Below are 288,358 nucleotides of genomic sequence, written 5' to 3'. Positions count from 1 at the left end.
GTTAGCTTAGCTCATAGCCACTGTATGTCGGTCATGGCTTGTCCATAGCTCCCACGTTGTTCTGTTAGTTATGTAAAGCTCCTGTATTTATGTTAAAGTAACTGTGAATTCATGAAGAATGTTCGTTTTCATATCAGTACTCATTTTCATGTGAAAAAGTGTAGCGTTAACTCTGCTAGTTTTGCTGTTTCTCTATGGGATTTCCCATGTGGTTTGTTAGCATAATGCTAAGCGAGGATTTAATCTCTTGTATGAACCTGTATGCAACGGTATTGCATTTATAAGAAGCTCCTAAGTAACAGGACGGAATTATTTTATATTTCTGTTATTTTGAAGTTTTGAGATATTTTATACGTATTATAAAATGAAGTATAATTTGATGTATTTTTCTGTGCATCCTGAGTTGAAATGTGGATAAAAGGTTGTTTTTGAAGAGATAAATGAAAACCAAAATACAGTTAAGTGAAACTGAAATACATCATTATATGTATGACAATAAAGACTGGCAGAGGCGAGTAAAGGAAACACTACCTGTTTGCTTGTCTCATTATTTCCCTGTTATTTACAGGATACATCTAATCTTGCAACAGTACTCCACACGGGGGCCTGTGACAGATTCTTGGTGGCCCATACGGGGATTGGCTCTTCATGCCAATCAGGAGCTGATCCCAAAAACTGACGATACCTGCAAAGAGAGAGCTGTTGGTGTGATGACTGCTGCTGGACAGTGAGCAGCCGCCATGATCCATTAGAGCTGAGAACAGACGAGTAGCTGAGAGGGAGCAACGAAGAAGGACTGGAGAAGACATGGCAGACAGCGAAAGGAAGAGCCTGGTGTGGAACATCAAGAAGAGCCTGTTTTTGTTTTCATCGGAGAACCTTTTCCAGATTGCTGTTCACATTGGCCCAGTTACAGACAAAGACCCGTCAGAGCTTTCGAATGGAGACGCGGAGGGATGTTTTGAGTACATCCACGACTTTATGTAATAATAATAATACATTTTATTTGTAATGCACTTTACATTTGATGTGTCGTGTCTCCCCAGGTGATGATGTGGATGGTAAAAAAGAGGTGTAGTGTGGAAAGAAGGTCTTCATTGAGGCTAGCTTGCAAAATAATACAAAGTTTATCAAACAAGCAGGATCAAAAACAGGAGAGAGACAGAGCTCCTGTAAGAGCAAGGGAGGTCAAATCATGCTCTGAAGCAAAAACAGGAGAACTGGAGACAGCAGTCCAGTGAGAGCAACCGGGGTCAGATCATGCTCTGAAGAAATCCAGCCCGGCATTCACATATATAAACTGATGAGAAATTTGAAACCCAACAGGTGGACCCCAAAGCCTTAGCTTTTAAGACAAAGAAGGCAAGCAACAAATATTCATTACGGTGGTAAAACCTACATCCAACAACAGAGTAGCATGAGAACAGGCAACTTCCCCGATTCACAGGCAATAACCATCCAAACAGCAGAGCTACAAAAATAACTGGCTTGGATTGTAAACCGATGTATTCAGGCCACCTGTTGAAGGCCTATACTCAGCTTTTAAGTGAAAAGGTGTATAGCATAAAATTAATATCATATTAAGCAGTTAATACACCTCAGATGCCAAACCTCAAAGTGCTACAGGATTAAAAAAATACAACACAACATATATTAAAAGACAGGACTAAAATAAGCATTAACTGTTAAAATAAGTTTCTGTAAAAAGGTGATATTTAAGTTTTTCTTAAAAATGTCCACCGTTTGCGGGACCCTTAGGTGGTCTGGGAGGGCGTTCCACAAGCGGGGGGCAGCGGCTTCAAAGGCCCTGTCGCCCATTGTTTTAAGCCGTGTCCTGGGCGTAACCAGACGGTGCTGTTGGCCTGACCGGGTCCGAGTTGACATGTGTGGTGTGAGCAGTTCTGTGAGGTAAGTGGGGGCTGCACAGTGCAGACAGTGATGGGTGTGCAGGAGGATCTTATATTCTATGCGGGACTGAATAGAGAGCCAGTGCAGTGTACGGAGGATGGGGGTGATGTGCTAGAGTTTCCGCACCCTCATCAGGACCCTGGCTGCACTGTTCTGCACATACTGGAGTTTTTGGAGGCTCCTGCCAGGGATCTCAATGAGTCATTCCAACAGGTAGTGTTGCCTGGGTAAAGTGCAGGGTACCACCTCAGCTAAACCCATCTGAGTCTTTGGTGTTGAGGAAGGTAGAGTACAGCTACAGCAGCTTGATGTTGGGGAGGGCTTACTGGAAATTCAGACAGGCAGGGCCCCCTACATAGTTGTTTCCCTAGGTAACCACACAAAACATGACATTGTCTTGCCTAGAAAATCCCTCATAGGTAGCATTCAGCCAATCAAGAAGATTGTGGAGAATGACTTACTTACTGATAAAGACATTAAAGTTCAGAGTGCCACTGCTTCTCCAGTTGCCCCAAACTGTTATTCACTGTGGCACCCACCAGCCGAAATAAGTTATCTTGAAGAGGAGCAACAAGATATTGTGAAAAAGATGTTGTATGAGGAGTTGTCTGCTTTTGCAAGAGATGCGAACGACATCGGCTGTATGCAAACTCTGCAGATGTCATTAAACCTTAAAGACGACATTCCCGTACAGAGTACGTCCAAGATCTTTTGGCAAAAAGATGGATCATCAAGTCAAAATCTCCTTATGCAGCTTCTGTTGTATGTGTCCGCAAAAAGGATGGCTCGCTATGCCTTTGCATCAACTATAGGTTACGCAACCATCCCTGACAGCACTCACTACCTTGGATTCAAGACCTAACCGATACATTGGGTGGTCACTCCTGGTTCAGTGTCCTTGACCAAGGGAAGGCTTACCACCAAGGGTTCATGGCAGAAGGCTCAAGACATCTTACCACCTTTATGACTCCCTGGGTGCTGTACGAGTGGGTTAGAAAAACCTTTGGCCTGTCAAATGCACCCGCAGCCTTCCAAAGGAGTATGGAGGAGATGTTGAACTCACAGAGATGAGTGCTGTATTCCTTACTTAGACGACATTTTTTGCTATGCAAAGACCTTTGAAGAGCATGTTGAAGGTGTCCGCAAAGTCTTAAAAGCACTTCAACAGCATAGGGTTAAGTTGAGACCTAATATTAACTATTTCGTAAACAAGTGAGGTATGTTGGTCGTCTGGTATCTGAAGAAGGTGTGCACATTGACCCAAAATACTTGCAGGCTGTGAGGTCTCTTGAGGAGAAAACGCCACAGACAATTGGTAATGTGAGGTGGTTGTTAGGCTTCCTCAGCTACTACCGCAGCTACATGCAAAACTTGGCGCGAATTGCAAAACCAATGTATGAGCTTCTCCAAATTAAACCTGGCCTTGCACCAATCCAGACTAAGCAGACAAAGACAAAAGGGCCTCAGCTGTCCTCAAAGACCCCTGTGGAGTGGACCAACAAACACAAAGGAGCACTGAACCATCTCATCGACATGCTCACCAACCCTCCAGTCTTAGCTTACCCCAATTTTAACATACCTTTTGTGCTGCACACTGATGCCTCTGAGTGTGGCCTTGGTGCTGTACTCTACCAGCAACAAGATGGTAAGCTAAGAGTTATCGGGTATGGCTCCAGAACGTTGTCTCCAGCTGAGAAAAACTTCACCGTGGGAAATTGGAATTTTTGGCACTGAAATGGGCAGTGTGCGATAAGTTCAGAGATTATCTATACTACGCCCGGCACTTCACCATTTACACAGATAACAACCCCCTGGCGTACATCATGAGCACCGCCAAGTTAAATGTTGTTGGCCACCGCTGGGTGGGGGAGTTGTCTGACTTTCGCTTTGAGGTGAAGTACAGACCTGGAAAGGTGAAAATAGATGTCGGCACATTGTCTTGCTTGCCGTGATATAATAATATTAAGTATGTGACAGAGTGTACTGAAGAGCTGACACAGGACGTTGTACAAGCCACATGGAATGGGACCAAGGTGGCTCAGGAAAAGAACGTAGCTTGGGTTGCTGTTCTATCCCTCACTGCAGTTGCTGATCAAGAATCTCCCCCACCCTTTCCATCCATCAGCAGGGAGGGATTGATCAAACCTCAGAAAGAAGATCAAGCAGTGGGTGAGATTCTTAAGTTAAAAGAGACCAATGGTGTAATGACCAATGATTTACTACGAACAGTTGGAAGAGCAGCAAGGAAACTTGTTCATGAATGGAGAAAATTACATATCGAAAATGGACTTCTGTACCGACGGACTGATGAGAGACAACTTGTCCTCCCGGCTAAATACAAACCCACAGTGTTAAAACACCTTCACAACGATATGGGGCACATCGGCACCGATCGCGTACTGTCTTTGGCCAGGGAGAGGTTTTACTGGCCACACATGTAAAGGGAAGTTGAGGAATATGTAACAAGGAAATGTCCCTGTATTAAACAAAAGAAACCCACAGTGCATGTCCGTGCCCCAATGGGTTTGCAATCACCTCAAACTCACCATTGGATCTGGTGTGCATAGACTATCTTCATCTTGAGACCAGCCGAGGAGGATATGAATGTATCCTGGTAGTCGTGGATCATTTCACAAGATTTGCTCATTCGTGTGCTACTAAAAACAAGTCTGGTAAAACAGCAGCAGTCCAGGGTTTCGGATACCCCAACATGTTGTATCATGACCAGGGTCGAGAGTTTGAAAATCAACTCTTCAGGGTGCTATGAGAAAAATCTGGCACTGGACATTCAAGAACTTCACCTTATCACCCCCAAGGCAATCCTGCCGAGAGTTCAGTAGAAGTCTCTTGCAGATGCTCAGGACACTCGGTGACAAAGAGAAAGAGCGTTGGAAAGATCATCTGCAAAAGACTGTGCATGCTTACAATTGCACGCGCCATGAATCGACTGGGTATTCCCCCTACTTCTTGCTGTATGGACTTCACCCTCATCTCCCTGTAGACTTGCTATTTGGTCTAATAGGTGGGAAAAGAACTGTGTCACACCAGAACTATGCAGAGAAGTGGGCAGAAAGGATGACCGATGCATACAAAATCTCAAGTGCAAACAGTAAACTGTCAAGTGCCAGAGGTAAATCCTACTATGACAAGAAGCTCAGGGGTGTAATCTTACAGCCTGGGGACAGGGTCCTCGTTAGGAATCTCAGCGAGTGGGGTGGTCCAGGGTGGTCATATTGGGAACCGAACATCTATGTAGTCAAAGAACAAGTACCAGACAACCCTGTGTATGTGGTTTACCGTGAGACAAGAGACAGACAAAAGACAAGAGTTCTCCACCGCAACTTACCACTACTTGTTAATGACTTACCAGTTGAAGCTCCACCATTGAGACCAAAGCCTGCACCAAAGGCACAAACTAGACAAACAAGCAACCGTGACACCAAAGTGAAACAAGTGACTCTGACTCAGAAGGGAGTACTGGAGGATATTGGTTCAGAGATCCTGCAAAGGAAAGAGCATCTGCAATGGAGAACACTTACCATAACCTGCCTACCTCAGTCCAAACTAATCCAGTCCCTGAAAGAACAAATAGTCATGTACAAGTACCTTTAAGGGAAAAAAGACTGATCAGAGCACCTGTAAGGGAAGACAAACATGAGAACGTGACTGTTACTCAAACCTACCTGTAACAGACAGTGAGGATGATGAACTTTCAATTGCTAGAGAAGGAGAATGGGTTTTGCACACTCTTGAAGCCGACTCATCTAGTGAGTTTAGAAGGTCAGCGAATGGGAATTTATTTGTGTGTATTTCAATATGTAAATCTGTAATTGGGAGCAGTTGTTTTGTTACTTTATGTAAAATCTCAGTTAGTGTGGTTTAATTTGTGCCACAAGGAGGAGCGTCCTCCAGATGAGACAGCTTAGTGTGCGCGATAGACCTCATCTTCAGACTGGCAGAGGCGAGGAAAGGAAACATACTATCTGTTTTCTTGTCTCATTTTTTCCCTGTTATTTACAGGTGAGTTAAATCTAAAATCACATACTTGTGGTCACTAATATAATTCTATAACATATAGAAACTGGAGCCATCCGTGGGTGTGTGTCAGGATGTGTTTTAAATGTGTTTTGAGAGTCTGAAGGTACTTTAGCTTTGACGCTCATGAGTGTTAGCTTAGCTCATAGCCACTGTATGTCGGTCATGGCTTGTCCCTAGCTCTCGTGTTGTTCTGTTTGATTTGTTAAGCTCCTGTATCTCTGTTAAAGTAACTGTGAATTCATGAAGAATGTTAGTTTTCATGTCAGTACTCATTTTCATGTGAAAAAGTATAGCACTAACTGCTAGCTTCGCCGTTTCTCTATGGGATTTCCCATGTGGTTTGGTAGCATAATGCTAAGTGAGGATTTAATCTCTTTTATGAACCTGTATGCAACAATATTGCATTTATAAGAAGCTCCTAAGTAATAGGACTCAATTATTTTATATTTGTGGAAAGAATAATAACACAAACATTCATTTTGAAGTTTTGAGATATTTTATAAAATGAAGTATAATTTGATGTGTATTTCTGTGCATCCTGAGTTGAAATGTGGATAAAAGGTTGTTTTTGAAGAGAGAAATGAAAACCGAAATACAGTTAAGTGAAACTAAAATGCATCATTATATGTATGAAAATAAAGACTGGCAGAGGCGAGGAAAGGAAACACACTATCTGTTTGCTTGTCTCATTATTTCTGTTATTTACAGGATAAATCTAATCTTGCAACAGTACTCCACACGGGACCCGTTACACTAGATATATGTGAGTAGAATGAGAATGAGCATGACGTGTGAATATGTGGCATGGACATCAGTGTAAATGGTGTATTAAGCAGTGTAGTAGGTATGTTACAGGGGTCAGAAGTGGGGGATGAACTACATCCCGGTCACTACTTTGTGTGAGAACAGCAATTGTTTGCGGACTGTGTGTAGATGTAATGAGGGTGTGGTCATTTGAATGTCAGGGGTCACACACTTTTTCCAAATAAATAGGTTTTGAATTTAGCCTTAAAGGTGGAGAGAGTAGTAGTCTCATGTACTAAGACTGGGAGCTGGTTCCAAAAGCGAAAAGAAAGAAAGAAACATGAAATACAATAACATATCACATGGGGGACAGGTACAGGACTACTGGGGAGGAGCCACAGCAGGCAGTGCTTTGTTTCTTAGATGAGAAATATGAAACAATGGGCAGGAAGAAGAGGTAAAAAAAAAAGGCAAAAACCAAACTAGGCCCTTGTAGAGAGGGGCGGAATTTGGGATCATGAAAAAAACTCTTCAGCAAACATTGCGACAAAAGCCAACAAACACAACATTCAATTCAATACAACAGCACGTTGGAACAGGGAATGAGTCTTAGGATAGATAGTTTGCAGGTCAGCCACAGGATGGCGCTGCCCTTATGGCTCGCCTCCTGCTGCCTTTGCAGGGAGAGAGGAAGGGAGGGGGCCAGAGGAGACGGTGAAGAAACAGGTTGTTTATGTAAATATGGGAATGAAGTGTTCAGTGTTCGTTTGAGATAAGCCTGTTTACTGAGACTCTGCTATAGTCTCTCATAGTTCTCCAGCCGATGACGTGAGACGGCGTTGCCGTAGAGATGACCTCGAGAGTTTGATAGCCGAGCCAAATCACAGGTGTTCATGGAAAGTAAGGGAAAGGTCAGAGCGTCGAATCAACGTCCATCCATGGAGATTGTGGAGAAAAAACATACCTTGACAGGCTGTTCTCAGGAGGGGTTAATGAGATAAGAAAATATGTTTTCAGATGGGCTAGTCACAACATGACTGCCAACCCTATTGTTCCTGGTCATTCGATCAATAATCCCAAAACATCGCCATTTCCTTGAGACATACTCTCCACTCCTTTTAAAGTTCACCATGGTAGAATCCATCAGAGAGTAATGAGTTCCATCGTTGACAAGCGGCTGCTAATATTGCTGCCAACGTAATCCAAATTTTCAAAATGTCAAAATCAGGAAAAGGCCAGATCCAATCAGCAAAAGACTCGTGATCATAATTCTAATCTGGTGGTAGACATCTTTCACGTCCTCGGGATTTACGGACTCTCCCAATGCCTATCCTCATAGTTGAGAAATTTGACCAAAAGCGAAGAAAGACCAGCTGATCAATTCCATGATTTATATTGTCTCTGGTCTTTGGAGAGAGCAGACGTATTTTTCATTCGCTCCGATAACACGACCTTGGCTGGCTACAGCTGAACAGCCTGAAAAACTGGGCCCAAGACTGAAGGAAAATGGTGAAAAAACCGCAGGGAGGCCCTTCAGAACCAAATTCGGGTTTGGAAGAGGTCAAGGAGATGATATGCGAGGGTCTACGAAACCTATCTGCTGAGATAAAGTCGTTGGAAAAGACGCTGGAAAACTCACTGGAAAACCTACAAAGCGAAGCAAAGGTACTGAAAGAAAAGAATGAAAGAAATGCTGAAGAGATAAAACTGTTGAACGCCAGGATTGAACAGCTGGAACAAAAGGAAAGAGAGAAAGATGTCATCATCACAGGCCTAAAGATAAAACCCAGGAGTTACGCGAGTGACAAAGAAACAAAATCGATTGAACAACAGGTCATTGACTACCTGGAGTCGAAGGACATTGTCCTGAACCCTGACAACATCAACTCCTGCCATCTCCTGCCAAAGAAAAATGATAACAGAGCTGTAAAAATAACCTTCACAAATATGAAATTCAAAGGACAACTACTGAAGCAAGGAAATAAACTCAAGGGAACGAAGGTGTACATCAATGAAAACCTGACGAAACAAAATGCAAGCATTGCATGGAAGGCATGCCAAATAAAAAAAGGAGGAAAAATTGTGAGGACGTGGTCAAAAAACTGCAGGATTTATATCCTGGAAGAAGAGGATGGAAAACCAATTCTCATTAAAACGATGGAAGACTTGGGAAAATACGAAGGATCCACCTAAACAACAACACTACTGATGGTAATCATGGATATGGACCCAGATCTATATAAACACTGGAAACAAAACTCAGACTGATTATTTTACGGAGACTGAATTAAATGTGGAAACCAAGAGTAAAAAAGGTCTGTCATTTATTCATTTCAATTGCTAGGTGGTGGGGTGATTAAGGATTACATTAAATTTAAATTCAAAGTGTTTATTGTCATATGTGCAGTTAGAAACACGTTTTCTTGTACAATGAAATTACTACCTTGCTTATGAACTAAGATATAATAATGTGTTTATACAAGTTAAATCTAACAGTGGAGAATACAACACTGCCAATAGAGCTGACAACAGCTGGATTAGCCTTGATGTAGAGATAAAACAAGCTGCAAACTTGTGTGTCCAAAAGAGACATTCCCGAGTGGTGACATTATGGATGAAAAGGGAAAAACCTTCCAAACACCTTCGAAAGAGGAACTGTTCTTGAACTGGAGGAATGCTAACAATGTCTGGCATGGAACAAGGCCAACACGAACAGCGATAGAGAGGAGGAGGACAACACTGACTCCAGATGAGAATACACAAAAAAGGACGGTTCAGAACAACTCAAGAATGTCTGACCAGAGAGACATGTAAACCCAAATTTGCGATGGTAAAACGGGACGGGACCCGGATAAGCAAACTGCTTCTGTCGTCTCCTTTTTCGGCATGTACAAAAAGAAAAAAAAAAAAATGTGAAAAAAAAAAAAAGTGAATGTAACCATGTCGGAAATAAACTGAATAAATAAATAAATAAAAATATTTAGGATTGGGATGCACATAGCGGCTCCCGTTAGATTAAAACAAGACAAAAACAAAACAAAGACAGCAAGCAGGGGAAAAAAAGGAAGGAGCGAGGGAAAAAGCATCCTTCTCCTCTGACTGCAAGCAGGAACTTAAGTGTTAACTGGGCCTGTGGATTTGACGTTAAAGGTACATTGTTTTAATCAGGTTTTAGCATTTTAACTGTGACCAAGGAGGTACTGAACCTAAAAATAGCTAATACTAAAATAACTAAGGCAATAATAATACCCAAGGACACACAGATAAGTTTGTAAAAATAGGCAGAGACAGTGCTTTCAAAAGATGGAATTCAAGTTTATTAAGACCAGGAGTAAGCATGGATTAAAAAAAGAATATTCATTTCTATGACTAAAATTTAGGTTTTAATCAATGGCCAATATTAAAAGTACACATTCAATTAAAACCTTACAGCCCCTGAGCCAGGGCCAAACAGAATCTGAAAAAATAAAATAAGATTAGAACATAACCAAGCAAGGATGGCTGGAGAGGAAGTAGCCCCACCCCAAACAAACCAGAAAGTTCTACCCACAAACACATGTTAAATAACAAAAGCCCTAAGTACAAAACAGAAATGAGGACAAACTTCCCCTCCCAAGCACACCCAAGGGAAAGAACTCTAAATCCTAAAAGACCCAGGGACCCTAATCCTTTACTGGTGCAGAGCGAAAATAGGGTTTCCACATTTTACAAAAAGATGCCAAATGAACTCAGACTCAACCAGAATGAAACCCTAAAAACAAACTCTAAACAAAACAGTAGCAGGCTAAAATCGGAAATTAAGAAGGAAACAGACATTAAAACCCAAATACACAAAGGATAAACTGAATATTAAAACATTTATACAGGACACTTCCTCCACTCGGCAGGAAGTGGCCATACCTAGTTCATTGAAAAGCGAGCTCCCTACTGTCCGCTACAGAACATTAAACTAATGTTGTAGTGTGTGCTCATTTTGTATTTTTTCTTTGCAGTTAAAATTGTTGCCTGCTGTCCTTTTTTGATTGTTTCTTATGCATTGTCTAGTCCGCCCAGTTGGGCTGTGTTCATTGCACGGGCAGACTAAGTTAGGATCACTTCCCGATTACAATCTATGCCCATATTGACCATCAGTCGGGCCAGCCTGATTATCCTCCATCAGTGTGTTTGTGTGTAGTACTTTTTTTTGGGTATTCCCCACTTTAAATGAAGGTGAACTCTCAAGCCCCACATGCTCCCATTGCCCCCCAAATAATACTGTCAAAATGATGAACAGAAAATTTCTCAATGGTCATCATTCTTGTTATTGTTATTATTGCTGCAAACTGTGTGCTTCCCTGTATGTGAGCCTCCTACATGTGATTGTGAAGCTTCACCTGATAGCATGACAAAGTGTAAGCATTTTGTCATGCCCTGGCTTAAAACCACTGACAAAACCAGCAAGAGGCAGTGCAAATTTACATACTAGCATGCATTTATTTTCATAAAGAAATGCCACTGTGCACAAAAAAAACATAACAAGGTATGTGGTGGCAGGGAGTGAGATGATGCCTAGAGTATCAAGTCAGAGGAGTGAAAGAGAGAGAGTGCTCAGCATCAGCATCACAGGGCCCAGGTGCCCACAAACAGCCAAATGCTGGAACAGCTGATCACCTTGAAAACACAACAGAGTCAATTATTATGTGCCCTGCCTCATGTGTTTTTAATGGTTTTCTAACAGTAATATGTATCTCCATACCCTCATTATGAGGCTCCAGAAGTGAAAATGTATGATTCCTCCCTCCCTTGTTTTCTCCAAAAATGTGAAATGTATGCATAGATAAGAGAGTTTGAGTTTGCTCCGTTTATGACATCATAAGAGGAATAACTCCTCCTACTGACCCTCCCTCTGCCCCTGCAGGGAGGTGAGCTCCACCCTCACTAATTGCTATGCGGGTAAACAAACATGGTGAAGGCAGAAAGATCCAAACACAAGTTTAGTTTTCCTCCCCTCAGCTGAGCCTAGTCAGGACTCAGTGGCTGGATTTAATCTTTGCTGGTTGTGTATCAATACTTCTTGACTCAAGCACAAACTTGGAAGATGTAACTTCATATCATTTTGTGCTTCTTTTACTTCATAAGCCTAACTAGCATGATAAGCTGCTGGCTGTTAAAATGTCAGTGTAACGTTAGCATGGAAGCTAACACTGCTCATTCACTGCTGCTAAAGTTAAGGCCATTAACACACAAAAGCAAAAAATATCAGGAGACATTCAACAGATGTGTGAACGCTAACTTGTGAACGCTCCTCTTCCAGAGCGGGATGTGGAGTAGGCATTGTCAGATACAGCTCATTTGCATACTCGGAAGTACACCTAGAAACAGCCTGTTCTGAGGGGAGCTCATGAGAGACCGCTGAAATTTGGGGAAGACGGATGTGTCTGGGGAAATACACTTCAAATATTATTTTGCTAGTCTTCTGAGACCTATGTGAAATGCTATGAAAATCAATTTAATATGAGACCTTTAATGGTGAAATGGAAAACTGCTAAAATGCTGACTCAGCGGTGGCCAACTGTGTTCAATTTGGCTGAGCTTAAACCTGCAGCAAATACATTTTTTCTGCCATTATTTGGACAAAAATCCATAATAATCTTTCAGCAAATTGTAATTCAAAGTGTCCTGAGAGGACACTGCACCTGTGCTACTTCTCCTGGGTCTGTATTCAAGCTCTAAAAATCAAGAAGTGGAACGCTCTTTTTCAGCCAGAGATCTTTTTACAAAACAAATGGTCCATGAGCTTTTTTGGGCATTACACAGAATAAACTATCTGTTTTTATTATCCAGAGGTCAAAGTATCAAGGCCAGGTTTATTTACCTAGGATTAGTAATCAGATAATACATTGAACCAATTTCAGTATTAATTTTGAACGCTTCTTTTTCAGGGATTTTCAGCTTTGTCATATCAAGCCAGTTTGTTGCTAGGAAACATCTCAGATTTTCAACCTTGTGCTTTACTTTGTTGCTGTGAGCACAGCTGGCTGTGAGTGGCTTATCTTCTATCTGAAACGCCTGCTTACACAATGATTCCTGCAGACTCAGTGAACTTTACCTTATATATATATATATATATAAAAAATACTCTTCCTCAGCCACCGCAGGTGGTCTCTTTTTCCTTCAAGTTTGGGTCCTCTACCAGAGGCCTGGGAGCTTGAGGGTTCTGCGCAGTATCTTTGCTGTTCCTAGCACTGCACTTTTCTGGACCAAGATGTCTGATGTATTTCCTGGGATCTGCTGTAGCCACTCTTCCAGTTTGGGGGTCACTGCGCCGACGACCACAGGCACCACTGATACCTTCACCCTCCAGGCCTTCTCCAGCTCTTCTCTGAGCCCCTGGTATTTTTCTAGTTTCTCATGTTCCTTTTTCCTGATGTTGCAGTCACTCGGTATTGCTATGTCAACCACAATGGCTTCCCTCTGCTCTTTGTCCACCACCACAATGTCCAGTTGGTTTTCCATTACCATTCTGTCCGTCTGTATCTGGAAGTCCCACAGGATCTTAGCTCGGTCATTTTCTACAACCTTTGGAGGTGTTTCCCACTTTGACCTTGGAGTTTCCAGCCCATACTCTGCACAGATGTTTCTGTACACTATACCAGCCACTTGGTTAAGGCGCTCCATGTAAGCTTTCCCTGCCAGCATCTTACACCCTGCCGTTATGTGCTGGACTGTCTCAGGGACTGGCTAGCCATTGGTACGATTTCCTGATATCTGCCACTTCAGTTATGTTTCGAAGATACATCCCATGGGCTTGTCCTCCCATGACGGAACCTCCGGCACCTCATCTTCTGTTCCCCATTGTCTGAAACATTCACTGATCACGTCATCTGTTGGAGCCTTGTCCTTGATGTACTTATGGATCTTGGATGTTTAATCCTGGATTGTTCATATATACATATATATATATATATATATTTACATGCTATATAAACTTAAGCAAAACATCATGTTTGACAGCTTTTAGAAAGTTTTTCTATTTGATCCCAACAACAGCTGGAAGACAACACATGGCTTTCAACTTTTTGTGATATGAGTGACTATATAACTGAGAATAACCATAACAAAGGAAGTAGAAAAGATGCGCTAGCACAAAGTGCTAGTTTTAGAATATTACACCAAAGACAACAGGTATGCATAGGTATTTTAAAAATAAAAAATAAAATCAAATGTTCCACATGATTGAGCATAGGCGACTATGGAGGGAGGAAAAACTTCTAAACAAACCAGTCTGAGCATTGAAAACCATCTGCCTCGACTCTTTGTGGATAATGTGAAGTAATTACAATTTTCAAAAATGTGTTCTTTATTCAGTCTTCTGACATACATGATAATCAGGTTTTATTCTGGATGTAGCCATCATAAATTATAGTTTCAGTCTACATTCTTTTCAGAGTAGTTTCAGCTAACTAGGTTTAAATTTGTTTTGCACAATTATTCTCCTGTCACAAAGGAGAAACTACCAAGCCTCAAACCTCTGTAACATCCCACAAAGAGCTTTTTTTTGATTGTCCCATTTATCATCACGTTCCATCCTTTTACACCCACCTGCCAAAATCTATTATCAGACACACTGTCATCGGTAGGCCGTTTCATTTAAGCGGTTGGAGGAACAGAGTAGAGCTAAGGCCACGTTTCCAGGTGCAGACCAAAGTGTATTTATTAATGACTTCCAAGTAGAAAAGTATTTACAAAGAATTAGGCAAAAACAAGGTTAAAACATGTGCAGCGCTCCAAACATAGCTCACATCATGCAGCACTCTTCCCCAACAATGCAGCTGAGCAGCTTTTATAGGCCGACAGATGATTAAGTCCCAGCCTATTCTGCAGCACAGGAAAGTTCTTAAAAACAACAATTTTATTCTTCCACTCTATACATTACAAATCTAACAATGTAAAAACATTTCATTACCTCTACTAAATATATATGTTTTATTAAGTTAATTGTATCTATATTAAAAACAAACATCTAATTTAGCACAACATTTAAATCAAACACCCCTCCTGCTCCTCACACAATGGTCCCTCCTTCTTAAGGTGCTCCGGCTCTCTGGGGAATCTTTTAGCCGGAACACCTGGGACCAGACCAGAGATACAAAGTAAGTTCATTTCTCAGACAATTATACATTTTACATTTAGTTTCACTCATACTTTACTCTCTGTTGCAGGTCCACAACCATGGGAAAATACAATCAATAAACATCTGTTTTAAAAAGATAATATGCACGCGTCTTTTGTAAACAAGTAATGGACTTGCTTCATTACACACACACTGAATACAATTGAGTTATGACTTGAATTAGTATTAAAGCTGCAGTATGTATGTTTTTTCTGGCTTAATTTGGTCAAAAATCCAAAATAACCTTTGAGCATATTGTAAGTCAAAGTGTTCTGAGTGTACATGGTAATTTTGCAGCTTCTCTTGGACCTGTATGAGACCTTTATAAATGAAGCCTGATGTGACTTTTCAGACAATCAGAGATCTGTTTACAAACAGAGTGCTTCATGAGCACCTTTAAGGCGTTACTATTGGCTACCCGACTAAAGTCAAGGTGCTTTCACGTCCTCTGTAGTAAAGTACAATGGCAGACATTCCAGCAGGAGAAGTCTCCATTGCAGCGTTAGACACAGCGGTTACACGGCAAAGCAAGTACAAAAAGGAAGACCGACATGGTGAAGGCACAAACATACAAGAGACGGGATAAATCACATTTAAACCTAAGAGAAGCATATCCAAGGTGGAATTCATTTTGCCGTCTGGATGCACAAGTGGTGGTTATCACTCTGCTCTGAGCGGCAGCTCGGATCATTGCAGCCGCCTGTGTGAGCTTGCGGCGGGGGAGGAGCACACAGTAACAGCCGCCACTCAGAGCAGTAACTACAGAGTGACTCGTGCTTTCATGTCAGAGTCTCAGTCTGAAACACCAGAAAACTCTCCAATAACACAAGATAAAGTCCCTACATTTGTCACTAGTCTATTGAGAAAAAAGTCGCTCAGAGCGCCACAGTTGTGCATGTTCACGAGGATGCTGGTAATATGGATATGTTGCAAAACAGGGAGGGAAGGGGGGAGCGTGATTGTTTCTATACAAGTCTCACGATTCTATATACTGCAGCTTTAAAGAGCATTTTCTTATTTTGCATTCAGCAAGTTGATTGTAATTCAGATTAGAGCTGAAGAGCTTTGCCTGAACCCGACAGAATTCGACAAAACCAATCTGGGCAATAGATCAATAATGCACCTCAGCAGCGGAAAATGATTATACAGTATACCTTCGACTTGACGGCACATGTTTGGGGATGCCATTGTCAAGATACTATTTTTGAACAATGATTAGTTAGAATTAAATGTTTTTTGATTTTGAGGATTATTGGTCCGTAGTGTGATCTAGTCTATAAATACAACTTTATGCTTTGAAAATCAGTTGAAAGAATATATCAATGAATAAATGTACATGCGCTGCATGGTAAATGTAATTTATTTGACCAGTTAAAGTTTAAATGAACTCATATTTTGTTTCTGAAATCTACCCTGAATCCAACACAGAGCTGGGATCAGTATAATCCTGTTTTTTTGGTTCAGAGTTATCCAAATCCTACTAAAAAGTTTTGAACAACACAAAATGACAGTTTGATCTGACTCCAAACCAAGATTGGATTACTTGATCTAATATGATCTCAGAATCCGATTTTAGTTTTGAACAACCCATTTTCAATATTTGATCCAAACCATTATCAGGTTACATTTTGAACAACTGGCCCTGCTAGCTTGTTTGGGTTTAGCAGATCCACATCAAAATCACCACAGAATGCAAGACATGTTCATTTCTTAACCTTTCTTTTTCACCTTTTTGACTTTACAGTTTTTTCCACATTGATTCATTTACAGTAGTGTTGTAATTTAGTCAACATTTGCGCTGCCACCCCATAAACAGTATTATTCTCTCCAATGATTCAAACAGCAGACCAGCGTATGGAAAATGAATTTTTAAAATAAATAAATAGATAAATAAATTTGATAACCAAAGAAAAAAGGGGGAAACAATCCCACCACCCTTAACAGCAAGGTTGTCAAACTCATTTCAGTTAGGGGGCCATGATGAAGGAATGAATGAATATAGAGTCTGTCCTACTGTATTCTTTATACTGCTTGATGCGAATGCCATGCGTCATGTGCAAAACAATTCCTTCACCTTCAACGACACAAAGACAAGCATGGTAAAATTAAAAACACAAGCCATGTAGATTGATTGTGCAAGGAGCCGTCACATTGGTCTAACCCTTCACCCTTACAGACGTCACGGCGCTCTGGACAGAATGTAAAAAACATTGGCGCTTTAACAGATTCAGCCATTGGAACACAGTGTCTCGTTAACGTAGCGAAGTAAAATGTTGTGAATGATATTGATCTATTGGACCTAATCCTCGCGTAATTAAGTGGAGACATTCAGAAAGACCTTCGGATGACCTCCACAGCTGGATGCACAACCTAATGGAGCCAGATTGGGCAATAAAAGCAAAACGGGTGTTATGGTGATGTTGGTGGTGATGTGTAGTGAGTGTATGTTTATTGCTTCTTGCATTATACAGCTAACACACTTAGAAAAGCAACACTGAAATTCAAGATGCAAAGATATAAAATGTTATTGTCGTGTGAATTGTCACGAGTGGTTATGGTTGAATGTAAAGGTCTTATTCATTAATAGACGACTGAGGGTGCAAATGAAGTCCCTGATATTGCAGAATGTATATATGTACAGGGATGTTCCAGGGCAGAAAGACATGTCAGAGGGGAAAGCAGAGCCTGCTGGTTAGTTGCTGGACAGCATATCACTTAACAGCACTAAATATAAATATTTGTGATAAAAATGAATAAGGAATAGAGGGATTTTGTGGTGAGTAAGTTGCTCAGCTGGAGAGAGTCAGAAGAGAGCAGGGTGGGGGACCGTTAGGTCAGGTAATCAGACAGAGCAGTAGTGATGTGTCAGCAGTGTTGTGCTAGTTACTGAAAAAACATAACGAGTTACCGTTAATAGTTACTTCATTCACAAAGTAGCTCAGTTACTATTTCGATTACTTACACCAAAAACGAATGCGTTACTGAAAAAAGTCACTTTTAGGTTACTTAAAATTAAAGAATGTATATTTTTTTTGGTTATTTTTGTCCATACAGCTTCATATCAGTGCTGTATCAGAAAATAATCCACTGTTGATCAACTCTGTGGTGGAGGAATAGTGGTAATCAGAGGTTTGAATCCAGCCTACCCCCAACTGTTTCTGTATTAATTTGCTTTGGATAAAAGCAAATGAAATTGTATTGTATCCAACCCTACAGTTGAGCGTAGGGGCCCCCGACATTGTAACTTGGCCCCGAATTTCTGTTGTTTTTTTCCTTTCTTAATTGGTACCATCGTAATAGCTGTTGCACACTTGGACATAAAAGGGGCTTCCAGGCTTGCACAGGTTGTTCAAACTCTCTTTTTAATCTGCATAACCGAGAAACACATACATCAGCCGCACTGTGTTTTTAATACAGGCAATCTGCTCAGATTCCCCTATCTTTACCCGAGGACCCACGAGTGTGGCGTTATGAGATTTGGAAGGTTGGTGACGCATGGAATGCTGGGTAGTTCTGCATATGATCACATGTGTGATGTGCATTCAAAAGTTATGAACTTATTATAAGGCTACAAGCACCCACACAGACAACACAACACCGAGGACCCCTGCCGACACTTAGCTGCCCCCGATGCTGCCAATGTGCTTCCTCCGCTTGGTAACCGTCGTTAACGTCCAATATAAACAGTGTAGCTTCAACCAGACTGAGTGTGTAGCGCACATGAAGCTGCTCGTCATGTTTATAACTCACAACAGATCATCGACACCGTCTTTTTTAATAGATCAGCACATTTCCAAAAGAGGTCAAAGTTATCAATAAACGTGAAATTAAGGAGTTTGAAGCAGGATTGTAAGAAGATGTGCTGCTGTAATAGGTGGTTAAATTGTTCTATACCCCTATTTAACTCATTCAGTGCCAGCCATTTTCAAATTTTCTACCCCCTCAGTTCCAGCCGTTTTTGAGCATTTTGACTGATTTTAAAGACCCACAGAATATTTTCTACTATGATTATCTGAAATCTGACACCAGATTATGAAAGATTGAAGCCTCTACTGTCATGAAAAAAATAAACCATTTGTTTTTGGCTCGTTTCGTTCTTTTGTAATCAGCTGTTGAATAGAGCAAGTTTTACACAAATCTTCAGTTTCAGAGCAAAAAGCTGAGAAAACAGCCTTTTTGTAAAAAAAACCCTGTCAGTGACTTTAAAGCTATTTTTTTTTGCTTCAGTGACAACTCTAACATCTGAACATTGTTTCCTTATATAAAACATAAAAAAAAAAAAACACTGAGACCGGGCTTTTGATGGCAAAATTATTATTATTTTGCTATCTGGGTCAGAGTTGAATGGATTTCTTACTGTATTTTGGCGTTCCTCCAACTTTCCCTCCCGTCAGTCTGTACACACACAACTTCCTCCTCCTCCCGACACGCAGCAATGACCCGTTTAACCCGGTTAGTTGATGGTTTTATCTCACGATCACAACATTATCAATAATCCACTCAGGTCCACACATGTTCTGTGTTAGTATGTGGTGCTGTGAGCTGCTGGATTCGTCACAATATCACTTTATAGCGCCATATTCTCACTCGTTCCTCCTTCTCCCACCAAGCTAATGGTAGCATCAGTGGCTAATCTCTCATCTCGAGGTGCACCGCTGCCATAGTCAGGGCACAGTTGGTTACTACAACACCCCACAGCTTAGATATTGATGAGGGACCTCTGCAAGGGTGTTTTCTAGTAATCCCCGTGAAAAAACGCAAATGACGAGTTTCTCGTCAATGGTGCTGAGCGTTTGGATTTTAAATGACGAGATATCTCGTCGGGGGCGCTGAGTGAGTTAATGAAGGAAGAGGACCAGAAATGAATATCAATTTCCCACATGCCTTTAGAACGTTAAAGAGAAGGTTAAACTTGTTCATGGTCCGTATCAATTCACGTAGGGTGATATCGTTTGTCCCTACATTTAACACTATCTTAGTAACAGTTGCTGGCTGCGTGGGTAGCATTTGATTAAGTTTGTTTAAGTTAGTGTGAACTGTAGCACATGGAATACAATGTTTGATGGCATTAAATAATCTAATATTCCTTAGTATTGAATCGCCAATAGTGAGTGTAATTTGCAGGAAGAGAGTGTTAGGAGTGAGAATGTGCCTGTTAAACTGACCGGGAACGTTCGGCGAGTGGATCACAGCTGGCTGTGGTGGAGTTTCCATCCTCAAAGTTACCAGGCGTTGGGGCCTCTGTGTGAAAACGTCTGGTGGTGCTCGGGTTGCAGAAAGCTGCAGGAAAGTCTCTGTTATCGGCTCCGGTTGGCGTTGAAGCGGCTTTGCTTCTAACAGCGCGGGGGTTGCTGATGTCTGCAAGGGATATGCAAGGGGTATTAATAAATGTATTTATATCTTATCGGTGTCAGCGGAGACTCCTTCAACATCAACAACATCACATCTGCATTTAGATAAAGGGAAAACCACAGAATCCTGAATGGTGACTGCATTTATTTATTTAAAAAGTATTGCGTCACAGTACGAGTTACTGTCAAAAGTAACGGTGGCCTGGTAACGTGTTATTTGTAAGGCGTTACCGCCCAACCCTGTGTGTCAGAGTATGTCTGCATTGTGTATTTTGCAGTGAGCTCTTGGGACGGGAGGAGAACCCCCTACACTGTCCATGTGACACATAAAGTCAGCTGAGAGAAAGCAGTGCAGTGTTTGTTTTTTGTGTACAGTAGCAAACGTGGCTGGAAACAATAAACAAATTTAAACCTGTACACTTTGTTCTTTGGTTATTCCGTTTTTAAACCAAATCAAAATAACAAATAAACAGTGTGGTTATTTTGTTTTACTGACTTAAAACCAAAACAGAAATACAGAAAAATCAGGAACCAGACAAGCAGCGTTTTTCTGTTTTAAAATGAAATCTTTTGTTTGTGAGCTATTTGTATATTTATGGGAAACCGACAAAAAAGGAGCAACGCATAAGTCACACTATTGATGAACTGATGAATTGAAACATTATTAATACATAAATAAATGAAAACAAAAAATAGATGATATGTAAAATATGCACATGTTATGTGATTAAAGGAACCAGAAGTGGTGTATGAATCTACTGGTGTCTCTCGTTTCTTGTGATCAACTTCCATGTGGCTGCTCTCAAAAAAGCTGTGTGATTGTTTTTGCAAAAGTGTAAAATCTTAGAAGTTCTAACATCTATTCCTCACACCAGCCTCACAGTCAATGGTCAGTCACTAAATTATTTGGTTACTATTTGGACCGTAACACTGTTCGGTAAAGTTGGCACGATATTCATAGATTCAGACTTTCAGCATCAATAATTCTAATGAAATGTCATCGACACAAATTCCGCCTCTTTGCCATTGGTGTGAAGTGGACAACATGCTACAAGATCATTTTATCAAATGCAGCAGAGTAAAAGTCTTCCCTCGTCTGTGAGTCACTCTATGTGGTGAGCTTAAAACGTGAAGTTCTCGTCCATAGTTTCCCCGTAAAACAGAACAGAAAAATGCTGCTTGTCTGGTTTTTGATTTTGCAGTATTTTTGTTTTGGTTTTCAGTCTGTAAAAAATGGTTTGATTTGAAATTGATGTGGTTTTTAAAACGGAATAACCAAAGAACGAAGGGTACACGGATTGCACTGTTCCGGTGTGCATATGTTACCTGGTCGGCAGACTTGTGACATACTTTATATACCTTCTTGTTTTCTCTGTGGAGATATATTAGTCTTTTTTCTCAGCCTCATTTAGTAGTCTTTTTTGGGTAATTCAGGGGACAACAAGCAGTGAACAACTCAGGCATCCAAGTCTCCCCACTTTATGAGGGTTTGTCTGCAGTATAGTGTTGCTTTGGTGTAATGCTCTACTGTGGACAAAACACAAGTATATTGCTTTTTTATTACCCCAGAGATGAGGCACTAATGGCAAGTTATTTAGTAACAAACACCTTGGCAGCCTGACATTCCTGCTATGTGCATTTTTACAATATGATTGTGACATATTGTGAAACACTGCTTTAGACAATGTCAGAAACATATACAACAGGAGTGCACCTGGTGGATTGTTGAGGTGTTTACAATCATTGCGTCTTTGTCACTCACTTGGCCCAGGCACAGGACAAACAATGAAAAAAGAAGGAAATGAGGAATGGTTTTACACAATGCTCCAACAATAAGATCCAATCAGGATGCACAATATATTTAGTGCATTTGCCACTGCCAAATATGCACTGTGAGCAGATCAGGAATGGGGCGCATAAAATTGGAGGCGAAAATGTAAATACATTAGTGCAGCACGCGCAATTTAATTGATCAAACCTGGAACTGATTGTGGTGCCTTTTTTGTGGATAAACTCAGCACGTCCCACTGTTGCATTTGGTAGTGTAAGCAGAATACGCGATATATACATATACAAAAAAAAAAAATTGATGTTTATTACTTGATTTAAAAATTTTTGGTATCAAAAATTTTTAAAATAATTTAAATAAAACTATGTATTAAAACTAAACTATATCTACATGTGCACAGATTTGTGCTGCAATTTTACTAGGTAAGGCAATAGCGCCTCCAAAGTATTTAATCACGTAAGAGATTTCGCACTCTTTATTTCAGATCTTTGACAATCCAATGCACCCAGGAACTCCTAGGGGCAGATTTACAATCTTCTGGAATCTCATGTACAAAGACTTGCGTGAAAAATGGCATGAAACAGGTTTACGCCTAAATCCAGAGAAAGAGAAACAGCCGTACGCTGGAAGAATTTCAGATGTACGAATCTGTGTACGACTGGAATCACGCACCTATCCTTTGAAAATTCAAATCAGCGTATATGTGCCCCCTCCCTGTCCACGCCCCCTTTAAAATATGCAAATCATATTAAAATGAGAGCGGATTGCAATCAGCGCGATCAGAGAACCTCCAGCAACACAGGAAAAAAAAAATTAGAAATTTTTAGGGAGACAGCAACATCTATGACGGAGGTGATTCAACAGTGAAGATGCTTGAATTAAAATAGACACAGAGTTTGCTTAATGGTTGACTGTATTTCTGTGTGTGGGTGTCAGGTGGGAAGCGGATTAAAAAAGAGAGGGAAAATGATACTACTATTACTGCTACTACTACTACTACTACTACTACTACTACTACTACTAACAATATAATAATATTCATAGCAAAACATGTCCCAGAGTAACAATATCAGGCAGCGTCAGAGCAATCTAAGAGCATAAATTATTATTCCATTTATTTGATATGGACATCACAATTACATTAGTTACCTAGATGTAAGATGTATTGTTTTGAGTGTGTTAGCACATGTGATAATTTACAGCTGCCCACAGGACGCTTAAGGTTAAAAAAACATAAATAATAAAAAAATAAGGAGGACAATTTTCAATTTTAGATGTGTGGGTAGAGAGTTCCACAGTTTTGCAGCTTCTGTCAGGGTTTGTTGGTTTTGTTATTTAGCCCTTGGGGTCCTCTTTAAGTTATTTGGTGTCTTTGTTCATTCTGTTTGAGTCTGGCCTGTGTTTAACTCTTGTCTGTGTTCCAGATGTTCCTGTTTGTGCCTCCACCCCCCAGTGATGTCTGTGTGCTTGGTGACAGATTAGCTCGCTCATGTTTTTACCCAGGTGTGGCCCATTCCCACTATTTAGCTGAGCGCTTGGTCACAGTGTGTTTACTGGTTGATCGTTACTGTCATTGTCTTCCCTCATCGTGTCCTGCTGCGTCTGGTCCTTGCTCCGTGTACCTCCTGTCATTTTGGATATAAGTTACTTTTGTTTGGTAAATAAATATGGACTGGTTCCAAGAATGCTATGCATCCATCCTGCCTCCATCTCTCCTTGCATTTGGGTCCACACCTCCACTCAACCGTGACACCTTCTACAGAGAGAGCAGACTGACCAAAATAAGTCCTGCATCTTGGTAAAATAAAACATGATAAAAGGCTGTCGGAATATGTAACAGGTAAATGTGACTAACAGTGTAAATTGATTTGAGACTGACTCGCAAACCCTGCTGCCTCCCTCCTATCATTGATATAGGAAGGGACAATAAGGCACAAGCTGGTTGAGATCAAATTTAAAAAAGTAAGGACCTGAGAGAACAAACTGAAGTCAAAATCAGGAAGAAGTAGATGGATGCTTGTGAAAAACAAATTATCACAATCAAAAAGTGACAACTATAGTCTAGATGGAATGCAGAAGTGAAGACGGCAATGAATATAACCTGACGTTATCTTCATGGAATCTTTACAGAGCAACCTGCTGAGCCTGAGCATCACAGAAGAGGAGCTGCTGACATCATCAGACACCTCCACCATTAGCCTTCTGGGAGGCTCCTGTGCTCCCTCCAAGCAGATAGACACTTTTCATCCCTGGAGACATGGCTGACTGAGCCTTCAATGCACACACTCCTACTTTCCCACCAGACTCTGCCAGCCATTTACATTTTGATAGCTCTCTGCCTCTGATGAATACTGATTTTAGTCAAGGTCAAAGCAACAAGACCTGAGGCTGAAGAGGAATGTGAAGGAAGAGGAGGAAAAGGTGATGAGGATGAGGCCATTGGAGATATGGGCTGTTAGAAGAAGGGAAAGGCTGTGATGAGTCAATTTGGATGGAAAAAAATGGCGATGGAATGGAGGTATGAGACAATGAATGAAAGAAATAAACATTACAGATGCCCCAATACAACTTTTTCACTTCCGATACGGTACCAATATTGCATCCTTGCGTATTGGCCGATTCCAATATTGATCCCATACAATATCAGCACGAATCATCCATCCATCCATTTTCAGACCCACTTATTCCTGTTTGTCAGGGTCTCCGGCTCTCATTGGGCTGTGGGCGAGGGTACACCCTGGACAGGGCGCCAGTCCATCGCAGGGTGGCACGAATCATACATACATATTACTTCTACTATATACTTATTACTTATTTTATAGTGTGTAATGTTAGAAAGAGCTTGATCATTTGACATGTGTTGTTTAGATCATGGAACGATAGGCCTCGGTGTACTTTCAGTTCCTTTTAGTTGTTTTGTCTGTTTTAACGGCCTGCTGAGTCTTATTACTTACTTATTACTCAATGTAATGTTTGTGAAAGAATATATTTTATACAGAAAGGACAAGTGCTTTCATCTCAATTTATCTTATATAATCCATTTCATACCCACTGCTGCTTTGTGTGTGCGTCCTGTTGCCATGGTATTCAATGATGGGTGCTGACTGAAGGTCAAATTACACACACACGCACACACCTCTCCTTTATGATCCAGGAGTCTCTTGACCGTCATATTCACCAACGTTCTCAAATTTATAAGTAAAAAAAAAAAAGAGGCATTGAAATCTACAGTATTTCCTCCATCTTGATGATATCCACAGAGAGAGTATGGCATATATATGTACTAAATATATCATTAGAATATACAGGAAAAATAACCACATGAATATAATATTCTTAACATAATACTTGACAAAGCAATTGAAAACATTGACGAGATGACTTTTACAACATATCAGTAATTTTCACTTGTAACTTTGACCATCAGTTGATGTTGGATGTTTTTGCACTGTGCAAATGATAAAGTAAAGTTAACGAGGGAACACGATACGGCACTAAAAGGTGCACATACATGCACGCACGCTTAAACACACACACACACACACTACCTGATGGATCTGGATCTCCACCTTCAGAGCCTCCTGCAGTGTCTGTAGTTCCACCATGGATCCAGTCAGTCTGCCAGCTGATCAGTCAGCCTACACACACACACACACACAAACACACACACACACTACTTCTTCGAGATCCCAAAATAGGAACACCTACTTGGGTGATGGCATGGCTTTTGGGAGCACGTTTCCACCAAAGACAAATTGCATCTCTCTGCCAAGTAAAAAGAGGCCAACGAGTACAAGCCTTGCTCCCCTTTTCCTCCTCTCAATAGTTCAAAGTTCACCTTCACCAGGAAGAAAAACTTGCAACAAAAATACAATGCAACAGGTGAGAGTGACTGAAAAAAGATTAATTCAGATAACATTAAATACCCCTAACCTTTATTAAAAAAGTTGTTGCATAATTCAACCTAAAATAAATGATACACCTTCTGGCAACTTTTTCCTCAAGCTTCTTTGCAATGCTCAATGTTACCTTTATTTGTTATCCTTAGTATGGATGCACAAATGGTGCTTGCTTGATGACAAATGGTGTAAGTACCAAATGTGTCCGGGCGGTCAGATTAGTCCGGGGTCCGGCGCGCATGCCTGCATATACAGAGATGTAAAAAGGTTGTCCTTTTTTAAAGTAAAAGAAAATAATTGCCTGTAAACATTATGCCAGATGGTGTTCTTCTGTAGTGTCGCTTAGCCATATGTGAGTCAGTAGTAATGGGTCCTATCAGCTTGGCAGCGGGAAGAAAGGTTACTGACATGAGCACTCAAATGTTACAAACTTGCAGCCTGGGAGACACTGATGAGACCATTTAAACTAATTACAATCATTTCAAATGGAGTGATTGTTTTCTATTCGTGCCTCAAACACTAACAGATTTTAGAGTTATTACAAAGCATCAGTCTCACGATAGTCATGTAAGTAATGAATGATGTTTTCCTTGTTGAAATCACTTTTTTTTTCTTTGATTGAACAGGTTAGGTCAAATATTTGAGTGTTTCATTTGTCTTTTAGGATGCAGACGTTTCATTTGTCCAATCAATGAATCTATCAGAATCTGACTTCTCGAAGGAAAAAAGACTGGTTTACTCAGTGAGTTGTGTCTCCATGGGAAGAAGAAGTACTTCAATACGTCATTTCACTGAAAGCTCTAAGGGTAAAACATGTGCGGAAACAGAAAACCTCGGCCTTGACTATTTGTTCAAAAATGTTCTGCTTTCTATTCCACTTAGAAAAACTTAACTTTAAAACTGAAAGCTCTGTAGGAGCTTTACTCAGAGACATTTTATGCTTTTTCATTCTAGCACACTGCAGAAAGATTTGTATTTATATTAGTCAAAAAAAAGTATTAAAAGTTAAACTGTAGTGTACTTGCTGTTTATTGTTTTCTTTTATTACAAACGAGAGGGGCCTCGCTGTGGATCGCGGAATGGGGCGGGGTTGGACAAAGGTCAGGGTTGGACATCTGACCCAGTCCCCAATGTTTTGACTGGATTATCTTTCACTTCCTTAAAACCGAAATCAGAGAAATATCAGAGAGAGATATCAAGTTATGGAAGGAAACAACCGAAGGTAAGAATACAATTATGGACTGTCTCGTCTAGTTCCAGACAGGGAATAACACAAATGACTGAAGTGAGGGAAAAAACAAGTGGAGAAAAAAATGCAAACATCTAAATAGCTTGAGGTGCATTTGTGTTAGAATGTGATTTTTTTTTCCTCATTCCTCAATGTGATAGCCCAGGTTGCCCTGAAGAAAAAAGATGTCTATTACTTGACTTTGCTTGAAAGGGTTAACAATGTACATGCATTACTATACAGAGAGACCAGGTAGACAGAAAATATGATTTTACATGGGTTTGGGGCCGTCTTGTTTACATATGGATTGTTAATACTATACATGAATTCATTTGTGTGTGTGTGATTCTTTGCACATATGTTGGGATTACTTCGTTACACTTCAACATTCATTTGTCATTTTTATAGTAAAGTGACTGGTTGGGCTTAGAATATGTGGCATGGAAACGGAATTTGATATATGTACAACAGATTATTTATTTATTGGCTTTTTATGTTCTTCCTCAGACACTGTATCATCCTCATGGATGGAGAAGAACCTGTGGCCGTAAAGTCCCTAGTCTTCTTTTTATCATTGTCCATTCTGCCTATACAGGACTACTGAAAAGCATTCTGTGATTTATTACATGCAAAATCATGCCACAGTGAAGCATAAAGGTAAAAGACAATATTAATCCATGACCACAACTACAACAACTACACTTTATCAGACCTCAGTGCATTAAGTAATCCCACAAGACAATGTAAAAAAAAGGAAAATCAAATTAAAACAGAAGCAAAATAGATAAACAGACAGCTTAAGTATGAATTATTATTGATACATTTAATAACAGAAAAGCCTTATATATGCAGTGCAAATATGCTGCAGTCATGTATCTGTATTATTATTTGTATGTAGTGTTACATCTGATTGTAAACTGACAGCCATTGCCAGTTGGATGGTTTATCTTAAATGGCAGATCAGAATTTGATCCACACACACACAAAAAGTACATGTGTATATTGTTATGAATTACATTTTTGTCAGTCATAGCTAAAGCACACATCTTTCTGTTACTCTCTTTTTTTGAACTGTCGTTTTTTCTTCCAGAATTCACCATTGCTGGTCTGGAGTGCCGCACAGCTACCCACTTCCACTGCCATTATTGTCCAGCAACATTTGTGAAGAAAGTTCACATTTTTAAACAGACGTCCTCAGATAAAAATGGTGGACACACTGATTACTTTCAAAGAATTTCTGCATATTGATATAATAATAAGAAATAATAATCATTGATTGTATTTGCTTGACTGTAATTCTGTGGCTGTGTGGAAAAACTGAGAAATGTTTAAGACTATTATGATGATTGACCAGATAGATAGATTAACTTTATTGATCCCAAACTGGGAAACTCATAAGTAGCAGATATCTGTAACTTTAAAGGAGAGTATATTGGAAGAAAAAAAATCTGGTCATTTTTAGACCAGGATCACAGAAGAAAGTAGGCTCTCTAGTGTTCATGCTCACCACATGTTTCTTGTCTTTGCATTTCAACCTTTCTTTTTTTATTTTTTACACATTTAATATTGTGTATTTAAGACCATAATAGCGATCTTAACAGGTAAAGTGTCCAAAAGGAAAGCTATATCTTTTTTTTGTTTTTTTATATCTAAAGGATGTTTTAAACCGTTATAAAATATATCATTTCTTGCGTTGTCATAGCAACATGTAAATATTGCTCTGAACAGCGCCTGCTACATATTTGGAAATAATGACATTTTAGCCAATCAAACGGCAGAATATTTTATGATTTTTTCACGGGTATACTGATTAATATATGACAATAAAATACATTTTTACGTCCAACCTCGCCTTTTGTCCGACCCCGCCCTACTCCACAGTCCTTCTCTCTCTCTCTCTCTCTCTCTAAGTGGTTGTGCTGAGAGCTGGTGTGTGAGTGCAGAGCTCTTGACTGAGTGTTACTCTTTCAAACTTTTTTCTAATTTAATTTATGAGTTAGTTGTTGTGTGTTGGGTGAGTGTTTTTTGTTACTGTGTGTAGAGATCGGTTAATTCGGAGTGCGTGTGTTTTTGCCGACCAGTGCTGGTCGGCGTGTTGCGGTGTGTTTGCAAGTGTGGAGGAAATGGGAGTTGAGTTTACAGCTTTAACGAGAAAGCACGGTGTAAAGATCGCCAGTGCCTCTCGTTATTCCATGAATGAATGTGCTTTGGCTGTGGCTGAGGTAGTGGGGCCGCAGCGGGTTAAATCTGCGGCCCGGATTAATGGAGTGGTGTTGCTGTTTTTAGACAGCGTTGAAAAGGCGAACGCGGTGGCAGAAAACGGAGTGGTCATAAATTACACGTTTGTTCCCGTGTCGTCTTTGTCTCTGCTTTCTAGGAAATTTATTGTGTCAAATTGTCCACCATTTGTCACTGACGACTTTCTGCAAAGGGAGTTATCAAGACACGGGAAAATTGTCTCTCCCATTACGAAGCTGCTGTCAGGCTGTGAAACCTTGCAGCTAAATCATGTAGTCTCACGCAGACGTCAGGTCTATATGGTCTTAAAGCTGATATTCAGAGTTTCTGATAAATCTATGTTTATCTATAATTCTTTTGAAATTCATAAAAATACCTAACTAGTATTTTACTATGGTCTACTGCCGGTGGTCATTTATATACATTAATGTATGTAAGTCCCTCCTTCGTCCTATAGACCCCTATACAAATGGAAACGATGGCCGACTGCACCCAGCCAATAGGCTTTGACTTTGTGTTTTTGAGACTATCAATCAAAGTGAATGCGGAACTGTGCACGGAAACAAGGCCGCGCGCCACAACAGCAAACAGGTAATAATGATTTTGGCTCTTACCTGACCCATAGACCTATATCAATGCGACCTGATGCGACCTTGTTATGTTCCGCGATGCGCATGCAGAAAAGAAGAGGTGTGGCTTCTGGTAGATTGCAGTGGCGGGGGGTGAAGTGGAGCGGTTGAGGGCGGGACATCAAGACGTCTTCTCAGAAATATCAGCTTTAAATAAAAGAAACACGGAACTTAATCGTGTTTTCAGCCTGAGAGTGAATGACTTTGATTATGTGATTTATATTACATCTGAAAATATGAAATGTCTGCACTGTAACAGGGATGGGCATCTGATCAGAGCATGTTCATATAAAGATGAAGCTGAGGGATCTAGTGCAGGTGGGACACAGACAGGTGATCAGACGCAAGGTGGTCGAGATAAAGAGAAGACAGGTGAATAGACAGAGTGAAGAAGGAAAGGAGAAGACAGGTGAGGCGACACTGGCAGCATCCGAATAGTCCCTCCTATCTCCTTTCCTATCCACTTTTCCATAACCTCATGGATGATGTCACAGGTTTAAGGAAAGGTGTTAGGAGAGGAGTAAGGAAAAAGTGATCACTTTTGTTTTGACAATCAGACGCACTTCAACTAGGTGACATAATAATCACACAGCCGAGAAGGTTAGTGACGTCTTCCATGGTGAAAAAACTAGAAATTTCCGAAAATCAGATCAAGGTTCCAGTGTGTGGCCCAGATGGGTGCCCCATCCAAGTTCTTTTTTGGCATGGAAAAAAATAATGGACAAAGCAAATGTTTGCATGGTCTTTGATCAGCATCAGAACAGGAGCTGAAAGAGGTCAGAGACGTCAGGGGACATGTAGCACAGTTCTATTCCGCGCTCTACACCAGTGAGTACACAGACAATCAAGATCGGTTTGGTTCTTTCTGTGACTGTTTACCTTGTGTCTCTGACGACTCCAACCAGCTGAATGGAGAGTCTATACAGCTACAGGAGCTGGCTGCAGCTCTGCAGAGACTGTTGCGTCTCAGACTGATGGGAGAGGAGAAGGAAATGCTGCCGGACGACTGTAACAAGAAGGAAGTGCCTGCTGACAGTGACTCATTTAATGAAATGGGACTGACAATTAAATCTGGTCTACCAAATGAACATTTTAAAGTGCTTGATGACAAATGTTTAGACTTACACAATGTTAGAGGTAATGAGTTGGTTTTAGTGTGTCAAAGTATTAAATGAGAATGTGTTGAAGAGCAGAGTTGACACTAAGTGGGGAAAATGGTTAAAAGTGACTGACCACATCAAGCCAGTGTGGAGATTTTTTTTTTATAAAAGACCTCTGAACAAGAGATCTGGTGATCTTTAATGGAGGATTTCAGGATTTTGTCTTGTTTAAATCCTTCTGTGTAAAGATTGACAATGACTCGAGGTATATTTGCTAAATGTTTTCAGGTTTTAACATTTAAAAAAACAAAAAAAAAAACAGCCAAGCATAACAATAGGTTACATGTATCCTGTTTTTTTATGTTGCAGAAAGACTGTACTTGAATTAACTTAACAGTAGCATAACTTAGCATCGGCATTGCTTCACCCCATGGAATTCCATTCAGAGGATCCAGCTCTTATAGTTGGGTCTCCTAACCCTCTTCCCCTGGTCAGGGGTCTGCAACCTTTACTCTACAAGGAGCAATTTTGCCTCATCTCACCTGGATTAATGTCCTCCAGGAGCCGAAAAATACCTTCTCAATGAAGGCAATACAGTGAATTAAATTATATACAGTTAAAATTATATAGAATAAAGTTTGATTTGATTTATATTGATCATGTAAATGGAAACTTAGACAGTTTAAGATAAAATAAGATAAATTGACATCAAGAAATAAAACAGTATCTTGCATCTTCAAATTACACATCTCAGTTTACATGAACACAATGTTATATAAAGAAGATGTTTTTTTAGTTAATGTATTTGAAAGGCTACAAAAAGTATTTGATATGATCATGTGGTCAACACATGCTAATTTCTAATTTCTTGCCACACATAAAACATGCATATTTAACCTGTACATTGATGGTTAAATGAATCTGTCCCCACACAATTAAAATCTCTATTTTCTTCCAGAATAGCATTTTTGTTGGTTTAGTTATCTTATCAGGGATTTAAAACTTAAGGTTAGCCACAGGTGCAGGAAAGTTGATGGTCTGTAGATGTTGCAGAAGGTGAAGTAGGAAGTCATTGGACAACGTGATTTATTTTAGGTTAAAAAATTGTTATATCTTAATTTTAATGGTCATTAATCATTAATAGCCTCTGTAAAAATAACTATTTATTTCAATTGTTTTTTTTTTTTAAAGCTATAGGGAGCCATTGCATAAGAGTCAAAGATCCACATAAGTTTTTTTTACTCTTTTTCCCCATTCGTATATTTTTGTTTTAAAGCAACACAAAATGACACCTTAAAAATGATGACATGCTTTCATATGAGTGCATCTGTAGCAGGTAAACCAATTCTGCTGCTTAAATCTGGTTGGGAGCAGGTTTCCAGCACAGACTTTCTTTCTGCGGCAACTAAGTTGTTTTCTCATTGATTAAACAACCTTTACAGTTAGATCCCAATTTGAACCAGACTCTCAGGTTAAGGTCAAGGTCATATGAGTGTGGTCATCAAGTTGTCAAGCGCCATCTTCAGAAGTGCAAAATCACTTTCCTAGCCACTTTCAAAAGTGGGAGGTGTCGGTTTAGGAATGCCACAGGATGTAGCAATCAGGGTCTCTATACTTGGATTGGTCCAAGGTGGTGCTGCCTGGACTTGTGTTGCAGCTGGTGAAGCATGTTTAGCATAGTGTATCATAGGAGATGGAGGGGCTGCAGCAACTGCTTGGGATGGTGATCCCGGTTGTGAAACCAGATGTGGGGAGGACAGGCACATATTGACTCACCGATGAAACAGGTGCAGGTGGGCTTGCGGAGACCAGTGCTGCAGCCGGTGCTACGGTGACGGGAACATTGGTCTGGGTATTCATGACTGCATTAGCGGGGGTACTAATGTCTGGGGTGTAGAGACAAAAAAGGGAGGTGGTAGCTGATATAGAACTGGATTATGCAGTTGCACTGCTGGATGCTGAGTGAGGACCAATGGCAGTAGAGGTGGCAGTTAAAAAGAAGGTGATGGCAGTGGTTGTTCGGAGAAGGTGGCAGGAGCTGACGCCGTTAATGAAGCGTCATCCTCCGCCTCTGATACGAAGGACTTTACAAGACTGGCAATGTGTACCTCCCGCTGCAGCTTCTGTGAGCGCCTGCGTTGTCCCATTTCTCTAGCCAGTCTCTCTTTAGCCAGATGAGTTTCCTCTTGAAATTGCTGTTCCTCTCTCGCTTGTGCATCCAATGCTGCAGCTTCCAAGTCAGCTTTTCTTTCCTCTTCTATTTCCTGTTGTAGGTCAGCAAGCTCCAATCCCTTTATTTGTTCTTCTAGCACAGCTGCTTGGATATCATACGTACTTTTGAATAAATTGAGTCCCTATGATAATCGAGAGGACTGACATGAGTGTGCAGATGACCGGTAACTTACAAAACTCCTTGCTCTGGTTCTCTGAGCCCGGCCTGGTTGTCCCACAGAAGTTGAGGAAATGCTGGGGTAGAAGACGGTCTCTCTTAAGTCATACAGACTCCTGCTGCCGATCATTAGGTACTGACTTCATAGTGTCGGAGGGACCCAGTTCTGGTTTGAAGGACCATGTAAATAATGATTAATCAGAATCAGAATCAGCATTATTGGCCAGGTACAGTTTAGAACAATACGAGGAATTTGACGTAGTTGCAGCGAAAGAATACACATCAACACACCGGAGCAGCCTTTTGCGGTGCTCACATATTTAGGTGAAAAAGGGATCAACAACAGGAGGAGAGGAGGGGTGAGGGGAAAAAAACGGGCATTTTGAGACTGATTTCCCTAAACAGAGAAAGCAATGTAAAACCAGGAAAAAAAAAAACGTCTCCGCAAACATGAATTTAAGCAGGACACAGTCAAAGAACTCAAGACAAGGCACGTGGGAAGGGTTGGGTGGGAAGTGGGCTGGGGGAGGGAGTCCGGTGCGAAGAACAACAGGATTCCAGCCGTTTGGGGACATGGGTGTGCTGCCAATGGGCGCTGCTACCACGCCTCCATGCAGCACGGATGGGAGGGGGGGCGGGAAGATGGCCGACGAGGGCATTTGAAATTGAAGACCTGTAGCTGTGCTACTGACAACAGCCAGATGAAGTGTGGCAACAGTTCAGCATCAACAGTTCCAGGTGGGAATGTAGGGAAGCAGGGGGAGGGAGTGGGGTAAGAGCTGCCGTCTGCAGGAACTTCCTGGTAATAAGAGATGAGACAACCTTGGCTTTAGCCTTGACTGGCTGGGGAGCCGAAAGGGAGATAAGCAATGTTTTTTGATACAGGCTATGTCAATTTTCAATAGCCTTCTGTCCTGGGTCTCTCTGCTGTAATCCAATGAGTGGCCTAACTACTTCCAAGCTGGTCCTCCAACTTCTCCCAGTTGTTATCCATAACGAGTAGATGATCCATAAGCAGCTCTAGCTTGCTTTTGATATCGATCAACACATGAGTCTGAGTGTTCAGAGCCCTGCATCCTTCAGAAATCACTGGCAGCTTTTCCAAAACAGTCGCCAGCGTAGTACGGACTTTTCGATAGATTAGGAAGCCACCAGCTCCTATCAGCAGCATGCCTACTATCATTATTCCAATCATGTAGATGTCCTCCACGTCTTCCACGGAAAGGATGGACAGACACACAACTCGCCACTTATTCCAAGAGTCAAGTGCGTATCCAGCCGCAAACGTCCCGCAGCAGCAGGGAGAGATAAGGGCGGAAGAGAGAGAAAAACAGAGAGTGCGACTGCCTTTGTCGAGAAGCAGAAGAGCCCTTTAGGGTCGAGAGCACCACAGAAAGATCCCAGTCAGAGAATCTTGCAATAAGCTTTTAATTTTTTGCAGCAGATTATACACATTGAACATTCAGTATGTAGAAAGTTGTATTTCAATGTCCATAGAACGCACACAAAAGGAGTCTTCCGCAACTGTCAGCAACTCTTGAACACACAAGACTGAGCAGCAGCTGTTCCTCTAACATTAAGTGTTGAGGTGTTCAATGCTCCTCAGAAAGTACAATGCTGAACAAATAGGCTTTCAGACACATTGTGTAGAATTGAATCGCTATCAAATCGTATCGAATCAGTAACAATGGTGAATCGTAACACACCGTTATGGGATTCAATGTATTGCTAATGTGTCGTATTGCTGGTAGTGTATCAAGGTGCATATCAAATCGTTGTCAGTGATGGAGATTATACTACTTCATGTATTACTGCATTTAGGAGGTTTATAGCTAGAAAAGGGCAAGTATTTGTCATGAAATCAGACAATGATACACATTTGGTGGGAGCATAGAAGGAAATCCATGAAGCAATCAAAGGATGGAACCAGTCAAAGATCTCAGAAACACTCAAAATACAAAAAGACATTTTCTGGATATTCAAGCCACCAGTTGGTTCACATTTTAATGGAGTGTGGGTGAGGCAGATTAATAAATGACTCATAACATTGTTTTGTGAAGTTAAGGCAATTGTTAATGGAAGACCAATAACAAGTTTCTCATGACTCCAATAATTTAGAAGCATTAACCCCTAACAATTGGCTCCTTCTCAAGAGAAAGCCAGTTTCACCACATGGGGTCTTTCATAAGGAGGACTTGTATTCATAGAGAAGATGGAGAAAGGTGCAATACCTGACAGACATTTTTTGGAAGCTGCTTCTTCAAGAGAAACGAAAATGTTTTTTATCCAGAAAAAACCTTTAACTTATTGTTGATTACACGGCCCTAAGAGGTTCCTGGTTGATGGGAAAGGTTGAAAAAACTGTTTGTGATCCAAAGGGTTTTGTTTGACATATATTTGTTCAATTGTTTTGGAAAGACAAATAAATAAGTTTGTTACTTGAAATGGATGAGTAAAATGTGGAAGGTCACGTGAGGTGAAATGTGTAAGCTTTAAATACTGAAATGTATATGTTGAAAAACATGCAATGTTTTGAGTTTGCTGACATGTATTTGATATATTTGAAGGTAAAATATGTCAATAAGTAAAGGTTAAATGAGTAAAACGTTGATTAAAAGTGAATGTCGCTTAAAAGTGTTTAAGTTTAATTGTTATGTTGTATATTAACGATTATGGGTTGGAATGTAAGCAGCATTTGTTCATTTAAATAATAGTTTGTTGAAGTGAGAATCTTATTTGGTTATGTACAAGGAAATAGTATTGAATATTTTATTGAATTTACTCATGTCTTTTATATTGATGTCCTTCACTTCAATGTTTGCAACAGGAATGAGTTGTTTATTGTGAAAGACTGTTAATAAAGGCTCAACTTGTCTGGGACAATCGGATGGACTGATCAAGAGTTCTCGGCTCCACTAATCTGGGACACTCGGATGGACTATTCTTCTATCCTATTCTGTTTGCTCTTGTGTTCGCTAACCCCAACCAGTTGAAGCAGATGGCTGCCACCTCTGAACCTGGTTCCGCTGGAGATTTCTTCCTATAAAAAAGATTGGAGTTTTTTCTTCCCACTGTCGCTAAATGCTTGTTCTTGTGGCTCTTGTTGGGTTCTTTCCTTCTTACTGTGGACTATATATTTTGTTCTGCGCTTTGAGATGACTTTGTTGTTTTATGCGCTATAAATAAAGTTGAATTGTTGGCAATGGAACAACACAGTTTTGCCGTTGTTCCAACGTGAGCAGTGAAGCCCACTCACGCATAAAACCAGTCTCGTGTCATCACTCATGAAGTGGTTATACAATGCAAGTAAGTGATAAGTATAAGACATAGAAAATATATCAGACAGCCACTAAACAATCCATTGTCCTACCCCGACTCCCTCTCTCCTGTTATCTTCTTCCCCCTCACAAAGGTGTAACACTGCCCTCTCTTTTTATGTTCTCCCTTTAATGTTTTTCTTACCCTTCCTTAGGGAGGGCTGTTGATGATCACAACTATGCAATAAAATAATTGTGTTTATTTAATTCACTACATGTAGTGTTGAACAAAAACAAAACAAAAAACACTGGAGCTTGTAAGCTACTAGAAAGAGGGTCAAATTTAAACATGCCCCTTCATGTTCTTCAAACTTTCTTGTTTTTATTTTGTGTACTTTTGAATTTTATATTGTTTTTTTTTTATATTGCAAAGTGACCTTACCACCAGTGACGTGCCGTGACCACTAGGGTTGGGTAGGCACGTTGTAAATTGAGACCACCAATGACAATTTCATATGTTTCTGCTGGCAAGTGTTAATTCAATTCAAATCAATTTTATTTGTGTAAAGCAATTTCCAACAAAGTCATCTCAATGTGCTTATCAAAATATAAAATTCATAATAAGAAAGAAAAAAAAAACGCAACAAGATCCACATGAACAAGCATATAGCCATCTAACAAAATCAACATCATAAACACCATAAAATAAACAGAAACAATTATTAATATAGCCTCCATACTCTCCCAACAAGATATATCTCATGACACGGCAGCGCATCCGTTCTTTGTGTTACGGAGAAACACACGGAGAAAAAGACAACAACAACTCAGAACATCCTCAGTGAGGAGCATCCACAAAGTCAATCCTTCCTTTTGTACCATTCACTGTAGAAAAATATGAAACATTTTCTGACCTTACCTTCACTGAAGGTCTGGTAACTCAGGTGTTGGTCTCCCATCTTTTAAAAGCTGTCGTTTTTCCTCAAAAAAAAGTTTCTCTATCATCTCTGGCACTGTCATCCTGCCTGCGTTGTTATGCCGCCCACTCGCTAGAGCGAGAGATAATGGAGCAGCAGCGGTCACATGGGATCAATTCACTAATGCACTGTGAACTTACGTATAGCATTTAGCATAGTGCAGAGAGCTGCCTTTGGACGTAAATGGTTGTCATCTTGGGGAACTGACTCCGCATGCACAAATACATAAAAATACGTTATGGGAATGGAGGCAGAGCAGCCGTGTGCTTTTGGGAGGGGGCGTAGCCTCCTCCTGCCTTACAGCGGAGTGAGACAGCAGCCGTCCCAGGAAATAGCGCTGTTTAATAATTTGGGCTATGAAACACATAAAATGTGGACACTTTCAAACTTATAGGTACTGTAGACTATTGGAAAAATAAATAATTTTTAATTATATTATAATTAAAACAAATAATCAAATTATGAATTCACCCTTGGGTAGGCACTGCTTACCTTGCCTACCCTGACGGCACGTCACTGCTTACCACCAATGTGTTAGGTCACTATTTAATAAATAGTGCAAAATCATTCAGAGGAAGCCTTTTCTCCAAATCTTTGTACGGTAGTTAGATTTTCACGAGCTTGAAAATGTCTTCTCTTTTATTGGCCCTCAAAGCCAGAACTGTTTCTGCAACATTCAGAGAGTTTAGGATGTCAGAAACTGACTGCTACACACACTGGCTAACAAGGACACATGCATACAAACTCATTCCTGTGTACAAAATACTTTTTTTTTCTCTCTGTTTTTACGATGCCACCACTTTAGTACTGTGATTCACCTCTGCGCCTGTTGCCAAGCAACTTCTGACACTTTTGGGATGCAGTGCAACTGCTGGGGCTGCTGTGGTGTCTCCATGTGGTATTTCAATCCACGCAGCCGCTTTTAGGGTTTAATGTTGATGACTTGCATAAGACTCTTCTTAGCCTTTACAGATTCGGCATTGCATTTTTTTGAATAGTGATGAGATAAATTAGCTGGACTTGGAAGTTTGTGGGTAGAATTATTACTAGTGATTTAGAAAGGTACGATATGTTTAGTTTCAACATACAACACTTCTAATTCATGCCATTGTTTTATTTTCATTACTGTCATTGACAAAGCACCCAAGGAACAGGAAACAGGTTTGCAGTTTAATAAAATGTGGATTTTATTTTACCCAAAAAAGAAACTTTAACAGAGCATGCAACACAACCAACATACCTTCCAACTAACACACAAGGTGAGACGTATATTGGATGATCAGTCCATTACACACTCACACAGGGCAGAACATAATAAACACTAACTAAAATCTAACATAAAGAACTTCCAATCTCCCCATGAGTTCAATGAGCTTGGTCTGGCCCGGTGGGCGTAGGTCTCAGCATAAAGCTCCGCCCTCTCCACCACCTTTGCCAGAGCAGGAAGACATTCCACAGGAAACTTAAAGACAAAGAAAACATATATTAATTGAAAGACAAATCAACAACATAAGTGTGCAGCTTTTCTTTAACACTAGCATGCCCAAGGTTTTCTTACTCCTGTTGCCCTGCCCAGAGGCCGCCAAATGACACTCATTTGCAACTCAGTGGGGCCACCTCTCTTATGTAAATAAAGCCTTTCGATCGGAATGTGCAGCTGGGCAGTGACAAACTTTGGGGGTTGGTGTAAATGATGGCCAGTGTTGAGAAACCAGTTTCTCCCAGGTAGATGATGTTTGTTATTCCAAATAACATTATATGGAATTATTGGATAAGAATGGCGAAATTAATATGAGCCATGTGTGTTGTGATCAATTAATAAACCACAATAAATAAAATTAGAAAAAGAAAAACAGTATTAACAGTATTCACTATTTACCTTTATTGTTTTTGAAAAGTGCTTATAAATAAAATGTATTGTTGCTATTTATGGTAAAGCGAGATTTCCGAGTGTGAAAAGGACTGTTTGAGTTCTCACTTTAAAAAGGAAAATTCACGAGGTCCACCATTCACTAACCAGGTCCATGATTATTTTATTAAGCTATTATTTTACAAATTTGAAGAAAGTGCACAAGATGCACAAAGAATCAATGCTTCAACAGGGAAAAACAATCTAAATCTCTGTTTACACCATCAGTTATGCTGACATTATCCCTCTTAACCTTTGACCCAATGCGGAAGTACAAAGCCGGACAAGTTTGGTATCAAGTTCTGGGTGGCATGTGACCTTGAATCCAAGTATGTGTGCAAAATCATCCCATATCTTGGCAAAGACCCCAGTCGTCCACCTGGGGAGAGATTGTCTGAAAATGTGGTGATGAAGCTTATGGAACCGTTTATGGACAAAGGAAGAACTGTTACAACCGACAATTTTTTCACTTCATTGTCACTAGCACGTCGACTGCACAGCCGGAAGACCACCCTCCTTGGCACAGTCAATAAGATTCGCCGGGAGCTTCCAGATTCGGCTAAAAAGAATTTGGCCCGTGAGGAATTCAGCACAGAAGTGTTTTCAACCTCTGGTGCCACACTGACTGTTTTTTGAAAGAAGACTGTCTGCCTCCTCAGTAGCGTGCACAGCGTGGTGGAGACTGAGGCTACTCGGAAAAAAAAGCCGAACACAGTCACCAACTACAACAGCATGAAATGCGGTGTGGACGTCATGGACCAGATGGTTCGAAAGTACACTGTGCGTTCAGGAACACGGCGTTGGCCAGTCGCTGTGTTTTACAACATGATTGACATTGCAGCGCTGAACACACATGTGCTTTATCAGGCATGCACTGGGGTCAAGGAGAGAAGGGTGGACTTCTTGCTGGAGCTTGCAAATGAGCTTGCCCAGTCTCATATGGCAGCCAAGGAGGTGAATGAGCAAAACCTTCAGCAACAACCACCCACACCTGATGTGGGGAAAAGGGCATTGTGCCAGGTGAAGTGTTGCTGCAGGAAAAACCGTGCCACCAAGCGTTGTATGTATTGTGACAAGTTTGCATGTGGCAAATGCATAAAGGAGGTGTGGCAGTGCCAGAAATGTTCACAAAATCTCTAATAAATAAATTTCACCAAGAATGCAAACAAACTGTGTTGACGTCTCACTATTACTACTTACTACTTTCTGTCGCAAAAGTTGAAATATAAGTTGCAACTTCTATGTAGCTGCTGTATGGGAAACACAAAGGAGAATACAAAAGGTCTTTGTGTCCTGAAACCAACCCAGCCACCCCCCCCCCACCCTAGCTGAGGGGGGAGTAGTGGCCTCAGTAACATAACAATGGTTACAAGCTGAGTTGTTCACACCCGCCATCTGACACCAGCTTGGACTTTATAGGTATAGGTGTCAAATGACACCACTCTGGTCATGCTAGTGTTAATGTGTGGCTGTGGCCATCACACACTCACCCCCTTCGAAGCTCTCACTGGGACAACGAGAGTCTGCTCTGCAATTGTCCTGTCCTGGAATGTGATGGACGATTAAGCGGAATGTGATCCGTCTCCAGTGTAAACTCCCATCCCAAGAGATAGTACTTAAGAGTCCATTGTCCACTTGACTGCAAGATCCTCCTTCTCCACAGTTGAATACCGGACCTCCTTTGGAAACAGTTTACAACTGATGAATGCCACTGGGTGTCGCTCTTCTGCTGATCCCTTGATGAGAACAGCCTCCAGACCGCTCTCCAAAGCATCAGTTGGCAAAATGAAATGCTTTTCAAATTTTGGACTGTACAGGACTGGGCTCTTACTCACTAAATGTCGAAAAGGCTACCTCTACATCCTCTGTCCACAGCACCTTGTTTGGACATTTGGATCCAGTCCGATCGGTGAGGGGAGCGGCCCTGGCAGAGAAATGAGGGATAAAACAATGATTAAAGCTAAAGGTCCTTTTTTTAAGATAAGTATTCCCTAAAAAGAAAAAGCTGGTTTTATTTTCTTTGAAGATTTCTATAAAAGCTGACATATGGTGGCAGTGGTGGGATCCAATCTGGTCAAGGACACACCTGGTTTTGATTTTTTAAATTTTTTCACCTGGAATCACCTGCAATTCTCAAACAAAATGAGAAGAAAGAAGATAAGAAGTAAAGCCTCTGGAAAAGAAGGGGATTCATGGGAGCAAGAAGAAAAAAGTCAAGAAAGTCAAGAAGAAGAGGAAGAAGAAGAAACTGAAGAGGAAAAGAAAGAAAAAGCAAAAGGAGAGGCTGGGAGCAAGTAGCCAACACTTTCTGACCTAACAGGTATTCTACAAGCCTTTATGGAACAGCAGCAACAACAAGAGGTACAGCGGGAAAGGGAGCGTGCACAACAAGAAAACAGATTTAAAGTTTTACAACAGCAATTTCAGCTCCTCCAGCAAGAAGTGAAGGCCCGCTCCACACCTGACCCTGATCCTGCAATCACTGGGGCTAGACCTACAGAAGAGGAAGCCACTCTCTCTGGGGCCTACACAGACCCACAGCCTGAGGACTGTACTGCACTCCATGTGCTCCCAGGTCAGTCACGATTGTTACATGAACCAAGGCTTGAAAAATTAACAAGTGAAGATGATATCGAACATTATCTCATAACTTTTGAAAAAATTGCATCAGTTTCCTTTATTAACTGGGAAAGCTAGAGCTGCTTATGTGCACATGGATATGAATGAGGCACTTGACTATGAAAATGTTAAACTGGCTATGTAAGATATGCTTCAGCTTGTGTCACTTGTTTTAACTAACTGTCACGTTATTATCTGACACACACCTGTTTTAACTAACTGTCACGTTATTATCAGTTTAGATGCACACTAGCACAGCCTTATAAGAATGTGTGTTTGCAAAACATGTCTGTTTCACCCCACCCAGTCTGGTGTAAGATGATCTGGGTACGGTTCACATCTGTCCTTGACTCTTATCTTTGTAACTAATAAAAACACCCAGCACTGAAGCATCTCTTCAGAGCTTACAAACTGAGTCCAGTGTATGCGTCTCTTGTTTTGAGTCTCTCCTAGCTGCAGCTAGTCTTACTCCACTCCTCCTTGGGGACTCTCATAGAAACCTTAGGGTGCCTAACCTGAGTGTTTTGTTAAACTATATTCAGTCGAGCAATCTCAGTGGTCTTAACGTATTTAGACCTGACATTTCTCTGGTGCCGAAACCCGGGACCTCACATCTCTTCTTTTGGATCGACGCCGGGTGCAACACGACCAAGAATCTGCCGGCAGTCCCTCCCTTGTAAGGGACGGTCACAGGGTGCCCCAGCGCCGACCCGGGGGACGAGTGGCAGGTCCTACGAACCAGGGAAGGCACCAAAACAGGTGAGAAGCAATTCTCAATATCTCCCAAGCCTAAAAGTACGTAGGGTGGGATCTATGTGGAGTAAATAAAGTACATTTTACGTCCAGTCTTAGTGGTTAAAGGAATTACCATTGGTGAGTCCCGAGGAAGACTGGAATGTGTTGGGTTTGTTGTATTGTGAGTGTTGTGAAGGTTGCTGCACTTGTTGCAGTGTGTTGTTTGTTGTTGCTGTTGTTGTAACTTTTCGTGCGCCATGGGTAACGAACAAAGGAAGGCCGTTTTAGATAGTAATGATGTCAAATTTATGCAGAAAAAATGTACTGGGAGTTGTTGTTACCTTGCGGATTGGGTCACAAAATGCAAGTTTTCTGGTAAATTGACGGACAAGGAAGGTATAGAGAAAGTGAAGACATACTATGAGGGAAAGAGAGTGGAGGCTTTGAGAAAGTTAAAAACAGAAAAGGCATCACTGTACACAGATCACATCAGGGTGATATGGATGTGGATCCATGCAGCAGAGACAAGACAAAGGCAAGTCGAGAGGGCAAGGGAGCGGAAGAGAGAAAAAGAAAAGGGCGTAGTGGCTACAGTGAGGATAAAATCAGACGATGAGACTGTTGTACGAGCTCATGCAGAGGAGCAGGAAGAGTCAGAGGAAGATAAGGAATATGCTGAGGCAGAGGGAGAGCATGTTAGTGCTGGTGCACAGGGACAGGCTGACTGTGAGGTGAAAAGTGGGGCTAGGAAAAAGGAAGGGAAACAGAAAGGTCTTCCTAGCGTCCGTAGCTCACTTAGAATAGCTAAACAAAAGTCAGCCACATCCCACAGGCCCAGGATTAAACAATATCCGTTAAAACCAGATGCCAAAATGGTCATTAAACCTGTAATTCAGGATTTATTAACTGCTGGAGTTTTGAGAGAACATGATGATGCTGAGTGTAACACTCCTATATTCCCAGTAAAGAAACCACAGGGTGGTTGGAGGATGGTCCATGATTTAAGAGCGGTGAATCAGGCCATTAAATCACGCGCTCCCAATGTCCCAGACCCTCACACTCTGTTGAATGAATTAAAACCCAATCAACATTTTTTTACAGTAATTGATTTGAGTAATGCATTCTTTTCAATACCCCTCGACCCCACAGCACAAGGATGGTTTGGTTTCACGTATGACAACAAAAAATACTCATACACGAGGCTACCACAAGGATTTTGTGATAGCCCTACTATATTTTCAGCTGAAATTAATCGCTGTTTAAGCACACACACACACCCAGAAACCACACAAATCTTGGTGTATGTTGATGACATTTTATTGGCAAGTCCTACTTTGGAAGAAAATAAACGTGAGTCAATCAGATTATTTCAACATTTGGCAAAAACAGGTAACAGAGCTTCGCTGGAGAAATTACAGTATGCATCACCTGTGGTCACATTCTTAGGACATAACATCTCATCCAGAGGGAAAGAAATAACCACTGTAAGAAAAGATGCAATTCAGCAGGCCCCAAAACCACACACTGTTAGACAAATGATGGCTTTTCTGGGTCTAGCTAATTATTGCAGAGCATGGATCCTAGATTATGCATTAATAACGGCTCCATTACAGCAGGTATTGCAGCACTCTGATTACCAAGTCTTAAGTAATGAGCTGCAGTGGACAAAGGAAGCTGAGGATGCTTTTGTGACCATAAAGCAAGCCATTATGAGTGCTGGTGTTATGGCCCTACCTGATTATGACAAACCTTTTCTCCAAACTGTAGATTGCAGAGATGGACACATGACCTCCGTTCTTTTACAACAATATGGAGATAAACAAAAACCCATTGCATTCTATTCTAAAATGTTAGATGATGTTGCGAGAGCTTTACCACATTGTGTTCAGGCGGTGTGTGCTGCAGCAATGGCTGTGCACGCTTCAGCAGAGGTCGTATTGTATCATCCATTGACACTCCTCGTCAGTCATGCTGTAGACATCCTATTAACACAAACAAAGATGTCGTTTCTCTCACCAGCTAGGTTCTTACATTTAACAGAAACCCTATTGTCTCAACCATATTTGACAATAAGAAGGTGTAACACTCTTAACCCTGCTTCCTTGTTGCCACATGCACAGGAGGGTACCCCCCATGTCTGTGAGGAGCTGGTGACCAAAAATTGTAAACCCAGAGTTGATTTAACTGACCTTCCACTGGATAGTGGTACTACTGTATTTGTTGATGGTTCTTCGTCTAAAGCACCAGACGGTACCAATCATACAGGATACGCTGTGGTTACAGTTGACAAAGTTTTGAAAACAGGGAAGTTGGCAGGAAATCAGTCAGCACAAGCAGCAGAAATAGTTGCATTAACAGAGGCATGTAAATTATTTGAAAAACAGGATGTAACTATTTACACAGACAACCAGTATGCTTTTGCAACATGTAACCCAGGTTAAGTGTTTATCAAAGTGAAAGTATGTTATAAATAGTAATAAAAAAGAAATAAATAAATTTGAAAAAAGAATTATTAAATGGGTAAAATATGATAAAATGTTTTAAAACGTTTTTCATATTTTATTTATTTATAAGAATTTGTTAAAAGTTTAAAACTGTTAATTCGTGGGTTATTTGTTCAATCTACTTTAATAATAATAATAATTTTAAAAAAAAGTGTATTTTCTTATTAAGCACGCAGCTGCGTGACCCATGTGACTAGCATCAGCCAACCGGATTGTTTCCCGGAAATGTACCTGCTAGGCGAGGGAGACATGCACGGAGCTGCTGCTGCTGCATAAAAAAGAGAAAAGGAGACCAGGCAGAAACATACACGGAGCTTCTGCAGAATAGAGAGCAGTGAGAACGCATACAGGCGGTGCTGCTGCGGGGAAGGAAGAAAGGAGAGCAGAAAACAAGTCTAAAAGTTGTTGGATAAGTATTTTTTGCTTTCCAACCTGTTCCAGTGCGGAGATTGGTACCGTGATAAACGGGACTTGGTGAGTGAGAGGAATGTATTTATTTTTTTTATTTCATGTAAATGTAAAGCTATGGTAGCGTATTTATGTTGTTTTGGTAAAATGTGAAGGTGTAAAGTGCATTTAAAAGCTAAATGAAGGCACAAACTCTGTTCGCTGTTCCGTCTTTCTGCTCGTGTCCGCCATTACGTGATGGCGGTGCTGCTTCAAAAAGCAACATTTATGGACAGAAATGCACATTATCGTTGTTTTAGAGCTACCCAGTGTTTTTATTTTATGTATTCATACCCATTTTATGTTGTGTATGATAGGCCATTTAGTGTGGGTTGAAAAATATCCAGCTAAAGTGAACTTTGAAGAAGACGTGTTTGAAACAAGATGGCGAGCCGCTCTCGAACCAGCCTTCGAACCACGTGGACCTTCTGAACTGTGCATCTGCTCGAGTGCTACGCCCTCTGCTGATTGGTGCATGGTTTTCATCTGAACTGGTAGGATTTACCCATACTTCTGCAACACTGCAGAGGATAAAGACTGAACTGAACTGCTAAGTCAGAGTGAAGGGAGAAGAGACTTTTTCTGTGAAATACAGATTGGATTCAGCCTTTTGCTGAATTATTTTCATTTCTATTTTTTTTGTATTTTTATTTTCCAATAATTGTAAAAGGGTATTTTACAATGGTGTTTGTTGTAAACAAACTGTCCAACTTAAAAGGTACCTAAATGTGTTTCAAACTAATTAGTTAGCTTATGATACTTTGAACCACTTGAATAAAAATAACTTGAATAGAAAATTAATTAAAAGGTTGCAACCAGTAAAACTAAAAATAGATCTGAAACTGAATTAAACACAAAAAGGGTTTAACAAAAAGGGATTCACACAAAGTTGTGATTTTTCTATTGTATATTTTATGTTTTATGTTGTCAATGTTGTATGTCCTTATTCTTATTTTATTTTTCTAATACAAGCCGGCTATTTAAACTTATCCTCTGGTCTGTGGTCTTTTACTTACATTTCTGTAGTGTTAAGCTGTGAATTTCTCCAGCAGTCGTACCTTACCAAATTCTTCTGGTCCATTCTTGTGTGATACACTATTAGATGATATTACCCTGTAATTACCCCACTAGGGCGTTACAGAATTGGCGAGCCAGCCAGGAGTTATTCTACGGCTTTTCACGTGTTGTAAGTTGCAACTGAAAACGACTTTTTGACCCAGACCCCAAAATAGAAAAATAAAACCGGCAAAAACATGGACATAGTCAACACTGAGAACATAAAAATCCCAAACTCAGTCATCATTAGTGAGTTTACTGATGATGCTCTTGATGCTGAGTTAACTGACTTTTTGACAAAGTACGGGCGTATACTGAGAACCTTAAAAATTGATAATCTGCAGTCTCCATACCACAAACATGCTATTGTGGAGTACGAGAGTGGAGCTGCCCTGGAAGCACTTGAGCCTTTGCTTCCTCATACGCTTCGAAGTCAAACTGAAACATGCCAGATCAGAGCCCTGTCCTCTGAGTACATGGAAACGGTCACTAGTAGCGCCACCAACAGTTTCTTCAACAAACTGCAAGAAATAGCCAGACTGACAGGACAGTCATTTGAAGCAGTTTTAAATGAGCACATTGCAAAATGCAGTCAGTCAATAACAAATGAAACTGAAACCGAACCAGCTGAGACACCAAACATCAATGTTCCACTTGTCACAAAGGGAACCCAAAGTGAAACTGAACAAACGAGTCCACTCAACTTGAATGCTAATCCAACCGAACCAGCCAAGCCAACACCACTTGCTCAATCGACAAACTTTTCTCAGAGTTTCTTAACTCCCTCAGAAGTGCAAAAAGTAGTTGTTGAGCACATAGTCAGAAGTGAAGCCCATCTGTCCAAAGAGTCATACTCTTTCCGCTTGAGGCCATTCTCTGGTAAAATTCCTTGCCCCAGTCATGAGGTAGACTTTGACACATGGCGCAATAGTGTTGAGCTTGTCCTCCAAGATCCAGAACTGTCAGATTTAAAGCGCTCTAGGAAGATTTTGGACAGTCTTGTGCCACCTGCAGCGAATGTAGTCAAACCTTTAGGCCCCAAAGCGCTGCCTTCCGCTTACATTGAGCTGCTTAATTCAGCTTTTGGCACAGTAGAGGATGGCGATGAGCTTTTTGCCAAATTTCTAAACACGCTCCAAGATGTGGGTGAAAAGCCATCCCATTATCTTCACAGATTGCAAACAAATCTCATTAAAGCCCAGAAAAGAGGTGGCGTTTCAGCCAGTGAGACAGACCGACACTTATTGCGTCAGTTCTGTCGTGGGTGTTGGGATAATTCCCTTTTAGCAGACCTTCAGCTAGAAAGAAAGAAAGATTCCCCACCCCCATTTGCAGATCTTCTTCTGCAGTTAAGAGTAGAAGAAGACAAACACATAGCCAAAGAAAGCAGAATGAAAAAGCACTTTGCTGCTACCAAACCCAAAGTTGCTTCACATGCCCTAGCTGCAAACACTGATCTGGACTCTGCAATGCAAATGGATCTAACTATAATGCGTGCGCAAATGACTGAGCTTAAGGATCAGTTCACAAAAATGAAAACTCAAAAAACAGAACCACCAGTCACTTCCCAAAACAAGCTTGTCAAAGAGTTAAAAGCCCAAATCGCTGAACTCCAGAGCCATCTTGCAAGACTAAACCCCCCAAGTGTAAATAAAAAGAAAACTGACACACAAGCCAACAAGACAAATCCCAAACCAAACCAATCGACACCCCCAGTTACTAAAAACAGACCCAAGCCATGGTACTGTTTCCAGTGCGGCGAGGACGGACATATTGTCTCCGCCTGCTCCGACGATCCCAATCCAGCTTTAGTTGCTGAAAAGAGAAAGCAATTAAAGGAAAAACAGTCACTGTGGGATAAACAAAATCGAAACCAGCCTTTAAACTGAAACCAGCTCTCATTACGGGACAAATGAGTGCTTCCAATGAATCGAGTCCCAACCAAAACTCTAACAGATCTAAAAAGCGCTTCTTTCACAACAAATCAGCCACTGCAAAACTACCAAAAGGTTTAGTTGGAGCAAAGTACACTGCTCAAGTACAAATCAATGGTAAAAATTGCAGCTCTCTCCTTGATACTGGGTCTCAAGTGACCACGGTGTCTCAATCCTTCTATGAAAACAATCTCTCAAACCTTGAGATCCACCCGATAAATGAGTTACTTGAGATAGAAGCGGCAAACGGTCAATCTGTTCCTTATTCGGGCTATATTAGTGTTGATATTACCTTTCCAAAAGACTGTTTTGGCTCTGAGATTAGTGTGTCCACATCTGCCTTAGTTGTTCCAGACACACGCTCCAACATTCAGTCATCGTTATTAATCGGTACCAACACTCTAGACATCCTTTATGAGAGTTTCGCCCAGACAAATGCTGATCTCCAAGCTCTACCTTATGGTTACAGAGTAGTACTTAGTGTATTACAGCAGAGACAAAAACAGAAAGAAAACAGTAGTCTTGGTCTAGTCAGGTTGTTTGGGAAAGAGCCAGAAATCCTACCAGCAGGTCAGAGTAAAGTCTTGGAAGGGTTACTCCATGTGAACATCAAAACATCAGACAAGTGGGTTGTAGTTGAGTCACCCTCCACATCTTCTCTACCAGGTGGTGTCCTAGTCACACACTGTTTACTTAACCTTCCCGACAAATGTTCGCAAAAGTTTCCAGTTGTGCTGCGTAATGAAAGTCAACATGACATAGTCATTCCTCCAAGGAGTGTCATTGCTGAAATTCACGCAATCCAGGAAGTTGTGTCAGCCAATCGGATCCAAACGTCACAGAAATCAGGTGAATCTGCCCAAGTAAACTTAAACTTTGGAGACTCTCCTGTCCCAAACGGATGGAAAGACCGAATCACACAAAAGCTCAGTGCAATGCCTGAAGTTTTTGCACTACATGACACAGACTTTGGTTGCACAAGTAAAGTAAAGCACCAAATAAAGTTGAGCGATGAGACACCCTTTAAACATAGACCACGCCCAATCAGACCACAAGATCTCGACGCAGTTAGGAGGCACTTGAAAGAACTGAGTGAAGCAGGAATAATCCGCGAGTCAGAAAGCCCCTTTTCGTCACCTATAGTAGTAGTGAGAAAGAAAAACGGCGATGTAAGACTCTGCGTAGATTTTCGCAAACTCAACCTCAACACGATCAAAGATGCCTACGCTCTCCCTAACTTAGAGGAGGCATTCTCTGCCCTCACTGGATCGAAGTGGTTCTCGGTCCTTGACCTTAAGAGTGGCTACTATCAGATTGAGGTTGACGAGGAAGACAAGCACAAAACCGCCTTTGTATGTCCCATGGGTTTCTGGGAATTCAATAGAATGCCCCAGGGTATAACAAACGCTCCCAGCACGTTTCAAAGGCTGATGGAGAAGTGTATGGGGGACATCAATCTTAAGGAAGTCTTGGTCTTTTTAGACGACCTTATAGTGTTTTCCGAAACTCTTGAACAACATGAGACACGCCTTCTCCATGTGCTTGGTCGCCTCCGCGAGTATGGTCTGAAGTTATCGGTCGAAAAATGTCGCTTCTTTCAGACGTCAGTTAGGTACTTGGGGCATATCGTCTCACAGGATGGAGTCAAAACAGACCCCGAAAAAATATCTGCGCTCAAAACATGGCCAAGTCCCAGAAATCTAAAAGAGTTACGTCAGTTTTTAGGTTTCGCAGGGTATTATAGGCGGTTTGTCAAAGATTTCTCTAAAATAGTGAAACCCCTAACAAGCCTTACCGCGGGGTACCCGCCTTTGAGAAAGAGCCACTGTCCTAAGACCGACACTGCCCCTTACTTTGAACCAAAGGCCCCTTTTGGTGATAGGTGGTCTGGAAGTTGCCAGAATGCGTTTGAGACTGTAATAGCGAAACTTACCACAGCTCTGGTGTTAGGCTTTGCTAATCCTAAACTCCCTTACGTATTACACACAGACGCAAGTACAACAGGACTAGGGGCAGCCCTGTATCAAGATCAGGAGGGGGAGATGCGCGTAATAGCTTACGCTAGCAGAGGTCTGTCGAGAAGCGAAACGCGATACCCCGCTCACAAACTTGAGTTTTTAGCCCTTAAATGGGCCGTAACGGAAAAGTTTTGTGACTATCTTTATGGCAGTCCTTTCACAGTCCTAACTGACAGTAATCCTCTAACTTACATTTTAACAACAGCTAAGTTAGACTCGACAAGTTATCGCTGGTTGTCCGCCCTGTCCTCCTTCGAGTTCCAACTTCAGTATAGGGCAGGCAAACAAAACGTAGACGCAGACGGCTTGTCTCGTCGCCTCCATCCAGAACCAGTAAATGACTTGGTCTCTCTGAAAGAACAGGAAAGAATCAGTCAGTTTGTCAACCATCACTTACCTGGCACCAATCCGTTCATTCAGGTCACTTCAGATACTGTCAATGCAATCTGTGAGAGACACCTAATACTCCATCCTTTTGACTCTGATAACCATGCTCTTCCTTGTCCTCTCGTAACATCCTGTTCGATGTCTGCCCAAGCTGTTCCAGACAGTTTTGATCATTGTTATGGTTTCCCAGTCATCCAAAGTATTTCTGAGGAAGAACTCAAACAAAGTCAAAGAAATGACCCAGCCATAAATGTAATCATACACCAACTTGAAACAGGTGAAACTTCTCCTCCTACAGTCCGCAAAGAAATTCCAGAACTGTCCATCCTTCTGCGTGAACTAAACAAACTTGAGTTTCAGAATGGGATTCTTTATAGAAAAAGAAAAGTTGGTGAAGACACTCAATGGCAACTTGTTCTTCCTGAAAGTCTCAGAGAAATGGTGTTAAAAACGCTTCACGATGACATGGGTCATCTTGGAACAGAACGGACTCTCGACCTTGCAAGAACCAGGTTTTTCTGGCCAAAAATGGCATTTGATATCGAACAGAAAATCAAGACCTGTCAAAGGTGTGTTTGCAGAAAAACACTGCCAGAGAAGGCAGCGCCCCTTGTAAACATTCAAGTCACCAGACCCCTAGAATTGCTATGCATTGACTTTCTGAGCATTGAACCTGACCGTAGCAATACTAAAGATGTCTTGGTAATGACAGACTTCTTTACGAAGTATGCAATTGCCACTCCCACTCCAAACCAAAAGGCTAAAACGGTAGCAAAAGTTTTGTGGGAAAACTTCATTATTCACTACGGATTTCCTGAAAAGATTCATAGTGATCAAGGCGCAGACTTTGAATCAAAAACTATAAAAGAGCTTTGCGACCTTGCAGGGATTCAGAAGGTCCGAACGTCCCCTTATCATCCCAGGGGAAACCCTGTTGAAAGATTTAATAGGACACTTTTAAACATGCTTGGTACTCTTAGGGATGAGGATAAGATGCATTGGCGCGACTACGTCAAACCGCTTGTACACGCGTATAACTGTACCAAACATGATAGCACAGGGTATACGCCGTACGAGTTAATGTTTGGTAGGCAGCCTAGACTACCCATTGACCTTGCTTTCAATGTCCCTTTAAATCAGCGTGAGCAACAATCCCACTCGCAGTATGTTAAAGCACTGAAAACTCACCTCCAAGAAAGTTATCAGTTGGCTACCAAAAGTGCTGCAAAAGCTGCTGAAAGAAACAAAGTGAGATATGACAAACATGTTACTGAATCTGCTCTCGATGTTGGCGATCGTGTGCTTGTGAAAAATGTCAGGCTCAGAGGTAAAAACAAATTGGCTGACAAGTGGGAGTCCACTGTTCATGTTGTCATAAGTCAAAAGGACAACTTACCTGTGTATACAGTTAAGCCTGAACAAAAAATTGGTCCCACTCGTACTCTTCATAGAGACCTCTTGTTGCCCTGTGGTTTCTTGCCAACTTTGCCTGAGCCTTCACCTGTAGTAAAAGAAAAACCCCGCAGGCCTAGCACACGCCAACATCCTGCACATGATTCTGAACATGAGTTTGAATACGACTCCGAGGAAAGTGATAGCTACCCACTGTATTTCCCCTCAAGTCCTCTCAAGGAAATCTCAAGGACAGTTGAGGAATACATAGTAGTCCATCCTCCCAAGTATGGCCAAAGTCCTACTGTTGAGCAAATCGCATCTGATAATTCAGTTCCAAATATTGAGGAAATTCCTGAAAATGCTCCAGAGGATGTGAATGAACCTGAACATGACAACCTACCTGATTATGACAAAACACCTGAAAATGACAAAAACACCGATAGTGGAAACTTAACAGATTATGGAGACAAAACTGAAAGTGAAATGGAAAACTTGCCTGAACCTGAAATGAAAGGAGTAAATGCAAAGGAAGCAACAAAAGATGAAGTAATCATAAATATTGACAATAGAAATGATGCAAATGCTCCTGACACAGAGCAAAATTTCAGAAGATCTCTGAGAGAAAGAAAGACACCCAAACAGTTAACCTACCCACAGTTGGGTAATCCTCTTGTTACTATAATTCAGTCTCTTTTTCAAAGCCTGAGTGAAGCTGTCACAGATTCTATTGAACTGCATGAAGTGAAAGTAGTCTGAACTATGCATTATGCAAAGGGACTTGCATAGAGTTAAGAGGGGAGGGTGTAACCCAGGTTAAGTGTTTATCAAAGTGAAAGTATGTTATAAATAGTAATAAAAAAGAAATAAATAAATTTGAAAAAAGAATTATTAAATGGGTAAAATATGATAAAATGTTTTAAAACGTTTTTCATATTTTATTTATTTATAAGAATTTGTTAAAAGTTTAAAACTGTTAATTCGTGGGTTATTTGTTCAATCTACTTTAATAATAATAATAATTTTAAAAAAAAGTGTATTTTCTTATTAAGCACGCAGCTGCGTGACCCATGTGACTAGCATCAGCCAACCGGATTGTTTCCCGGAAATGTACCTGCTAGGCGAGGGAGACATGCACGGAGCTGCTGCTGCTGCATAAAAAAGAGAAAAGGAGACCAGGCAGAAACATACACGGAGCTTCTGCAGAATAGAGAGCAGTGAGAACGCATACAGGCGGTGCTGCTGCGGGGAAGGAAGAAAGGAGAGCAGAAAACAAGTCTAAAAGTTGTTGGATAAGTATTTTTTGCTTTCCAACCTGTTCCAGTGCGGAGATTGGTACCGTGATAAACGGGACTTGGTGAGTGAGAGGAATGTATTTATTTTTTTTATTTCATGTAAATGTAAAGCTATGGTAGCGTATTTATGTTGTTTTGGTAAAATGTGAAGGTGTAAAGTGCATTTAAAAGCTAAATGAAGGCACAAACTCTGTTCGCTGTTCCGTCTTTCTGCTCGTGTCCGCCATTACGTGATGGCGGTGCTGCTTCAAAAAGCAACATTTATGGACAGAAATGCACATTATCGTTGTTTTAGAGCTACCCAGTGTTTTTATTTTATGTATTCATACCCATTTTATGTTGTGTATGATAGGCCATTTAGTGTGGGTTGAAAAATATCCAGCTAAAGTGAACTTTGAAGAAGACGTGTTTGAAACAAGATGGCGAGCCGCTCTCGAACCAGCCTTCGAACCACGTGGACCTTCTGAACTGTGCATCTGCTCGAGTGCTACGCCCTCTGCTGATTGGTGCATGGTTTTCATCTGAACTGGTAGGATTTACCCATACTTCTGCAACACTGCAGAGGATAAAGACTGAACTGAACTGCTAAGTCAGAGTGAAGGGAGAAGAGACTTTTTCTGTGAAATACAGATTGGATTCAGCCTTTTGCTGAATTATTTTCATTTCTATTTTTTTTGTATTTTTATTTTCCAATAATTGTAAAAGGGTATTTTACAATGGTGTTTGTTGTAAACAAACTGTCCAACTTAAAAGGTACCTAAATGTGTTTCAAACTAATTAGTTAGCTTATGATACTTTGAACCACTTGAATAAAAATAACTTGAATAGAAAATTAATTAAAAGGTTGCAACCAGTAAAACTAAAAATAGATCTGAAACTGAATTAAACACAAAAAGGGTTTAACAAAAAGGGATTCACACAAAGTTGTGATTTTTCTATTGTATATTTTATGTTTTATGTTGTCAATGTTGTATGTCCTTATTCTTATTTTATTTTTCTAATACAAGCCGGCTATTTAAACTTATCCTCTGGTCTGTGGTCTTTTACTTACATTTCTGTAGTGTTAAGCTGTGAATTTCTCCAGCAGTCGTACCTTACCAAATTCTTCTGGTCCATTCTTGTGTGATACACTATTAGATGATATTACCCTGTAATTACCCCACTAGGGCGTTACAAACAGTCCACACTTTTGCAGCACAGTGGGCACGCAGAGGAATGAAAACTTCGGGAGGCAAACCAGTACAACATGCCTCCCTATTGTCTAATCTTTTAGCAGCTGTCTTACTCCCACGTAGAATCTCCATCTGTAAATGCAAGGCACACACAGGTCATTCAGACACTATCTCACTTGGAAATGCCAAAGCAGATACCGAGGCAAAAAAAGCTGCACACTCGTCCTCTTTGTGTATACTTAATATCACAGAGAATGACCTTCCCCTCAGTCTGCCCATGGGAATTCTCAAAGAAATGCATGAGTCTGCACCACAATCAGAAAAAGACACCTGGCTAAAAGACGGTGCAACTTTGTCACCAGAGGGGGTTTATCGCATTAATGAAAAACTGTGCCTGCCAAAAGCCTTATTTGAAATTACTGCTAGAATGAGTCATGGGATTGCCCATGTCTCAACAGGGGGGATGATGGACATTGTGGGACAGACGTTTCATCTGCCCCTGGGCCTACAAACCTACTTTAAAACTTTTTGTAGGAATTGTATTGTCTGTTGTAAACATAATCCTCAAGGTAACATGAGGCCCCCTAGAGGCAAGACGCTAGTAGGCACCTACCCGTTTGAGGTCATGATGATGGATTTCATCACATTACATAAACATAAACAATACCAATATTGTTTAGTAATGATTGATTCTTTCTCCAAGTGGGTTATTATAGTGCCAGCAAAACATAATGACACTATGACAGTAGCAAAGGCAATCCTTACCAGAGTGGTCCCAGAGCACGGCATCCCAAGACAGATTTGGAGTGACAATGGTCCACACTTCAGGAACGCTGTAATCACACATTTGACACAAGCATTAAACATTGACCTGAGACATCATTGTGCCTATCACCCTGCCAGTGCTGGGTTGGTAGAACGGTACAATGGGACCATTAAGTCAAGGTTAAAGAAAACCATGGAACAAACAAATAGACCATGGCCAGATTGTATTTGTATAGTCGAGACATACATGCGCATCACGCCCACTCCACAAGGTCTGACCCCTTTTGAAACAGTTACGGGGAGACCTTTTCACCTCCCCATCACGCAGTCGGTATGGGTGCAGGAGAATGAGGGGGAACTAGATCTCATCACAAAATGGATGCTAAAACTGTTTGAAGATAGAACTGTTGTTAATGCAAATAATCTGCCCAGTTCTCCCTTGCCTGTTTCAGATCTCCTGCGTCCTGGTGACTGGGTATTGGTGAAGGTGATAAAGAGAAAACACTGGTGTACGCCTCGTTGGGATGGTCCTTACACGGTATTGCTGACCACACCCACTGCGTTTAAGATAGCTGAAAGGGACACCTGGATACACCAGTCACACGGGAAAAAGGTACAAAAACCCTCTCCCCCAGATACAACTCCTGAACCATAATTATGGGACCACTCCATCTCCTCTTGGGATCCCTGGCTCTGACTATAGCAGGCCCTGTACCACCATGGTCAGCCTATTTAGGGTACTGTCCTAAGGCCTCCATGGCATTCGAATTAGTGTATTGTGTACCAAAGACCGAGGCCCCCTCACGTAGTATAATGACCATTCCTTTTGGAGCCCTTGTAACTCAGGGCCACGCCCATCATGGAAGTTACAACCACATTACCTCTAATCCCACGAGACTCTGTCTGGTTAAAATGTGGCACTAAAGTATATATGACACCTCCATTTAACGTATCTGCCATTTGCGTCCCTGTTGCAGTGACTGATGGCTCCTTCGTAGTCATGACACGCCCAACCACTTCTCCCCACCTCCGTTCACGCCGTGCTCTAACATTCACACCTAATGATCCCATTTGGGGCGCAGACGTCCCGCACGCGCATAGACACTGGTCTACTGGAGACAAAGTATTACATGCCTTATTCCCTAATATAGGAGTAGGTAAACAGGCCCTTATGATAGAAACCCTGCAGTATCGTCTACACATGCTGCTGAATTTGACCGTTTCTGTAGACACGAAATTGAATGACCGCACCTATGCAACCGCACAGTTTGCTATTCAAAATCGTATGGCCATTGATATGTCATTAGCCTCAACAGGAGGTGTGTGCGCTATGGTAGGCCCCACCTGTTGTACGTACATTCCCAACAATACCTCAGAATCCATCGAGGACTCCCTCCAGTCGCTGAGGAACCTGGAAGGTGCCATGACTGCAGACGAAACCCCCGCAGCCTCGTGGTGGGATTGGTTTCTCCAAGGAACCTGGCAACAACTACTCTTTCGTCTGGTGACTCCCTTCCTTCTCATCCTGACTCTGTTGGGGGTGGTCTGCTGCTGTGTGGCCCCCTGCATCAAAAAAGGCATCAATCACATGATCATAGGTGCCTTACGTGTTCAGTCGTCACCAGATTACCAACTATATGTCATGTCTACAACCCCTTCTGCCCCACCACCAGAAGACCCCCTGTCACCTTCCTTACATCCCCCGCACAGACAGTAAAAGTCCTGTGCCACCGGTGGGTCATGTTCTGGAACCTCTGACCCCAAAACCACTACCTTTCTTCACACACTGGACACTCACACAACTCACGAACCGTCACTTTTAACAATGAACATTAATCCTGAGATCATGGACCAGAATGGTGTTCGCCACCAGCGGTGGGGACGAGGGTGGAATTTTTCCCACGTCACTCCTGTGGGTTTTCGCCCCCTCTCATGGTCTCAGCCCTGTTTTGTTTGACTGTTTGATGTCTCTAGGTAAAGCCGTCTGGAAGCCTATGTGACTGATGTTTTTCAAACCCACAACAGGGTGGATATGTAAGATATGCTTCAGCTTGTGTCACTTGTTTTAACTAACTGTCACGTTATTATCTGACACACACCTGTTTTAACTAACTGTCACGTTATTATCAGTTTAGATGCACACTAGCACAGCCTTATAAGAATGTGTGTTTGCAAAACATGTCTGTTTCACCCCACCCAGTCTGGTGTAAGATGATCTGGGTACGGTTCACATCTGTCCTTGACTCTTATCTTTGTAACTAATAAAAACACCCAGCACTGAAGCATCTCTTCAGAGCTTACAAACTGAGTCCAGTGTATGCGTCTCTTGTTTTGAGTCTCTCCTAGCTGCAGCTAGTCTTACTCCACTCCTCCTTGGGGACTCTCATAGAAACCTTAGGGTGCCTAACCTGAGTGTTTTGTTAAACTATATTCAATCGAGCAATTTCAGTGGTCTTAACGTATTTAGACCTGACAGGCTATACTACAAAAGTATGAAATTAATGCAGAAACCTACAGACAAAAGTTCCGGTCTATTGATGTGGATCCAGGAGAAAGCCCTAAAGAACTTTATGTGAGACTTAAAGAATTATATGGAAAGTGGATTCAACCTAAAAATAAAACTGTGAGTGATGTTAATGAAATAATTATAATGGAACAATATTTGAGGATGTTGTCTCCAGGTTTGGGTTAAGGAACATGACCCTAAGACTGCTTCTGAGGCTGCTACCTTGGCAGAGGTGTTTGTTTTCGGCCCGGAAGAAAAATCAGCAGTGGACAAATGCAGCATGGAAAACTTGGAGAGAGGCTCAAAGGCTTCCTCCACCGCACCACCAGAGGGTAACACCCAGCATGTGTAAAATGCCTGGAAAAGGTCAGTCAACTGGTCCAACTACACCCTTTATGCCAAAATGTAACAAAATACCAATCTGTTATTTGTGCGGGCAAGAGGGCCACACTAAGCCGGTGTGTCTGAAGAACCCCACAAGATTAACACAAATGTGTTTTGTTCCACGACAAACTTTGACATGTAAGGAAAAGACTATAACAAATACAAAAGTAATTTCAGTGAAGGTGAATGGGAAGAAGGCAAAAGCTCTGGTGGACACTGGTAGTACTCAGACACTAGTGCATCTGAACTATGTTCCTCGTAATCTCATCTGCACTAAGGACACTATCCCCATTTGCTGTGTTCATGGTGACGAGAAACCTTATCCTACTGCTGATGTGTATATTGAAATCCAAGGGCAGTATTACCTGATAAGTGTTGGAGTAGCCGATAACCTACCATTTCCAGTGGTTCTCGGTGAAGATCTGCCAATCTTGTATGATTTAATAAAACCAACAAAAACCTGCAATGTCGTAACAAGGGTGCAGTCTAAAAGGTGTGACGAGTCTCCTGTTCTCAGTGCTTTACCTTTTTTTGATGCAGAGCTGGAGACTTAACCCGGAAAATCCAGAAAGCCCCGCAGTCAGAAAAGACAAGAAAAATTCCAGCGCACTGTTGTCAAGGCACCAGGTGAGCCCGATTCACACTTGCCCTTGGGCTATAGACTTCCAACCAATATTATTGAAATGCAGCAGAATGATCCAAACCTGTCCAAGTTGCTTCTAAAGGCTAAACAAAAACTGGAGCTGAAAGCTGATTCAATGGAGACAGAGAACAAGTTTTTCCTACAAAATGGCATTTTATATCGTCAGCAAGGTCAATTCAAACAGCTAGTTGTGCCAAGAACTGTCCGAGAAGTTATACTCACCTTGGGCCATTCTATTCCTTGGGCTGGCCACCTGGGGAAACATAAGACCATGGCACGTATCAAGCGGCATTTTTATTGGCCTGGCCTATGTTCTGCTGTTGCTCAATTTTGTAGAAGCTGTCCTGAGTGTCAAAAGACCACAATTAGAGCTCCAGCTAAAGCTCCGCTCCAGCCTCTTGCTCAATTTTGTAGAAGCTGTCCTGAGTGTCAAAAGACCACAATTAGAGCTCCAGCTAAAGCTCCGCTCCAGCCTCTCTCAACAATTTCAACTCCGTTCGAGCGCCTTGGCATGGATGTCGTTGGTCCAGTAGAAAGAGAATCGGTTCATGTTGGTAATCACTGATTATGCCACAAAATATCCAGAAGTATTCCCTCTTCGTAATGTTAAAGCAAAAACTGTGGCCTTTTCCCTAATTCAGTTATTCTCCAGAGTGGGTTTTCCGAGTTAAATTTTAACTGATCAAGGAACTAACTTCATGTCTGAACTTTTGAAGCAGGTCTACAAATTGCTGGGCATCCGCAGTATACGGACAACCCCTTACCACCCACAAACGGACGGATTGACAGAGCGTTTCAACCAAACACTCAAACAAATGCTCCGTAAGTTTGTGAATGACACTGGTTCCGACTGGGATCAGTGGCTCCCTTACCTCCTTTTTGCTTATAGGGAGGTACCTCAAGCCTCATCTGGGTTTTCTCCCTTTGAACTTTTATATGGACATGAAGTGAGAGGTCCATTGTCTTTGTTAAAGGAGACATGGGAGGGGAGAGGGGAGCCCCTTAATGTTGTTTCTTATGTCATGCAGATGCGTGAGAAGCTGCAGAAGATGAGCGAGCTGGCCCAGGAGAACATGAAGGCGGCACAACATGACCAAAAAGTGTGGTACGATCACACGGCGCGCCACAGAAACTTTGAGCCTGGAAACAAAGTATTGGTCATGTTGCCTATCAGTGACAGCAAACTCCTGGCAAAGTGGCAAGGGCCCTATGAAATCACAAGAAAAATGGGTCCTACTACATATGAGGTCTATATGCCTGGCCGTAATCGTTCTAAAAAAATCCTTCATGTTAACCTTCTCAAAGAGTGGTTTTCCAGAGAGGAGAAAATGGCAGAGGTGATGCTGATCCAGAGGGTGGAGGAAGATGAGGAAGTGGATGATCAATACCTGCCTTCAATTGCAAGTTCCCACTTGGATATAGCTCACCTCACTGAAGAACAACAGGCCCAGGTAAAGCCTCTTATTGATGACATATTTTCTGAATAGCCTGATCAAACAACTATGGTGGAGCATACCATTGTGTTGAAACCTGATGCACCAATTAAGCGTAAAAGTTACAGGATACCTGAGCGCCTCCTGGTGGCATTGAAGAAAGAAGTGGATCTCATGCTATCCTTGGGAATCATTCAGCCATCCAAAAGTGAAGTTCAGGTACTTGAACTCAATATCAAAATTTGACTGTTATCCAACCCCCCGAGTCGATGACCTGATTGGACGATTGAGGAAGGCCAAATTCCTGACCACTATTGATCTCTGCAAAGGTTATTGGCAGGTTCCCCTCTCTCAGCAGTCACAGGAGTTGACCGCCTTCTGCACACCATGGGGATTGTTGGAGTTCACGGTACTCCCATTTGGTCTCCATGGCGCCCCCGCTAACTTCCAACGATTGATGGACCAGGTACTGTGTGGTCACTCGGATTATGCCTGTGCTTATCTCGATGACATTGTGATTTTCAGTACAACCTGGGAGGAACATGTGGAGCATCTGGCTAATATTCTGGGGGCTCTATGGGCAGCTGGACTCACAATAAACCCGGCAAAGCGCTCTCTGGTTCAGACTGAGACGCAGTACCTTGGCTTTGTGATTGGAGGTGGGGTAATCAAACCACAAGTTCACAAAATTGAAACAATTTCAGCATGTCCTTTGCCACAAACCAGGAAGCAGTTGAGGTCCTTCCTTGGAATGGCTGGATTTTACCATCGGTTTATACCGCACTTCTCTGCCAGAGCTGCGCTGCTGACCGACATGACGGGCTCTCGGCAACCTAACCAGCTGAAGTGGATGGAGGAGAGAATTGCAGCTTTCAAGGACCTTCAACAAGCATTAAGTAAAGATCCTGTATTGCACTGCCCAGATTTTGACAAAGACTTTGTTTTGCAAACAGATGCATCAGCTCGGGGCATTGGAGCTGTGCTGCTGCAAGGATCGCCTGAAGACCGACACCCAGTTGCGTATACCAGCCGCAAGCTGTTCCCCCGGGAGGTGAGATATACAACCATTGAAAAGGAAGCTCTGGCCATCAAATGGGCGCTGGACTCTTTCAAATATTACCTCCTGGGAAGGCAGTTCATCTTGCAGACAGACCACAAGGCCCTGCAGTGGCTAGAAAAGATGCAGGACACCAATGGAAGGATCACAAGATGGTACATAGCCATGCAGCCCTTCCGATTTGTTGTCCAGCACATCCCCGGAAAAGAGAACCACACAGCCGACTACCTCTCCCGCAGCCACAGTGAAGATTTTGAAGAGGGGGAGTATGTGAGGGCTGACCCCACCCACACACTGGACAGCTGTCACTCATTCAGCTCCAGGGTGTAACTTCCAGGCTCCACCCCTATGGCCTGAACCATGGCAGGACATGAGGGGAGATCTGGAATATCAATTTAAGTTTATTATTTACAGTTTATACATAATTTGCTATATTATTTGTCAATGTATTTTACTTGCCAAATCTTATTTGCTTATTTAGATTTAGCTAATTTACTTACCAATTTATATATCTAATTATGTCTGTAATGTGTCTGTCTAGTCACCCCCTTCATGTTTGGTCTGATCAGCCAGCTTAAATGTTCCCCCCTGTGTGTCATTTGGTAGGTCTGTTGGGTTGTGTCATGTTCAGTTGGAGTTCAGTTTGTTCCTTCTGTTAACATTATTTTTTGGCTAAATAAAAGCCGTAAACTTGAATTGCTTTGGTGTGTTCCTACTTTGACCCTCGGTCCCTGACACCCTGCCATGCTCAAAAATGACTTGAGCTGCTTTCTGGTCTCTGGCAGCCGGCATGATTCAATGGCACATATTTTATTCACTTGTGGCTTTATGATCCCATTTCCAATTACAAAACCCAGGTACTCTGTCTCCACCTTAGCAAAGACACATTTAGCAGAATTAATGGTCAGTCCAGAAGACTGAAGGTGACCTAGCACCTTCTCCAGATGTTCAACATGATCTTCCCAGGTGGTGCTGTAAATGACAATGTCATTGAAATATGCTGAAGCAAAGTCTGAGAAGTCACACAGAACCTGATCCATTTCTCTGGAATGTTGCAGGGGCACCATGTAGTCCAAAGGGCAGGACTGTGAACTGATACAAGCCCTCTGGTGTCCAGAAGGCCATCAATTCCCTGGAGTGCTGAGTCAGTGGCAATTGCCAATAGCCTTTACAAAGATCTATGGTGGTTTGGTATTTTCCCAGGCGTTCAATCAAATCATCAATCCATGGCGTAGGATATGAATCGAACTGGAGGATTGTATTTATATCCCCGAAATTGATGCAGAAATGGATGCTGCCATCCTTCTTTGGGGCCATGACCACTGAGTTGCACCACTCAGTTTTGGATGGCTTGATGATCCCCAGTGACAACATGAAATCGACTTCCTCCTTCAGCACCGACAGCATCCGTTCAGGTATTCTGTATTTCAAGCATCCCACAGAAGCTCCCTCTTTTAACATAATATTATTTTCAACAATATTTGTTATTCCTGGGTTTTTCCTGAAATATTTCAGGGTTACATCTAAGCCTGACCTGTTGTTGCTTTTATTCAGGTGGTTGACTGCGGTGCATTTCCAGGGAGGCAGCTGCGGGCAAGTATTGCTCCTTCTTTTCCTCGTCCTCTGGGACCTTCCTGATCAACAGCACTTCTCATTTTCCAGGTCTGTCCACCCACTCTTTAGGGAGGTTCACATGCAGGTAGGTAGGTAGCTTGCCCAATTTTTTGTTGGACCTCAAAGAGTCCATGCCACTTTGCCAGCAGCTTATTGCCATCACTAGGAAGGAGTATGAACACCTTTTGACCAGAGTAGAAGAACCTCTGCCAGAAAAAAAGAACATTTCACTGCAAAGGGGAGAGATGTATGGTACAGCAGGTTAGTTTTACCCTACTGATCAATCATACCAGGCCTTCTGACACTGCTGAGACTCAGCCATGTAGGACAGGGCAAGCTCCCTCATCTTTTCCAGCCCAAAATTATGTTATTAGCTCCCTTCCCTACCCGATTTCCCTCCCAAACGTCCTTCAATAAAGAGAGGGGAGCCCTTACTTCATGACCATACATATAACAGTTTGAATGGGGAGAAGCCACTGGAGGCCTGGGGTACTTCCCTATATGCAAAAAAGGGGTATGGCAGCCATTGATTCCAGTCTACACTAGCCTCATTCACAAACCTCCTGAACATCTTCTTCATGGTTTGGTTAAAGTGTTCGGTGAGGCCGTCTGTTTGAGGGTGATATGAAGTTGTCCTTAAGCTCCTAATACCCCAGCAGCTGATAGACTTGTTTCAATAGGGTAGACATTAAATTAGTTTGCTAGTCAGTAAGGATCTCACAAGGAAAACAACCCTTGAAAACAACTGGACCAGGCAAAAAGCCATTGATTGAGCTTTTATGGACTTCAGTGGAAAAACTTCTGGATATCTCTTAGCATAATCAGTTATAACAAGCATATAACGATTGCCTGCTTTGCTCTTTTCCACAGGTCACACATGTCCATTCCTAACAACTCAAATGGCGTACTGTTGATTGGCAGTGGCTGGAGTGGAGCTCCTCCGGCATTGAGGGCAATTTTTGCAGAACAGTCCTACATCTGCATGTCAGCCAGGTCAGTAGAAGTGGAGTCTAATGCAAGCAATGGTTTTGTGCTCACCATGATGGCCTGCCCATGAAACTGAGTGTCCTAAGGTCAGCACAGTTTCCCTGGCTGCTCCCAGAATCACCAACGGTATGACTGACCCCTGCTGGCAATAAAGAATACCACCTTTTAGAAAAAAATTCTCACAGTTCATTGTCCACTCTCCTTAGCTCTCTGAAAAAGAGGTACCAATGTTGCATTTCAATGACATTGCTAGGAATTCTAAAACCCAAAGCCGATTCAGGCTCAAGACCAGAAAGTGGTGCTACAGTGGTCTTATGGAATTTCTCTTGCCTTTTCTGACAACGTGACTTACAACACTTCATGGGTGCTGTCTCCAGGTCTGCATCATAGAAGGGCAGGACACTCAGTGTCTGAGAGGACTCCTCCAACCTCTGGCTTTGAGCTCTGGTCACTGCTACATTACATCCACAGCTAGAATCCAACAAATCAAAGAGTACAGGTAGGTCTCGACCAAGCACAGCAGAAAATGGCAAATTATCAGCAACACCAACATTTAAGAGATATGTTTGCCCTTGCACCGTGATTTACACATCTTCTTTTGGAGAATGCTTTTTGTCTCCATGCACACAGAAAACAGAGACAATATATTCGGTGATAAAAAAATATCTGTCTACTAGGGTTTGGTCGCTGCCCGAGTCAATGAGAACATGTTAAGTTTCACCATTGATTTCAATCAAGGACATTTTGGCCGCCGAGTTCAATTTAATTTTGGGCTCAACTGCACAAGGCACAAAACACATTTGTGTTTTCTTGGAGGATTCTTTGGGGCACATTGGTTTGGTATGGCCCTCCATTCCACAAAGATAACAAACTAGCTTTTTATCAGGGTATTTTTGGGACGCATAAACTGACTGGTTCTCCCTCATGAGAGCCTTACCTACATCAGTGGTTGGACCTTCATGAAACTGAGGGACTAGCTTGCGGCTGTCGTTTTTTTCTCATGATGTGTAACTCCATGGCCGCCCGTTCCTTTGTGCAGCCACAAACACATCAGCCATCTTGGCAGCTTCAGCTGCAGGCCTTGGATTGCGCTCCTTAATCCAAACCTGCAACTCAGAAGACAGTATTCTGAAGTATTCCTCAAACTTGATTTCCTGGGTCATTTTGGGTTAATCCACTTCCCATATAGCTCCTTCAGCCTTACATAAAGCTATTTTGGGTTTTCATCAGGATGTATTTCAAAAGACTGAAACCTTATTCTACATGTGTCTGGATTTATATCATTTTTATCCGAAATTGCCATTTTTACTTTATCATAGTCAAGAGAATCATCAACATCCATGTTTACATATGCTCCCCTGGCTTTGCCAGAGAACAAAGGAATAAGATGAAAATCCCAATCCTGTTTCTGCCACCCACAAACATGTGCAATGCATTCAAAGGTTTGAAGTGTTCAACATGATCTTCTTCTGTGAGCCTCTCTAATCTGGGGTCATGAAATCGAGACTGACTGGTTGAGGTTTGAAAGTTATTAACTGCCATGGCCCGAGGCTCAGGCTCTGACCGTTCAGGCTTACCTGACTGCTGCTCCGAATCTGGTGGTTCAAACTCGGCTAACAGAGGCTCTGAGAGTGGGTAGGTACAAGCCTGCACTTCCAGTTGTAGTAGTTGGAAGTGGTGTTGGAATGTTCTGGAGCGCTGCTCCTGTCGGGCATTTTCCTCCAGCTGTCTAGCCACTCGGGCCTCTGTCATTATCCTCAGGTCGGATAATGACACTTCCTTACCTTCGCCCACAGTGCTGTGCACCCCTACAGTAGCTTAACTTTCTTCCTCACCCTTATATCAGGCCTCTGTTCCTTTCATCTGATGCTGGTTGTCTCTGTGTGTTGTTTTTCCACTTCTCTCACATCTCTACATAACTCTGCAAGTGGGAAAAAAATCAGAAAAAAACTGCCCTTTACTGGATAATCCCACCACTGCCATCAAATGTCGTGGACCAAGCAACCAAGGAACATGAAACAGGTTTAAAGTAAAAAAAAATGTGAGATTTATTTATCGTCTCTAGCGCTGTCATCCTGACTGTAGTGTTATCCCGCCCACTCGCTAGAGTGAGAGAGAACGTAGCAGCAGCGGTCACATGGGATCAATTCACTAATGCACTGTGAACTTTTGTATAGCATTTAGCATAGCGCAGAGAGCTGCCTTTGGACGTAAATTGTTGTCATCTTGGGGAACTGACTGCGCATGCACAAATACATAAAAATACATTATGGGAACGGAGGCAGAGTAGCCGTGTGCTTTTGGGAGGGGGCGTAGCCTCCTCCCGCCTTACAGCGGAGTGAGACAGCAGCCATTCCAGGAAATAGCGCTGTTTAATAATTTGGGCTATGAAACACACAAAATGTGGACACTTTCAAACTTTTAGGTACTGTAGGCTATTGGAAAAATAAATGGAAAAATAAACAATTTATAATTATATTATAATTAAAACAAATAATCAAAATATCAATTCACCCTTGGGTCGGCACTGCCTACCTTGCCTACCCTGACTGCACGTCACTGTCAACCATCGCCTTTGTTTCTGGGACGTCGATGTGGTTTGGCCGAGTCCATGATGTGAGAGTGTTTGGGAGCTCATCTTTGTATGTGAGGGTTGAAAGTGTTGCACTGTTCCCTCGTATCACAGAGAGGTTTGGCAATATGGACGTACCACAGATGATGCAGCATCGATAGACTGTTGCTGGGACGTTCGTCATTACACTAATTACTACTGAGGGTACATGAACGCACCTGACGCAGCCAATAGTAATGCCAAAGACAGCTCATGGGCACACGTGTTTGTAGAAAGATCTCTGATTGGCTGACATCCAAATTCCAGGAGCGTCACGCTCCTGGATTTATAAATGTCATTTTACAGAGCCAGGAGAAGGAGAATAGATTCACTGTCCACTCAGAACACCTTGGAATACAATATGATGATTATGATTATGGATTTTTGACCAAAAAAAAGTTACTAATTGCATATAGCTTTAAGACACACATCGCATTTGATTAAAATCTACAACTAATAGATATAAATATAGAATAATTATACATATGCCAGTCATTAGGAAAAAAATAATTATTACGAGATAAATGACAACCTTGACGACTGGGGTATACAGTTATTAGCAATTATTATATTACCATTATTACTATCAATATTTCAGTTGACATCCTCTTGAAGCATACAGGTCTCCCAATCTATATTAACAGGCTTTGTTACCACTTAGCGTTAATATCTGCTATCTTATTAGCCTTGGGTCACCTATAGGTTCACCTAGCTACCTACTGTAACAGTTTGTTTTATTAAGATTCCCATTATCTGTGGCAACACTCTTATAATTTAAGGAGGATACAAACAATATAATATAAATAAAGTTACCCAGCAGTGACTTCGGTAAAGTTAAAAAGATATTCACAGAAGTCCAGCACTTCAGGAGCATGACTGGTCCGGTATGTTTTTGTTTCAATAGCTGTGTTGTCCCCTTCATTGTTTATTTTAACATGTTGAATATATCCCTCCACAGAATATTGTAACTCCTTTTTGCCTGGATCTAGAGGATATCGTGCCGGTATCGCTCCAAACTAATAACAATCACTAATAACACGTACCGGTGGACTTCTCCCAGCCATTACAGACAAGACCAACTGAGGGAAATGACGGACATCCTAAAAATAAATAAGGGGGGTGGGGCTTTTGCTTAATTTACAATAATCCCTGTATTTCTCAACCATTGTAAATATTTAATTCTTTCATTGCCCCGATTCACCTTCATTGTTTTGCAACTTGGCAGTAAATCAACAAAGTTTAAATCAACAAAGTTTGATTTACAACTTCAATATGTGTCTAGGTTTAGAAAATTGACGACCTAGACCACTTACCTAAAGAAGTCCTCGGATCTGTAAATTAACAAGTCTAAAATGCTGATCCTCATGCATTAATGGTCTGACTTTGTTTTGCACTTAAAACTAAACTCAGATAAAGACCTAGGGTGTATGATAACAGTGTTCTCAGCTCAAACATGAACAACACAAAAAACAAATCACTTGATCTTGAACCTCACTCGCGAATTGCGACAAACACTAAATTGGAAGAACACCATCAAACTGATAATGGTGCCTGCGATAACCTGTACAATGAAAACCGATCTGAACCTGGTTTCCTGTTGGAAAGAATCATTTAAGGCAAAAATGGCTCCAACTTCTTCCAAAACTTTCTACATTTTTCCGATTAAGATTTGAGTATGTCAAAAGGAGCTTTAGTATGAGGTGGATTGACTTGGAGTCAAGTGTTTACCTGTAGCCTTGGGTGACTGTATAGAAGAGAAGGGCAAGTTCTTAAGTTCAGTTAATCATATAAGAAGCATTCGGGGGGTGGAGGTTGGGGGACTTAGCGCTAAAGTATGTGAGCAGTTCACTCTAGCATTAGTCATCTGGTCAGTTTTTCGGCAACATAGCAAAAGCTTTAAAATACTGAAAACTCCTTACAGAAAACCAAGTAGACAAATCTGGTTTTGAATGCCATAAACATCCAGCAGCAGAAACCTTAACCAGATTATCACCATCTGAAAACCGTGACATGTAAGATGGCAGATGTAAGACTCGGGTGCAGTCAGACACACTCGTGAAAAGAGCTGCTAAGGAAAGATGTCGAGTCGAGCATTTCGGTTTCCATCACATAGGCTTTATGATGCCTTAAAGGTCCTACAGGTATATCATGCAAATCAACTTTTTTGAGCTTTTAACCTTGTTACAATGTTAATTCCTTATCAAAAACAAGTGCCTGCTGCTGGTTCCGCACCTCCACGATGAACACTGCAGTGTAGGCACCCAGGGAGTAGATGCTGTATTACCTTTGACTTGATCTGATGTGTTTGTGACCCATTGCGACTAAACGGTTGAGGTGATAAACAAATGATTATCATGAACACACAGCGCGCAGACGAACTCACACAATCGCCGCTTAAATATCCATGCGTTTTACTGTAATGTGCAATTTTTTGGCTGAAAAAAATAACAACAGTGTGTGGATAGCAAGAGAAAATAACTTTGGTGATCACTGATCTGCCTCAGAGCAGGTCATGCAGGCAAGCCTCGCAGGCAACTCAGTGTATAGACACGCCCACTCATGAATATGCATAAGCAGGCAGCACACAGAAAGTCACTTTTTAGAGGGCTAAAACGCTGGAAAACAGGCTTGTTTGGGAAAATAAACCTGAAGTACTATGTTTTTGGGGTTTTTAGAACAAATGCAAATGGGTGAAAAATGCATGATGTGGGACCTTTAAGAACATTTAAATGATGGGAGAAGAACACACTTTAATTCCCCAGGTAGGTGAGAAAAGGCGACCCTGAAAAAAGGAACAGGTGGGTCAGAAAATAAATGGATGGATGGTAGGTGAGAAAGGGATTGACTGTTCAACCCTGGATTTGACCCAAAACATATAACTAATTAAAACCAAAGCTTGAAAACATTTTGTATTAGAAAGGATTAGGGAGAAATATATTCAGACCAAGCATTTAATCAAGACTTGTCATAAGAAGGTCAATTATCATTGATCATGTAGACAGAACGTTTATCATAGTTGAAGGCTAATTTAGGTGTTTGAGGATCTGCCTGTATCTGTATGTGACCAAGAATACACTGTAATGCCCTAATAAATGTCCCTGGATTACAGCAGGACGGGTGAAATTACTTTTGTTCTGCAAGACCTCAAAGGTTACCATTGTATAATTACATGTGAATTAAGCGTAATAAGCCTAATGAATCCTGACGATTGAAGAAGGTGAAAGGGAGCTAATGTAGTAATTATCTGAAAATATCCTGATGCATATCATGACACATTGGATGATGCTTCGTGTGTGTGGTGAAGAAAAGTGTCTTTAAAAATGATTAAATGATTCTGATATGCAACAAACTGTATCTAATTGTGGACACGAGTACAGGAAAAAAAAAACAAAAAAACTGGCGTCTATCCACCTTTTAAAAAGTTTTAAAGGGGACATATTATGCTACTTTTCACCCATCTTCATGTGTTCTAAGACTTTCTGAGCAGTTCTGAAATTGGGCCATTTTGGGGCTGGCTTATGTATATTAATGAGTGGGCATGTCTATAGATGCTCACTCACTTTATGCCTTGCTCTTTCACAGGGTGATTAGTGATCACCAAAGCAATTTTGTTTTTGCTATCCACACACTGTTGTTATTGTTTTCAGCCAAAAAACTGCACATTATAGTAAAACACTGTAAGAGGGTCTCACAGCAGCAGCAGCAGTCATTCAAACTCTCACCGGAGTGTTCAGCTGCTAAATCACTTTCTCCTCCTCCTCTGCTCTTCTAACTACAGAAATAGTGCATTTAATGTGATAATAATTTGTTTTCTCCAACCTCTGCGTCGCCGAACCACAAGAGCGGATTACACTTCCGCATGAACAAATAGTGTCTACACTATAGTGTATGTTCACTGTGGAGGTGCGGCACCGGCAGCAGCAACTTCTGTATTTAGTTTTACTGGTAGCCATCATTTCTTTGCTTGCAAGAAAACCAATGGCAGACATTTGCAGGGAATGCTATTTTATTTCCCGATTTCATTTGTGACATCACAAATGTGTAAAATTTGAAACAGAGCAATTTTCTCAGTGTTTTTAGACTTAAACAGACCACAAACAAATGACTGGATGGATTTATTTCACATTTTGTGTTAGAAGGTTAGACTCTCTGGATTTGTCATAGTCACATTTTTTAGCAACAGCCAACAGAGAAGAGATAAAACTGCACCAGTAAAACATGAACTAAATCAAAGTTTCTGCAGTTTCCAGTACAGTTACAGTATGAGAGGAATCAATATAGTGGATGTGAATTTGTTTTGACACATTATGACATTTTGGTGATGTATTTACTTGAAATATAATCTGAAGTGTTTTATTTTGAAAAGTAACCCGATATTTTATTGTGGAGTACGTGCTTAATTTCCTGTTTAACTTAATTTGCTCTGTGCTGATTGATGCGTCGTGCTCCAGTGTCTGCCAGAAATAGAAGCCCTGCGTATATCTGGCGGAGGGCACCGGACTACCGCATCTGGGAAGGAGCAGACACGCATCGCAGCGGAGCCGGTGGAAATTAACACATAGAATAAAGTGGGAACCTATCAGCTCCGGTGACGCGGCGGTGATGTAACGCAGCGGAGCCGAATCCAGTGGAAACTGGGGGTAACACAATTACAAACATTCTTACACCATGTTCTCGACATAAAACGGAAATGAACGGTATACCAATCTTGCCTATACTTTTAATCTTTAACCTCCAGAGACATGGAGACGAAGTACTATCCAACCTTTCCCTGCTTCATCCTTTAAAAATCCTGAAACAACTCCAATATGTAGACAATTATCAAACATTTGTGCTCTATTCTTCATATGTTACTGTCCTAAAACGAATGTTACTAATAAGGTGAATATAAACGAAAGATCTTATTTCAGGAAAGAAACATGTAAAAGAGCCTACAAAAATAATTAGAATGTAAATGAGAATCAGAAGTACTCGTTGCTGTAATCTGAGTGGTTGTCTGAGCTAAAATAATAATCTTATAATATAGTTATCCAAAAGTAATACATCTGCTACATCTCAAACAAACCCATATTTTACTGTTAAGCCAAATGGTTTAGTAACAAGATTGACTGGATTCCAAAAAGGCAAGTGTTTATCAACAAAAACCCCCAAAACACATAGCTGAGTCCAAAAAAAGGAGCAAAAAAAAGAAGGCTGAGGCGAGTGGCTGAGCCTGTTTGAAGTAGATAATAGATTGGCAGGCGGGGCACACTGGCCCTCATTTATCAACTTTGCGTGAAAACGGTTGCAAATTTGAGTTCACATTTGGTTGTACAGCACGACCAGCGTGTGATTTATGAAACATTCATATTTGACCAATCTCAGCGTACAAATGATCACGTGATAAATGCAGTGGCTGAATTCATTCGTCATTAACTTGTTATGCCCTCCTGTTTTGGAGTCCCCACCAAATTAGGTTAAATAAGAAAATGAACTGCTGAGGTGGAAGAAAATAAATATGTGCTTTTTGAACATGTGAAAACTGGACTTAAAGGAGCCTATTGAGCAGGGGACGTCTGACCCCCTAAAGTAATCTAGGATTGGCAACAGAAAACACAAGACTCTTTGCAGGATAAAGCGCCAAATGAAGTACATGAATGAATAACAGAATAAAAAAGAAGTTTTAGAGTCTTTTGTGTAAAGGAACAATAACACTTTGATCTTTCAGTAAACGGGTAGACTCACATTTAGGGCTCTTTACGCTAACATGCTGGTTGTTTGCTTAGTTGACGTTTGATAAATCTACTCTCTCAGCCCCTTCATTTGCACTGATATGATCTGTTTAAATTAAAAAGGAATTTTCCTTGTTTTTTTGGCTTGCCGATAAGCCTTTTCACACAAGCTCTGGTTCAGTTCTCGCGCAGAACGTCAAAGGTCAAGAGGTATAAACTCGTCTGACAGACATTTAGATAATTTTTTCCCCGTTGGAGCATTGATTCTATGAAAAAAACATTTGCGGAAACGTAGTATCGGTCTTCAAGATAGAAATGCCGAATTAGCTGGTAAAGCTGCCGTTAAGTAGGCCGCCGGACTAATTTGGATGCTTGGTACCCGCATGCGCACCAGACCCCGGAATAATTTGGATGCCCGGACACAATGGGTACCTACATCGGCACTGTGAAGGCTGGTGTGCTCTGATATGCAACGGAGCAGCTATTTGAAGAATTAAAATAGATCCGCTTCTGACTGTACCGGAACCCTGAAAGTAAGTTCTTGATGCTTGGAGAAGTGCCAGGACACTCAATTAACATTTTTAAAAGTCTGGAACTCCGTACCGGTACGTTCTGGCCCACTTAAACAACTGATTACTAATGCTAATGTCATGACTTCCCCAAGTGATGATATGGACGGTGAAAAAGATGTAGTGTGGAAAAAAGGTCATCGATGAAACTGGCTCGCATAATAATACAAAGTTTATTAACACAAGCAGAATCAAAAAACAGGGCAGGGATAGGAACCCTGTGAGACCAACCGGGGTCAAATCATGCTCTCAGGCCAAAACAGGAGAAAGGCAGAACTCCTGTGAGAGCACTGATGGCCAAATTGTACTCTGAAGCAAAAACAGGAGAGAGGCGCTTATATCTCATAAGTTTTCAGACATCACATGATAACTAAACTACCCTTCACTGGGACACAAAGAAAGGAAGCAACCCATTATGGTGGTAAGGCTCCCACATGTCAACGAACAAAGGCCGGAGTTAGATTATCTATGGCATGAAGCTACAATTAGAGGAAGAGCAGGCAATGTGAACAGGATGCTTTCAAAGGTCACAAGACAATATCACATGCAAACAGCAGAATAGTACAAGGCATCCTGTTAAAGCTAATACTCAGCTTTTAAGTGAAAGGGAATATTGCATAAAATGATTATCATATTAAGCAGACAATACACCTCACTAATCAGGCTGCATTAGCAGTTTCTACATACCAACAGGCTGTGTGCTCCTGATCTAGTAACCTCTTAGCAACTGGCTGTGCCTAGATATCAGAGCCTGACCTATAGGGCTTTTTTAGAACATGGCGTCATCACTGTGGTGCAGTGAAGTGCCGTGAGCACTAGGGTAGGGTAGGCAGGACATTGAAAATCAAGACCACCAATGTCAACACCAATAACAATTTCATATGTTTTTGCTGGCAAGTGTTAATTAAATTCATTTCAACTTTATTTGTATAGCGCACTTAACAACAGAGTAATCTCAATGCGCTTATCAAAATATAAAATTCATAATAAGAAAGAAAAAAACCAACAAGATCCACATGAACAAGCATTTAGCCATCTAACAAAATCAACATCGTAAAACAACATTAAAGAAAGCCTCCATACTCTCTCAACAAAATTTCTCTCAGGACACGACAGCACATCCGTTGTTTGTGTTGGAAACAGGGAGAAAATAACAACAACAACACGGAACAGCCTCAGTGACACTTATCTATAAAGCCAATCCTTCCTTTCACTGTAGAAGGAGGGGGTGTGGCCTCCTCCGGCCTTACAGCGGAGTGAGACTGTGCAGCGTCTTTGCCGTATCAGGAAATAGCGATGTTTAGTCATTTGGGCTATGAAAAGCACAAAATGCTGACACTTTCAAACTTATAGGTACTGTAGGATATCGGAAATAAATCATTTATATTTATATTATAATTAAAACAAATAATCAAAATATCAATTCACCCTTGGGTAGGCACTGCTTGCCTTGCCTACCCTGACTGCACGTCACTGCTGTGGTGTCATCACTGCTTTTGCGTTTCCATGACTACCTGTCAACAGGGCTGCTATAACTTATCCTTGGTTACCATGACTACCTGTCAACGTCAGTTCTTTCCATTTTAACTCAGATAAAAAAATTAATAGTATTAATTATTATTGTATAGACTTGTTGATTCCAATGTGTGACCTCGAACCGAACAGTTGTTAAAACAACTACGAAAGTTAAAAGAAAAAAAAAACCTACCTACAAAAAAGGTAAATAGAGAAAATACAGGAGTAGGAAGCAGAGGAGGTCGGTTGCTTTAATACTGCTTCTCCCATCGGTTTTACAAAAGCACTCGAATATGTGCATAATTCCCAGATAGACCCAGATATTCTGTGTTTTCATCAACCAGGGGTAACCTGTGTGGAAGCGAAGCGACTACCCCTGCTTGAACACTGCTGCTGAGCTGCTTCCATCGGTTTTTAAAAGTGCTCGGATCGGCCATTGAGTGACATCAGTGGAAACCCCTTGTCACCTCCTCAAGTCTGAATAAATATTAATTAATAATATGAAGACTATTAAAACACTAATGATCTCTGTAATAACATTACAAATTAGAGTTAGGAAATATCAACAGAGTGAACGAGCTTGTTTATGTTTTATACCTCTCAACCTATGACCCCCCAAGTTGCGCATCCTCAGTTCCAGCCTGATGCTGAAACCAGCCTGATTCTGAGATTACTTTTTCCCTGGCATCTGATTAGTCAAACGTGTCATAGATTTAACATTTATCCGAAGGCCTTGATCAACTTTTTTTCTTGTCACACTTCTTCTTTGTCTGAGATGTGTAACTCTGTTTTTTTTTTACAACTTGGAGCTTCTCCAGAACATGACTTTATGTTTAGTTTGAAATGAGTGTGCACCCTTTTTGAAATAGGCTAATATAATGATGATATAATAATCTAATAACAACTAGAGATGATTTTTTTCCCCAAGATAACTCAGAAAAAAGAAAATCCAGGTTAACTACACAGTTGCACTTTTACTACATTCAATGTGTGCTTTTGGTTTCGAAAGCTAAACATTAATTGGATGGAGCTGCTAAGTTGTTGTTGCATAGCAACTGCAGTGATGGTCTAAGTGCAAAGCAAAACTGGAAGAGCTTCAGGAAACACAAAGAACAAAAGCCACTGTTTAGAATTAACTGGTAAATATTTCTAGTGTCTTTAAAATGACGTTCATACACAGGAAGCAGAAAGTCTAACATGTTCTCCTTTAGGAACTAATAGCAGTGAGAGAAGTAGAACAGTTTCAGTGTGTATCACATCAGAAAAGAACCAGCTCCTAAAATGCTGTGTGATTGCTTTCTGGTCCCTCTGTCCTTTTCCTTAGATGAGCTGTAAGAGTTCAGTGAAACTCAGCTCTACCTGTCACAGTGGTCAGTCCTCAAGCACAGAATTTCTGTACCTCTGCTGCCTGTCATCCTATTTGCTCAGACAAAATCTGTCAGGGGAAATAAATATTATGTAGGCTAATTTGTCCCAAAACCTTTTTAAAAACCATCAGTGTTTGTTTGGTCAGTGTCAGGTCAATGTGATAGATAGCGGCTGTGACAGTTACCTGCTGTGATAGTTAGCAGTTGTTCTAGTTAGCTGCTGTGATAGTTAGCAGTTGTTCTGGTTAGCTGCTGTGATAGTTAGCAGTTGTTCTAGTTAGCTGCTGTGATAGTTACTGTAGCAGTTGTTCTAGTTAGCTGCTGTGATAGTTAGCAGTTGTTCTGGTTAGCTGCTGTGATAGTTAGCAGTTGTTCTAGTTAGCTGCTGTGATAGTTAGCAGTTGTTCTGGTTAGCTGCTGTGATAGTTAGCAGTTGTTCTGGTTAGCTGCTGTGATAGTTAGCAGTTGTTCTAGTTAGCTGCTGTGATAGTTAGCAGTTGTTCTAGTTAGCTGCTGTGATAGTTAGCAGTTGTTCTAGTTAGCTGCTGTGATAGTTAGCAGTTGTTCTAGTTAGCTGCTGTGATAGTTAGCAGTTGTTCTAGTTAGCTGCTGTGATAGTTAGCAGCTGTTCTAGTTAGCTGCTGTGATAGTTAGCAGTTGTTCTAGTTAGCTGCTGTGATAGTTAGCAGTTGTTCTAGTTAGCTGCTGTGATAGTTAGCAGTTGTTCTAGTTAGCTGCTGTGATAGTTAGCAGTTGTTCTAGTTAGCTGCTGTGATAGTTAGCAGTTGTTCTAGTTAGCTGCTGTGATAGTTAGCAGTTGTTCTAGTTAGCTGCTGTGATAGTTAGCAGTTGTTCTAGTTAGCTGCTGTGATCGCTAGCTGCTGTTATAGTAAGCTGCTGGGGACGATGGAGCCGCTTTCATTCCATGAGTACCGCAACATGGCCGCATCTACAAACGCATCTACAAACAGTGCGACGCTGCTCCTCACCTGCAGTCAGAGAAAGACATTTTGCTACTAAACACCAACAAAGAAATTACCAAACTATGGGAAGAGATTTGTCACCTTTCTAATGAGCTAAAAAAGTTGCGCTGTCATTCTTCGTTCATAATATTCCATGTGACAATGACACAGTTCTATCGGGAGAATCCGGGTCCAGGACTGTCCTGTTCCACACCACGGCTGCTATTGTGGGTTGAGGTTGTTGTCAGCGGACATAGAAGAGAGAATAACACAGAAAATGGCGTCCCTCCTCCTCTGCTTACTCTCCACAATCGTTTTGAAGCTCTCCGATATTAAAACAGGGACAAACTCAGTCCAATTAAGCCGACCCAAACAACCGCCAAAAAAACACCTCCACCACCGCTTGCTACAGTTCACACCATGTTAAACAAACTTAATCAAATGCTACCCATGCTGCCAGCAACTGTCACTAAAATAGTGTCACATGTAGGGACAAATGATACCACCCGATGTGAATTGATGCGGACCATGAACAAGTTTAACCTTCTCTTTAAGGTTCTAAAGGCATGTGGGAAATCAATATTCAATTCTGGTCCTCTTCCTACATTAAATAGGGGTATAGAACGATTTAGCCGCCTCTTACAGCAGTACAACTTCTTACAATCCTGCTCCAAACTCCATATTTTCACGTTTATTGATAACTTTGACCTCTTTTGGAAACGTGCTGATCTATTCAAAAAAGACAGCGTCGACCCAAATTTACATGGAGCACAAATGCTAGAACTTAATCTACAGTCTGTGATTAACATTAAATGTGGACTATTAAATATCAGATCGCTTTTGTCTAAATCCCTTTTAGTGAGTGATCTTATAACTGACCATCAACTAGGTTTATTATGCCTCACTGAGACCTGGCACAAAAATGAATATTTTGTTGCTCTTGATGAAGCCAGCCTTCCCAATTATAATAATCACCATATTCCATTTTTCTTTGAATTCTCTGACTTTCTCACTGATCTGGTGCTGAGCACCGATAAAGCTATCATAGTAGGCAACTTTAACATTCATGTTGATGATGAAAACAACAGCTTAAATACATTTTTTACCTCACTATTAGATTCAATCGGCTTTACACAAAATGTAAACAAACCAACTCATCATCTTAATCATGCAAACTCCAGACTTGTCTTAAGACATCACATCCTGGATGAGCAGTAACTTTCTCCTTCTTAACCAGGATAAAACCGAAGTGATTTTATTTGGTTTAAAACACCTTAGAGAGAAGCTATCTGAGCAAATAGTGTCTCTGGATGGCATTACTCTGTCAACCAGCACCACAGTTAAAAAACTTAGGCATTATTTTTGAAACTGACTTTTTTTTTTAAGTCTCATATTAAACAAATCACAAGGACAGCCTTCTTCCACCTCCGTACTATCTCTAAAATCAGGAATATCTTGGTTCAAAGTGCTGCTGAAAAACTAATCCATGCATTTGTTATATCTAGATTAGATTATTGTAACTCCATTGTGGTAAGGATGCCCGGCAGCGGAGGGGACAGACAGACTCGAGAGTAGAAATACGTTTCAAGCTTTTTCTATTTATTTTTCTTCCTTGTCAGGTGCAATATATTTACAGTGAAACCCCCAAAACAGAAAACCAAAAACTTGAGCAAAACAAAAAGAAAAGGGCATTGAGATGCCAGGCTATATTTTTGCAAATCCTGAACATGGACTTTACCCTCTGGTTGTTTGCCATCAGTTTTAACAGGTCTGCTCACTCAGGGTTCTCTCTAGCAACTGAGGCTGTGCTTCCTTTATAGGCAGCCTCTAACTGTAACTCCTCCCACAGACAAACCAAACCCCATCTAAAATCCATTAACTCAATAACAAACCAAATAATCATACAAGCAACACACAAAACAACAAACCTTAATTACTCAATCATACATAATAACTTCATGTAAATGAATTCACCTTAAATGTTTTTAAAATCCATAACAAACAAAAATTACACAAACACCCCTGTACAAATGGTTTGACCCACACCAGCCCACCAAACACCCCTATTTACATGAGTTGGGTTAGTCCCTCTGGTTTCCTGAAAATGGAAGTGCTCCTGTGACCATGGTGGTGAGTTAGCTGCTAACCACAACCACATTTGCTGGTAGGCCTTTCCCTGCATAGATGCTGAGGTCAGTAACTAACTGTGGTTATAGTGTGAGCGTCACGGCTCACTCCGTGACATCCATACTGTCAGGATGTCCTAGTAACTCACTAAAAAGTATCCAGCTAATTCAGAATGCTGTAGCTAGAATACTAACAGGTACTAACAGTAGAGAGCATATTTCTCCAGTATTGGCTTCCCTTCATTGGGTTCCTAATCTAGAATAGAGTTTAAAATCCTCCTGTTAGCCTACAAAGCTCTACATGATCAAGATCCAGCATATCTTAAAAACCTGTTAGTGCCCTATCGTCCAGGCAGAACACTCAGCTCTTAGTTTGCTGGTCTTTTTGAAGTTCCTAAAGTGTGCAAAAGTTGAATAGGAAGCAGAGCATTTAGTTGCTAGACTCCTCGCCTTTGAAACCAGCTCCCAGTCTTAGTACAAGAGGCTGCTACTCTCTCTACCTTTAAAAGTAAACTCAAAACCTACTTATTTGCTAAAGTGTATACCGTATAATAGCAATAACCTTATGTAATTGGTCACAATCACAGACCATTACATAATAATAATAATAATAATAATGCATCAGTTTTATATAGCGCTTTATCATAGACACTCAAAGTCGCTTTACAGAATTAAGGCATTATTCTTTCACTCCACACTTAGTGGTGGTAAACTACTATTGTAGCCACAGCTGCACTGGGGCAGACTGACGGAAGCGAGGCTGCCATAGTGCGCCATCGGCCCCTCTGACCACCACCAACACTCACTCACACACTACATTCATACTAGGCAATGTAGGTGAAGTGCCTTGCCCAAGGACACAATGACAGATACCACTGGGGTGACTGCCACCCCACTGCGGCACCTGGAATTCTCAGTGGTCTCCCATCCAACTACTAACCAGGCCCAGACGTGCTTAGCTTCCTAGATCTAACAGGATCGGGCAATGACAGGCTGGTGTGGCCAACAATGGTCAACACCTTAGACCATTGCAAGAGACGATTACATTCAAAACCTACTCATTTACTAAAGCGTACACCGTATAATTGCGATAATTTAAAGCGGACAAGGTCCCCTTTGTAGTAATCGCTGAGGTCACTGTGCGCCCAGAACAAGATGAAAACCTTGTCTGCAGTGGTAGCATTTCAGAGAATGATGGAGGCCGCAAACGTTCAATATTAATATTAACCTAACCACTGGGAACGAGTGTATCATAATGTATTTTCCTGCAGTCTGTGCCTTCTCCTCGCATTCTGAGGGGTCTCTTTTCTGTTTCAGGTGTCTTGATGTTGGAGCTGGCGGTTACTGATTGATTTTTCGCAACTCAACTAGTCTGGAACACTTGAATGGACTGATCATTGATCCACGGCTCAACTTGTCTGGGACACTCGGATGAACTATCCTTCTGTTCACTATCCCCAACCAGTCGAAGCAGATGGCTGCCACCTCTGAACCTGGTTCCGCTGGAGATTTCTTCTTATAAAATAGAGGGAGTTTTTTCTTCCTACTGTCGCTAAATGCTTGTTCATGTGGATCTTGTTGGGTTGTTTTTCCTACTATGGACTTTATATTTGTTAAGCGCATTAAGATGACGTTGTAATTTGCACTATATAAAAAAAGTTGAGTTGAGTTGAGTTGAGTGAGGCATTAGTTGGAAAACTTAGTGTAGGGTGGACATTTTCAGGACTGGACAAAGCTTGGATAAAAACTGAAAAATTATAGCAAACTCATACCATATTATGAGTTAAAAGAGAAGATAACAGAAGGTTCAGCACATTGAGCACACCAAATTATGTCTTCAATTCCTTTATTTTAGTGTAGGATTTCATATAGCTCAGTTACAGTTATTTTCTCAGTCATCAGTCAAATCACTGATCACAATAATTCAGTCAGGATCACTTCAGTCAAGTTTTTATTAACATGCAATTTGGATTTGGAGGTAAGGCTCTGTTCGGAGACCTCTCTGCCCTTCCACACAGCTGCGTGGAAAGCCCAAAGCGAAAAGAGCTCCCCCTCGCTCTTCCATGAGCTACATGGAGAGGCATAGGCAGAGAGAGCGGTCAACAGGACATACTGGAACAGAAACGTAGACACTACATTAGACAGGAGACAAGAAGCATGATCAGATGATTGATTAACTGAATTAGGGGATGGTTGCTGGCAGTTGTTAATCGCTACTGTCAGTTAATGGAGCTGGGCTAGCTTGACTTCCATGCCTACCTAAACTAACGCAATGCTCTATTTCAGTCAGGATCACTTTAGTAACATTTTTATTAGCATGCAGTTTATATTTGGCAATAAGTCTCTGTTCTGGGACCTCTCTGCCCTTCCACTCAGCTGCGTGGAAAGCCCGAAGAGAAGGGAATTCTCCCTCGCTCTTCCATGAGCTACATGGAGAGACATAAGCAGAGAGAGCGGTCAGCAAGACCTCCAATTTCACCGCCATGCATTTTACATGCTTGAGTGGAAGTACACAGTTTTAATAGAATATAGTATTAACTTTAGTGATATAGCTTTAACCTGGGGTCATTCCTTGTTCTGCCATGAACTATATGGAAAGGCATAGTGGGGAGAGTGGTCAGCATGAACCCAAAAATGCCATAATAACAGACTGTGTCTTTTATGGAAGAGCCAGTAGAAATAAAACTGAGAAAATAAATCTAAATGAATAGATAAATGAATGATTCATAATAAATACGTAAATGATAAATAGTAGCTGTCTATAATCTAATAACAGATGTGGGATGCTAGTTTGTGGAGCATAGATGTTATAAGTATAGATATATGCTGCAGCTACAGGGTGCTCAAAGCTTTTTGAGCTCTGAAGATGGCTTTGGCCTCAGGCCATAGATAATATTCTTAGGCAGAAGAATTCAGCTGCCCTTTGCCTTGAGTGTAGCAACAGGGGCTATGGAAGCCGCAGTTGGTGCAGTTCCGATGCGGAAACAGAATATCATGATACATGTTTAAATGTGATTTTAAATTGATACAAGTGATGATAGAATTATTGTTTTATTACGTGTTTAATGTGTACCATATTTTAATGAGATTATCACAGTCTCCTTGTGTTTAAACCATCAGTAATGATATGCCTGTATAAGGATATGTGCATATCCATCGCCTCCGTTTACCACACGGCCAGTCAGAGATTAATAATGAGAAAGCTCTGAATACACAGAGAGGGAGAGGCTCTTCAGGGTCAGATCACAGGGCAGAGCAAAGGTACAGGTGCTCAGTGCTCACACCTCCCGTGCACAGCTCACCTGCACTAGTAGCTTCTGCATTGTTGGACGTGACATCCAACAGCATCACACAGCACCGATGAGCTGCTCCCTCCATTCAACAAACTATTAATCAAACACTCACAAGTCTCATAAATTACATATTATTTCATTGTGAGTTACAGCATCGTCTTTTATTTATTTATTTATTTATTTATTATTTATTAGGTGATAAAAAACTCATCAAACTCACATATTCAGTGTGTGATCACATGTTTCAGTTACTTTCTAGATTAAATTGACTAAATAACACCAACTTTAACTCTTTACTACATTTAAAATGTTCAAACTCCAGAAACTTCTTAAATGTGTTCGTCCCTTTTTCCTTTGTCCTCTTCTCACTGCTTAGTAACAGATGATGTCACATCCTGTTGGTGTCAGCATTGGTTTCTTTTGAATGTGTAATCAGAGTAAAAGCTGCATTGCATGCACCCTCACATCTCTAATAATTAAATCTGTGATTGATCTCTTGGTTCTTTTGAAGACGTGCACTAAAGCTGTGTCTGTCAGCTGGCTTGGCTCAGCTGGGGAGCTCCAAGCTGAGAAGAGATTGATGAAATGGGAAGAGCCAGCATGGTCGCTGAGGGCTTGGGGAAACCAGGTTTAAACCGTAGGTCTGGCTCTCTTAAGAACACCTTGATGAAATACCCCCCAGGATAGTCAATCAGCCTAAGTTACCATGGTGATTTAGTCCGGTAAGAAGTTAACCAGCATCTTAGTACAGCACACACAAAATAAATCCCGGACGTTAGCGCAGTAAGAGGAAATTTAGCTTTGTAGTACAGGCCCACAATGACAAGCATTCTGTGTTATTGATGTGAATGAATGTTATTTATCGCAATCCCCCTCACATACGCACACCAAATCAATTCCACATACATTTATGAGGTAAGGTTACAACTCTAAGTCTTACTTTCTCTTGAGCATGCACACACGCAGTACATACCAAAGTTGTGACAGCCTGAACCTCTATAAGAGTAGACTGATGAATGTTGTCTTTCCTCTCTTTTGTTTGCATTGATCATGATCTGTGTGTGATGTGATGAACTGTGTGCTGCAGGGTAAATGTGTTCCTTTTGAGGATGTCAGCAGAGTTGTGTTCTTTGGTCAAAGACCACCATGACTCAGGCTTTGCTTAGTCACTTTTGCAATCACAGACTGGTTGTAGAGTGAAACCTGAGTCTGCTATCAACACCCACTCCTCATGTGGGAAACACATAACTACTGACCCAGATGTGTAGATTATCAATGAATAAGTGACTGCTTAACTGAGGTGTGAGTAGAAACAAACAGCATGAGCTATACGTTAAAGGGCTTCACGCTAGTGTCTGTGTATGTAGGCTGATTTTGAGATCCCAGTCCCAGTAATTGACTTCAGGTGGAGAAGTGATATGAGTCTTTCCTGCTGTAATTAGTGCTGTCCTTTAACCCAACATAAAGTTCCAACCAGTAGGGCTGGGGTGATCCATCAAAATTATCAATGATATGCAAACTAACGTTGGTATAGATATTGATTGTCAGAAAGGCTCCAGATGTTTTAAGTTAGTCATTATTTCAGAATATTTCAGAGGTTGGAGAACATTTCGGTCGGTCGTAGTAGTTAATTTGATTTTTTTTTTGTTTGTTTTTTTGTTTTGTTCAAGGTCACAGTATAATAATAACTTTTAGGTTGTAGAAAAAACAAATGTTCAATTCAATTCAATTCAACTTTAATTGTATAGCGTAAATTACAACAGTCATTTCAATGCGCTTATCAAAATTTTAAATTCATTGTTCGGCTCGAAGTAACCTAACAAAAAAAACAGGTCCAGAAAGATAATAATGAATAATGTTAATTATTAATCCGAGTTAAAATGGAAAGAACTGATGTTAACGGGTGGTCATGGTAACTCAAGAGCAGTGACATTACCTCGGTAATGTCACGATGTTAAAAGACGGCCGAAATAAAAGAGCAAGGTCAAAGCACTTGGCACTCAGTTGAGAAGCAGAAGGAGGTCCCATCAACAAGACCTGAACCACAAGGTCAAGGGACCAAACTGAGCCAGGAACACACGATCCATTGATAATGTAGGAACTGTTAAATCAACTTGTTAGCACTGGTAACAAGTGTGATGAGTGTAATGTAATGAAGCATTTATCCTGTTTCAGGTTTAGAACCTGTGGTCTGGCACTGTGATTTGCTGTAGTCTACTGTGGTCAATAAAGTTCGAAAGAACCAACAAAGACAAACACGAGTTGTAAAAATCTATGATGCCTGGCCTAGCCTTTTCAGAGGGATGAAACCAAAGATCCGAACATTCATAATAAGAAAGAAAAAACCCAACAAGAGCCACATGAACAAGCATTTAGTGACAGTGGGAAGAAACAACTCCCTTTTAACAGGAAGAAATCTCCAGCAGAACCAGGTTCAGAGGTGGCAGTACTCTGCGACTAGTTGAGGTTAGTGGACAGAAGGACGAACAGGACAGGATAGAGAGAAAGAACATCAGTGACTAGTTGAGCCGTGAACCACAGATCTAGAGCTGTCAACTCCAGCTTTAAGACACCTGAAATAGAAAATAGAGAGAAAGGTGAGGAACAGACTGCAGAAAAAACATGACACAGGATTACAGTGGAATGAGAATGAATATATGGGGTGGACATCAGTGTAAATGGTGTGTAAGCATTGTGAGCAGTGTAATGGGTATACGACACAGGGCAGAAGTGGGGGATTGGCTACAACCCGGCACAACATCGCAAATTGCAACCCATTAGAGCTATGTGTAGATGGTGGATTGTGTTTGGTGGTCTACTATATAATCTTAGTTTTTAGTTCCTATTTTTAGGTTTAGGGCTTTGTTCCTAGTGGTTAGGTTAATGCTAGTATACAGTATGCGCTTTAGCAAATAAGTAGGTTTTGAGTTTAGCCTTAAAGGTGGAGAGAGTAGCAACCTCCAGTACTAAGACTGGGAGTTGGTTCCAAAGGCGAAGAGCCTGGTAGCTGAATGCTCTGCCTCCTGTTCAACTTCTAGACACTTTAGGAACTTCCAGGAGACCAGCAGACTGAGAACTAAGTGTTCTGCCCGGACAATAGGGCACTAACAGGTCTTTAAGATATACAGGAGCTTGAATATGTAGAGCTTTGTAGGCTAACAGGAGGATTTTAAACTCTATTCTAGATTTTACAGAAAGCCAATGGAGGGAAGCCAGTAATGGAGAAATATGCTCTCGGCTGTTGCTACCTGTTAGTATTCTGGCTACAGCATTCTGGATTAACTGGAGACTTTTTAGTGGGTTACTGGGACATCCTGAAAGTAGGGAGTTACAATAATCTAATCTAGATGTAACAAATGCATGGATTACTTTTTCAGCATCACTCTGGGCCAAGATATTCCTGATTTTAGAGATATTACACAGGTGGAAGAAGGCTGTCCTTGAGATTTGTTTAATATGAGAGTTAAAGGATAAGTCAGTATCAATGACAACGCCCAAGATTTTTACTGTGGTGCTCGGTGACAGAGTAATGCCATCCAGAGACACTATTTGCTCTGACAATTTCTTGCTGAGCTTCACTTCAGTTTTAATTTGTTTAAGAAGGAGAAAGTTACGGCTCATCCAGGATGTGATGTCTTTAAGAGCCTGGAGTTTTAATAACTGAGTTTCATCTGATTTCATTAAAGATAGAGCTGTGTCATCCGCAGAACAATGGAAATTTATATAATGTTCTGTGCAATGACGTGCAGTCAGGGTAGGCAAGGTAGGCAGTTTCTACCCAAGGGTGAATTGATATTTTGATTATTTGTTTTAATTATAATATAATTATAAATTATTTATTTTTCCATTTCGGATAGCCTACAGTACCTATAAGTTTGAAAGCATTTTGTGCTTTTCATAGCCCAAATGACTAAACATCGTTATTTCCTGGTATGGCAGAGACGCTGCACAGTCTCACTCTTTTACCCCTTTAACCCCACCTCTAGAGTACTGATTATCTAAGGGATTGTACTATCTAGTCCTATAAGCTAAACTGATAAGCTGGATAATTGTAGTGACTGTTGTGAAAGTGCAGCTGACAACAAGGGAAAGACCCCAACGGGGCTGTCATGGACTAGCTATCCATGATGGCAGGCTCCATCGCTTGATAAGTGCACAAAGGCCACCCCTTATTGCTACAAAAAATCCAAAGAGGAAAACACCCCTAGAGTCTGCGAGAGCAGTGGCGGAAGATGACTCATTGGCTGACAACCTGGTACCTGACCCTTTAAAGAACACAACAACGAATCAGATGATCGGCACCAAGCAAGTAACATCAGCTGAAGGACTGGAGATCCAAGTATGTTGTTGTGGCTGGTCCAAGATAACATCCATCAGAGGCCTAAGAATACATTAAGGGGTGGATGAAGTGCTTGAAAAAGATGAGGCCGGGACCTCTCATTGACCGTTGTCTTCTAAGACAAAGGTCAAGTCAAGCGAGTAAAGCTCAGCGGCAGGATTTAACCCACAGTCCACTGTCAACTGTGAAACAAAGCATGTGCATTCGTGAAAAACCGTGCAAGAGTTCATTCCTTATGATACTGTTCTGATTCCATAAATACATACTGTACACAATACATATTAACACATTTTTAATCTAAAAATTGTTGGCCTTAACTCATTAATACAAGTTTACGTTAGGGAAAAAAACTCTTTATGGAACTACATAAACATATTGTATATACACATACATATGACAGTACACTGTATAAATATTGTCATTCAATGCAATTATTGACGATAAATTATCAAAATTTCCAGTTATGTCAATGGATTCAAATTACCGGCCGTTTTGGACTTGTTGCAACTGTCTCTTTATACGGCTGTGGCCTGATAAATGTGGCTCAGCACGCAGCAGTCAGAGCGCAGCAGCAGCAAGCCGAGCAGAGAAGCTAAAAGCTAAGCTAAACTGCGGTGAACACACCAAAAGGTTGGGAAAACGAGCTTTGCTCAATTCCAAATGGAGGACTGGTATCTGGAAAGGATTACCAACTTATTGAGAAGAGTTTTGGTAAGTTTTTTTTTAAATACTGGAGACAATTTTCACCATGTGCTTGATTTCATCTCGCGCTGCAGGAAGCAGCAGAAAGCTATATAGATATAAAAATATGTTTCCTGTACTATTTGACACTGTTTATGCACTTTATTTTGTAATTAATAGGTATTTTGTATTAATAGGTATTTTTTTGGTACATTTATTTGTCAATATTTCATTTCAACCAACTCTCCATCATTTAGCTGGGGACATGTCTCATGTTGCAGGTGTTTGTCACATATTTTAATGGCTTGATGACAGAGGCAGGGGGCTCCCACTTAAAACACTATGGCCCAAGGCAGTGCTACCTTTACCTCAGCTCTCCTTGTCTGCAACAGAAAGGAGGTCATTAAAAAACAAATCATGTAAAAAACATTAAAACATCAAGTTATTTTTGATTGAATGAATGTCTTAGCAGCAGACTCAACGTCCATAGAAAGACACTATTACATACAAAAATAATCAAATAAGAACAGTTCAAATGAACATTAGATTAGACAAAGCATTTGTTTCATTTACTATGTATTTATGCTGATATACTGTAACCTACAAGTGCAATTCAGCTTCTACCAGTGTTCATAACACTGGTAGAAGCTGAATCATTAATTTAAGTTCATGTCTAGCACAGACACACACACACGTAGGAGTGGGCGATATGGAGAAAAAAAAATCACATCACAATTTTTTTCATTCAAATCATTTAGACCATTTTAAAGTTATTTACCAATAAAACAAACCAATTCACTTACATAAAATCATCACCCTAAATGGAAAAAAGGATCTAAAGATAATTTAAGACAAGGTAATTTTCAAACATTTTTTTAAAAGTGTATGTGAGCAATTTATCAAACTGGTTCCAAGTACAATTAACATCAAACAAAGGGGCTGACAAGTCCTTTTAGTCACACAGTCTTTATACTTTGTTTAACTAACGTGGTGTATCATTAGCATTAGCATCACTTGCTACACAACAAGGCAGCATATCAGTCTAGTGATTTCTATTTGTTATTGAGGTAACACACTCATATTAATAAAATCATACTTTAAGCAGTGTTTGAACGCTTCATTTCACACAGTTTAGACAATCATATCCTTTACAAGATAAAACGTTACTGTTTGGGTTACATTAGGCCTGGGTGATATGGACCAATACTCATATCTCTATATTTTTCCTCAAAATAGCAATAGGCAATATAAACCATTTCTTTTTTTATCAATAGTTTTACAAGAAAAACAATAATGGGTCAAAGTCAGTGGAGGCACAAAGACTCTTTTATTAATAACTAGCAGCACAATAACAAAATGTCACTTTTGACTTTTTCCTTCATTAAGGCTGAAATGTAATTAAATTATGTAGTGTTGCTTTTTTTCGCTTTTTTTTTTTTTTTTTTTTTAAAGTAAATCACATTCAGCACACTGTCTCTTTAAGAAGCAGTAAGTTGAGCAGCACTGCCTGTGTTGGAAACACGTGGTCTATTTCTACCATCAAAGTTGGTTTTCTTCAAGTGCGGTAGGATCTGGAATACTTTATTCCCTTTATTTAGTAACTGGAAGACGTAGTGTGTAGAACCTACCCACCTGCTAAAATCATTGGTTCCCCTCGTAAAACAAAGAACGTTGGAAAGGATTCTTGAATTTTCTGATTTTTTTTTGTGTGGATTCAAATGTTATTTTTGTTGAAATGTTAATGTAACTTTTGAAATGAATTTGTTAAACTGAATTAACTAAAATTTGAGGTTTAGAAAATAAACTAAGCAATTAAAGGTACATTTAGGCGCTAAAAGATAATTAGTGACCGTCTTAAAAGTAACAAAAATGGAAAAAATAGGACTTAAACATCACTTATTTAAACTTTATATATATAAAGTAAATAGTTTAAATTACAAAAAAATGTTTTATAATGTGTGCTAAACTCAAGTGCCTATATAGGAACCTCTGTATGTCAGTCTGTGTGTGTCTGTCTGTCTGTGGCTCAAATATCTCTGCTATTCAGGGATGGACAGAGCTCATATTTGCTACATGCAAAGATTGCAGCTTAGTCCAAAGCTGTGCGACGTCACATTTAATTGTACTGTAATGCTACAGTTAATGAATAATTTCATAAAATTGTCTACCGCAAGTGAAGCACTAGAGTCAAGTATGCGGCCAGAGCCAATCGCTGAAGAGCTTGAGTAGCTACATCAGCATGCACCGGACATGCGCGCACACCGTCAAGCAGACACACGAGTGAAAGAGAAGATAGTTTAAGGCTCTTTCACATGTTTTGAGCTTCTGTGGACTTTTAGGGAAACATACTTTTTGACTGTTCCTTGTTTGATGATTACGTTTCAAAAAGTTTTTATTTTATTTTTGAAATCACCATGTAATCAACGAGGGTTACACCGGACGGAGGGTTAGACCGAAGAGGGGGAAGGGCTGTCTGAGCAGCCGCACTCACACTAATATCCTAGCAAAGCTCTCAAGTCTTTCAATTTATTATGCGCAGAGCGGACACAAACGGAGGCACATTGCAGACAGTGCACAGCTCACCTCCTGCAACATCTACAGACCATCAGCTGTCCTGCACCTGTGGCTAACCTGAAGTTTTAAATCCCTGGTAAGATAATTAAACCAACAATAACACTATTCTGGAAGAAAATAGAGATTTTATATGTGTGAGCACAGATTCATTTAACCACCAACGTGCAGGTTAAATATGCATGATTTATGTGTGGCAAGAAATGAGCATTTAGCATGTGTTGACCACATGATCATGTGCTATCAAATTTATGTTATTTTTTGTAGCCTTTCAAATACATTAACTAAAAGATCTTATATACATATATAACATTGTGTTCATATAAACTGAGATGTGTCAGAATTTGAAGATGCAAGATACTGTTTTATTTCTCTATGTCAATTTATGTTATTTTATTTAAAACTGTTTTTAAGTTGCCATTTACATGATCAAATTAAATTAAATCAAACATTTTTCTATATAATTTTAACTGTAAAGAATTTAATACACTGTACTGAGATAGATTAATCTCCAGATTTATCTTCAGATAAAGCAGAGTCCATAGCAGCACCAAGTCTATGCACAGTTACAGAATCAGAAGTGCTGTCTGATGACCAAAATGAGGGAGAACAAGAAATGCATGATGTAGCAGCTGTATGTGAAAGAGAGTGCTATAGTGTGAAACTGTACCAGTTCAAAGGTCAAGTAATTTTATTAAGGTATTGACATAAATAAATATGCAATTCATTCAACATTTGCCTGTAATGTTTGTTTATTTTTTAAATCTCACACCGCTATAATAAGGCAGCCATCAGTTCTACATGCCGCATGAAGTGCCCTTATTTTTCACTGAGCACCTGCCCCCCAAAATGTCTGTGCACGCTACTGTCTCACAGCATAGGTGCTACACACACCTGAGCCCACATTGCTGGAAACCTTGTTTAAACTCCTCATGTTGGGAGGTGTGGATCCACATTGAAGGTTGGTTAAGTGCAGAGCTTGTCCCTTCTGTCTGTTTCCCACACTGCTGTGTGTAAGGATAAATAAATAATGTGTTGATGCCACACATGAAACATCAGACAGAAGCCTAGCACTAACTTAACACAGTAGGCCAGGGGTCTGCAACCTGTGGCTCTGGAGCCTCATGTGGCTCTTTGACTCTTTTGCAATGGCTCCCTATAGCTTTATAAAAATAAATAAATGATGAATTGTTATTTCTTACAGAGTGTATGATGAATAATGACATTAACTTCAAATACATTATGATAAACCGATTTGTTTACCTAAAATAAATCACGTTGTGCAATAAGTCGGCCACCACCCTACTTCACCTTTTGCAACCTCTCTACAGACCATCAACTTTCCTTACACCTGTGGTTAACCTTAAGTTTTAAATCCGTGGTCAGATAACTAATTCAACAAAAAGACTATTCTGGAAGAAAATAGAGATTTTATTTGTGTGGTTACAGATTTATTTAACTGCCAACATGCCGGCTAAATATGCTGCTTGATATGTAGCAAGAAATGAGCAATTAGTATGTGTTGAACAACTTGATCATGTGTTATCAAATTCAAGTTATTTTTTGTAGCCCTTCAAATACATAAACATTCTTTTTTTTTAACTGTATAGAATAGTACAATTTAATACACTGTATTGTCTTCTTTGAGAAGATAATTTTTGGCTCCAGGAGGACTTTAATCCAGGTGAGAGGAAGCAAAATGGCTCCTTTGAGAGTAAAGGTTGCAGACCCCTGCAGTAGGCTATCTGTAACTAACAGCACATTAATAAGTAGATAAAATCCCATTTCAGAATTGATGTGCAAAGACACTGAAACGATACACATTGTGAAACCATTTCCTTTTTTAACTACACAAGAAACACATTCTTACCCTATTTCTGATGTTTGGGCTCCAGCTCGGCCTCCCGTTCGACGTCTCCCGATGATGCAAATAGTTTTTTCTTCCTGCATACATTAGTGTTCGGCTTGAGGTCACTTAATAAAAATTAACAGGTCTAGAAAATTAATAATCAATAATGTTAATTATTAATCCAAGGTAAAATGGAAAGAACTGATGTTAGAACATCTCTCTTGGCAGGTAGTTGTAGTAGCTCAAGAGCAGTGATGACACCTTGGTGATGACACTATGTTCTGAAACGACAGGATAAAATCGGCTCTGAAGTCTTGGCATAATTAATTGCGAGGGAGTGACTGATCCAAGATGGTCGAAACCAGATCATCGCCAGGAGACACCTCCCATTGGTATGTAACGATCAGCCTGATAGCACTGGTAATAGGTGTGATGAGTGTGATGTGATAAAGCATTTATTCTGTTTCAGGTTTATAACCTGCGGTCTACCACTGTGGTCTACCACTGTGGTCTGTGAACTGTGGTCAATAAAGTTTGAATAATAACCAACAAAGACAAACACAAGTTGTGACATTGTGTGCAGCCTGGCAAGCCTTTTCGGAGGGCTGAAATCAAAGCTCCGAAACAATCGGGGCTTCTGAGAAATGCATATTGTTTTCATATATACAATGAATAACCCCGTGAAACAGTACTGTTGTGTAATCAACAATGTATCTGTAATCCAAACACTAACTATTCAATTGAAACTAACAGATTACAGTTACTCCCCAACATTTCTCCAAATGAACGAATCAGTAGTCGGCAAGACCTTATGAAACAGGTATTTCCTGACCCTGCAAGCATTTGCTTCTGGGGGAGGAAATTCCACGGCAAAGCTGATTAATATGCTCACTTGCCACCAAGTTGTCAGTGGTGTCAATTTTAATATGAATATATTTTCATACATCATGGATCCAGCAGTTGAACTGTAAAAGACTGTCAGTGAGATGGTGAATTTTTTTGTTTGAGTCATATTTTGTGCTTAAAGCTGATATCCGGAATTTCTGAGAAATCTGTGTGATTCTTTTGAAATGCAAAAAAATACCTAACTAGTCTTTTACTATGGTCTACTGCCAGTGGTCATTCATATACAATAATGTATATAAGTACCTCCTACGTCCTATAGACCCTTATACAAATGGAAAGGATCACCGAGTGAGCCCATCCGACAGGCTTTGACTTCATGTTTTTGAGACTGTCAAGTGAATGTGGAATTGTGCACAGAAACAAGGCACCACTTCACAACACCGAACAGGTAAATATGATTTTGGCTCTTTCCTGACCCATAGACCTATATCAATGGAACCTGATGCGACCTTGTTATGTTCCGCTGCAGAAAAGTAGAGGCGTGGCTTCTGGTAGATTGGGAGAGGAAGTGAGGCTGTTTAGGGCGGGACATCAAGACATTTATCAGAAACTCTGGATAGCAGGTTTAAGACATGGTGGTAAACCAACTGTGTACCCCACGGCATAAACTCCATAAACTGAGCCGCAAAGAAAAAAAATTAAGGTATATATAAAAAGCATTATTTTTTTCTGTACATAACTTCAAAGCTTCACGTGGCTCGCTGTAATGCTCGAGCTTAACGGGAATCAACTTTCTAAAACCCTGGTAGGACTCATATTCCCCATGCTAAATGCTACTTCCTGATATGAGCCTGATGCAACAGTGTGAACTACTTACCTGAGCCCAGTGGCTCATTAATGTGCTGCTAGACGTAGGTCGTCTATGATCTCTCTCTCTGTGTGATGACATGGAAGAATGTGAGCTGGATGAGAGGCTTGGGCTGATCAATCAAAATGTCTGATGTAAAATATGTAATGCTGTACCTCCCGCAACGTCAACGTGTCATCAAGACCTTCTGGCTCAGCATGTGCTTGAATACAATGAATAGCTGAGGATGTTGGGAAATGTGTGACTTTGTTATGTAAATCTTCAGCAATTAGTCGGTCATACCTTTTGTTCAGCAGTACTGCTTTGGTATGACTCTTGGCAAAAGTAGAAATAATAAAGTAACAAGAGTTATCACAGCTAATAGTCCAGAAAAATACAGTTTATCTCACAGTTCCTAAGCAAGTTGTGATCTTGTAAACATTAATATATTAGCCTCTGGCATTAAACTAAAAACCTTTAAGAGCAGAGGTTCTTCACCATGGGTTGGGACACAACAGAAGGTCCCAATCTGTTGTCAGTGGAAAGCAGTCATCTTGTGGTTTACAAGTTGTGAGGTTATGTGTTATTATGTGTACAGCAGTCTTAACTACACCCTAACAATAAGTAACTCTGATTTGGTTCTCATCTCATTCAGAGCACCATGTTTGCAATAATTATGAAATTATCAATTTTCTTATTGGTAATGTCCCATAATTACAAGAAAACATGAAAACATCTTCTCTGAAACTGTTCTTTTTCTTTGAATAATGTTGTGGATTACAATTGCTGCCTATACTTTTTCATAATACACTTTTTAGTTGTTTTCATTTGAAACACAGCTATTATTTGTTGTTAGTGGTTTTATCTTTTCATTAACACATTCTGAAACTTAATTTTGGGGAATGTTTGTGTGCGTCCTACTGCCAGAACAGTTGTGAGCCACTGTGCTATTGACAGTGTTGGGCAAGTTAGTCTAAAATTGTAATACAATATATTTTACTGTTACATACATAAAAACATACCATACCATGTATTATATAATCATCTACAAAATGTAACTGAGTTATACAACTTTAAGTTACTTTCTGCTAATCACACATTTATGTTATGTGAAGCCATTTGAAAAATGCTAATCTTATTACATTGATAACATTGCAGATTAATGTTTACAAATGTGGCACTAAAAAACACTTCTTTTCCTTCAAATATTTTATTGACATTTGAATCAACAATGTAAACATATGATGACGAATCAGTACTTTAAAAGATGCAACATTTACTCCCATTGTCTGTCACACAAGCAGTTACTTTATAATGTGTCAGTCTATACTGTAAAAAAAAAAAATGTCCTCTAGCTCTTCTGCTATTGCATCAAATGTATGATGACCCCGGAATCACCGACAAGTTATTTTTAAGTTTTAAAATGTCTGCATTGATACAGTGCACAGTTACCTTCATAAAACATTTGTTATTGGCTGTCCAAATATCAGTTGACACATACTGCTGGGCTTCAATCGTTCTCTTAAGCTCCTTTTCAAGCAGCATATGCTTTATCAGCTCTTGGGCAAATGTTTTTCTGTCTGGCAGTTAGGGCTGCCAACTTTGTTTGTTTAGTCGACTAATTGGTCAATGCCATCGTGGTTGACCAAGATTATCATTGGTCGACCAGCAACAGTATCAGTTTCAATACTGTTTTAAAAAAAAATGCTTTTTTCAATCCTTTTTTGAACAAGAACATGGATTATCCTTATATTTGATATATGGATTATGATAAGGACCACTGCTGTCTCTGGCGTCATGGCGTCCACCTCGCACCTGTGTTTGACGTGCATTTGTTTCCCCGTGCGCTGACCTGGTGTTGACATTAACAGTTGTTTATTAATAAAAGCAGGCTTACCACTAAAACAAACATCAATTTGTCATTTGTATGGGGAAAAAAAAGTTTTAATTGGCGGTTTCAGGTCGGGGTCTGATGTAAGTACCTAATATCTGTCAGACCTGTAGGTTTGACTTTTGCTTTGTCAGGTTCTGGTCAAAGCCTGAATAAGGTTCATATCATGTCTGTCTTTAAAAGTAAATTGGCACCACAAAAAGCCAAAACAAAATATTTGTCCCTCTTTTTCTTTCTCATTTGTCCTCCTCTGCACCCTGCTTATTCATTCTCCGTTTTTCTTTTAATTTCTTTTGATCTTTAACTAATCGCTACGTGTGCCATAGTCCTGGTCGACCAACCATTACCTTGGTTGACTACAGCCCTACTGGCAGCGGGTGCTGAAAAGAAAGACAAGAGTCAGAATTTCAACCTGGTTTGAAAACATAATAGAGAAAATGTATTTTAGACAATTTCAACGGACAGTACATTTATTGCAAATAAAAACATATCTAGAGATCTGAGGCTGCATGTATTCCACAACGTACTCCGCCACTAATCTTTTTACTTCTCTTACTTCATTCGGCTTGGTGGACTTAGTGAATTGTAACTGTTGTTGCTTCGCCTTTTGCCGGAGACTCGTCATCATCCGTGTTTTTCCTCTTCTCCGATCCAGGGGCTCTTTCTACTAGTTTTGTGCTTGTGTGGCATCGGTTTAAGTGCGTTTTTAGGTTACTTTTACTGTTTTGTTTTTTTTATTGCACATAAGCTGCATTTAACTATATGTTACTGTCTTTTTCTCGAATGTATTCAAAATAGTGGGAGTAATTCCACCTTACAAATGAGCAGTACATTTCCATGGCCATGCGTCATGGTTTAGCTGTGCAGTCAGGAGCAACAGTCCTCTCTGCAGGAAGGAAGTCATTGGGGAGATTCTTCTTTTACGCCGCAGGAAAGGAGAATTTACGGTGGTGTCGTCAAAACAGTTCATTTAAATGTGTATGTAACTTGTGCTACTGAGATTGTAACTTGTAATATATTGCCAATTTTTGTTCGAGTAATGCGTTATATTACTGCATTGCTAGTGTTGGTGGCCTGGTGCGCGGAGCCGGAACTGGCGGCGACGTTGGCGGCCTGGAAACCACGGGACTCAGGAAATCTAGCCCGACAGCTAGGGGACTCAGACAAACTAGCCCAAAAGCTAGGGGACTCAGGGAATCTAGTCTTGAAGCTTAGGGACTCAGGGACGTTAGCCTAGAAGCTAGGGGACTCAGGAAATCTAGCCCGACAGCTCAGGGACTCAGACAAACCAGCCCGACAGCTACGGACCTCAGACAAACCAGCCCAAAAGCTAGGGGACTCAGACAAACCAGCCCGACAGCTAGGGGACTCAGACAAACCAGCCCGACAGCTAGGGGACTCAGACAAACCAGCCCGACAGCTAGGGGACTCAGACAAACCAGCCCGACAGCTAGGGGACTCAGACAAACCGGCCCGAAAGCTAGGGGACTCAGACAAACCGGCCCGAAAGCTAGGGGACTCAGACAAACCGGCCCGAAAGCTAGGGGACTCAGACAAACCGGCCCGAAAGCTAGGGGACTCAGACAAACTAGCCCGAAAGCTAGGGGACTCAGACAAACTAGCCCGAAAGCTAGGGGACTCAGACAAACTAGCCCGAAAGCTAGGGGACTCAGACTAACTCGCCCGAAAGCTAGGGGACTCAGACTAACTCGCCCGAAAGCTAGGGGACTCAGACTAACTCGCCCGAAAGCTAGGGGACTCAGACTAACTCGCCCGAAAGCTAGGGGACACAGGAACGCTATCCTGAAAGGGATCTGAAGGCTGAGGTCATTTCCAGAGGTGGAGTACAGGGAGAACCTAGTAACCTCCTGATCTGCTTCTTTGCATTCTCCAATGTCTATGCCACAGAGGGGACTCTCCAGAGCAGGCCGGTGACGAATGGCCACACAAACTCCCATCAGACTTTCCATTCTCTCCTGGGGATAGATAGTCTCCTTCAGCCTGGAGAATAGGGGTTTCAACTTGGCAAGAAGCTCCTCCAACTCGCTGCGAAATAAAAAATTCTGCATTGTGGGTCCCTCTGGGTCTGCTGGTGGCTGGGACATTCTGTCACATGCAGGTGTTGGTGCAGACCCAAATGCAGGGATGGAGGCGGAGCTCAGGTTCATTATACCAATATTTATTGGTTTTTGACGCATGGTCAGACAAGCAGGGATTTGGCACACAGGTGATCAGTCCAGGCAGGTAGAGGTTATCAAAAACACCAAAAGGCAAACCAAGAACACAGAGCACGTCCAAATGTAAAGGAAAAACACTTGCTGTAGGTCGAGGAATTACTGGCATGAAACCGAGCCCAGATCACTAGTGAATAATGTAATAATGTACCAGCACTGAACTGAGGCAAAGCCTCTCTATTTAAACACAGTGCAGTTAATTGCAGCTGGTGACCAATCACCAGCAGCTGGTGCCCAGCAGGAGAATGCTGCTGGGAGGGAGGCCAAGAGTTCCTGCCTACTCTCCAACTTAAAACCCCATCCTGACACAGTAACACGTTACTTTTGTAATGTGTTACTCCCAACACTGGCTATTGATGTATATGATTCTGAAATGAAACACTGCATCAGACAAACAATTTAAACACCATTAGTGTATTTTCTATTCATATTTCACCTGTCCAGGAATTATCAGTCTACCACGTAGAGCTGTAAATGGGCCTCAAAAGTTTGGCCCGATATGTCCCAAGCCCGGCGGCTGAATTTGATTGTCATTAACATGTTACTTGCTGCTATCCGGAATTTCTAATAAACGTCTCAATGTCCTGCCCTAAACACCTCATGCTGCCTCTCTCAATCTACCAGAAGCCACGCCTCTACTTTTCTGCATGCGCATCACAGAACATAACAAGGTCGCATCGGGTCTCATTGATATACTGTAGGTCTATGAGTAAGAGCCAAAATCATATTTACCTGTGAGGTGTATTGACTGCTTAATATGATATTCATTTATGCTATATACCTTTTCATTTAAAGGGAACATATCATGCTAAATCCACTTTTTTAGCCCTCAAATGCATTTTGTTGTATATTTAGAGTGTTTAGAAATACAGAAAAGTTCAAATTAATCTCTTCAGGTGCTTCGTTGCTATCTTTATATTCTGTTTTGGTCATATTTTTCAATCTGTTTCAATTTTTCGATTCTCTATTATTTTTTTTGAACAATGACATCACAGTATTTGCAGCGGAACTGCCAAATTAGGACATCGACTCCAGGCCCAACACTTCGAGCAATCTGCCATTTTTATTTCTCGCTTTTATTTTGTAGTTCAAGCTCAAGGATGCCGAAGTTACGAGAGGATAAGTCAAAATGTTCGGTTGTTGGATGCAGTAGCCACACGCTTCATTACACCGTCTCCCAGCATCAGAACCTTTTCGAAGTGCCTGGTTGAGTTTCATTTTTCACGGAAATGTACCCACATCTGTGGGTAATGTCATTTTTGTGTGCGCGAAGCACTTCAAGGATGACTGCTTCAGCAACCTCCGTCAGTATAAAGAAGGATTTGCCAAAAGACTTTGTCTGATTGAGGGTTCAATTCCTTCTATCTTTGGAGACAACAAACAGAGCACTTCGGTAAGCTGTAAATAACGCTAAAAAGTGTGATAAGACGTCCCTGTCATTGTTTTGTTAGCATTAGCAGTTGCACCGTCTTCATATGTTAACGCTGTGTGCTCGTTTTGGATCCTTAATGATGTGGCCTACGTGATTTAATTTAAGTCTAAAGTTTTCATTAGTCATTTTATTTTGCCGTTTTTGTCTCCGAAAAGACTGTATTAAAATGCATTTTGTGACGTTAGCTTGGCGCTAGCGTTAGCTCGGCGCTTGTGTTAGCTCACTTGTTAACATCCATATGAAGACATTATTCTGCAGGTTCATCATCTTCATTTTCATCTCGCTCTGCCGGGTCCGACTCTGGCTCGAACATGTAAGGCTGGATGGACAAGTCTTACGTTGTTGACATTTTGTAAATAATGTGTGAATAAAAAGCTTCTGCGCCGCTACATAATCATATCTCTTCTATCAAACTACAAAAATGGCCGAACAGGGTGGAGTTGAACCAAGTGTCACCTCTGCAACCTGGAGAAGGGGCGGGGTATGAAGTGTCTCATTTGCATTTAAAAAGACCACACCAAAACGAGTTGCTCTCGGAAGCACATCAGAAAAGGGGTAGAAAAGGGGCCTGTGGAGCTATAATAATCAATCTTTTATTTGTATAGCGCCAAATCATAACCAATGGTATCTCAAGACACTTTACAGTAGAGCAGTCTTAAGGACGGACTCTTCATTTTATGGATACACACATATGCATATATACGTATATACACATACCCAACATGAATTCATCATGGCGGCAAGGAAAACCTTCTGTTAAGCAGCAGGAACCTTGTGTGGATCCCATTCCTATGATGAACAGCCATCCATGTTATGCTGTGTTGGGTGTGTGCAGAGGAAAGGGTGGAGCATGAATATGTCTCCTTTAAAAGCTCAGTATAGGCCTTCAACAGGTGGTCTTAACACTTGGGGTTTACAATCCAAGCCAGTTATTTCTGTAGCTCTGCTGTTGGGATGTTTATTGCCTGTCAATCATGGAAGTTGCCTATTCTCGTTCTACTCTGCTGATGCGGGGGGTTTTACCACCGTAATGAACATTTGTATTATTTTGCAAGTCAGCTTCAATGAAGACCTTTTTTCCACACTACACCTCTTTTTTACCATCCACATCAACACCTGGGGAGACACGACACCTGTTTGCTGTTGTGATGCGTGGCCTCGTTTTTGTGCACAGTTCCGCAATCACTTTCATCGACAGTCTCAAAAACACAAAGTCAAAGCCTATTGGCTGGGTGCACTGAGCTATTGTTTCCATTTGTATAGGGGTCTATAGGACAAAGGAGGGACTTATATACATTAATGTATATGAATGACCACCTGCAGCAGACCATAGTAAAAGACTAGATATTTTTATGCATTTCAAAAGAATGATAAATAAACAGATTTCTTAGAAACTCCAGATGTCAGCTTTAAATAGTCCTGATTCCACTGAGGTCAAACATGGAAAGAGGAAACATTGGCAAGAAAAGACACTTCTGTGATGAAAATCGACATCTTTGCTTGAAGTGGAGCAAAACAGTGAAAACTGGAATTAAATGAACTCATAAAATTGCTGTGTGGAAGAGGATAACAGAGGCAGTGAACAGTGTAGTTGCTCAAGAATGGGCACTGGCTGAGGTTTGAATAAAATTCTTAACCAATGCTTAATGATTATTTAAATGAATCTTTTATTCCTAGCCTAAAACCTTAAACCAGCTACTTGATCAAGACATTTCTTCTTCACACGTAAGTCAAGAAAAAGTGGTTGGATGTAAAGCTGGCCACCAAAAAGCATGTCACTGCACTTAGATGCAGCATTAGACAGACTGGAAGAGACCAACAAGACTCCAGAGGAAAAAGTTGTCTTGTTAATTGGGCCCAAGTTGATCACGGCATAACTGGTGGAGGAAACACAAACACAATATGCTGTTTATTGTACTCAGTTTAAAGCACACTTAAGGCAATAAATACAACAGTAAAATAAATGAATGAAACCCTAAAAAGAGCATTAAAATAAATGTTTAAATGACTAAATGAGGTCCATTGTCAGTTTATTATGCCTTTAGATGACTCAGAAAGATCAGTAAGGGGGTATGCTATGAATCTAGATTACCTCTTATTGTGCTAACTTCCGTGGATTTAATCAGTGTGTGCTGGACTACAAAGCTTGCTAGAGCTTAATCACTATGGCAATTAATGCTGAATGGCTAACCTGGTCGTGACCAGGTTTTGGTTTGGCTTGGATGTTAGCAAGTCCTAAAGCCCCGCTTCCTGACCAATCAGATCTCTTAGAAAACAACCTGCCCATTGTTAGATTATCCTGGTGGGTGCCAATCTGACAGCTGAGTTTAGGAAAGAAGATTATTAATTATAAAGGCAATCCTTTCATTTACCGATGACATTCTTCAGGAAATATATAGATTTCTATCTAATGGATTGATCTACAGTCAGCTGATGAAGCCTGTGTGTCGATCCGTGTGCGCAGATGGCTGAAGTCATTAATGCATTCATACGCTGGGGCTGACAATATCAGCAGGAACATGCACAATGTGCTCTCATCACTGTGTGTGTGATAGAGGTCTACTTGAATAGAAACACTTGTGTGCTGTAATAAAGTTTAACTGCAGGGTGCTGTTAATTTATCATCCAATGGATTCATATAATAAATAATTTTGTGCTTTTACGCATTCACATTGTCAGCAACTTCCTGCCTGAGTTCTCTCATTCCTGCCTTTTCTGTAACAACAGTGTTGTCTTTGGTCTGAATTATGGATTGTAATTATTCATCATTTTAAACTCAAGCAACCTGGTCGGTACCAAGTTATGAAGTGGATCATATCTGAGCAAGTATAAAAGCTCCGCCTCCTGCTGTGCGCTGCACTAAATCACTGTTGCTCTTCACTGTCATCATGGATTTATATTCATTTTATTTGTTTAAGATCATAAGCTGTTCCTCCATTCATTGGTCAGACGCTGCAATCTCTACCCCTTTCATGTGCATGCGCACGTAGCGAGGCTGTAATCACTTGGCTTTAATTAGCGTGTTGTGATCATAGGTTCGTAAGACAGCTCCTGTCTGACGTGGAATGTTTGGTTAGTTGAAGCCAGCTAACGGAGATTAATCCAGTTTAGATTCATAACATGACAGTGTGGGCTAAGGCTTGTCCTGTAGCAGAAACACTTTTCTTTTCACCTAACATTCACACAGTAACATTTTACACCGCAGTGGTGACTGCTGTAAATATCTTTGCTTTAACAACTAAATCCTCTTTTTTCTGGCCTTCATCACTCACATGCATCTCTTCCTTGATCTGAGATTTCTTTTCCTTGTCACTTCTGCCACGGACGATCGTAGAATCCCATTGGTCAGCAGCTCGTTTTGATGCAAAAAATATTCATGAGCTCCTTTTCATTGACAATTTATGGTAGAATGTAGCTGTACCGAGGCAGGCAGAGGAAGGGAAATCACCTGTGCCAACTTCTAGCTGGGCTGTGATTTATAAAGAGAAATGTGAGTGCAGGTGAGCTACACATTATTTTCGGCGTAACACATTTTCTGTTTTTTGACGTACGTTTAATTTTAGTTAGATACTACTTAATGTTTTATAAATCAAGCCCCTGATACGTTGTTAGTTTATTTTACACAAATTACCTTAGGGTACTTACTCACCGAGGAGATGACCACATTTAAAAGTAATTGCTTAGGATCACAAATCAACTGTACATTTATCAAGTGGTAGTTTTTGTTTGATGATTGCGTAATTATTAATGAACGGTGCCTTCAGATGCACATGAGTGCAATCAATCGCTCCAAACACATTTGGGAACCCAAAACTTAAAGGGGACATATCATGGTTTTAAATCCTTCCTTTTTAGATATAAATCATACAGTTGTGGTCTATATAAAGAGGAACTCCACTGCTTGGGTCTGATTTCCTCATTATTATAGCTCCACAGGCCCCTTTTCTACCCCTTTTCTGATGTGCTTCTAAGAGCAACTCGTTTTGGTGTGGTCTCTTTAAATGCAAATGAGACACTTCATACCCCGCCCCCTCTCCAGGTTCAACTCCACCCTGCTCGGCCATTTTTGTAGCTTGATAGAAGAGATATGATTATGTAGCGGCGCAGAAAAAGTTTATTCACACGTTATTTACACAATGTCAACAACAGAAGACTTGTCCATCCAGCCTTACATGTTTGAGCCAGAGTCGGACCCGGCGGAGCGAGATGAAAATGAAGATGATGAACCTGCAGAACCCTAACAAGTGAGCTAACACAAGCACCGAGCTAACGCTAGCGCCAAGCTAACATCACGAAATGCATTTTAATACAGTCTTTTCGGAGACAAAAACGGCAAAATGAAATGACTAATGAAAACTTTAGACTTAAATTAAACCACGTAAGCCATATCATCAAGGATCTAAAACGAGCAGACAGCGCTAACATATGAAGACGTTGCAACTGCTAATGCTAACAAAACAATGACAGGGACGTCTTATCACACTATTTAGCGTTATTTACAGCTTACCGAAGTGCTCTGTTCATCGTCTCCAAAGATAGAAGGAATTGAACCCTCAATCAGACAAAGTCTTTCGGCAAATCCTTCTTTATACTGGTGGAGGTTGCAGAAGCAGTCATCCTTGTAGTGCTGCTGACCTTACCCACAGATGTGGGTACATTTCCGTGAAAAATGAAACTCAACCAGGCACTTTCAAAAGGTTCTGATGCTGGGAGACGTAATGAAGCGTGTGGGTTACTACATCCAACAACCAAACATTTTGATTTCTCCTCTCGTAACTTCAGCATCCTGGAGCTTGGACTACAAAATAAAAGCGAGAAATAAAAATGGCGGATTGCTCGAAGTGTTGGGCCTGGAGTCGATGTCCTAATTTGGCAGTTCCGCTGACGTTATTGTTCAAAAAACGTAATAGAGAATCGAAAAATCGAAACAGATTGGAAAAATATGACCAAAACAGAATATAAAGATATCAACGGAGCACCTGAAGACATTAATTTGAACTTTTCTGTGCTTCTAAACAATCTAAATATACAACAAAATGCATTTAAGGGCTAAAAAAGTGGATTTAGCATGATATGTCCCCTTTAAATTGCTTTTTAATCAGATTGCTGGCCATCATTGTAAGGGAACTGAATGTACTTTTGTGAGAGGGACTTTATTGCTGCTGGCATCGTCCTGCTGATTGTTGACCCCAGCCCTATCCATGATCTGCCAATGAAAGGTCTTGGTGGCCAAAAACCGGCACTGGTACAGGAAAACATTTGACTGCCTGATTTCCCTCTTGAAACTAGCCCCTAAATCGTTGCATAATACAAGAGGAGAATGCAGCTGAAAGCGACTAATCAGCCAAGCATCGCTCTCCATGAGAAGATCCCTACAGTCTCTGAAATGACATAGACTTAGACATAGACATAGAGAACGAATAAGGAACATGTTATGGGTCTGAGGCTATTCCCCTGGCTTGCTTGGGAAAAGACTGTTAGTCTACGGTGAAGGGTAGTCTTTATTTTTCATAGCTGACTTAATTGTCTGACTGATCTGAGCCTTAGACTGTACAGTCCAGTCAGATTACCTCACTAGGCAGTAATCCCAAACCTAATGATACTCTCTAAAATGTAATGATAAAACAACAGCATCAGCTTCTGATCATACCTGTCAAGTATCCCATTTTGGCCGGGAAACTCTCGTATTTTACCTCTCTTTCCCGCTATCTTCCTGTATTAGTATTTTCCCGTAAATATCCCGTATTTTACTGTAGTAATAATTAAAAGATGCCTTACTAAATTGAACGCCATCACTAGCCTCGCGAGAACTGCAACCTGAAATGGCCTGGCTTGGTGGCAGTTCTCGCGAGATTAGTGCTGACAGCGGCACCAAACCCGGAAATAACTCAGAAGAGAGATGAATGAATGAAGACGTTCCGGGGAAAAAAACAAAGAACTCGTTTAAATACGTTGTGAAATGTGACAGTGTTTACCTTCCTAAAGAGCAGCAGGATGGGACAGAGTTACACGTTCTGTTAGATTAATAACTGAGATTTTAACGTCTACCACAGCGGAAGGAACGAATAATCAGCCAATCACAAGCGCCACAAATATACACCGCTTTAAGTCTGTAATAAATGTGTCTAATAAGTCATTAGTGAATACCAAAAAACTACATGAGTGAGCATGAGAAATTGAAATAAAATACATAATGAAAATAAAATGTTAATGTCTAACAAAGACAAGCAACGTGAAATTAACAGTAAATATGCAATGTGTTGATTTGTATGTAAACTGTAAGTATATTAAATAAACACATGTGCTTCATATACACATTCATGTTTTTATTTCGGCTGTTTTATATTCAAGATGTATTGAGTTTTCTATTTTGGCGATATAGAAAACTATAATATTTCATATATATATATATATATATATATATATATATATATATATATTATAGCTTATTATGTATTAAAATACTCAGAACAACATCAGCTCAGTTAGATGATTAATGAGTGTCACATATTGATCAGCTGTTTGTTAATAAATGTCCCTGTGTAGCATTTTGCATCAGCAAATTTAACCCAGAATTGTCTTTCTGGTCAGACTTTATTTGATAAAATAGTCTAGAATTATATCATATATCATCATTTTGAGAAAATATATTGAGATATGAGTTTTGGTCTAAATTGCCCAGCCCTAGTAGGAATGTTCACAGCATTTCAAAGGTCGGTCTACTAGATTCTAATCACATAACTGTATTTAGTAAGTGGTCGAAAAGTAGCTATTTTAGATTTCTTGTACACCTATCTTAAAATATGAGGGATACTGGAGCTTGGTTGGGCAACACCATAAAAAGTCTTCTCAGAAAATACAGCATTTGCTGTAATATGGTGCACAGATGATCAACGGGAGTTTTCTAGCTAAGGGCAGAATCATGCACTCTTACCTAGATATTTATATGTGGAAACCCGAGCAAATGGGTGATCATGGATAAAAAAATAGGTTAGGTGTCCCTCACTGAGCTGCTGGAATCAAATACAAACTCCTCAGTTTTTTTTCACATTTAGGACCAGTTGATTGTTGTCACACCCCTGAACAAAGTTAGTAATCTCTGAGACATAACCAAAACGTTTGTGTATTTTTGTATTTTCTGTTACAGATGTATGTTCATGTGGTGTTGTGTACATTGAGTGTGTGCTTCCAACTTAAACATATTTCCACACCATGAAAATCTTGCCAAGTTTAAAGTTGTTTTCACATCCCTCTTTTTCTGATCGTTCACCATGTGTCACTGATAGTAGGTCAGTTCCTCCAACTGATAGAGAGAGGATCAATTTGGGATTGGCTTTTCCTGATCACCTGAGCTGTGACGTTTGGCGAAAATCATCCCTGTTTCAATCAGAACATCCTTGGTTGAATTTTCCTACTTGATTAGTTTTGTTTGTTGAATGACGAGGCTTGGTCATGGCAGCTCTGCTTAGTGTTAGAACGACAAACTGCAGTAACAACACGTTTTATGTTTGGGGACATTATGTAATATTTTTCACTTTGGCGTTCCCATAGACCCATTACTGTTTGCTTGTATGTCAGTGACTTGTTTGGCTTTCAGATTTCATATTGTCTATTGATTAAGTTCTTGCCTGACACATGACGAGTGATAGCTTGTGAGTGAATCTCGATGGCTGTTAAACACTAAAAGAAACAGGTTTTTGCATCAATTAAAAATTTGCATTTCTACTACAGAGCTATTGATGGAGTTGCTGCTTATAGTGTTCTGATATCCAGAGCAACCAAAACAATTTTCATATTGGATAGTGTGAGCTGCACTCGGGCTGCAGGTTGTCAGAGATAGTTAGAATCCAGTAGAACCACTCCAGACAAATACAATCAAAATAACTTGAGGGATCATTTGCCTGGTTCCAGCCTTCTTCCTGCAGCTAAATCAGCTAAATAAAGGATGAAAAGTACGAATTAAAAAGGACTCATGACGATCCCACACACTTACAGTATGAAGAGGCGGAGAGGAATGCTGAAGGGCCAATTTCCTCTGTGAACTTAGTTCCTGTTTGAGCTGGAGTGTCCTCATTTAAGCTCTGCTCCAGTTTTTTTTTCTTCTTCTTTTCTCTTTTTGAATGGTAATGTACATCCCCCTGTGTCTGTGGTTATCAATAAGGGGCTCTATATCAGCGTGAGTAATTTGGAGAGTTCCTGTGGCTTTTTGAGTATGCACCTGCAACAAAGCTTGTAAATGGAGCCTCCACTTTACTGCCTGACTCACTCTGCCTGAGTCAAATACATCAGCCTCATTACACAGTACTTATCAGGATTTAAATGCCATGCAGTAAAATTACATCATTGGAGGCTGGCATGTAGTTGTTTAATGCCAGCACAGTATTTCTGTTCCTGCTTAGTCACCCTTAACATTGTAAACTTTTTTTCTCAGCATCATTAAAAATCAAATCAAGCTATTTGTACAGCACCATTCCTACAAACAGTGCAAGGTGCTTTACATTATCAGACAGTCTGTCAACTTAGGTCATGTGACTTAATCAAATGAAGTCAGGCTAGTTGCTTCTGCTTATCCCATTCAGTCATTTGGTAACAAAGATTAGCTGCAGATTGGCTTAGTGAGTCTTCTCAATAAATTTCAAACCAATTATAAAAATTTTGATTCCAGCAGGAAAGAAAATAGAAACATTGAAGCCAATGAAAAAGATCAGAACGTAATAAATAGTTCTATAATACATTTAAAAGAAAAGTGTCATAATCCATCAGTTTATGATTAGGGCAGCACAGATAAAAGAAGCAAAAGGGAGACATGACTGACATTAATTTGCCAAATGTTGATTTTCCTTCGTGTCCTCAATTTCAACATAAAAATGTGTCCTCAAGGTTAAGGTTACATCACAGACCTAATAATTCTTATTACAATATATGCCATTTAGGAGGTTTAGAAGATGCATGACTCAGATGCAGGGCTGGACGTATCAGGGTAATACAACGTTTCATGTCATTTCAATAAATATAAAATCCAACAAAACAAACTAAAAAGTGCAAACTCAAAATGTCCAAAATAGTACAAAAAAAGAGTCCAACAAACAAAGCTATTCATGCAAAACTAACTGCGGATATAAACAGGAACAGAGAGGGAAAAACAAAACACACTGTCACCAAGCACTGCTTCAGTAGTCATTAGGGATTAGAAACTCCTGAGTTGAAAACTCAGTATTACTTAATCTCTGCATTTACACACTGACAAGGGCTTCCATACACAAGAAGGGACTTCACACCACAGACATAGTGACTGGAAGAAAAAAGCAAAACAGATATTAAACTGAAGACGTGATCAAAACATGAGCAGAAGTGAAGCAGAACTGCATGGACAGACTGAAAGTAGCCGAAGTGTTAAATCTGGCATATTTACGTATTATCATGTCTATTAATAAACATTGTTCCTCCCAATAAACATAATTTAAATTGAGAAAGCAGAATAAATCCAAACTAAAAAAGACTTGGACTCCCCAACTAACAAAACTATAAACAGAACTTAACTTGGAGCACCACAAAAACACAAAACCCATGCCCTGGCTTTGATATTATATACTTTGATCATCATTGAAATTGCTGCCAAACATAGGCCTATCTATATAATCCAAATCCAAATTGTATTTATTTGTAAAGCACATTTAAACACAGACAAGGTTTGACCATTAAATATATACAAGAAATATAACATTAAACATTAAGACAATATCTGTTAAAAATGACATTGACTCACACGGTGTTAAAAGCCACAATAAACAAATATGTTTTTAAAAGAGATTTGAAAATGGGAACAGAAGAGGCCTTTCTTATATTTAAAGGTAGCTCGTTCCATAGCCTTGAAGCTGCCACAGAGAAGGCCCGATCTTCCTTTTTGTCCTCGGCACGGCCAAGAGCAGCTGGTCGGCTGAGCGTAGAGCCTGAGATGAAGTGTACAGCTGAAGAACTTCAGACAGGTTGGATGGACTGAGGCCATTTAGACATTTTTAAGTCAATAAAATAAATTTAAAATCAACCCTTTGGCAAACAGAGAGCCAGTGAAGGGAAGAGAGAACAGGTGTCATGCTCCTGCCTTTTTTTACCAGTCAAAAACCAGGCAGCTGTGTTTTGTACCCACTGGAGGCAAGTGAGGGCGGCCTAGCTGAGCCCAACATAGGGAGAGTTACAATAGTCTATTTGTGTTGTGATAAAAGCATGGATAACAGTCTCCAATTATTTCTTACTTAAAAGTGGTTTAAGCTTAGCAATACGCCGCAGCAGAAAGAAGCTGTTTTTTAAAACAGAGTTGACCTGCCTAATAAAGGTCCCATATCATGCATTTTTCTCCCATCTCCATTTGTTCTAAGAACCCCAAAAACATAGTATTTGAGTTTTTTTCTCTTCCCAAACTCACCTGTTTTCCAGAGTTTTAGCTCTCTGAAAAGGAACTTTCTGAGCAAAGGGATGTTTGGTGCCTGCTTATGCATATTCATGAGTGGGCATGTCTATAGACACTGACTTCCTCGCTAAGGGAGATCAGTGATCGCCAAAGCCATTTTCTTTTGTTATCCACACTCTGTTTTTATTTTTCAGCCAAAAAACTGCACATTACATTGAAACACATGGCTATTTAAGCAGCTATTGTGATTGTGAGTCCATCTCAGCGCTTCAGGGTCTCACAGCAGCAGCAGTCATCCAGCTGCTTCAAACAGATACCGGAGTGTTAAGTTGCTATGTCACTTTCTTCTCCTCTTCTCTTCTTCTAACTACAGGAATAGTGCTTTAAGGTGATAACCATTTGTTTTGTCCAACCGCTGCATCGTATTGTGTCACAAACACGTCAGATCAAGTCAAAGGCGATACGAGGTGTACACCTTCACATGAACAAATAGTGCATATGCTACAGTGTATGTTCACTGTGGAGGCACTGCTTCAGCAAAATTAAAAGACATCCATGCCTTAACCTCATTTAAACAGTTCAAAAGGCGCACGACAAAGCAGAAATCATTGGGTATCAGAGGAATGTAAATCTGACAATCATTGGCATAACAATGAAACAAGATGCCATATTTCTTCATTACAGACCCCAGAGGTAGTAGGTACAGTGCTAAAAGAAGGGGACCAAGAATACACCCTTGAGGAACACCACAAGACATATCATAAATATAAGATGATATATATATTATATACATATTACTTATTTATAATGCTATATTAATATCAATTATGAACTCATAGTAAGGGCAGTAAGGTAGTATTGTGTAAAAAAACAAACCAAAAAAAAAACACACCACACACTTGTTTACATCTCTTTGGCAGCTCTGTAACTGTTTCCATGGCAACTGGAGTAAAGATAGTAGGCATCTATTGTAGATGCAATGCTTTATACATCACTGATTACAGGACTTGAGCTGAAGAGTGAACATATTAGCCATTCTCTGTTAGGGAAACTTTAATTTTTTATGCACTGATGGCTGTTTTTGGGCAGAAAACACACACACCATTCTTTTGTTTCAATGCATAAGTTGCAGTCTCTGCTTTCCTAAGTAGGTCTGGAAAAACAAGGTCAACCACCCCTCAAATGTGTAAAAAAGCAAGACATTCAGGAAAATAAATTTGAATACTGCAAGTAACCTGGTAGATGCAAAGCAAACTATTTTGTCATTAAAGTAACATTACAAGGTTTGTGGGGTTTTACGGTCATTCACAGATGTTCAAGTCCCTAATGGACTTACTTGTGCCCCTTGCCCAAAGTGATTTTGTCTATTTTCAATATTTGGACTTAACTTTTAAATAAATGTTATTACAAGTAGAACAAGAATTAAATAGCATTGTTGCATGCATAGAGATCTGAAAGGGCTACAAAATAAACTCAAACAGCTGGCTTGCATCATTTGGTGCATCAAGTAAGAACCAATTTACACTGATCAAATATAACCCTATGAGCACATGTCTAACCTTTTGTTGAACCCGAAGGTGTGTAGTGGTAGCAGCAGATCATTGAAGTCCTCAAAGTTGTGAAGTTTTTTTCCTGGGTTGGACTTGTAGACGATGCTGCAGTATCAGACTGAGATCAGTGTATTTTAGTGCTCAATGCATCAAAGTGTTGATTCTGATAGAAAAATCTCTAAATTGAGAGTTGTTATAGCGTGACAGATTGTTGGTTCTCCAAACTTGCTTAAAATGTCTTGATTATGATATTGTTTAGGCTTAGTGTTTTGTTTTATCAATAATTATTGTCATTTGTCATACTTTGTCATGTTGTATTCTCTCTATATTTAATACCTTTTACATTCTAGGTTGCCCTTTATAATCTGGCCAGGGACACCAGATGAAAACTAGCCTCTTTTGGCAAACTGTTGCTCATTTACAGCATGTCTGTTTATTAATATACATTGTCCCTTTTATATCAATAAATTAAAATTAAAAATCATCACTGTGGTCATGTTCTGATGGCTGATCAGTGTAATCAAGTTATTATGCTGTGTTCACACCAAACGTGTTTCGGGCATTAAAATTCTGCCTCACGCCCGTCGTTGCACACGTTTAGGGGAGGGGCTTCTCTGTTGCCCATGGTATCCATACAGTGGATGATATTGTGGCCATCAGTTATGTTCATAATTCACCCAGTGATTATGAAGTCGACATTATTGACATTATCATGTTGAGAAGGCAGTGTTTCCGGTCGGATGTATTTTGGTGTGACTCAGTGTGTGCACTGTGATGTTAGAGGGCCCTAGAGGAGGGTGGTTTAATGGAAAATAAAGTTTGGAGTTCCTTGCTCAACACAACGCCTCCGACTCCATTTCATCGCTTCTACATTATCAAAAGAGTGGCTTGGTTTTATTTAATAAATAAAGCCAGACAACGTTGTTGAATGGCGTCTCGGCGTCATTTCTGGATTCACCAGAGCTGCGCTCGGACGAAAGTCACTTTCAGTACTATTTGAGTCTCTTCCGGGCCCAGTTTGACGACCTGCTGACCCGCATCGGCGCTCGCATCTCCTACCAGGACACCAACTACAGGCGCTCTATTCCAGCAGAAGGGCCCCGGTCCATCTGTCTCCAGTTAGTGTTTTTTTTTCATTATTCGGAATTCGTCACGGTTGGGGAAAGCTCCTGATTGGTCGACGTGCCACGTGGTTGATGTTCAACAATCCCAACAGTAGCGTCAGCCGCATTGAATGCGCCAGTTGCACGTCAAAATCTTGAAATTTCAAAAAACGCGCCATGTCCGCCGCGTGTAAAGTTTCAAAACACACCGCACAGGAGGCGTGGGATGCGCAGCGGAACCTCTCAATGCTCCTAGGAGCACGTCCACCATATATTGTGTATGTACACCTGACGCTTTGGACGTGTTTGGTGTCAATGAGCCATTAGTGTTGTTTCATCGTACAGGAACCTCAAAACATTTGGCGAGTAAGAAAACACGTCCCACACAATGAAAGAGACCATTTGTGAAAAGATAAATAGTTTATGTGAATCTCTCACATAGCATTTACCTTTACTCTTTACACATCGTTTTTATATGTCACCATCTTTTTACAAGTTGACATTGTATTTTTTTTTCAGCATGCACTTTAGAAGGCCAACAAAAGTCTCCACAAACACAGACTTCAAACTAGAATCTTTTTTACAGTAAAACGTACGAAACGTGAACTGGAATATGAAGCCTGACAGTTTGAGGACACGATGGAGAAGCACAGCGTTCGACCACAATGACTGTCACAGGTAAGATCCATGTACTCAACAGTAAGACACAAAAATACATGATATGGATTCAAAAAATAAACACTTTTTAAAGTCACCACATCATTCTAGAAATACGCAAAGAACAGTAACCTTTTTGTAGAGTTACAGAGTGAAGCAGCGTGTGTACTACACAGAGAGGATTGTTGGACACGGTGACACTTGCACAGCTATCCTACTGGCTGCATTCTCAGTGTAGTTTAATACACTTCATGTTTGGACAAGCTGCTGAAATCACAGTGTGGGTCGGTGCAATACGATTTGGGATGCTTTATTCCAAAAGCGATCTGATTGTTGGGGATTGCTACTGTGCAGATATAGCCATTCTAGAAGTCCCACCTTAGAACTTGGTTAACTTCAGCTACACTTTTGCTCCACCTCCACCAAAGGGAATGGAGTTCGGAAGTATCAGGCTATGCAGTGTTTTTGTATTAAGAATAACCTGGGAAGTTTTTGCAGTACTCACGCAAAGTTGCATGATTAATGGACAGCAGTGAGGGGGCTTCTACAACGGCAGCTGCACCACAAGGTCTGGGGGCTCTGACTGCTCTGTTTGTGCTAATTCTTTTCACTGGAAGAGTAACAACCTCGTAGGCCTTAACTTTTCAGATACACAAACATTTACGTACAGCAGAGCATTAAATCTACGGAAATTACCAGGGAAACAAAGCAGAGGTGGGCCTATTGCCACACTTATTTGACTGAACACATCTGTCTCTATACAGTATTTACTGTATGAGGAACTTCATTTATGAATACAGTCCATTTTTAGAACACAAAGTGCCTCAAATGATACATCTGAATACGCTTATTGCGTGTGATTGAGCATCATGGTGCATTTCAGTAACCTGTTGTTACTCAGTTAGCTGACTGGCCATTGAAAGACTGGTGGAAGCCTTGAGGCCCAGATGTGCTGTGTGCTGCTATTATTTACAGGAACTGTCATTATTCAGTACAGAGTCTCTTTTTAAGGACGTGTCCTCGCATGGCTCTCCTGTATTCCCTCCATGGGTTTGAAATAGAGGACAAAAACCCAAAAAAATCTTCCCAACATTTATCTGAACAACAAGTCCTTGTCCTGCTTGCTGAACCTTGAGGTGAATGGCACTCCAGCAGTAGCTTTAGTGTGCATCTTCGTCCTTTTCTGCCCCACAGGAGTGAAGTCCTGGCTCCTAAACGTGTCCGCCCGTGACAATAGGTCCTCATACTGATGAGTCTTATGCCATCGTCAGTCAAATAGGAAATGAATAGTCTAAATAAAATATAAAAACAGTTCTAAATATCAGAAATGCACTAAAATGCAAAAGACTAATTTAATGCACAACATGACAACAAGTGATTTAATGCATTAGTGCGTGAAGATAATCATTCTTAAAAGGGCTTTTCCTTTGTTGTATTTGCTGGAGTATTTTGCCACAGGGAAGATGCCTCAAGCTGGGAGTCAGTTGCCAAGCAACCCTCTGCTGCTTTACAGATATACTGTAGGGACAGGCAAGGCTAGATGATGCATTTATACCTTTCATATATGTTAGTGAATGAAATACTTAGTTTAATTAATGAGAACAAAAACAAAAAATGTATCCTTCCAACAAAGCAAACAAACAGTCTTTGGTTTATTACATGAGTGATGCTTTAATGTACGGACCTTGTCTACGTTATTTGGCAGATCTAGGTGCAAGCTAATTATTTTCTTTAACCTTTGAAGAAAGGTGAGTCAAATTAAAATTCCACATTCTGTTTTCAAATATAAGATTAAAGGTGCAGTCTGTAACTCTTATAAAAGTGACTTTTTGTCATATTTGCTAAAGCTGTCACTATGTAAAGTCAGCCTTACATGAAACTAGTAGTTTGTGTGAAAAAAACAGACTCATTGAGCCCCCCTCTTGCTCCTGCAGCCTTTGGCAGATTGCCAGAATGCACCGCGACTGAGCAAAAAGAACCAATCAGAGCCAGGATTGTGTTTGATGGGCTATCTGACAGCTGTTGCTCACAGGCCCCACCCCTTTCCGCCGTGGCCAAAACACAGCAAAGATCATAGCAAGGTAGTGCCTGGAGCGCCGTCTTTTTACAGTGTATGGTCTGGAGGAGTAGAAGATGGAATTGGTGACTTTTCTGCTTGAAAGGTAATTACTGCTGCTTGATTTACATTATCTTTGATTTGTAATTGTTACACTAGAACTCAGTAGTGCATGTGTTGTTTGTTCGTGTGTGTGTTCCGTGTGGGCTGCTGTGAGTGACAGTGTTTTTACACTGCTGCTGCTAGATTGATGTGTGCACATTGAGAGGGAGAAGCGCTGCAGTAATAGGCTTTTAACAGTGCATGCTATATTACTGTGATGTTGCTGTCGGGCTAACGTTAGCTTGTTAGCTACTCTGAGGGTGAGGAGAGAGGGATCTGAAAGTTACGGACTACATCCAATAATAAAGATGAAATGTCTGGTAATCTGGAGTCTGTGCATTGAATTTCTCCTGATGAGATACGTTTTTCCTCTAACAATTCTCACAAAAACCATACAACTAGTAGTTTTAAAGTTGATTTTTTTTTGTTCTAGAAGTTTCCTTCCCAATTTCCATGATTGTACTTTTTCAGTTCTTAAAAACAACCGTGAGGCTAATTACATGATCAACAACTTATCTACAATTAAATCATGTAAAATCACCCAGCAAGCTGTTTAACAGTTTGACTAAATCACAAATACCTCTAGTAGAACAAGCTGTAACGTGGCTTATCTTTTTAACCTACAACACTATTTCTCCCTGTCTGCGGCATGTGTACTATGCGTCTGCCGGTGTCTATGTGTGTACAACAGTGGGAAACTCCAAATACAGCCGGGGGAATTGTAACATCATGCCAATGAAAAATGAGTGTTTAGGTTTTTTTTTTTTAAATTAGATTGAATTACATATATATTGACTTTTAAGGGAACAGAGGGTCGCCTTCTTAAAATAATGGAAGGAGAAACAGTGTAAAAATCAATTCATCCAGTGTTGTATTTACAGCTAAAGTTGTGTTCTGTATTAAATGAAAAACAAAGACTGTCTTTGTCATATCCAGTGAAATGAAAACTAGAGGTGAGTGAGCTACAGTGAGTGTTTGGCTGTGCACCCTTACCCCCCAATATCAGATGTTTACCTTATCACCATGGCGGTGCCTTTTTCCTCATGCCATTAAGATAAGATGCGGCTCTCTGCTTGTGTGAAACCAGTAAAGACAACCTCTTTGCAGTTATCTGTGAGTAAACAGCCAGAGAAACAACAACTTTGGTGATTCTCTGTTATGGGGGAAAAAATAATAGAAGATAACAAATGTGTGTGTGTGTGTGTGTGTGTGTGTGTGTGTGTGTGTGTGTGTGTGTGTGTGTGTGTGCGTGTGTGTGTGTGTGTGTGTGTGTGTGTGTGTGTGTGTGTGTGTGTGTGTGTGTGTCTGTGTTAATTAGGATGGGAAGGTGAGCAGAAACCAAAACACATCTGGCAAATAAAATGAAATGTGATAGGTGTGTCCACCTAGTCCTGCCATGTCAATATCAAAGATCAAACATCTTACATGTGAATTTACCCAGAAACCCTCCAGCTCACCTTCCTGACATCACTCAATGCAAGGCTGGCAGACAATGGCTACAGGATGATCCATGCAGAAACACAAGCAGTGCAGAGTTAAACACGTACAGTTCAGTGATGTAAATATGAAGCAACAACCCCTTTTTTCGGAAGCACATCTTTCTGGTAACTAAATTTAGTACAGTCTAATATCCCTGATAATTGTCATGTACTTGATTATATGGTATGGCTGCTACTTTTGAAGCCACCACTCAGAGTTCTTTTATTGCAGAATAGGAGGAAAGTTCAAGTGAAACAGGAGGACCGACTCACATGGGGAGAGCTGATGACTAATAGATTAGGTTGCCCATGTAGGCCTACTGCACATTAGTCTTTGCTACATCAATATGATCTTGTATTTTCTAAAACAATCAGCAGAGTTAATTTCTGATGCCAAATGGAAGTTTGAGTCCTGGACGTCTCACAGGATGGAGGGAATAGGGGAGCGAGAGCGCCGCAGTGGACAGGGTGATCCATAGGGCGATGTCACAGGAGACAACCGCAGGGTGTTACCGGCGATGCCTGATATGTTGTTCAAGCTCCGGGATTTCTCAAAGCCTTCAGTTGAGGGGGCGACAAAGGGTGGTGGTGAAGGTGTTGGTTGAAGTAGTGCAGGAACAGGACATGAGCACACACAGGCAGGCAGGCAGGCAGGCAACGATCCGAGTCCGAACCAGCCAGGTGAGCCGAGACACACAGGAGACAGGAGTGAGACAGAGCAGTAGGAACAGTGTACTGTATGGTGAGTGAATGCACCGCTAAAAATCCCCTACAGTGACAACAAGGCTAGTGAACTCAGGCCATTTTTGGAGGTGGAACTACTTCAAAATAAGAAAATGTTATTTTATGAACCGTAACAAAGAATTTGATAACACCAGTAAGCAACTAACATATTGATATGACTAATCATGCCTGTCTGTATAATGCAGTAAATAAGACATTGTACAGATAGCTCAAGGCCTTCGTTTTAAACAATATACTCATAATGTTAAAATAATTTAAAAAAACACTCCGAAACCATCCATCACTATACTAACCCATTTGCAAGATCCTCTATAACAGCTCCGCCTCCAAAAATGTTGCCTGCTATCAACAGACTGTTGGTGATATAAATATTAATCAAAAACAACATATTTAACTCTTGAATTACAAATTTTATCTTGGTAAACATTAACAGATGTTTTTCCTAAACATAACAAACAACTCAAGCAATAAGTTCACAAGCCTACATTCAGCAGCAGGAGGTGAAGACAGTCAGTATACATTCAGGTTGCACATCCTGATGATGATGAGAATGATTAAAAATCACCTTCATTCAATGTTTTCACATTTCCTCACAGCTCTTATATACACAGAGCATGGAATGCACACTGGTGAATTTGCATTCAGTGCAAAGAACACAAGCATGCCAGCCAAATCATTCATGAGTCATAACAGTAAAAACTGATGAAGAACTGCTAGTGGAGCCGTGCCTCATTACCATACAGCATGCCATCATCTGTTTCATTGGAAGTGAAATGAGTCTCCTTCATCCATCTTTGACGCATTTGTGTCTGTGTGGCAGCAAGAACAGCAGTGGTCTCCCGACTGAAGCACCAATGTTGAACCCCATGTAGTTGAGCTTTTAGGGCTAATTTAATATCCATTGAAGCACTGTCAGTCTGCTTTGGATGGAAAACAGTAGCAGTGCCTTTCTATGGAGCTATAACATTAAAGTCAGTTAAAATAGCCTCTCTGAGAGGCAGTTCACTTCAGATAGAGGGCAATCAGCCCATGCTTAAAGCTCAATCGCTATAGTGCAGATTAGCACAACCTTATCGCCTTAGATGCTTCAGATAAAGAGCAGGAATTGATTTACTGTAGCAAAGATGCTTCAGGCCTCACATGTATTTCTGACCAAAATCTAATGTTTACACTAGACTTTAAATGTGCTGAAAACATAATTTGTCTGTGGAATGACCTGTGTTCTGCTGAGTGAGCTCTCTGCTGTTGAGATAACATAGAACTACTAAGAGGATTTCTGGATAATGACCTTTATTCATTCATTTGTTATGCACCCACTTTAAGCTAAATGGTAACATTGTCTCTGTATAGACAACATGCCCATTTCTCCCAAAGCCAACAAACATTAACTCAACCATTTACACCTACTGGCCATTTAAAAACTCCAATCAACCTAACATATTTTATTTTACATTGTAGAAGAAAACCAAAGCACCTGGAAAAAACCCCACAGACATCATGCAAGCTCCTCACTAAAATGTTCATTGTCTCCACTGTGAAGCAGTGGTTTTAATCGATACTTAGTGTCTGACAAACTGTGGGGAAATATACGAATAAAGGCTACAACCGAAAGCTAAATCCTGTAAAATCATATGATTTTCAGTAAGGCATCTGTTTAGGAACAATCTTCTCCAACTCTAATCTGTAAAGCTGCTGTTTCAGGGCTGTTTGCTATTATCGTTCAACTATTTATTTTATATGCCAAATAACCAGGCTGTGGGCTCCCTGCTTTGTTGGGTCACCACATCTTAAATCTCATCCTGTGACAGCACCCTCACTTACCTGACATAGGTAAGTTAGACATTAGATCATTTTGTAAGTCTAATTCAGATTCAGTTATTTATTTGTACAAGCTGATATTGATCAGAAAAAGTGCTAACATTTGCAATCTAGACTTTGTTTTTGAGCAGTGTTTAAACTGACAACAGCCAAAGCTACAAAAATATATTTGGACGATTATTCTTTTATCAAGCATTTAAGTATTAGTTTCAATTTCAGTAACTTTCTAAAAGTTATATATATATATATATATATATATATATATATATATATATAGAGAGAGAGAGAGAGAGAGAGAGAGAGAGAGAGAGAGACTCCTAGCATAGTTTGGAGTTCTCAGACCTGACCTGTGAGTCAAAATATTAGGCCTGAATTATTTTTTGATACAATGTGGGAATTCACTTCCAAAGGTGTGGCTTAGTAGACGATTAACGCAGTGTTTCATAAATACTGTAGATAATCTGCATTTAACTATATGTGTTTTAGACTTTGAAATAACATGTCATTCCTAGACATATATCAATTAGTCAAGCAAATGAAGTTACTGAAGCCTATTCAGGCCAAAAAATGTAAAAAAGCTGTCAGGTTCTGTTGTTATTTAGCCCTTGTGGTCCTCTTTCAGTTATTCTGTGTCTTAGTTTATTCTGTTTGAGTCTGGCTTCCTGTGTTTAACTCTTGTCTTTGTGTTTCAGGTATTCCTGCTTGTGGCTCCACCCTCTAGTGATGTCTGTGTGCTTGGTTTGTGACTGATTAGCTCCCTCGTGTTTCCACCCAGGTGTGGCCCATTCCCAATCAGGCCTCTTCTACTATTTAGATGAGTGCTTGAAGGCTGAATGTTTGCTGGATCATTGTATTGTCTTACATCAACCTCCTTGTGTCCTGTGGTGTTTTGGTCCCTGCTCCCAGTTTTCTCTGTGCTTCCTTGTGTCTTTTTTTGGGTTTTATTATTAAATGGACTACCTTTTTTTTCTTTTTTTTTTTGTCTGCACATGCTGTCAAAGGTCAACGCTACAAGAAGTGCAAACTTTTTTAGACAGCAATGCAATTTTTTTTTTTGTTATTGCAATTAAATAAATTGCATAATTGTGACCATCACTAGCCCTCTCTAAGGAAGGGTAAGAAACACTTTATGAAAGGGAGAATATAAAAAGAGAGGGCAGTGTTACACCTAGGTGAGGAGGTGGAGGGGGAAGAGAGCAGGGAGGAGCGATTCAAGGTAGAGAAATGGAAGGGTGGGGAGGAGCTGATTACTGTAAAGTGAGAGTGAGATGTGAAGTTGTAGGCGTGAGGCTTAACTATAATGGTGGTGGCTGTGGGCAGAGGGAAGGAGTGAGTGGTAATACCTGAAACAGGTATTTGGGATCAACGTGTCTAATGTTAAGCCCACTACAAGTTTTATCCCACAGTCCAAGGCATGCTAGTGCATCGTAGACCAATGTATGTGCAAGATACTGCCACTGTAAACCCAAGCGCTGCCCTGGACTCGAGGACACAGCCAGAATAGCAGAAAGAGCAGGGGCCAGGGACCCCAGGCAACCCCCCCCCCCGGCCGAGCAGCCCCCCAGACACCAAGCCGAGAGGCAGCCACCGCCACCCCACATACACACCCAAGAAAGCACCTAGAGCCGGCGCACTCTGCCACCGCCCCCAACCCCCCAACCCCAAGGCCCCCCACCACCCCCACCCCTGCACCCAATCCCCCGAGGGGAGGGCCCAGAGAGCCCCCCGCCCGAGACCCCAGCAGAGGGGCCAAGGCCCACGCCCAGCAGACTGCCAGAGCCGCGATGAATGGGCAGCAGGTGGGCACCCGTCAGTGGGCCCAGAGCCAGCAGGGAGCAGCATGCCCGAGGACAACAACCACACCCCCAGCCGCCCTGGGCCACGAGGGGACGCCGCACACCAGCCCCCAGGTGCACCGACCCAGCCCCCCAAAGTGCCCCAGGTCACCCTTTTTTGACACCGCCAGCGCGATGCACCTCAGTTATTGCTAAAGTCCCCCCGCCACCCCCCAGGGCCCAGCCAAACCACCACACCGGCATGTGGCGCGCGCAAACCAGAGGCGGTACTTTGGGTACCGCTTAAGCAGGGGCCACCCCACGCAGCACCCACTGTTATGCAGGAGCGCGGCCCGCACCACCCACCCCGGAAGACCCCCGACAGGACCGGCCAAGCCCGCCGGTCCCCAAAAGCACCCCCCCGGGGCCGGGAACCCCCAAGGGCGAGACCCCAGGCGAAGCCCCCTGGGGAGCACCCCCCCCCAACCCAGCCCACGAACCAGCCACAGTCAAGCAGGACAGCACAGCCCCAGACGCAAGGACAGTAGCCCAGGCCCCGCCGCCCACCGGACAGCGCAAGCCACAAGGCAATGCCTCCTACCGGTGCGCGAGTGACCGACCGACCGACCGACCGGCGGCTGCCACCGCAGGAGGGAGGCACTCCAATGGCACCCACCCAGTGCGGAACAGCAGTCCCCAACTAAGGGCGCCCCGGACTCACCCACCGATCCGCAGATAGCAGGACAGACCTACCAGGCAGCCGACGGCAACCGCAACCACCGGAACAGCTAGCGCCACCCCCCAGCAAACAGCATCATCTCGAAGCACCAAGCAACCCCGCTACAAACGCCAGCACCCACCAGTGCGCCTACCCCCCACACCGGCGAGGCGGGCCGCCCCGGGCCCGTACACACCGAGGACAGCCCCCAAGGCGACCAGGAGACGAGACAAGGACCAAGCAAAGAGAGGCCTCAGCAGCACCCCCGGACACCCCCCGAGACCCACCGCTCCACCATGCCCGACCGCACCATCCTGATGTATTTGCATTCTACACGGTGTCCCAGCCATCAACAGAGGGATCAGGCCCCCACCCGACAGGCCCAAATATGTGATCCTACCCACCTTCCTGTTATGGTGCCTCTCCATTCCCCAATGGAGAGGCACTTCCCTATCCCCTGTGTGAATGTGTGTGTTTAGTGAATGTATGAGGTGCAATATATGTGTATGTGGTGCAAATAGATCCGGAGGGTGGAAGTGGTAGTCGCACCCTCCGGGTGGTGGTGTGTTGAGATGCAATTAAAATTGGAGGGATTGGTAGGGCATTTTGAGGTGGGAATGCCGCCCCCGCACCACTACTCAGTAGCACAGGCGGCGGCACCCTCCACCCTCAGGCCCACCATCCAGCACCCCAAGGGTTGGGTACGGGTGTGTGGTGCACCAAGTGAGTGAGCCAGACCAGCTGGCCGGCTTCCTTGTGTCTTTTTTGGGGTTTTATTATTAAATGGACTACCATCAATGCTACACCTGCCAGCTTCCTCCATCTCTCTCTGCATTTGGGTCACTCCATCACCTAACTCTGACCAAAACATGCAATGTGAAGTAGAGACTGGTCAGTCCTTCACAGAGCATCCACTTACATCTGGATATCAATAACTCTACTGAAGTCACTCAATAGGATTCTCTTCAGCTGGAAAAATTACACATATACAAGTGAATCTTAAAAAACAAGGTACTTTGGTCGGTGAAATTCTGCTGCTGTTTTCCACTTTTAAGATAGATGGTACATGAGGTAATCTATCCAGATACTTTAAATGGGCAATGAACTTGGATTCAGCTAAAATGTTTGACATAAGTTCATAAATGTATTCACGTGTTTTCAGGCAACTAGAAAACATGAATAAATTAATCGGAAAACAACAGTTCTGAGTCAGCTCTATGGACATGGGTGACGCTCAGAATTGTTTGTTCAGTGTGCGGTTGCGGGGCGTCGTGGCTGCAGATCCAAAGGTTACATTACCTGAACTGACTAGGGCTGAACAAACAGCCTTCCCCCCTCCAGAGATGTTGGTGTTCCTGTTACTGAGGACACGAATCAGCTGATGAGTATTGGAACTGACATTTGTGTGCATCAGAAAATTTCTGTCGTCTCTAACATAATCTGTGCTGACCCTGGTTGTAGGAAATATGACAGAAAACCTAACCCGGGACTATGAAAGAGGAGTCAATCAGTACAGTGCACTATGCAAACAACACTCCTGCTTTAAAATATCTCAATATGAGTAAAAGTCGATTGTTAACTTATCTTAATAGGAAGCTGCTGACACCCCACAGGTTTTTACCTGTTTTTCGTAGCCCTCCGTCTGCAGGGCAGGTGTAGTCACTAGCAGCGAGCAGGAAACAGGTTCCCCCACTGCGGCAGTCCTGTTCCCGGCTACTGGAACTTCGCATTGGGACCCTCTCTTCTGAAGACATGGTGAAGTCACTGCTCCCGCTGCAGTCGGCTGACAGAACTGTGAGAAAAGCCACACAAGTGTGACAAGTACACTCTCACCAGCCTTTCAGTGCAAACATTGGTTGCGTTCAGCTTTATTGTCTGAACTGAATAACTCCAATTGTGTCATAAAGATTTTCTAAACCATGAATTTATTAAATGATTGGATGAGGATTATAGTAATAATTTATTCTCTTTATTTCAGATCAAGGTGCCAACTACAACTTATGTTGTACAAGCATGGTTTGTGAATTCAATGTAATGTTCAGCCTACAACTTGTCCCTACTTGGCATTGGATTAATGTCATTCCACTAAGTGTGGAGTGAAAGAATAATGCCTTAATTCTGTAAAGCGACTTTGAGTGTCTATGATAAAGCGCTATATAAAACTGATGCATTATTATTATTATTATTCCATGTAAATAGCTTCTATACCTGCTTATTTTGACAAGACTCATGTGGCTTTGAAACCCACAGGGAGGAAAGACGGTGACAGATTTCCAATGGGACATGTATTAAATAACCCCTCTTAAGAAAATATACACATTATCACTGAGAGGTTATTTAAAGCAACAACTCCGAAAACAAGTATTGTAAAACAAAATAAGCTATAAAAATGTATATATATTGATATAGGCAATATTGTAATTTTCTATATCGCCAAAATAGAAAACTCAATATATCTTGAATCTTGATATATTGCCCAGCTTGCCCAAGACGCACCCTTTGTGTCTTTCTTACAAAATTCTTGTTCCACCCGTCAGTTGGGGGAGTGGGGGTAATTGGGTCACGAAGGTTAAAAAAAACACGGGGCATAGTGTGAAGAAATGATTCCTTGCGTGTTGTGTTGTCTGTCAAGTATACAGTATGTTTCTTTTCCCAGAAATCACCAGGGATGTTTTCCCAGTAGTTTTTGTACAGGATTCCATAAATAGTCATGAAAGATGTATGTTGGGTTCAATGGTGTGAGTGATTCATTCGTCTACGGTGCCCAGACTTGCACCTCAAATCATCAGAGATAAGCTTTAGTGCATGGCGACTCATATAGAAGGAATATAAAATATAGTTTGGTAAAAATATATATATATATATATAGTTTAAATACAGTTTGTAATCATACCCAAAAAAGTCAAGTAATTCTTCCCAATAAGGTATATTTGTGATTCTGTTTGTGTATTCCTATGAGCCTGAGTTTTTCTATGATGATTAAATATGAGACTTGGGAATGGAATAAAACATCGGCAGACCTGCCCGCAGGACTAATGACACTGGAATTGAAAGAAAGTCTGTATACGGTGGTCAGCATTAATTTACATCAATATCAGACATGTCTGAGTGAATAAGTGACATGGCCCAGAGGGACCAACAGCCACGCTCCCAACAACAAATACCTAATCAAGAAAACTTGTTTACAGGGTTGTTGGTTTTTATCAGCCAGACCTAGGAATGCAGCACTGTTCTACTCTCAGTACTTTTCTATTGTTTCCTTTTTACTGTGACCGCCACAGAACGAGCCTGGCCCCTTGTGAGGGAGCAGCTCTGGGTCACAGGTCGAAAATATTTCCAGTTCACACAGAGTAATCTTATATCTCTTTAAAGGTGGAGTCCACAATCCTGTTCAAAAACACTTTTTGTCATAATGTGTGAAATGGCCCTTCCATCCTGACAGTAGTCAACACATTGTGTTCAGAAAAAAAGAGTAAAAAGAATCAGACCTTTGTAGCAGCTGGAATTCTGTAAAAACTCTGATCATCCCTGGCATTCAGTCCGAATGGAAAGAACCAGTCAGATGCCTTCATGTCTCTTCCTGCCCAAGTCCCTTTCTGTCCCTCCATTCTTTAGCCTGCACACTCAAGTGTTGCAGATGTTGCTGTCTTTGTGTTGGACAGCTCATTATTTGTTCCACTTTGTTTTTTTTTATATTAGATGCATATTCAAGCTATGTGGGGTCATGGCTTTGGAGGGAGGCCTGATGGGAGCATACGGAAGGGGAAGGAGAGGGTGGAGCTTAGAGGAGGGCTTGCTAGCTGAAATCTTGCAAGTGTGACAAAATTGCAGACTTCACCTTTAATGTCACTTCATTAATAACAACCTTTATTGTGATCTGAAATGAACTGCTAACATGAAAGCCCTTAATGCAGTGGTTCTCAAACTTAATCTGTTGCACCTTTTGTTCCACCCACCACCCACGCAATCACAACAAAATTAACAAAAAGGGTACAAAATGTAACCTTTATTGAAAAAGATACAAACTGTGACTATTCTTCTTCAAAACTCATTAAAAAATTACATTAACTGGGCAAACAAAAGATAATTAAGTGCAAAGAAGAAAATACTATTTTTATTTTTCATGCTCAATGATCAACAAGGCCCCGTCTCGCCCCCACCCCCTTTACAACCCTGCTGTTTTGATGCCCCTCCAGGGGGGCATGCCCACCAGTTTGGGAACCACTGCCTTAATGTATCCTTTTCCATAAGGCCTTGTTTTGACCATATGATCTTACCTGAACGGTTGCGTTCTAGTACCCTGCCCCCTCTGATGTGGCACAGGTCACCTTGAGTGCTATTGCAGGTGGTGTTGAGATCAGCTTTGCAGTAAGAAGGAGAGCTTCCCTGCACCACCTGAGGGATGTGCTTCTTCCTCTTCTTCGGCAGTTTCTGCTTGGCCATTGCCAGAGAGTAGTACATCCCAAAGTTATTGACAATAACAGGCACTGGCATGGCTATTGTTAATACTCCAGCCAAGGCACACAAGGCGCCCACCACCATTCCTGACCAGGTCTCTGGATACATATCACCATAACCCAGTGTAGTCATGGTCACCACAGCCCACCAAAATCCAATGGGGATGTTCTTGAACTTTGTGTGGAGTGCAGCAGTTGGGTCATTGGGCTTGGCGCCGATTCGTTCAGCGTAGTAAATCATGGTTGCAAATATTAACACTCCCAATGCCAGGAAGATAATGAGCAGCAGAAATTCATTGGTGCTAGCCCTTAACGTGTGGCCCAACACTCTTAGTCCCATGAAATGACGTGTTAGCTTGAATATACGTAGGATACGAACAAAACGCACCACCCTGAGGAAACCCAACACGTCCTTGGCAGCCTTTGAAGAAAGACCGCTCAGCCCTACTTCCAAGTAGAAAGGCAGAATAGCCACAAAGTCAATGATGTTGAGAACACTCTTAACAAACTCCAATTTGACTGGACAAAATGTCACTCGCACAAGGAACTCAATGGTGAACCAGAAGACACAAACACCTTCTACGTATGTCAGCGCAGGATCAGTTTCAATCTCGTACTGAGGGCCTGAGTCGGGCACGCTGCTGTTCCGGACCAGCTCGGTCTTGTTGATGATTTTGTTGAAAGCCTCATGAGTTTCCAGGCAGAAGGTAGTGATGGACACCAGGATGAAAAATAGTGAAGCAAAAGCAATAAACTGCAAGAGAGAAAGAGACAAGAGAGACCACATGTTACCGTCTATTTCTTTAACAGGTAGGCATTTAGGACCAGTCCCAACATCAGTCATTTCATTATTTTTTTTAACAAGTGACTAGAGCTAGGGAGATTTAATTAATTAGCATCATTATGAACTTGCACTTGGGAGAAGAGTAGTCAAATAAACCAATGTTTTGCTGTGCTCCTAGAGAAAATGGAAAGCTTGCAACGCAGTCATACCTTCTTAGGAGTGGAGTGGGATGTTGTCAGAGAAGCAAAGGGGAGGTAGTACAGGGATTAAAACATACACATAGAAGATAACAAAATACTTAAAAAAAAAAAAAAAAAACATTTAAAGGAAAAAATAACACTGCTGGAAGAATGATGCATCAAAATAATCTTAAAGGATGCAGGAGGAATCCTCACTATTGTTATCCGTTTTTTGCCTCCATCACAGAAATTTTGGCGCGTTTGAACTCCTTCAGTGTTTGCCCGATTTTGACAATTAAGATATCAAAATGTGTGAAAAATTCCTTTATTCATTTTGATTGGGAACTTCAGTGTTTTAAAATTTGAAGGCTTCAACTTTGAACTTCAGCTGTTCAGCCATTCTTCAACATATTTCAACCATTCAACTTTTAAAATCTTCATCTGTCTGATGATAGGCTAATGTTAATGCTAAGTTAATGCTGGGATAATGCTAATGCTATGTTAATGCTAGTTAATGTTGATGCTAACTAAAGCTAATGTTAATGCTAGCTTAATGCTAATGCTAGGTTAATGCTAATGCAGTGTTCAATGACGTAGGCCAGCACCTGCATCCTCGCTTGCATTTTCTTCAGGAAATGCAAATATTCTAGTACTAATGGTATTTCATCTACAATCAACGTTCAACTTCATGTCAATATTACCGCGAAACATCACACATGTTGGAATAAATGTATTGCACTGCATAGAGTTTACTCTAGCCTTTGGGAAACGCCTAACATAAGCCTATTTGGGATGAGCGAGTACAGCATTATATGTATCTGTTAACCATATTCATTATCTGTATCTGTACTCGGAGTGGGCGGGGCCCAACCCGAAAGTGGGTCGGGTGTCTTGAAATGGGCGCACAGAATATTTTGCACTATGACCATGTAAAATATGAAACCAGATTGGGAAAAAATAGACTCTACTTTCATCAGAAATTTTGTAACTGATTTTGTTCATCTGTAATCAGCAGTTCAGTTCAATATAGGTAAGTTTCACACAAATGGCCAGTTTCTAACAAAAAGCTGAGAAAAATGGCTTTTTCTAGATAAAAAAAAACCTGTCAGTGACTTTTAGGCAACTAAACATTGGTTTCCTTCTATAAAACAACAAAAACAACACTGAGACCGGGCTTTTGTTGGCAAAATTATTGTTATTTTGCTATCTGGGTCAGAATTGTATGGTTCCCTTGCCATATTTTGGCCTTCCTCCAAGTCTCCCCCCCCCCCAGTTCCCACACAAGCAACTTCCTCCTCCTCCTCCCCGACATGCCGAGTCCCACCGTTTGGCCCGGGTTGTTGATCGTTTTTTTCACGATCACGACACTCTCAATAGTGGACTTAGGTCAACACATGCTCTGCTCGAGTGTGCGCTGCTGTGAGGTGCTGTGAGCTTCACCTTCTTCTATTGTAGCGCCATTTTATCCCTCGTCCATGCTTTTTCTCTCCCTGTTGATGGTGCACATCACAGCTAATCTCTCATTCAAAGGTGCACTGTTGCCACCTACACGGCACCAGTTGGTCACTACGTCATAGTACAAGGCTGATATTCATTGGAGAGATCCGTAACAGTGTCTCCTAGCAACCACCGTTGAAAAACACAATTGACCTATATAAAGTATACGTCAATTGCAGTGAGCGCCGATTTTGCTGATTAGAAAATTATTAAAGGGACAGCATCAGCACTGAGCTTCAGATCAATGGTTTTGATCACGATGGCAAACAAACTATTTACAGAATTAAAATGTAATGAAGAGTTTTCATACTCAACATAACTTTCTTTTTTAAACTTTTATTTTTTTTTATTACCACACCAGGTGTGTGTGTGTGTGTGTGTGTGTGTAGGTGTGGTAATATTTATACAACAACTACCTTTGTTTTTTTATGATGACACTCAGGGAAGTAAAAAACAAGTAAATGATTACTCAAAGCATTCGTTGGAATAAAGCAAACATGGGTTTAATATTGACTGATGCAAGTGAACGTCATACACTTACGAGCTAAGGTGTATGAGCATCTCCAATACTATAGCTAGCATGAATAATCTTACATCCATGTAACCAAAGAAGAGGAGCTTGGGCTAAATTTCTGCCCATCTTTCTCCCAGAGGTAGACGGAGCAGCTTACTACGCTCCTTCTCCACTTCACTCCCACGGTCCATCCACTGCTGTGTTCTGCCCACTGAGCTCCACAGAAGTCCTCTCACACTCTGCAATGTTTTTGGACTGCATGACTAACACACTCTCAAAATATCACTGCCACTATTTGGGCCACCATTATTTTGAACTGTGCACACACTCTTGCTTCATTGCTTCTCTTGATATAGATACTGGCAGCTTCGACACATTGTTAATGTGTGGATGTATCTTTATTTAGCCAACTCAGGCAACAAACCTTCACTTTTGGGTGGTTTTTTTTCTTCTACTTTTTAGTCGTGTCCTTTTGAAAAGAGTTAGAACTCAAACCTGGTGCACTTGATTGTAGGAGACATTCAGGAACTCTGCACTGTAGTAATATTGCATTTTCCTCTCTATGACCTACTGTTTAGGCTATAGTTGGCAACAAGCAATGCCCTTTTCTAAAGTGGTGTTACCTGTAAAGCTGCATGCTATTTTTCACCCATCTCCATTTGTTCTAAGAACCCCAAAAACATACTATTTGAGGTTTTAGCCCTTTGTAGAGTTGTTCAGAAAGTAACTTTTCAAACAGGCTGATTTGTGGCCGACTTATGCATATTCATGAGTGGGCGTGTCTATAGATGGGACGCTGACTTCCCTGCATGTCTCGCTCTGTTGCAAGCGGGATCAGTAATCACCAAAGCAAATTTATTTCAGTAATCACCAAAGTGAATTTATCACACACAATTGTGATTGTTTTCTGCCAAAAAAAGATGAACAAAAGATTGAGGGAATCAATGAAAAAAACACATTGGGCATGTGTATGAAGCCCAAATAGCACTTTTATGATGTTTAAAGCACAAAAAAGTCGATTTAGCTCAACATGAGCCCTTTAAATGACTGTTTTACCCATGACCAGACTATCTTACTTCTTATGGCAGCGGATGTAAAAGGTTTTTGTTTTCTGGTGTCTGCTAAAACGTGATTAGGCAATTCATATCTAATGGCTTGTATCACAATGGAGGATTTCCTTTCAGGGGTAATGACCTATAATGACTCACAAAGATAATAAAAGTCCTTTGGTTGGTCCAATCATCTCTCACTATGCACCAACAATTCAATTAAAATGCCGATGTTTGAGTGTTGTGTGTAACACGGTTTTTAACCATCTTTGAGCTACGTTACATCATAACCATTTTAAAATGTCTTGTGGATCAATCTCAAACAACTTACAATACATCTAACTGGTTCAACTGGTGAACATCATAACTGGTAAAATGTCCCTTACAGTGAAAGCAATGAAAACATGATAGATACAATAGAAACACTTTTTAGATTACAGCTGTGCATTGCTTATTATTTTTTTATAGAACGTCTCAAGTTGCAATTGACAGTGCTGTCAGGAACCAATCACACAATAACACACATTGAACCAGTAGCGGAACAAATCAGAGCCGGGCCAGGGGCGGGGCAAATGACTGGGCCCTTTAAACTTAAATATTAAAGCTCATAATAACAATTTTACAACATACACATTCCCACAACAGTGGGGCTTACAAGCTTTGACACCACGGAGAGCGACTATGTCATTTTGAGGTCCATCAAATGGACATGAAGTATAATAAAACAAGAGAACAACAAAAACATTAGGATGGTCACGAACACAAATTCAAAGCATCTCAGCATCACGGATAGCGACCACATAATTTTGACACCCACTTTAACTATTTCAACTCAGAGCCTGTATCAGTAGCTTTAAAGTTTAGTAAAACTTTCACAGAGGCTCATATGTTCACAAACACTATTTCAATATGAAGTACTATAGACCTACTCACCACTATTTGAAGGGCATACGACGAGCCTTGTGCTCTGCAAACTCGTCCATGATGCTCTATGTTCATTTCATTTGTGCTCTCATTCTGTATGGACATCATGGCAAGTCCAATCAGTCTCTCCTGTCCCACTGTGCTCCTCAACTGCTTTATAATGAGGTTTATATTGGAGAATGAGCGGGACACGTGACTGACATGTGCGCGCATACTCTGTACAGAAACCATGTTGTTTACATATGTGACGCTTGAAAAACTGAAAAATGGCAATAAATGAGCCGCTGTTAAGGCTCGAAAATAGTTCATAGTATGTAGAAAGCTTGTCACCTGAGGACGCGGCCACTCATTTAAGGAAAATCACTTTAAGAACAGATGAATGATTGTGGGACAGAAACAGAACAGAAACAGAAATGTTTTTAATGGCCATGTACAGTTTTAAGGACAGTACAAGGAATTTGTCTTGGTAGTTGGTGCACAAAACAAACAACAAAAAAAAAAAAAAAAAGAAAAAAAAAACAAAGAACAACCCAGCAACAATAATAATAATAATAATGGATAAAGGATGAGGGATAAATAAAGGATAGATAGAGAATAAAGGATAAATAGGATAAATATAAATAAATATTTATATATATATATATATATATACCTGTATATATATATATATATATATATATATACAGTGCAGCAGATAATGTCATCATGGAGGTGGTGATCGGGTGGGGGGGGTTCAGTGGGTGACTTGGGGTGTGTTCATGTGGATGGTGGCAGAGGGAAAGAAGCTGTTTTTGTGTCTGAAGGTTCTGGTCCTGATGGACCGAAACCTCCTTCCAGAAGGGAGAGATTGAAACAGTTTATGACCGGGGTGGGAGGGGTCGGCCACAATCTTTCCTGCACGCCTCAAAATCCTGGAGGCGTACAGGTCCTGGAGGGAGGGCAGATTGCAGCCGATGACCTTCTCTGCAGAGTGGATGATACGTTGCAGTCTGGCCTTGTCCTTGGCCGTAGCTGCAGCGTACCAGATGGTGATGGAGGAGCAGAGGATGGACTGGATGATGGAGCTGTAGAAGTTCACCATCATCTTTGTTGGCAGACTGAACTTCTTCAGCTGCCGCAGGAAGTACATCCTCTGCTGAGCTTTTTTGATAAGGGAGCTGATGTTCAGCTCCCACTTGAGGTCCTGAGTGATGATGGTCCCCAGGAAGCAGAAGTACTCCACAGAGCTCACTGTAGAGTCTCCCAGGGTGAGGGGGGCTGGGTTCTTCCTGAAGTCTGCTATCATCTCCACTGTCTTTAAAGCGTTGAGCTCCAGGTTGTTCTGGCTGCACCAGGACACCAGCCGGTCTGTCTCCCACCTGTAGTCCGACTCGTCTCCATCAGAGATGAGACCGATGATGGTTGTGTCATCTGCAAACTTCAGGAGTTTGACCGACTGGTGAGGGGAGGTGCAGCTGTTGGTGTACAGGGAGAAGAGCAGAGGAGAAAGAACACAGCCCTGAGGAGATCCAGTGCTGATGGTCCGGGGAGCAGAGATGGTTTTTCCCAGCTTCACGTGCTGCTTCCTGTCAGACAGGAAGTCTGTGATCCACTTGCAGGTGGAGTCTGGCACGTTCAGCTGGGAAAGCTTGTCCTGAAGGAGAGCTGGGATTATAGTGTTGAAAGCAGAGCTGAAGTCCACAAACAGGATCCTGACGTAGGAGCTGGAGGATGAAGTGGAGAGCCAGGTTTACAGCATCGTCTACAGACCTGTTGGATCTATAAGCAAACTGCAAGGGGTCCAGGTGGGGGTCGGTGATGTCCTTGATGTGGGAGAGCATGAGGCGTTCAAAGGACTTCATGACCACAGATGTCAGAGCGATGGGTCTGTAGTCATTAAGTCCTGTGATCTTCAGCTTTTTAGGGACAGGAACGATGGTGGAGGCCTTAAAACAGGCTGGTACGGTGCATGTCTCCAGTGAGGTGTTAAAAATGTCTGTGAACACTGGAGACAGCTGATCAGCACAGTGCTTTAAGGTGGAAGGAGAGACAGAGTCCGGTCCACAAGCCTTACGGGGGTTTTGTCTCCTGAAAAGTCTATTTACATCTCTTTCTTTGATGGAGAAAGGTGTCTCTGTGGGAGGGGGAGGAGGGGGGAAGATAGGGGAGAGAGCCTCTGTAAGCAGCTGTGGTGAGACTGTAGCTTTGATGTGGGGGGTGAAGGTGTTGGAGTGAGGCTGGCCAGAGGTGTGAGGGGGGTTGGAGTCAGGTCTGTCCCATTGTCTGTCAAATCTACAATAGAAGTTATTCAGACTGTTGGCCAGGCAGAGGTCGTTAGCAGCAGCAGGGGCTCTGGGCTTGTAGTTTGTAATTTGCCTGAGCCCCCTCCAGACAGAAGCCGAGTTATTCGCAGAGAACTGATGTTGTAGCTTCTCTGAGTACAAACGTTTGGCTTTTCTCACCTCCTTTCCAAACGTGTACTTCGACTCTCTGTACCTGGCTCTGTCTCCACTCCTGAAAGCGTCCTCTTTGTTTGCCCTCAGCCCTCTGAGCTTAGCTGTGAACCGGGGTTTGTCATTGTCGTAACTCACCCTGGTCTTTGATGGAATGCAGCTGTCCTCACAGAAGCTGATGTAGGACGTCACAGCGTCTGTAAACTCATCCAGAGAACTGTTCGCAGACCTGAAAACATCCCAGTCAGTACAGTCCAAACACTCCTGGAGTTTCTCCACTGCTTCACTGGTCCACTGTTTAGATTCCTTCACCACAGGTTTACAGAGCTTCAGCCTCTGTCTGTATGAAGGAATCAGGTGGACCATCACATGGTCCGATAGGCCCAGTGCAGCACGGGAAACGGTGTGATAAGCACTGCTTAGTGTGGTGTAACAGTGATCCAGTGTCTTCTCCTCTCTGGTCGGACATTTAATTAATTGTCTATATTTGGGGAGCTGGTGTGAGAGGTCCCCTTTATTAAAGTCACCAAGCACAATGATAAAAGAGTCCGGGTAGGTCCGCTCCATGCACAGGATCTGGTCGGCGAGTGTGCGCTGTGCCTCGCGCACATCAGCTGACGGTGGGATGTACACACCAACCAGGATGAATGAAGCGAACTCACGGGGAGAATAGAAGGGTTTGCTGTTGATAATCAAGGATTCCAGGTGAGGAGAGCAGTGCTGGAGGATCACTGTCACGTCGTTACACCAGTTGCTGTTCACATAAAAGCAGATTCCTCCACCTTTCCTCTTCCCGGTGAGCTCCGCGTCTCGGTCCGCTCTGTGAAGTTGGAAGCCGGCCAACTGCAGCGCAGAGTCCGGTACCGCTCCACACAGCCACGTTTCCGTGAAGCACAGAACAGAAGATGAGGAGAAGTCTCTGTTTCTACCCAACAGCAGCTGGAGTTCGTCCACTTTGTTACACAGTGAGCGCACGTTAGAGAGGAATATCCCCGGTAACGGTGTGCGTCGGCCGCGCTGGCAGAGGCGCACAAGCGCACCAGCTCTTTTTCCTCTCCTCCGGCACTTCACTGCGTGAGCAAAGGTGAGCGCACCTTTGAGTAAAATGTCCAGTAAATCCACAGAGGAAGCGATGAAAGTGGGAAATAAATCTTTGGGGATTGTTGCCCTGACGTTCAAGAGCTCTTCTCTTGAATAAGAGCAGCCAGTTGCGGATTTTACGACAAAAACAAGACAAAAAAGTGCGCACCAACACACCACAGCAGCCATCCGCGGCGCCATCTTGCCGATGATGACCCATGCAGCATTCCTGAAAACGAGTGGTCATCCGATGTGCGCTCCTGGTCTGATGTTCACTGGCCAGATATTTATAAATTCAATATCTGGGTGACTGCCCATACTCTGGCGCATCTGGACACAAGTCATGGGAGGGCCTGCCTCTCCAGCTCCCCTGAACTGTGGTAGAGGCCCGGCTCCCTTAGGTCCTAACTCCTATCCAGCGTGTCGCCTTCCCAGCCCCCCCTATAGCTCCGCCCCTGTGTTGAACCAACTGTACAACTGAATAATTTCAAAGTTCAGCCTCTTCCTGCTTCAAAAGATAGGAAACATGAAAGGAGACATGTAAACATCTTCATTGGTTTGAGCAGTTGCTGAGGGCATCAGTTCATTCTACACAAACCATTGATGTGGCTTCTAATATTTTAGGGCATGTGCAAAATTTTAGAGCATCATGCTTTTCTCCAGTCTCTCTTGTGTCTTCTATCCTGCCTTCATTTGATCATGTGATTGAATCATTGACAGCTGCTACCTAATGCTAGGCTATAATTCTGTAAATTCTACCTCTGCAGCAGTAGAACATACCAACTTGCATTTTGGCCTTAAATTAATGAACCATGTCACAATCCAACAACCACACAAGAAATGCACATTCAGTACTGTAACACTGATGTGCGCGCACGCACACACACACACACACACACACACGCACGCACGCACGCACGCACGCACGCACGCACACACACACACACACACACACTGGCCTCACAAGGTTACTCATGACAGACATTAAAAATGCGAAGGCGCTAACCTACCATGTGATTACAAAAGGCAAATGGTTCTTGACAAACACCCTGCATACTAAATAAGTTATACTCCAATAGACTAGATTTGCAAAGTCTATTATACTAACCTTAGGATGACCCCATTGTTTTCGAGTTGCAATTTGTTTGAATTTCTTTTACGTTCTTTTTTTTTTCTAATCTTGGCCAATAAGCAAAGAAAAACCACTTAGTCATTGGTTAGCTATGAAAATGTAATGGAGAAGCCACATGATGAACACCAGAATAAAGGGCTTTATTTATATCAACTGTGACAAAATGAAGTCTGCCTCTTGGACTTGTGCTGCCAGAGCAGATTGGCAGGTTGCTTTCACTGGAGCTATGCACCTTGATCAAGCTCTGCAGCTCATACTTTCCCTAACACTTCTAAACAACCAGTTGAATGAGGGCACATTTATTCAACTAAAACAATGGAATCTTTTCTGTTCAACTGTCGTTACAAAGACGTGATATTGCACCTTGTTTCCTTCAACATTTGAAAGCAACAAAACTAAATGACCCTTCAGATCACTAGGTGGCAGCAGGTATCATATACATGCTGTAGTGAGTGATAAGTTTACACAGATGGAAAGGTTCCAATTTTCAGTTTCAAAATTTCCCCAAATCCATTTCAGAGTCCACACTTTTCTGTGCCATTTCCAAGTAAGTTTCCACATTTCCCATTCATTTGGTTTTCATCAGCTTTACCAAATTAAATGTCATTACAAGCTATTAAACTTACCAATTTCTACCAAACATGCTTAATAAGGTTAATGGAGTTAACTAGTGTCATTCATTTCATATTTCTACACAGCAAAAATGTGCCGAAACAAGCACATCCTGAGATCACTTAAAATTTGACGTCCAACAATTTGCTACACTAGCTAAATGACACTAGACATTAGACCACTCCTTTTATGGCAAAAATAATCGTGGTTAAAAAAAAAATCATAATTTTGGGCTGATTGAAAATATTCTTTAAATGGATCAAACTAACACCGATAATCAAACCCGAGGCTTTGACTATTGCACTAGTTAGAGTTATAGAAAAGTATGTGGTACAGCTAATAAGTGGTTGGTTCTAATTTGAATACATCAGATTGAAATTTGTTTCAAGCTGCACAAAAAAGGAGGAAATCATGTTGCAGGATGAAACAATTGATTCATTTACGTGATAGTTTCACATTCCCCTGTGAGACAGGGCTGTATTTGGACTTTCAATCTACTTGGGGAAAAAAAACACAAAGCATTGAGAAATAATATGTATTAACCATATTGATACCTGAGCACTAGGACACAAACCCATGACCTTTCTAGCTGTGTGGCAGTGCTGGTATCCAAAGCACAGCTAATCCATTTGCCTTATTGTACTATGATAGTGGAAGCTCCATTCACTTCAAAGCATAAAAAAGTGAATGAGAGAAAATATATGTATTGGAATGAACAGTTCATCTACATTAATATAAACAGAGTCACATCAGGCCATAAGTCTTTGCCACCAACATACCGGCTTGACAATATCTAAATTTCAATCAGTGGAAAAACAAAGACCTACTGCACATGCACACATCTTAACAGCAGGGTGGTGACTGAAATGGCTTAGGCTCTGTTGGCTCAACCAATCAGAGTCCTCTCTGCCCTCACCTCCTTGGGACTGCCACCATCTGCTTGATGCTTTGAGTGTTGTTGGGCCAGGATCAAAGCCCACAGTTTAGGCTCTACCCTGCTGGGTTAGGGCCTCTGATAAACTGCTGTGATGTCATCCAAATAAAGGGGAACCGAGAGGAGAGACACAAAAAAAATATACACTACTTTTTCCAAAACATTTGCAAACCCACCGTCAGATGAGATCTTAGGTCTGTAGATTCATCATACAGCAGCATGACCTTATCATCACGAGCACCCATTCATTTTTGTAATATGGTTTGGCGGTATGAGCATAGACTTGACTTGTTTACATGCTTGATTGCCTGGTTATCACTTTTTCTTGGCACCAGGTTGATAATTTATTGTGCACTTGTGGCGTTAGGATGGTGATCCACAGCAGAACACAGAAACGCTGGGAATGAAAGGATTTAAAACTCTAAAAGGTTTGTCAGGACTCTGTCTTCTTACTTCAGGAGCGGTAGGGAAACCCTTGCATTCTGCAGCTCAAACTGCAGATACAGGTTCTCGTGTGTTTTGTGGAACTACAATCCAATCAGAAAGCTGTCTCACATGTATTTAAAATGAGATAAAATGGCACAATATGTGCTGGCAGCATGGAAGCCCAAAGGTGTACAGAAGAAGAGACAGACCTCCTTGTTCAAATCCCCAATGGAATCCAAAGCTGAAGCAAGCGTGGGATCACAGGTTTCTCTTTCTTTGACACACACACATTAGTTATTGCAGGTCAAGTCCACAGCGTGTTGCTCCCTTTTCAGGACCAAGCAGAAAAAGACACTCAACCAAGCGTTCAGATAAAAGAAAAATACTTGTGAATGGGCTTCACAGCTGTACGACAGCTACTACGACTACTGCTACTGGAATAAATTATAATGGTAATCAGTCAGAAGTTTTGGCAAGAATAAGTCACTGTGCTGAGAGCTCAGAGCTCTGCAAACTTTGGGAGGGACATGTGCATTTTCATTGTACTTGTGCCCTGACAATAAAATAATTATATTTTTTCTATTCTGTTTTATTCTATTCTATCCTATTACAATTTGATGCTGTATGGCTGTTGTCTTATGTGGTAGACTAACGGTTAAGGAAGTTGGCAGTAGGTAATCGGAGGGTCACCACTTTGAATCTGTTATGGAAATCTTCGAGCATACACTGTGTCTGATGAAATAAAGACTCTAGGCCTTGGAGTTTAACCCCCAATTTCCACTGAATGCGACTCCACTACATTACATCACCGCCGCGTCACCGGAGCAGATAGGTTTCCACCTTAGTCTATGTGTTAAGTTCCACCGGGTCCGCTGCGGTGCGTGTCTGCTCCTTCCCAGCTGCAGTAGTTCAGTGCCCTCCGCCAGATATAAGCAGGGCTTCTATTTCTGGCGGACACCGGAGCACAACGCATCAATCAGCACAGAGCAAATGAAGCTAAACAGGAAATTAAGCACATATTCTGCATTTTCAAAATAAAACACTTCAGATTATATTTCAAGTAACTCCATCACCAAAACGTCATAATGTGTAAAAACCAAATCACATTCACTAAATAGTTTCCTCACATACTGTAACTGCACTGTAAACTGCAGCAACTTTGATTTAGTTCATGTTTTACTGCTTCAGTTTTATCTCTTCTCTGTTGGCTGTTGCTAAAAAAATGTGGCTATGACAAATCCAGAGAGTCTAACCTTCTTGTTCTCCTTCATTAGGAACACTGACCTATTATCTGTTTATTGTTGTGTTCATAACACATATCTTTCACTGCATTCTCACGCAAATTACATAAATATCGTGAGAACTGCTCTGTCTCATGACATCACAGTCGCCCAACCGGAGTGCGCCGTGGCGCACTCAAAACGTAACCGATAGGGATTACCGGACGGCGGACAGCGGGGAAAAACCGGTGCCGTGGCACAGCGGAGACATATCCAGTGGAAACCCCTGGTAAGGCTTATTCACCTGCCGGCCAATCACCAGCGCGTTGACAGAAAATGAGCCCTCCCACTAGCTTTTGTTTTTCAGACTGCAGCTGGACCTGTGCAAAGGCATTGTTGCGTCTTGCACAATGTAACTAAGAAAGGATCAGTGCGCTGGGAAATGCCCTGTCTAATTCTTATTTACCCAGAGAAAACACAGAGGCAGAAAATCTAACCACTGCAATAACACCTGCACTAGCATTTCAGATCATGCTTTGCACCCATGCTCAAAATACATGTTGTGGTACATGATGCATCCATTATTGCTCAGTCTGCACAAGTCACAACTGTGAGGTGCCAATACACACACAATATTTGGACAATTTGAGCATAATTTGTGCTCTTAGACAAAGGCACAAAAATCCACAATACTTTCAGACAATACATGTGTCTGTCTTTCTCTGATTTTATTTATTTATTTTTTATTTCAAGGTATTTTCCCTTTACCTTGACAGTAACGAGTAACTTAAAGTACCTGAGTTACTTTTGAAAGAAGTAACTAGGCAAGGCAAGGCAAATTTATTTGTATAGCGCATTTCATACACAAGGCAACTCAATGTGCTTTACATGACAAAACATTCAACAGCTTAAAATCAATAAAAACATTTAAAATCATCAGTAAAATCAAATAAAATCATCAACAAACACATTACATCAACAACATGATCGAAAATCTCTCTCTCAATAATATGCAGTTGAGAAAAAAAGTGCCTTTAACTTTGATTTAAAAATGTTCACGTGATGCTGACTTCAGCTCTGCTGCAGTTTGTTCCACTTCTTTGCAGCATAACAACTAAAAGCAGCATCACTTTGTTTACTGTGAACTCTGGGCTCCACTATCTGACCTGTGTCCATAGATCTGAGAGACCTGCTAGGTTCATACCTGACTAACAAATCACTGATGTATTCTGGACCAAACCCATTCACAGATTTATACACCAGCAGCAGAACTTTAAAGTCTATTCTGTGGCTGACTGGGAGTCAGTGTAAGACTTGATGCCCTTTTGGGGGATTCCTGTCAGAAGACCATTACAATAGTCCAGTCTGCTGGAGATAAAAGCATGGACCAGTTTCTCCTGATCTTTCTGAGTCATTAAACCTTTCACTCTGGAGATGTTCTTTAGGTGGTAGAAGCTGTTTTTGTGATAGATTTGATCTGACTGCTGAATGTAAGATCTGAGTCAATCAGAACACCAAGGTTTTTGACTTGGTTTTTAGCTTTTAAAGACTGAGACTCAAGATAATTGCTGACAGCTGTCCTCTTTTCCTTGTTACCAAAGACAATCACCTCCATCTTGTCATGGTTTAGTTGAAGGAAGTTTTCACTCATCCAGCAGTTTCCTTCTTTCAAGCAGTCACACAACACCTCAATGGGACCATAGTCATCTGGGTTCAGTGATAGATAGAATTGTAAGGTTGATTATCAGAGCTACGCAGATGACACACAACTATATCAAATTTGTCCTAAAGGAAGCATGTAAAGGTTAAACAGAAGGGGTCCAAGAACAGAGCCCTGAAGAACCCCACAGGACATTGGTAATCTGTCAGATTCAAAGTTTCAAATGCTTACAAAATAACTTCGTTCCTCCAAGTATGACTTAAACCATTGCATTACTTTTCCATTTAGTCCAACTCATGTTTGCAATCTGTGCAACAAAATTGTATGATCTACAGTGTCAAATGCAGCACTTAGATCCAATAGAATGAGAACAGATACTTTTCCTGAATTATGTTCTTATGACCTTAAGAAACTGTTCTTATCACTTTGATCAGAGCAGTTTCAGTGCTGTGGTGAGAATGAAAACCTGACTGAAATTTATCAAATATTTTGTTGAATGTTAAGAATTGACTCAGTTGGTTGAAGACCACCTTCTCAATGATCTTGACCATGAATGGAAGGTCGCTGATTGGTCTATAGTTAGCCAGTATAGAGGCATCCAGTGTTCTCTTTTTTAACAGAGGTTTCACAGCAGCTACTTTCATGAGATTTTGGTACGGTGCCTGATTGAAATGATCAGTTAATTATTTGACACAAATCAGTGACAATTGACTTTACAACAGTTTTAAAGAAGTTTGAGGGTATTGTGTCAAAAAAGACAGAAATGATCAGATAGAGCTAAGTCAGTTACATCAACAGCAGAGATATCAACACCTTTAGAGATAATCAGACCCAAAGTGTGACCTTGAGTGTGTGTCGGACCAGTCACATGTTGTATAAGACCAAAAGTGTCATTTAAAGCATACAGTTCTTTGGCAGTATTGTCCATGTTATTGTCTACATGAATATTTAAGTCACCTGTTATTATTAAAAAGTTGTATTCAGTGCATACAACTGACAGCAGTTCTGCAAACTCATCCATGAATTTGTCTATAAATGACTAAAAACATAACTTCTGAATTACCCTTCAATAAGAATGACATATATTCAAAGGAGATAAAATCACCAAATGTTATTTCTTTGCACTGAAATATTGATTTAAAGATGGCAGCAACTCCACCACCTTTACTGAAAGTACGACACTTATTGAAATAAATAGTCTTGTGGTGCACTTTCATTCAGAACAGTATTACTGATACCATTATTCAACCACATTTCAATAAGAAATAAAAAGTCCAAGTGATGTGTCAAAATAATATCATTAATTAGTAGTGACTTGTTAACACTACGAATGTTAACTAGTAACTGTAACTAAGTTACTAATTTGAAGTAACTTGCTCAACACTGGTCATTAGTGTATTTAGGCTTAGCAACCCTTTTAAAAAGAAGGGATCCTGGAAAAACAAGCCATGTGCCTGTATTTGCATGTTCAGCTCACTAGTCTAAATGTAAATGCTGGTTGAATCAGCAGTAGTCAGTGCAGTTAGCTGGCTCATTTAAGGACAATCCTAGCACGTATATAATTAAACCACCAAGTAGTTTATTTTCACATCAACCTTATTCTTCAGAGACAAGACCGGGGAAGTTTCTTTTTTGAAGAAAAGCAGGGTACAAATTCAGTGGGTGCCTGGGAGGACAGTGATGCGTCTATAGGGAGATCAGGCTCATAATTAGTTGGACACCAATATAAGTCTCCAAAGAAAAGCATGTATTTGCCAAGCACATACACGTCTGTCTACCACTGTGATAACTGCATATTTTCCTTTTATTTTTTGACAGGCCGAGAAGGTGAATAGTAAGTGTGTAGAGGGAAGGTGGACAGAAGAGAAGCAGAGGACAAATTTACCTACTGTACTTTTTGGCAAAATGCAGGGCTTCCCTCTCTCTCTCTCTCTCTCTCTCTCTCTCTCTCTCATATTCCCTTTTCCTGATTATAATTAAATACACTGTTTTTGCAGTCTTCACTTCTTATCCTCACCTATTCATTTTGAAAGAGGAGTTCTGAAGAGAAAAACAAGTGCTAATGAAAAACAGCTAATAAGGTGGATTTGAACAGGCATAAACAGCCCCTAACTCTCATCTAGAACACACAGAAGCATTTCCACATGATGGGGAAACGTGTTGTTCTCTCCATCTCTGTCTCCCCCGCTCACACACACTTCCTGTCCTGATTACACGGTTTGCAGTGACATGACAGCCAGCTCGCTTTGGGAACTCTTCTAAACCCATAGCTCTTGGCAACCAACCCCACACAAAGGCTAAAAATAGCCTATCAAAAAATTCCAGGCAGTCTAATTTGAATAATTCATTGTCACTTTAAGTCTATGAAGTCGACGATGGAAGGAAGGGTTGAGGAGCACAGATACAGGAGGATGAATCCCTGCCTGCCTCTGATGACTTTATTTAAATAGACTTAAGGGTGTGGAGATAGCCACATTAATGCTAACCCTGGGATGATTGATTTTACCATTTTAAGTCAAAAACTTTATTGGTATGACCCCATCTCTAACTCTATCAGTGTGCACTAGGTGTCACTCTCTCACCTGGGATAACCCTGACTCTTTCCTCCAATCAAAACAAGAAGTCAGTGAGGACGAGCAGGCATGAATAGAAGATTGTATTAAATCATAGGAATAAGAAGGTCTCTAACGTGTAGCAGGCAGAAGAAGGTTGTGGAGTTGAACAGATATCATGTAAAGCACATGGACCTAAGGGGTGTATGAAATGTGCTATACAATAAATTTACCTTGTCATAAAAAAATTGACAACAGTAAAGGTTTGTGCAACTGCTTTTGCTGCCTGAAAATCATATTAAGATACACTATGCAATAAGGGTTAGAGCAAGTAATACTTAATATTATTTTGCTCAATTGTTACCATCACCAGCCCAGCCTCGGGAAGAGTAAACCAGATTTTATTAGAGGGAAAAACATATAAAAAGGAGGACAGTAATACAGCTGAGTGGGGGGGTACATGGGAGAGGGAGTTAGGGAGGGTAACAAAAATTGGGATAAGAGCAGTTATACAACAGTTGGACAGTTGGTATAAAATGTTGCTGCTAATAGTGAAAACTTCTGTGCCAATTTAGTGACCTAAGCAGTGAGGTATCAGAGGGAGAACATCACACTGCTCACACATTATGAAGACAGAAGTAAACAGAGGGGGTGAGTGTGTGCTCACAGGAGTGACACAGCTATTGCTCAGCTATGTCCCAGGGTAAGCTAACCGAGACATGCCTGTGTAAAAGTCACTATTGGAGGCAAGCGGTGGTGGCGCCTGGGGGGTGTGCTTTTCCGTGCTGTACTAGTTTTGCAATATGTAGGGGTGTTTTTCCTCTTCTGGCGGAGCTGGGTGCTGACCTTTTCTCCTGATGGTCTTGGGGTGGTCACTGCTGTTAGTTGTTGGGAGAGGTCTATTTTGTTGTCTTGGGGAGTGGGTATTGTGGGGGAGCATTGATATCCCCACCATGGATGATAATTTGTGGTTTGCCAGCCTGGTGTGTTGCTTTGCGGACTGCGGAGCAAATAATGGGTGTGTCAGGGTAGCTGCTTGGCATCAATGTTTGCGTAATTGGTGTGTCTTCTCCTTGTGGGGCACACGGCGTTGTGGGCTCACTCAGTTGCACTGGGGGGAGGATAAGTTGGTGCCTTTGTATAGCTTTGGGACTGTGGCATATTTGGTTCCAGTTTAGATATGTGTTGATTTAACTTTGACGGAACTAATACATGTTGCTGTAATTGTTATGTTTGGTGCAAAAATTCTGCTTTTTCCTGCAAAATCATTGATTATATATTATAAATTATTAACACTAAATAATTTATTAATTACCTTTTGTTGGCTTCTAATATCAAATTCAATTATTTGTGCAAAACAAGTTCTGGAAACTCATTTTTAGATTTTGAGTTAGTTTTTACAACAAATCATGAACTCATGTCAACACATTCATATCAATGCAGTTTCTTGTGACAGAGGCTCAAAAATAAGCCTAATATAACTTAGCCCTGTCTACGCTTTCGTCTCTATTGAGAGTTTTGTCAAACGCGCTTAAAATAGATCCTGCAGGAAAACAAAGAACTTAAGACAAAGATTACAGAGCGCAGCGGGCTGCCGACATGTGAGCTCTAATCGTAACATCACTCAATAAGACAACAAAAGCTATATTCATTGTTTTAAGTCAGATAAAAATACTCTTACTTGAAGATCCCTAAGAGACGGGGAGACTAAAGATAGCTGCACGCCTCTCACTGCTGCTTTCTCATCTGTTCACTGGCCTATCAATATTTTAGCGCTTTGCTTTTGGCCCAGACAAATCATCGACTTACGAAAGCTGATGTTTATGGGAGTACATCTTTGATACAGTGGCTGAAATATTACCAATGATTTGCCATACAGTGTATAGCGCTAATATGTGGTCATTCTGATGCAGATTTAATGTATTTTCATTAAATGGCCTGGGAATTAAAAACATTTAAGTATCATTTACTTGTACTTCACAACTTATATTTCTTTAACAAAGTTAGACGAAATGTGTAAAATAATGACTTTTTAAAGTTAAATAATATTTGGCTATTTTCCTCAACCCCGTTAACGTCCACTGTCCTAAATAATGGTCAAAATGCATTTTCTCAGTCATTCACGCTTTTAAGAGATTAAATGCTTCTGAAATACAGCAGCATATCACAAGTGTCATATACCGTTTGAAAGCTTAGAATCTCACGTTCTTACCCATATCCATTATTTTGTCAAACTTGGAAAAAATAGCATTGTAAACAAGCCAGCACTCCTCACCTTTAAAAATCTTATATATCATGCAATTCAACATTAATTCCTTATCAAAAACACCCCTAATATTATTGGGCTTCCTTCCTGCATCTCTGAGAAAACCTGAATAATCCTGCTCTCTGAGCTGCCCATCTGCCCTCTTCTGTAAAACGAGTGGTTCAAATGCTCGTGACGTCAAGAGAATTCTGAACCGTTCCTTTCAGGAAGTGCCTGCTGCTGGTGTTGCGCCTCCACAGTGAACATACATGCCCATTCTCTCTGGTGCTAGAGGCATGCAAGCAGCCAAAGAATATCTGTTTGGATGGTCATTGTTCTTTCTTATCCATTCTGCACAGGGAAAAGAAACAGTCTTTGTTTTTGTACCAAAATATAATGTCTGGTATCCGAAAATGCGTGTTCGACTGCGAAAGTCCTCGGAATTTGTTCAAACTTACTAAAAAAGAGTCTAGTTGCCAGACGTGATTGGATATTATCTCTGGGAGCATGCAACACACCATCCAGCATCCGTTAGTCTGTTAACGTCACTTTACATAAGACTGCTTGGATTCTGGGTCGAAAGCGTAAGGCTCCACAGAACGCTCCATCATCTCTGAAACTGCTAATTTTTTTTCATAGCACCTTAACATGAAGCGTCCATGAAAAGTAGGGGACTACACCGACAGTACCAACAGGTCAGGTATATTTTCTCTGTTTACTCTACGGGGCGGTTCACTAATGACTTAGGGGTATTAAAAAGTGTGCAAACGTCAGTCCACGAGCTAAAAATGGGTACAAACCCTTGGGGATCAGGGCTGCGCGTTTTCTCCATGTCAAAATGCACCCACAATCCCTTTAGCGCATTTTTCTCTGATGAATATGTAAAGTAGGCAGATCTCATAAGGGGCGCAAAAAAATGGGAGGAGGAAATGCAAATAAATTAATGCAGTGGGTGCAATGTAATTCATCAAATCTGGAACTGTTTGCGGTGATTGTTTTAGCACAGGAAAATACTATGACTGACAAGCAGGTGCAAATACGCATGCACAGATCAGCTGCAGTAAATGTTGACACAAATCACAGCGGAGATTAAAAAAGACTCCATTTAACCTTTCTTGTATAAGAAAATAATTTAAATAAAAAAATAGTCAATATTAACAGCCACCGAATAAGAAAATGCAGTGCAGAGAGGATGCTTTGCACGGAGATCATGGATGTTGCTTTGGACACACAGCTCCAATGAGCTCTTGTGTCTTTCTCTCCATGTTTTGACCTTTAAACTCTCATGTTGTGTTGATGACAGGAGCATCAGGCCAGAATCAGCTGAGCAGCATGTGTAATTTACGGAGTTATGGCACAACATTCGCAAATGGTGCTGACTGATTGACAGACTCTGTTGCTGCATTAACTTAGATCAATGGCATCAACAGATCAATAGGACGGTTTCTGTCCAAATCCACCTGTTTCAAGAGCAAAGTTACAGGACCTAGTGGAGCACCCACATTAAATTGGGGGGGGGGGGGGAACAATTGTATTTGTTTATTTTGTTTTCTACATTATTAGTTTGTGCAGCAGACAGAGAAGTCCACCTGCTTCCAATTGAACTTTTTCAAATGTATTTTAGTGCTTCTGTGCACTCACTTCTCCACATTGAAGAAGCAAAATGTTCATTTAAATATGGTGGTCTCAACCACGTCTATACGCGCATCTACAAGTGCCACAATCTTAGTGAATTCTCCACAGTAGGTGAGGAAACAGCGTCACCAAAGGAATTAGGGACGCACCTGTTTAACCACCCTTTATTTCAGATCTTAGGGAATCTGCCCCTAAATAAAGGCAGAGATATATACGTATAATTATTTGTCAAAAACAAAATTGCTCTCACTGTACGTTTGTTGATTTAATTGCATATAGCGACCACAAGTGACGAGTTTCAGTGACGAGTGCATTTATCCATTTATTCAGCTGTATTTGGCTCCTCATCATCAGAATTGCAAAGCGTGTACACTGACACTTTTAAGGAGAGCAAACTCTTTTAAAGAAGGATAATCGAAAGTTTCTTAAACTCCTTGCTTTTTCTCAGATATTTGGGTAGAGGTGAAAACGTGTAGTGAAATCTGATGCATACTAGGGCTGAACAATTTTGGAAAATAATCTAATTGTGATTTCTTTTCATCAATATTGCGATTGCGATTTAATATGCAATTATTCTTTTAAGGGCCTCTTGTCATGTATTTTTCAATGAACACAAGCAATAAATCAATCTGTTTCATAATAAACAATTTCAGATTTATTCAAACTTGAAATAAATATGAAATGTAAATTTTAAGGCACAGATTACAACAATGATGCAAACAAATCTGTGGCTTTACCTCTTCAACAATAGGGATGGGTATACTACGGTACTACTACTCTTATCAAACCGATACTTTATCAATACCCTTATCGATACCTTACTCTTTTTTTTTTTTAAATCAATGGAAAAACACAAAATAACAAAAAAATTAAAATGAACATCTGTTTATTTTTTTTATCATTTTTTACAATATGGCACACAAACCTTTTTTATACTAACAAAACACTAAACCAACTATCTAAACAATACAAATATTCAAATGAGGCAAATCAAAAAACTTAATGAAAAAATGTGCAAAAGGAGAATTAGTGAGCTGCTCCTCCGATGGCTGCAGCTGACAACGAGGCTAATTGTTGTTTTATCCCTGTTTTGCCATATTAACTCACAATGTTTTAGCGGTAGGATAATATATGATCACAAGTCACTACTCAAACTAAACGGTGCCTGCAGCTGAGGCACAGTAGTGACCGATGTACGGGGAAACCTAGCAGCCTTCGTCTGCTACGCCAAAATGACCCAGTGGCCCATAAAGCAGTGAGTTTGCCTGCCATCACTAGCCGCCACTGGAGCAGATGGAGGCGGCTCGACAGACGGCAGAAGTGTCGCTGCCACGGAGGACTATCCGTTAGGCTAAAGGCTAAGCCATGGAGAACCACACACGGCGCACACACACACAACTCATTTGCTTCTGCTGCTTTGGTTCTGCAGTGTCACACACACTTTTCTGACTCAAAATCACAATAGCTGCTTAAATAGCCATGTGTTTTACTGTAGTGTGCAGTTTTTTGGCTGAAAACAATAATAAATGTGTAGATAGTGTCTACAGATACGCCTACTCATAAAGCGAGGCAAAGAGGCAAGCACCGTCTACAGTAGCACCTCCCATTAGTCAGCTCCGCATGTGGGTTCTTAAGGAAGATTGACAGGCAGCGTGGCAGTATCAATGCTTGTCTGAGGCTTGAAGATTAACACAACCTTAAAAATATCGGTAACAGGGCTGATAAGGAAGTAGCTTGTCGGTCCCAAAAAAAAAAAATTGCAGCCTTTACGATTAGAAAATCGCATTTTATGATATCGCAAGAATATCCAAATGCGATTAATCGTTCAGCCTTAATGCATACTTGAGAAACTGGGACAAGCTTGAATCGCATTATTATCCTATAGCAGCACAACAGTGTTACTCCCCTCAGTACCCTTTAAATTGCCAATTAATTATAAAGTTGAAGATTTATATTTTATTATGAAACCATATTATTAATCCATTATTTGAAGCAGTCAAAACTTCTACAATAAATAAGACATTGTTTGGCAAAACAAAGAAATCCAAACTTTTGTTTTCATTGTCATGAATTAGTTACTCTTCAAAAATTGCAATGCAAACAAAAATATCATCCTGTTAATCTTTTTAGAAGGCATCATGTGTTGGGTTTTTGCCTTTAATGGTCACTGAGACAAGTGAAAGCCCCGTTAAAAGAATGAATAAAGTCTTAAACCTTTAAAAACTAGAGATATTTTGTTAAAACGAAGTCAATTTCTTTTAAAACCATCGAAACTGGGTTGGACGTGAGCCATAGCTAAATAAAAGGGATTCTTATCTTAATCTAGAATATCAAAACTGAAAATCTAACTAAGAAAGCCAATAGTCATTTCAGACTAAATCTACTGATCCATTCAAAAGTTAAAAAAAATAAATCAGACTTGTTTTAAAACTCCTTAATTTTAAAACTTTGACACAGTGTCTTTGCCATGCTTTCCTCATATGGAGCATTAGCATTAGCTCCTCGTCCCAAACTGACCCCCCTCTCTAAAGAAAATCATTACCATGCAAATCATTGCTAATCTCTACAGCCCTGAAAGAACCCTCACACATTCATATTTTCCATTGAGGACACTGACTGCCCATACTCCAAGTAAAAAGAAATAATCCTTCAGATTCTGCATTGAAATCCAGCTCCAAAATCCCTGCAAAATGAATGTGACATTAATCACATTTAAAGGCTGGAGCACATCTGAGAGTCTGACATGACAATCGAAAACAGAGGAGGATCAGAGAGACAAAGCCTCGACGGACGGGTTGCCTCGTTTGACTGAACGGCCTAAATATTCCAATGTTTTTACTGTGGCACTAAGTGCTATCTGTTGCATAAGTTAAGATTGTCCTACTTCAATAACAGGATTGTTGTGTGTGATGAGTTGAAGGAAAGTAAACATAAACAGTTTGACATAAGTCTTAGATTCCAAATGGTCAAAGTCCGTCCTGAAATAGAGATGCTCCCCTGAAATGAAGGAACAGATCCACTATTGACCCATATTTTTTCAATATTTAATAAAGCATTGCCAGCAGGAGTCAATCAGAACATGCTTGCCGATGCAAACAAACTTGTAATTGGTTATTGTTAATAAACAATACAAGCATAAGGCCTCCAATTTTCCATTATCTTGGAAAATGTACATAAAAAAAACGTAATTTACTTCCTGAAAAAGCTATGCTTTATTGTTATTAGAGATAAACTGATCACCAGTGACGTGCCGCCAGGGTAGGCAAGGTAGGCAGGGCCTACCCAAGGGTGAATTGATATTTTGATTATTTGTTTTAATTATAATATAATTAAAAATTATTTATTTTTCCATTTCCAATAGCCTAGTGTCCGCACTCTATAAATAAAAATTAGTTACTTACTTACATGATTTAGAAATGTTTGCTTACAATAATAGATCTGTTACACTTGTAAGCACTGATGTACACATTTATTAACCCATTAGAAGCTCTGATATTATTAGGTATGAAGTAATTATGTAGTTTATTGATCCTAGTCCCACTCTTCACATTTTAGTCAAAGTATTCAAATTCAGCGTTCTTAGTTGTAAAATGTCAGTGTGAATGCCCTCTATGAGTTGAACAGCAGCTATTGCAATGGAATTTTGCTATTTTCTAAGAGTAGATCAGTGACATATTTTTGGATAAGTGACGTAATTAGGCGTAACTGTTGGCCCTGCCCCTCCTATAAAAGATGGGAGGAGGGATTGGTTTCCTCCTCTCACAGCTCTCAGTAAGCATTGATTGACAGCTTCATGTGGAACAGTGTTGCGCTGTGGGGGCGGGGCAGCTCATGACTGGGCGTGTCGTAACTACTCTAGGAGCAACGCCTATAATCAAGGCACTTTTTTTTTTTTATTTAACTCTAGTGGCAGGTCAGCAAAAACCTGGGGGTGTACTTACACTTTAAATGTGCAAAATGTATTTTTTTAAATATCATTTTGTAAATTTGGAGATAGGGAGCAGTTATTTCCTTGTACATTTACTTTTATTCAATTTTATTCTGTTATTGTATATTCTTGCACTGAAATGGTATGAGTCTGAATCTAATTTTGATATACGGGTGACAATAAAGATTCTGATTAAATTCGAATTTTGACCTATTTAAATTATTTTGGTTTTTTTTAAAGCTTTTAATAATATGCTTTAATTAATTCTGTACTGTACAGCAATATGATAGCAAAAAAGCCCAAAACATTGTTTTACCTTTATTTGTACATGAAGTTTGGGTTGACCCTTAATCTCGAAACTTTAATGACTAACGGTGGTGAAAGCCATGCCTACTCGCTGCTATTCTCAAACACGGAACTTCTAGACGACTAGGCCACCATTCCTGCCCCATTGGTGCACCAAGGTACATTTTAACTGCACCTTTATGGCTGATTAGAAAGACTAAATATGTCACAAAAATTCATTAACTATACTGTATGACAGCCAGTGGAACATCAGCATGTGCAGTACGTGTAATCAAACATGTGTATTGGCGATATAAGACAGAAAACCATCGGCCTGCTCGGACAGTGTGTGTTACAGAATGATGTCACAGGTGAAGCACACCTTGTCCCTGCCTTCTTTGGCTTTTTTTCAATGGATTTCAACAGGTCATGTGTAAATTCAGCAATTTTAACCATAAAAATATTGTAATTATAGAGAAAAAAGTGGACAAATTCATTTTCTCTTGTCATTGTTGGTATTTTCCCCTGACTACACGTCACTGGTATCTAGGCAATGGGATGTTTTCCCTTAATATTCTTTCTGCAATGGTCACTACAGCAGTCCTCTGCACAATAGTAGTGAGGTGTATTGACTGTTTCACATGTGTAGGAAATTAAATCATCTAAATTAAACTTTGGCTGAAATACTATACTAGCCTCAGCATGGGAGACAGAAGGTTGTCTCTCTATGTGAAGTGTAAATGTGGACCAAGGGGGGACACTTTCCCCTTCCTGGCCAAGCAAAGGAACAGTAGGATCAAAGAACAGGTTCGTTCCTGTTCTCACCTCTTTGTTACATTAAACAATCAATCAATGTTTACTTGCTAAGTTTTCAAACTCTGGGCTCCGAACCCATGCGGAGCCCAGGGGATTTTATCACCCCCAAAGGTGACTCAGGATGTTGGAAGAATACCAGCTGTTTGTTTCCCCCTCAAAATGAGATCAAAGAATATGTATTTGTTTGAAAAGTCACAAATGTAGGATTATTGGAATGGTTCTTGCAGAAATCTAGATTGCAAATATAGTTTGTTCAATGCCACTCTTCAGATAATTCAAGAACCAACAGAATGTTCTCATTCATATAACCCATTGTCAACTACAAGTGTTATTCATTCTATGCAATATACCTCTTCACTTCAAGCTGAGTATAAGATGTCAACAGATGGCTTTATTTGTGACCCCCTGCCCGTTATCTCTGTAACTCGACTGTTGGATGTTGATTAATTTGTGAACCCTGAAAGTTTCTTGTTCCCAGGTTGGTACTTCCTCCATTTGTTGAGGTGTGAAAGTTTGTGTCCTTCTTTCTTTGTTCTAAGGCTAAAGCCTTAGACTCCTCCCGTTGTCTCAAGTCATATAGGCCTTTTTTGGCTAAGATTCTTCAGAGTAAATCTGACCCCAACTGCTCTCACAGGGCCTCTGCCTCAGCCCTGTTCTTCTGATTCTGCTTGTGTTAATAAACTTTGTGTTATTATGCAAGCTAGTTTCATCTACGATCCTTATTCATCCTCCACATCATCACCCGGGGAAACACGACAGTAGCATCACATATTACCAACAAAACGATACGCTTTCATTGTTTTTTGTCCAGAACTCCTTTATCCATTTATCTTCGTATTTTCTACTCAATCAGGTGTAACACTGCTCTCTCTTTTGTAATCTTTACCCCAAAGGAGGTCTAGTTTACTATTCCTTAAAGAGTAACTAAACCCCAAACACACCATTTTATGCTGAATACATTAAACAGTATTAAGTTGTGCTGTTGATTGATTCTAGTCCAACTTTTAACATTTTAGTAAAAATATTTTAAGTTTGCGTATTTAGTTGTAAAATGTCAGTTACTGGCCTCTAAGGGTTGAACGCCGGCTATTACAATTGAATTTTGCTATTGACTGAGATGGATTCTTTGGATTGTGCCATCAACTTTCACTGTTGGTCCCACCCCTCCTATCAAAGCTGACAGGAGGGAGGAGAGTTTCCACCAATCACAGCCCTCAGTGAGCATTGATTGACAGCCCTAATGAGGAACTCCTCTCTTCGGCAGTGATGTTTTTGACTCTGTTCTTCTATAAAAAGCATTATCTGCTCTAATCATATGTGTACAGACACATTATGTGTGTATTCCTCCCATCTGTCTCTGCATGTGCACAGACATTCTTGACGCATGTGTTCGTCTTCCTTTATATATATATATATATATATATATATATATATATATATTTTTGTGTGATCAATCTTTGATTAGTTTTTTCTATAATTTATACAATAGGTACAGGAACAGTCGTTAATTCTTTACATACTGCATGTGATCGTCACATTGAGTAGCCATTGCTCCTCATCCCATCCCTCCCCAAACCCTCCCATGCATCCCCACAGAATGCAGCCAAGGCTTAAGACCACTAAGAAGTAAGAGGAAAAAAGAAAACAAATTAAGTAAATAAAAATAAGAAATGTGTACGTATGGAATCGGCGTTCCAGCCTTGAACAGAGGCTGGAACGCGAATGATAGTGTCAGTTGTGTGTGCGTGGCTGCAGCTCCACGTGGGGATTGTGTGTGTGATTGATGTATTTTATCACAGATGTTACTGGAGCGCAGTGCTGCCTGACTGTGCATGTCTTACTGCTTCAGGAGTGACGCCCATAATCAAGGCAGTTTTTTAATTTCTCTCCTTAGTGGCAGGTCAACAGAAAATAGGGGTTTAGTTACTATTTAACTCAATGACTGTCAAAGACGTCTAAAGATGTTTTTTGGTTTAGTACCGTTGACTGCCAAAGAAGTTCATTTGTATTTTTCGGCTGGGGTTGCTAGGAGACTCTCCAGTGAATATCGAGCTTGTACCATAATGTAGTGACCAACTGGTGCCATGTAGATGGCAGCAGCGCACCTTTGGATAAGAGATCACCCATGTTGGGCAGAGCTCAGAGGGAGATGAAAAGCGCAGCTATGTGGACTACTGAAAGTGTTGTTATGGTGAGGGAAAACGATCAAAATACGGGGCAAGCAGTGAGACTCGGCATGTCCGGGATGAGGAGGAAGTTGCATGTGGGGAGACTGACGGGGGGAGAGACTTGGAGGAAGGCCAAAATACAGTAAGAAATCCATTAAATAATAATGTTGCCATCAAAAGCTCAGTCTCAGTGTTGTTTTTGTAGTAGGAAACTAATGTTGAGGTGTCCCTAAAGCAAGAAAATTGCTAATATCTTTCAGTATCTGGTCAGATTTCTGATTGTTATAGTACAGAATATTCTGTTGGTCTTAAAAAATCAGTGGAAATCATCTAAAATGCCTGGCAATATGGGGTTGGCTGCTCTGAAAAGAGCTGGCAGTGAATGAGTTAAAGAGGGCTGGTCATATGCAATACAATACATGTTTGTTTTTGGTTTTTGTGTGTTTTTTTATTGTTGCAAAAATAGAACACACAGTTGTCGTGTAAAATTTTTACTAAAAGTGGTGTTACGTAAATGATAACAAATATAGACATGGTGAAAAAAAAAAAGAAAACTAAAATAAATCAGCCAGCCCAAATAAAAAGGCTGCAACTTTTACTGCAATTCTCATAACAAGTCACCTCCACTTAAAGCCATACAAGCTGCCAAAATTGACATAAATCTCAGTGTAATCATGGTGGTCTGTCTACTATAACAAAATGCTTGAATCACACACGTTGATAACCATAAAGGACGTCTGAAAAATTGAAATGAATCACATTGAACAACAGATCTCTCATTCTGCTCCATTCATTTTTTCTCACAGCCCATCAGCATTATTCAACATTTTCAAGGCTGCTATGCTTGCTACAAGGCGGCGTAGGAAAAGCCACCGTTGCTATGGCAATGAGGAACATGTAAGTGGCAGATGAAGAGCACCATGACAAAAGACAAGGCCAGAGATCCAACAATGCCTGCATCAAATCACCATCATGAGCTGACTGGAAATGGGTCTTGACAACAAGAAAATATGAACTAATATTTAATCTACACCTGTACCTGTGGCTCCCATCTATATGAAGCCCACTAAATTGCAAAAAAGTAGACATTATTTACAAAATCGGAAAACATTCACTGTCGTGGAAAACAAGATCTAATCCAAAAAGACATACAGTATATCATCATTGTTGCATGGATTGAATGAAGTCAATTTATGATCGCCAAAAATAGAGTCCTCCACCAATCAGCTTGATGAAGCCACTCAACAGGACCCGTCCTTTACATGTGTTCCTTTGAACAGCAGGCCGGCCCGCTTTCCAGCCTGATTGCATGGCTGATCTGGTGCTCAACCCCTCACTTCTTCCCACCTGAGGCCATTCACAGTAGTGGTACCATTTTGTTATTATGCTCGACAAGATGGATGCCTGCTGGCGAAGTGAGAGCAACCGTAACAGCTGTAGTCGTGGTACGATGAAATGGGAAAGAAACGATCGTGGGTAAAGTGAAGCAAAAATTACACAGAAGTGGGTAAAATTTTGGAGTCACTGCAGAAGTCTTACCAATCACGCTCTTGCAATCATTTATAATAATAAAATACAACAACTCCAGGCTAAGGCTTCACGATTTTAGCTCAAAACAAAATCCAGATTTTTTACTATAAAAACTCGATTCTTAATTTTGTTTTTTGTTTTTTTGGCCTAAAAGAAAAAAAAGACACTGGATTGAATTATTTGCAAGTATTTTCTTTTAATTGAAAAAGTGAAAACACATTCCCATATTGTGAATTAAGTGCAACTGCAAAGCTTTAATAATGTTAAAACCCCTGTGGGTTTGATAAAATAACAACCTGCCCAACAAAAAAAGGAATCCCACAGCATTTTTAAAAAGAGAACCTTGTATTACTAAAAAAAATTCACATTTAAGAGATTGTAACGAGATCTATCATGTTAAACGTGTTTGAAACTTGTTTTTCAACAGTTTGTAAAGGGAGAGAGATTCTTGATTAAATGAGAAAATCAATTTTCTAATTTTGACTTTTTTTAAATCCCCCTAAATAAATAACTCGATTTTGATTTTATATGAAGGTCTGGAAGCTCAGGTGTTGGTCCCCCATTTTTTAAAAGCTGTCGTTTTTCCTCAAAAGAAAGTTTCTCTACCATCTCTAGCGCTGTCATCCTGCCTGTAGTATTATCCCGCCCACTAGCTAGAGAGCGTAGCAGGCCACGCTCTATCAATTCACTAATGCACCGTGAACGTATGTATAGCATTTAGCATAGTTACGTCCAAGGCAGCACAGAGAGCTGCCTTTTTACGTAAATGGTTTTCATCTTGGGGAACTGACTGCACATTCGCAAACATAAAAACACGCTATGGGGCTAGAGGCAGAGCTGCAATGTGCTTTTGGGAGGGGGTGTGGCCTCCTCCTGCCTTATAGTGGAGTGAGACTGTGCAGCGTCTCTGCCGTACCAGGAAATAGCGATGTTTAGTCATTTGGACTATGAAAAGCACAAAATGCTGACACTTTCAAACTTATAGGTACAGTAGGCTATCGGAAATGGAAAAATAAATAATGTATAATTATATTATAATGAAAACAAATAATCAAAATATCAATTCACCCTTGAGTAGGCACTGCCTACCTTGCCTACCCTGACTGCACGTCACTGGTTTTACCCATGTGTTTGTAGATCTGTTATCAAACTACAAGCAGCATAATGACTATGACCAACGACCATTGTTGCTAACTGTTTTCAAAGGACATGGCAATCTTAAAAAGCAGCTAAGTTAGCATATGTAATGATGGTACATTTCTTGTTTATCCTTGAATCTGGTTGGTGTTTGTGACATCTATTGACAATAAATGCTGATTGTTATTCAAGCCAAGGATGAGCAGCATGAAGGGAGGAGGTTTGGGATGGGCTCCTCTCACTTTCTATATAGCATCAGCTCCTGGAGCCAACTGTTAGGGAATGACACCTCACTTGTAGCAGTGACATGACAAAAAGCTGGTAGAAGTTTTTAACAGATCATTTCAAAAAAGAAAAGGTGGGTTCCAACTAAATATTTTTTGATATCCTCACCATGGAGTGTGCCCATCGCTCCAGCCATGTTTGATGTATTCTTAGTCATACTGCCTTCTCACTTACTACTAGCTCTCTAACACAAACACACTCCTGGGAACACACCACCAAACAACAAGGCTTCAAAGCTGAATGTTAGTGGAGATAAATGTCAAAGCTGTGTTTTTTCTGCTTGTGATGCTCTGGGATGTGTGACCTGTGACTGATGACTGGCCCCTGGCTAAATGTGGAACACCACCTTTCCAATCTAACACATCTCGTTTCCTGTGTCACTGGGAAATATAGCAGGACACAGCTCCACCTGTGGGAGCTGCTGACCTTTTTTGTCTTTCTGTTGTGCAGTCTTAAAACCTTAAACTGCCAGTGAGGATGATCATTAAAAGGTGTGACTTACATGTATTTTTTTACCACATTCATTTGTGTGGTGTGTGGTGGAGATAAAATTAGACATTTCTATTGTAGGTATAAAAATAAATGACTGAATGACATCCAAAGAGCAAAAACGTGAATATATTACTATATTTAGACATGGAGGCATTGACAACAGGAATAGGATAGAAAGATCAAGCAAGCATATTCCAAAGCAATAACGTGCACTTGACAGTGAAGCTCATGGAAGGAAACAGTCTAATACAAGAACAAAAATTTCCAAAATAATCACAACCTCTCATCTGTTGTTGCTGCAGTAGATCTATATTTGGTTACCTGATTAATTATATCATCAGATGTATTCTTGGCCTGACTGTTCATAGCAGAAAAGGGGCTGAGTGATGAGTTTAACTCTACATTAGAAATTGTTTTTATTACCATCAGAAAAATATGTTCACAACCTTTCTTTGAAGAGATCCTCCACTCTATGTACAAACATAAATCATGTAAAAATATATGTAAATCAGTATCTCCCACATCTTAATTTTTAATGTGTAAACTCATTTGAACATCGTCATCATAATCATCATCATCATACAGAATATATGCCTCCATTAATTTAAACAAAACATTTTCTTACATCTACATTTTCATTCATGAGTCCTTTAAGCAATTACAAATAGATTATAAATCTATGCCAACCTTATTTATGCATTGATTTACATAAATGAATAAATAAATAGCATTTATGGCGTATTTAGGTATTACCGGTAAGTGATTTTTTTTCTTTATGACATATATTTTAGGTATAAAGTGATTTATTTATGGTATATATTTTTAGGTATGCTTTGTATTGGACTGGCACCCTGTCCATGGTGTACCCCTGCCTAATGCCCAATGAGAGCTGGAGATAGGCACCAGCAGACCTCCACGATCCTGAAAAAGGAGCAAGCAGGTTAGATTAAAAAAAGGATTGTTTGAAGGTCAGACATTTGACACACTTCCACAGACTGTGCACCTGTTCCCCAGTGCTCCCCTGTCCTCCAGTCACAGCTGAGCTGCTACCTGTCTGTGGAAGTATGTGTGATCGTAATGTTTCATGAATCATTTAGCACAGTTTGACAGTAGGCTGTGATTTGTCTAAATGGATGTGGAATGTGAGAGCTTTTCCATCTTATGTTTAATATTTAGTGGTTGGACAACAGATGGTCAGAAGTGGAGCGTATAAGACGCATTCATGATCATGACTTTTTCTTTCATAAATTCTGTTGTCTTTCCTTCGCTCTTCTATTTTTCATGCTACCCTTTTTGCATCAGTAGCTTTCCTCTTTCCTAGCTCACATTTTTTTCTAATCTGTGAGTGTTTTCTTTACCCAAAGGAGTATTATCCAATCAGCTCGCTAACAGAAATGTAATTATTAGAACAGTGCTTTAACTCCCAAAGAGCTTTTTAGCGTGCTGCTGCCACCAAGATATAAATAGGTTATGAATGCAGTTACATTCTATATTTAGAACATCATGCAATTAGATCTGAATTGTGATGTTAAAGACCAATCACAGGACTTAACATGATCATCATTTAGTTTCTTTAGAATTCATTCTCTGAGGCAGAGAGTTCTAGAGAGATGTTTCTTTGTAAGGTTGACTTAAGTAGAAGAGTGATTAAGGTTTGCATTTTTGCATTGGAAAAAAACCCCCGTCATTAAAGCAGCACTGTTTGGTTTGAGTTTTTCTGAGACCGTAGCTTTTCTAAGACCAAAGAAGATGCCACACAGATGACAGAAACAGCTCCCATTCAAACTTAAGCAGTGGAAACTATGGGATAATATGAGCCTTTTATTAGGCATAAAAGATAATAACAGATTGATCACGTTATTATTAAAACATCAGAAAAGATATATCCTTTTCAAAGGAGAATTAAATGATTGTGAAATGCTGCCAGGCAACCTGCAGCACACACTGACATCTAGGAGCAGCCAGTGATCATAGTGTTAGCTCACCACCATGCAGACAGTCTGGCATGCACAGACACACACTCAAGCACACACAACCAGTGAGCAGCAGAAACAATAACTAGCAGTCCCCCAAGCAGATAGATTTCCATGCTGGAAATATAGATTAACCTATCTGGTGTTTCAGATCGAGTTTGCACTGATTATCCTGTAGGGAGTGAGAGGAGCTGTCGAGAAGCTCTTGAGAGGGAGAGCGTGCACAGGATGATGAAGCCTGAAGGCAGAGATTAGAACGAACAACTCTTCAGCTGACCATTGACTCATCAACTGGAACAATCAGAGATGAAAGGGGACATTTATAATATTCCCATTGATTTTTATAATTAACCACTCAGTCATTGTTTTTTTGTTTTGATTTTTGATTTTTTAGATTAGTGGTTATTTTACACAATCAAAAAATCAATGTGGACATTATTATTATAATAACCACTGATCATCTACATTACATATTTTGGACAACACTTACAACTGATTAATTGAAGTAGAACAGGTTAACCTCATTAATGTAATAAGTAATATTACTGAAAAACATCTTCACTGATTTTAAACTTTAAATTAGGTCGAATTAAATAAATTTTTATCTAGCAGACCAATGCACACGTTTTTATATGTGATCAATCAGATTTTATTTTAACGTCCATGCCTGTAGCTGCGCTTTTTTAGTTTTCTGTCTGTTGCAGTCGTGGAACGTCAATTTAAAGGCAAGTGCATTGTGGGAGTTGGATGTATTACAACATCTTTTTAGGCATACATAATTACAGATTGATCACAATATTATACATAGTAGTGTAAAACATTACACAAAGGAGAAGAGAATAGGGAAGTGGTATTTAGTAGAATATCTGCCTCTCTCTTCCTCATTGATGGCCTCCACTGCTATGGCGTTACTGATGAATAGTTATACTCAGAGACTTAATGGAAACAAAAGACTAATAAGACTAATAAGCTTTACAGTCTGTCTGTTCAGATTGTGTGGAATAGTTGTATTCTCTCAATGTCCTCAGGTCCATCCTTGGTAGTTGTGCTTTGTCTGTTTAATCAAGTGTTCATGCAAATGTCAAAAAAATAATTGCAGGTGAAATTTCTGTCAGCTTTAATAGATGAAAAAATTCTTCCTGAGTCTGGAAGAGTACAGACGTGTTTTCAGGGGCTCTCCGGGAATGCAATACTCCCGTCTGATAACACGACCTTGAGATTAACAGCGAGCAGCGAACAGCTGCATCTGAAGGGAACCAAAGAAAGCCTGAGCCTGGGAAAACTGGGCCCAGAACATGACTACAAGAAAAAAACCAAGTCAAATGCCACCACCGGATCCAGAACCTGATCTGGCTTTGGAAGAGCTTAAAGAAATGATTAAGGACATGAGACAGGATCTATCTACGAAGATAGAGTCCATGAGGAATGCCCTGGAGAAATCATTGAAAACCGTGGAGAGTGACGTCAAGGTATTGAAAGAAGAAAATGTAAAGAATGCTGAAAAGATAAAAATGCTGAATGCAAGGGTTGAAGATCTGGAAAGAAAAGAAAAAGAAAAGGATGTCATCATCACGGGCCTAAAGATTAGGCCAAAGAGTTACGCCAGTGCGACAAGACAAGCAGAGGAACCGACCATCGAAGACACAAAACCGATTGAAGAACAGGTGATTGATTACCTGGACTCGAAAGGCATTGAAGTGAACCCTGACAACATCAACTACTGCCAGCTGCTGCCAAAACGCAAAACCATGCGCAAAAGCAAAGAAAAAAATGAAGACCACTTTATAATAAACAATGTAAAAGAATACAATAAAAACATAACAGCACAAGAACTCAACAGTTTTTTCATAAATACTGGAAAAAACACAGAGAAAGGGATTAATAAACACCCAACACTTAATTGGAACCATTTTGACAATGAGAAGAAAGACATTGATAAGTACCTTGTACTTGAAGAAGTAACAGAAGCAGAGGTGGATGGAATAATCACAACCTGTACCTCAAAAAAATCCAGAGACGTTAATAATCTAACTATGAGTCTAATAAAAACCACAACAGTTGAAATAACTAACGTTGTTTGCAGACGATACAACCATCCTATGCTCAGGTAAAGACACTAAAACTCTAATAGAGTCAACAAATGAAGAACTATCAAAAATTCAGACATGGTTAGATGTAAATAAACTAGCCCTAAACGTCAGTAAAACAAAATTCATCAATTTCGGAAAGAGAAAAATAACAGGAGATATAAGACTGAAACTAAACATGGAAATAATAGAACAAGTAAAAGAATATAGGGTACTAGGAGTGTGGATGGACGACATGCTGACCTGGAAAAAACATATACAAATAGTTAAAAACAAAGTTGCCAAAAACAAACCAAATCACTTAAAACAATCTATTCTTCACTCATAGCATCGCATTTAAATTACTGCTCCGAAATATGGGGTGATAACTACAAAACGTATCTTGAACCACTATTTGAACTACAAAAAAAAGCTACAAGAATTTTACATAAAGCACCACACAACACACACACAAACGAATTATTCGAGAAGGCAAAATACCTAAAACTGCAAGAAATAATACACTACAACACACAAATACACGCATTTAGGGCTTCATCTAAAAAACTACCACATCAAATACAAAAACGTTTCACATACAATCAAAATTCCTACGACTTCAGACATAATAATGTGTTCAGACCAGACAGGGTCAAATCGAACGTTGGCAAACATAGTACTGTGTATAGAGCCATGAACCTCTGGAACAGCCTTGACGCAGAGACACAACAATCCGTAAATCTGAAAGGATTTAAGGAGAAAACACGGAGGATATTTCTACACGCATACAGGTCTCAAATCAACTCTTCATCGAACTATACAGCGACGACATGGAACTCATCAACTGGTCATTGAGCGCCATTGACAAAATCTTCACGACGAGGCAATTGCTACAGCACGAACCAGCGTGTCCAAAGGACACATACCCAAGTGGATATGTCGTGGATGCACGAGGGAGAAGCCAGATGCTCTGTCTCTCCCAGCTGACAGTGGAAGATGTGGAGGACATCTATCTGCTAGGGGTCATGATCTTTGGCCTGCTAATGATGGGGGTATGTGAATGTGCATGTGCCTTTCTGATGCATCGTATGCTGAGGCGACTTTCCGAGGATATGAAGGTACTCCGAAAGAAGAAGAACTTTTCGTTTGGAGAGTTGGAGGAACGTAAACAACGACTGGAAAAGAAAGCTCGAGGAGATGCGGAGAAAAAGGACAGTGAGGAGGAGTAACAACAGGAACAATGACTGCAGACGAGAACACATCACATAAAAAAGGACAAAAAAAAAGAGAGACGTTAATGAAAAGATGAAATTATGGTATGAAGATGAGAATGTTTGACTAGGGAAGAAACGAGGTTTGATGTAAAATTATCTGTGTTCAAATCAGGGGACGGATCTGGATAAGCAAAATGCTTTTTTCCGTCGCCCCTTCCGGCATGCAAAAGGACAAAAAAAAAAAAAAAAAAAAAAAAAAAAAAAAAAAAACCAATGATGTGATTTTGCTCTGAATGTCAAAGTGAATTTCTGTGATTGCAACCATGTCGGAAATGAACTGAATAAATAAAAATAAAAAAATATTTTAATCTCGATGCATGAGTGCTTGGTTCTCAATAGTTCAACACACCAATTGGTTTTAATAAATGGCATTACTGAAAGCTTTGTAATGCTGTGTTTAATTGATATTAAGAGTTTTAGTAGCAAAATCTTCTGCACACAAACACGCAAAGAAAGAAATACAGAGGGAGAGGTGCAGGTGAGTGAGATAAGCGATAAATGTGAGGAGTGAGAGGGCAGCTTTGCAGACAGATGTTGTGTTAACATGAAAGGAATTGCTGAAGGGAGGGAAACTGTGCAGTAATGTGAGACCTGATAAGAGATCTGGTAAAGATGAAGACTATGTGTCATCGTTGTTGGGTGTGAGTGAATTGTGAGTGAATTGTTGGTGGATAAGTGAGTAGCATGCTGTAGAATAGTAGTCAAAGCTAACATCTGACCAAAACTTGGCTGGATTCACATAAAAGCAGAGAGAGCAATGCAGTAGCAGACATTATACAACCTCCATTGGTGACCCAGTGCAGTCTTCACCTTCTCCCTCTAATCTTCATCTGCATGTCTTTATCCCTCACGTCCTTCCTCCACTGAGTCTGGGTTTCACCTTTGAAATCACACACTTCCCCAACTTCTAAACTAGGCATAGACCATGGCAAGGAAATGATCTACATCCAAACTTCCCCAAAACAGGCTGGGATTTCCAAATGACCCACTGCCTCAACGTCACCACTATCAGAGGACGTAAATAGCAGTGTATGTGTGTTTAGAGGAGAGAAAGAGATTTAAAAAAATAAATAAAATGAAACACTGTGGAGAATTAAGAGGACTTGAATTTTTCATTCACTGATTCCTTCTCGTTGACGGTCAAGAAGATCCAGATTAAGAAGTTGAAGTTGTGCTGTGTGCTCTCTGGGCTGTTGGCTTTATCAGGCACAAGCTTCCCTAATTTAAGACCGATGTGTGTCTTCCTAGCAGAATTACAGATTTCCACATTAAAGGAGAAGTGTGTGTTTCTGCAGTGATTTTAAAAAATAAGAGCCCTCTTCTCAAGCCAAAAGGCCTTTAATACATATCCAGTCCTATTTAAGGTGAATATGCTTACTCTCAGTGTTTTATTTCAAACAAGGATTCGATCAGAACTAATGTCTGTGTCCAACACTCTTTGAGTTCCTGCACTCTACCATCCTGAAAAGAAGAAGCAGAATTTATTCTAAAATTGTTTTGAACAATCTTAACCTGGCTGTTACAATTAAACGTGGCTGAGCAACAATTTGACCTTTGTGATGTTCTTGTTCATAATCAATCACGAGATGCACTAAAGGCCAAAACACAATTCCCAGACTGATTCTTTCTTTTTTTAAAACGCCTGCGTATCTTTGACATTAGGCTTGTGTGCCACAGCAAGGTCATTGAATACCACAGTTTAAAGTAACACGAAGGTCCCTGTAGTGTGCAAAGCTCCTACATTCATCTCACTGCCGAAGGTTGTACATCAAACATCAGGTTGGCTCTCAGCTTTGCTAACAGTGGCCAATTCTAGCGGTGGCAAATGGTGACTGAGCCCAGACAGTTACACACACATACACTAACACCTGAATGCAACACAGACACTGAATGCAACAGTAAATATGTTTAATCACTCCTCCTAAAGAAGAACACTGTAGGTCATAGACAATGACAGTGCAACACAAAGTGAATAAGCTAAGTGCACATAAGAAATGTGTTTAAATGCTAACATGTATTAGTGAGATATTTATGAATTGACTTACAGGACCTGATCTGGATTGGATATTTATTGATATGTCCTAACTTACAGTATTTATGTATACATTTATATATTCACACTTTGTTAATTCAGTCTTGAACTGTCTGACATAGTTTAAATGAAACAATAAAATTAGATTATTTAATCTTTGTTGAATACAATATGTTAATTTTCTTTTTATTTTATTTTATTATTGAAGCACAACGTATGAAATATAAGATGATACTTGATGCTGGCAGGTTTTTGTGGTACAATGCAGGCTAAAACCAATGCCATTTTATTATGCCAAGCAGCCATGTTCACGTAAAGTAATAGTAACAGCTTTGCTAAGGTGGCCAATCATTAGTTGTTGTAAGCAACATTGTGCTGGAAGCAGAGGCAGTAAATGTGATGCCACACCTCGAGAAGTCAATAGGAGTAAGTTTGAGTACCCACAGCAGCAGTAGTGTAGTAAAAGTAGCAGTCTACTCCAGGAAAAATGGGTCTGTGTTTGGCTCTGTATCACCCTATGACATGATAAATGACCAGTGAACAATCGCTTTTTGCAGCCTGCTGGAATATAGTGGACACTGGGTCTCACTGCTACTGGAGTTAAATACACTTCTCACATCAACCAGCTTCACCTTCAAACTCCACCTCTGCCTCACCATCCTATCACACAGTGGCGCCGCCAGCCGGAATTTTTTTGCAGGTGTGGAAAAAATTAACTAAATAGACTTTAAAGAGACTTTTATCCCATACTGTTGTGAAGGTTCTCCTAACAACGCCCGTGTCCACTGCCAGTGCTGAGCGTTCATTCAGCTGTTAAAGGCGGTCATACACTGTGCGATTTTGACTTGTGTGTCTATTTTTGGGATTGGGCCAAGTCTCTGCAAAATCACGTGTCGTGCATTATGTAGTACACATGGGGTCACGAGAAAATATTGACACTTTACGACCAGTTCCCGATCAGCAATCCTATGGTCGTAAGGAAATCAAACAAGTTTGAAATCCTGGTGGCTCCTCGTGAGGGTATCTCACAGTTGAAGCAGTACCACGGACATGCTTGCCTTAAACTCTCATAATGTGCATGCACATGCGCATGCGCAAACATCATAGGACCGCTGTAAACCTGACGAACCGTGATGCCCACATCTGTCCAGCCAGTTCCTTGTCCATCACATCGCTGCCTTTTCTTTTTTGAAGCTCTTTTTGCTGAGATTTGCGAGTGTCTCTCCGCTTCCGGGTTCTTCTTCTTCTTCTGTTTTTATGGCGATGCTTAAGAGTTCTTCTGCTTCTAATTTGTACGCTGCATTTCTGGAAACAAGATCCAGACGTATTGTGCATGGACGTGCAGTGTGAACAGTTTGAGCTGGAGCAGAGTAGAACAATTGAAAAAATTAGACAGTGTCTGCCCGCTTTTACGTCGCTTGAAAACATATGTGCGTGGTATGATATTGAATCCTGCCACTGCTATCACAGAGCAGCAGGTAAACATGAAATCAAAGCTTTTCCAATTAAAGAGGCAAGGCTGCCTCACTGTTTGACCCACAGATGAGCTGATTGCTACTAGAGGTTGAACAGACTAGTCGATTAGTCGACTAGTCGACTTTAGTGTTGTCTTGCATCTCTGTCTACGTGACGTCGACTAGTGGCAGTACCTGACTTTTGCCTAAGATGGCGGTCCAACACAGCAAACGAGGGTCCTAGTACCCCTGCACGGCAAGGCAATGCAACATCAAGCGTTTCTCTTCCAACTGCAGCTTGTAGGCAGATACTACGGCTAATATGCATGCTAACATGAGCTGTAGTGGTAACATGTCTGTATATTAAGCAGATCGGCAAAACATCAGCAGCGCAGGACAGAGGCTCTGTTCGCGGGGGAAGACCGCTGTTGTGCCAAAATCTGTAACCCGAAAAAATCTGTAACCGTGGTGCTGACAGTTCCAACCCCTGCAGATTCTCGGCAGACATTTAGTCCCCCTTGTAATTCTTCTCCAGTCTGCATTTATTTCACCCACCGGACTGTCATGTTTAAGGGGGAGTAAATAGCTCCTTAATAGCTACGAAGAGGTTTAGCACTCTTCTTCTCTACCGCCGAGAAGCCGCAGGGGTCACAGACAACACCGGCTTTGGTGAAGGAAGCCAAAGCTACCGTAAAAACAGCCCAAACAAAGTATCTGGGTTTACTTAGCTTCTATAGCATGTACCGTGTCCCAGGGGCTGGCGGTGTTGTGCCAAAGTCTGTGACCCGAAAAAATCTGTGACCGCTGTGCCTTCTCGGCTGCCACTCGGCTCAGCTTCGGCTCTTGATGACATCATCGACTAGTATGCACATAGAGGCGACCTTTCAAATTATGTAGTCGTTCAACCCCTAGTGTCTACTGTGGTTACTGTAACTGGAAAATGAGTCTTCATGAAAAACATGATACCCATTAATTATTCAAGTGTTATAGACAAAGGCTTTATTTTTCCCTGGAGAGAAGAGTTGCAGGTGGTGTGTGAGAAGATGTTGCTCAGGATGCTGAGGACATTGAAACCAGAGTGTGAATCTGCCTAAACCAGTCCAACTAAAACCACATCAAGCTCAAAGAGCATCATTACAACTAGAAGAAAGACAGAACTCAGACACTCTCTTATATGTTGGCTCTACCAACTGGTGTACTAATGTGTATCTGCAGCTGTTCATGATCTGAGCTGGGAGAAAATGGAAAGTAAATAATCCAACTGCTGTGAGTCTGGAACTAAGAGCCCAGAAATCAATACAAGACTGTCTTTCTTCTCTGCTCCTTAGAGGGCTGCTCTCACACACATCCAGTGATGTTGTTTACAATCACATTTGTACATTTAATGTCAGCTTTTCTTTTTAATTCATGTGATCTGATAATCAGAAAATTACAATACATGCAGGGAGGGGATGAGGAAATCAGGGTTCAAAGATTTTTTTCTAATAAAGTCTAAAAAAAGGAAGGAAAACAAATAAGTGAAACTTGAACTGTTAAAACCCCAGATAATGTATGAAGGATTAACTGAAACCAATCAGAGCCACAGACCAAGAATGACAGGGTGAGAAGAAGGTAAGTAAGGATGCAGACAAGTAGGCTCTCCCTAAATGGTGAAGTGAACATTGAGAAACAAGACTAGAGCTGATGGTTAATAAATGATTTGGGTTGAAGGGTCAAATCTTTGTCTCAGGTAACCCAGAGTCCTCTGAGAAGCTGTTTCTAAGTACAGAAAGGAAGCAATTCATCAAACTCCATATAAACACTGTAAGGTTAAAGGATTCAGTTGAATTGATTCACTGGCAGAATCCCAGAAACAGCATCAACAACTCAGTGGGATTATACTACCTGGAAAATGTCAAGACTTGAACAATCCAGGTTAAGGATTGTAGATTAAAATGAACCAGATCAATTTAATGAGTGACTCTGATTAACCTGCATCCATAAAATGAACTCAATTTAGCAATACCACCCAAGAAAAGTAGGAACAGGGATCGAGTCACTCATCACAAATGGGTTGTCTGAAAGCCTATTTGTTCGGTGCTGTACTTTCTGAGGCGCATTGAACTCCTCACCATGTAACATCAGAAGAACTGCTGCACACTGCTCAGTGTTATGTGCTCAGAGTTGCAGAAAAAAGACTCTTTTTGTGTGTTCTATGAACATTGAGAAAACTTGATGGTCTTTTTGAATGTTTGTAAAACTTTGTGGTCAAGTTTGGTGAATTTATGAGCACTAAAGTGAGTTGGTTTTCAACATGTTATGCTGCATTGAGGATTATACTGATTAAGATGGCTGTGCAGAGTGGCTTCATTTTCAACATGTTTTGGACACATTTAGTGTGGATTGTTTGAGAGCTTATCAAAAGAGAAGGATGTTATTACCCTGTAAAGTTATCTCATTTGTTCCTTGTTAATTTTACTGCTGTTGTGAATGAGCAGTGGATAGTAATTTAGTTTATTATAATTAATTTTAATTCATTTAAATATGTGCTGATGTGGTGATTTGATCGAAATAGCGGGAGATTGCAACAGTGTTCAGAGAGTTAAATCAGCAAAAATCTGTGTTTTTAGTATTTACTTGCACAATGAAGTGCTGAGAACCTCAGCACTTCATTGCTGTGTGCCGTTGTGTACCGTGTCGTCACGCTACAACAAAACAGTCAGTTTTTATTCATACATTCCCCATTGATGCTGCTGTGCGAGCTAAGTGGATGCAGAAATACAGAGGGATGAATTCAACCTGACCAAAAACACCCATGTGTGTAGTCAGCATTTTAAGAAGACAGATTTTAATGTGACAGCGGAGGGCATGAGGAAGCTGAAGAACAGAAACCGTGCCTGTTTATTTTGCATGGAATGAATATAAATTACCTGTGCGCATATCAAGCATGTGGGAATAATGTCCGCGGATTGAGAATCCCTACCCCAGAGCTACACTTGGACTCAGAGATGGAGACTGAAATGGCTTTGGATCATGATTACTGTGTGGTCCCTCAAACAGAAGCTGGACCAAACAATTAGGTAGAAGTGAACGAAGCTCTATGTCACCAGGTTAAAGGTGCAGTCCGCAACTTTCAGATCCCTCTCTCCCTCTCCCTCCCCGCTGCTCTCTTGTCCTACCTCCAAACTTTCCAAAGTCCCTCCCTCAGAGGAGCTAACAAGCTAACGTTAGTCCGACAGCAACATCACAATAATATAACATGTTCTGTTAAAAGCCTATTACTGCAGCGCTTCTCTCTCTCAATGTGCACACAGTACACCAACCTAGCAGCAGCAGCAACACAGTGTCACTTACAGCAGCTCAATCAGAGGCTGCTGAGCACACACATGAACAACACATGCACTACAGAGTTCTAGTGTAACAATTATAACTCAAAAATAATGTAAATCAAGCAGCAGTAATTACCTTTTAAGTAAGGGTGTGCGATCTGACAATATTAGATCGTTAAGGATTTCAACATGATGACGATCTGCCAAATCACGGAGATCGTAGAACCGTCTGTAGTTCACATTTTAACCCTTGCGGTGTCGTGTCTGCGTCATATGTCTGTGGTCCATACACAGAACATCCAGCATCTCATCAGATCTCTGCTCTGTGCTGACGTCATCCAAGATCGCCATCCAAGATGGCTGCGCCCTGCGACGTGTTGCAGGCTTAAGTATCAAAGATACGTTTTTTTCCTGCCTAAAGTGTGAGTAAGAAACAAAAAGTAGCACAGGAAAAGTTTGCGATGGGCCCGAAGAAAGCAGCGGAGGCAAAGATGGAGAATGATATGGAGGAAATCCGGGAATCTCTAAATCGTATGTCTGGGGAGCTAACAAAAGTGACGCAACAGCTGATTAAGCTGGCGGAACTTTTTGAAGAAGTGAAGCAACTTAAAAATATCGTAAGAGAAAGAGACAAAACCATCGAGGAGCTTGAGATAAGAATCGACAACCTCGAGCAGTACACCAGAATGGAAGATGTTATAATTACAGGTCTTACAATCAAGCCGCGCTCTTACGCCAGAGCAACTATGGATGGCAGAAATATAAGTGAGGATGCACATGCCGAGGATTTGCAAACGCTGGAAGAGCAAGTTGTGAACTTTCTGGCAGAGAAGGACGTCTACCTGGATCCGACCGCCATCTCGGCATGCCACACTTTGCCGCGGAAGGACAAGGCTAATCCAGCTATTATTTTGCGTTTTGCAAATCGCAAACATAAAACGGAACTCATGCGTCAAGGAAAGAAGTTAAAAGGAACGTCTGTGTATCTAAATGATCATCTAACAAAGAAAGCGGCTGGAATTGCCAGAGAAGCGCGTATCCTGAAAAAAAATGGGAAGATCAAAGCGACATGGACGAGGAATTGTAAGATATTCATCCAGCTAAATGGGCACACTCCGGAACAAGCTAAAGTCATACTGGTAAGAGGAATGAAAGACCTTGACCAAATCAAATAATGTTGCAAATTCCTCTGAATATACTTACAACTCGTGAGAAGATAAGTCACAGTGTTTATGGGAAAGACAATTGTGCCCAGATGGGAGGACATGGATGCTCACAGGCCACATCTAGCCTTATTATTATTTTTAGTTACGCAGCGGATGTTTCCTGGAGGAATAATTTAACACGAAGGAGGCGATGGATTGATGGATATTTTTCTGTTAGACTGAGGATATACTGTAACTCTGCAAATGGACAGTGTGTGTTCGTCTTGCGTTGGATGGAAGGCTTGCGTTTTGGTACTTTTTTCTCAAAGGATATAATGACAGTGAGTTCTAATAATATTCAGTGGAGTCGACAAGTGGATATGAATATTTCGAATACTCGGACTTTGGACTTTGGACTTGGGAGTACTGGGAACTGTACGGGACATCTCCAAATAGACAGTAGTTTTCTGCGTGCGTCTGATTGCGTGCTGTTTGTGCGCGTGTGTGTGATTGTTAGCGCGTCGCTTGGGCATAAATGTGGATGTGTACGTTGTGTGTGTACGTGTCCTGCGTGCGTGAGTATGTGCTCCATGAGCGTGAGTGGTCCTGTGGTTGGGTGTGTCCAACGCTATGCGCTTTCGGGGGGAATGTGTGTGTATGATAAAACTAAAAACAAATGTATGACAGTGAGGATGAATTGAGCGAAGTGGATATTGATAACAATGATACAGAATATATAAATGGTACAAATGATACAAATTATAGAGTAAATGAGTTTGGCTGTGACATAGATCCGGATAAGCATTTGTTTAATAATATAATTAATGATTGTGATTACTATACTGACGAGCAATTTAAACGCATTAATATGAATGGAGCCTTTAGCATTATACACTTTAATAGTAGGAGTTTGAACAAAAATTATAACGAAATTAAACAATATCTTAATCAGTTTAATAAATTCAGTGTCATTGCTGTTTCTGAGACTTGGTTGGATGCAGATAGGTGCTGTGAAGTTCAATTAGATGGATATGAATTGTTCACTACAAATCGGATAAATAAAAGAGGTGGGGGCGTTGCACTATACATAGATACAGATCTGAGGTTTAAAAAGATTGATAGCAAGTCAACCACCATCGATGATGTTCTGGAGTGTATAACATGTGAAATTATTGTAGAAAAGTCTAAAAATATTGTTGTTAGTTGTGTGTACAGAACACCTGGATCATGTCTAGACATTTTCAATAAAAAAATGGACTGCCTTTTTAGTAATTTAAACAAGGTCCATATTGTGTGTGGTGACTTTAATATCAATCTACTGAACCCTCAGAAAAATTTAAGAACAACAGACTTCATTAATACTATGTATAGCAACTCCCTTTTTCCCCTTATTGTTAAGCCAACCAGAATTACCACGGACACATCAACGTTAATAGATAATATATTTACTAATCAATTAGCAAGTCAAATTACAGCTGGAGTACTTATCAATGATATCACTGACCATCTTCCTATTTTTAGTATTTTTAAACAATTGCAAAATATTACAACCAAAATAAATGATTTCAAATATGTAAGACATCGAACACCTGAAGCTATTGCTGCTCTCAAGGGGGACTTATGTGCCCAAACTTGGGAAGAAGTGTATGCAACTCCTGACCCTGATAAGGCATACAATGCCTTCCTACTTACCCTAATCCAATTGTATGACCAGCACTGTCCGTGTAAGAAATATTATACTAAAAACAAAAACAGCCAGGATAAACCATGGCTAACCAAGGGCATAGCTAAGGCTTGTAAAAGAAAACAACAACTCTATAGAGTACATTTAAAGCAAAGGACTAAACAAACTGAAGAAAGATATAAAATGTACAAAAATAAGTTAACTCAAATAATAAGATTCAATAAAAAAGCATACTATCACAAATTGCTGGAGCAGAACAAGAGTGATATCCAGGGTACCTGGAAGGTATTGAATGGCATTATCAGGAATGGAAGAAAAAAGGAAGAATATCCAAATTACTTCACAATGAATAATTCAATCATCAGTGAAAAAAAGGAAATTGCTAATGCATTTAACAGTTTTTTTGTCAGTGTTGGGCCGAAGTTAGCCAATGAAATTGTGCTACCAAGCAATGCCAATGAATTTAAAGAAATGAATATTAAAAATAATCTAAACTCACTTTTCATTAAAAGTGTTAGTGAGAGCGAAATCATTGAAATTGTACATTCCTTCAAAACTAAGAGATCAACAGATGGATCTGATATAGATATGGTCCTCGTGAAAGATATCATTGATCTTATTGTTACTCCTCTCATGTATATATGTAATCAGTCTTTCTCAATGGGTATCTTTCCGAGTAAAATGAAAACTGCCAAAGTAATACCTATTTTTAAAAGTGGAGAAAAGCAACAGTTTACCAATTACAGACCGATCTCAATACTCTCGCAGTTTTCAAAAATACTGGAAAAGCTATTTGTGAAACGACTTGATAGCTTTGTAGACAAGCATAACCTGTTAAGTGAACATCAGTATGGTTTTAGATCCAATAGGTCCACTTCAATGGCAGTTACGGAACTAGTAGAAAAGATATCAACATCTATTGAGAACAGTGAGTATGCTGTTGGAGTCTTTATTGACCTTAGCAAGGCCTTTGACACAATAGACCATTCATTACTTTTAAATAAATTAGAAAGGTATGGTGTCAGGGGCTTAGCACATGATTGGCTAAAAAGTTATCTAAGTGACCGAAATCAGTATGTACATATTGATAATATCAACTCAATGGAGGCAAAAATAACCCACGGAGTTCCTCAGGGCTCCGTTTTGGGACCTAAACTATTTATTATGTACATTAATGAAATCAGCGAAGTCCTCAACAAATTACAATGTATTCTATTTGCCGATGATACCAGTTTGTATTGTTCGGGAAAAGATCTTGAGCTGCTTTTGAACACAGTAGGAACTGAACTCAAGATACTTAAAAACTGGTTTGATGTAAATAAACTTTCCATAAATCTGCAAAAAACTAAATATATTATATTCGGAAACAAGGAAGTAAACAAACCATGTCGAATCAAAATTGGGGAGGTAGAAATTGAAAGGGTGTATGTTACAAAGTTTTTGGGAATCAATATTGACAATAAGTTAAATTGGAAAGCACACTTAAATACACTAAAGACAAAAATTTCCAAACTTATTGCCATACTGTATAAAATAAAAACCTCTGTGAATCAAAATGCATTATATATACTGTACAATTCCCTCATCCTTCCATACCTTAGCTATTGTGTGGAAATATGGGGGAATACCTATAAAACTAATATACAACCCATCTTCTTATTACAAAAGAAAGCAATTAGAGTGATCAGCCATTCAGAATACCTTGCTCCAACAAATCCACTTTTTATTAGATTAAATATCTTAAAATTGCATGATCTTGTTGATGTCTACACAGCAGTTGTGATGTACAAGGCTCACAATCTCATGCTTCCTCACTGTTTACAAAAGATGTTTCAAACTAGAGAATCAAGATATAACCTCAGAGGAACTGATCTGCTACAAAAACCCATGGCGAAGAGTAATACTAAGAGGAGGTGTTTATCAGTCAAAGGAGTTGATCTGTGGAACGGTCTACCTACACAACTTAAGGGCTCCAAAACTATTCATGCGTTTAAGAAAATGTACAAGTTAAATATTATAGAGAAGTATAGAACACTTGAATGAAACATTAGAAAAGAAGTTGATCGAGGATGCTTAATATAATTTTGATTGTTGAAGTTTATGTTTTGTGCTTACATGTTACCATCGTTGGTATGAGAGAAACTGTATAATTATGTCACCTTTGGACATACATTAGTGTTTCAGTTGTATAAGGGGTTAGGCAAAATAAGTCTTGACTTCAGCCTTAACCCCTTTCGGTCAGGCATCAATTAGCGGTTGATATTCTTAATGTATACTTATTTATTTTTTTTTTTTTTCCTGTCGTGTAATGTGTGGAATCTTTGAATGACCTAAGATCTGGATGTTCACAATGACCGAAATAAACTAACTAACTAACTAACTAACATCACAGCATTTACTCATTATCAGTAGTGGTGAAACGGATCATCATTGATCCGTGATCCGCACGGATCTCTCTCCACGGTTCGACACGCACGTAGTCCGCGGATTGGTTGACGGAAGGAAAAAAAAACAACTTTTTTTCAATGAACTGCGCATCATTAGTAATGCCTTGATGAAGCCTGTTCCGTTTGCGACGTCCGTGTGTGTGTGTCTGTGTGTGCGAGCGCGCACGTGACTGTGAGCGACCGTACCCACGCATGTGTGGTTTGCGCTCCTGGTTGTGTTTCTGTGTGTGATTGCGTGAGAGTTGAAGAGAGGGACACACACACAGGGAGGGAGAGAGAGAGAAAGGAACAGCTCTGTGTGCGTGTGAGTGTGTGCGTATTAAGTCCGTGTGAATGTTGTCATGTTTACGCCTCCTTCATCCATGTCTTTTAAAGCTCTTATTAAATAAATATTAGTCCAGATTCTAGTCCAGATGGCCATCCTTGACTATTGCAGGAATTTGAAATTATAAACTCAGATCTGGTTTTTTTTCTATAATTCTTTTTTGATGATGTGGGCATAGGCTAGTTTTTAATTCACGCTCCATGTTTAAAAAAGAAAGGTGTCATAACTTATTTTTTTTCTCCATACACTTAAGTGTATGGTAAATACCTGTTTAGAGGTTGGCCTTATTATGCACTTTAATTTGTTTTTATGTGATTCGAAATGTTATTTAAGCATTGGATTGACACCTCATAAATGTTAAATGTTGTTTGTATTTAATGAGAAGAAAAAGTGTGTTCTACAAAATAAATGGAGAGCAAAGTTATTTGTCTGGTCTTTTTTTTTCTGCTGATCAGAAAAATGCTCCAATCCATGACTCAAAACCATGATACCATCCGAACTGTGAGTTTTTTCATCTGTTGCACCACTACTAGTCAGCATGTCAGCATTACAGACACCAAAGAATTATTAAGCACTTAAACAGGCCTAATGTAACCATTATCTTGTAAAGGATATTATTGTCTAAACTGTGCGAAATGAGGCGTTCAAACACTGCTTAAAGTAGGATTTTATTAATATGAGTGTGTTACCTCAATAACAAATAGAAATCACTAGACTGATATGCTGCCTTGTTAAGTAGCAAGTGTTGCTAATGCTAATGCTACACCTCGTTTTTTTTATTAGTAAATAACTTTAAAATAGTCAAAATTATTTCTATGAAAAAAATCGTGATCGTGATTTCACAAATAAAAAATCGTGATATGATTATTTTCCATATCGGCCACCCCTACTTTCAAGAAAAAAAGTCACCAATTCCATCTTCTACTCCCCCAGACCATACAATGTAAAAATATGGCGCTACAGCCGCGGGAAAGGAGCGGGGCCTGTAAGCAACAGCTGTCAGACAGCTCATCAAACACAATCCTGGCTCTGATTGGTTCTTTTTGCTCGGTCGCGGTGCATTCTGGCAATCTGCCAAAGGCTGCAGGAGCAGCAGGGGGGCTCAATGAGTCTGTTTTTTTTTTCACACAAACTACTAGTTTGATGTAAAGCTGTCCTTACATAGTGACAGCTTTAGCAATTATGACAAAAAGTCACTTTTATTAGAGTTGCAGACTGCACCTTTAAGGAGCTACAGCAACAGTTGGAGTTCCTCAAACGTCTGCATCAGATGATGATGTGCAATTTTATTTTATTTTAAGGTTTGCATCTTACAAAGATTTCATGGCATTGTTGACATTAATAAGGCCTGCTGTGCCAGTGCCAGCACAGTCCAGCACCCACCAACGGTAGGCAACAAATGTAGTAACATTTGTAGTTGTCTCCTCGCCACGATCCTCTGTACAAGCCATGAGCGATGTATGTGTCTGTGTATGTGTATGTGGTGGGCAGACAAAGCACTTTCAACTGCATTTTTTTTTGTACGAATGGCGGAATCTGCTACTACTCTCTTTCCAGCTGCCTTCTACACTTAAACAGGTTCATAAATGATTCCTTACCCCTTTAGCACCGAAAGAATATCTGTAATATTACGTCAATATCTGTAAGAGTCAGGTTTTTTTTATTAGGGATTCTTTTAACAATGAAAAATAAAAGGAAAATAGTACAGTATTTTCCCCCAAAAAATAAAGGAATATTTTTCAGTCATTTGTGTACAGTCCCATTTTGTAAAATAAATCTTGAGGGAATCGTATCGTGAACCCAGTATCGTGATTCGAATCGTATCGGGAGTTGAGTGAATCGTTACATCCCGAATATTAAGTATATAGTAGTTAACTTAACTATGTAATTACTATTAACATGACGTGCTGTAGGCCTAATAACGTTTGCATCTCGCTTGCCCGGAAGTAAGCAACCGCACACTTAGAAAGCAGTAGTAGAACAGAAGTGGAGCGAGTTCATGGAACAGCTCTCATATGGCTGATCAGTTGCGTGTAGTGAATATAATATAATATATACTGTACCAGTAAGTGGCTGCAACCAGGAGTGGTGCCCTGCAGTAAGTGATGAACGCATGCCAGTCAGAAACAGGCAGAGCGCTAAAGCTGCCCTACAGCGTTTCTATTCAGACAGCGTTGGGCAAGCTACTTGGAAACTGTAGTGAGCTAAACTATAAATTATTCTACATTTATAAAAGAAGTATCAACATGCACTGAAGCAACCCTTTAGAGAATTTTAGCAGGTTGAACAACAAAAAAATAAACAAAGTAGCTTAACGACATCAAAGCCATTTTTTTTCACCATCCAACAAACATAATTCCCAGTTGTTGATATGAAACTGTGAGACAAATAGATCAAATCAGTTTAATTGTTTCTGAACAGAGATCCCGTGCACAGCCTAGATAGTCAGGTGCCAGTCAGTAGCAGGTCCGAAGTAAACAAAGAAAAATAGACTTTACGTTTTTATCATGAACGAACAACGCATTGCGCCTGTGGCTTCTTCAGGTTTGCCCAGCAGGGTGGATTATTTCTTCTAGTTTAATTGTTTATTAAATTCTTCTATCTCAACAAAACCAACAAAAACATACTGTCACGCCCTCTGTCTCGGAAGCCAGGTAGTGCAGTCTCTGTTCCCTCGAGGTGGGTGGCAGCTTGGCAGGTGGATTGTCTTCCAATCAGCTGATGAAGTGCACCTGGGTCTGATCTTCTCCACTGAATAAAGCTTCACTCTGGACTTCAGTTCCTCGTCGGACTGTAAAGCTGAATCGTCAGTGTCTCACCTCCAAACTCAGTCTGTTTGTATATTTGTTGCCAATACTTACCGTTATCTTTATTTCTTCAGTTGGAACTCTGCACACCCTGGCCTCCAAACCCTCCTCTACCCTCTGTGGACAAGAACAGGACAAACGCTGGATTTCATTCCCCTCTGCCCCCCTGCAAACTCCATGGATCCCTACACCAGGACTTCCGCAGCTTCACCACTCACCCTCCATCACCCCATCAGCAATCCACCTGCCACTGCCAACCGCCGGACTTCCTTTCCTTCACACTCTGCTGCACCCCAGTTAAGCTTTTTATTCAGTTGTTACTTTTTGTACATTTAAGTTGTTTATTGTTAGGATATTTTAGTGTAGTATAGCATTTGTTTTGTTTCCGTTTGCTTTTGTATTTTGCTGGTTGTTTATTAAAACTTATTTTATGCAATTTTGAGTCGTGTCTTGTTGACCTGCACCTGAGTCTCACCATTCGTAACACATACTCACATAATCACCACAAAAAATAACAATAAAACAGGTGTGTGTGTGTCTGTTTTCATTTTATGATGATTTCTAATAATTTAGGTATAAATGACCCTGTAATTTAGTATTTAGTTTAAATTGCTTCTCTGAATTCTCCTTTCTCTCTCTCTCTCACACACACACACACACACAGCCACAGCTCCAGAACCATATTGTGAGGGGGGCATGTGATGACCACGGGGGGGGGGGGGTCTGATGATTTTCCCACAGATCTGCACCTACATATGCATACAGTACTTAGGTTACCTAAGTACTGTACCTAAGTTAGGTATTGTACTATGGTCTCTATTATTACCGGGACAAGCACACATTTCAATTCATATGCACATGAAAACCAGTTGTAAAACACCAATCACTCATACAAACTTTTTTTTTATTTACAAAAAAAAAAGTGGATGTCTAGTTTGGCGTGTGTGTGACACACACGCGCCAAACTAGACATCCACTGGGTCTCTTGCACACACTGCACACCTGTTTGTGTTTCATGTTTGCTTGTTTTCCTGTTGCTCTGTTCTGTTGACATTACCAGTTATTTCTTAATAAAAGCATATTTAAAGGCTTATTTATATGTCATTTGTATGAGGAAAAAATGAGATTTTGCCTCGGGCTCGGATATTAATATCTTAATGTCTGTTGGGTTCGGACCGGGTTCGGTTTTGCTCTGTCAGGTTCGGGCCGAAAAAATGCGACCCGATCCCCACTCTAATGCATGCACAAGAACAGACATACACATGCATTATTTTTTGCTGCCATAGGACAGCTTAGCTGGTGATTGTTTTGCTACCTTTGGGAAATACCTGAATGTGCACCTTAAATTTGTGTTGGATGTCTTGGACGTTGATAGGATCTTTCTTTAGGGGTTGCCTTGTAAACATTGGAATATGTAACTGTTCTGTGAGGTCTTGATAAGCGACATGAACTTGTTGAAGTCTGACTATGGAGTTTTACAAGGTGAACATGCATCTGCCATCGTCACTTTCCATCCCCACTGCAGGGCGGGCATGAGCATAAAGATGGGTAGGTGACGTTACACAGGAGAGATGCCTTTAAGGTTCAGAAAAGGCCTGGGAAAAAGTAGCTTCTGTGAACTCTACCATGGTGTTTGGCCACAAAAGTAGCTTAACTACTGAACAGCTATTAGATGTAAACAGTGATGCTACAGCCATGCCACTAAGAAATGTAGTTAAACTATTAAAACAGCTACTGCCCAACACCGTATACAAAGACATTAAAGCACCATCGACAAATCCATCTGTTTGTGCGTCTGTGTCAAAAAGAACCTTTACCTTTTCAGCAGTGCTGTTACATAGGCCTTCAAGTTTCATCTTTGTCAGGTGACCAAAAAAATCTAACCTTGTGAAACTGCTTATGTGGATGTCAATATGTTCTAGCATATCCTGGCAGCTTTAGTATTTAAAAAAATAAACAACTACTTAAAATGCTTGAATTGCTTTTTGGTTCCATTGGACAAATCTAAACTCCTCACTGAGGCAGGACTGTGTGATTGAGGATGCATCTTTGTTTCATTGGCAACCATTTCCTGTGGAATTGAACAGTATCAAAAAGGAGGATGTACCATGTGAAATACATGCAGATTCGTGGAATAAAAGGAGAACATGCTTAGCCAGAGGCTCCATGTGCACCGCAGGGAATGAGGCTCGTCTGTGCACTGCTCACAGACACCATTAGACAGTTGGGAAAGAGGTGTTCTACAATGAAGAATATTTATGCCTTTGTTTTTGGCAGAAACTGCCTGAGGGACGTATGTGACAGGAGAAGATGAAGGAGACCCAGGGAGGAATGGAAAACCTCCTTCCTCAATCCAGCCTGTAAAACACTGGCTTTTCTTTTCTATATGTTAGATTAAAATAGGAATACAGTTGTCCCTCACTATAACGTGGTTCACTTTTCGCACCATCTGTGTTTCGCAGATTTTTTTTACGGTGCATATTTGCATGCAATTCTTTTTACAGCTTATGAACTCGCATTGTGTTCTGCATCCCGCTTGGCTAAGGGAGAACCCACGCATTGTGTTCTGTCAACTAATGCTGCATTCACACCGGATGTGTCACAGAAATGTAAGTACGACCACATTACATAGATAGATGCATCCCAAATGAGAAATTGTTCCTGTGTGGCGGTGCGGTCCGATCTACACTTCAAGAGCGTTGGCCGTGGGAGCGCGAACCTGATTTTTTGTTGTATTCGCACATTCGCAGGAGTCGAAAATATTGAACTCAACTGTTTCCCATGATGAAAGCCAATCAGAGTCTGTGTTGGCGATGACGTCAGGCCGTCAACACGGACACCGGTCTGTTCGCCCATTCATCCATGGAGTAGAAGCTGTGTGTGACCACCTGGTGCTGTACGACATGACCTTTATAACTGGGACCAGACTAGGAAGGATTTGGCGTGGAGGAGAATCAGCGAGGAGGTGGTAGTAGCAGGTAAAAGTTCTCTCTGTAGTTTTCATCCTTGAAAGACGGCACTGAGCTAGGATAGCATTAGCCGCTAATCACACCAGCATTTTTCACTGGTGGTTTATGTTTATGAGAGGAGAAAAAGGAGCGCAGCTCCTCGCTTCTGCAGGCTCCTGCACACTCTGAAGTATGCAAGTTTTCTCCCCAACAAAACTCATAAGTTGACGTCTGTCTGAGAAAAGTGTATAAAGTGTGTGGGGAGAGGTTTTACAGCCTTAAAACATGTATAATAATTGTAAAAAAATAAAGCTGACTACTTTGCAGATTTTGCCTATTGCAGGTTATTTTTAGAACGTAACTTCCATGGTAAACAAGGAACTACTGTACCTTACTTAACCTGATGAAGAACATCCAGTCACTAATACCATCACAGCAGCAGGTATAAGAATCTGAGAGTACCACCTTTTCTAATGCATCCTCAAAGTACTAACTTGTGTTAAATGTGTCGGTGTGGAAAATCATTTTTTCCAAGTGATTCTCTCTTATTAGATAAGTGTGTGAAATATCTACATTGTATACCCAATAAGGAAGCATGAAAACTGTGAATAAAGGAAGGAAACCAAAAATCAACCTCAGTAAATAACAATTAGAGTCACTTTAACAGGTGGTTAGTTGTGCTCTTTTTAAAGATAACAACATGTTTACTACACTCTGCCCTTTAGCATCTCTGCACAGAAACATCTGAGCCAAATCATCCTACCAAATGATCATCATTAGAAGTGACTCATGAGTTAGGTCACCAAGTGTCAGCTCTCCATGGGAAAACATGCAGCAGACAGTGTGACAATGTTGAAGGGATAGATCACATTCAGTCCACACAAACGCAGCACGTGAGAAAAAGTCCAGAAAGTGACATGACACCAGACGGAAACTGGGCTAAACTTCCACCCACTGAGATTAGGCCAGTCTATAGGAGAGCGCTCCAAAAGACTGGATCCTAGAATAACAGGCTTACGTGAGGACAGTGTGAATGCTGGATAAAGTCAATGAGACGATAAGAGAATCCCAAGAGATTTATCTGGGCTTCAGTCAGTCTGTGCTTCCCATCATGGTGTTAATTTCTGATCTGTTCTGTTGATGTTAACAGTTGTTTGTTAATAAAATGAAGGGGCTTACTGCTAAAACAAACGTAAATATGTCATTTGTACTCAGATAAACAGCTGAAGCTGCTTACAGTTCGAGTTAGTGGGAAGCTAAACAACAGAGGAAAACCTGAGGAACATGTCTATAAAATCTGTTTTATTTTTTCCACTTTAATTTTTTAAATTCCATTTGATATATATATATATATATATATATATATATATATACACAGTATATAAATATTTATAATTTTTTAAAGAAAATATTAGTTTTTCACTCCTGTGAGGAAACAAAATAAATACTAACAAATAAAAAAACTCATAATTAAACAAAAATGTATGTCAAAAATAAAGTAAGATACAATTAAAAGGTATATATAAGTTGTAGTGACAGAATTATTATGACTGCTCCTTTTTAATTATTTATATGTCATATAAAGATGTATGAGAACAGCATTAATGTCACCCAATTTCCTCTCAGGGATCAATGGTTTACTCATACTGATGGGGTTTGTTGATTAAGTTTTGATCAACTTAGTTTAAATTAACCTGATTTAAATTTTGTTATCTTCTGTAGCTCTGATGAGATGTTGTACGAATGTAACATTCTAATAACGTTGCTCAACTGACTTTTATTTTGTAAACCGGAAGATCCCACTGAAACGTTTGTACTTGAGGTGCAGTAGCTTGCTGACTGTGAATGTGTACCTACGAGGCATGAACAAAAGGCTGGAATAAAAAGAACTAAAGGACAACACGGACTGATTTATTCTTAGTTAGCCAGACATAACAGTTTGAACACTGAGCAGGTGAAGATTAATAAAGCAGTTTTACTGGCACAGCAACGTTAAACGGGCACAGGTGGCTCTGTATTTAGGAGTCAGTGATGATTTGCGTTGTTTTAGAGGGTGTAGTAGAGCTTAATGCAGCAAAGACAGGAGGAGGGAGGCGGTGCACCTAATAAGGCAAGGCAAGGCAAATTTATTTGTATAGCGCATTTCATACACAAGGCAACTCAATGTGCTTTACATGATGAAACATTCAATTGTTTAAAATCAATAAGAACATTTAAAATCATCAGTAAAATCAATTCAAATCATCAACAAATACATTACATCAACATGACCAAAAATCTCTCTCTCAATCATACGCAGTAAAGGAAAAAAAAGTGCCTTTAACTTTGATTTAAAAATGTTCACATTAGATGCTGACTTCAGCTCTGCTGGCAGTTTGTTCCACTTCTTTGCAGCATAACAACTAAAAGCAGCATCACCATGTTTACTGTGAACTCTGTACTCCACTATCTGATCTGTGTCCATAGATCTGAGAGACCTGCTGGGTTCTGACTATCATGTCACTGATGTATTCTGGACCAAACCCATTCACAGATTTATACACCAGCAGCAGAACTTTAAAGTCTATTCTGAGGCTGACTGGGAGCCAGTGTAAAGACTTTAATACTGGAATAATGTGCTCTGACCTCTTTGTTCTGGTTAAGACCCGAGCTGCAGCGTTCTGAACCAGCTGTAGCTGTTTGATGCTCTTTTGGGGGATTCCTGTCAGAAGACCATTACAATAGTCCAGTCTGCTGGAGATAAAAGCATGGACCAGTTTCTTTCTGAGCCATTAAACCTTTCACTCTGGAGATGTTCTTTAGGTGGTAGAAGCTGTTTTTGTGATCAGCTGTTAGAGCTACTATCTTTACCCGGGAGCAACTATTTTTTCCTGGTTATTGTTTTACTGGGCTTTATTCACTGGTGATTAGTTCCTGTCTTCCTTCCACTCTGCAGACCAATGTGTGTTTTTGTTGAGCTTCAAAACTGTAATCAAAATAAAGGTGAAAACAGTTCTCGTGTCATCTTCTGTGTTTTAGCTGGCAATAAAAGGTTTGTTGTGTGTTTTTTCCCGATAGATGTGATACGTCACATTCTTCCCTGTCCAATCCGAGCCTTCCCATTCCTCAGACCTAAAGTGGAATTGAATAAAGCCGAAAAAACCTGTTTTCCATGTAAACCTCAATTGGGAATAACTATTACCATGTAAACACAAAGCAGAACGCTTTCATTCCAAATGATTTAATTCGGAATTACTAAATAAATAAAAATAAATAAATAAATGAAAAAAACATGTAACCGTGATCATCCTATTCCAATTTCCTACATGAAGCAGTTATTTCCTTGTACTTTTACTTTTATTCTATTCTATTGTCCTTGTATATTTTTGCATATATTGCATGTTCTCACACTAAAGGGAGTTTTGAATATAATTTTGTTATACTGATGTATAAAGACAATAGGTATTCTGATTATATTTCAATTTTGACCCTAATCAAAACCCTCAGTACATTCACCAAAACCTCTGTAGGAAACCAACCTTAGCAATGTTATGGCAATTATTATATTCATCATCTTGTCGTCAAATGTATGTTCATGTGTACAATTTGTCATGTTTTAATACATGATGACTCCATTACTCTTTACACTTTTGAACAGCTGAATCATGATTAAACAGTACAGATCGTACTCAGTGCAACACAGCCAAGGCCAGAGTCTCTGCTCACATGCAGATACACACACACACTATCAAGGAGATAAGAGTGGCGCCAGATCTTCCGCATAACATACACGTCTTCATCATCCTCAAATCTTTCCACTATTGGGCATCTGACTCTCCCCTCCTCCATACCCCAGAGTGGAACTTTGCTGTTATCTATATAAAAGCTTAAGCTTTGAAACTGTTAGTCAGAGCGTTGGAATGGGTCTTGAACGGGTTTTGCATTTTTGCTTTGCCACCAGCCTTTGTTTTTCATTCTTTCAGGATGGAAGCTTCTTCTTTACTCCTTTTTATTTTATCTTATAATAAATCTTTTTTATAAAACCATCAATGCTTCTCCTGGACTCCATCATTCAACCAGAGCAATAAATCATGTTTCCAAATGAGGTCAACCGCAAATTCTGCCGTAACAGCAATTAAGAAACTGACTTTTTAAAGATTTGTCAAAAGAAAACTCTCTAACTTTCTAACAGGAGTTATAAGAATTTCTGTTTCGCATATCTGGAATTCCAAACTACTCATGAACTTTCACGGTATCATCTTGTACCACTTCACAAGAAGGGCGAGGCAGAATGTTCCTTAAAGAAGTGATGAAGATGAACTGCACCTTCAAACTCAGGCCCAAAGCTGGGGAACTCTGACCTTCAAAGGAGAGAACTGTCAAACTGACAGTAACCAACTGCAGCAATGTGGAAAACACAGAGCTCCTATTTCACCTTTTTATTTCAAACTGAGAACAAAAGAAAACCTGTTATCATATGGTTAAAAGTCACAAAAGAACATGTATTATAACTGTTTACTGTAAAAGGGTTTAAAATGTCCGGAACGTCACAAATGTTTCAAAAGATAACCCACTGTTTAATCTCATCTAATAGGAAGAAAAACATGATTTTTGAACAACAATAGTTCACCGTTAATACTCACAGCTAATTTTTTGAAGTGATACTGTGTTTTTATAAACCAAATGTGGTATTAAAATGATCTATGAATGACGATATATGAATTGATTAGTATGGTTTTATATGTTTAGAATCTTTCCTTTTGTTGTCTGTCCCCAAGTAAGTGGACACGCTGGAGATCAATAAACAGTCACCATCAGGATTTTTTAATATCTAACAAAAACCCCTCCTTTAGGAGGCGCTCTCCAAAATTACATTTAAAGAATACTTTTTCAAAAAACTTTGATTCCTGGGGTGCTGGTCATCTGTCAGACTCACCCCGTTTCATTCATCATCCATTCCTTTCATTATATTTACATTTTTAGCTTTACAGGTTTGATTTTTGGAAATGCCAGCTAGTTCGGACAAACTCAGCCTTTAAACCGGAGCCACGGACGGTCGCGGGCACGTGACATCCGGTATGATAGCCCTGCCCGCGATCTCGAGCCAGACGTGGTGCGCCAAAGTGCCATTTCTCAAATTCAGCAGCTGAGATTAGATTCGTTTTATGAGCTCATTATCATTATCTTTAATTTTGATTTCTTTATTCTAATGTGTATCTTACTTTTCATTCAAATATTTAGCCCAGTTGGTTCCTTAGAATAATCAGCTTAGAAATGCATCTCATTCTGATTGAATTAGCACATTGTTTGTTTGATTGAATTATGTAATAAAAGGTTAATTTGCATTCTCAATTCCTCTGATTTATTACGGCTGTGATTATGGTGTAGTTTGCTGTTCAAGTTCACTTTTCCCTGGTTTCAAATGTATGGGTTTAGTCTAAAAACGTATTTGTCCTGTCAAAAAGGAGTGGCACCCTGGCATTTTAAGTAATATCAATAATCATAATTAATACTATCATTCATATAAACCATTATTAATAACTCCTCCTACACCTTTGGAATTTGTATACGTAGGTATGTATTTTATTTGGACACACACATAAGCACGGGATGATTTTTTTTGCTTTGTTCAAAACTTATGTTTCCATCATCCAGTTTATCATGGACATTTATTTTTACTGTGTCTTGACCGCTGCCGAACACCAGAGAGTGACTCAACGAATCCCTGGGGTTTGATCGAACCCAAGTAAGGAACATGTCAGGTCCTGTTTAGTTTTGTTGTTATTCAGCCCTTGTGGTCCTGTTTCAGTTATTTTGTGCCTTTGTTTATTCTGTCTGAGTCTGGCTTCCTGTGTTTAACTCTTGTCTTTGTGTTTCAGGTATTCCTGCTTGTGGCTCCACCCCCAGTGATGTCTGTGTGCTTGGTTTGTGACTGATTAGCTCCCTCATGTTTCCACCCAGGTGTGGCCCATTCTCAATCAGGCCTCCTCCACTATTTAGCTGAGTGCTTGAACACTGAATGTTTGCTGGATCATTGTCAATGTTACACTCCCTCTGTGCTGCTGTGTGTTTTGTGTCCTGCGCCCTGTGCTTGCTTGTGTCTTTTTGGGTTTCATTATTAAAAAATGGACTACTACCAGCGCTACACCTGCCTGCTTCCTCTATCGCTCTCTGCATTTGGGTCCTTACCTACACCTAACCCTGACAAAACTGTTTTAGAAGGTTTTAGTTATCTTTTATCAATTCTATATGGTTCAACAGTGCTTGAAACACTCCAGGATTTGCCTTGTGTGTGAAAAGGTGTATTTGTTATAGTTCTTGAAAAGACATACAGCCACTGATAGAAAAACCTGAACTATTTAGGTATAGGCTTGATGTTTATTAGGGTTTTCTGTTCTGTCTGTAGTTTCATCTCTACATTACAGCCAACCAGATATGCTTTCATTGAGTGAATCCAAACAGTATGTTCTTGAAGTAAATCCACATTTCTGTTCAGGTTACTCTGGCAACAGTCAGCGATCATTGCCATGGCAATTTCAACTTCAAACAAGATACAATCCAAGGATACAAATTCCTCTTCAAAATAACTTTTTTCCACTTGTGTTTTGTGATGTTATGTGACAGGGTTAAGGACGCCATTATTCTCAGAACTTGTTTTTTTTTTTTTACATTCAACATCCATGAAGAAGACTGTCACTGCTTTCAAGGTTTCTCCTGCAGGCATGGAGCTGACTTCACACCACACCAACTAAACATACAAGAGTTTTTCTGACGCTCAACTCACTAAAACATTAGTTGTTGTTGATTCTGCCTCTGAGCTTTGTCTGTTGCAGCTATTACTAAAGTGAATCACTGTCGGCCTTTTGTGAGGCCTCAGATGTTATGCAGCCCAATAGATACCTCTTACAGCATTAAAGACTAATAATTCAGTACTTCCAGAGTGTTCAGGTTTGTCCTTTAAAGAAAAAATATCCAAAGGAGAAATGCTAAATTTGAACAGCGTCTGCTTCAACACAAGGCGTCCTTGATCACTTGGAAAGGCCACAGGGGGAAATTAGAAGCTGTCAGTAGATCAGTGTTCTAGGAAAAGGCCATATCTGGAATCAAGAAGTGTTTTCCCCTTCCCTCAGTTTGAGGTTTTAAAAAACGTCGCCTTTGAAGAGAAATCAAATCAAAGTGATGTTACAAAACCCTAAAATAGTGACTTTTAAGTGAATTTCTTCTCACAAGGCAGAATAAGCCAAGGATATAGGGAGAGAATGAAAACAGGGAAAGAAGGAAGATATGGAAAATGTATAACCAAATGTCCTACATGACACCATAAAAGCAACTAAAGAGTGAAACAGGGATTCTGTGGTCTATTTGATCCTTGCTTCAACAATGGCATTTTCCATTGTCTAGATTGGTTGTAAAACAATGGCCATGTTTCCTCTTTAAAGTAAAATAAAAGTTTATTGCTTTTTGAACTGACCTGGAAAACACTTAATTCCTAATGCAAATTTAATTCCGAATTAAATTTCAATCCGAATAGGTGGCTGGTTTATTCCGACTTAAATTCCACTATCTTGTAGACACTTAATTCCTCTTTAAGTTAATTCTGGTCGTTCTGCGCATGCGCGACTTGCCGCGATGATGTGCTGGTGACGATATAATCCAAGATGGTGGCACAGACTATAGCCGAGACTATTTATTTATTAAGAGCCTTAAAAGACATGAATATAATGAAGAGTGGATGGACGGAGGCATAAACATGCGGACATTCACACAAACACACAGACTCGTTACACACACAGACATCGGCAAATGGAACAGGCTTCATCGGACGGTTGATATTAAGAACCGGACATGGTATAAATGCCACCGTACTGCATACACAGGCGGTAATATCACCAAGTTTATCATTGTAACAGCTGTTAGAGCTACTATCTTTACCCGGGAGCAACTATTTTTTCCTGGTTATTGTTTTACTGGGCTTTATTCACTGGTGATTAGTTCCTGTCTTCCTTCCACTCTGCAGACCAATGTGTGTTTTTGTTGAGCTTCAAAACTGTAATCAAAATAAAGGTGAAAACAGTTCTCGTGTCATCTTCTGTGTTTTAGCTGGCAATAAAAGGTTTGTTGTGTGTTTTTTCCCGATAGATGTGATACGTCACATTCTTCCCCTGTCCAATCCGAGCCGTCCCATTCCTCAGACCTAAAGTGGAATTGAATAAAGCCGAAGAAACCTGTTTTCCATGTAAACCTCAATTGGGAATAACTATTACCATGTAAACACAAAGCAGAACGCTTTCATTCCGAATGATTTAATTCGGAATTACTAAATAAATAAAAATAAATAAATAAATGAAAAAAACATGTAACCGTGATCATCCTATTCCAATTTCCTACATGGTAACAGTGTTGGGAACGTTACTTTAAAAAAGTAATTAGTTATAGTTACTCACTACTTGTTCAAAAAAGTAACTGCGTTAGTAACTGAAATACTCTATAATAAAAGTAACTCATTACCAAGGAAAGTAACTATTTGCGTTACTATTAAAAAAAGAAAAAAAAAAAAAAGTTGCTCTATGTCAAATAATTCACAATTTTTAGATGCGTGTGTCGTGAGGTGCTTCATTAATTTTGAGTTACTTACAACAGATGTCGACAAAGTCTTCTCTCCTGGATATAATGTACACTTCACATACACGTTCTTGCCTTTGACCACAATTAATATAAAGTAGTGTTTGTATCGTCACCTGCTCCACGCTCGCCATGTCTGCTGCTTTATCCAATCTGTAGTGTGTGTGTGTGTGTGTGTGTTGGCACGTCGCCTCATAATCGCTCACCTTGTTTTTAACCCGCCTCCTCTTGCTGGCACATGTGTAAAAACACTGGCTCTGATTGGCTACCATGAAACATGACGCAGCCTAAGCCAATCGTAATCGCTCACCTTGTTTTTAACCCACCTCCTCACAACAGCTGATTCAGAAGCTGGGGATGCTTTCGGATAACATTTTATTTAATCAATGCATGCAACGCACCGCATTTAACGTTCAGTAACGATAACGGCGTTGTAACGGCGTTAAACGTAATTAGTTAGATTATCCTGTTACTGAAAAACAAACGCCGTTACCTAACGCCGTTACTTTAAACGTCGTTATTCCAAACACTGCATGGTAATAGATCAATCAATCAGCAGTGTTGATGGCGGTCTATGGTTTTGGCTTGCAGTAGTTTCTATTATGTGGATTGGTTACAGTATAATACCTGTATGACATGGAACATTCCACACAAGCAGTGACGTACTAACAATAGAAGTCACAGCCTTTACAGAGGAGCATTAGACATGCAGGCTTGCCACTCAGAGTGATGTCGACCCAGTGACAGCCTGCTAATATCATGGTTAAGGACTGGGGTTCCCAACTAATGTGTTGCAAACCTATTATCAGTGTTTTCCTAGCACAAAGTCTCAATGTGGTACTTTTATTTTAAGTTTAATGACTATTTCTGTTTAATAATTGTGTTAGCTCATGCCCTTGACATGCACCGATACAAATTAAGGATGATTTATTGTAAAAGAGAACATCGCCCTCTCTTTTACTTGGTGTGATATTCAGCTTTATTTCATTTTCAAACTGCTCCTTTTCATTGTATAGATTTGGGAAATGAAATGCATTGATTAATAGTATTTTATATTTAAATACCCAGGCCCAAAGTCAGCCCATAAAACATGGCCTTTGCCTCTCCTCATGGGACAATTGGCTTCTATTCCCAACAACTCCTTTAGAACAACGCACTGTGATAAAGGACACCCACAACTGCACAGTTAGTATCTCACAAGGAAAATGAGATAATGGTAGGAGGAGGTTCTGGTTGGTACATCTTTAAAACTACTATCAGGAACATTGTGGAGGACAGAGTGAACAAAGTGTCCATCAGGATCTACAATGTGCTTTGGTTTGACCATGAAATACACAGAGAAAAGAGATATGGTTGTCAAAGTACATCCTGTACTAGCACCAAAGGCTTCCTGCAGATGCTGTTCTTAGACCTGTTTGCCTTTCAAATCGTCAGTTGAATCAGAAAATATTTTCTCCGCTACATGTTTCCTAAAGCAGTAACATTATCAGTCAAAGCCCCTGGTGCCCTGAATCCACTACAGGTGGTCCATAAGATCATTCGTGTTAGGCAGTTTTGGATAAAGATGGCCCTGAACAACATCTTTCAAGTAGTTTTGACTACATTTAGGCTTAGACTAAATCATATTAAAAATAGAAAAGAAAAGTTTCTCTAATGTGCAGAACTGGGCAGGTAAAGTTAAAGTTACCTGTAAAACCTATTAGCGTCAAGCTAACTTCAACATTAAATGTTAGTATTTGTTAGTTGACTATTTTACATGGTAACTCGAGGAAAAGTTAGTCTTCAAACTACTTCTTGGGTAACTTTTAGTTGGTAAAGGTTGGTGTTCCATCATTAAAGCAGCTAATCAAGTGTGGAAAGGAATAATCATCTCCAGCATCACCCTCTCCAGGACTTTTCTTTTATTAACCACACAAGTGATTTTCTTTCTGATCTCAGATTCGCATAGATCTTTTTTTTTATCTAGTCTTTTATTATTATTTTTATTTTTACAGCACAAGTTTGTATTAAGGATGATGCATCCCACAACCGGGTCACTCTGTGGTGCACTGGTGAGCATCGCTGCTTCTCAGTGGAGGGATCATAGGTTGGAGTGCCACTGGTTGCCCCAAATTGTTCATGTCAAGCTCTGTGATAGACTGGTGTCCTATCCAGGGGGTTCACACTGCCTTACCTTACACCCTATGTCTGCTGGGATAGTCTCCAGCATCCCCTGCGACCCTGTACAGTTCACTATTCTGACACAACTAGGAGTGTGAAGATACCTCGATACGGTGATATATCGCAATATTTTTTCGCACGATTGATTATCGATATGCTTGCGCTAAGTATAGATTTTTTTTTTTTTTTTTTCAAAACCTTTTCTGCTTTTTCACTAAAATGTGCAGGTACGTCTTCACAAAAATTTTGTCACTGTTTGTTGAAGGAACCAATATATTGTTTACTGAAATATTGCACTATAATGGTGTCACTGGTAAGAAAGACCCTATTTTTTGTTTACAGAAAGCACTATTGGAGATACTTATTCATTTACATTGGTATGTTGACACTTATTTACAGAAATGTTGCACTAAAATAGTGTCACTGTTCATAGGACACTTTTTCAATTTATTGTCTTTCAGAGATATAAAATAAAAATTGTATAATCGCAGTATTGTCATATCGTGAGATAATTGTTATTGTGAGCTTTGTATCACGTATCGTATCGCGAAGTACCCAGAGGCTCCCACCCCTAAGACACAACCACATAAAAAGACAAAATTGTAACTCCTCAATACTTAAAGTGCTTAGGGTTGAACTTTAAATTTAGTGATTTGAAGACGGCCGCTCTATCCTTAGCCACTGCTGCTCTGGGGAAAAGACTGAAGCAAGCAACTATTTTAATAAAACATCAGCCTGGAAATGAAAAGCATGTTTCCTGGATGTTGGGCCTTACAGGGTATGTTGGTCCACCCTACTCACATGAGAGAAATGTAGGATTCATGCCTTCAGTCATCTCCCTCTTCCCTCACACTGCTTTGCCAAAAATATGCAGACATACTTCAGCTAGAGCTTTGAAATAGTGCAACCACCACACATCTTAAAGGACAGAAGGCCCCATGCCAGAAAACATCCCAAAAGTTCCTCTGACCTACTAATTTCTATCATCATGACTGGTGATTAGAACAGCTATAAAGAACATTTGCTTTGAAAAAAAAAGGTTATATCAATGCAAATTCAGTAGGTTTTTCCACACATATGAGCAATCATATATGCATGAACTTGTCATTTTAGTTCTGGCACTTTTTCAAGCACAGATCATAAAAAAGAAAAGGTATCAATGGATTTATGTGGAGTCATTTGATGTTCAGAGCTGAAAAGAATCAAGGATAAAGTGAACTTTTAAGCAAAGTCTAGCTTCTGCAAAGACTGACAATCTTTTAGAGATGTTTTAATTCATTGTCAGTGCAGTTTGAAAGAGTTGGCTTAACTTTTAGCCCATTTTACCTCTGCTTGCTGACTGAAGAAGAGCACTGAAAATACCTTCCTGTTCTCCTGTCGTGACCCATAAACAGAACAAGTCTCAAAAACCTAATGCTGTCTCAGGACAAACGTTCAGGCTAAGTGGATTGCATAAGCAAATGAGCAGCATTTTGTTGACTTTACACAACTAAGACTGCAATTTTGTTTTAGTTTTTTGTCTCTTTAGCATGTGAAACTTGTTCAAACTCCTAAATGGATGGTAAGTGGAAAGTCTACTTGTTACCTGGAAACTCTTTCTAAAATTAGGTTTATCAAAGCCTGAACAATGAGCCTGAGGGAAGAGTGACCTTAAAAATAGGCAAAAATACATGCACGCTTCAAGGAATGCTGAGTTTGACCCTTGATCGCTCTTATCATGTCAGCTAACACCCAAAAAAAGAAAAATTGATGCAGCGTTTTTAACAAGATTTGGAGTGATAAATACTAGTGATGCACCGAAAACACTTTTCTCACCGAAACGAATTATTCAAAATTAAAGTATTCCGCTTCTTGTTTACATGGAAATAGTGATTTCCGAAATGAGGTTTACATTTATTTAATTCCGCTTTAGGTCTGGGGGTTGGGAAGGGATCTGATTGAACAGGGGGCGAACGAGACGTGTCACGTGTGTGTAATAAGTCCATGAATGTCCGCACGTTTATTCTTCCGTCCATCCACTCTTTTCATTATATCCATGTCTTTTAAGGCAGCCATTAGGGCAGCCATCCTGGACTATGTCATCATCAGCGCATCATCGCGGCAAGTCACGCATGCGCAGAACGACCGGAATTAACCTAAAGCAGATTTAAGTGTAATAAATTAAGTGGAATTATTTAATTTGGAATTAAAATCAGAATAAACCAGCCACCTAATTTGCATTAGGAATTAGGTGTTTACAAGGTCAGTTTAAAGAAGAATTAACTTTTATTCTGCTTTAAAGAGGAATTAAAGCTCCTATGTAAACATGGCCATTGTGTCATTAGGCAAGATGCTTCACCCACATTTCCTAATATGAATGTGATGTGTGTGTGTGTGTGTGCGAGAGTAAGTGTTGGTGGTGGTCGGAGGGGCCGATGGCGCACTATGGCATCCTCTCTTCCCCAGGGCAGCTGTGGCTCCAATAGCAGCTTACCACCACTGTGTGTGAAGTGACAGAATAATGCAATGTAAAGAGCTTTGAGTGTCTATGAAAAAGCACTATATAAAATCCAGTGCATTATTATAAATAGCAAAGGAGTCCAATGCTTTGCAAGCTAAGCTGCAAAATCAAAAACTTTTTACAAAACTTCCAACAACTACAGATGCAGCTACCAAGACAAGTTGCCATAATTGTTACAAACAGTTTTCGGACAGAGAGTTTATTAAAGTGTCTGGGGGACTCAGCAGTGCTTATATGCCCAGATAAAAAGGGAGGCATTTGAGAACCTGGCGCTCTTACAACACACGTAACGAGGCAGATTGAGGACATTGCAGGAAACCTAGCTGCAAAACAGAGCGGTTAACTTTGACTTTTTTCATTGGCTTTGGATGAGAGCTGTGATTGCTTCCATTGCCAAGTACAAAACATATACCATGTCAGGTGTCTCTCTTTGTTGTCCTGTCAGGTGAGTGATGGGTGTGTGCTGGCTATGCCCCTTACTCCTCCTCCTCCAGGTACACTCTATCACCATTACACTCCCAGGTGTATTTATACTTGTTCATGTGGATCTTGTTGGGTTCTTTCTTTCTTACTATGAACTTCATACTTTGTTAAGTGCATTAAGATGACTTTGTTGTAATTTGCCAGGTTGGGGCCCCTGTAGTGGCCAGGGGGCCATAAGCAGCCGCTTAGTCTGCGTATAGGCTGGGCCGGCCATGCCTGGTGCCGACGCTCACGTCACGTGTGAGTGATGTAGTTCAAACAACAGAAGGATAAATAGATAGCGCCCTCTGCTGTTTAAAAAAGTAATTCAATTTTCAGAGTACCGATATGAATCTTGACACCTATGAATCGATTGATAACTGCCTTACAATAAATCTTTACATCCCTAGTCAGTTATGAATGTTTCAAAAGTCCCGCGTTGGTCCTGTCATACGACACAATATGCACTCAGATTTGCACCCATTTTCACGCAAGGTTGGTTAATGAGGGCCACTATGTCTAATTCTAACAAATCTAAATAAATGCATCTGAACTCTATTGAAATACTTATCAATAATTTTTTCCTGTTATTTATTTCACTTTATCCTAAATCTTTAATCAATAAATGAAAAACCAGTGTGTTCTTCTTTGTTTCATAGTGAGGGGAATTCATTGAGAGGAAGACATTTATATGAGAAACACTGTCATATTTTTAAGAGTTAAATCTTCACTTTGTCACACAGTCTTATTTCTGTCTGTGTAGAAACACCTCCATAACAACATTTAGATTATAACGCAGACACACAATGAGAGATGGTGGGACTCAGTGATGACTCACTGACGTACACACACAGAGGGAAACTCTCAGTTGAGCAGCCATAGCGCTTTTCATTTCCTTCTTGAAGACAGAGAGAAATCCAGATGGTACAGACCCTGTGGCAAACTTGTGCAAAGGATGACAAGCCTAACAGGCAAATGACTCCACTAATGAATCTGTAAGTAGTCTTTCACACCAGGAAAAAAATTATACAGTTGCATGAGGTTCTCGTTTGAGGAGCTGTTACTCAAGTAGAGCTCTTCCCAGGAAGAAAAAAATGTATATGTATATGAAGCATCACAGATTATCAATCTGCAATATATAATCGTCTGACTATTAATCTCCAAGTGCCTGCACCTCCATGTTGCTTCATGTTTTTCCATTTCCCAACTCTCTCTGTTGATGTTATCACGTTTCACACTGTGGGCAGTTAACATTCTTACCCACTATGCAATGCACTCTGTCACATTTGTGCTTCTTCTTATTTTTAGTTTACAACTTGTTTATAACAGTGCCGAGACCCCCGTTGCCTTCTTTAAAGGGGACATATCATGGTTTTAAATCCTTCCTTTTTAGATATAAATCATACAGTTGTGGTCTATATAAAGCGGAACTGCAATGCTTGGGTCTGAATTCCTCATTATTATAGCTCCACAGGCCCCTTTTCTACCCCTTTTCTGATGTGCTTCTGAGAGCAACTCGTTTTGGTGCGGTCTCTTTAAATGCAAATGAGACACTTCATACCCCGCCCCCTCTTCAGGTTGCAGAGGTGACTCTCGGTTCAACTCCACCCTGTTTGGCCATTTTTGTAGTTTGATAGAAGAAATACAGGTATGTAGCGGCGCATAAACTTTTTATTCACACATTATTTACAAAATGTCAACAACAGAAGACTTGTCCATCCAGCCTTACATGTTCGAGCCAGAGTCAGACCCGGCGGAGCGAGATGAAAATGAAGATGATGAACCTGCAGAACACTAAGAAGTGAGCTAACACAAGCACCGAGCTAATGCTAGCGCCAAGCTAACATCTCGAAATGCATTTTAATACAGTCTTTTCACAAAAACGGCAAAATGAAATGACTAATGAAAACTTTAGACTTAAATTAAATCACGTAGGCCATATCATCAAGGATCTAAAGCGAGCACACAGCGCTAACATATGAAGTGTGAAGACGGTGCAACTGCTAATGCTAACAAAACAATGACAGTCCCTGTCATTGTTTTGTTTTATCATCACACTTTTTAGCGTTATTTACAGCTTACCGAAGTGCTCTGTTCGTCGTCTCCAAAGATAGAAGGAATTGAACCCTCAATCAGACAAAGTCTTTCGGCAAATCCTTCTTTATACTGGCGAAGCAGTCATCCTTGAAGTGCTTCGCGCACACAAAAATGACCTTACCCACAGATGTGGGTACATTTCCTTCGAGAAGGTTCTGATGCTGGGAGACGGTGTAATGAAGCGTGTGGGTTACTACATCCAACAACCGAACATTTTGATTTCTCCTCTCGTAACTTCGGCATCCTTGAGCTTGGACTACAAAATAAAAGCAAGAAATAAAAATGGCGGATTGCTCGAAGTGTTGGGCCTGGAGTCGATGTCCTAATTTGGCAGTTCCACTGCAAATACTGTGACGTTTTTGTTCAAAAAACGTAATAGAGAATAGAAAAATCGAAACAGATTGAAAAATATGACCAAAACAGAATATAAAGATATCTACGGAGCACCTGAAGAGATTAATTTGAACTTTTCTGTACTTCTAAACACTCTAAATATACATCAAAATGCATTTCAGGTCTACTGGATTTAGCATGATATGTCCCCTTTAAAGGGTACCTGTAATGCATTTTAATTACAAGCTCTATCAAAAGTCGGTGTATAGTAAATTAGGGTTTGCCAGGTAAAGTTATTAAAAAAGGCCTGTGGAGCAGACAAGAGTACTATGAATCTGACCCTCAGAGGACTATGTTCAGCGCCATCTTGTCTGGCTGTGACTTACCATGGTACAGCCAATCATCATTCAGCCTGAATGATGATTGGCTGAGCTGCACTGTGACGCAGTGCCGAGGCTAACCAATCATCGTCCAGAGCTGGGTCACAATGGCGGAGTGTAAAACCAATGGTTGCTACAACAACTAGAGAATAACCCAACGTTAACATTTCTTTAGCGTCTCTAAGCCAAATAACGACACTAAGACAGAGTTCGACAGACGTTGACCCCAAAATAACGGTACAGCATACAGACAAAAAAAATTTTAAGCGAGGGCCGCTTCTGTTATGAGAGGGATCTGCGGGCTAAGCTAATGGGCATGAAGCCAATTAGCCTAAAACCAGATGCGGTCCCAACAGAATTCCTTCACAGAAAATCCTTTAATGCAGCTTGTACACGTACTTGTTCAGAGCACTATGTTTCTGCTTACACGGGATAGTATGGGGGGCTGTCATGTCACTAACCACATCTCCACCAGATTGTTCCCTCTTATTTCCTTCTGGCTAAATGATGAACTCTATCAGTAGAACTTACCTGTTCATTGGGGTACCGTCAAGTGCTGGACCTCAGAAGTAGTGGCGCAGAGAGTACACACGGAACCATAATAACAGAAAAACTGCACTTACAACAATGGAAACAAACTTTTTACACCTCTACCTCCCACAATGCACTACTTCTTTAAAGCGACAGGCCGTTCCAAATCAAAATAGTGCGTCATATTCTGACCAAAATGGTTCTCCATAGTTTTTGCCCCAAGGTATAAAATCATTCCAAACAGTTATTTTCATGTGTATGTGTTTTTTTTTTAAATTATTTTCTTAAGATGCACATGTTTTTTTATTAGAAATACATTAAATGTGTTTTTTATATACATTTCCATTACAGGTACTCTTTAATCCATGCCAGTGTCCAGTAGCGTGTTCACACCTGGCCATTCAAGGAACAAACTCTGGCACAGATAAAGCAAGCTGAAGAGGAATGGTGTGAATGCGCCCAAAGAAGTATTTATTCTTGATTTCTGAAAATGTTCTAAATTCAATAACTACCAAATAGAACAACTCCATTGAACATAAAGTCTATACTTAAATAGTCTGCTATGTTTGGCCCTGGGTGAACACAAAACCAAAGTCTAGAGGTGAAGAGAATTCTTCTTGGATTGATTAAAGTAATGCCAGAGCTTTTCTAAGCCTTTTTGAACTGACTGACAGCTGCAGCAAGTGTAAAGACACACCATAAACCATTAAAAACTGCTCATGTATAGATGAGAAGCAGTGAGAGAAGGTGCAGACGTGTGGATAGATGTTTGTAATGAAAATCAGAAAAAACAGGTTTTCCTGTCATTTTGTATAGCAGATCAAAAAATGTGCTGTGAACACATACCGCGTCAACTATACCTATTTGAAAGCAGCCTGAATATCTCCATTGGGTGAGAGAGTTAGCCACATCAGTTAAGGTCTTACATAAAAAGCCAGGGCTAACATAGCCGCAGTTCCATGCGATGTCAACAATCATCTTGACCTATGACCTTAATGTTAAATAAGATTCAACGCAACTTCTTTGTTCTTGTTTCAACAGGTTGAAGACAGCATTTGTTAGAACACAGCATAACGTCCAGGTTGTTTTACCTCAGAATGATCACTTGAATACTGAGCACAAATTGTGACTATGCCCAAAGTTTTAAGTTTCATTTTAAAGCGTATGAAAGTGTAAAAACTTGATGCTGAGTCAAAGTTAAATTCAACACTGTCAGTTGTAAAAAAAAAAAAAAAAAACCCAGTAAACACAAACTAATACTTTATTGAGTTGGTTGGTGTCAGAGTAATAATTTGCAAGAGTGTCAGTGTCAAGAAATCGATGGTGGATTCAATTTTGTAGTGAAAGATTGTTTCAATAATTATAATTTATACCTTCACTGTTGCTCCCTAAAGTGTTACTCTAAATATACTGTATGTTAAAATAAAACTGAAGGCTAAACCTAGTGATTTTGCTGTGGATAAAGAACTGCATATGATTTTTACAGATCACATCCACAGAGCCGAGTGTTCTTTTAATCATTGATAGTCAGTTTGTTAAAACATAGTTTATCTAAAAGCATCTGCCAAGGGCTATTATTGTAAAAAAAAAAACAGTGTGTGGTATATGTGTAAGTGCAGTGTATATGTATGTGTGGAATCAGCAACACTAACAGAAAGCTGCACAGATGGTGTCGGAGCAGGCCTGCTCCAGTGTCACGGGCCTCCTGCTGTCTGTGCTCACCTACCGGGAGCCGGAGATCAAATAAAAAGAGCAGAGAGGAGTCACACCACGAAGATGACAACCAGTCACAAGCTTGGGTTCACATTCACACATTCACACATTTTACTTGATGCGTGTCTTGACCAATGCCGAACTCCTGAGACTGACTCAATGAACCCTTGGAGTAAAATCAAACCCAGGTTAAGAATCAGTGGATTAGAGGAAAATGAGTAACTACAAAAAAAGTTCACTTTATTTAATTCAATGTTTTAAAAGAATAAAACATGCATTCATTTGCACCTTATGTAATTCACACTTTTAAAGATGCAGTTCACGACTCTCAGTTCCCTCCCTCCTTGCTGCTCTCTTGCCCTTCCTCCAAACTTTTCAAAGTCCCTCCCTCAGAGAGGCTAACAAGCTAAGGTTAGCCCAACAGCAACATCACAGTAATATAACATGTTCTGTTAAAAGCAAATTACTGCAGCACTTCTCTCTCGATGTGCAGCAGCAGCAACAACACGTGTCACTTACAGCAGCCATACGGAGGTTGCTTCGCACACATGAACAATACATGCACCACAGAGTTCTAGTGTCAATTACAAATGAAGCATAATCAAGCAGCAGTAATTACCTTTCAAGCAGAAAAGTCACCAATTCCATCTTCTACTCCTCCACACCATACACTGTAATAAAGACGGCGCTCCAGCCCGGGGAATGGGCGGGGCCTGTGAGCAACAGCTGTCAGACAGCCCATCAAACACAATCCTGGCTCTGATTGGTTCTTTTTACTCGGTCGTGATGCATTCTGGCAATCTGCCAAAGGCAGCAGGAGCAGCAGGAGGGCTCAATGAGTCTGTTTTTTTCACACAAATTACTAGTTTGATGTAAAGCTGTCCTTACATAGTGACAGCTTTAGCAAATATGACAAAAAGTCACTTTTATAAGAGTTACAAACTGCACAAGGAGCTACAGTAGTGTAGGGGGAGGAGCTTGGACAAGGAGTGATAAGAATTATAATATTAATTATTAATAATATTACAGTAATTTGCCAAGAGGTGCCATCTGAAATCGAGTTAAAGTGTTTCAGATCACTTAATTAGTTATTAATACCTTGTCATCCAGGGTTGTGAACTCTTGTCAAGACTGTCTACTCTTCATATAACAAACCTTATGATTGTAATATTTTCATAAACCACAGACAACTTCTCAAGGTATAAACATTTATTAATCAAAATAAGTTAAAATCTACTAACACAATAAAGCTAAAAGAGCGCCACGCTCACTAAACTAAGGATAAATGTATTTACACTTTATAGGTAAAAGCTTGGTAGAGAAAGAAAGAAGGAAGGAAAGAAAAGTAGCATGATTTTTAGTGTGTGTGTGTGTGTGTGTGTGTGTGTGTGTGTGTGTGTGTGTGTGTGTGTGTGTGTGTGTGTGTGTGTGTGTGTGTGTGTGTGTGTGTGTGTGTGTGTGTGTGTGTGAGAGAGCTATGATAAGATCAGTGTGGAACCATGTGGCTGCGATTACTTTAGGCCCGATTAGATGCTTCCAGAGTACCTCTGTTCTGATGGGTCCGTGGTTCGTCTCTTGTGGTAGACGGGTTGTTGTCTGAGGAGCAAAGCTTGGTTCTGGCCTGGGATAGGATCAATGGCCCTGTTCCTTGTTCAGTGTGTTTCACAGCTTGTTTAGTCAGCAGGTTTCCACTGGTTCTGACTTGTGTTCTTCACCACGGGCCGACAACTCACCTTGCGTGGACTTCTTCAGCGCAGCCTGCTTTGCCCCATTGGCCTTCAGACTCAGCTCAGACCATGCAGGCCTTTGTTCTTGTGTTGGTTCAAGGTTTCAGCTCTTGCAGTTGGAACAGGAGGTTTTTCTTCTCTGGGGCGCGCAAGCTTATTTAAAAGGTCTAATGAAAGAAAACACTTTGATGTTACAAAGAAAACAAAAGTTGACAAATGAGAGTAACGTACACTGCAGTGGGGCCGGAGCGGCCAGCACCACCGAAATCCAATTATTTGAATTTTGAGTTTTGGTTTTATCGTGGTCTAAGCAATTCTATTGGTCGACGTGTTTTCGGGAGCCAATTACATTGCTTTGGATGTTTTGTGGGTTGTATGTGTGATAAGAGATGAATGAATGAGAAACAATTTGGGACAAGAAATATGAATAGAACTCAGAAACCAGTTAGATTATAACTTTCAAAACGAGACGAAAGCAGAGATCATATTTTCCCGGTTATTCTGGCACCAAACATGATCTACTTTATGCAAAGTTAATGAGAGATATTCCTTAGGAACACTTTTACTGTAAAATCAATTATATGATCTTGTTCTAAGAATGTCCTTGATTCCCTGTAAATGAAGAGAGTTAGTGGCAGTATAGAAAAATACATTTCAAACTTTTATCAAAAATGTGTGTCCTTTTAGGATGTTTCATTGTTAATTCTTGGGGAAAAGTAGAGCACAAAGGGAAACTATTCTGCCATGTGCTTCAAGGAGCAGTGGGGGAAGAACACTGAAAGGGAAAAAGGAGGAAACTGTTTCTGACCAAAGTGGTCAAAAGTGTGCCTTGGTATCTGTCATAGACTCCTACAGTAGTAATAAGGTTTGTCAAAGGTTACTTCTTAATCTTGAGTCTGTTTACATATTACACAAACTAAATTTACCTGAAACCTTGATGATCCACCTCATATTTCTGTGTGTTTTCCTACCAAAAGCTTTTCACATACTTCACAAGAACAAAAAAACCTTGCTCTGTTCTCAAAGTGGAAAGAACGAGAACAAAATAGTTTTGGAAGGTAAGTGTACTTAGAGTATACACCAGCCCTTTTTTCCTCACTTAAGCATTTGATTTACCAAAAAGTTATCTTATTTTGGCCAGAACATGAAACAGACTCTGCTTTACTTCCAGGCAGCAGATCTTGGCGTGGTTGCACGTGAACTCTAACTTAATTACTGCCAGGTTATGTAGTGTTGATGTGCTACATAACATTATATTAAATACACAAAAGGTTTATGTCTCGCTTTGCCTTCACTTATTTGGCTGTTTTTGCATAAAATACCACCACAATGCAATTTGAGTTACAGCACCTTAAAAACAAGCAGCTCTTGTAACTGATAGTGTTTTCCTGTCAACTTAGAGCTTTGGAAGATGTTGTGTGAATACAAACTGAACCATATCAAGGTGTTAAAAAATTCAACTTTTGTCAGCTCATTTGAGATAGTCCCCAACTTTTCTGGACTGATAGCTCCCTTTGAACAGCTTAGAGCCAATGACACAACCTGAGCTTTGAGGGAAGGCAAAAATAACAACCAATGCTACCGAATCATTCAAAATATACCAAGTTCAACAGTCGAACTGTAACAGCTGTAAGTACAAACAATAAGGATCAAAGACCTGACCAGTCGTTTTTCAGGACTGTGTGCATTCATTTAGCACACAGTTACTGTACATAGTATGCTAGTTGACCAGTGGAAGGTAACAACACAGAACATTCCTACTTAAGATTCCTGAACAATTGCACAGAGTTTTTGCTGCTCGGACACTGTCAACAGCAAAAAAGAGACTCATCCAAAACCAGGACTGTAAGAACATAATTATGTAAATTTTTGCTTGACAACTGACGAGAAGGATGAAGTTTTCCGGTTTCCATGAAGTATGTAGACATCTCTAAAATAGATGGAACGTATGATTGAGGATGTAGTTTTCTGATGATGATTGCGCAAGATATGTAGCACACTAATTATAGAACAAAGCTGTTCACTTTACAGTGAGGTGGACACTGTCTTGAGTCTGGCAATCCTTTATTGTCAATGTGTAGGTGCAAAGCAAATGTGTTGGTCTGTCTCCATCTGTGCTGTCGCTGGTGTATCTCATCTCTCGGATTACCTGCACTATTCAAGGAGTGCTTGGTCACAGTTTATTGATTCTGGATTGTGATTGATTGATTTCTCCTTATGTTACCAGTGCCTTACGCTTTGTTTCTCTGCATTCTTTTGGTTTGTTTTGGACAATTAATGGACCTTCATTTTCATTATTCAGCATTTGGGACCTACTCCTAACATCCACCTTTTCTGACACTGTGCCTCTTTAACCCTGTACAGGACAAGAAGGCAAGAAATGCATGACATTTTCGAGACAACATGTTTTAGAAGTAGATTTCCATTTTCCTGTAGTTCCAGAAGGACTTGATGAGTATAACAGATTGTAAAAAAGCTCCTCATGAGAGCTGAAGCTCAACAAAAACCTTTGGACAGTTTCTGTCGAAAGGAAGGGAAAAGGAAGAGCAAGGCGTTCCTCTCATAAACATGAAGGGTTCTCAATGTTGGAGAAGCCACTTAAGCACAAGCCTGGAAGTATCTCTACGTGTGTGAGTGCTTCTCTGTGAGAAAAAAATAAATAAAAATCACACTCCATAAATCTATATGGCTCTTCAAACATGCTGCCTAAGTGACATCTAATGGAAGCGAGTCGTCGTACAAGGCAGAGCACTGCAGAGAGTGAATAGTATTAATTGCCTGTGTTTCAGTGAGGGTACAACTTATATTTACAAGCTGAGCTGACACACCGTGCATTTAAATGTGGCAACGCAGACCGCAGTGAACTTGCCTGATTGTCTTCAATCCACCTAAACAGTTGCGGCATGAATAGTAGAACAGCAAGGAGCTGAACAAAAAACATTCTGGCACACAACATGTAGAGATGTAAAAAATAAACAGATGTAAATAACGTATTATTAACTTTGATACTGATAGGACCAATCTGTTAGAACACTATAAGTAGCCTTAAAAAGGGTCAGAATTGATGACTTACCCAAAAAAGGTAAGTCATCAATTGCTCTTTAGCCATAACCTTGCCTGCAAGATGGATTCTACTGGTGCTCACAAACACCAGAATCTATCTTGTTCTTTCCCGCCTTGGCCTTTCAAAACCAAACCGAACAGATTAGAACCAATCATGAGGCAGTATTGGGGTTTAGGGGGGAAAATCCAGGTGTGACGACGGTAGAAGCGCCATGGCAAAACTGGTGCATGTGCACTTGCAGGGAGAGCAACTAGCTGGGCTACCGCTATTAGCATAGCTCTGAATCAAAATAGAAAGATGTCGACACAGAAGGATGGTTAACAAGCCCTTAACTCGCATACTTGTGTTGCAAAAATGACAAAAGTCACTCAACAACATAATGAACGCAGCATTACTCCCAAAAGAAAGTTTTCACCAGCGGAGCCTTGTTGTTGCTGATGATATCATCATTCATTACTGTGTGATTGGCTAAAACAAATCATGGTGGACAGGCGCTTCGCCCAATGAGCTTCAAGCTGTGGAGAACTCAAGTTAGAGGTAGGGCTACACATCAATCTGGCTCTTGCCAGGTTACCTTTAGCCACACTATTGCTTAAATTTTTAAACTGGAATCTGCACCCATTGCTGCTGTATTCAAACTAGAGCCTGAAGGAAAAATTGATTGATTTTGTCATTTTATATCATTCCATTCTAAACAGAACCATATGGTGGAACACACAAGCAGACAATGTGTGTATATCTTCCACACATTTGCTGCCATGGAAATATTTACTCCCAGGGTTCTCGCCAGCGCTGTTGAGCATAGGGGCCCCCAAGGTTGTAATTTTGCTCCCCTACAATGTGATAGTGCCCCCAACACTCAGTTTTCAGCAACGTAGGGGAGATTTTCTGCTGTTTTTCCTTCTTTAATTGGTACAGTCGTAATAATTGTTGCACACATGGACACAAAAGGGACTTCCAGGTGTGCACGTATTGTTTAAACTCTCTTTTTAATATGCATAACCCAAAAACACATACATCAGCCACGCCGTCTATTTAAAACAGGCAATTGGCTTGGATGCTTCAGTCTTTACCTGAGGACCCCAAGGACCCCTGAAGCCACTTAGCTGCCCCCGATGCTGCCTGTCTGCATCATTAGGGCTGCACGATTTTGATTAAAAAAAAACCTAATTGCGATTTTTCTGACAGAGATTGTGATTGCAATTCAATTTTTTTAAAATATTTTATATATTTTATTTTATTTTACATATATATAATATGCATTTTATTTTCTTTCCAAATTCCGTGTTTTCCACATTCATTTTTTAAAATTTCGTTTTTTTATAATATTTATAAAACATTAATTTATAATACTAATCCTTTTTTTTCAAAAATGTGAGTTTTTACCTCCTTTGAGGAAACAAAATAAATACTAACAAATTAAAAACCCATAGCTAAACAAAATTGTATGTCAAAAATAAAGTACTGTTGTACTGTGCAGAAACAAAATACAAAATTATAATAAAAAAGAAAACTATAATTAAACAAATATGTATGTCAAAATAAAAGTAATTTAAAATAATGAGTGAGATTATTAAAAGGTAGATATAAGTTGTACTGACATGAATTATTCTGACTGCTCATTTTCAATCATTCATGTCGTAAAAAGATGTATGAGAGCAGCATTGTCACCCAAATTCCCCTCAGGAATCAATGGTTTGCTGAATCCGAGCAGGTACGTATATTGATTAAGTTTTGATCAACTTAATTCAAATTAACCTAATTTAAATGATCCTGATGACATAATTTCAGACCATAATGATTAAACAAAAACAAATGGACGGAAGGATGAATCAGTTATTTCACCACTAGGGGCCAGAATATGAAAGTACTAGAAGTTATCATTAACCTACTATGTTTCAAAATTTTTGAAGTCTTCCTTAGTTTCTTCCTCCTTCGCAGAGCTGGCAGTACAGCAGTTGTCTTGGAGGCCTGTCTTTCTCCATCCTGTGCACATGTCCTAACCATCTAAGGTTCTTCTCTATTAAGATATCAGCCATGTATGGCAGGTTCGCACGGCGCAGGATTTCTGCATTTGTGACTGTATCAAACTACTTGATGCTCATGATGTCTCTCAGCTGTCTCATCATGTAGGCATGTAGTTTCTTCACCTGTGTCCTGTATATTGTCCATACTTCTGCTCCATGAAGGACACTTGACAGTACCACTACTCTGTAGACTTTGCACTACACACTGATGGAGACAGTTGCTGTTGAAGTTTGCCAAAAGCAGCACTTGCCTTTCCTAATGTGTTTCAGATTCAAAGCCATATTCTCTAAACGCTTTGAACAATCTTTCTTTAGTTCATCTTGATGCCATGGTGTTGCTGACAAGAATCATGAGATATCAGGTATTCAGCTCCCTATTTTCAGTTTTGAGTAATGGTTTTGAAACTTTTAGCGTCCTTGATCCAAATTTCAATAACCGACACCTGGTGAAGTTTCGTCTTGAACAACTCCTTGCTTTTTGCTACCATGAGCTCATAGTGCATTCCTTCTAAAGTCAAGCTGTTTAGCACAACATCAGGTCCAGCTCAGCATCTTTTGGTATCTGAGGTCATTCAGATAAATCTTAAGACATCATGATTTTGCTCTTTTACTCTCACTGCAGTTCTCCTTCCCCTCGTCTCCTCTTTTATCTTGTTTTCAGCCGGGAGGCTGCAGGTATTTTTGTGTGATGCTCTGAAAGACAAACACTGCTTGGAGGTCTCTTTGTTCATGAAATATGCTCCAAATAACGGCAGTACCTCTGGCTGAGGGATCACCAAGGCAACAGCAGAGACTGTTAGAAAGAGTGGATTTCTGCATCAGAATCAACGTGTGACATCACAATTTGGCAGAAACATGACTGCTGTTATCACAGAAATTCAGGAATAAGTGCCATTACATTATGACCACCTGCAGAACACTGCACAGGTCAAACTTAAAAGCTAAATAAAAAAGATCCAATAGCACCAATATGTTTACCACAGATCTTTTAGCTACAGTCTTTAGGTCTCTGATGGATAAGGCTTGTTTGTGTAAATAATTACACACATTTGGGCAGAAATGGGTAACCTTTATCACAGTGGGGGCCACAGAAATGGATAGTCCTCTTCAGGCTGCACTGATGTTAAAAGAGGCTCCATTTACCAATGTGATGTTGTGAATGTACTGAGAGGACATGAAGTCAGTAGGTGTGAGAGAGGAGGATACAGAGGATATGGTTAGATTGAGGCAGAGAAACTGCTGTGACGAATCCTGAAGGGAACAGCCAAAATAAAAAATATTGTAAGTTTTCTTGTCTGTTCCTTTCACTCATTTTATGTTTTTCTATTGTCATTTTGTGGCCATACCAGACTGTCATTGCCTGATCTCGTTAGATCTTGGAAGGAAAGCAGGTCTGGGCCTGGTTCGTAGTTGGATTGGAGACCACTGAGAATTCCAGGTGCCACAGTGGGGGACAGTCGCTCATTGTCATTGTGTCCTTGGGCAAGACACTTCACTCACATTGCCTAGTATGAATGTAGTGAGTGAGTGTTGGTGGTGGACGGAGGGGCCGATGGCACACTATGGCAGCCTCGCTTCTGTCAGTCTGCCCCAGGGCAGCTGTGGCTACAATACTGAGTGTGGAGTAAAATAACAATGCCTTAATTCTGTAAAGCACTTTGAGGTTTGGGGTTTATCTAGACACCATACTGAGTCATTGTGATGGATTGTTTCTCAGCTTTGATCCATTCAAAAAAGCATTTTTCTTCCTTTTTGGGAAACATTCTTTGATTATTTTCTTAAAATTCCAATCACTGGTTGTAAAGATGGAAACATCTGTGTCCCGGGGGGACAGAGACAATCCACTAACATTGATTTGAAGGACAAGCTCTATGTTATCAACATACTAAAATTTGTGTTTGTTTCAGCACTGCTTAGTGCTCTGATGCTACAACCTGGCCACCTGCTGACTTGTTCATGATGTTATAACTTCTATAAAGACACACACTTCATATTCTGGAATACCAGTGGCACTGAAGGTGTAGGATTATACAACCATTTAGCTGTCGACTTACAGCACCCATCTTCCTCTCTGACAGTAAGCAGCTGTGGTAATTTAAGATATTCCACACTGCACAAGGCATTAGAGCCTGGCACACAATGTCATGCCTCTACTCAGAAGAATACTTAAACACAGAGCTGTACCCTCCTTCTGCACGTCAGAGCCTGACAGAGATGGGCGTGCTTGTCCTTGGGAAGCAGCGGGCGTGATCGTGACAGGCTGCTTTTCTCATGCTCCAGCGGCACCTAAATCCAGCTCTTAAAATGGATCCTTGGGTTGGAAAACACATGCTTCCTTACTTATAAGGTGAAATGATCTGATTCCCAATTAAATCAGGCAAATTATACTTTTGTATAAATTGTAAGAGAGGTCATACTAGAAAGCAGCATAATGCAGGTTTTACCAACAGAAATTCACATGTGTAACAACTGTTATGTTATGCTATTATGTTTCAATTTCACAACAAATGACTTAATTCTGGTAATTTTGCTTCAATCAAACCTCCAAAGTCAGTGCAATGCCGGATTCCTATTTTTCAGATGTCATCACTTTACAACATAACTTAGGGCCTCAGAGTGGACAGAAAATATGGATATTTCTTTCAGAATGAAATTCACACAAAAAAAAAAAAAAGAATGAAATTCACACACATGGTCCAAAAAATAGACCTTTCTGATAAGTTGCTGTCAACAAAGTTGAAATTACTCTGCAATTTGTTCAAACCTGAGATTGTTTGGAGTAATTGTTAACAGGAGTTCACTGGAGAGTCTCACATTTACTCGATCAGTGCTGATGACCGGCAGCAGGATTTAGGCAACTCTTCTCAAGTGGCAGATCAGCCATTTACTCTCAAATGCACACACGAGTCACCTTTTTGATCTCAAGATTTTGTGAATTTGCTGGGACTTAGCAGCCTTCTTGTTTTTCCTTTTTCCAATGCCTTCCCACACCAGCTCTCCCACTCCACTACTTATTTGCTGGATTCCTCGTCACAGACTCCGCTCTCCTCGTATTTCCGTGAATCTTCTAATGCTCTATGGCCCTCTGGATCCACATCACGAGTTCAGCTCAATAAACCACATTACAGTTAACTCCAGCTCCTGTTTCTGTCTTGCTTTTGAGTCCTTAGTCATTCGATTCCTCAGTCTTAAAAAGACAGGAAGTGAATTAACAGAAATAACAATTCAATAGGGAAAAACAAAATACACCTATGAGTAATGACCAATGAGCAAAGAACATTAGGCCCTTGCCGCATTGAAGACCACAGTTGAAGCGCCACTTGCCAGTGACAGCAACATGCAATATTCGACGGTCGACGGTGGATCAAGATGCTAGCAGCGGTACATTTGTGGATAGACGAGCTACTAGCATGGCCATGGACAGCAGAGAGGAGTCAGATGCAGAGACCCCTCATACAGCCTCAGATAGAAAAACAATCTCAACAAAAAAGCACAAATATGAAATTCAGCCAAACGTTGCAGAGTTCTATGGTTCTTCTCTACCTCACCTTTCTCATTAAAGCTGTGACGGGTTGTATTTCACAGTTTCAGGGTGATGAATATGTTGGATTACTGGTATATGTTCAATCAACAAATGTTTGGTAGATTTCTTTATCCTAAAACAGTTTGTTTAAACATTTGTTTATCACTGAAAATGCCAGTTGGTCAATTAATTAATTAATTAAAAAGAACAAGTGATAATTCTGAATAAGATGACTTCTTGTGTGCTTACAGATGATCATTTTTTTTATTATCATATATTATTTCTCAACAGGACAGGTAAAATTCAGAGACAAAATTTCACTGTATGGCTACATTGTATATGACGTTACATTATTACGTTTTTTAAATGTACAGGAGTAGGGGGTACATGGGTTTAGGTTAAATATCTCAAGGGGTAGGGAACTGAGAAAAGTTTGGGGACCACAGAAATCTCCCCATAATGTGCAACATCAAAACATTACAAATCACCAAATATAATTTCTCTTACCAATAGAAATCATTAGAATCATTAATAAACTGACCTGTCCCATTGTGAGCCTTGAACCTGCCAGCATTGATATAAGACAACAACAAAAAGTTTAAAAACCTGTTATTTGTCATAACGTTAACTTTCAATATGTTCTCACAATGTTTTTTATTGATTAAAACAAAAAGTGTTAATATGTATGAGTATTGATTAATCAGTTATTTAAATGTATGTGATTTGGTTGATTGATGTGTGCTTTTCTAAATACAATATGTCTGTAAATCTGTAAATCTATGAAAGTAGAAATTAGCCTGGGTTGATCAGTATAAACATGAACTTGAATACAGCTAAGAATGAATCTTAGTTGGGAACACACATGATTACACAATTTAAAAAAAATAAAATAAAAAAAAAGGTTTCTTTAAAACATACCAATACAGATTAAAAGTCTATTTATTCAGATACATTACAAAATGGTTTCTCAATGTCCATTTGTGTCAGAAATAGTTATTTTGACCTTTATTCCAGAAGGAAAATTTAAAAAAAATTCCTCTGGGATCATTAAAGTATATCTGATTCTGATAAACATGCCAAAAGCTGCATAAATGGCAACCAAACTTAGCGCCTCCTTCCGGGTCTAGCTGGGGTTAGTTTAGTGTGAAAGCACTTCCTCTGAGCTGATAGCTGTGATAGTCACAAGATGAAAAAATAACAAGATGTAGGAAACCATGCCTGTGACTTATAACAGATACCACAGTACTCTTTTTAACAACAAGAACAGTGAATTTAACCTCCATTTGTCCTCCTCCCTCCTCTCGCCCACAGACAGAGAACAACAGAGCATGCAGGAATTTACCACTTAACTGTGTGCCTTCCCAACCAAACCACCCAAAATAATGATCGGCTGCCACAAAAACCGACCAATAGGAACGCTTAAACTCAGATACAGTATGTCATCACCATTATACGACCAAGTGCAAAATTAAAATCTTTGGATTTTGTCAGCGCGGGTCGTTGAGTAACCCTATCGCGATGTACTTTTTGTGTTTTATTTTTTTTAGACTTTAACAAAGCTTGCGCGCTCCAGAGAAGAAAACCTCAGTTCCCACTGCTGTGAACTGAACAACTGAAGCAACACAAGAACAAAGCCTGCATGAAAAAGGACCAGGGGCCTCATGTACAAAGACTTGCATGAAAAATGGTGTGAAAAAAGCAAATGTCTCAATCCACAAACAGGCTTACGCTCGTAAAAATTCAGACGTTTAAATCTGTGCATAGGACTGGATACACGCATCTAACCTTTGAACATCTGAATCAACGTGGATGTGAGCGCACAGGTGTCCCCTCCCTATCCACGCCTACGTTTACATATGCAAATTATATCGAAATGAGATTGTCACGGGGATTCCCCTCAGCGTCATCAGAAAAAGCTGAGCTCTTGCCACCAGTAACACAGGAAAGAAGAGATTTTTAAACTTTTTAGACCGACAGCCACATGTAAAACAGATATGATTCAACAGTGAACATACTTGAATTAATATAAACATTAATATAAACACACACACAGTTCAAAATCAGAGCTGGGCCGGGGCGGGGAAAATGACCGGGCCCTTTAAACTTAAATAATAAAGCTCATGATAACATAATTTTACAACATACACATGCCTGCAACAGTAGGGATTACAAGCTTTGACACCACAGAGAGCGACTATGTCATTTTGAAGTCCATCAAACGGACATGAAGTATAACTAAACAAGAGAACAAAAACATTAGGATGGTCACAACTTCAAAGCATCTCAGCACCACGGATAGCGACTGCTTTATTTTGACACCGACATTAACCATTTCAACTCAGAGCCTGTATCAGTAGCTATAAAGTTTAGTAAAACTGGCACAACGGCCCAGTTCGCAGAGCCTTGCGCTCCGCGAACTTGTCCATGATGCTCTGTATGTCCATTTTCTTTGCTCTCTCATTCTCTATGGACAACATGGCAAGTCCACACAGTCTCTCCTGTCCCACTGTGCTCCTCAACTGGTTTTTAATAAGTTTTAACTTGAAGAATGACCCGGACACACACACATACTCTGTGCAGAAACCATGTTGTTTACATATGTGACGCTTGAAAAATTGAAAAATGGCAATGAATGAACTGCTGTTAAAGCATGTAAATAGTTGGTAAAATGTAGAAAGCTTGTCACCTGAGAATGAAAATCCCGAGTCCGGGACAAGGCCGAGTCAAAATGCTTCAGAGTCCGAGACCTTTAAAATTTGGTCTCGAGACCAAGACCGGTCTCGACTACCACAACACTAGTATAAACTAAAGAAAACCTATAAGCATTAGGTCTCTAGATCAGAATCAGAATAAGAATTCCTTTATTGATCCCAGGGGGAAATTGCTTCTAACTGTTATGAACGTGAAGGTAGGATGGCTGCTGTACTCCTGTTAACAAAGGTCTCAGATCAGTTTGAACGGATGAGTTTCCATATCTACATTAAGTCTCCTCCTCACTGTCCCACATCTGCATATCAGTCCATTTACAGCTTTTTGTGGTCACTTTTTACTAGATCCAGACTGAGATAACGCTCCGTCCACTCCCGTGCACCATTGCCTCAGCAGTTCTCCGGTTATTTTGCACCGAGCCTGCACCTAATTTAGTATGCATATGTCACACAAAATGGGTCTACTGTATATAACCACTGTATAAATCTGCATGACGGGTGACTGCCTATACTCTGTGCGCCTATGGGCACAAGTCATGAAGGGCCTGCCTTCTCCAGCTCCCCTGAGCCGTGGTAGAGGCCCGGCTCCCTTAAGTCCTACCTCCTATCCGGGCCAGGGCCGGGGGCGTGTTGCCCCCCCTGAAGCTCCGCCCCTGCACAGTTTGCTGAATGCTTGACTGTATTAACAAGTTGGCAGTGGATTAAGGACAATGCTATACTACTACTACTACTACTACTAATAATAATAATAATACTAATAATAACTTGCTAAATATTACATTCTGATCATGCACCATCATCAGGGTTAATGTTTGTCTCTGTCTGCCATCTGATCATCAAACAGGCTGTGAATGTGTAACAGGTAAATGTGACCTAGTGGAAAATGCTTAATCTAAAGCGATCCATGAAAGTGAAGTCCGTTTACTGGTACGTCAATCGCCTGTAGTATTTTGGTGGTGTGCCTAATAAAGCCTTAGAATCTAAAGCATCAACTATGTAGAAACGTACGTACACCACCTAAGGACCTGACGTGAAAGATTGCACATTTCCACGCTCACTCTAGTTTCTGAACATCAGGATTTTGCCGTAGACTTTGACAAACGAACGTTTTTGGGTCTATGTACCTTTTGTACATGAGACCACAGGCCAATCAGGCCTCTCACAAGCCAGAACCAGTGGAAACCTGCCGACTCTGAAGGAGCTGTGAAACCAGCCGTGAAACCAGCCGTGAAACCCGCTGAAAACCCAGCGAAAGGCTGACCAAGTCCAGAACCGGATGCTTCACTCCATGGCTCAGAACTGCGCCATACAGCCTCACACTCTTCTGACCAACCCGCTCTGCCACAGAAACGGACCACAAACTCCTTCACCAGAACTCGAGGTACCCCCTGATCTCAATCTCCAATTGGGCCTTAAAGTACTTACAGTTACATCGTCTCATCTCCACGTTGATAGTTATCTCTCACACACCTACACACACACACACATACACACAAAATCAAACCACGCTCTTTCATTTATTTTTTCCTTTCTTCAAGCTTTTTATTTTTAAATTGTATATACTCGAGCATTTATCCTTAGCTTAGTGAGCATAGCGCTCTTTTAGTTATTGTGTAAATAGGTGTAAATTGTTTGATTAATAAATGTTTATACTTTTACTATTTGTCTGTGGTTTATGCAATATAGCAATAATATATGGTTTGTTATCAGAGTGTAGACAGTTTGACAAGAATTCACACCCTGAATGACAAGGTATTAATAACTATCAATAACTAGTGATCCAAGACACTATAAACAAAATCTTGGATGGCACCTCAAGGGAAATTAATGTAATCAATTGTTATAATTAATAATAATTAATGTTATCATTCTTATATCTCCTTGTCTACCCCATACAAAAATAACAAGACTCCAGCACAGCTTCTTCCAAAATGCTGTTTGACTGATTAACACTAAAGCTGATGCTGCTACACATCCTGTGTGTTTCTTTTTATCATACTTCTGTAAACCTTTCCTTTTATCATTATTTTTTTCTATTATTTATAGTATGCAGCTGACTTTGAGGCACACATATTGTTTTACATGTTCTCACGTGAAAAACAACCAAAAATAACTTGAATCCTTGAATGGAGCAGAATGGCAACTGTTCAAAACCTCCTCAGGTGTCCAATCAGAAACGTGAACTTGAAATTACTCTCGTGTAAATGTCAACACTGGTGAAGAGTTTCAGCAAAATGTTGAGATCTAACACTTGACATCTGATTTATTTATTTTTTTTGCAGAATGAGCATCAAATCTTGTATGTTTTCAGTGCAAGATTGCTTTTTTCCCAACCCTTCTGGATTGGAAAAATGTTATACTTGAGGAATGATTGGATCCATGGCAAAGGCAGCTTGTAGTCAGCACAATAATTAATTCTGTCTGGCAGAAACGTCAGAGTAAAGACACCTGGCTGAAGCTTATCAGGACAAATTTGCATGTGTAAGTTATAACATCAGTGGATTTTTAGTGACAGGGAAGAATGTCAGTGGGAGCCAGTAAATTAGAAGTGTGAAGTTCATCACAGAATCACCATCAATACTCACATCAATTCATTCATTTGTTCATTATAGTGCACAGAAGTCTGCAGTAGCTTAGTCCAATGGCATCGTGCTAGCGAGAGCCTAATTGAGACACACTGTAGTTTTTACTACATAGTCTGCTTATTTATGTCTATATAAAGATGTGCTTGGCTTTTTCACCTGACTTTTCTGTAAAGTGCCATAATCACCATGCCTCTCAGCTCTGACCATCATCTACACCAGTTTTTGTTGTTTTTTTTTTGGCTCAAGTACCCCATTTCTCTTATTTCTGAATCCGAGTACACCCTTTGTCCGACTACAACATTTTGCTTAGAAAACAATTTAAAAACAACTAGAGAGCATCATGATGGAATTAATGAGTAATAACACAAATTTTAAGAATATAATTTCTTAAATAAGTGCAAAGAAACCGTATTTAGTGCAGTGGTTTGCAACCTTTTTTAGATTGTGACCCCATTTTGATATCAAGAATTTCTGGTGACTTCAAAGACATTTTTTTCTAGAATAAGTTTTTGATCATGTTTGAAAATTTATTTATTTTATTTTTTTAGCATGTTAGTTGAACTAGATTTACAAAGTGAAAGTATAAAAAAAAGTATAATAATTCCAAAATTTCAAAAATCTTTTTTCATTTTTCCGAAAATTTCAGACTACCGCATATGGGGTCCCGACCCCAAGGTTGAAAAAAAAAATGATTTAATGGCTCCTGAATAAATTTATTTCTATAGTTTTTTATCATTTCCGGTCACCACACGCTTGGGGCGGAATCAAGACTGGCACTTTATTTGATCATTTTCCTCTCTCTCTCTCTCTCTCTCTCTCTCTCTCTCTCTCTCAAGTACCCCCTGTAGTGCCATCGCGTACCCTTATTTGAGAAACACTGATATACACCATCAGGCTCATTGGTCGTCATTTAGAACAGATGATGTATGTTTACTGTGAAACCTCAGCACCAACAGAGGAGACATCTTTGCTCCATGTCGAAGATGTAAAATTAGCAGGACTGTTCATCTTACTCATTAAAAAATATTTGGCAGTGCTACTATGAAGTCTCACTCCCTGAGCCACAAGAGCAGAGCACTCATGAGTCCCATCAGTCTGTGCTGCTGAGTAAAGTTGCTAAAAGCTTCATGAAGTTGTTCACAAAGTAACACTCACTCATCCTGAGATATTTGTAGTTGATTAATATCACAGTCGAACATGAAAAAAACATGCAATGAGTGCCGTACTGGTGTTTAAATGAAATGCAATGTTAGTTCTTTGTCTTCACCTCTAATGCCAGTAAGCACCTCCTGATGGCCTTGGTGACAATGGCATCGGCAGACTATTTGCCTGTTTGTTTGGTGGGCAGGGCTTGTCATGTATTCTGACATTTGTGCCTTTGCCCTCAGGGTTATTTTTTAATCTTGCTTTGGGGTAGTTGCAGTCTCTTACAGACAGATTGGTATCCTTGCTGATATGTGTAAGAACTAGCCTTATACCAACAAAATGGAAGTAACATTTAGTTCAGGAGAGGGCAAGACCTTTTGCATGGAAGACAGAGACCAGAAGAAAAGAGGGAAGGTGGGGTGACAGTGCATGGCTTTGGCCTTGCTCCTTCTGCAACCATTGCTGACTCATACGGGCTCACATGAGTAGGCAATTCACAATTGACTTGCTGGATAATGCTGCCAGCCTAAACATTGACATACTGTACAAGTTGCATCTTTATATAATTGACCTACACCCTAGAAATGAAGTTAATTTATTTATTTTTCTTTAGGATTTCATTTGGTTTAGTTACCTACGGGATTTAGCTTTTATCTTTGACATGCCTGTGGGTTGAAGATAATGTTGTTTCTTTTATTGTGTGTATTGTTTAAACAAGTAGATTGGCAACTCTTGTCCCTCCCTTGTGTGAGGTTTCCCTGGTTAATATCCTGGCATTGCATAAAGCAGTAGTCCTTAATTCCCTCAGGAAGGCCACGGTCCAAAAACTATTGGCTGTAACCCTGCTAACACACATTTGAATTGGAAGGTATCCTCAAGCCTCATGGGCCTCATAAAAAGACTCTCCTTGCAATCAGGTGTTAAAGGAGAAAACACCGAATATAAAACATCCAGGGCTGCAAGTGCCAAGAACTGGAGTTGAAGATTCCTGATTAAATATTTGGACAGTGCCTGGAACATCAGTAATTACCAGCTTGTGGTTCCTTCAGCTCACTCTCTACATCCATCACATCATATCAATCCACCATGACAAACTGAATAGATCTAGCAAACCTGTGCTCAGTGGTGATACACTAACAACGATGAAGAAGAATGTGAGGTATAAATCTAAATGCTTCCTTCTCAGAAGTCATCTGTAAATCCACAGAGACTAATGCCTCTAGTCTGCAGCCCTTTGACCTCATCTGTCTTTGTACAATCAGGCTCATGGTTGTTATTGGAGAGCTAGAGCATTCAAGCGTGAGCTCAGTGAAGAGAAGCGAGAGTTGAAAGTGGCTGACTCGTCTGCGTCCTTAGGAGATGAATCCAGCAGAGAGTTACTAATAAGATTTGTTCTGCCAGGTCATCACCAATGATCCATAGCCAACCAGTGAGTCCTTACAACGTGGTAACACAGCCCAGAAGGGATGTTTGTCCAGTCTGAAACATGTGTGAACATTAATATGAAACCTGGGTGTCTTTAATGTCTTTTATACTGAAGACATCTGCCTAATTTGACATTCACCATTATTCCATCTGAATGTCCCCACATTATATTATCTCTGTGCTCAGATGTCCTCAGTGTGCACTGCAGTAGCTCACCTGTTACTTTGGAGCACATACCTAGTTTTCACTTGCAATAAGAAGCCACTCTAGACCTTCTAGACAACCAACCTCTGTGAGCATTAGAAAGGTCTGCTAACTCACACCATGGCTACAAACATTGTTCTAATTCGGGACCCCTTCAAGGTCTGAGGCACCAAGCAGTGCCTCTGTTAAATGAGTCATCAGATGCCAGGCTTCCTTTCAATAAATAGAATGTTTGATTGTCTTTATCGACTTCACACTCAAGTGTCTTATTTTAATCCCGAACTGAATTATGATCAGCTAGTTGTGTGGCTGTTTTGCCTAATTTATTGTCATTTTCTGTAAGTCTGTTCTCATTTTGTGTGTTTTGTATATTTTAATGTCTTTTTTTATTTAACCATCTTGTGTGTTTTTGGGGGAATTTTTGATCATTTCACCTTTTGCTAAATTTGTTGTCATTCTGTGTACTGTTCGGTAATTTTGTATGTTCTTATTTTTGGAGGCGTTTTGTGCGTTACATGGGCTGCCAGTTGGCCATGTCTGTAGTCGTATCTTCTCATTCTACTATATCACTTTATGGCTGTTTCCTCAGTTTTCAAATCGGATACATTCAGTGAATTCAGTATGAAGGATTGTGCACCAGGACATGTCTATTACTGCATGGACCGAATTAAAATTGAAGAAGAAGAGTATGTTTAGCAGAGCGACAAATCTACCCAGCAAAGTTCTCTGCTTCTGATCAAACTACATGTCCCAGCAGAGTCCACGTCACTAGCCTACTGCCTGTTAGATGTTCATCATCAGACACATCTGACAGCAGCTGAACCATGATTCATCTATCAATAATTAGCCTTTGTATTTGCCTCATCACAAAACTAAAGCTGTATGTTTCATTTCTTCCTCAGGAAGAGACTTGCTGAAGGTCAGAGTCAGTGTGTGTGTGTGTGCTGTCTCTGGCCTTCAGCATAAACTTTAGATTGTTTTTTTTCTTTCTTCTCCTATGGAGAACCCCTCGTGGGAGGTTTCTTTTATCCACTCTAGTCAATAAAGAATAATCTATGCAGTCTTTTCTATGAATCAGACTGTCTCAGAAAATAAGACACTAAAATCACCATTATTTACATTGTTACATTTTATCATTCAACTCTTAAAACAAACAAGGAATCAATAGTAATACTTGGAATAAATGTCTTATTAATGACATTGAACAAACATTTCAGTAAAGCTGTTAACATCTAGTGACAGTAGTCATTGTGATAAATTGGTTCAGTAAATATTGCTCAATTGGTGCAGTTTCTATGTTCCCCCTGACTGTGTGTAGAGTTTCCCACAGCACACCTGCATCTTCAATCTAGGGGAGAGTATTGTCAAGGATGATGCAATACGATACGGCTCACAATTCTTGGTTCACGATACGATATTATCGCGATATTCTACCCAGTTATTATCAAAATTAAACATAGAGATGAGAAATCCGGTTGCTGTATATGTTCATCTGAAGATATTGATCATTCTGAGGACAAATTGAGTCAAAACAATTTGCTCCAAAACATCCTATTTATTATTTATTATTAGTGTTTTTGCACATTTTCACTGAAAAAGATAAAATGCAGTGTTACACTGACACTGCCATCAAAAAATAATGTGCAACAAGTTTCTTTTCATTGAAACTACTGTGTAGAAGTCTCAAAGTAACCATGACAACATAATGACGGCATTGTAACAACTGTAAGTGAGAATATTAAGGATAAATCACCCTGACAATGTAGAAAAATAAGAAAAAAAATAATTGCTCCTATTGTGTCAGTTTAAAAACTGATCTGAACAGATTAAATGAAAATAAAATGCATAAATACATAAATATTGCAGGCATTACACACTGCCATCATAAAATCAAGTGCATCAAATAACCATTGCAACACATTGAAAGCATTGTAACCACTGAAATATTGCAGAAATACGCATCAATATTGATTAAATTAAATAAAAATAAAAAATCAGTAGATTTTATAAATAAAAAAATCAATTTAAAATTGGCACCCAAAAAAATGCAATTTTTTTTTTTTTTTCTCACACCCTTACTTCAAACAGCTTCCACATCAGACATGGGCAACTCATGGTCCAGGGGCCACATGGGGCCCTCGGTGTAAATTTATGTGATGCCGCCCCATAAGTAAACGCACAAAATGACTCCAAAAACTCACAAGATTACAGGCAAATACACAAGACAAGAAATATTCACAAAATGTCTCCAAAAACGTGCAAAACAATAAAAATAACAGAACAATTATAAAATATAAACAAGGAAATAAAAACAAAAATACCAACAAAAATACAGAAAATGACTCCAGAAACACACAGAATAGCACGAAATAAAGAGCAACACAAATAATAACTGTTGATCTTTCCAGTGCTAATATTCAGTTGGGTCATTGTTCTAAATGCTGATATAAATTTTGATCAGACAATCACACATATTTGGCCCCTGCTATGATGAAAGATGCCCATCTTTGTTCTACATGATGTAAATCCCAATCTAGCCAAGCTGCTAGCTCTATACCAACCAAGGCCAATGGGCAAAAATATACTTCTTTATTAAAATGTGGTACGTGGTTTCTTTTGGGGGCACAGAGGTATTATTACAGAAGAGCACATTTCCACCATTGTTTTTTTTTCAGATTTAAGATATTTGTGTTTATAAGAAATTAATGTAGGTGTCATTCACATACAGAGGCCCAACATGTATGCAGTAGATGGAAGGGTGATGAAATGTTCTAATCTACAAAACGGGTCCCTGCAGTGAGTGAGTCTGGATCAGTGGTTCCTAATTGATTGCTGGTAGTATGTGGAATCATTTATCAAATATATTAATGTTTTAAATGTTGTACTTAACTCACTCAGTTCCATTGATGAGATATCTCGTCATTTGAAATCCATACGCTCAGTGCCATTGACGAGATATCTCGTCATGGCATTTTGTCATCAAAAGCCCGGTCTCAGTGTTTTTTTTTTTAATGTTTTATATAAGGAAACAATGTTCAGATGTTAAAGTTGTCACTAAAGCAAAAAAATAGCTTTAAAGTCACTGACAGGATTTTTTTTTACAAAAAGGCTTTTTTCTCAGCTTTTTGCTCTGAAACTGAAGATTTGTGTAAAACTTGCTCTATTCAACAGCTGATTACAAAAGAACGAAACAAGCCAGAAACAATACAAAACATTTTTTTTTTTGATGAAAGTAGAGGCTTCAATCTTTCAGAATCTGGTGTCAGATTTCAGATAGTCATAGTAGAAAATATTCTGTGGGTCTTTAAAAATCAGTCAAAATGCTCAAAAACGGCTGGCACTGAGGGGGTAGAAAATCTGAGAATGGCTGGCACTGAATGAGTTAAGTAGTTATTTCACTGTTTTATTAATAATTTAAAATAGGACTGTTTATTAAATGACAAATAAGGACCGTCTAAATTTTAAAAACATCAGAAATACATGAAAAGCTTTAAATGGCTTGTTATTGCTGTACCCGACACAGGAGAGGGTTCAAGAATCAAGTGGGTGCTCATGGTATGAGAAGTAGGGTTGGGCAATACTACTCTAAATCAGTGGTTCTCAAACTTTTTTGGCTCAAGTGCCCCCTTTGTCTTTCTTTTGACTCCAAGTATCCCCATGTCTGACTACAGCATTTTGCTCAGAATTCTGTGAATTAAATTAAATATGTGGAATGAAACAGTATTTAATGCCTCCTGAATAGTATAGTTTTTATAATTTGTCATCTCCCTCCATGGGAATAATACTGATCCCTGTATCTTCAGTTCATGTTCTAATCAAGATCATTTCTATCATCACTTTGTGTGTTTTGTTGATGTAATTTTGTGTATTTTTTGTTGTTTGTCTGTTCTGTTATTATTCAGTATATTTTTCTCATATTTTGTGGTATTTCCCCTCAGTGTGTGTGTTTTGGGTGCTGCTGGTAATGGCAAGTATCTTTCTCTCTTAGTGTGTGCGTTTGTGTTTCTGATGTCGTTTTGTATGTTTCTATGTTATTTTTTGTGTATTTTGTAGTGATCTTGTGTATTTTTCTCTCATTTTGTGTGTTGCTGGTAATGGTAGGTATTTTTCACTCTTATTGTGTGTTTTTGGTGTCATTTTGTGTATTTTGTTGTTTGTCTGTTCTTTTTATTCAGTATATTTTTCTCTTATTTTGTGTGTTTTTGTAGTTGTTTTGTGAGGTGCTAATAATATTTAGTATGATTATCATTTTTAACTAACGGAAAAAAAACATCGCAAAACCACATATTTTTAAAGCTTTCAGTTGTTAATCTCTCTCTCTAAAGTACCCCCTGTAGTGCTAAATAGGGCCACCCCATTTGAGAAACACTGCTCTAAATAATGTTCCCTATGTTGCATAGACTGCCCCCTAGTGGAGCAGTTAAACTGCTGTCATTTCTAAGCCTAATATTTAGTGAACTCTTACCATTCCCCTGTGGTGTGCAACTTTTTGACTGCTTTGTTGTATATCAAAATCCAAAAAGTCTTCTCAGTCTGTGTGCGTGCGTGTGTGTGTGATGCCTATGCTGAAACTCTAACAGACATGTCAGTATAAACGATTGACATCATCATCATCCTAACTTTATTTTCGGACACATACAAGGTCCATAGCAGACATAACATAACAGACATATCAACAAATAAGACATTAAAAGAATGATCATCCCAAGCCATCAGTCAGTAAGGCCAGTGTTTCCACCTACTGGAAAAGAGCCTAACCAAGCTTTGAACAGGGTTGGTCAGAGAACAATTGATGTTATTTAGAGTCTTTTAGCTGGTACATACATCTATCTACATGTGCTTTGTAACCTACATGAGATTACGAAGCTAACATGCAGAGCATTTAGGGAAAGGCTCCATATGCAGAGCAACCAAAAAGGTTGATCTGTATTAAAACGCCTACTGACATCTTTTGTAAAGTTTCCTGTGGCAAACCTGTGACAAATGTAAAGGGGATATGTCAATTTAAATGGATACACCTTTAAAACTCAACATTTACATTATTTCTTACAGTATTTCAGCTGGATGTATAGTTAAATAGTTATAGATATATAGGTATAGTTAGTTGTTGATCATTTAAATCATAAGTACAGGTGGAGCTGTCAATGAAAAGTGCTGTAAACTGTAGAAGAAGTGATCAGCCTTCTCTATGCAACAGCCCTCTCGTTGCGGCTGCTCCGGCTCCTCAGACACATATTATTCATCGGTCGTCACGTCACTGGAGCTATGAAGTGATGAAGTGACCAAAAAGTGCAACATATCACGGGCAATTTAAGCAACTATAGTCGCTGAAGTCACGTTCTTTGTGAACACATTTATAAAAGGCTTATCTTTCCCTATAAACACCTGCTTATTTTACCCATCGGGGTGAATAAGTCACTCTCTTCCGAGTAGTTGCCATGGTAGCTTGTGTTATCTCTGCTCAATTGATGATTGCTTTTTATCGTGCTCATGCACGTATGTAATGGAATCAGATACCCAGAGTTTCCCATTGTGGGACATGTTGACCCAGAGTATATGGATAGACAGAGTTTCTGGAATACCCCTCTGAAACACTGTCCTCCTATTTGTTACACTTCCTCTATTTATACAACGAGTCAAAGGAGCATGTCAAAAGTACTTGTGATTTGAACCTTGTTAGTATATTTCTTGAAGCATATTTTACATGATTCTAGTCATCTCCATGCTGGTGTGACACTTCCAGAATGCAGCATGTCTCTTGAGTGCATGCAAGAATGCATTCCCAGTGTTGCTGTTATGGGCCAGTTCTTTTTTTAAATACACTTACCATTGAGACTAAGACTAAGATGCTAAAATAAATGTGTGACAACTGGTAAAGCAACAAAATGTCACTGTGCATAAACATCATTCTCAAAATGCGACCTGACCTTTGCCTGTGAAGTTTGGCAAACTCAGCTGCCAAATGTGAACTGATCCAAGCAATGGGGAAGAGTTACTCTAGGACAAACTAGCTTAAAAAAGAATGGGCGAAAGGAAGGTCAGCATATCAGATTGTATCAAGCTTCAGTTGCTGTGAGACTGGATCTATAAGCTTGAATCCTGGAGCATGCCACTATCTTTGTTTCCATTACCCTTGGAAACGCAGAAAATCTAAATAGAGCAAGAAAAACTGGTAATGGGAAAACCTGAATTTCAAAAAAACAATCAAATATCACAAAAAAAGTTTTTATGCTTTCATGAGGAGGAATTTCAGACGTTTCGATATTGAAATGTGTCGCAAAAGCGCTATGGAAACACTTTTTCTGCAAATACACATCACAGAACGTGACATACATGGTCACATGACGTGACGTACCTGGTCACATGACCACTTCTCACTGAGTAAACATGGTGTGGTACGTGTAAACAGAAGAGGAGACCGGGACACTTTTTAGCAGTATACTTTAAAATGAATACTGCCACATTAGAAGTGAAACAACAAAGGAATACGGAGTGTTATAAGGAGGTTCTGCAGTGAAGTCTCGTGGGATGAGATTTCACGGGAGTTACGAGGCTCCTGTCCAAAACAACGTTCAATGGAAAAAAGTTCAAAGCACAATTACACTTTTGTTGACATTTTAAAACATTGCTTTTATTTTGTGAAAATCTGTAATAGAAACCAGCTACTGCCTCTTCCCACATCATTCATTTTTGTCTTTTAGCCCCTGATAGGCCTGAGGTGTATTGATTTTAGCTTTTAGTAACCTTGTATGTAAAGGTAAGCAGGTGGTGCATAGTGAGCATTCCCAGTAGGATGGACCTGCAACTTTTGAATATCATCCTCCTGTTTGTGTTGGTCTTCTTCTATGGGTGGCATATTTTCCTCCCACTCCAAAAATATGCATGACAGCCTTAATGGAAGCTCCACACTAAACTTAAGAGTGAAATCAATTGGTATGTATCTTAAATCTCCACAAATGCTGTGGATATGGATGATGTTAAACACACAAGTTTCACAGAATGTAATCACTGATCTGTTTTTCTACGCCAGAGAAAAAGAAGCTGGCAATACAAAGCCAACCTTTTCCCTCTGGACTCTGTGCTGTGATTAGTTTACCAAAGCCTCAACTGAGCGGAGTCTCAGCTAATCTCAAGAAGCACTAATCTGCTAGAAAGTCAGATTTATTAATTACATTTTAATGTATGAGCCTTGGGGTGGTGGAAACGTAGAATAAATCTATTGTCCTTAGAAACTACTCAATCTTTCAGCGTGAATGGATAGACATGAATTATTCAGCATCAGACCCAAACAAAGTGCACGTCTCGTCTCAGGTCCGTGTCATGCCTGTACATTCATAAATGCATGACACGTGCACTTACCTAACCTGCTGCTAAGTGCTCTTCTCAGGCACATCCCAATGATTTTCAGGGTGTTGTTATGCTGAAACATAACTCAACCAATTCTAACATATTTGAGTTGGTGAAGTGAGAACTTATGTATTACACTACTGAATGACGTAACTATTGGACTGGTGGGAGGAGGTTAAGATGCACCTACAGATGCTACCTTAGAAAGTAAAACATGCACATTTTATCTCATGCTGAGAATGCTTCATCATTCCTCTGCAAGTGTATCTCATACTGATGGTTGTCTAATGTGAAGATGTTTTGAGAAAAAAAAAAACTTTTTCAAAACAGAAACAAATACTTTTGTTATTTCTAGATCAAAGTCACAGCAGTTTGATCCTATAAGTAATCCCTCTTATTCTTTGAAATGTCATTACCTTAGCAACGAAAGCACCAACAATGCCACACAGTTGCCACTGTTACATTATGTTTTTTTTAAATTCTGAATTAATTATTCAGAATTAAATTATTCAGAATTAATGTGTTGACATGGATATAGTAATTCCAATTATATATTAAATAAACAGTCTTGGCTCGAGTCCGGGTGGCCATCTTGGACTATGTCGTCACCAGCGCATCTTCGCGACAAGTCGAGGATGTGCAGATCCACCACAATTAACTTAAAGTGGATTTAAGTCTTTACAAGATCAAGGAAGTATTTATTTCAAATAATTGGAATTGGAATAAACCAGCCACTTAATTCAGATTTAAGTTTAATTCGGAATTAGTGGGTACAAGGTCAGTTTAAAGATAATTACATTTTTATTCTGAATTATTGTGGCTCATCTGCAATTGACTATTCTTCACTGATGTTAGCTCAGGCAGCATGTATGCTAATGATGCAATCAAAACACTGTAAGCAATTCTCCTTTAAGACTTAACGTTCACATGGTCCAACAGAGTCCACTAAAGTAATTCTTTAAGTCAGTGTGAGTTATATTGATTTTCTCCTCTGTACGTCTTTTTCTTGGTTATTTACTTCTTCCACGCTTTAATGTGGTTGTTATTTCTGAAACATCTCACACACTGTAGTGTGCAATCTGCTCTGCAATGCAGGATAGAGTTGATGATTCCACACAGAAAGTGTCAAAATGCCATCAAAGGTCCTCCTACAGACACACCAGGAAGAGTCTTATTGAGATTAAGGTGTACTCATACTGCCAACTCGGGCCGTTCCAAGCTCACAGCAGGAATCCCCCCCTCCGTGTCCCTTTTCTGGCATGGCAGAACGGACGTGATCACCAGCTCAACTCGGTTCCCACAGACAAACACTTCATCACGTTCATTTACAACACACATATGGCAATACGTCATCATTAAGCGACTCTGGGTTTGTTGTTGACAATACATGCTGTTAATTTCATATCTTCAGTTGCGTAGGGTAACTATACGTCCAGATTTACCTGGACACGTGCTCTTTTCACAGCTGGATTAAAAGAACAGACTGGGTTTCCCAGGGCCCCGGAACGCAACACAGTAATTCAAATGACCGTAACTCTGCTCATATTTGCTCTATCGGAGAAATACCATCAGTTTATGAAAGATAATAAGTTGCTCTTTACAGCCAAAGTTGGTAAATTTCATTTGCTAGCAGTGCTAGGAACCCGAGTGTAATTGTAAGGATTTCTATATAGCTATGAAAACGCGAATTGGTGAATATCGCAGTCAAAATAAATGCTAACAACACCAAATCTGTGATCCTTAGTTGGCATGTGATTGTGGGGGTATGCGCCAAATTTGAATAATGTAGGTCACTAGGGGGCGCTGCAAATATGGAATAATTATATCTCTTAAATGGCAAGACCAATTTTTACCAAATTTGGTATCTTGGGTCCGTTCTGAGGCGATATCTCAAAGATCATCGCGATTGGTCAAAGTGGGCGTAGCTTATTACATCATAACACATAAATAAACAAACATTTATTTCAGCTGAATTAATATTTTGAGGGCTGTGAAATTTAGAGGGTAGATATAGAAGACCACACACACCACTCATACCAAAAATTGCGCCACTAGGTGGCGCTATAATTGCAAACACATTTTGGCCTCTAACTTTCACATTTTAATTCACAACTTCATAAACTTCATATCCACGTGTTCCCAACATAGAGTCGCATCTTCTGACATAGGCCACGCCCACTTCCACAGCATATTGCTTTTTGTAAGTCACGACATATCAAAAACCTACTTTTTCAAATTCCTCTTTGGGATTTTGTCCAATCAGCGTGAAACTTGACACGTAGAGTGTTCAGTTAGACCTGATCTAAAGTTGATAAAATAATTTTGTTGGGGCAAAATAGGCGCAAATTATTAATAAGAAAAGTTTTCTAGCTAGCTATAAAAACACGAACTGGTGCATAGCTCGGTCAAAATAAAGGCTAACAACACCAAATGTAAGACCCTTGTTTGGCATGTGACTGTCGGGCTATGAGCAAAATTTGAATGATTTAGGCCACTAGGGGGCACTGCAAATAAGGGAAATGTCTATCTCTCAAATGGCAAGACCGATTTTACCAAACTTGGTGGGTATGACCTTGGGTCGCTCCTGAGGCCATATCTTGAAGTTAATCATGATTGGTCAAAGTGGGCGTGGCTTATTACAACATAAATTATAAACAAACATTTATTTCAGCTCAAGTATTATGTTGAGGGATGTGAAATTTACAGAGTATAAATAGCAGAGCACACAGGCCACTCAGACCAAAAAGTGCACCACTAGGTGGCGCTATAATGGGTGCAAATGCATTTTGACCTGTAACTTTCACATTTTAAATCATATCTTCCAAAACTTAATATCCACCTGTTCACAGCAAATGGCACGTTAGCCTGTGTCCTGACGCTCGTCACAAGCCGTCATCCTTCGTGACGTACTTCCATGGGCTCCGCAAAACCTGGGGGCCGAGTCGCCCGGGAAGGCTTGGCCCCCTTTCATAACTGCTTGCAGTTCTAGTTAAATTGTGAAATTAGTGAGATGTTGAAAAGTGCTGAGGTGGAATGGAGGGTCTCCTTCTGCAGAGACGTGATGATGAGGGGTTCGAGTAAAACCCAGAATTCTGAAGTATTTCTGAGGGTACAAATATGCATATAAACACATATTACTCGTATATTAACCCATATAGACCAAAAATTTTTTTTTTTTTTTTGGTTTACTGCTGCAAATGTGTAACATATTACTGGTATTTTGTGAACAGGACACGTTTTTTGGTTTGTATGGGTTAATATACCAGTAATATGTATTTATATGCATATTTTTACACCAACTCTGACCTTTTCATCGGCTAACGAGCACTTCTGACACTGCTATTATTACGGAATGCGGATGTTTATGTGCCATAAAGCGTCGCGCGGTACCAACGTCATCAAGTTTTGCACGCGGGTCGAGTTGCGTAGTGTGTGCCAGTCTGATATGCTGTTTGGACCACCTCTTCCAGCAGGACTATCGGGCCGTTGCCCCCCTGCAGTGCAGTTCACACTTACACAGGCCAGACAATAGTCCCCCATGGTTTCACACATGCACAGAGCTGGTTAGGAACGGCCCTGGTTGCCAGTGTGAGCACACCCAGAATCTCTTTTTCAAGAGTCCTGGAAGCTGTTGAGAGACTTGGTTAAGGTCACACATGGTCCACATTGGATTAGAACCGTTGACCCTCAGGTTACAAGCCTGTTTCCTTAATCCTTATCTTGTTATATTATTTTATTTAGTTTTGCACATATTAGTCTTTAACTACTGTTTAAATTTTTTCTAGTTGGTTGTTATTATTTAATGTTTACATTGTTAGAGAGAGCACAGTTCACCAAGTCAAATTCCTCGTGTGTATAACATACAATACATGGCCAATGAAGTTGATTCTGATTGATTCTGATTCTGATTAAGCATTTCAACATTTAAGGTCTCAAAGTAAAACCACCATCAATTATACCAAATCTGGCACCTTAACCTGCTGCCTAATAATTCAAAAGCCTAATTGTTAAAGACAGAGGGAGAGGTAGAGAGTGTGTGTGTGTGTGTGTGTGTGTGTGTGTGTGTGTGTGTGTGTGTGTGTGTGTGTGTGTGTGTGTGTGTGTGTGTGTGTGTGTGTGTGTGTGTGTGTGTGTGTGTGTGTGTGTGTGTGTGTGTGTGTGTGTGTGTGATAGCATAAGCAAAGAGGAAGCCCTGATGAGAGAGTACTGTATATGCAGGCAGCAAGAACAGTGAGACAGAGGGTCACACCATGCATACTGAACATGTCTCCAACAGATTTCCCTTTTGTATGCAGCAATGACACACTCCTGTGCCTCATCAGTGTTTGCTGGTGGATGATGGTGTTTCATTACCATATGAATACACACCTGCTTTCTTCATCATTTTCATTTACAATAACTGTGTGAAAGCTTACAAAAACAGTCCTATTTGTTTGTCTTGTTATTAATGCCTGAATGTGCTCCACATGGAAATGGCAGCACCACCTAATTCTACACTAAGCCATACAATTAACTAGCAAGAGCAGCTAACAGCACGCCCATTTTGAGCAGCTTCTTTCACCACATCATGGGAACTTGATCTTGTCTGAATGTTGGCTAGTCAAACTAGGTCAAAGTAAATGTTGAAGTAATCAGTGCAATTGTGACAAATCCTGAGCATCTGCCAATAAACATGATCTTAAAATGGATGTGCCTGACTCAAATGATATAGCTGCACAAAGCACAGAATAGGAAGTGCAGTTTTAGACTGGTGTGTGTGTGTGTGTGGGTGGGGGGGTGGGGGGGGGTTTACCTGGGGACAATTTCATCGCATTAAAAAGTATTTGTAAACAAAAATGCAAAGGTGGTTAAAATACATAAATGTATTCCTGATTGTACTTGGAAAAAAAGTCAGACTTTGTGGGATTACAGCAGTGTAATGTGTTAAGAAAGCAGCCTCACACTGCCAACGATGGAAAGTAACTGTTCATAGTACCTCACTTTAAGCTACAGTATGTTGTTTTTTGGCTTCATTTGGTCAAAAATCCATAATCACCTTTGAGTATATTGTAATCCAAAGTGTTCAAAAACACACTTCCCTGAGCTGGAGGGGAGGGGGGTGGGGTGGGGGGGGTGGAGTGCGGTGAAGGCATAGACAAAATAAAACCTTTGCTCTATTCTCTGAAATAGTCAGACGATATGTGGCCTTGATAGGCCTGGTTCAGAAAACGAGAGTCAGAATCACAGTATAAAATATCCAAAAGATTTGTCACTAGCCTCTATTGATAAAAAAGTTGCAAGAGCTCCCCTGTTGTGCACTTTAATGAGGATACCCGTAAGGGATGATAGGTTTTGAAACAGTTAGGGAAGGGATGGGGGGTGGAGTTGTTTCTATACAAGTCTCGTGATTCTACATGCTATGGCTTTATGTCAATGTTCAATGAAATACTTTGGTTTTACTTTTAGACTGACATGAAATGTCTGTTTTTTGTGTTCTATTTGCAGAGTAGAGATTTTTGCACTTTAAATAGGAAATATGTTTATTTATGTTATTGTATATTTATTTATATATATATACTGTATATATATATACTGTATATATATATACTGTATATATATATTGTCCAGAGTTCAAGTCTAATACAAGCATACTTATTTTTCCAACTGCAATATTCTTGTCTATAGAAATCAACAGTGTCTGTGTGAATGAGTGAGGGAAATAAGGTATGTTAGTGTTTCTAAGGTGAGTAATGTGATGAGTGAGTGGAGGGAGGGACTGTTCTTATTTGCACAGGAACTTTGCTTGTCTGTCTTTCTGAGTGGCAAATTTCTCAATGACTCAGGTGTTGAAATCAGGGATGTCTCGTGTTAGTTTTTTTCTCTATTGAGAGCATACCCAGAGCATTGAGGCCATTTTATGCCATAATATTCTTGAGGAATGTTTTTTAAAAGTTGAGAAGCACCTCTCTGATTCTGATGTCGTCATTGGTGTGGTGATGAGGATGTTGAGAATACTTTCAGTTTCTGTAAAGGTGTATTGGAGTTCATTCTTTATCAAAACCTGATACAAAGCGAGTGCACCACTGTAACTCTGGGAACAAGTCTCCTTGCAGCAGAGTGGCACTGACCAGGTGTTTGGTGAAGAAAAATCTCTCCTGGGTATGGCTCATAATGATGTCACATACCTATGACATCATGGGTAAAATACCATGTCATATAATTTCTAAAATGTAAGAATTAAGTTTTGACATTATATATTAAACAATAGGCTATGATTCTCCTTTACTTTCCTGAACAGTTATATAGTTTATTTAGCCAATATTACTCTATATACATCTATATCATAACATGACCAGTAGCACTTATTCCAAATGGCCAGTGTGGTGATAGGTTGTGGCACAATACAGAAACAATACATACGTTTCAAAAGTCAATGCTGAAAATGTGTTAATATATAAGACATAAGCCCAAGGCTGTATTCAATTAATAAACATTACAGATAAATTAATTGTTTTAATAAGATGAGATATAAACATTAAGGTCTAAATATAGTCTATTCAAACATTTGCTAACACTGTACACAGATGCATAGCTTACCTGATAGCCTGTATGCTGTCAATGAATCTCTGGATGATTCCTAAGATGTAAACAGAATCCATGTTTCTTTTTCACGATTGATGAAGTTCCAAATTAGCCATCATGGTGCTGATTAACAGGGTTTGGTGAAATGGGAAAAGTCAGCATTGGATAAAGCAGGCATCATCTCGTAAGCCTGGTTCTTTCAGCCAGGGTTGCGGTCAATTATAATTGTAATTGTGTAACTGGTAATTAATTACAAATATTCAGATTCAGAATACTTTATTCCTCCCCAAGGGGAAAATCGGTTCCAATTACATCCCGTCCAAGAAACATGAAAAGACAATCACATATAAAATGGGAGTACAGGAGCGGAACTATTGTGGGTCGCAAGCCATTAAGGCAGCGCCCCATATCTTATAAACAGTGGAAAAACATGAGGTAAGGAGAGGGAAAAAGGCAGGTCCCAGACTGTGCTCCTTGTTAACAATTATCAAGTTGTTCCCACTACCTCTCACTTATTTTCAGGATCATTTTACCATTTAAAAAAAATATCAAAATCAAGGGTTATACTGACTGAAAAAAGGCTCAGACGCCCACACCAAAAATATAAGGGTTTGTCCCTCATAATCCTGACATGTATATGTATTCATTTTTATTATTTATTTCAATAAATTTACTCCTTAATTGAAATTCTGCGTGTTGTCTCCCTTTTATGTTTCGATGCTAAAGCCGGCATTGTACCACATATAAAGACTATTTAAATGAATTAATCCAGAGTAGGTTGTCCAATCAATGGCTAATCTTGAAGTAGGAGGCAAGTTAGTGTGAAGAGGTAGGGTATAAAATAAACTAATCAGAATTAGCTAAGACCTTCACAAATACTTTATTTCTTTTCATAAGTAACAGTAGTTTCAGTCGAACAAATTATTAAATATTCAGTCAAATATGCTTACTTTGCCTAAAAAGAATTCTGTAGACGAAACAAACCTTGAAATAAAATTACAATTTTAAAAGTTCTAGCTTTCAAATTAACATAGTTTTAATTAAAGTTTTCAAACCAGACATTCACGCTCTTTCAAATAAGCATGAAGAATTGTAGCATGTTGTGGTTCATAAACAGCCCAAACCACTGACTATAGCAGATGAACAACTAGGGGTGGGCGATTTTAAATGGAAAAAAGAGATTAAAGAAAATGTAAGTCAGGGTACTTTTCAATTTTTTTTTTTTTTAATTTCTGTAAGCAATTTATCAAACTGGTTCCAAGTTCAATTAACATCAAACAAAAAAGCTAACATGTAAAACTTCAAGTCCTATTTAGTCACACGGAAGTCTTTTTCATTTGTTTAAAGTGGTGTAGCATTAGCAAAACGTGCTACTTAACAAGGCAGCAGATCAGTCTAGTGATTTTGATTTGTTTTTTAGGTAACACACTCATATTAATAAAATCCTACTTCAAAAAGTGTGTGAACCCCTCATTTCCCACAGTTTAGATAATCATATCCTTTATAAGATAAAACGTTACTGCTTTGGTTACATTAGGCCTGGGTGATATGGACCAATATTCACATCTCAATATTTTTCCGTAAAATGGTGTTAGGCAATATAAACTCCATTTATTGATTTATTTATTTATTTCAATGTAGTTTTACAAGAAAAACAATAATGGATCAATGGCCCTTTTATTAATAAAGAGCAGCACAATATCAACATTTTGAGCCACTTTTGATTTTTTTCCTTCATTAAGGTTGAAATATGTGCTGCTTCTTTCAGGGCAGCTCTGAGATGCGGAAAGTATTTTTACCACATTCAGGACATTGTCCCTTTAAGAAAATCAGCTGATCTGCCGCACAGCGGAGCAGTGAGTTAAATATGTTACAAAAGAGAAACACGTGCTGTTTCCTTAAACGTCTCAGTGCTTCCAACACTCAGAACTGATGAAATTTTACAGAGGACAAACGAACAGACAGCTGTTAAGGGGGAGTGTTAGCGGAGCGTACTTCTGTGCTTATTGAGCTCTGATTAATTGTTTGGTGTGTCTGTAATGCTGACATGAGCCTGACTAGCAAATAGTGTGATTTTGCAGAGAAAAAAAACACGTGCACCTTTTTTTCACACATACCTTTGTATGTGCTGTGTGCACTACAGATGGTTCTACGATCTCCGTGATTTGGCAAATCGTGGTCATGTTTTCATTCTTATTGATCTAATATTGTCACATTGAACACCTTTATTGACAACCAATTTATCTTATTTCGCTTAGAAGTTTGTCATTAGCTCAGGAGTGTCAGCAAGTAGTTGGATTCAGTACATAGCTAAAATAGATCTTCATTAGTGAGGCAATGTTGGAAACAAGGTTAAGAGATCTAACTATGGATAAAAACGTAAAAATAGAAAAAAGTCAGCAGATGTTCTACACTGATGAGTCATTCTTGAAATGACTTGGTTCGCGCAAAATTGAAAAGAACCAAATCAAAAGTAAAGCAAGGAGAAGCTTGATAAGGTTTGAGCTGCACTTCCAAATATTGGTGAGAGAATCATGCAAATACCATCATTCATTCATCTTCTGGGATCTCATTTATAAAACATTGTGTATTCATAATAAAAGTGTATATGAGCCAAATACTCAGATTTAAAATACTGTGACAAACATCTTCTTTTATAAGTCTTTGATCTGAAGGTAGAGGGCAATAGGAGATTATCATGGCACTGTCAGTGTGTCTGCTAAAGGCAGTGTTGGTCACGTTACTTTAAAAAAGTAATTAGTTATAGTTACTCACTACTTGTTCAAAAAAGTAACTGCGTTAGTAACTAAATTACTCTATAATAAAAGTAACTCATTACCAAGGAAAGTAACTATTTGCGTTACTATTGAGAATGAGGAGTTGTCGTCACGGCCTAGAGCCCCTCCCCCCGATCCTCCCCGCTGCCATGTTGGCATAAGTCCCACGGCAAAACAGATTTTTTAGATGTGTTTTTAACGCGGTAGTAGCGGAGGTACTTGCTATTCCGCACTGTTTGACCATGCCTGGAAGTCACTGCTGCGTTAAGAACTGCTCCAATACCTCCCACGATAGCCATGGAAGACGGAGGAACAACGGGATACAGTTTTTTAGGTTACCGAAATGGACACAGCATCTAGGAGAGCAAGTGTCTGACCGGACGAGGAGACGTCGGATTGCTTGGTTGGCTGCAATTAGAAGAAAGGACCTTACGTTCGATCGCACACCCCCGTGGATGAGAGTGTGTTCTCTGCATTTTCACTCTGGAACGTTCTCTTAAAATGTCTTTATGTAGTTGTCTCTTAAAGCTAGGAAGTGTAGGTTACCTTATGTGATTGTGGATGCTGTAGTGCCTTTGTCTCTGACACACTAAAACACATATGTGAAGAAACTTACTTTTGCCAGTACAACACAGTTTTCACCAGCTGGAGGCTTGTAGATGACCAAGTCCTGGACCCAGCCGCAGCAGAAAGTCTCGTAACTTTCCAGAGACTTGTGGCTTTTGAACTCCTGCATTGTGTTGTAACATACACCAAAAACTAGGTAATTTACGATGTCCATGTATGTGCACGGAGGTAAAAGGTCCAGGTCTCTGTGCCATTCCGCTGCAGATAGCTCGTACAGGTCGATGTTGTGAATGTCCACTAGCTTCTCCAAATACCTCTTTTTTGTGCTTGGTATCAGTTTGTCCCTGTAAGGTCCCTTTTCCTTCGCCTTCTCTTTTTGCATTGCTTTTCTTCTTTTTCCTTGTCGTATTCCTCTACGTAAATGCGCAAAAAGTAAAGCTCTGGCGAATGCGTGAAATTCTGGGGGCGTCTACCACCATCATGGCTGACGGGCTCAGACCCCCCCCCCAAAACAACCCAACTCACCACGTGACTCCTCACTCTCAATTAAAAAAAAAAAAAAAAGTTGCTCTATGTCAAAGAATATATTAGATGCGTGTGTCGTGAGGTGCTTCATTAATTTTGAGTTGCTAACAACGGAAGTCGACAAAGTCTTCTTTCCTGGATATAATTTGGTTTAATTTTGGCCTTTGACCATAATTAATTTAAAGTAGTGTTTGTATCGTCACCATAAAAATGACAACTTTTCATCAGATTGCTCCACGCTCACCATCTCTTCTGCTTCATCCAATCTGCTGTGTGTGTGAGTGTGTGCGTGTGTGCGTGTGTGTGTGTGTGTGCGTGTGTGTGTGTGCTGGCACGTCACCTTAACCAATCATAATCGCTCACCTTGTTTTTCACCCGCCTCCTCACAACAGCTGAGTCAGAAGCCAGGGATGCTTTCAGATAAAAGTTTAGTCAATCAATACATGTAACGCACTGCATTTAACGTTCAGTAACGATAACGGCGTAGTAACAGCGTAAAAAGGAATTATTCCAAACACTGGCTATAGGTGAGACTATGTAAGGACAGCTTTACAAAAAAACTAGTAGTTTATGTAAGGAAAAAAAAAACAGACTCATTGAGCCCTCCTGCTGCTCCTGCTGCCTTTGGCAGATTGCCAGAATGCACTGCGACTGAGCAAAAAGAACCAATCGGAGCCAGGATTGTGTTTGATGGGCTGTCTGACAGCTGTTGCTCACAGTCCCCGCCCCTTTCCCAGAGTTAGAGCTCCGTCTTTTTTACAGTGTATGGTGTGGAGGAGTAGAAGATGGAATTGGTGAATTTTCTGCTTGAAAGGTAATTACTGCTGCTTGATTTACATTATGTTTGTAATTGTTACACTAGAACTCTGTAGTGCATGTGTTCATGTGCTGAGGTATGTGCGCATTGAGAGAGAGAAGCGGTGCAGTACTATGCTTTTAAATGATATTACTGTGATGTTGCTGTCGGACTAACGTTAGCTTGATAGCTCCTCTGAGGGAGGGACTTTGGAAAGTATGGAGGCAGGGCAAGAGAGCAGTGGGGAGGGAGGGGGAGAGAGGGATCTGAAAGTCACGGACTGCACCTTTAAAGCATGCCTCGTCTGAGGGTTGGTCTGTTCCCAACACTGCTGTTGGGAAGAATGGCTATCTGGCATATTGGGCATCATCTCAGTGGTCCGTCAACCCGAAGTGGACCAGTCCGGTCCGCTACGTTTTTTTTATTTCATTTTTTTACAAGCGAGTGGAGGCAGACACGGTAACAGGCGACTAAAAATGGTCCAAAAGTGGCAAAAACATGGCAAGAAAAAAGTGTGAAGAGACTAAAATGGGCCAAAAGCAGTCAAGAGTGGCCAAAAAAGGGGCAAATAAAGAGGAACCAAGTGGTATGTAATGGCAAACCATAGCCTAAATGGGCAAAATGTGGCAATCAATAGTGAAAAAGGGAAAAAAAAATGTAAAACAAAAATAGATTAGATTAATATCACAAGTAAAATGATCATATGTCTGATTACAGTTCCAACAAAACCAAAGTGCTTGCTGTCAACGTCTACAGAAATTCCTGCCTGCTCTCTTCATATTGCCCCAGTGGCAGCGCTACACTTCACACTGAGGTTGTAAATGTCAGGGAATCCACCTGGGATGATGATTGGCGGGCCACATTAACATGACTGGCAGTGGCTACAAACATACCCAGCAGTGTGCCGTCACCACCCACGCTAAGCCAGCCTTTTACCCTGCTCGCCTACCTGATGTCAGGTCTGCTGCTGTTCACCTGCCACACTCTATTTGCTCAGCTGGGCCTGCTGTCTGTTTGCAGCAGATCAGCCACACTTCCTCTGTGTTTGCAACCTGTAGACCAGTGTGCACCTGTAGCTCTGCCTCAACCACAGGGAAGAAACTATGGCATCAATGGCATATTTGACCTTTAGTAAAAAAAAGAAAAAAAGGCAGGCAGTTAAAGAGTAACTAAACCCCAAAACCAAATGTATTTGGGCAGGGTTGGGGTCAATTATAATTGTAATTGTACATTTGGCAATTAATTGCAATTATGATGTAAATATAATTGTAATAGAAAACATATGTTGCTGTAGTAATTGTGATTGAATTGTAGTTGAGTTCAGGCAATTGACTTTGTAATTGTAATTGGCATGACAATTCTACAAAAAACTGTCATTTACAATTTACCGTATTTTTCGGACTATAAGGCGCACTTAAAATCCTTTAATTTTCTCAAAAATCGACAGTGTGCCTTATAATCAGGTGCGGTGGCCTAGTGGTTAAGGACGCTGGGCTTGTAGTTGGAGGGTTGCCGGTTCAAGCCTCACCTGGGCCGTCACTGTGAGATGTTGAGCAAGTCCCTTAACCCCGAACTGCTCCCCAGGTGCTGCAAAATGGCTGCTCACTGCTCCTCAGGGATGGGTTAAATGCAGAGGACAAATTCCATGTATGTAATAACATTACATGGCCAATTAAAGGCGAAAGCCCCGATTTAATCTTATGTATGAAATTAACTACTGTGCTTCAACATACTGAACTGAAAAAGTGAGTGTATTTCATGTGTTAAACCTGAACAATGTTGAGAGTTATTGTTAATGAGTTGAATAAAGTTTGACTTTTCTGACTATTTTATTTCGCGTAATGCGTCTTAATAATAATAATAATAATAATAATAATAATAATAATAATAATAATAACAAACCGGTGCGCCTTATAGTCCGGTGTGCCTTATATATGAAAATAGACCCATTCATTGATAGTGCGCCTTATAATCCGGTGCGCCTTATAGTCCGAAAGATACGGTAATTAAACACAAAACTGGGAGACCATGTTACAGTTTTATACACATACATAGTTAACAATTATTAAGATATGTTTCAGAGCAAATGTAACCGTCAGTTGTCTTGAGGATCATTTTACCTTTAAAAATCTATAAATCTCGGGGTATACTGACCCAAAAAAGGCTCAGACACCCACATCAAAAATATTAATACCAATATTTTCATAGATAAGGAAGACTAACAAGGTAACCAAGAGATGAAAAACAAATTGTATGATAGATAATATTTGTTTGTGTATTTTGAAGCTGATTTACGACATGGGTAAAAAACGACCCGTTATCATAAGAGAATCAAACAGAAAGCTAACACAAGAGGAAGTTTACATTTTATGAGGTTATTTATTAAAGGCTCAGTAATTTGGATAAATTGTGATTTAACTTTAGTCATTGAGAGCATAATTGTAATTGAGTTTCAGGGGAAAAAATAATTGCAATTTTAATTATAATTGAAAAAATGCTGATAATTGTAATCGTAATTGAGCTGTAATTGAAGATGGATAATTAAAGACGTAATGGTAATTGAAAATTTGAATTGACCCCAACCCTGTATTTTAATATGAAGTTATGCTTAATTGATCCTGGTCCAACTCTCAACATTTAAGTCAAAGTATTTCAATTTGACATATTTAGTTGTAAAATGTCAGAGTCACTGCCCTCTATGGGTTAAAACCAGGCTATTACAATTGATTTTTGCTATTGGCTGAGAACAAGATCATGTGACATTTTGGGACCATCTTTCATCACAAACAAGCATTGTTAGTCCCGCCCCTTTTATAAAAACTAGCACCTGTGGCTCTACAATCTGTGGTGAGTAAGTTGGATTGAGAGAAGAGTGAATAGAGGAATATTGAGTAAAGAGTAGCTAGTTAGCATAGCATAGATTGTTCATTTTATAGTATAGACTGGGCTTGTCTTAACTGCTCCAGGAGCCCCGCCCATAATCAAGACATTTTTTAAATTTCTTTACCAGTGACAGGTGAGGAGAAAGCAGGAGTTTAGTTACACTTTAAAGACGCATGCACACATGGATTGTTCAGTTAGAGACACTCATTGCCTTAAAACTAACAAGCGAGTACACAAGGGCTTACTGAGCAGTAAGAGTTCACGGTCGAGCAGGTTTCTGTAATCGATCAGTCTCATGAACCGGACGCATCTCAATGAAAACAGGCCGTGGTGATGAGCTGTGATGTTGCCATGACAACGAGCAGGCTGAGCGTGCAGCCTGGCTTTGGTTTCTTCAGGCGTGCAGCAGGCGGCACCCAGACGGTTTGGGTTTTAACCTCTTAAGTGGCAGAAAGCAAGCTGCAGTCTCAAATGGGATGATGGGAGGATGGGGGGAGGCTGAGTGAGAAGTGTGTGCATGTGTTTGTGTGATGGTAATAATAACAAGGCTACATAGTCAGGCAGAAGTTCAACCTCTGCTTCAAAGCAGACATGGTGGCTGTTTGTTACCATCCCCATCCAGCAAGGGCCAACTACAAAGACACGAGAGGGACAAACACACACACACAAAAAAACAAATTAACATAGAGCAGAACACAAACACACAGCAACACAAAAACAATTATAATACACACTTTTAGGAAACGCAAATGTAAACAAGAAAACCAAGCAGAAATGTCCCCACTTTGTGTGGTGAACACACGGACATCCACCCTAAAACGCGCTGCATGCAGATTAAAGAGGCAGCTCTGAGAGGAAGGAGAGTACAGCACAGCTACAACAATAGAAACAGCGTGGGGAGGCACTGGAACACTTCATGTGAGCCAGGTGGTTAAAGAAACAGAGCCAACTTTTGGGAACAAGCTTACCTGACGAGACATGTTGCAGACGGAGATATGTAAATATAACATCACTCAGCTTTTCATTATAGTTACAACTTTCAGATTTGCTTCAGATAAGTCCTGCTTTACACTGTTACCACTTGTCCTTCAGTCTATCATTTTACTACTCACTAAGTTAATTTAGTGATACATCCAATGTAAACACATTATTGCCATCAAACTATCTGAGCTAGTTAGAGTATTCTTACTTCCTATAGCAATAATTCACTTTCATTCTGTTGAAAAGTAGATGGAAACAAAAGGTAGAGTCACATAAAGGCACATAACATCCCAGATAGCACGCATACGTCTCAGCTGGGGCTCTTTTGGCAATGCTGCTGAAAATACATTTATTATCATGAACTGTCTCTCTTTATTTTGTCCACACATACTAATAGTTTTTTTTTATTTGTTGTTGTTGTGATATTGCCATATTCCTATCAGATTTAAGTAAATACTCGACTATGGATATATTTATACTAATTGAATGATCCGAGCTAAATAAAGGTTAATATAAGAAGTAGAGAGGCCTCGCTGAGCATCTTTAATCCATTGTCCAAACATCGGCCAAACGCCGATGTCTCTGCGACGTCTGCCCAGTGAGCAAACGCTCTCCATAATACGTCTCGCCGATGCAACTTCATTCATCGTGCCGACGTTGGCGGGATGTATGTGTGCTATCAGGGAAGTCTCTAGTTTTAAGTGAAGTTTTACTTGTTCTGACCCACAATACCACAATAGATCATTTAGCTTGGTGTTCAACAATTACGTTCCTTTAACTTTCAGTTTGTAAAATTTCCTGTAAATGAAATGTTGTTCACATTTATAGCCCTAATTCTATTGCCATGGAGCTAAATCCATAATGATGACCTCATGTTGGATATTAGTAGTGATGCACCGAAATTCCGGCCGAAAAAAAGGCCCAAAAGTGCATTTTTTTTTTTTTCACCGAAAAAACCCCAACCGAAAGAGAATGTTTTGATGATGCAAGCAAACACCACGGTAAGTGTGTGCGCTTGTTTGGAAAAGGGCCAACTTGTCCGCATACGTCTGTATTTCAATCTGAGCACTGAAGCGTTTACAGTGCAGAATTGACGGTGCACATAAGTGCGTTTTATGTTTCTGCATCACGTCGACACTGTAGTCACGAGGTGCCCTCCGTCAACACGGACCGTGTGGTGTGGTCTGTGCTGACAAGGCATGGCTACGCTGAGTAGGAGTGTGACGATATCTCAATACGGCCATATATCGCAATGTATTTTTATTTTTTACAAAATCTTTTCTGCTTTTTCACTAAAATGTGCAGGTACGTCTTCACAGAAATGTTGTCACTGTTTGTTGAAGGAACCAATATATTGTTTACTGGAATATTGCACTATAATGGTGTCACTGGTAAGAAAAACCCTATTTTTTGTTTATAGAAAGCACTATTGGAGATACTTGTTTACATTGGTATGTTGACACTTATTTACAGAAATGTTGCACTAAATTAGTGTCACTGTTCATAGACACTTTTTCAATTAATTGTCTTTCAGAAATAAAAAAATAAAACTTGTATTTTTTCACTTAATCTTTTTTTTTCTTATGTCATAGATTATCATAGATTGATTGATGACCAATATATCGATAATCGCAGTATCGACACAGTAAATGATGCACATGTTCTGTGACGTCAATGCACTTTGTGTTTTGATTCCCTTTATTTGATACGGACATCACAATTAAATTGGTAACCCAGATGTATTGTTTTGAGTGTGTTTTACAAATTTACAAAACCTGTCCACGGGAGGCTTTTAAAAAGGTTAAAAGTAACAAAAATAATAAGAAAGTAAGGAGGAAATATGCACCGCACGAAACATTACAAAAAGAAAAGCAATATTCAAAGTTAAATACAGTACAGACATTAGTGACAGGGCAGAGGCAACATGGGCAAGCAAGAAACCAGGTAAAACTATTCATGTGAACACTGTTGTTTTGATTTTAGCCATTTTAATGAGAGCTATTTAATCTGACTCTCTTTCAGTGCTTTAATATTGTGCATTGTTGGAATGTCAGTGCTAAAAAAATATTTTCATATTTTGAATTGCTTCATTCTTTGAAACATTAATATTAATTCATACAATTGCAATGTTTCATTTTTAGTGTGGTTAGTAGCCATTTATACCCATACATCCAATGGGATTTTTCTTTCGGTGTTCCGTTTTTCGGTTTTCGGCCTTGGCATTTTCATTTTCAGTTTTTGGTTTGGTTTCGGCCAAGAATTTTCATTTCGGTGCATCCCGAGAAATAAGCTCTGTAAGGAAAGAAACCTTTATAGTTTGTTCCATCCACCACCTCTGGCCAGTGTGACAGCTCTATGTGTTCCTCAGTCTAAATGCAGTAACAGTTGTGTGGCGTAGTGACCAATCCAAAGTACACAAACACACACACACACACACACACACATACACACACTCCTCATCATGAGTCATAATACACTAACGGCTACACTGAAGCTTTTTGCTGCTGATCACATGATGTTAGATATCCATTCATAACCCCCATCTCTTCATTCAACACTACATCACTTAGTTTAATATCAGCCGTATCACTGAAGAGCACTTTGTAGCCAATACTGTGATATCTGGGTCAAATGTCAATTGCTGACATCCCATTGTAACAATCCTTAGAGGGTGATTTCACATCCTTCTCTCACACTGCATTTTAGGGACCGTATTAAAGCCACTGAGAGAAACACACACTGCAGCACCTCAGTGTAGTTTACAAGGCCTCTCTCTCCACTGTGAATCTCTGCAAATGTTAATAATTAGCTGACCTTCATGTTCACGAGGCTGACAGATTTCTGTGTGTGAACGTTTCTACAAAAAACAGAGTACTGCCACAGATGTAAATACAAGCTTCTAGCTCTGGCCAATCAGGTAACCCAATATTTACATTGCTTCCATTAGCAGAGATCATTTTTCAACAACTACATGACATATACAAAGCCACACTTTCATGGTCTAATCCAAAACCAATACACCTTTACAGTGTTATTTACAGTCATGATCTGATGGACTTCAGAGCAGTCCAGAGATGTTTGGTAAATTGGTCATATTATATGTGACACTTTATTTTCTTCACAAAGAAGTGACAATGCCTGGATTTGTTCTAATTGAAAATGGCTTGATGTCTCAGTTTTATTTGCGCTGTTTTCAATTATCATTTGAGTGATTGTGGAACAAAACATGTAATGATGTCACCATGACACCTCAGTTTGCCTAGTTTTTCACAACTTGATTACTGTTTGCATTGCTGAGCCACTGCCTTCCCATCACGTGCTTGAGATGAGACGGATACACTATTTCAGATGTCTGCAGTTCAGGTTACAAATGTGATGCAGACAGGGTTCATTCCAACATCATCCAAAATCTTTACGGGTCCAAAAAGAAGAAGAATTGAAAGTTTAAAACTTGCCGTTGGGGTTGAAGAGCTTCTTTCACGATCTGCTTGTGGGGGGAGGGGCTCTGTACTCTGCAGTCTGTCTCCAGCAACACGGAGCAGCCTGTGGCAGCCGCTCTGTATATAAAGCGGATCAGCAAACGCAGTGGCGTGCATCGGCCGATGCCGATACACGTAAAACACTAGCGTAGATCAACCAAAAGTCAATGAAGGCAGCCTGAAGCAAAGGAGGTGGACTGGGCCATGATGTCGATATTTTTGGGCTGTCTAGAAATCACTGAACATGGAGTTTTCCTAACGCTTGTAAATGTACGTGAAATCCGTGAAAATGATCAAGCACATTTTTAATTTGAAACGTTGAGAAACAATGTAACAGGTTGATTTGATCAGATTACTGCAATGTGAGGATCTGACACATTTTTCTGACCTCATATTAATGCCAGATTAACGTTTGTTTGTGTGGAAAGCCTGATTTTATTAACTTATTCTATTCCTGCATTCAAAAATGATCTACACGCATCATTGCTGCTCTCACCCCCTCCCTGAAAAATGAGTGAACGACACGGGAAAAATATAATGAAATGTAACACATTTTGTCCCGTCGAGAACTGGTAAATGTGAACATATTAAAAATGCTGATGGTCAATCATTTGGCGTGCTTGTGTGACTCCCCCTACCACTGTGACAGCATGACAGTGTCACTTTGGATAGATTCTTTCCGGGAGTTTCTTCTGGAATATTATGAGTCAGTGTGGCTTAAATTGTAACTAGGTCCATATTTCTAGTGCAATATAATGTTTCATCTTATCGGGGTGCTGTACTTATTTTAGGTTCAGATGCGCGTAAGAGCAATAGAACTTAAGCAGACAAGAATACGCGTAAGGCCAGATTTGAATGGGAAAGCCCACATTTAAGGGCTGCCACACCCAGAGTGCGTAACTGGGATGGAGGCACACAGTGACGAACTTAAGTACAGGGGGAGAATAGCCCGCAGCCAAAAACAGCGGCGCTGCGCGGCTTTTTTGACTTTCGCGCATGGGAGAATAAAGCCCTTTGTAAATAGCAGTTACATCGTGACAGAAAGCCGAGACATGATTTAACTAGATAATTTAGTTGAAATATATGGTGGTTTTGTACTAACCTCTATTGTCTGAACAAGTCGTTGGTAGAATTTCCAGCGGGAAAGATATCATACTTATGTTGTTCGTGTAGCTGGGCTGCGTAAGTCATCAGGGCAGTACACTAAATGGGCGGGGTGTGTTACCAGGGCTCCTCCCTGTAGTTCAGTTTGCCATGCAGCTAGTAGATTGGTTGCCCAACTTAACTCAACATGGCAAGTGACCTTTGGAAGATAATGTAGAGCCCTGGTTAAAGCAAACATGTTGATGACTAAGATATGAAACATGGTCAGATATGACTCTATCATTACCAAACGCAGGTTGGTCTTAGGAGCACAAAAGCACAGCAGTTAGGGTGTTATGCAAACCAACAAAAGTGCTATGTTCACACTTCGACTTCACTGAGTCTGTGAAGTCGTGTTCTTGTAGCCACCTGTAGACAATGAAGAGGAGGAGTGATGTAATCACACACAGCACGTGAAACCAGAGCTGCTTCTCATACTTTAGCTCATAGATCAGAGCAATTACTGCAAATACTGCTACATTTTGGTCATTGTTTATTTAATTTTATTTTATTCATCTCCTGGTATATTTCAGAGGAGTGAAAATAAAAACCATTTGGTATTCATGTGAAATTCTGAGTGCAGACAAGAAATTTCACAGAATTTTGAAAAAAAAAAAAAGCGCTATGTAGTTGACAACATCTAAAAGACCTTCGCTTTAAAACCTTTTAACCAAATAAGCTTCCAAATTATCCTGTGTGATGCTGGTGCAAATACATAATACAGATATCGAAATAGACGCACAGGGTTATCATTACTCATAGAAATAACTATGGAAAGCAATACAAAAATTATTGTATCAACTGTAATCTTTCAGAAACATAATTGGATCTTACATATTTTAATATAGATACGTAGGTAGTTCCATTGATATTTTTGGAGTAACAGGTTGAGACGATGCACACATCCCTCTTTGATCACAACTTTAGCTTACTCAGCATAAAATGTATTAGCTAGCTAAGTTCACTGACAGCTATTTTTGAATATTTGCAGAAAAACGGCTGACATTATTTATTTTTTTACGTTTTATATATATAATAGGGATGCAACGATTCACTCAACTCCCGATACGATTCGATTCACGTTACTGGGTTCACGATACGATTCTCTCATGATTTATTTTACAAAATGGGACTGTAGACAAATAATGATTGAAAAATATTCCCTTATTTTTTGGGGGAAAAAAACTAGAAAATACTGTACTATTTTCCTTTTATTTTTCATTGTCAAAATAATCCCTTGATAAACTATTCAGAACAATGCAATTTAACTAAAAATAAATCTAAATCTAAATAAAAAAAGGAATAATACAAATTAATTAATTTAAATTCTAGTTCTATAGTAAACAATGCAAAACTGCATAAAGTTCTTTTTCTTTTTAAAAGTGCAACTGAAAATGTATTTTGTGCCTTAACAATTGGACTTTAAAAAAGAAACCAGTCTGCACCGTATTTACGTCAGATATTTGTTTGGACCAGCAGAGGGCGCTGGTAACCCAGTGGTCGGTTGGCATGCAGCTAATCTGTGCAGTGAAGAAGAGATGCTATGCTAGCAGACAGAGCTAATAGAAAAATGTGACTTTTACAGATATTCACGTAATATTACAGATATTCTTTCGGTGCTAAAGGGGTAAGGAATCATTTATGAACATGTTTAAGAGTAGAAGACGGCCAGAAAGAAAGTAGTAGCAGATTCCGCCCGCCGACTACACTTCTGGAACTGGAAAAAAAGTACTGCGATTCAATTTTCAGAAAATCGATATCAACCGTGATACTTATGAATTAATTTTTAACTGCCTCACGATTAATTGTTACATCCCTAATATATAATCTTATTTTAATATATAACAATAGGAAAATATATGGCCGCTAAAAGTTGTAAAAGATTGTTTTTGGAGTGGAAAACTGCCAACAGGGACCTGTAACAGCAACGCCTTCTAGAGGTGGAAACATTGAGCCGATGTAAGCCAGGAGCTGCACCCCACTGAGTGAGATCCAAACAGGTGCTTCACTAACACAGCACAGCAGGTTAGTTAGGGGGTGACCTTTAGGGTACATCAGTCACACTGGGAGGATTTGTGTAACAGATCGCATTCACTTCTATTTACACCACATAACATCAAAGCCAGTATTTAATCAATGCAAAAGCAGTCAGTCTGCCAATGAATGAAGGATTCAGAGCTGCTGATCAAATCATGTAGCCGACATGATGGCAGCTCAACAGGTGGTTGAATCATTCGGTGATCAACGTTTTCTCTCCGTCCTCAACAAAACAATTGAAGAAAACCCTGATAGACCACAGATAGTGTTGCTCTAAAAACAGAACAAAAGTTTAAAAAAAAAGAGTCTGACACAGATCACTGATCCGAAGCTGAAATCTTTGCTTTCCGTACAATAGGCTACAACATGTAGCAAATATCTATGATGTGACCTATTGTTTTCTGCCACTCACTGTTGTCTGTAATTAAAGTTGTGCTGATGTGAATAGGCAATAGAGTGCTGTCGTGTGACAAGATATCGCATTATTAAAAAGTCACAAGATTTATCATTAATGGTACAAGTGGTATAGGCATATTGGCGTGTCTTTCAACTACAGCAGACACAGTCAATCTCAAAAGGTCTCAATTGCTGACAGAAAATAAAGATAAGTTCATATTCTTCAAGAAAAACATGTCCATATCTTAAATCTGCACAGATACAAATGTTTTTTTTTTTTTTTTTTTTTTTTTTTATGAAGAATGTCATGATGATGACATCTTTTGGTTTTAACGTTAGACCTGACATAAATTGTCAGTTTGTTTTTCCCTTCTATTTGCACGTTAAATAGGAGAAATTGGTCCCATTTTGTTATTGTCTATTATATATTAACTTGAGTTGAAAAGGTCATACTTGGAGTAAGTATGATAGTTAGCATTTTCAAACTACATTTTTCTCTCTCTCTTTTTTTTTTTTTTTTTCCTTATTCCACTGCTCTACTATGTGTGTGTGTGTCTAACCGTACAATTATATGACTGATGAATAACCTCTCCTATTCTCCTCCTAAGGTCAAGGACAAGGTGAAATCTTGTAGAATCTCACTGCTCTTTCCATGTTGCTCAGTGAAGGATGTTCATTTCTACCCCATTTATCTCGGGTGCATAACACTCAGTGACAAACATTAGACATTAAACTAAATAATGGGATGTTTTATTAAGTAGGTTAATGATCGAGGCTTTCAAAATCCTTCTGGTGGCTCAAATTTGGCCCGCGGGCCTTGAGTTTGAAAGATCCACATGTAGTGGCTCTCGTGTATCAGGTTAGCCTGTGATGAGAGCTGCTCTCCGGCTAATATTGAGAGGCCGGGGTGTGTAAAGTGTGAGCTCCGGGCGGTGTGTCCTTACCCTCGCTGCCCGGGATGAGTAAGGGTCCTCGAACAGATTCCAGATCACCGGTTGCCACTTCTTCCACAGACTCACATTACCGTCCGCGGCCACGTCCTCAAAGCCGAGCCTCTTCCCGATCTCGTCGTCCTCATCCCCTCCGGTGTCCACGTTGAGCTCGAACACGTCCAGAGCCTCCTCTGCGTCCCGGTGCTGCCGGTAAGTCATCCAGCAGCAGGGCTCCACGTCCGTCTCATCGATGCCCCAGAAGGACAGCTCCTCCTCGAACAGCGGTCCGCACACATCCGCCGGGCAGTGCAGCTTCCCGGTGCGGTAGTAGTTGAGCACGTAGGCGAAGACGCCCGGGTGGCGGTCGAAAAAGTACTCGTTGGTCCGTGCGTTGTACTCAATAAAGCCGGGGACTTGTTGCAGCTGATCCAGCAAGGAGTCGATGTCCGAGTCTGAGGCGAGCAGAGCCAGGCGCGTCCCCGGCAGAGTCTTCAAGGTGCTTTTGTACGTTTCGTGTCTCGTCCCTCCGACGTTGAGGATTATCCTCTCGTTGTCGTCAAACTTGCCCATCGCTCTGTATCAGACATGACTCGATAGAGAAGGGCGTAAAGTTGGTGAGGGCAGAGGAGCGGAGGAGAGCAGCCTGACGCACTCACACGGCTCCACCGTGCTCAGCCTTCACTGCTGCGCTTTCCTCTGCCAGTCAGAAGGACATCCATCGTGTGGTCGGAGATAATTCCATGGTGTGTGTGTGTGTGTGTCTGTGTCTGTCAGCCCCTCTACACGCACTGTGTGTGCTCGGAGAGTTGAATGATCAACACTGCTCCGCTCATTCCGTGCGTCCTTTGCGCGTCTGCTGCGTCCCTGCGCTTTCCAAAGACGCACAGCCGCTCAGCGTCGAGCTCGTTTCTTCAAACATGCAACGTATCATCCCCAGACCCATTACCACCTTCCAGATCCATCACACACACGTGCAGCCACAGCATGACGGGATCAGAACACGTCCGCGTCTGCTGAGAAAACCACACGAGCTGAGAATCAATACAGAGACGTTTTCCTTTTGTTACAGCCTTGCATTTAAGACGTATTACTTCCAATGAGGCTTTCAGTGCGTCAACAGGTCCAATGCATCTCTTTGTGCCGTCCTTCAAAGGAATGGCTGATAGGTAGGGGCGGGTGGAGTGCCACAATAACTGATCGTTTTATACTAAAGCGTAACACTTTACTAGAACTTTTATACATAAAGCTGTCATTACGCTGTCATGACATGGCACCTGTTATTAGCATGAATAAGGTGTCATGAAGGCTGTCATGAAGTGTCTTTCTATACCCTAACCCTAACCCTAGATTATATTACACTTTTTTAAAAGGAGACTATAAATCGAGGGGATGGAGGGCCTACAAAACCTCTCAGCCCCGGGGCCTAACATTGGGTTAAGGTGGCCCTGCAACCCAGGGGTCTGCAACCTGCGGCTCTGGAGCCTCACGTGGCTCTTTGACTCTTTAGCAATGGCTTCCTATAGCTTTAAAAAAAAAAATTAAAATAATGAATTGTTATTTCTTACAGAGGGTATTCATGATAAATGACATTAACTTCAAATAAAACAATTTGTTAACCTAAAAATAAATCATATTGTGCAATAAGTCTGGCACCTTTCTACTTCAATTCCTGCAACCTCTACAGACCATCAACTGTCCCTGCACCTGTGGCTAACCTTAAGTTTTAAATCCCTGGTAAGATAACTAAACTAACAAAAAAAACTATTCTAGAAGAAAATAGAGAATGTATTTGTGTGGGAAAAGATTTATTTAATTGCCAACATGCCGCCTTAATATGCACGCTTGATATGTTGCGAGAAATTAGCAATTTGCATGTGTTGACCAACATGATCATGTGTTATCAAATTCAAGTCATTTTTTGTAGCTTTTCAAATCCAGTAACTCATAGAATTATTCAATATTTTCTTAACTGTACAGAAATAAATAAACTGTATTGTCTTCATTAAGAAGGTATTTTTTTTGGTGCCGAAAGGACTTTAATCCAGTCGAGATTAGTCAAAATTGCTCCTTTGAGAGTAAAGGTTGCAAACCCCTGCCCGAACCCCACTAAACCTTCACCTAACCCACAAAATGTGTCATATTTAGCGAACAACAGTGATTAATGACAATAATGTCCGCCTAATGTCTAAAACTTCAAGTAAAGTGTTACCCTAAAGCAGACCTGCGCATTTTACGGCCCGCGGGCCACATGTGGCCCTATGGTTGACTCTGACCGGCCTGCGTTAGGTTCATAAGAAATTTCAAATCAAACACATTTTCTTATTTTACCTCATGGGTGGATTGAATGTGCATTGCTTTTATGGAGAGCGACTATGTCATTTTGAAGTCCATCAAACGGACATGGAGTACAACAAAAACATTAGGATGGTCACTAACACATCTCAAAGAATTTCAGCACTACGGATAGTGACCGCTTTATTTTGACACCCACTTTAACTATTTCAACTCAGAGCCTGTATCAGTAGCTTTAAAGTTTAGTAAAACTGTCACAGTGGCCCACATGTTCACAAACATCAATATGAAGTACTATAGACCTACTCACCACTATTTGAAGGGCATACGACGAGCCTTGTGCTCTGCAAACTCGTCCATGATGCACTATATGTTCATTTTCTTTGCGCTCTCATTCTGTCTGGTCATGGCAAGTCCACTCAGTCTCTCCTGTCCCACTGTGCTCCTCAACTGGTTTTTAATGAGTTTTAAATTGGAGAATGAGCGGGACACGTGACTGACGTGCACGCGCATACTCTGTGCAGAAACCATGTTGTTTACATATGCGACACTTGAAAAATTGAAAAACGGCAATAAATGAACTTCTGTTAAGGCTTGTAAATAATTGGTTGTATGTAGAAACCTTGTCACCTGAGGATGCGGCCACTCATTTAAGGAAACTCACTTTAAGAACAGGTGAACGATTGTGGGACCCATGCAGCGTTCCTGAAAACGAGTGGTCATCTGATGTGCTCTCCTGGCCCGATGTTCAATGGCCAGACATTTATACATATCTGATCGAAAAATCCCGTGTATAAATGAAAGAAAACCTAAAAGCATTAAGTTTCTAGATGTTTATAACTGTTATGAAGGTAGGACAGTTGCTTTACTCCTGTTAACGAAGTTTTCCGTGTATTTCCACGTATTCTGATCAGTTTCAACGGACGAGTTTCCATGTCTACATTAAGTCTCCTCCTCACTGTCCCATGTCTGCATATCAGTCCATTTACATCTTTTTATGGTCACATTTTACTAGATCCAGACTGAGATAATGCTCTGTCCGCTCCCGTGCACCCTCGCCTCAGCAGTCCTCCGGTTGTTTTGCACCGAGCCTGCGTGCGCATGCACCTAATTTAGTATGCATACGTCACACAAAATGGTACTATATAACCCCTGTATAAATCTGCATGATGGGTGACTGCCTCTGTTACCAGTCTTTCCAGCTTATCAAAACAATGCTATTTACTGCTTTATATAAAGAAAAACAATTAAGGTTATGCAGATTTTAGTTCAGTTTTGGTCCGGCCCTACATAATATTTTCTTGTTCTCATGTGGCCCCATGTAAAAAACAATTGCCCACAACTGCCCTAAAGCCTAATATTTGTGTTATTTTGTTACTCTTCTGTAATATTTAATGATTCTGTCCCACCAGGTCTTCCTATAAGTTTACATTTGTTTGTGTCCATATTGGATTATTTGATTTCAAATTGATTGATCAAGGTGATGTGATGAAAACTAAAGCTAATTATGAAACAACTGAACATAAAAAAGTAAAATGGTCTTCAATCCAAAACAAAACTTCTCAAGACACTTCACTGCTTCACATAGCTGGCACCAGTGGTTCTCAAACATTTTTGGCTCAAATACCCCCTTTCTCTAAATTTTGAATCCAAGTAGAATAGCTCAGAATTCTATGATAAAAAACAACAATAGAGCAAAATCATGGAATGAATGAGTGATAACACATTTTAAAGAATCTAATTTTGTAAATAAGTGGAAAGAAACAGTATTTAGTGCTTCTTGAATAGTGTTGTTTCTATAGTTTTTATCAATTATTGGTCATTTCTCATCTTGGGGTTGGGGGTTGGGATGCGCTGGGTGCTCGGCTGCTTGGGGCTTCCTCGGATGTGTGTGTGGGGGGCGGTGGCTGCCTCTCAGCCTGGGATCTTGGGGGCATCTGGGGGGTTGCTCGGCCATGGGGGGGTGGCCTGGGGCTCCCTGGCCCCCACTCTTTCTGCTGGCCTGGCTGCATCTGCGGGCCCGGGGCAGTTCCTGGGTTTGCGGTAGCGGTTTTTTGCACATATACTGGTATACGATGCACTGGCACGCCTTGGGATGTGGGATAAAACTCATACTGGGCTTTACTTTAGACACGTTAATCCCAAATAACTGCTTTAGGTATTACCACTCACTCATTCCCCCTGTCCACAGCCACCACCATTATAGCTAAGCTTCACACTTGTCACTATACTGGCTGGATTACACAACATAATAAGCACAATATATTCTACAACTTCACATCTCACCCTCATTGTAAAACAATCTATTCTCCCCACCCTTTCTATTTCCTACCTTGAGTCTCTCCTCCCTGCTCCCTTTCCCCTCCCCCTCCCTCTCCACTTAGGTGTAACACTGCTCTCCCTTTTTATATCTTCCCTATAATAAAATATTTCTTACCCTTCCTTAGGGAGGGCTGGTGATGGTCATAATAACAAAACATGCCTTGCTGTCTCATAATGATTGCACTTCTTGTAGTGTTGACCATTGACAGCATGTGCAGACAAGATAAAAAATTTAAAAAAAAAGATTCCAGTCATCATTTTGTGTGTTTTTGGTGTCATAAATGTGTATTTTGTTGTTTGTTTCATTATTCAGTATATTTTTCTCTTATTTTGTGGGTCATTTAAATTATTCTCTCTCAGTGTGTGTTTTTTGTTGTCATTTGGTTGTTTATTATGTCATTTTGTATATGTCTCACTGTTATTTTTGTGCATTTTGTAGTGATCTTGCATATTTTATCTGTTTTTTTTTTAATTATTCAGTATATTATTTTCTTATTTTGTGTTTTTGTTGTCGTGTGAGTTGCTGAAAATATTTAGTATGATTATCATTTTTAACTAAAAATAAACATAAACCCCATATTTTTTATGCTTTCATTTGTTAATTTTCCTCTCTCTCTCTCTCTCTCTATTAACCCCTGGTGTGCCATTGCGTACCCCTAAGGGGAAAAATATACCCCCATTTGAGAAACACTGGCTTACACTAATGATGCCTCTTTCTACTCCAGAGAGTGAGTGCTCTGCTCTCACAGAGCAGAAAGATGGAGGGGACACATTAACACTCATAATGAGCTCAAGGAATTTAAGAGAGGTACGCACGACAAGGAAAACATAAAAAGAGCACAGTGACCCCTGACCTTTTACGGACACATTTTTCTTCCATCAATCTGAAGATGTTCGTCACCTGCTTCAATAATGTTCAATAGTGATTGGTCAGAACCAAGGCCTACAAACATTTCTCGGTTTTACTTTAATTAGAGGCAAATAATCACATAACTACTGCAAACCTACTAAGACATGGCCGTCCATCTATTCTGACAGACCAAGGAACATTGATCACAGCAGCAATGAGCTGCTCATGGTGACTCTGAAGGAGCTCCATCGACAGGAGAATCTTCCCAAAGAACAGCTATCAGTCGTGAAAGTAATAACCAGTCTGCCGCAAGCCATGTTGGGACACAGCAAACATGTGGAAGAAGTACCTTTGCTTGGTTAAGACCAAAAAGTTACTTTCGTGAGATATTGTGATGTAGCATCATGTGGAGATGCTTTTCTTTAGCGTGGACAGGGAGGCTGCTCAGAGCTGGTTGATAGAGCCAAACACAGGGCAGGAGGAAAACCTTAAAAGACTGGAGACCAGGGAAAAGGTTCACCTTTCAGCTGGACAACAGCCCTAAACATACAGCCAGAGCAACCATAGATCAATATTCAGGTGTTGAAACGGGCTGGTCAAAGTTCACACCTTAGTCCAATTGAAAATGGATTAAGAATAAGCCAAGAAACAAAACTTGATTTCACTTGAAGAGGGTGGATGCTACAACACTTGGAGACAGCAATGACAACCCAGCAACCATTCACTCAGCTAAATAGTAAGAAATGAAGCACACGAGTGGGAAGAGCCTAATCTCTCACAGTATAAACACATGAGCCTGGGAGTGAAGGCACAAGCAGAAATACCCGAAACCACAGAACTATGATAACATGAATTAGAAACCTGAAAGCTACACAGATACAAAATAAACAGGGGCTGCATCCAAATAGTCCCTCCTATCTCCTTTCCTATCCACTTTTCCTTAACCTCCGGAAGGGTTTAAGTGGCAGCCATGATAAGGAGAGTTCCAATTCTCTAAAAACTAAGGAAAGGAGGGTCAATGCTTCCTTTATAACCTCCTTCAGCCTAGGAAACACTGATGCTTTCTTTACCAAAGGAGACCAGATAATGCTGCCCCACAATTCCTTGCGGCGACAATATTTAAAGGGACCCGCTCGCTCATCCGAGCGTTCACGGAAACTCAAGATGGCATAAAACACTGTCATTCAAGAAAAAGGGATCAGAGACTATTTTAGCCACATTACGTTTTATTATGTTTTATTCAACATATTTCATTCACCTAGGATTGCTTTGTGCTGTTGTACGTGTATCCCTACAACATTATGTAGGCCTATATCTTGCATAAATTTGACAATTTTATTAAACCATACTTAATTTGGATGATTGTTGATTTGTAAATGGAAGGTTGGTGTTAGCAACCATTCTCAATGATGTTTTTTTTAGTTTCCCTTTTGTTCCTTGTGGCCTGGTAGCCTCTTTTTCTTTGATTTACATTCAAACTTTGTGATATATGAGATTATATCAGCAGTTAGAGACTCAGGGGAAAGTGTGCTTTAAGTAGTCCATTTTTGGAAATTTGCAGTTTTTTCACCACGGCAGACGTCACTAACCTTTGCCACCATCGGATTATTACCTCACCTATGGAAGTGCGTCTGATTGTCAAAATAACGTGATTGCCTTTCCCCTAACTTCTTTTAGGAAGTCTCTTAAAGGGGACATATCATGCTAAATCCACTTTTTTAGCCCTTAAATGCATTTTGATGTATATTTAGATTGTTTAGAAGCACAGAAAAGTTCAAATTAGTCTCTTCAGGTGCTCCGTTGATATCTTTATATTCTGTTTTGGTCATATTTTTCAATCTGTTTCGATTTTTTGATTCTCTATTACGTTTTTTGAACAATAACGTCAGCGGAACTGCCAGATTAGGACATCGTCTCCAGGCCCAACACTTCGAGCAATCCGCCATTTTTATTTCTCGCTTTTATTTTGTAGTCCAAGCTCCAGGATGCAGAAGTTACGAGAGGAGAAATCAAAATGTTTGGTTGTTGGATGTAGTAACCCACACGCTTCATTACAACGTCTCCCAGCATCAGAACCTTTTCAAAGTGCCTGGTTGAGTTTTATTTTTCACGGAAATGTACCCACATCTGTGGGTAAGGTCATTTTTGTGTGCGCGCAGCACTTCAAGGATGACTGCTTCAGCAACCTCCACCAGTATAAATAAGGATTTGCCAAAAGACTTTGTCTGATTGAGGGTTCAATTCCTTCTATCTTTGAGACAACGAACAGAGCACTTCGGTAAGCTGTAAATAACGCTAAAAAGTGTGATGATAAGACGTCCCTGTCATTGTTTTGTTAGCATTAGCAGTTGCACCGTCTTCATATGTTAGCGCTGTGTGCTCGTTTTAGATCCTTGATGATATGGCCTACGTGGTTTAATTTAAGTCTAAAGTTTTCATTAGTCATTTCATTTTGCCGTTTTTGTCTCCGAATAGACTGTATTAAAATGCATTTCATGACGTTAGCTAGGCACTAGCGTTAGCTCGGTGCTTGTGTTAGCTCACTTGTTAGGGTTCTGCAGGTTCATCATCTTCATTTTCATCTCGCTCCGCCGGGACCGACTCTGGCTCGAACATGTAAGGCTGGATGGACAAGTCTTCTGTTGTTGACATTGTGTAAATAACGTGTGAATAAACTTTTTCTGCGCCGCTACATAGCCATATCTCTTCTATCAAGCTACAAAAAATGGCCGAGCAGGGTGGAGTTGAACCTGGAGAGGGGGCGGGGTATGAAGTGTCTCATTTGCATTTAAAGAGACCGCACCAAAACGAGTTGCTCTTAGAAGACATCAGAAAAGGGGTAGAAAAGGGGTCTGGGGAGCTATAATAATGAGGAATTCAGACCCAAGCATTGGAGTTCCGCTTTATATAGACCACAACTGTATGATTTATATCTAAAAAGGAAGGATTTAAAACCATGATATGCCCCCTTTAACACCTTTCCTTAACCATGTGATGTCATCCGGGGTTAAGGAAAAGTGGATAGGAAAGGAGATAGGAGGGACTATTCGGAGACAGCTAGGGACTGACTGAAACCATTATCTAAGAGATAAGTGCACAAAAACACATCACAGACCATAACAGTACAGGCACAATGCTCTGGGTGTGGTGCGTTTACTGTCCTTCACAAAGAAGGACAAATGAGAATTTAAAAAAACAACTTCATATTACGTTGAATTTCTCTGATTGGGCAAAAGTAAAGTAAACACCAATAAATGTTGACATTTTAATTTTCTACTCAAAGGAAATACCTGAGCAGGCCTAAAAACTGCTCATCTTGAACTTTACTCAATACGGAATATTTCATATGCTAAAAAAAGAGAAAATAAATATAAAAAGGCACCATCTGGGTACTTTAGTAGATATCTTTTTTAATGTATTATTGTGTATTTTTTGTTGTTTACCTTGAGAATACTATTGGAGAACTGGCTGTTGGACGGCTGTTGAAGTCTTCTTTTAACTCTGTTAAAAGACATTTTTGTGATGTCAGAAGTTATATACAACTTCTGAGCTAAGTACCAGTACACACCAAACAGGACAATTCCCAGTGGTCTGTAGCCATCCCATGAAGATTGACCCAGCTGCCTTGTATATAATTCTCCCAGGTAAAAAGAGGAATTGAACTTAAATTCCTCTTACATTTGTTATGTACTGCTTCCACTTATTGTATAAGAGAAAAATGAATGACGCATGTAATTATATAAGGCAATCGCCTGCTGTGTCGTCTTGTTGATTGAGCTTGAAAATTAAGACAGTTGATCGATTTAAAGTGTCTGGCAAAAGAATTCATACCCTTTGACATTTACATGTTTTGTCATATCAAAACCCCAAATGTAAATGTATTTTCACACAGACTAACCAAATATAATGCACAATTTAAAAGTGAAAAGATGATGATTGATGGAGCCATTAGGGACAAGTCTCTAGTAGCTTAGCACATAACTAAACTACTGACAGCAATAGATTTAAAGCTCCAGCATTATGCTATGTTTCACCCATCTCCATTTGTTCTAAGAACCCCAGCAACATAGTATTTGAGGTTTATTTTCGGAAAACACCTTTTTTCCGGAGTTTTAGCCCTCTGAAAAGTCACTTCCATGACGCTTCTAAAAACAGGCTGTTTTGGGGGCCTTCATGCATATGCATGAGTAGGCGTGTCTGTAGACGCAGACTCTACACCACAGCTTTATTACATAGCGATTTTCTTTTGCTATCCACACACTCTTGTTATTGTTTTCAGCCAAAAAATTGCACATTACAGTAAAACACATGGCTATTTAGGCGGCTATTGCGATTTTGAGTCCAGAAAATGCTGCTTCAGGGTGTGTTCATCGCAGCAGAGTCAGTCAGCGGTTTCTGCTGTTTCTAACACTCACCGGAGTGTTAAGCTGCTAAGTCACTTTCTTGTCATCCATTTAAGGTGATAATCATTTATTTTGTCCAACCGCTGTGTCACATTGGCTCACAAACATGTCAGATCATGTCAAAGACGATACAAAGCGATATAACGGCTACTAAAAGTGGAACTGTGCGCGCTCACACTGAGCTTCGGATTATCAATATACTGAACGTAAATATATTATTTTTATCTGTGGATAATGGGACTAGTGGTTTAAGCAGAACTAAGTAACTTGTGTTTAGCGCTCCCCCTAAATGTCCCCTTTGGTTGTGTCACTGTCGTAAAAACGCCACACCCCCAGCCCCCTGCCCAACCCACAGCTACATGCGCACCTTTGCTCTCCCAAGACGGTAGCAACCGATCACAGAAAAATCCTAATACAACAGTGACACTAAGGGTGCTTTCACACATAGTCCCATGTGACCATGTGAACAGAATGAGGAAGAGAGACAAGTAAAATAAATGAATGATGTGGGAGTAATACGGAAGGGAGTGTTGAAATGTGTGTGATGTGTTTGCTTGTGTGCTGACAAAGTGGCTCTGAAAATGGATGGATGGATGGATGGATATTTGTGTGTGTGCTGCCTGATTGAGTGCTGGGTTGCGAGTGTGTGTGCGTGCTAAAAGAATGTATATTACTATAGCAAAACCATTTTAAAGTGAATATTTGATAATACTGCCACTTTAAAGTCAAGTAAAGAAGACAATGACATTTCCATAGTCCTGGAGCAGAATGTGCTTTATGTTGAAACCTGTGTTAGGAAGGATGGGATCAGCATCTATCAGCACAAATTTCCTCCTTCCCAAAATGTACACAGTAGTGTAGGGAAAACATTTTTGGTTTTTTTGTTTTGCATATCACCAATAGCCTTTCCCTGGTTAAGAAACTACTATACTTTGACATGTTTTTATGCACTCCATGTGTAGCCCAGCAAAAACTCATTCTGCTAATATTTGGGTGTTTGTTCTTGACTGGGGCAGTTTCATTAGAAGTGTTAGTGAGCACCATCAGGAGTCCATTTTTAAATTTTTCACATGATATGATCTCGGTAAAAAACATTTACTGTGATGGCATGACTCATTTCTCTGCTTCCCTTTCAAAGGCAGTTTAATTCAAGCAGCGAATTCTGAAATCGAAGAGTTTAGACCCTTTAATGTCTTGCTAATGAGGCCATTCATCACAGAAGATGAAGTATTGAGTACAAAGGAGGGTCAAGACAAACAGCCATCCTTCCTCTGAATGATGCAGAATGCAACGTCCTCAGCAGGAGCATCTATTCCTCCTCTGCTCGCTCCCTGTGATATCTTTACCAAAAATAGAGCAGCCAGATTGCTGATCTTTATCTGAAGGAACCCAGGCTAGGAAAAGGAGAGAGAGGAAGAGAAAAGACTGAGTTAAAAAGTCAATGGTCCTTAGCATGAAGTGTGCTGAACAAGAGCAGCAGGTTAGATTGGAACAGTGGTGTCATCTCAAAACAAAACCTTTTACGTACCTATCTAGACTATCATCTGCCATCATTAGGCCAAAACATTTCTCTGCTCACAAATAAACTATGCAGGAACATCATGGACAGATCAACAATTTGTCACAACACGAGCACACAGGGAGGACAATCATACGATCACACATAAAGGTAATACAAGTACACACACACACACACTGACATTTAGACTGTTGGAGTAAACTCAGAGACAGAACAAGCAAAACCTCACAGCACTCCCTCTTTACCTTCAGCTTTTAACCCTGAGGCTTCCTAGTGTGATTCAAAGTGTGATCTGCAGCATGCTATTGCTCTAACTGTTAGAGGAGGAGGCATGCCTGGGGTTCCCAACCGTATCTGTCTCATACCCCCTGAGCCTATATATAAATATATAAATATATATATATATATATATACATACATACGTGTGTGTGGACTATAAACTATGATCCAATCAGAACTCATGTGAACATGTGGTCTTAGCATTGATTACATCTGTCTGCATGTATTTACAAACATTAATACTATCCCATATCAGGTTGATCAATGATTTTCTTTACAAAAGAATGTTAATGCAAATGTATTGAAGGAAAAATGTTGAAAGGAAAAAGCTTTTTTCTCAACTTTTTGTCAGAAACTGGCATTTTGTGTGAAACTTACCTATAACTGCTGATTACAGATGAATGAAACAAGCTAGAAACAAAATTATTTTTTCTGATCAAGGTGGAGAGTTTCAGATTTTATATTGTCATGTACAAAATATTCTGTGGGTCTTTAAAAATCAGTCAAAATGCTCTCAAATGGCTGGCAATGAGGGGGTATCTGTTCTGAAAATAGCTGGCAACCAATGAGTTAATATCATTTAGTTGACTAAAACTAGACTTTAAGTGAAATAGTCCTGATGACTACAACTAAGTTGCATTTTAGTCAAAAGACTAGGACTAAAACTAAAATCAAAATTTACTGTCAAAATTAAAAGGGACATGTTATGTAAAATCCACCTTTGCAGTTTTTTGATCACATATGAGGTAACGAGTGTCCACCGGCACACAAAATGTGAAATAAATTCATCCAGTCTTTTTTTTGTGCTCTTACAACACAAAAAAAATTGCTCCGTTTCAAATTTTCCAGATTTGTGACATCACAAGTCGAATCGGGAAAGAAAATACCCTCCCTCCCCTCCCCTGGTAATTCCACCCATGGACTCCACCCCCAACCTTGCGAAAGTCCGCCATTGTTTGTCTCGCTAGTGAAGGAATGATGACTACTGGTAAAACTAAATACAGAACTTTTCTGCTGCTGGTGCCGCGCCTCCACAGTGAACGTACCCTGTAGTGTAAGCACTGTTTGTTCATGCGGAGGTGTAATCCTCTCTTGTGGTTTGGCGCATTGGCGAACCTGTTATATTTGCCTCGTATCACTGATCTGACGTGTTTGTGACACAACGCGATGCAACGGTTGGAGAAAACAAATGATTATCACATTAAATTCACTATTCCTGTAGTTAGAAGAGCAGAGGAGGAGGAGAAAGTGACTTAGCAGCTGAACACACCGGTGAGAGTTTGAATGACTGCTGCTGCTGCTGCTGCTGCTGCTGTGAGACCCTAAGCTCTGAGAAAGACTCACTTACAGTGTTTTACTGTAATGTGCATTTTTTTTGGCTGACAACAATAACAAGTGTGTGAATAGCAAAAAATAAAATCGCTTTGGTGATCAGTGATCACCCTGTAAAAGTGAAGCTTTAATAGACATGCACACCTATGGTAACGCATAAGTAGGCCTCAGAGAACTAAAACTCTGAAAAACAGGCGAGTTTGGGAAAATAAACCTCAAATAGGACTCTTTCATTTTTTTTGCTAGGAGGCAGTCACAACTGTAGAATTGTGAAGTGTTAGTTGTGTTCAATGGTGGACTGGCGGCCTCTGCAGGGTGTATCCTGACTTCCTCCTAGAAAAAAAAGTTTGCTTTTTATACTGAACTTACAAACTAAATAACAATGTGTTTTGATTGGTGGAAAAACCAGGAGGAATAGTTATTTCAAATTTAAAGGCAGCAATACTGTTAAAAATCATCTTCAAGTTAATGGGAAAAAATAAAGTCCATTGTAACATTAGCTTTAATAACTTCAGTTTAGCATGAGGAGATATCTCTCATCTAATGCCATCATCACATTCTCCCTAGCTTTGTGTATTGTGTGTTTCGTTAATACACATTGTCTGCCCATAACAAACCTGTCCTAATCATTGGACAGTAGGGAGAACATGCAAACTAAGAAAATAACAACTTGATTTGGTAAAAAGTGTATAGTTTTAGTTCATTTTCTCATTGATAGTGTGTTATCAGAATATCAAAGGATTACCAAAATGACATGTAAAACAAACAAGATTATTTTATACATCTTCTGCTGCTCCATTCATAACACAGATAACAGATGAGCCCGCTCAGGCTGTTGGAAGGATTCAGGCACACGTCCCCGTGGAAGCAGAGCGACTGATTAAACGTTGCTTTTCTAATTGAGAGGGCCAAGATCATTTACAATAAACCCCAGATCATTTATTGCTGCTGCACGAGAGGAGTCATTATTAAACTCTGTCTGTCTAATTAAAAATGAGGATTAGAGGATAGGGAACGTTCCATTTAAAAAGCTTCTAGAGAAGTTGGGATCATTGATATGGTACAAAGCCAGAGGTGAAAGTAACTGTATATTGCTTTTATGGGTACTTGTACTTTTTGGAGTGTATTTCTAAATCACTCATTTTACTTGTATAGAGGGTTTTCACGGCGTCATCAATCGCGTCATCAACCCGGAAGTCGCCATAGTAGCCAGCAATAGTTCACCATTTCCTCTCATAATTCGGGATTTGCTCGTTTGTGTGAACCGGCTGCTTACCTCCAAAATGGCAACTTTAAGTATATTTGAGAAGAAATAAAGTGATTCATTACATATCTACACCCAACCGTTACTGAGTAAATTATAATTTTTTGTGATATTTTTGTTTTATTCCAGTTTCATGATCGCACATTGAACATAATACATATGTTCACTTGTGTCTCCACCTCCCTGTGATGTCAGTGTGTTTGTGTGTGTTGTGACTGATTAGCTGCCTCATGTGTTGCACCCAGGTGTTATTTAGCTGAGTGTCTGGTCACTGCGTGATTGCTGGATCATTGTATATTGTCAACTTCCTTATGTCCTGCTGTGTTTGCTCCCTGGTGTTTCCTTGTGCCAGTTTGGACTTTGTTACCTTTGAATTAAATGGACTCATCAACGCTAATGATCATGAAAGTAACTAGTAACTTTTACTTTGAGTACTATTTAATTGAACAACTCTTTACTTGTACTTGAGTACAGTTTCAATCAAGTAACAGTACTTCTGCTTGAGTAGAATATATGAGTACTCTTTACATCTCTGTACAGGACAGGGTGCTGTGGGTTTTTACTGGGTTTTCAAGGGTAATGCTTCTGCTCTTTTGATTTGAAAACAGAAAAGCACCTGCAGCACAGTCTTGTTACTGCATCTAAATGCACACTGTACATGATGAAGCTCAGTAAAACAAAGGCAATATTACCAGGTGGCTGTTTTTGAAGCTCTGATTGCATCATCCTACATGACCCTGGTTGTTGTTGTTTAAAGTCACTATTTTGGAACCACTGCTCAGTATATATGATGAAAACAGAATTATCATGCTCTAAACATGATAGTATGACTGACATATGAACTCTGTTCATATGCTGTCAGTCAGAGTAGGTTGTTGCAGATTTTCATTCAGGAATACTTGAGAATTTTTTGGACATACAGACTTCAGGACCTTTTTTGTCAACCCTTCACATGGAAGTCATAATTTTGACTTTCTGTCATTATGACTTTCTATTTCATATATATGATTTTACTAACTCATAATCATGACTTTTCGTGGTGATTTTTTAAATTTTTTTCTGATGGAAACGGTAATGTGTACGTGTGGATCTTATTTTCGAATTTTTAAAAAATAATTCTAAACAAAGAGTGGCTTTTAAATACAAGTGTTTATTTTTCAAGAATTTAGCTGGAAATAAGATTTTTGCATGTTGTGCTTTGAAAGAGTTGCAGATACCTTGTTTTTTTCTGAAATTAAAGTGAGAATTTTGCTTTCTGAAAAGACTACGATGTGGAGATTGTTTCCACAATTTTCACTCCTTATGACAGTAAATTAGATCATTCTACGCTAACTCACTACAGTGATCATACATTAAATTATGAAATGGGGTGAGGAAATGCCGAGCTATGCTTGGAAAAAAATACTGTGATATTGACTTGCCATAAAACCTTTGGAAAATATGGTGACAAACATTTTTTATCACACCTCCCAGCTACATAACCATCATTTAAAGGTATAGTCTTTTCCAACAGTTTTATCTGCTTCACACCTCACTATGAAGCTTCTTTACCAATAGAACATACATTAAAATACCCTGCATTTCTGCTTGGCCTTTAATCATTCAGTCAGTAAGTGACAGTATTAAACCAACAGCCATTTTCTAATTATTTGAGCTCATTTATTTTAATAATTTTACTCAGCACATTATATTCAGTACAGGTGTATAAATATATAACAAGACAAAATAAATAACATGCAGTTTAAACATTTTTATGGCCAACCCAGGGGTTGAAAACTTCCTTATGTAGATTTGTGCCACAACAACAATGACAAAGCAAAAGAGACAGAGGATGAACGTCTGATAGCAAACCTGAATCATTAGCTGGCACACGTGGAAACATGTCAAACAAAGTACAAAAAGGCTTGTAATGATTGTCATTTTCTTCCTGAATAAATAAACTTAAGTTTCTTACACACAAGATCCTAAAAACAAAACATGCAATTATGTTTCTATGTTAAATAAATGATAAAAATGGTAAAAAAACTAAAAATAAATAAATAAAAAAAACACACACACACAGTCAAATAGTAAATGTATTTATCTGTTCTGCAGTCAAAACCAGCAATTCTCAACTGGTGGGTCGCGAACAACTAAATGTCTCTCATGTTGGACTTGTCTTATTTTGAAATAAACTTTTCTTTTGGCAGGCATATTGTGAAATGCATATTGCACAGGAAAATATATAGATTTATGTTTTAAAAAGGATTGTGTTTTCAACAGTTATTTTTGTTAAAAATTAAATTTGGTTGATAGAATTCTAAAAAAAAAAGTGATTCGCGATTTAATAACTGTGGGAAAATGTGGGTTCCAGGGTGAGACCATTTGAGAACCCTTGATCTAAACATCAGGCGGTGGCTTTAGTGTTAGTATCTGGATCCAAAGATCTAAAGTAAATAAGATACAATCTATGGTAGGAGCTCACAGACTGGGCAGGTGGAACCTAAACAGTGTTATCCTGATAGGAAGTGGCACCATTACAAGTTTCCTTTGACTGGGCAGAGATGAACATTCACACTATCAACTGTAGAACCATGGTCACATGTTGCCAGATTGGTCACTAATAGGTGTTACAGTTGTCTTAATTAAAGTTGAGCGTTAAAGAAGATGAATGCCCTGTAAAAGAATGTTTCCCTGCCACACACTATCACACAGTGGGTTGATGCTCCTGCAGCTGCACTTTATCTTCATCATTGTGACACTAAATGACTGTTCCAAACCAGTACAAAGCCTTTTGGGATTAAAGTGTTTCTGATCAGAATTATTCACACTATTAGCACAGTCACTCGGGTCTGTTGCGCCGCCTGAGGGCAGACACAGGCTGCTCTGCCCCAACCTCCTCCATCTTGGTTTCTTCTTCCAATGAGGGCATGTGTTCAGAATTGTCAGAACCTTCATTCTCCTCTTCCCCTGCTACAGCATCATCATCCTCATCTGACTCCTCTGGTCTCAGCTCAGTCATTTCTTCACCTGGAGCAGCAGCATCATCTTTAACCTGCTCCTCGCTGCATTTCTCAGCAGGCTGTGCAGACGTCGTCTCTTCAGTCGGTGCCGATGTGACACTGGCTCCAAGGGACTCGATGAGGTCATCCAGATTACGCTCGCAGGATGCCTCTGAAAGACAGAAACAATCTAGAAATGTAACTAGAGATATCACATCAAACCTGAAAGATTAAACAAAATCAACAAGTCATTAACATCCCCTGCCAAAAATAAACAGAACAAGGGCAATAACTCCGGAAAAAATAATTGCGCGCTTCTCATTTTTGAACTCCATCAAGGTATTGATACACTGAAGCCACACACCAAATTTGGTAATTCTATCTTAAACAGTTTGAAAAAAGCTGTCCCCTTTAACTCAGACGGACGCAAGCACGGACATAGCTCAAACCCATATCCCCCTTCCACACTTTGTGGTGGGGGATAATAAACATTCGGGTCGGGAGCGACTACGTCTATTTTTTTAACCTTAGGGTCGGGTAAAATTTCTGAAAAATTCAAACATTTTTAAATGTTTTAATTATTGTTTTTGTTTTGTTTTTTAATTAAAACAATCTTTAACAACTGTATTTCTATACTTTGTGAAATATAAAACTAGTTCAATTAAATGTAATATATATATATATATATATCGGAGCTCAAACATGTTTTTGGGGTCATCAGAAATTCTTGATATCGAAATGGGGTTACGGTCCAAAAAAGGTTTGAGAACCAATGCACTAAATACTGTTTCAACTTATTAATAAAATTAGATGACGTCTTATCACTTGTTCATTATGTTCTATAGTTGTACTTTTTTTTTTTTTTTCTATAGTTGTACTTGAATTCAGAAAAAGGAGAGGGGGTACTTGGTTTGAGAACCACTGCCCTAGAAGATGGCTCCTCTACCACCTGAGCCACGGTTGCACAAGACAATGTCTCATTTTGGAGGTATTTATGGGTTTGAAAATGGTAACATGTTTGCAGGATACCATATTTTCCAGGGTTTATGTCTATTTTTAGTCCATTTAAAATTGAGGAAATGTCTCAAGTGGTAGAGACACCCATCTGTGAAATTTTAAGCAAGTTGGCAGCACCATCTAGCGAGTAAAATGTGAACTGAAAGCCTGTTTGACTGAAGTCAAGAGACAAGTGAATTATTTGCTATTTTACACAAGGATTACTGTTTTCTGAGTCAGTTTTGTGCTCTTGTGCTGGCCCAATGAGATGCTCTAATTGGCTGGATTCGGCCCTCGGGTCTTGAGTTTGACACATGTGACCTAGGTGCAGGAACGTGGCTCTGATTTGGTCACGGACTGCTTTGAGAGAAGCCTCTCGCAAAAACATTCCATTACAAAACACACTGTAGTGGTTCACTGAGTGGACATTTGTATCACTGGATGAATGATTGAATAAATGACATTTTCAATCAAACTTTTCTCCTAATTATCATCATGCTGCTCGACTAGTCTACATCTGTTTCTAGAGGTGTAACATCCAATTAGCCCACCGTTGATGTTGAGAGGAGGACAGTCCATCCCTCGTTTCTTCATCAGGTATCTGATGGTGTGCAGCTGTGACATGATCTCAGTCTTCTGCTCCTTGGCCACGGACTTCACACTTTAAACAGAGGACAAAACTCAGTGGCAAGCTACTGAAATACTTCTGACATCACTTACTCTATTACTGAATAACAAAATAATCTTGAACATGTTAATTATTCTGAGTACTTCAAATATTGATGGACATAAGTTACAATGTTAATTTTCCAGTCCTGGGACCTCATGTACAAAGACTTCCGTACAAAAAAAAGAGGAAACAGAACATGTGTGAGGTTTAACATTGTTCAACACTGAGTCTATGCACTTAATTTGTAGTTCCGCTGTTTTACCACCAGGTTTTGGGGCGTAAACTTACACCAGTTTCTACGCACGAGTTAATAAATACTACAATTTGCATTGGAATGTTTGTACACAATAGGTTGATAATCTACTAAATATCTCATAAAAACTTCCATCCAAGCTGTAAGTGAAGTTTTTCATGGCAATTGGCAATTCTGTTTACGGTGTTAAAGTTTGGAATGATCTTTAGGATCACTTTAAGTTGATGAGTTCACTGTCTATTAGGGTTGGGTGGTATCCAAATTTTTATACCGTCAAACCTCCTCCCTATTTTACCACGGTATACGGCATTACCGCGACGAATTAAAAAATGTGACGTAAGGCTCAGGGTGCGTTCACACCGTGTGTGTGTACGGAGCCGAGTGACAGGAAGAGGACTGATCACTTCTTTTCCTCCATCTATTATCATTAACAGCGCCGCTTTTACGGTTTAAATGATCAACTTTTGGAGTTAATAAAGGATGAGTTCACTCAGAATGTAGGCTCATTCATGGTGTTAAAGCTGCAATTTGTAGAAACCTCTCTCAGCTCCGTTTTAAAACGAAACTCCCATACCGGTATATTCTGAACGCTCTTAGTGACTTTTTTTTATCAATATAGACTAGTGACAAATGTATGGACTTTATCTTGCATTAATGGAGATTTATCTGGTGTTTTAGAGACTTGGACATGAATACACGTAACACTCTGTAGTTACTGTCCCGAACAGCTGCTGCTGCCGTCAGCTCCTCTCCGCCATAAGCACACACACAGGCGGCTGTGATCTAGGCTTCCTGCTGCTGAGCGGACTGACAACCATCACTCCGCTTCCAGACTATAGAATTAATTCACCTTGAAGAAGCTTATCTTGGTTCACACGCATCTGTTCTCTCTCTGACACCTGTGTGTGTGTGTGTGTTAGTGTGTGTGAGACCCTGCACAGTCACGGGGAAGTGCATTGCATTTTTTTTTATGATGGTATTGAAACTGATATTGTTGCTAATTCCCATTCTAAAATAGCCATGCCTACCGTCTATGTTCAAAAATTGTTTAAAAAATAAAATTTGCACCTATTGAAACTTGAGTTGATAAGATCATGAATACCGCTGTTATTAAGTTGTTTCTATTCTTTTTTATAATTCTGTTTGGGGATGGGTTCCGATAAGCAGTGACTGTTCAGCACAGTCCATTTTTGGTTGTTAAAATGAATATTTATTCTTTTCATTATATTGTATATGTTGGAAGACAGACAATAAATGCTCCCAGACTCTGGAATAACCTGCACCAGTCTCTCAGGGAGCTCAACTGTGTGGACACTTTTAAAAAACTGCTGAATACTACACTTTACAGAAAAGCTTTTAGTTAACTGGATTTTAAATGTAACTGTCCTTTAATGTTGCTGTTCTTATGATGTTTATGCACTCTTGTTTTATTATTCTATTGTGTTGCACTTGTACTTTTACCACAACTCTGTACAGCACTTTGTGAATTTATCTGCAAAAAGCGCTTTATAAATAAAACTACTTACTTACTTACTTAAATGTCAATCAAAAGCATGTAAGGAGCTGCTTTGGGTACCAGATGTGATCAGGACTTACCAGTTAGTGAGGGGGTCGAGCTGGGTGAGGATAGAGTTAAGCATTCTTTCCGTTTGTGCTAGCCGTTGTTCCAACTCGTTTAACTGGTTCTCTATGCAAACACATGGAAATTTCTCATCAAATGCAAACAAAAACAACAACCACAGCCCGGTGCACAGAAGCCTTAGACAAAGAGCGCTCACCTGCCTCCACTGACTTCTTAGCACCTTTTTCAAATTTCTCCTTTTGGGTTTTGTCATCTGCAGACTTAATCTATAACATAACAGAAGAAACAAAATGTATGATTCACTGACTCACTTCTTTGTAAAATATTTGACCTCATTCACCTTTAAAAACTTATAGGCTGCAAACACGCCCACTCCGATGGCGTAGAGTGGCATGAGCGTGAACACGTAGCCTTTGTTGTTGTTGGAGTTGTACTTGTCGCTTTTCAGCTCCTGCTCCATGCGCTTCTTCATCTGCTGAATGTTCTCAGGGCTTTGGTGTGAGCCTGGGGCGTTCATGTTGACAGCTTGACCTCTTACAGCGCCTGGGCCTACACCAGCATGAGAGAGAGATTAGCAGTCTGTCAGATCTGCTCCGCCACTCAGTTTTCTTCACATTTTGTCATTTAGTCTCGAAGTTACCAAAAAAATCTCACTTGTATCCATTTACATTGAAACAAAGGCAAAAAGTTAGAATTGTCATTAGTGAGGATGCATCATCACTAATGACAATATTATATTAAAAAATAAAATAGTACAAGTAAAAGTAAAGTACAAAAATATCTTCATAGTACACAAAAAAAGCAAAACAGCTATAAATGGCTCTCCCCTTGTTCTCTTTAACTTTTAGATAAATTAAATAGATGTGGTCTGAAAAAAAACATGAACAGAACAGTGAGAACATGAGAACATAAAGCCTTTTTCTGTGCCTGCACACACGCACGCACCCTTCTTCTTATGTTAGATGGAGAGTTGTTAAACATCTTTATCTGGTGGGACTTTGGTAGGCACAAGAGGCTCTTTCAGGTGTTTTTTTGGATTTTCTGTGTGTTGCCTTTGGTTGTCTTTTTTTATTGCACTTTGAGCCGTCATGACAGAGAATTTCCCCACTGCGCGATCAATAAACACTCTACTCTTCATTCTGTATGCTTTAGGATTTTTCTTCATCCCAAAGTAGCCAAACATTGGTGATAGGGATGTCCGACATAGACTAAAAAAAATAATCTCAATAATTTGTGGTATTTACCATAACGATAAAAATTACGATAAATAAAAACAATAAATAAATAAAATCAATTCCCAAGTTAAAGTGTAAACAGATCCCTTACAAACACAAATTAATTTGAATACATCCACACTCGACACAATAAAAAAGGGTTACAATGGCTGCTGACTCAAAGAGGTGGGCTTTTATGTAAAATATTTGTGCAATAATGTTTTTATTGCTACTGAATTGTTTATTTTATATCTGATAATGAGTTACATAAAGTTATGGTTGATAGATATCTCTTTGATTTCCTATAATTTAACCGGATCAAGCTGATGATTTACATTTATTTCACATGACGTGTGACATGTTAGCTTTCATCCTTCCATACAAGTGTGAAATCTTATCATAAACAGTGAGCCTTGTACTTTTCACTGGTCTCTTCCTTTTATGACGTTGTTAGAGTTAGCGCTTAACTCAGTCTCTTATGTGTTGGTAGGTTAGCTTAGCTTTAGTTGAGTTTCTATTTCATAATTGTTGCCGGCATCTCTGTCACCGTGTTTGTGGGAACTTTGGGTGGATCTGATGGAGAAATTTGGATTGGTTCCTTTTGTTGTCTGGCCTTAACCAAGTAGCGGTCCATGATCTATTGCAGAACGGCAGCTTCAGGTGAGCCTGTGTGTGCGGGGCAGGGCGGTGGTGGCACACACCGTGAAGGACCCGCGGTGGAACTTCCGTGAACAGCGCTCCGCTCCAAAGAATAATACGTCGTTGACAAAAAACTTTGGGGAAATTTTGGCCCGTGGAAAACAAGGTTTTTAGGGGCATTCTTGGCTACATTGTAAGACAAATGGCCCGTGGCCCTCGCTAATTTCTGACATGGAAATTTATTGTTTATATCGTAGGATGACATATTCTGACCAGTAAGAATGTTTGACAATATATCGTCAACGATAACATATCGCACATTCTTAATTGGTGACAGGTGTGGTGACGTTGCCAACTTAATCAACGGTAACTGCTAAGGTAGCCATGTTGACCTCCCTCTGTTACCGCCAACCCGCACGCAAACCAGAAATTGTTCTTCACGTGTTCTCGGGCATGCCCATTCAGGATTGATTATAGTCATATTCTAATTTGTAACAAGGTGGCAAAAATCAAAGTAACAAGGTAAAACAACAAAGTACATTTACTTAGTTACTATACACCGACGGTACTCACTGATATGAGTACCAAAGCTTATCAGTTTGGTTTGTATTGTTTTTGACTCAACTTAGACTGTAACCTGGCAATAAGCCACACCCACTTCCTTACTTTTTGTAAAAAAGTGGGTATGGATTGGTAATTCTGCCGTTTCTGCTCATTTCCTCGGCTCGAAAGAAACCGAGCCAATCAGAATCTTAGAGAAAGAATGTCATATCTCCCGTGCCAAGCAAAGTCAAAACACACATGGCGCCCGCCACGGAGAAGCTGTTCACTCTGTTTAGGGAAAAATATGTACGCTTGTTGCGCTATTGTTGTCAGGTCAGCTAATTGTTTGATTAGTTACTCTGTTTGTCCCGCCTCCAGAACTCAAATGCCTTGTGAGCGCTTCCAGACTTATCGCCTGTATTAAACATTGAATAATAGGAGATTAAGATGGATTCCAGGCTACCAAACTGCCTCATTAAAAGATAATGTTACAGCATTGTAATAAGCTCACATCTTGGTATCAGACCCAACATCTGTACCAGCATCAGTTTTGGAACATCCCTGTTTCAATGTGATATTTGTCCTATTTTTTAAATCTTGTTTCAGGAGCTCTGAAACACTAAACATTTGCTTGTTTTAAAAAAAAAGTGTATGCTTGAGTCAAATTACTCTGTGTATGTACTTAACCTGGTCTTGTAACAGCACCCAGAAACAGTTGGTGTTCCTCAAACAGGATTTAAGCCTAAGGGGTCACCAATATGGTGCCCACGGGCACCAGGTAGTTCGCCTGGACCATGTGAGATGCCCTCAGGAGCTCTAGTCACCAATGAGCTCCATCTAAATCTGATTTACTTTCCAGGATTAAAACTCACAAAGATAAATACCAGAACATATGACAGACGTAGTTAGTACTTAGTAAAGTTAAATACTGCTGCGCCTGAGTTTTAGCATTAAATTAAAACCTGCAGATTTGGTGTATGGTCAGTGGTCATATATATATATATTAATGCAAGGTGGATTTTTGTAAAATATGGCAATTTTCACATTTTACAATTGTTACATGTTGTGAAATTGATTAGTAGCTAGTAAAATAGGAAGATGATAATTTTTTCATTAAATGTATAATGAAAATGACAATTGCATAAATTAGGAGAAATAGTGTTTTATGTTGAAACCTCAACATTTCCTACCTTTTTAAGTTACTACTAGCCTTCCAGATTATTTTAGCCTCTAATTAAAATAAAACCGTGAACATTTAGTATTTTAAATGTGCTTTCTTTAACTCTGGTTGCTCACAGTTTCAGAAAGCTTGGTTATCTTATGCATGTTTCTGCTCACAGGAGGTGGACCAACTATCAGGAAGTAGATTACCATCGTGTGTATTGGTGGAGGAGTAAAACAGCATCAAACCTTTAGAGATATTACGAAGGGTGAAAACAAGTACTCTCCACCTTGAATGTAAATATTCTTAATTAAAAGTGCTCACAGTGTCAAATCTAGTACATGTAAAGTGGTGTAACGTTAGCTACATTAGCACTGAGGTTTGTGTGCACTGCAGACGCACCTTTTCTGCTGTAGCGGGGCTCAAACTTGGCGTCTTTGGCTGTCGTCCCTCCACCCACACCGAACAGTCTGGGCAGGACGACGAACGTGAATAGCACGGCGGTGAAGGCCATGGCGACCTGTTGAGATGTGGACAGAACCATCCTGCTAACGGGACAACAGGCAGAAAGATAAACAGGTTTACATCTGTAGCTCAACGCTCACAGCTGCCGCACGTCAAAATATGGTTGTTTCTATCTCTTCCAACCACTTCCGGAACGTGGACCTTCACAATAAAAGCACACAGAACTTCTTCTTCTTCTTCTTCTTCTTCTTCTTCTTCTTCTTCTTCTTCTTCTTCTTCTTCTTCTTCTTCTTCTTCTTCTTCTTCTTCTTCTTCTTCTTCTTCTTCTTCTTCTTCTTCTTCTTCTTCTTCTTCTTCTTCTTCTTCTTCTTCTTCTTCTTCTTCTTCTTCTTCTTCTTCTTCTTCTTCTTCTTCTTCTAATGGTTTCCGGAAGGCTGTACCCTAAAAGAAGCGTAATGCTGCCCTCTTCTGTTCACTTAGAGTCACTCCATTTTAGATTCTCAAATAGAGGTTGGAAGATTGGAGATACCTCACGACTGCCTTATCTATTAAAATCGACTCTGTTCTTGGTGCAAATATTGACTTTATTGAAAACACTGTCAGCCCAAGAGTTGAAAGTTCTTTAAATAACATTCCCCTTTCAACAGAATAACATCTACAGGCCAATAGAACATGGGAAATAGTCTCAAGTTGCCCACACTGACATAATCCATCCAGATGTTTGCCTATTCGATTTAAATATGCAGCTAGTCCACAATGCCCCAGTCTTAATCTGGTTATCTTAACTTGATTTGATCGGCAAGTTGCCCACAGGAGTCTAGTGCCCTGCACACAAGGTTGACACTTAAAATAATGCCTCCCTCTAGACTCATTCTCCCACTCCCTTTGCCATTGCTGATACACAGTAGCTTTGAAAACACTGACACACTCAGCCTTCCCCAATCGGACCACATATTCAATTTCCGTCTCGAGAAGAGCCTTCTTTGCTAGCCTATCAGCAGCTTCATTCCCCACAATACCTGCATGAGATGGGATCCAGGAAAAAACAATACTAGACCCCATCAACTCTATCCGGTGAAGGCAACACAAAATCTCTACCACAGTATCTATCCTAGCCCCGGAGGGATGGTCAGAAATTGCCTGTAAGGCAGCCATGGAATCCGAATATATATACGACATCTCAGGTTTATTTCGTTCAATCCAATCTAAAGCCCACCTAATGGCTAACAACTCAGTCGTGAACACAGATACATAATCAGATACACGCATACTTTTCCCAATTTCATTATTCATAATGTAGACTCCAAGACCGGCTTTTCCTGATCTCGGATCCTTAGACCCATCTGTAAAAATGTGACAAGCCGTTTCTTTATTTAGAGCCACAAATTCATTTACTTGGCCACAAACAAAACTCTTTTCCAGCCCCAGCATGCCCAATTGAACGTCCGGCCCTGGCAAAAGCCAGAATGGGACAGGGGACCACATTAACTCAGCAACACTCCCATTCTCCAAACCCACGTTACCAGCCAGCTGACAAATATGTCTCAGAAAATGCGCTTTTCCCTCCCTTTTTGCAAACTCCCAACAATCCTCCAAGAGGCAGTTGGCCGCAGATTTATGCTGCAGTCCTGCTAGTCTGGCCCAGTACTGGAGCCCCAGCTTCTGCCTTCTAATTTTTAAAGATGTTTCCCCCATTTCAACCAACAGTGCAGGTATGGGTGTGGTTCTAAAAGCTCCACTGCACACTCTTAAGGCTTTTGCTTGAACTCTGTCCAGCTTTTGTAACACAGTTTTTGCCGCAGCCCCAAATACAAAACACCCATAGTCCAATGCAGATCTTATCATTGCTCTATAAATCATAATCAGAGTTAACCTATCTGCTCCCCAGTCACTGCCAGCCAAATTGCGAAGTACATTAACAACTTTTTCACACTTACTAACAGTCTTTTCAATATGCGTATTCCATGTTAGCCTCTCAGAACTACTTCTAAGTTGATTCTTCTCCTTATGTGGTTTATTGGAGGGTGGCACTCAACTGAGAAGTGCATTTTCCGCCACCTACTGTAGCGGAGTATGAAGCTTTATCCTTTTCCTAAGTCATGATAATTATCATTATTATTACTAGCATCTTCACCACTTAATTATCATAACAACAAAAAAAAAAAAAAAAAATTGTGATACTGACTTTAAGAGAAAAGTAGCCTCTCTTTTTCTTTCTTTTTTTTTTTTTTTTTTTTTTTTTTTTTTTTTTTTTACAAAAAATGCAATATAACAACACTTTTCTATGATATTATCAAGGGGAATTTACGCATAAAACTGTCATTTTGGGTCTCATAATGAACAATACAGATCATTGCTTCCTTATCTTTAGACAGTTTTTCAAAGATAAAGCTAAAAAAAACTAAATAAAAAACAAAACCACCCAACATTAAACTTGATATCACAGCCAATACATTATACATTTCTAAAATACTATAAATCCCTTAAAATATAGACAGGAATAAATAATAATAATAATAATAATAATAATAATAATAATAATGAGGCAACAAAGCCACTGCAAATTGTGCAGCCACATTAAGCCAAATATGACAGACTACCAATAATTGCTTTCTATGTGTTATGTATTGGTTCTGATGACGTATGGGGGAAGTGATGTTTTGGAGGGTGGAGCCACATGTTTGTTAATGGTTAATTCCCGGTGGAATAAAGAAACCAACCGAGACAGTGCTTGGTGTATTGATTTAATTCAGAGTGCACGACCTAATTAAGTATTAAGGTGAGCACACAACACTATGCACAAAAAACTTTTTTATGATTGTGTTTACAGTCTTTCTGTTCATTACATGGCCAATTAATTATAAACTCACAAGTCCAGTATGATAGTTGAATACTCGCTCAAAACCTTGAGCTGAGTCATTTCTGTTCAGTAAACAGATTTTTACATTTTTGTTTTGTTCTCATCTAAAAAAAATATTCATGGTTTGTTGTTCAGCCCGTTTATTTAAAAAAAAAAAAAAAAAAAAAGTGGGGGTCAATAAATGCATTAAATAGTAGCAGGAATGTATTTACCTCCCTATTATGTTATACATAATAGTGAGTATGTAACTGATAAGCTTGAGTGAAAAACTGCTGCCACTCCTCCTCCCCGACCACTCTCACAAAGAATATGGTGATTACCTTAATAGGGAAGGCTGGCTTCATTAAGAGCAATAAAATCTTCATTTTTGAGCCAAGTCTCCGTGAGGCATAATACACCTAATTGATGGTCAGTTATAAGATCACTCACTAAGAGGGATTTAGACAAAAGCAATCTCATATTTAATAGTCCACATTTAATGTTTTTTTTCATCGTTTTGTGTTCTGTTTGTAGTTTTAATTTTGATGAGATTGTCATGGTTAACTCCTCTATTGTGGGCTTTAGTTTGTATTGCATGTTGATCTGTACTGCTCAGCACATTGTTTATGGGGTATAGGTACTCTGTACTTTGAGTAAAGGGCTTATCTGTGGAAGTGTTTGTTGTAACTGCTGGTTAAAACTCAGCTAGTCATGCGCATGTGGAGCTGTTAATCACAGACTGTAGATTTAATTTTAGCATTTGTGCTCCATGTAAATTAAAAGATCAGCACGTTTTCAAAAGAGGTTGAAGTTATCAATAAATGTGAAATTATGCAGTTTGCAGCAGGATTGTAAGAAGTTATGCTATACCCCTAATTAATGTAGGAAGGGGATCAGAAATGAATTTTGATTTCCCACATGCCTTTAGAACATTAAAGAGAAGTTTTAACTTGTTCATGGTCCTTATCAATTCACGTCGCGTAGTATCGTTTGTCCCTACAACACTATCTTAGTGACAGTTGCTGGCAGCATGGGTAGCATTTGATTAAGTTTTTTTCAAATAGTGTGAACTAGGATTGCCACCCATCCCTTAAAATACAGAATCGTTCCTTATTTGGCCATTAAATGATGCATCCCGTAGTGAGCCAAAACGGAACGCTGTTTGTTCCGTATTTGCATAAATGACCAGAACACTAGACATGTCCGTCAGGCCGACACACACCCAATAAAACCTAGGATCTCAAAACTCATCTCATGTGGCTCTTTGACTCTTTTGCAATGGCTCCCTATAGCTACAGTATAAGAAAACATTAAACTAATGAATTGTTATTTTTTTACAGAAAGTATTAATGATAAATGATATTGACAAAAAAATTATCATGACATAACAATTTGTCAACCTAAAAATAAATCGCATTGTGCAATAAATGTCATCAATCATAAACTTTCCTTGCACCTGTGGTTAACCTTATTATTTAAATCTCTGGTAAGATAACTAAACCAACAAAAATAATCTTCTGGAAGGAAAAAGAGATTTTATTTGTGTGGGGAAATATTTAATTAACTACCAACGTGCCGGATTAATATGCATGCTTGATATGTTGCAAGAGTCTAGCAATTAGTACTTGTTGACCGACATGATCATGTTGCATCAAATTCAAGTTATTTTTTGTAGCACGACAAATACATCAACTAAAAAATAATTAAGGATTTTAATCCAGGTGAGAGCGTTGTTTCTTGGGGTGTAGAAGTGATGACAAAAAGGTGGTGTGGAAAAAGTCTTCGGACCCATGACTTGTAAATAATATGCAGTTTATTAATACAATCAAAAGTCAAAACAGGTTACAAAAAATGAAGCCCTTCTGAGAGCTGCTGGCCAATTGATGCAAAAAACTCTGAGCTAGTCAGAGTCTGTGTTCACATATATGTTTCGAAAAAAGTCCTCCCCTCCTTTGACATTAGCTCATCACCCTTTAAGAAGTTTGTGAAAGTACAGAGAAACAGTTTATCATCATGTGGAGACATAAGAAAGGAAATTTGAGCCTGGGGCCTCATCAGCTCAGTACCACAGATTTGGTAAATCATGTCTTACATCTGGAACAGATAATCGGTTCCCAAGTTTCTGATAACGAGCAACACCGGTGTCAACGGTCTCATTTTTTTTTTTTTTTTACGTAAATGGTTTTAACCTTGGGGAACTGACTGCGCATGCGCAAACACATTAAAAAAAAATGCTATGGGGCCAGAGGCAGAGCAGCAATGTGCTTTTGGGAGGGGGTGTGGCCTCCTCCTGCCTTACAGCAGAGTTAGACTGTGCAGCGTCTCTGCCGTACCAGGAAATAGAAATGTTTAGTCATTTGGGCTATGAAAAGCACAAAAAGCTGACACTTTCAAACTTGTAGGTACTGTAGGCTATCGAAAATGGAAAAATAAACAATTTATAAATTATTATTAAAACAAATAATCAAAATATCAATCCACCCTTGGCTAGGCACTGCCTACCTTGCCTACCCTGACTTCACGCACACCTGTCAAGTATCTCGTTTTGGCTGGGAAAACTCCTGTATTTTACCCCTCTTTCCCGCCATCTTAGTATTTTCCCGTAAATATCCCGTATTTCAATGTAATAATAATTAAAAGATGCCTTACTAAACTGAACGCCGTCACTAGCCTCGCGAGAACTGCCACCTGAAATGGCCTGGGTGGCAGTTCTCGCGAGATTAGTGCCCACAGCGGCAACAAACCCGGAAACAACTCAGAAAAGACATGATGAATGAAGACGTTCCGGCGAGAAAAACCAAAGAACTGGTGTAAATACATTGTGAAATGTGACAGAGAGTTTACCTTCCTAAAGAGCAGCAGGATGGAACACAGCTACACGTTTAGTTTGCTAACCATGTTAGCGCTTTGTTTAATTTATTTTTTTTGGCCTTGGTTATGTTGTTAATTGATAAAATCTGAATGAAGAATTTATTTTGTTTGTATTTTTCAGTTTCCCCCCTTGAGGGATTGCGACCTTATTGTAGTCAGGGGGTTTGCGTGGCGCAGTGACCTTAAAGGGGACATATCATGGTTTTAAATCCTTCCTTTTTACATATAAATCATACAGTTGTGGTCTATATAAAGTGGAACTGCAATGCTTGGGTCTGAATTCCTCATTATTATAGCTCCACAGGCCCCTTTTCTACCCCTTTTCTGATGTGCTTCTAAGAGCAACTCGTTTTGGTGCGATCTCTTTAAATGCAAATGAGACACTCCATACCCCGCCCCCTCTTCAGGTGACACTCGGTTCAACTCCACCCTGCTCGGCCATTTTTGTAGTTTGATAGAAGAGATACGGTTATGTAGCGGCGCATAAACTTTTTTTCAGAGGTTATTTACAAAATGTCAACAACAGAAGACTTGTCCATCCAGCCTTACATGTTCGAGCCAGAGTCGGACCCGGCGGAGCGAGATGAAAATGAAGATGATGAACCTGCAGAACCCTAACAAGTGAGCTAACACAAGCACCGAGCTAACGCTAGCGCCAAGCTAACGTCACGAAATTCATTTTAATACAGTCTTTTCAAAGATAAAAACAGCAAAATGAAAACTTTAGACTTAAATTAAATAACGTAGGCCATATCATCAAGGATCTAAAACAAGCACACAGCGCTAACATATGAAGTCTGAAGACGGTGCAACTGCTAATGCTAACAAAACAATGACAGGGACGTCTTATCATCACACTTTTTAGCGTTATTTACAGCTTACCGAAGTGCTCTGTTCGTCGTCTCCAAAGATAGAAGGAATTGTCCCCTCAATCAGACGAAGTCTTTCGGCAAATCCTTCTTTATACTGGCGGAGGTTGCAGAAGCAGTCATCCTTGAAGTGCTTCGCGCGCACAAAAATAACCTTACCTACAGATGTGGGTACATTTCTGTGAAAAATAAAACTCAACCAGGCACTTCGAAAAGGTTCTGATGCTGGGAGACGGTGTAATGAAGCGTGTGGGTTACTACATCCAAGAACCGAACAATTTTATTTTATTTTATTTTATTTTTGTTTTTTTGTTTCCCCCCCCCCTTTTCTTCTGTTCAGGTACCAACCGATCCCAAGAAAGGTTGCCAGGTGTGTGGAGACTACCCTTCCTCTGACAACAACTGATCATCTACACGATATTCAGCCTAATGACTTTGTGATCATCTACAACCCGAGACGAAAAGGGTGGATCGACCGAAGGTGGATCAGCCCTTTTCAGGTTCAACTGACGACACACACGGCTGTGTAGGTCGCAGAGCGAGCCACGTGGATTCACGCATCACACTGCAGGAAGGTGCCAACACCAGCCGACCCTGATCTTGAGGCGACTGGTCCAACGGAGGAAGAACCAACATCACCACTGATCGAGGAACCGCAGTAAGGAGGTGCGTCTTCGGGAGCAGTTTCTTCTTTTCGGGAGCAGTGCTTTGATGAGCTTTTGTTTGCTTTGAAAGTTGCAAACGGGGGTGACCCCCCGAGGAAAAGACCTTGGGGGGTCACCGGCTGACCTTTCTTACGAGGCATACGGTCTGAGTGTAAAGGAGCGTTTCCTCTCTTCTGAATTGGGAGCAGTGCTTTAATGAGCTCTTGTTTGCTTTGAAAGTTGCAAACGAAAGGAAAAAGGAAAAGACCTCGGGGGGTCACCGGCTGACCTTTCTTACGAGGCATACGGTCTGTTGAAGCATTTGAAATCCAACCTTGAGGACATCGTGGGAGAAATACCGATCGCACGCCTTTCTCGCTGTGATTGAAGCTGGTCATCGATTGACGCGATGGTTCTGTCCGCAATTCCAGGACTCCTCTGGCTCCTGGCCTCCAAGGGGGCAATCGAGGACACTGGGCTTGAACCAATGAATGCAAGTGTTGTTCCTGATGTGAATGTTTCCTTTTACAGGGATACTAATGCTAGCAGAAATAAACGTTGGATAAACGACATCGCCCTGCACGACACTTTAGCTGCAACCAATGTTACTCATCCGTTTTTCACGAACACCTGGTACCAATACGCGCACTATCAAGCTAAAAGTAGAGGCCTATGCAACTGTTATGATTGCTCTTACATGCCTGTGTCATCAACACATCCCCGCTTAACCGTGATACCAATGGACGCTTCCAACTCCTTTTGTTATTTGTCTTACTCTAACTTCGGCATGGGGGACCCCAACCGTTGTTCTAAACAGCCAGTAAAAAAACTGGCTACACTACGCGATGACACGTCTTCCACTATGTACGTAGATTACATGTGATCCACACTTTTTCCCTTCTGTTTCGCCAGAAATGGAACTCGCAAACTAGGCCAGATTCCCGGTCACAATTGCGATTATACCCTGGGTTCCCTGTTGCGGCATTCCAATCTTGCATCATATGGTAGCAGCGCTTTCTCAAGCCGACACGTCCGCATAACCATGCCAGAGACGGAGATCCAGCCTGAAGTGTTTATGATGCGTGTTTTTGATGTCTCAGGTGATGACTCTGCTTACTGATGACACCTACATATGTTTTTGTTGCTATGCTGTGCTGATATTTTTACCATGTGTGTTTTTGCTACTAGTGATATATATATATATATATATATATATATATTCAATATTCATTGCCGTGATTGCCAATGATTTTTGTAGCTAAGGATATTTGATTTTATTGTGCATATGACCTTGTCTCACGTAATATTCATTATGTGCTTATGGGGTTCTTTGCCTTTTCCTCCTTTCCTCTTGCTCCGACTTTGGGGATGCCTGTGTCCTCAGGAAAACAATGCATATATCCATAGTGTTATGACGGTGTCAATATCGTTTGTCCTATGGACCACGAGGTTGAGCTACAATTACATTAATTTTTTAATAAAGTTGTATGTGTTTTGGGCTGTGCTTTGCTAAGGTTAAACATTTTACTAACTAATTTTGCTTTTTTTGTGTTGGACTTTGTCCAAAAAGGGTGGATTGTTATGGCAAAAATTGTTAGTTATGTTTATAAATACATTTACTCATGTATCTTATTCCTTTAAGCCTTAAGTTGTAACTTTCATTGTGCCTCCTGCTCTACTTCTAGCTGGGTCAGGTCATCTTCCCAAAACACATGCCAGACACAGAGGCATCCTCTATTATCACACACACACACACACACTCACATAATCACACATACACACCCAATACACATCCATTCATACACACAAGCACCATACACGCACACACCTCCAGCACAGCTGACAATCAGGAGATACCAGAGAACTGGTTGTTTTGACCTAAGAAGAAACTGTCTCTTTTCACCCTCTTCTTTCACCTCCTCCTCTCTGTCCTCTTTATCTCTTGGGGGGAGGAGGGAGGGGGACTGAGGGGGAATATACGTGATGAGTTAGAACTGTGGGCCACTCGATCATCGGACGTCCGGCCAGGCGCTCACTCGTTTTTGTCCATCTTTGTACTCTTTTTTATTTAGTTTTATAATAAATCTTTTTTATAAAATCATCATCTTTCGACTGGACTCCATCATTCAATCAGAGCCATAAATCATGTCTCCAAATGAGGTCAACCGCAAATTTGCCGTGACAAAAGCAATTTCCAACAAAGTCATCTCAATGCGCTTATCAAAATATAAAATTTATAATAAGAAAGAAAAAACCCAAGAAGATCCACATGAACAAGTGTTTAGCCATCTAACAAAATCAGAATAAGAATCAACTTTATTGACCAAGTAATGTATGTTATACACACGAGGAATTTGACTTGGTGAACTGTTCCTCTCTAATAGTGTAAACATCAAAAAAATACAATCAACTAGAAAAAATAATAATAAATTTAAACATAAATATAAACAGTAGTTAGACTAGAATGTGCAAAACTAAATAAAATAACAAGATAATAATAATAATAATAATAATAATAGTATAAAAATTTAAAAGAAAAATAATAATAAAATATAATAATAATAAGATAATAGTGCAGTAGTGCATTGATGAGTAGTGCAGGAGAACATTTAAATTAAATAGTATGTACATGAACATTCTCAGTGACAGATTGATCCAGCGTTATGTTTAGTTCCATGGTTATTTCACAGAACCAGGTCTGACACTCTTTGACTGTTTTGTGTTGATCAGAGTGACAACCTGGGGGAAGAAACTGTTCTTATGGTGCGTTGTTTTGGCGTACAGTGATCTGTAATTTCTGCCGGAGGGGAGGAGTTTAAACAGATTGTGTGCAGGGTGTGAGGGGTCTGCAGTGATGTTACCTGCCCGTTTCCTGACCCTGGACAGGTATAAGTCTGGGATGGGGGGCAGATCGACACCGATGATCTTTTCTGCAGACCTGATTATTTGTTGCAGTCTGTGTCTGTCTAGTTTGGTTGCAGATCCAAACCAGACAGTGATGGAGGTGCACAGAACAGACTGAATGATGGAGGTGTAGAACATTATCAGCAGCTCCTGGGGCAGGTTGAACTTGGGGCACTTTATATGCTGTCTGTATTTAGGGAGTTCGTGGGTTAGAGTTGCTCTGTTAAAATCCCCTAGAATGATTAGCAGAGAGTTTGGATTTTTTTTCTCCACGTCTGCTATCTGGTCGGCCAGGTGCTGTAACGACTCTGTTACGCAAGCCTGAGGTGGGATGTAATCACCGACCATAATAAACGAGGAGAACTCCCGTGGTGAATAAAACAGTTTATGAAAAAAATCTCCAGATTAGGGCTACACGTCTGCTTCAACACTGTGACATCACTGCACCAACCTTGGTTAATGTAGAAGCATATTCCGCCTCCCCTCATCTTCTCAGAGAGCTCTTTTACACGGTCTGCTCTGAGGAGCTGTAAGTCCGGTAGATGTAGAGAGCTATTAGGGGATGAGTTCACTGAGCCAGATTTCATTAAAACACAGAGCGGCGGATCTGCAAAAGTCCGGGTTTCTGGTGTTTAAGAGCAGCAGTTCATCCATCTTATTTTCCAGTGTATGAATGGAAGCGCAGTACGTAATCCCCGCTGCCTCAGCTTAACGAGCGCGCCTGCTCGTTTTCCCCCATCTGTGTCTGTGGCGTCTACTGAAAATTCCATAGAGAGCTGCTGCTCCTCCGGTGAGAATCTCCGCATAACTTTCTGGTTCAATGAAAACCGGTGAAAAAGATCAGCAGAGGACTGTCCAACGTTTAACAGTTCTTCTCAGGTGAAAGAGACCAGAGAAGGGGAGCAAGAAACTACAAAAATAAAGAAAAACGTAATAGCTACGAGAGAACGTGGTCTAAAAAAAAATAAACAAAATGACCGAAAGACGCGCCGTGTGCTGATTGGAGCGTTGTTAGAATGAATCGCCCTCTGAACCCTCTCTGGCATCAGCCAACGTTATCTTAGATCCTTATATAACCGGCCTCCACTGAACTCAGCCAATCCAGCATGGACTCATTTGATTCCCAGACCACGCAAGCAGTCCGGGCTCAGCTGTTAATTGAGAGACGCACCCACAGCGCACAACACAGAAACATATACAGAATACAAAACAAAACACAACAAACGACAGCAGTCATCACAAGAGTGATCAACATTTTTCTGTAAAAATGGTTCGGAATGTATCAACTGTCCTCAAAGATTTACTAAGAATCATATCATAGAGCAGGAATAGAACCTTAGTTGCTGCACAACTAGATTTTATTATTATTATTACGTTATTTGGAAGAAAATCTTACATGTTTTTGCTTCAGTCCACATCATGTTAGAACATTCTCATACCAAATATATTAAAGATGTATTTGTTAGTTTGTTGACAGTATAATGTTGACCTCAGTAAAGGGAAAGTGTCAACTTAATGTGAAGGGGAAGATTAAACAAATCTGCTGTATTTTCTGTATCACCAATATTATATCAATGCTAATTTAGCTGTAGCGGATCTGCAGTTCTCATTGCGCTCTTGGATTACACGTTTGAATAAGGTTCAAATGTGTAAAATTAGAAAGGACAAAAGCTGACATGTCAAGGAAAATGTATTTGTATCTCCCATTTCATACTCAAGGCAATTATATATTAAAGTGCAACATGCAAGGCATTTAAAAGAGTTTAAAACAAATAAGAAAAACAAAACATTGAATAGTTTAAAATAAACAGTAAAAACATTAAATCAACAATAAAATGACTAAAAATCTCCCTCTCAGTCATACGCAGTCGAGAAAAAGAGTTCCTTTAACTTTGATTTAAAAATGTTCACATGTGATGCTGACTTCAGCTCTGCTGCAGTTTGTTCCACTTCTTTGCAGCATAACAACTGTTACGGTGAAATTTACGGTTACCTCGTCTTTGACTTGAAAACACACTCTGTGGTGATAAATGATGAAGACCAGACAGGAGAGGTGATGAAATAATAAAACATGATTTAATCTAAACTAAATAAAAAGGTACAAAGCGGGATAGACAAAGAGGTGGTCTCCTCTGGCCAGAGGAGAGGCGCGAAGAAGTAGGGCCCAAAAGTTCCTTTCACACACATTTATACCCCACTGTCCCACCTCCCCCCTTCCACAGACAACAAAGAAGAGACCAAGGGGGGAAGGTCAGTCTGCCGGAGGTGACACCGCCGATGTCGGGGTGAAAGTTAGATGTGTGTGTGTGTGGGTGTGTGAGTGAGTGTGTATGTATGTGTGTATGTGTATATGATGTATGTGTGTGTGTATGTGATGTCTGGGGTGGGTTTGGACGTGCTCTGGCCTTGGAGATGAAACTGAGGCCAACTGACATTCCTTTAGAGAAGCTGTATTATGGGAGTATGGACCCACTGACTTTGCAGTTTGATATCACCAATTTCTACAGGCTCTGAGCTTTGCAACGCTGTGTCAAGCATTGTGATTGGTCAAAGTGTCACACAGGGGTGTGAGTTTTTTGTGTGAGTTTTCAAATTCTTCACCAGCATGTAAATAATTTACTGATAGAGTAAAGTCACGTCCAGATTTCTTGCAGACCATTTTTTTCTGCGTTCTCTTTAACAAACAAAATAGGTAGGAAGACAAGATAAAATATTCTAAGAGAGTTTCACAGCCAATACAATTTAAAGATAATTTGGTCCATCCAAACCTATATATATTCCATTTTTCTTGGTTAGTTTGTCTGAGTCCACCATCCACAAGAGGGTGCTGCGTCAGGTAGAGCAGCCAACGTGATCTGTCACTCCAGCGCTGCTCTGAAGTTCAGTCTACACGTCATCCGTCCGTGGTCCTCTCCCCGTCTTCAACTTATCTGGTCACGGCGTTGTACGGTGATCATGCAGCATCAGGTGGAGCAGGCGAATCGATCTGTCACTCAAGCGCAGCTGTGTAGCTCTAATGCGCCGAGCCTTGCGGTTCACATCCGGCACTGAGTCCGTGATCCTCACAGGCATGAACACATCACATCAAAGTCTTATATACATATTTACATACTGGGTTTCCATACCGTTGACAGCCAGATCTTTCCACATTTGACAAAAGCATTGCTGAATAAGAGCCATGCGTAACAGCATCAAAGAGTGGAACCAAAAATAACATTAGGCATGGCACCGATGAAACCTGGATGAAAATGGATATGTGTTTATTGCAAGTCAAATTGCAACACCTAGTGGTCAAACATAAGACTAACAATGATTGGAATCAGTTTGACATATTACAGTTACACTTGTTTTTCTAAACTTCCACCTGAACTTTTCTGTACAAAAACATGTATTTTTGGCCATTGTTTATTATTATCACCAAACTTGCTGCAATTGATGTCCATACATTAGTTCAATTATTTATGAGAATTGGCTTTATATTTGATGTAAATCTATAGTTTTTTTGGCGTTTGGTTTTTTGGTTGGCTACAGATTTCTGTATTTAAAACACGATTTATTGTTGCTCAGTATCATATGTTTGCAAAATTTTACATCATCTGTAACCACTAAGGGTCCTTCTTCAATCTGAACAAAAATTAGCCATGTAGGTCATGTAGAAGCTTTGAAAAGCATTATTTGTTATGGGCAGTGTTGGGAACGTTACTTTAAAATAGTAATTAGTTATAGTTACTCACTACTTGATTCAAAAAGTAACTGAGTCAGTAATTGAATTACTCTATAATAAAAGTAACTCATTACCAAGGAAAGTAACTATTTGCGTTACTGCTAAAAAAAAAAAAAAAATTGCCGTACTGTATGTAAAAGAATTCAGATTTTTTTAGATGTATGTGTCATTGTGACGTGCTTCATTAAATTTGAGTTGCTTACAACAGATGTCGGGAAAGTCTTCTCTCCTGGATATAATGTACACTTCACATGCACGTTCTTGATTAACGTTACTGGTACTAATTCAAGAAAAAAAAAATGTCTGGGGTCGCCGGACAATTGTGATATCAAAATGGGGTCACGACCCGAACAAGGTTGGGAAATTCTGTGTTAATGTGAAGAAAAAGAAATATATAAAAATACTAGTATAGTTTCTGGGCAAAAAAAAAAGCGTACATATTAAAAAGTCCAGGAGGGGCCCAACAAGATGGTTTGTACCCAGGGACCAAAATGTGGTGCTATGGCCCTGATGCACACAGCCAGGGTCTGTAAGGCACAGACATCATCATTTCTCAGATTAATATATGCGTTATTAGTTAAACTTCACAATAACGCTATAACAATGAATAGATTTAGTCAGCTGACATGAACCTGAGTCAGTGCACTATCTAGGTTTATGTGATGCAGTTAGTAGCTCCAAAATCCTTTTTTGCACACCACAAGGAAATAATCTGATTATTTAAGCACGTTATTGAACAGCTCTCCACATCCATTAAGCTTAGAACATACGCACAAAATAACACTTTCCATATCCATCTCCAACCTTTTAACGCAAACCACAAGGAAATAATCTCCAACTATTTAAACGTTATTTAACAACTCTCCGCATCCATTACGCACAGAAC

At 40.1% G+C, this 288,358-nt stretch overlaps 2 protein-coding genes across 7 annotated transcripts; both read right to left on the bottom strand.

The window, feature by feature from the left end:
- Positions 1-112,862: 112,862 nt before the first annotated feature.
- kcnc2 (potassium voltage-gated channel, Shaw-related subfamily, member 2) lies at positions 112,863-249,994 on the bottom strand. 6 transcript variants are annotated; one of them, XR_003674253.1, is made up of 6 exons: positions 248,868-249,994; positions 126,087-127,020; positions 123,431-123,601; positions 123,109-123,170; positions 116,291-116,387; positions 114,394-114,409 (listed from the first exon to the last, which is right to left on the bottom strand). XR_003674253.1 is itself a non-coding variant. In XM_028449182.1 (5 exons), exons 1-4 carry the CDS (start codon positions 249,423-249,425, stop codon positions 116,326-116,328), a joined length of 1,725 nt encoding a protein of 574 aa, XP_028304983.1. In that variant the 5' UTR covers positions 249,426-249,994; the 3' UTR covers positions 112,863-114,409; positions 116,291-116,325. The 6 variants fall into 6 exon arrangements, 5 of the variants coding, with proteins under 5 accessions (XP_028304983.1, XP_028304986.1, XP_028304981.1 ...); XM_028449182.1 differs by lacking the exon at positions 123,109-123,170 and having other exon boundaries at positions 112,863-114,409; XM_028449184.1 differs by lacking the exons at positions 114,394-114,409; positions 116,291-116,387 and adding an exon at positions 117,196-117,312.
- A 14,759-nt stretch (positions 249,995-264,753) lies between these two features.
- LOC114465161 (uncharacterized) lies at positions 264,754-273,821 on the bottom strand. The gene is made up of 6 exons (XM_028449987.1): positions 273,559-273,821; positions 269,939-270,147; positions 269,795-269,864; positions 269,613-269,703; positions 267,645-267,754; positions 264,754-266,269 (listed from the first exon to the last, which is right to left on the bottom strand). The coding sequence occupies exons 1-6, from the start codon at positions 273,698-273,700 to the stop codon at positions 265,938-265,940; spliced, it is 954 nt and encodes a 317-aa protein (XP_028305788.1). The 5' UTR covers positions 273,701-273,821; the 3' UTR covers positions 264,754-265,937.
- Positions 273,822-288,358: the final 14,537 nt, after the last annotated feature.

The sequence above is a fragment of the Gouania willdenowi genome, chromosome 6 (genome assembly GCF_900634775.1).
Source record: "Gouania willdenowi chromosome 6, fGouWil2.1, whole genome shotgun sequence".
NCBI classification, from domain to species: Eukaryota; Metazoa; Chordata; class Actinopteri; order Blenniiformes; family Gobiesocidae; genus Gouania; species Gouania willdenowi.
The sequence above is the reverse complement of the archived record's forward strand: the minus strand, read 5'-3'. Positions and strand labels throughout refer to the sequence as shown.

What these genes read in the sequence shown, in the direction of transcription:
- kcnc2 (XM_028449180.1), bottom strand. Translation starts at nt 249,425, where the DNA reads ATGGGCAAGTTTGACGACAACGAGAGGATAATCCTCAACGTCGGAGGG. An exon ending in ACTCATCCCGGGCAGCGAGG is followed by an intron (nt 127,021 to 248,867) that starts GTAAGGACACAC and finishes TCTCTCTTGCAG; the next exon opens with TTTATTGCTTTTGCTTCACT. An exon ending in CGGAGGGCTACGAAAAACAG is followed by an intron (nt 117,313 to 123,430) that starts GTAAAAACCTGT and finishes CCTCAACTGAAG; the next exon opens with GCTTTGAGAAATCCCGGAGC.
- LOC114465161 (XM_028449987.1), bottom strand. Translation starts at nt 273,700, where the DNA reads ATGGTTCTGTCCACATCTCAACAGGTCGCCATGGCCTTCACCGCCGTG. An exon ending in CAGCCTATAAGTTTTTAAAG is followed by an intron (nt 269,865 to 269,938) that starts GTGAATGAGGTC and finishes GTTATGTTATAG; the next exon opens with ATTAAGTCTGCAGATGACAA. An exon ending in TAAGAAGTCAGTGGAGGCAG is followed by an intron (nt 269,704 to 269,794) that starts GTGAGCGCTCTT and finishes GTGTTTGCATAG; the next exon opens with AGAACCAGTTAAACGAGTTG.